Genomic DNA, 288,358 nt, shown 5'->3' on the forward strand with positions numbered 1-288,358 from the left:
AACATTGACATTTGTGCTGTAACAGAGACCTTGTTTAAAGCAGCAGAAAGCACAATGTGCTACCTGGCTATAACTCATGCCACACCTTTCGACCTCAGAACATGGACCAAAGCTCCAAAAGCAGTGGTGTCTCCATATTCATAAAGGATATACACACCTACAGACTAGTAGCACAGCATAATGCATCTGAGATACTTCAGGTACAGCTAACATTGGGTAAGACAGTGATTCAAGTCATAGCCCACTATACATCCTCAACCATGTCCCATGACTCTCACTTCATGTTCCTAAGCACCCTGGAAACTATTAGGGTCTAACCCAACACTCTCATATGAGGTGACTTCAACTAACCCCTCCGTCAACTGGGAAAACTACTCATGCACCAATACGCTGGCCCAATGCTTCCTGGAATTCATCAAGTCCAATGCCCTGGACCAGCTCATTCTTACCCCACTAGAGGAAGCAACATCCTTGACCTGGTTATTACTAACATGGGCAACCATTGTTCTACACCAATAATCAATTCCTCCCTGGTTAGATCAGACCATAAACTAATCACCATGGAAATCCACATCTCACCCACACCCCCTGCAAAGGTAACCACCATGAAAAACTTCTCTGAGTCTGATTTTGGGCTCCTAAAAACAGAGGTGGCTAACTTCACAGCACCCATGACAATGGAAAATAGATGCATGACTGCCGAATCATACACAAATGCACTGTACGAACATGTACATAAATACATGGAACTAGCCATACCCAATAGAACCAAGATGCTCTCCTCCAAAAAAATGAAGCCAGTCTGGTGGTCCCCTGTCATTAATAAACTCTGCAACAGAAGGAAGAAACTGTTGTAGAAAAAGGTGAAGTCCCAAGACTGGAAAAACTCCCTTATTAGCCTCAACAAAAAGTTAATATCCCTCATCAAAACCTCTAAAGCCAGCTATGAAGGCAGAATTGTGGCAGACACTAAAAACAACCACAAAGCCTTCTACAGTTATATCAAGAATCTCCATGGCAATACCCACGTTTGTGCTGAGTTACTGCACAATGGTACGTCCTATACTGACTCAACAGATATTGCCAACATACTAACCGACAGATTCATTGTCAACTTTACCCCTCTCTCCCCCCCAAAGGACTAATCACAATACCGGAGGAATGCCAGGCACTGAGCATTACTGCAGCACAGGTTAAAGCTGCATTATCCAAGGCCAAGAATACAGCTTCCATGGGACCCGACAATATCCCTGGATGTGTTCTACATGAAATACAAAATTAACTGGCACCACATCTCTGTGCCCTGTTCAATCACATACTCACCTCAGGCTTTGTCCCTACCAAATGGCTCACTGCTAGTCATCTCTTTCCATAAAGGGGGAGCAATTAAAGACTCTGGAAATTATTGTCCCATTAGCCTGATGAGTCTGATGTATAAGGCTATGAAGCACATCATCATGGTCATAATTGACAAGGATATAGGGAATCTTCGAACTCTAGATCCCACGCAGTTTGGTTTTGTGAAAGGTAGATCATGCCTGCTCAACCTGGTTGACTTATTTGAGTCAGTCACCAGAGCTGTGGATGAAGGCAAGGCAGTTCATACAGCCTACCTTGCTCTGGCCAAGGCCTTTGATACCATTTCCAACTCAGGAATTATTGATCACCTCACCAAACTAGGCATCAATGCCTATATCACTAGGTGGGTTGCAAATTGGCTCACAGATAAACCCCACAGTGTGAAAGTAGTGGACTCCAAATCAGACTGTCACCCAGTCAGGAGTGGAGTCCCACAGGGATCGGTCCTGGGTCCTCTCCTGTTTGGCATCTACTTCTCAGACGTCCAGGCCAACACAGAGGAACTCTGGCTGACCAAGTTCACAGATGACTGCAAGCTGGGAGCCATTATTAACTCCCCAATTGATGTAGACATCCTACAGAAATGCCTCACTGAGACCAATGACTGGTGTCAAAACCATGGCCTTAAACTTAATGCCAAAAAATGTGTCTTCATCCCCTTTGGGAAAAACTCAGTTTCCACTAATTAACACATCAATGGGAACCCAGTGAACACTGAAGGCGTTATAAGAGATCTGGGGACAGAGGTTGACAGCAACCTCTCCTTTGACCACCACATTGCCACTGTGGTCAGAAAGTCCTTCTATGTGGCACATCTCATTACCAAGGGTTTTGCATCCAGGAAGAAAGAGGTCATCATCTCTCTCTACTCTTCTCTCATTAGGCCAATCATCTAGTATAATGCCCCATTTGGCATGTACCTCACTAGACACCTGCAGCAGCTGGAAAGGCCACAAAAGTACCTCACGAAGAGGATCCTAGGCCTTAAACACATGTCCTACATGGACAGACTCAAAAAAACTCAGGCTATTCTCTGTCTCATATCATCTACAAAGAGCCGATCTCTGCTTGACTTGCAAAGCCATGTTTGAGCCAGCTCTGTTAGAAATGCTACATCTAAAGAAATCCAAATCCCTCCGCACCACACTCTCCATAGACCTCAACCTCATTACCACAATCAACAGAACATGCTGGAGGGACAGGTTCATAACCCAGAGATGGACCATGCTCTGCAATAGACTTCCCATACATGTCTAACAGAGCACCTCACTGGCCCTCTTCAAGAGAAATCTTGATGAGTGGATGGGAAATAGAAAGTTCACCCTGGGAATCACTCCAGTGGCTCTACTTGATAGAGGCACTGGGTGGCACGATGCTGGGGTACTTTTATGGGCTAGGCTTGTAAAGGCTCCAGGGCCATTAGCCTAGTACACACCTATGAACCTATAAATGTCAGTTCAGTAATTCATATGTGAGTTAGTAACAAGCATATGAGTGACTTTTGGTCACCCAAGTTATTCCTTTTTACTAAATAACCACTTATGTATAAGCAGCATACTGCTTAATGGTTACCAAACAACCAGTTATGCATAATTAATGTACAATTTAATGGTTACTAGACAATCAGTTATGTATATTCAAGGTATTGCTTAATGGTTACCAAACAACCTGTTATGTATAGTTAATGCACAAAGTAATAGTTACCATACAACTAGTTATGTGCAATTAATGTACTACTTAATAGTTACCAAACAGCTAGTTATGTATAATTAATGCAATAGTTAATGGTTACCAAACAGCTAGTTATGTATCAGTAATATACAGCTTAACGGTTATTAAACAACCAGTTGTGTATAATTAAAGTAGTACTTAAGGGTTATTTTGACAGTAAGAAAAGTTTCTATAAATCGTCTATGTATGTATAAGTATGTATGTATAAGTATATAAAATCTAACAAAATATTTGTGAACATTAAAAGAGAGAAGTCTGTAGATTTGGAGGAAGAAAACCTACTTAGTCTTAAGTGTGTAGGATTTGTTTTTTCTTGTTGCAACTAAGCAAAGCAGGGGATGGACTACCAGAATCTGTGTTATCCCACAACATACAATATGTGTTCACAGGATTCCGTTCACATTCCAAATAAAAACAGCAACTGATTTTAAGATGGCTGCCGGCTAGACTACTCCCTATTCACTGTGCTCCTCACTGCTATGTAAATACCAGCTATTTTTTACAACTTTTAAGTTAATTTTTTCCACAGTTTTTTCTACTGAAATTATCTCTGAGACTATTCCTTCGTATTAAGATTATTTATTTTTGGGAAGAGTTCAACTTTTGGATTATTTTACCTCAGAACATTTTTGGCTTAATCAGTCTTTGGTCATGTGCACTTTGGAAGCTCATCTCTGAGTCAGTTATCCTGTTTTCACACCTCCATCCTGGGCATGGCTGGCAACTCTGACACCATGGAGACGCAGACAACCAAGGCCAAATTCTCTTCTTTGCTCTCTCCAGAGAAAGACACTGGGTCTAAAAGATTAAGAACCACCAAACAATCTTCTGAGAATATTAAAGTAAGTACTAAAGATAAAAATGACTCTAACTTTCATTTAGATGATTTGAAGATGGCACTACAACCCATTCAAAGTGCTATACAGAGTTTTTCTGAACAATTCACTGAGTTTGGTAAAACATTAAAACAGATAAATGAAAGAATGGACATACTTGAAAGCAAAAATATAGCTATAGAAATAAGAGCAGATTCAATTGAAAGAGATTTAAAATCCAAAGATACTCTCATTGCAGAAATTCAAGCTAAATTACTGGACTTAGAGGCAAGGAGCCGCAGAAATAATATAATAATTAGAGGATTACCAGTCTTATGAAAATCAAAACCTAATATCAGTGACTAAACAAATATTTGAAGCACTACTTAATTGTGAGACAACTTCAAAAACCTTAATTGTAGAAAGAGCGCATAGAGCCCTGCGTGCCAGACAAGATACCACTTCACCTCGGATTATTTACTCAAGATTACTTAACTTTCAAGACACTCAACGTATTTTAGAAGCAGCCAAAAACAAAAAACATCTTGTCTGGAATAAGCATATGTTGACCTTTTCACAAGATTTACCTCCACAAATAAAAATGAACAGACAAACATTATCACCATACTGTGCAGATCTGATAAAAAGAAGGATAAAGTTTCGCATGCGTTACCCTAATACTTTATCTTTTAGTCACAATGACAGAAGATGTATGATTACTGACTCTCAAGAAGCTAAAGACACCTTCCTAAAAGTATTCAAGTCTCTTCCTGATTCAGTTACAAAATAATGACTCTCCTAACTAATGTAAGTGCTTTTACTGTTTGGTTAGTGAGCTTTCATTTATTAATATCTATTTTTAAAATAAAATGAAATTGTGACATGCTTTACTAATGGATAAATCAATCTAGTCTTATGTTATGTACTATGTGCGTTTATTGGTGCTTAGCGCTGTCATCGACTCAGAAATGTTGTTGTCCCTGTATGTTATGCCTTTGCTGTATTTGTGAGGCATCTGACCATAATGTACGTGAAGAATTATTGTTTTCAACGCCAAGTTGTTAAAAAACAGAATGGAGGGATATTTCCAATGTCTCGAGCCAGTACAGCATTGCCAAGCTAGACATATTTACTTCATTTCACGTCTCAATCAAGCACGCATCCTTTCTGTACCCATATGGTCTCATGATGACGTCAGACTCCTGAAGAGAATAATGGGTCTTCCCGCATATCAATTACAAGAGGATTGCTGTTTTATACCAGCTGTTTGCTTCCTTATTTTACAGAGTTCAGTGACAAAACTGAAATGTGACTCCTTCACTTCAGGGTTGTCTTCCTGGTTTCCTGAAGTCGCAACATGATGAATGCAACAGATATCCTTTGGTCGGAGACTGTGTTTCTTTTCATCTCAGCGTATTTGTGCACGTGAGTGGATCTATTAACTCATGATGGGTTAGTAGCTTTGCGTGCTGCTTGAAGTTTTATTAATGCTCTTGTTGGTGCCTGCATATGTACGGAGGTGGCGATGCCTCTGAAACTACAATTTTGACTCAGACACTCTTTGTTTTTGATAGTACGGCTCTTTATAAGCCGAGAGGTCTTTAAATTAATACAAAATAGTCATGCTTTGATGTCATTTCAAGTTATATATTTTAGACTGAAAGTTTTTTTTTGTTAGGTTTTATTATAATGTATATAGGTATTTTACCTTTCACAACGAGCATGTGAGGCTGTCACAGCCTATGGAGGGTTTTATGGGGATTTTTTTTTTTTTTTTTTTAATTCAGTCTTGCATTTATAATTTCGCGCATCTTTATAACTCAGACAACATTTGATATTATTAAAATATGTAATTTTTAACACGATTGTCAGGGGTAATGTGTAGTCCCTAGTAAACATATTAGTATACAAGTTACATAGATCCTAAATATATGTTTACTCATGATAGGTTTTATATTAACTTGATATATATACTCTCACTTATATTTAAAATAATATGCCAGATTTATTAGTGTTATACATAACAAAGGTTGGGAGTCATGTGGTCTCGTGTTGATGGGTGACTTTACATTAGTTTTGTTAGTGTCCTCATTACTATTAGACACTATACATACTTGAGTCCCACAAATTAGTTAACATAATATTATGGATGATTAGTTAGTGATATAGTTAGTGATATACTGTTTAAATAGCCTATTGATATAAAAGTATTATATCTCATACTGTAATGAGTATACTTTACATTTTTACTAACTTTTAAGTTATATGGATTTGAGACTTGCTGTTTACGCTGATACACATGCATTAAGGACTATAGGTGTTTTAATATATTAGGCTTTACTAATTTTATTTTAGTCTCACTAATAGTTTCCACTGCAAAGTATTTTCATAATACTAGATTTACAATGTTATTTACTTTGATGCAATCATCATTTTTTTGCTTTATAGGAGCTGGTGATTATACAGTTGAATGGGGAATGAGTATGTCGGGCATCTTGTGCTTCGATAATTGTGTAAATATGTTTAGTTTTGTTAACATTGTTATAGTCCTTTTTAGGACTTTACTTAAAGTTTCTTCCTACATTATGATATTACTGGTAACCAAGTTCATAGGTCCTGTATTCAGATATCTGTATCTTCCTTCTCTGGATAAGATAAGGTGGGTAGGCACTGGGGTAGGGAAGAAGGAAGTGTGTAAATTTAAAGTTAATATCATCCAGAAACATAACTTTTTAGAGAGTTACTGTCTTACTAAGACTAGGCTAGGTTTTTTCTTCGTTTTTATCATCTCTATACATAACAGTAATCTAAATTTCTACATTTATGTTATCAGACCTTTAATAAGTACATGACTAATTTTCTAATAATTGATTCCTGGAATATAAGAGGGATACAAAATAAAGCCAAGAAATCTTTATTGTTTCATTTAATATATAAATCACAAGCTAATATTTGTTTCCTGCAAGAAACACATATTCCCAGAGAAGACTGGTACAAAGAAAAAAATAAAAAATGGATCAAAAAAATAATAGCTTCTGGGGACACTTCTAACTCCAAGGGGGTGGCTATTTTAATTAAACAAAAATTTCAAGGGATTATTATTGAAGAAAAATATGACAATGAGGGTAGATGGTGCCTTTTTACTACTAACATACATAATCTTGATAAACCACTTCTGGTATTAAATCTATACGGTCCTTGTAGTCATCAACATTTTTTTATTTTACAGATATATAATATACTCACTTCTTACAAGGATCACTATATTATAGTAGGGGGGGACTGGAATGCTGTAATAAACCCTGATATCGATCGTACTAGTTGTTCCTCTTCCTGTAATCAACAAGCTTCTCTCGCTCTTGAAGATTTAATATTAGACAATAACCTTATAGACTCTTTACAACTTACTGAATACCCAAATAAAAAAGATATATACACATATTATTCAAAATGTTATCATTCATGGTCAAGGTTAGATTTTTTTCTCATATCTAATAATCTTTCACAATGTTTATTGGACTTTATTGTTGAACCCATATTTCTTTCTGATCACTCCAGAATTTTATTAAAATTAAATCTAGATTTTAACTCTGGTCATATATCCAAACAAAACAGTTGGTCAATGAATAACAACTTGCTCTTAAATAAAGAAATTTACAAATTGTGTACAGAAATAATTCAGGATATGGAAAACAATTTTGACTTAACTGATATTCCTTACGATATTCAGTGGGCTGCTTGTAAGGCGAGGATAAGGGGAATGTTTATTGGTAAGGCTTCATATCTTAAAAAGCAATTTAATAAGAAAGAAAGATTTCTTAAATTAAAAATTCAGTTGCTTGAAAATCAATATAGATTAAATCCGGATTCCGCATATTATAAGCAAATTATAGATTCTCAAAAAGAACTTATCTTACTACATCAAAATAATCTCTCAGTACTAGAGCAAAGATTATTAGCCACCTACTCTGAATGGGCTCAAGTACCTTCCAAAACCTTGGCAAGAATAATTAAAAAAAATTTTGATAGGCCTAAAATATCACCCATACAATATAAAAACCATTTATACAACACGGATAAGGAAATTTTGCATCTTTTTACACTACTTTATACAGATTTATATTCCAAAACTTCCAACTCTATTGTAAATAGCCATATAAGTAGCTTTCTAAGTTCTTTAACTTTTCCTATGTTAAATAAAAAACAACAAAGCATTCTTTCAGCTCCTCTTAGTCTCCAAGAGATCTCTGAGTCAATTGATAGACTTAAACCTGGTAAATCTCCTGGTCCCGACGGATTTACACCGGAATTCTTCAAATCCTTTAAGTCAGTAATTGCTCCCTTTCTTCTCAAAGTATATAACTATATAAAAATAAATGACATTTCGGATCTTTATTGGAATACTTCAAAAACTATACTAATCTTGAAAAACAATAAAGATAAAACAGATCCTCGTAATTACAGACCCATATCATTAATCAATCTAGATATCAAGATTTTATCATCTATTCTTGCTAATAGATTGAAGCAGGTTTTATCATCAATAATATCCCCGGACCAAATGGGGTTTATGTCTCACAGACATGTATGGGACAACACCCTGACTTTGGAATGGAGTATTCATCTTACAAAAAATGATAATAACCCAATGTATGCTTTGATCCTTGATGCATCAAATGCATTTGATAGAGTGTGTTGGGACTTTCTCTTTCAAACCATGGCCTGTTTTAACTTTCCGAACTCATTTATAAATTTAATTAAAACTCTATATAAAGAAACTTTTACCAGACTTTACATTAATGGTTCCACATCATCCCCTATAAAGATTACTAGAGGTACTAGACAGGTATGTCCTTTATCTCCTTTTCTTTTTAATGTATATTTAGAACCATTACTCTTATACATATCACAAAACACATTTCATAGGATTCCTAGGATTTTCAACACTAAATTATTTTGCTCAGCCTTTGCCGATGATCTAGTCATATACTTTCAAACTCCTATTACAGATCTTAATAAAATAATTAACTCTATTGAGAGGTTTTCACTCGCATCGGACTATCACATTAATCCTCAGAAGACTTACATTCTTCCTTTAAACCATTTGGCACATAAACCTGACTTATTTTCTGAACCCTATTTTCAAATGACCTTTGGGTTAAATATTTGGGTGTTCATATGGAGCATAATAACCATTCTTCATTTCAAAATAACTTAAATAAAGTATGGACATCAATATTATCAGATATGCGTAGATGGGAACTTCTTAATTTAGCACTATTATCCAAAGCTGCAATAATCAAAATGAATATTCTTCACAAATTTCTTTATCAATTCAACTCTTCAGATCAAATAATTCCTAAATCCTTCTTCGACAAAGTTAATAAAGAACTAGCTAAATTTTTGTGGTTTCCTAAAACTGTTAGGATTTCTTATTCTAGATTATCGATTCTTAAAGATAGGGGTGGTTTAGGATTACCAAATTTCTGTCTTTATTATTTAATTATTTCGGCAAACAAACTATGGTCCATTTCTAAAATGAATAATATTAACCACAATCAATCTCCGATTTGGGTTAAGTTATGGTATCAATATACTATATCCAAAAACATAAACCCGGCGGCCATTCCATTCATTTCTATAAATATTCTGAACACTCTAAAATTCTCGAATTTCTTAAAACATAAGATCAAAGCTTTTCAGGAATTATTAAAACTCATCACTCTTGATAATATTTTTCATTTACTTCAACCTCTTCACTTAAATCCCAACCTAATGTTGGATAATTCACCATTTAATCTAACAAAATATCCCCTTATAAAAAATATGAATGTTTGGGATCTCTTGAAGCATAAAGATTTGACTCTGGCTAACTTACGTAATACATTGAAAGTTAACTGTAAGTATACTATAATATTGCGTCAAATAAGGGATGTGATTATGGCTAAATGCGATCTCATAACGCCGAGAGAGCAAGATCTTAAAAATTTAGACCTGATAATTAAAACAATATCATCACCTGAGAAAATGTTATCAAATTTGTATAACTTGTTAAATAAATTATTACAAGACTCGAGCTGTCTTTTTTCCAACGTCTGGGAGAATCATAATTCTCAAATAACTGAGAAACAAAAACTCTTGGCCATTAGAAATACCCTGGAATACTCCCCTTTCAAGAAAATGTTCTATACCCAATTGATGATTAATAATAATGCTTACCATACTCCTTCCAAACTGAATAAATTTGATGCTAGTAAGTCTCCCTCTTGCCCTTGTTGTTCTTTTCCCCAAGCTGACCTTTTGCATATTCTTTGGTATTGCCATTTCTCTCATAAACTTTGGACTTCTTTGAAAGTAAGGTTACAGAAAATGGGTTATCATAAATCCACTTTGTCCTGGGAAACTGCAATACTTCACATTCCTGTAATTCATTTTTCCAAATTGGATACTCATGTGTTTATATTCATTTGCTCTCTTTTAAAACTTTACATTACCCAAAATTGGCTTGATCGTACTAAATTAAATTGGGATACCTTTAGAAAAATGGCTTACTCATACATTGCTGCTCAAAAAACTATGATGAAAAGTCCTAAAAAATGGCTCTAAAAAATAAAGTTTTGGAGAAGGTCCTCTGTATTATTAATAATGATTAATAGCTTCTAAAGTTTGTCCTTGTCTTAGTACACAATTATGATTTATTTACTCTCATACGTCATTTATACTTATGATTATAATTACATTTTTTTTTCATTTGCTTCTTGGTTACCATTTGTATATATTGTATATAATGTTGTATGTTATTTTTTTCTCACCCCAAAGAGTTGCAATCTGCTACCACAAGTTGTACAACTTTAATCAACTCCTAAAATGACTATATTTACAATGTTTTGATGTTTGTTGTTATATTATACTTTATAATTCAATAAAAAGATTTTTGAGAAAAAAAACAGCAACTGTCCTGCTTGTGGTCCTAGAGTAACTTTATCTCTTTGGTACATTGCATTGTTATATAGAAATGCATAGTAACACACTTGGGACAATGTAATAATCACAATAAGCATCCATATGGATTGAATCAAGACATTATTTATGAATGTTCAGATTTTAAGAATTTTTGGTACCTTGCTATCTATAAATTACATTTCACTTCTCGTGGTAATTTGAGAAGTCAGAAGGTGTTCTTGCTTTATCAAAACATTTTTAAAAACAGTTTCTTCAAGGCATAAGGGCATATTATCCTATTATTTAAGAGCTTAATCAGGCCAATAATTGAGTATGTGACAGACTTTTGAATCTATGAGAACAATTATATAAAAAAGCAGAAAAAAATGAAAATATTATTTATGAGAAAAGTATTCCCAGGAATAACAGGTATGAAGACAGGCTTAAGAAATTCAAACAGCATTCAGCTGAGTATCATTACATAAGCATAAGTTAAGACAAACATCAGTTCACAGTTTTATAGTACAAAGAAGCATTTATGCCTAACATGCAATGCCTGCTCACTATGAGCATTACACATAAACACCCCAAGTGATACACCCATCCAGGGGGCAGGACACTGTTAGCATCAAATGTGCAAGTGGGTAATCAGTCTATCCTACACATATGCTACTACTAATCTAGAACATAAGCAGACTAAACAAAAATAAAAAATGATTCCATAGCCAAAGAAAGGCAATACCTTTGACTAACTATGTAATGGCTTCTCACTCTGCACATCAAACACAGGCAACCCTAAGTCACAGACTGTGCATAGGGCAAGGCTTAGTTATCATCATTTGCACACTGTGAGGGGCACATCTTGCACAGAGGAAGTGTGTGAGTGTGAGAGATAAGTTAATAGCAAATATGTGCTCTCAGGGCCAGTATATCCAAATGTGATTAAGTCCATTTTGAATTGTGTGTGTGTGTGTGTGTGTGTGTGTGTGTGTGTGTGTGTGTGTGTGTGTGTGTGTGTGTGTGTGTGTGTGTGTGTGTGTGTGTGTGTGTGTGTGTGTGTGTGTGTGTGTGTGTGTGTGTGTGTGTGTGTGTGTGCATGCGTACATGCATATGTGTGTTGGGGGGGGGGGGTCATAGTCAATGCAAGGTATAGTGTGCTGCCTGAGCATGACCATGTCTGCTGGATGAGTTGATATCATGACCACTTCCAAGGTCATAACCATGTGGATGGGACCCATCCACCACTGATATAGCATTGGAAGTGCTAAAACAGCCGGATTAGGATCTGGCACATGCATGACCACATCAGCTAACATCTAACGATGTACCAGTTAACTGACCTCATGGATGCTGCCTTATTTCAACAGAAGGTCCAGATGCTGCACAGTCTAGTGTATTATTCATCCTGTCCAAGGAGCCACACATGTGGTTCATGCAGCAGTCTTACAACTTCTTCTGAGGTACTGGTAGAGCTTGCATGTGCCTCCATGATAGCTCTGCACATATGTTGGGTGGAAGCTGCTGACACACCAAACTCAGTGGGAAGACAGCAAATATACCTACTCTGAGCACCTCTATTGGCATCCCTTTGTGGTACTTCCCAATCATGATGGCTAAAGGATGGTCTACCATGTCTGCACCTGGGGGGTTACCACCCTACCCTGATCAACTGATCAACTGTGGCCCCTTCAACCTGTTCACTCTTAGATGATTCTCTGTCATCAATAAGAATAGGCATACTGACTTTGTCCATATTTAGGGGTGGAGATATGGAATTCAAGCTCTGCCTGTCTGACATACCCCTACAGCCCCAGACTGTCTCTGTTCATCACCATTATCAAGGTTCAGGTTCCTGCAAGATCATACAGAGGGAGATCCACAGTTCTGATGCTAGACGATTCTTAAACTCTGAATAAACAAACAAAAAAAGAAAAATATACATAATACCAATGCCAAAATACCTCATCCACACATGCAAATGCTATAATCTTAGTGAGTAATACACATAACTAATATATGTAAATCTGCCCATACCAGCTGCAGGTGGTCATTGTATCTCAATGCCAGATGCACCTAGACAAAACAGTTGATAGACATTGTATAAGCATAGAAATGACTATCAAATACAAAGGTGTACATACTAAACATTTGAAAGTCATTCCTGGGGAGTCAGTTGTGGAAATCCTCTGGGTCTTCTGCACCTCTGTCCAGCATCCAACACCATACTGTGAATCTCTTCTGAGCTATCTGGATCCCTGATAGTTGACAAGAAGTCTTATGTCTCAGTGAGTGGTTGTTTGATAGATGGCTGCCCATCATTAGCCCTCTGCTCCCATGCCACAGCCTGTGTTTTGTCAGTTGGCTTTTTTTAATCAGTTCACTGGCCCTATATTGGACTATTTGGTATACACAGCCTTAGCAAACAACAGAACTGACATCATTGACCACCTGCTATCAGACATGAACATGGAGGGGCTTGTCAGAGGTGTATAAATCAAGGATCTGTCCACCACAGAGATGGAGGGCCTGTACTATGACCTCATTCTCAGCATCTGAGAAAGAAGACTTCCGTGAGGATGAGCCCATCTTACTTTTAGACTTGGGAACCATATCCCTGTCATGATAAAAGAAAAAATGGATATCACAACACAGCGTAGCACACAAAAATTGTGTCAATATGCAGTCAGTTAGTAGCATAAGAGGAACAACAGTCTAAACAACACTGCAAGTTCCAAAACATTGCATTAAACATAGATGTAATGTATGCCAATTCAAGCAACACTGCAATATTCCATATGCATTTCCCCCACCCAAAACATAAACTACAGAAGACAACAAAAAATAGCATATGCAAGAATGTACACCTACTAAGCAGGAAAAATGTCATATTCAGAGAAAAATATGGGGAATGCATGCAAAGCTTACAAAATTCACTCTGTGATATGCTAATAAATGTTAGGATGCTATAATAATTTTGCGGTCCAAAATTTATTGAAACACTGCAGGTAGACCGTACTTATCACAAATATTTATCAGCATACTAGAATGAGCAATTGCATGGAAGCATACATACCTTGAAATATTTCAAAGACTGTCCTGTGTAGTCCTACACTGAAACTGTTGACAGTACTATGCTTGTCAGCAGTTGGGAAACAAGACAATCTTCCCTAGCACGATGGAAGCTCCATAGCCCATACCATGCTTATAAGTTGTAGGTGACCCCTCTGACATGTGGGATATGTTAATTAGCTCTCACCTCATTATTCTTCCTGACCATTTAATTTGCACAAAGTGCTGTGGTGGTATACATGGTGCTGGTTCCTACATGATGACATGCACACTCCTCATTAGCACAAGAACGGGATTTAAAGGTTTTGATATGCTAATGCCTTGCACGTATGCCTCACTAGCAGTTCCTGGTTAGTCAATGATGTGTTAAAGATCCATGCAGATGAAAATTACATTTTGTGAGGGTGTGTCAGAAAAGTAACTCTTAGCTAGTAGGTTTACGTTATACTCATGTTAAAATAGGACTAAACCTTGACATACATATTTGTCCAGATATTCAGAAAAATGATGTGAGGTGGCTATGCACATACATCTCAAATATGGGATGGAGGTGGCTAACAATGTGGCTGAAGCCTAAAGCATATGCAGACCTTATAAACAATTGGTTAAATATATGCCAACCTTTAAGACATCTCTTGATCAAAGGCAGTAACATTAAGTGATGTATACCAATATTATCAATAACTCTGCCTTGCAGAAAGTTGTTTCTACCCTCACATTCATTATCATCCTCAAGTCTCCAATAAGCCCATCAACATAACTGTACTGTGCAAGGAACAATCATAAAAGTGTGATGCCATGGCTATGGTGAAACATAACTATATATTTCAGAAGTCAAGTGCTCTGCAGAGGTAGTTGATTTTCTCATTTTTTTTACTGTTTATGTGTTGCAACATGTTCCTGATGTCAATGTTCAATTGTAATGCCATAGGTGCAGTTCTTCATCCTTTCCATAATGGTTGGCATGCCCTTTAGGGAATGACAGCTCCCACTGTAAGGCAAAAAAATCAAACATTTTATGTTGTGCAAACAAGATTGGCATTGGTGTGCAGCACTTACCATACTGGAGATAACTGCTTAATCTGTAGAGGCCTGAATGGTTCTGTGTATTAATGAAGTATTTACTAAATAAGAGTGTAATAGGTGCAAAGTTTGAATCCACATAACAAATATTATACCCTTTAAGTGGAGTAATACATATGATCATTTTTTTCAACTTTAAATGTACCCTACTTCTATATATCTGTGCAATTTATAAAGTTAACATTGAAATATTTTTATGTGTTGACTTTGGGTGATAACCCTAATAATGTTAACCTATGTTTTTCCCAGAGTGGTCACTTTATTATTATTATTATTATTATTATTATTGTTGTTATTATTATTATTATTATTATTATTATTATTATTATTATTAATAATAATAATAATAATAATAATAATAATAATAATAATACCCCTGTATGTGCATGCTGTAGAATAAATGATGCATCTACAAATAAATTAGAAGACTTAAGTAGCAATGTGCTAAGGTAGCTGAATGGGAAGATCCCAGTCAAACAGCTTGAAAAACACATTCACACATTTCCAGTGGAATACCTGAATAATGATCGAGTGTAAGTCCTCCTGGGATATGTTTGGGATCAAATCCTCTAATGTACACTCTGTATGGCTCTTTCCTCAATATTTGCCCATCCATAAAACAATAATGATGTCAGTTAAAATTTAAGCACATCATACACATGGACAGCAACTAAAAATTTATTTTTTATATTCACTGTTTGAGTGACAGTCAATATAGAGCACTACCAGTGGTCAATAATGACTGTAGAGAAATGGCACTTCTCATCCACTTATACACATGGACTAAGTCTTTGGCATCAGCCTCGTATATGAGCTTAGTGTTGCATGCATCAGTTAACACTGAATGTATTAACACAACGTAATGAGAAAGTATTCCACATAAAAGCATTTGTGCCTCAAATTATGACTCCAGTGCAAGATCAGCATATAGTGCAACAGTTACAGGGTTGTCAGATGTAAATTTATTTCCAGTCATGTACATATTTGTAGTCCTTACCTTACATACTCACCATATCAGTTTTTCTGTGCCGTTGTTAGTTAACACACAGAGTTCAGAAGTTCATGCCCCATTTTGTCATGGGTTCAATTCCATGGTGTTAGCAGTCACAATTTTTTTTGGTAAGTGACACCAGTGCACACTGTAATACTGAAACAAAATGTAATAAGGACAATACAGAAGAACAGCAATATCATGCAGTTGATTATATATTTACATGTCATAATGTTAACATGATGAATGCTATGAACCATCCCTGAGCACATGCTAGAAGTGGAAAAATGTCAACTGAAAGGCAACTGAGATAACAACAGTAACCATCATGAGCTGGAGTCACTGTGGAGTATACACACACACACACACACACACACACACACACATATATATATATATATAGAGAGAGAGAGAGAGAGAAAGGGAGATCAGCACACATGGTGAAGTGTTACATCTATGTTTCTCACCTAAAATGGACATTGAAGAAATAATGCATACATTTAATTCTAGTTCATTTCTGTGCCTTCCCTTGCACAAATGCATTTCTTGACAATGTCTTTCTTTGCCCACAGGCTGGTACATAGGAGATCTCATCTGGGTACCAGCTCCCTGCCATTTTTCCTGGTATCTTTGAAAGGAAGATATGATAGCTGATGATGAGGATAGTACTCCATTTAGAGCACAGCTCTCATGTGAGGAGGAGTCACACATTTTTGTAGCACTCCTCATTAAATATAACAGCCAGAGGCATCTGTAGGTTCGCTGTCCTGGGGTTTCAGTAAAAGGCTGAGGCTTGGAATAGTTTAGCCAAGGCTGTCACCCATGCTACTAGCATCCCACTCACAGATGAACAGTGCCACCACCATTACAGTTATTTAAAAAGGTGGAAACAGGACCTCTTTAGCCAACAGGGGTTATATATAAGTATATAGCTCAACAACTCTGCAATACACTACCATGACATGGCAACACATACAAGTCTTCATTACTGTACAGCCCCTGTAGAGATTGAAGGAAACTGGAAGGTGCATCAGGAGAGACCATGATACCTTAGAGAGACATCGGATAATTATGGGCTTAGGTATGATGGATCTTATTTCATAACAGCACTGATTTTACAAATTGTTTATCAATAATGTGAACATGAGTGGTTGTTTGACAATTACATGAGTATATACATATTCTACATTTGCAGACTGTACAGACCTGTATAATTAGATCATGCAGGTTTGGAGTAGTCTTTTCTTAGGTAAAAACAGATTTTTGTTGGTTCAGTTCCAGACAGCCAGAGCTATTGTCAGATATTCATTTTACAATTCAATACTTACTGGCTGCAAACATAACTTGGAATTGCATGTCATCAGTCCCAGTATATGTTTAATATAGCAATAACCAACGACGGTGTGTTATATTAAGATTTACCCAAGGTTGGTGTGGTTTAATCATGAGGGCGAAGGGAGAAAGGAAGGTCTCAGTTGCTCCTTTCTTTTTTTTTCTTTTAATTACTTTCAGATAGTTTAGGGGTATGAGAGAGGCAGAATGGAAAAATCAAGTACGTGTCTTTAGTTTTGAATAACGTACCTGATATTCCTAGTATTTTCTCCATCCTGTCTCTCTCATATGTCTGGACTCTGGATTTCTAATTTTATTTATTTGTGTTTAAAAATTTAAAAGTTACAGTATATACCAATGGAAAAGAAGTCCAGGCGACCTGACCTTTTTCCATTGGTATATGCTCGGATTTACAATGGGTATTCTGGTTGGGCTGACCAATCAGCATGCTAGTTATTGAATGCTAATGGCTAGTCATTGTATAATTAACAATTCTCTATAAACAAGTTTTAAAATACTTACTCTTCTTGCAAATGTTTATAATTGTGAGAGGCAGGAATATGATAGCATCAGTGTACCGGCATTTTCAGGTCTCATATGTTCATATCTGTATGTGAAGAATCTTAGAAATGTATGTGGAATATTTAACGGCTGTGACACTAACATTACAGAATATTTATGATTAGTTTTTTTCTTTTTTGACACTCTCTCTCTCTCCCCATCCTCTTTCTCATTATCATTTCTGACAGTTGTTTTTTTTTTTTTTGTTTGCACCTTTCTTTGCATTTAAACATACATCCCTGCTTCATCATGACCACCAGCATGGGGAGCTAGACTGGCCACAGTGGCTCAGACTACCAGCCCTCCAACAACAGAGGCACCCAGCACATCTGAGTCACAAGCTATAAGTGTTGCCTCCTAAATACCTGTACTACCTGCAACACCTAAAGCAGGTAGCTCTGACTCGAGGGTTAATGCACTGGTACCCACCAGGGCAATGTAACTAGAGGTGGTGATTATGTCACCACACAAGAGCTTACAGGGCTAGTGAGGGAGGGGCATTGGTACCTGCATCAGCTGTATGTAAAGAATCTTGCAGTGAATTGTCAGATTACTGCTCATCTGACACTGCCCCAGGTGTCTATCACAGGAGACAGTGGTGAAATTTCTGAGGGTAAGGGCTAGATTCCTATTGCGTTCAAGCTGGACAGGAATGAACCTCAAAATTCCCATACCTAACCCCAACCATGCTGTCCCCCTCCCTGTTGTGTCCATCATTGTAATTGTCTTGTATGTCCTGTATGTCTGTGCCAGCTACTTAACCTACCTTGATTCTATGTTCAGCCATCAAATGGAATTTCCATCGAATGGCTGAACATCAAACCCTATCCATCAAACGTTCAGTCAGAGAACGTTCATTTCATTGATGGGGAAAGTAACTAGTTGACCACCACTTCCGTGTGTGCCCCACTGCAGTATTTCACAGAACCCCTAACTTTATATACCAAGTCCAAGATCGCACTACAGTGGGGAAAAGAGCAGACAGAGAAGTGATGGATAACTAGTTACTTTCCCCATCAATGAAATTAATGTTTGCTGTATGATCGTTCGATGGATAGGGTTTTGTGTTGATCCATTCAATGGAAGTTCCATTTGATGGCTGAACATAGACCTGCTTGCCTTATATACCTACCCCTATTAATCCTAAATACCTCCCACAAGGTTCCTGTCTCTCACCTTAAAAATTATAAAAAGGACACCAGTATAACAAAACGTTGCAGTACATACATAACTCTTCACTTTGTCTATCATAGTATCATAGTATCATAGTGTCATACTAGAATACCAGGCTATTGACCCAAGGGGCCTTTTTAAGCCTAGCCATGCTTCCCAATAAAAATTTAATATGTATTGGCCCCCAAGGGTTTTGTGGGGTATATGTAATTAGACATGGGTAGCTTAGCATTTACAAGCTTCCTGTCTCTAACAGAGTCATACATGCCAGCCTAGGGGTATATTTAAAGTTCCCCATCCACAGATCGAAATTTCACTTGAATAAATGTAGGGATTAGATCTGCTTCACATGGATGGGAAAGCCTGTTCCAAACAAGGGAGAACCACCAAGATACATACCTGTCCCTCCAGCATGTCCTATTTATGTGGCAGGCAAGGTTTAGGTCCATGGATTGGATGTTCCTGATGCTATATGTTTTACAGATGTTCAACAGGTCGATTAGGGCTGGATCAGAGGATGCTTTTTAGGCCAGGCATAGGTCACCTCTCAGCAGCCTGTAGGTGACTAAATATAAATACTAGGCTTTGAGTCATTTTGCACAGGACTTGTTTTCCACATCATGTGACATTTTGTGAGGAATATCTGAGTGCATTCCTGTTGTTGCATATGTCTGGCCATGTACATACTGCAGGATGCATTGTACTGAATGACTGGTCAATTTTCCCACTGCAGCTGACACATGATGGTCAAATGCCAATTCACTGTTTACATGCATCTCCAAATCCCTGACTACAAAGTCTACTCTTAAGGGGGTATTGTCAATGTAGTAGTCTGTTGAGGTGGCCGTCTTTCTGAATGATTCTATCTTGCACTTTTTTGGCACTGAGTTTAAGACCATATCTTTGGCACTAGTTATTAGTCTGTATCAGGCCTTCCTGGAGAATATATGTGCCTTAGGGGATTCAGTGACTGCATCCAGTTTGCAATCAATATCAGCCAGAGGCCCTTGACTTTAGCCATGACCTCAGAGAAGTAGACACCAAACAGGAGCATCCCCTAGCACTTAGCCTTGAGGCTCCCCATCAGTAACGGGCCTTTTTGTGGAGGAAGACTCCTGTAGTCTAACTTCTTGGTCCAGTATGTAAGCTAACTAGCTATCCATCAGGTGATATAAGGGTTTATACCTAGTTTAATGAGCTTTCCTACAATGTCCAAGTGGGGTAGTGTGTCAAATGCCTTGACCAGGTCAATGTAGGCAATATGCACTATTTTGTTTTCATCCATTGTTTGGGGACCTTCTTGAAGACATCCACAAGATTGAGTAGGCAAGGCTTGCCCTTGATAATCCTGAACTGATTTGGATCTAAATGTTTGCAGGTTACCTATGTTGTCATTTGGGATATCCATGATTATTCTTTCCATAGCTTTACATATCAACTAATCAGGCCTATGGGTCGATAATTCCCTGGGTCAATGGATGATCCACCTTTGTGCAGTGGGATAACCACTGCAGTCCACCATTCATATGGCATGAACCCTGTTTTGAGGCTATATTTAAATAGCGCTTCTAGTGGTCCCAATAGTTCATGCTTCATGCTACTAAGGAGGTAACCTGGAATGTTATTGTGACCCATCAGTACAGTGTTCTTGGCCTTGGAGAGTGCCTTGAGCACCTGATCCTCTGTAGTGATACTTGGAGGTGTTACGGATGTGGATGTTTTCAGAGGAGCATCTAGAGGGAACAGGGGGTTAAAATTGGGGCTAAATCTGTCTGCCAGAAGGTTTACTATATTTTTCAGCTCTGTATAGCTGGAACCATTTACAATTAATTCAGTACATTGCTTTGAGGTTACAGACATACCTGAAAAAAGCTGTTTGATTGTTTTTGGCCTGGGAGGATAATTTTATCATATTTGTGGATTTGGTGGATTTTATTAGCCACCTGAGTTACTTGTTTAGATTAATAAGGGGTATTGTTCCTTGCTGGGCATTGCACCTCCTAATTTTTTGACATTAATTTCTTCATTTTGATGTACAAACTAGTATTGATGCTGGAATTCTACCAGGACAGCTTGTTGTTTGAGTTGATTCTGTGCTTAATCTGGGTAAGTACATCTTTCTCTATGCAGTTGTTAATATGATTATATAGGGTTTCTGTGAACAATTCCACATAAGTAATGGTGCTCTAAAGGTTTGAGATGGCTTGATATTTTTCCAAGTGTCACTTAGTAGTAAGATGTTTGCCCCAAAATAATTTCTAAAAGTTCCATGGTTATCCAGTCTCCCTGGTTTTACCTTTACTTCAAAGGTTACAGCTTTATGTTCTGACCTGAATAGCAAGGACATTACACTAGGAAGGTGCAATGTTCTGCCATGTTTATGAAAACTAGGTCAAGGATATTCACACTCCCAATGGGTATGCAGACTAACTGGTCCAAAGTGCTTGTATTTACAAAGTCCAAGAATCTTTGGGCCTGCATATTAGGGGTCGTGTATGATTCCCAGTTTATATTGGGGCAGTTAATATCGCCCATGACTATGGTGCTAGGTTGAAAGGAGAGTGTGCCCAATACATTTAAGTATGTATTATATTTTTTCTGGGTCATAAAGGGGTACCTATAGCTTGCAAGGATATGGCATAGGACTCTGTCTAAAGTAATTTGGACTTGCATAAGCTCTAACATGTCATACTGTTGGACCAGCCTTGAGGTATGTTGTTTTTAATATAAATATAGACATTTCCATCTTTTGTCCTTTCCTGTTAAACCATGTCGTCACAACTGCACAGATCTACATGTTCCAAGATGAGGAGAGCTTGGATGGAGTAGGTTTTCTTGTATACACTCAAGGCATTGAAAAGTAACATCTTCAGATTTTCCTGGGCTAGTGTAGCTATGTCATTAGGTTTATCAGGTTAGCAATGCCTAAAAAAAGCATTATGGAGATGGACAAGGTTTTAGCCAAAATTTGAAATCCCAGAGGGGACAGTTTCAGACCATCTCTGGCAAAGCAGGGTGGTCTGTTGACCACATCCTCCCAAGCTGAAAGATATTGTACACTATTCAAATGACACAATACTCTTAGCCAACAGTTAAAGTCAGTTATTTTCTGTTGATATTGTGGCATCCTCCTTGGAGGAGTTAGAATGATGCTCAGTGATAGGTTCATACTAGTGTGAGGACACATAGCCCAAGAGCTCTGTCATGTCTCACTTTGCTTAGTCCAGGGAGGTACGTCTCAAGTTGCTTACTCCCACATGGACAATGACTGAGTCATATTGGTATTTGTAGTCCAATAACATAAATGCATGCCAAATCTGATGGGATCCTGACCGCTGGCAGACAGTTGACCATAACTCTCTCCTTACTTAGCCTGAAGAGTGGGATCTGTGTGTCTCATAATGGAGTCTATTATGACCAAAATAAGGGGTTGTGTGGTGGTGTGCTCTATGGGCTTAGAAACTGAAATACAATGAGATGTGGCCATATGGATTTTGTTGGGTATTGATTTTGTGAAACTCTCTTGAGGTTGCTGATACTTTCAGTTTGAAAGGTCTGGAAGGTCTTTGTGGTTTAGGGAGATTACATTTAAAAGCCTTAACATATGTGGGCCTAGAGGGTGTTAGAGCTGGGTAGTTTGGTTGCTGTAAGCATATGAACTACAATCAGGGCTATCTAAGACCACACTCATTGGGGGGGGGGGGTTCCTCAGTAAACAAATTAGTCGCTCTTTGCACACCTAAGTAATTTCAGGGATAGAGCAAGGTCAGTGAAATACATGGCACTTTACAGTGATAAATAACAGAAAAATACAATAAATAATTTAAAAATACAGCAGCAGTGTTATTAATTATTTTACAAAAGTGCAAAACATTAAAGTATTATCTTTGTTACTACTGAACTGGATACAAGCAGTGTGTTTGTAAGCTCAGTGGAAAAGTCCTAAGAGCTGTGCAAACACTCTAAATTTATAGAGGCAAAGAAAACTGAGTAAACAAAGAAAATTGGCCCCTTGAACATTCAAGCAGTTTCACTTAAAATATACCTGTGTGATTTCCAGATCAAACAGACAAGAAACCTTCTACTCCCACTAGAAAAGTTGTCCTAGGCTTCCTTAATGTAAAACTACACTATGGTTAGCCCAAAGTGAATTCAAACAGAATGTGTGAGTAAGACATATCTGATTTGGTCAACCTGGTCACACAACATTACTAAGTTGCAATCACACATCATATAGGATGTGCGTACCCACATTTACCAAATTCTTTGTACATATACAGTCTTAGCTTGTGAAGAAGTGGATAGCTATGGTCCTCTTCCACCACCTTCCTGTTCATTTCTTAATTTTTCCTCCAATGTCCTACCATCTGCTTGCTCCCTAATAAAGAAAACTATTTCTTCCTGTCCTCAGCATTTGTATGAAGCTTGGCATGAAGCAGGAGAGCCTAAAAAACTAAAAAAATAAATAAATAATTACTCATGCACTAATACTTTACCAGTGATTGTGCAAATCAGCTTGGCAGCAATGAATTTCTGTAAGTAATTCTGACAGAAGAAAGTAACATCAGTGACACCCATTAGCTGTGTAAGACATTATTGGGTTCTTGTATACCTGATATCAGGAGTCTATTCCAATGCACTCTGTGCAGTGCTATTTGAAGCTGAGTGTGATGTCATGTCACATTTTCCATCCCAGTGTCACAGTGTGCTCCATTAAAGTGATATAGTTACAAACATATTGGCAGACTGATATTAATGAGTGCAATATTAATATGTATGCCTTGTTATTACTCTGCACATTGTATACACATAACAGTGGGTTTTCATTGATGCGGGCATAAACACAATATTTACTTGCAATAATGCATTATAGGGTGATCTGGAGATTAGCCATCAGAAATGCATGGATGGCACTACATTGTGACAGCTCTCAGTCTCACCCTACACCTTCCTATTCAATCCCTGTATCAGTAACTTTGTGATTTCCATTATGCACACTTCCTTTACCTGTGACTTTTTACACATATGGCAGTCCAAGGCCTTTTGTGACATCACCCATGACAACATTGATATGGAACATATCAGTTACTCCATCATGATTTGGACTGGAATAATGTGCATGTCACAGCAGTTTTACACATAGATATCTCATGCCCTACCACGGTAATTAAATTACAAATGTATCACTTAATAGCCACGGACAAAACACTTTTGAATGCCACATCAAATTACTCTTGCTACTTTCACTACTGCATGATGCTGGTTATCGAGCAGCAAAGTTGACTAGTAGTAAATGACACTTCATATCCACTGGCAAAAATTCTGAAAATCTGCCTTTGGCCACATTCATAAGGTGCTTGTCATGCTAGTATGCTTAGCCCCACTGTGTGACAGAAGCAATAATGATAAGAGGATTAGAAGAAGGTATTATTATAACAGGACTAATGGCTTCATGTACTTTTCGGTGATGTTTGAATTATCAATGCAGTACATTTTGAACTGTGATCCTTGATTGTGTCTGTTTCACAAAATACATTGCCCATCCCTTCAAACATGTATCATGCTCCCTATAACTATGTCATTTCTCACAACTATGACATCACTTCCTCTGTAGCATCAACACTTAGTGTACAGGTTTAAAGAATGTCAAGTGAGGTAGACAGGTGTTTCAATCCAGCAGAGTGTCTATATAAAAGCAACTGGTAACAGGCAGGACTCGGTTACTCAACAGATATAATGTGTGCAGTTCTAACATTTACATGGGTAGAGGATTGTTAGTGTCGAGCTCATTTTGAAAAGAGGCCACATGAATTCCAAAACCTTACTGAAGATATTCTTTCAAACTTGTGTTTTCTGATATATGTGATATCACTTCTTATGTGGTGACAGCAGTTACTGCACACCTCTAGAGACTGTAATGTTAGGTAGGCAGGTGTTTAAATTTGGCAGTGTGTAACTACTATGACTGTGTATATCTGCAAACAGATGTGACGTGCCGTTCTAATTAGTGGTAGCACTTTCACAGGTGGAGTGGTTTGATTTCCCCTGTGGATAAACTCCCTTTTAAGGGAAGCCATATGCATTCAAACACAATGTTTATGTTATCTCTTCAACTGTGCTTTCTGACAGCTATAATATGACTTATTCTGTGGCATCTGCAGTTAGTGCTCAGATCTGAATATTGAGTTAGGAAGGTGTTTGAATCTGACAGTGTGCACCAAATCTGGATGTGTCAGAAAAGTAAAATGGTAACAGGCAAGAACAGCATACATAGCATTAACATTTCTACAAATGAAGTGTTTTGATTCCTCCACCTGTTGTACTGTCTTTTGTGGGGGAACATATGCAGTCTAACCTTATACCTTTTGACAACAACTGTATGTAACATAGTCAGGTGTTCATATCCATCAGCTCATATTGTATCTGAGAGTATACAATCATGCATTGGTGACATGCTTGAATGGCTTACCCAACAGATATGATGTGATGTGATATATTTTATGTGTTTTTTTTTATAGGTGGCTGATTCTGACCTCCTACGTTCTTTACTTCTTTGAAAGCATGCCCTGTTTAGCAATATGCCTTTTCTATCTTCCACTGCATGATTGTAAGCACAAAACAGTATCTCTAGTCAACATTTTGAAATAATAATTACCACTTCTTGTCCTCTGGAAAAACCTGTTAAGTATTTCTCTTTGGCTGCATGGCTCTGCTGACTGTTGCTTAGTGGAATTTACAGTTTATGTCTGGAGGACAACAGCAATGGCCTAGGCCTGTGATCAAATTGTGGCTCTGCCACAACCTTTACCAATAATTCTCATCAATTTCATTTTCAGCCAGTGCCCACTTCACTTATCTGTAACCTCATACAGAAACTTAAACCCACTACTCTCTCTGCTGATAAATTACCTGCAGAATACCTGCAAAAAGCTGCTAAAGTCATAGCCTACCCCATATCCATCCTCATTAACAGAACTATTTCTGAAGGATCTATTCCCCTAATCTGGAAAGTCTCTCACATAATCCCCTGCATAAGGGCGGTAACTCCAAAGAGTTGTCCAATTATAGGCCCATAGCTATTCTATCTCCTTTGGCAAAAATAATGGAGAAATGTATACATATACAACTGTTAACCTACCTACTCGATCACAATTTATTAGCACCCTGTCAACATGGCTTTAGACCATTTCATAGCACCACCTCTGCTCTCTTATCCTTCACTAACCATATTAACAGCAATCATAATATTGATACTCTATCCTCAGCTGTTTTTATTGATCTGTCCAAAGCATTTGACATGGTGAATCACCACCTCCTTATAGACACACTCAAAAACCTGTCATTGGACAACCATACTATACAGTGGTTCCAATCATACCTACATAACAGGCAACAGGCTGTACTATGGGAAAATACTTTATCTTCCCACGTCCCAGTCACTCTAGGGGTCCCGCAAGGATCTATATTAGGCCCATTACTCTTCTCCATCTTTACAAATGACCTTCATTCTGTAATTCCTCAAGCTGACTGTATCCAATACGCTGATGACTCCACACTCATATGTGCTGCTGCTTCTCAATCAGAACTTCAGTCACTAACCCAAATGACCTTTAGTACAGTTGAAAACTGGCTCCTACAAAGACGTCTTATCCTTAACCCCAAAAAACAAAATGCTACTATTTACCCCACCCGCAGAACCTCCCCACTTAACTTTACTATTACTTCAAATGATGGAACTATAATATCTCCGGAACCAACCACCAAACTACTCGGGGTACTAATAGATAACAACTTGTCCTTTGAACCTCACATTAATAACACCATAAAAATAGTAAACAAGAAACTAGGTTCCCTCTATAGAATAAAACCCTTTCTTACACCTCCAGCCAGGGTTACTATTGCTCGTACCCACCTCATCTCTACCTTGCTCTATGCCTCCCTATCTATACCAAAATATGTAGAAGTAATCTGAGTAAACTTACATCCTCCTACAACAATATTGCCAGATTTGCAGCTGGGTCCTCCTATAGAACTCATCACTGTATCAATCTGAATCAGTTAGGATGGTTAGAGCTGCCAAATTTAATACTTTTCAATCAATTAATAGTAGCCCATAAGATCCTGTATTTACCTCAAAATACACCCATACTTACATCCCTAGTCATCCCCTGTAATAACCTCAAGACCTTACGCTCAGCTAATAACCTACTTGTACAAATATCAAAATCCAACAACTTAGCTGGTGACACCTTGTTCTCCAATACAGTAGGTAAAGCCTGGAACATCCTCCCAAGCCAGCTAACCTCAATATCCTCTGTCAGCTTATTTAAAAGCAAGCTTAAACCCTACCTCAAATCACACTGGCTATGCGCCTGTGTTAACCCAGACTAAGTACCTAACTATTAACTAGACAACCACAATTCCTAGCCTATCATGATCTTGTGTTGTCTCACTAATTTTTAGTGAGCTTAACCTTCCTTAGGATTTTTTCTCATGTAAATAAGTATATACAGTAGAATGATCAAACACCTTCATATAGTATCACAACCTATGTGTTAAATAACACTAGAAATCCATCCTTGTTTGCTGTTCTTCTATACTCTATTGATCTCTAGTGTTTTTCTTTCTTAGGTTTTGTGAGACCTCAGTATCTCTTATCATAAATTACTAGGTGTATCTAATTTTGTAATATGTTATAAAGATTTGTACTACACCATTTCTAATACAAATGTATTAGTCTTATTCATCTATTCTTAGATAAATTTTTCCTTTTTCCTACTGAAATATAAAATATATAATCTTAGGCTTGTACTATAATTGTTAAAACTTATGTACCAAATTATATTGTTATTGTCTTTGTCTTGACCTTTTATGTTGTTGTAATTTGTGGAGCTTTTCTCCCCGGGCCTCCACTGAAAATGGACATATATCCAGCTGGACTAGCCCGGTTAACAAATGTAAAATAAAATAAATAAAAAAATTTATGTCAACTCTCGCAACTTCTACAGTTTGCTATAAATCTGATGTGCACTTCTAAATATATGTGTGGTATGTCTATCATTGTGATCCAACAATTACTGTTGTCTGTTACACAGTGCTCAAGTTACTTGTGAGTTTGTCATAATGTCACACACCCTTCACATGGCTATTTTCTCGCAAGTGTTGTCCAAATTGTTATGTGTCCACATTAGGTAAAACAAATGTCATGCAACTGTGACTTAGGTAGGCAGTCTTTCCAAACCCATCCAATATATATAGAAGCAGTGAACGAAAGGTGCATTGCTAGACAATGATGACATATTGCACAGATGTGTTGTGATGCATTTTCCTTGGATAGGACCCTTTCATAGGGGTTGTTGTGGTCACTGTTAATCATGGCCATATACAGTCACACACATACGTGTAGATTAACTTCCTCCATATAAGTGATATTTGACAAGAGTTCCATCACAGTACATGTTTAATGACGTGTCTCATATTTACCATATACATACATCTCCCCTCTTATGATTTTCACACCTCTTCAAATTTATGCATCATAATAAGGTATGTGGTGTTCCATCTGGCATTTGTGGATGTCTGGCATATTCTTGGGGATTACAGTCACTAATGACTGATTTTTCTGTGTCTCACTTCATGCCCTTCACAGATGCATGCTACTACCATATATTTGTATTGTGCCCACTTTCCCAAATTCTAGGAGCAGTATGTGCAGATTTTTCCTAAGTTATGCATTTAACAATATAATTATATTTGTGTTTGTCTAGTATTCCTTCATGAAGATTTGAGGGATGTGCCCATGTAGAATTCAAAGACTCTTATTGCCCATATTGACCTACAACATTTTTATGCTGACCATTTAATAATTGCTTGTTAATGGAAATCACATTGCCATTAATCTTTAACATGTCCATGATTTCACTCAATGAACTGTGCAACAGTTTCTGCTTTCATTGTTCGTTTGTTCTGAGGCTTCCCTTCTTCGTGTATTCCCAATTTACTTATCTGATGTTATTGATAGCATGCGATCAATTCTGACTCTTTTGTTTGTCGTGCACATTCTTTTGTTTACATCATGCACATGGTTGTGCAATTGCTTACCAAAATGTAGCCACAAGCCTGTGCTATTGACTGGAAGTGAGGCTCCACATCATGCTATGTCTTGGCTTCTTTCCTGTTTGATTAGCAGTGCTGATCATTGCACTGACATGATTAGTCATGATGGCTTGTACACAATGTTAGTGAATCCCCAGCAGAATCTGTTGGACCTTGTTTTCTTGGAATAGGGCAGGCTTGCTATGGCCTATTATAAGGTCCTTAGCCTCCTTTAAAACACTGAAACATTGAAATTAACATGGATATAATTTAAACTACAAGCAGGTTGCATACTGAATTATAAAGCTATATAGTATCCAAAATAAAACACTGGTCAGTCAATAAATATAAGTATAAACAACATAAATAAGGCTTCTGTATTAGTAGACAAGTAACAAAAACAAAGTTTAAATAAAGTATATTAATATATGAAACTCAGTACTGTATAGAGACACTAATCTCTTCAGATAATTTTTTGTATTCTGCCTCATGAGATGTTACTAGTAAATGAACCACCACATGCAGTGGCTCTTGGTTATTGTACTGCTACATTTTTACCCAGCAAGTTGAACATATTTTTCCCACTGCCCTGAAGTCCCCCCACTAAGAGTTAATCTGTGTTCAGACTTGGAGCATACCTACTAACAGATCCCAACAATGTGATGGACGATTCTCTGCCCTCGTTGAGAATCTTGCTTTCTCTGCACTGTCAGTTTGCTTATGACAGCTTTTATGATTCATCCTCAGTCATGGGATAACATTTGGCTAACTTATTTTGTGCAAAATAGATAGCGAGGGTTGCTGCTATACTGGCAAACGCTCAAATTAGTTAATTGATATGCTTACTTAAAGAGACAAGCAGGCATCATAGAACCTAACTAAATAAAACTCTTAGATGAATAAACAGTCATACTAAGAGTTTTATTTAGTTAGGTTCTATGATGCCTGCTTGTCTCTTTAAGTAAGCATATCAATTAACTAATTTGATTGATTAATAAGTAACTGTTGTGTATATATATATATATATATATATATATATATATATATATATATATGATGTAGAATCTGAGTATGACTGTAACATCTGATGAAGCTGCATAGCGAAAGCGCTTATCTTGTTATTCATCTATAATAAATTACTCTGGTTTTTTAAGCTCTACGTGATTACTTGTCTTCGCTCAGTCTTGCTACTGTGTTTTAAGTTAATTCTGATTTTAAACTAAATAACTTATTTTGTGACTAACTATAATAAAACTATTGCATGCATCTTTTTAATGCTCTAGAGATGTACTGCACATTTCTATAAAACTGATTCAACTAAAAGTCAATCGGGTTAACATGAAGGACATAATAATATCTTGAATGCAAGAGCATGTCAATAATATTATATCTGTATGAAAATCTAGTATAGTTAAGAAATTACAAAGAAAAATAAATAAACCTGATGGGTCAAAAGCACACTTCCAACTTGACAGTTTTCAATGTACTCACTCAGTTATCCCTAACACCTGCCTTATCCTATTCAGGCTTACAAGGAGGGATGGGCATACCTTGTCAAATAGTAGGTGCAAAGCAAAAAATCAGTCCTGGGCAAGGCCATTGTCCATTGCAGAAAATATGCCCACTTATTCATTGCACACGTATCTATGGAGGGTCTATATTAGATCATTGAAAGCTTAAAAAAGCGAACGGTGATTAATCGACCCTATGTAAGCAAAAGCTTACAATTTCGAACTGTCAGAACAGCGATTTTTTTTCCTAGGGAAAATAATCGCTGTTGCAACAAAAAAAAAATAATAATAAAACACTTTAAACATTATATTAAGTGGGGGGCTTTGCCCCTACACCCCCCTACTTAAATATGCCAACTCCGAGACCGCACTACAGTGCCAAAAATGGCAAAGTAATGAAGTGGCCAAGCAAATTCTTTCCCAGGGGAAAGAATTTGCTTAAAAGCCACTTTGATATTTTGCCATTTCAGGGTTTTGTGTTCGACCAAGACGCATTTGAAAGAATGCGTCTTAGGTCTTCTAATAGGGAACCTCTATGGAGATCTTAGAAAGCCAGTAATTTACATAATGGCATGTCTTTAGGATGTACCTGATTACTGTAATAAAAGTATTGTCTTTCAGCTTTTCCTGGTTAGTGGTCACCACAGGAGAATGCCGGTCTGCTTATGACTGGCAGTAGATTTTTACAGTGCTGAGGTGCTAGCCTGACACCCAACCTTCAATGAAGGCACACCCATTCAGGCACATACGTACCTGCATGTCTTTAAATGTCACTCAACCACGGGGAGGACATGCAGACTCCAGACAGAAGGCACTCCAGCTGAGAATCAAACCGGAGAACCTTTTCCTGTGAAGCAACAACGCTAATGGCTGCACCACTGTGGCCTCCTACCCAATTACTGTAATACCTGGCAAAAATCCACAGGAAAGACAAGTAGATTCCACAACAGGCACCCTAGTAGAGACAGAAAAACAAAACTCTGAACAGCATCCCTAATTGTTGCTCCACTGTGCCACACTTTTCTGCATAGTGCCAAAAGAAAATTGAATTCATGGTTTAACTACTGTAGAACTTTAACACAATAACTTGAATATCACTAAATTAAAATCTTTTTGCCATCCTTTCTTTTCTTCTAAAATAATAGTGAATATAAAAGCAACAGAATTGAAATAATTCATATATAATGTGTTTATCTATATTTATATCTATATACTTATATATAGAGAGAGATGGATCCCTGTCATATGATATAAACCTCATTTGACTGAAACCTTCTCCTCCTGCTTCTCCTTTTGGCTTTTCCCGGTTAGGGGTCGCCACAGCAGATCACCTGTCCGCTCATGATTGGCAGTGGAGTTTTACGGTGTCAAGTTGCCAGCCCGGCACCCGACCTTTCACAGAAGGCACACACACTCATGCACAGGGCCAATTTAGAGTATCCAATCCACCTACAGCATGTCTTTGGGATGTGGGAGAAAACCAGAGCACCCAGAGAAAATCCATGCGACCACAGGGAGGACATGCAGACTCCGCACAGAAGACACCCCAGCCAAGGATTGAACCGGAGAACATCTTGCTGTGAAGCAGTAATGCTAACCGCTGCACCACTGTGGCTGCCCACGCATTTGACTGAAACCCTGAGACTGAAATTTCAAAAGACTGAAAAGTCACTTGACTGAAACCCGTAAGACTGAAACCCATAATACTGAATTTCAACATACTAAATTGTACATACTAAATTGTAAACTGGACAATATAAAACCAGACTAGGTGGGGGGGCTATGTCCCCCACACCCCTCTAACTATATATATATATATATATATATATATATATATATATATATATACTAACTCCAGGACTGCACTACAGTGGGGAAAAGGGCATATAACTTTCACGTACCTTACAGTAGTCTACATGCTGCCACTACTATGCTTTTTTCCCTACTGTAGTGCAATCCTGGAGTTAGTATATATAGTTAGGGGGTGTGGGGGGAGCAAAGCCCCCCACATAGGGGGGGTGTGGGGGCGTAGGCCCCCACCTAGTCTGGTTTTATATGGTCCAGTTTAAAATTTAGTATGTTGAAATTGAGTATTATTGGTTTCAGTCTTATGGGTTTCAGTCAAGTGACTTTTCAGTCTTTTGAAATTTTTTGAAATTTCAGTCATATGGTCTCAGTCAAATGAGTTTCCGTCAAATGAGGTTTCTATCATATGATAGGGATCTATATATATATATATATATATATATATATATATATATATATATATATATATATATGGGTCTACTTGAGATGTTCGAAATTTCAAAACGTCGACATTCATATGGCCAAGACCATATGTTTGACATTTTGAAATGTCGAACATGTATAGCGGAAATTCCTATGCAGCGTGGAAATGGGAGATTTCCCTTTTCTGCACTGTAGTGCAATTTCGGAGTAGGAATATTTAAGTAGCGGGGGTGTGGGGGGGTGCAAGGGGGCTTGCCCCCCTGCTAAATTCAGTTAGTGAAGTGTTTTTGCATGTTTTACATTATGTAGGAGATGTTCGACATTTCAAAATGTCGATCATATGATCTCGGCCATATGAAAGTCGGCGTTTTGGAATGTCGAACATCTGAAATCGATCTATATATATATATATATATATATATATATATATATACATATATATACAGAAGACATTTTTATTTTCTAAATGCAATGATAACCCCAAAGGTGGACATTTTATGAAAATAGCAGCTCCTCCAGAAGCTAAAAGGTCTACTTTCCTATTGTATTTGGCCAGTGGGTCTCAAACTCACATAACCACTGGTGCTGTATGAAGACTAGTATACTCAGCCAAGGGTCACAGTCTCCAAAACAAAAAGAAATTCAGGCAGTCTAGCTAGAAAAGTAGTGTAGTTATTTCGCTCATCTTTAATAATGTTGGTTTGAGAGCTGCTTGAGGTTCAAGGGCCATGAGTTTGAGACCACTATAAGTGGTCAGTTATGCCCTGGTAATGTCTAGCTTTTGTTTACATGCTATTCAACATGGTGGTGATCCAATATTGTGCATCCTGGTAATAGAACAGCTATTCTTTTGGCATCAAGGCTTGGATACTTTCAGCATAAAGGCTCCAAAATTGTATATTATAGCTTAATATTTGCTTGTGCATTAATAGGCATAAGTATTTATTACATAAAATGTAATCAAATCCATCCCTTGTTCAAGGTTTGGTGTCTCGTTATAATCCAGTACCCCCCCAAAAAAATAATAATTCAAGGAGACAAACCTGGATGTATGTACAGCACATCTCAAAAATTACTGATTAACATTAATTAAAAGAAAGCAAGTAAATGTAAAATATGAGCTCATGTGCAATGCTGCATGCAAGTACAGTGCATAGTATTTTAATCTGTAAAAGATGTCTGCACCCAAGGAGGTAAGCAAACAGTGGTGGCTTTCAATGATAAAATATGCTTTGCACAGACTGTCTTCTTCCTTTTGCAAAGGTTGACATACTCAGTAATACTGTATCTTTTTGCGGTGAATGGTATTCTTTAGACATGCCTTGCTTCTTTGGATATGTTGGGCTCTTATTAATATTTGCATTTTAAGTTAGCTGTCGCACTTTAAAGCAAAATATATTTAACAAGACCAAACAACTGCAACTCAAATTGTACTGGCACAGACTAATTACAGGAAACAGCCAAGAGGTGCTGACTCAACATACTTCAAAAAAACAGGAAGTTCTTTTTTGTTATGATTCCAGACCAAACCATTTAAACAAAAATACCTTAGAGCAGCTTACAGTTAAAGAAATATAAACTAAGAACTAGAAATCAGAGCAGTATAAATGCATCCTGTTAACCTACTAGAGTTAGCCATCTGTTGAATAAAAAAACAACGGGAATAAGAGTTCTGCTGACAAGGAGCGGAAAAGGCCTGGTGCCATAAAAAACACAGTTAAATTACAGAGAGTGCATGTTTACTCTGTCTGATGTATAGATTGTTAATACTGCTCTGATTGGTACTGGAAGTGTACTAGGTCACTGACAGGGCATCTAAAGGTTATAAGAGTACTCCTACTACAAGCTTTGTTATAAGATAAATAAGCTGATAAGACTTTCAGACTGAGTTTCAGATAAGGTGTATGTGTTTATACTGGAGAGGGATCTGTGAAATGGAAAAAGGCTCTAAGAGCCATGCATTGTACAGATCATTATAATTCAGAAACGCAAGCATAGCTACAGACAGACAGACAAACAGACATCACTGCAGTATATCCTAGCTGGCACTATATTAGAAGAGGATATACTGTGATAATACTGAATTAAATAATTGTAAGTAAAGTGGCGTGAAGTAAGATATGTTGCATTGCTGACAAAACAGAAAGATCCAAAACAAAGGAAATAAACTCAAAAAAAGTTGCAAGAGAGTTGAGATGGCCATATAATGGCAGTGGATATGTGAAGAGGACAGTGCATAACAGAAGAAAAAGGATAAGTTAGAGAATAAGGCTGCCATTCATGGCTGATGACTAAATTTATCTACAAAGTGATTAACGCTGAAACAATTAGTTCATTACTTTTCTGGAAACATTCATAACATACTCACTGTTCTACTGCACAAACATTTCAGTCAAACTATGGTGCCAATGTAAGAGGTTATAAATATATAACCAGTGCATGGAACATAAGCACTTTCTAGAAGGTAATCTTTGCTCACTTCTTTACATGCTTATGTAGTTATTTGATTACTGCATAAAGAGTCTGCAGGGTATTGGTGCTAGAGAACTGCAGAAGGTGAGGGAGGCAGGTGGAATCTGCACTAAAAGTCATACGACTCTAGAGCAGCAAAGAAAAAAATCATGGTACGATTGAAGCAACAAACCTTATCAAATTATAATATATTTTTAAGTTAGTGTAATGGAGAACAATCTTCAGACTCACTGTACCATCTGGAAATTAGACCACCTTAGTTGTTGGAGTCTCTGCTGGAAACCAGAATAGTGTAACAAGCTGCCCAGCTAAACAGCTTAACTCTATCACTGCATTCCCTAGAGCACTATATAATATGTGTCCATGGTGCATGGCCTTCTATTATGATTTCTGCCACATCCTGTTACTGTTGTGTATTGGACAATCACCCATGCATTATTAGTGATCACCATTTGCATATTCCCACCATCAGTTATATTATTATACTGCCTAAATGTATTAATCTTTGCTCTGTATTTAGTTCGTGCAAGACCTTTCTATTTTATTTACTACTGAATGTTACAGAAACTTTGTAAATGCATCCTGTGGGTGCACTCATTAATTTAAGTATTGTATTTGCAAATTAATTTAACCTATGAATGAATTAATAAATACAGTATCTGAAACATTTCATTAAACTCAAACTTTCTCATTTGAAGGAAGATATATTTAATATTTCTCTATTTATATACCATCTGTGAAAAAACAAGAGTAATTTTAGTTGCCTTTTTAGGGCTTCCTCATGTAGTCTGTATCTTTACAATATGGAGGGGGGCTTCATATACATGATCCATATACCTTGTGGGGAACCAGTGTGAATTTATAAAGGTGGAGCAGATTTTTGTATGATTCAAAAACATCCAGTTTAAAGCATGTAACTGGTATCATGTTATTCCCCAGCACTTCGGGTGATGGTGTTCAGAAGATATGCAAATGAATCACAATGCATGAAAAAGAGTGGCCTCGCAATTTATATACATGCATGGCCGGTACCATCTCCAACAGTACACCATGGGGTACAACACAAACATGGAAGAATACTAACCAGGCAGCCAGCCATGATCTAGCCACATAGAAGCCATAGCGAAGCTGACTATGCACTGTCTAGGTTCCTTTATGTAGATTGCACCTTCAAATCTAAGAATACACAACTAAACATGGTATGCCTAATGTATTGCACTATAGAAGTGACACATCCATCTCTAAAGTCAAAGCTATACAGGGCTGTGCATATGTGTAAAGGTCATATCATTATATGAAACTGCTGATCTCCTCACTGAATATGTCTCTGACGCTGCTGGTATGCAACAGCTCTTCTGTTTCTCTGCCACATACACAGATGACATTGGTCCAGCTGGGGAGCTCAGTAACCAGTCAGTGACAATCACTGGTGACAAAGCTAATGATGTGTGGTACACCATCAAGGTACAGAAGGGTGTTTGTGTGTATGAATGACACCACAGATTCCTGTATACCACATGCTGATCCACATAGTAATGTCATCTTCAGCAAGCTACATTAAAGGACAGTCAGAGGCATATAAAAAGCTGCATGGATAAATCTCAGTGTTGGAATGTGTATCTGTGTGTGTTGTGTGTGTGTGTGTGTGTGTGTGTGTGTGTGTGTGTGTGTGTGTGTGTGTGTGTGTGTGTGTGTGTGTGTGTAAGTATCATATATTTTTCAACTAGCAGATGCACTTTCTACAAACCCATAATTATACACAGATATTTGGATGTCTCAGGCACATGGGATCAAAGTATCATAGGAAGTTACTAAGCTATTGGCCCTGAAGCCCTTACAAGACTAGTCAAAAATTGAGCCCATGTTCCAACAAGTTAGCACCCTATGCCACTGTCCAGCAGGGTCACAGGAGGAATCTCAGGGGTGTATTTTCTGTTCCCCATCCAGTTATCCAGGTTGCGTTTAAAAAGGGTTAATGAGGTACTCTGCTTGACGTGAAGAGGGAGTCTATACCACAAAAGGGGGAGTCTCTGGGACACAAATCTGTCCTGCCAACAAGTGCTATTGATGTCACAGACCAGGTTGAGGTCTCGTGTGTGGGTTATTTGAGTGGAGCTTGACTGTGGATATGCAGTAGTCCCATCAAGGTAAGGTCTAGATTGCTTTGTATGCCAGACAGAGGTCACCTCTGAGGAGTCTGTAGGAGACTGAGTAGAGGGACAGGGCATGGTACATTATGCTCAAATTCATACTTCTCTTGCTTGCAATGTAAAATTTAATGCTATTGGTTAGTGACCTGGCTATTTTAAATTTTAATCACTGGGCTATAAAACAATGGATACAATGGAGATATTTCTGAATGGTTGATACTGGGGAGTTATGTTTCCATTCTCTTTTTATCAAGAGGTGACCAGTGGCCAGTGAAAGGTAAGTATGTGGATTAGGTTCGTAGGTTCAGAGGAAGGTGTTAGGCAAGCAGTCTTCAGACCATTTCAGGCCTAACCAAAAAATCCTGTTCAGAATTTCCCTCTGGCCTCAAGCAGGGCAAGATGAAATAGACCGTGAGAGAATGCCCATCCAATTATCTAAGTTAACCTTGAAGGTGGCAAGGTTGCCACTCTGCTTGACACATAGTGGATGTTTGTCATGTACTGTTCCTGTACACCCCGCGAAAGGAAACTGGAGTGTAGCTCCAAACAGAAACTGAGTGTTTTTGTGCTGAACTAATTCTGAACTTTGGAATCATTACCATCAGTTGGATTTTTTATAACTTCGTAGAGTCATACTTGGCAGGCAATATGGGTGACCATATACAGCCTAGTCATGTAACATAGAGAGTTTAGTGAGTCGATTTGCCACCCTTCTCAGTGAAAACCACATTGCTTGTCCTAGGAATAAATTTGTAGGAACCCATATAATCACCAAGGCAGAACTCAATATCAAAAAAGACCAATACAATACAGTGTTCAATGTAAGAAGAACTTGCGTTATGGTTAGGGAATTATTTAGGTGAGGAACCTCTTTCCAAGAGGTCTTGTTTATGTTGAAATAAAGGTCAAGGTCTTTGGAGCAGTGTTTGAGGTGCAGACAGTCTAGTAAGGCTGGATCTTTCATAGCTTAGATGGCAAGGCAAATGAGCCAGTATGAGACATAGAAAAGCAATTTGTTCAGGTAGCTAAAGGAACTTTGGCATTCAGCTTTTTAGTTAGAAAATTATGAGGATTTTTACTTCCATTTAATTTATTCTGCTGCTGGCTTGTCACCTGAAAACAAATAATTTACATGTGTTATTATTTACTTGTTTGTAAACTAGGATGCTTATAGAACAGCACAACTGAATGATAAACTGTGTATGTGTTGGGGGGTATATACTAAGTCTGAGGTTGCAGTACTCCAGAATATTTCACCCTACTTCAAGGTACAGTGATATTAGAACTACTGCATATATAGGAAACAAAAATGTGGGGCTGCAGCCCACCTTCCTATTAATGGATCACAGGAGTCAAAGCTTCACTCAAGATATTGCATTAAAAGTGTAAACAGCAAGTTTCAGAATTTATTGTTTTACCTACGTGTTGTCACTCACAAGAGTGGGTCTCACAAATGACAGTGAACCATAAACTGACTTTGATAGTTTATTAGTGATTAGGATTAAATGCTATAATAAATTTGAAACATTACCAATTGCCATTGCTTCCTTACCAAACAAGATTGGACTGAATACAGCCTCAGGAATTAATAAGCTTAATATTGCCTTGTGACAGATGTTCTTCTTCTACAGAAATAAGGCAAAAAGGTATAAGTCACTGCATTTCTGTCTCTCTTTATGCTGTCCATCAGAGATCATTCTTTGGCCAGTGCTGGGAATTGTTTGCAGTGCATCTGAACTGCATTTTAAAGCAAGCTAGCTGCACACCTTCACCTTCAGTCCAACTTCAGTTTATTTAGGTGTTGTTTTTCCACAAAACATATTCCCAGGGATTCATTAACAAGTATGCATATGTCACACTGAAGCCTACATAATTGGGAGTCTGCACACAATGTGCGGCATTTCACATTGAATATCCAAGACTCCAAGCAGCACCTTTCATGGCCAGAACACATGCTAGCAGCCATGCTGAGGTGCAGTAGGGCTCAAGCATTTAATGTAAACAAGGTATGACAAATAAGCTTCACCTCAGTAAGTGAGTGTGTGCAAATGACACAATAATAGCAAGGGAAACTTGGAATACAAAAAAGGCAGGGAAAAACTAATAGAATCAGGTACAAACCTAATCTGAATGATACAAATGCGGAAATAATCACAGATAATCAGGGACACTTTTTATATAGTTAATATAATTAGTTGAGGTTTTGACAGAATAAGAGAGTGTGAAGTGACAGACATTCTCAGATGTCAGAGAAGTGGACTCCTCTAATTAGCATCATGATTTGCCTCCAAAGGTCACCCATTCTTACATGGAATTAAGAGGGACAGAGCTAAAACTGGAGTCAAACTCAAAGACATCCCTGAAATTCAAGGCCAGAGAGGTATGATAACAGTGGACAAAGAAACTGATACAGCAGGACATTGCATTCAGTGCAGGTAGTGAACATGCAGGAGCTTCAGTAGCATTATCATGGTATAGTGGGACATAAACACAGGCAGTACAATTTTTCCAAATGAATAAATTGTGATGAGTGAACTGATATTCAGGTAACGCAAGAGTGTACATTCCCATGCCTTTATATTTATTGCAGGATAATGGGAAACTACAATAAATAAAACTGTGAAACAAATGATAAAATTAAGGAGCACCACTGGACATAATCCCCAGCAAGTACTGATACTGGGAACAATAACAGTTGTGACAGCAACATGCATGTTGGAAAGGGCAGGAATTGGGATAGTTAATCAATCCAAATCATTAAATGGTACAATCCACAAGAACCTGTCACAGAAATAGAACTGTCATTCTGAACAGCATATTACTTTAAGTTTACACTGCAATGCATTGTTTCAGATTTATAACTGCAACAGATGTGAAGTAATTTCACTGGAGATGAGGAACGTGTCATGAGAAATACATACTATACTAAGATGGAAATCCTGGAAGATATAAGTTATTTGGACGCAGTCCATTAGCATCAGGATTACTTACCTGTTAACCATCACACATCACTGTACTGGGCATCCTCAAAAGGAAAAACAACAATTACTGGATGAACAATGTATGCCTATGGATATGATTAGGTATGTGTGAAAGGAAGACCACTCATTATATCACCTAGGAGAAGTAATTGCAATAAAAATGTGTCTGATGTCAGTATTGTTTAATGGCAGATGCTGCATGCACTATTTCCCTTTCCTTTATATGTGATGGGATTGTAAACAGGTCTGCCTTACATATGTAGTTCCTGCTGCTGGCACACATAAACAAGTTAATTCAGTCTGACAAAATACACTTTTGAAGGCAGTATAGTATCATGTCCTAAATCAAAACAATTCCCTAACTGAGAATTTTACAACACATACATAATAACTGGATCAAAATATGTAACATAACCTGACAGACAGGAGAAATATTGTCATAGGTTCATAGGTAGGTATTAGGCTATTGGCCCTAGGGCCTATATAAGTCTAGCCAAATGGTACCCTGGCTTTTGCCACCCAAAAAAATTATTTTCCTGTGTCCCTGTCAAGCAGAGCCACAGAAGTGATCCCCGGGGTGAATTTCCTATCTCCCATCCAATCATCAAGAGTTTTCTTGAAGAGTGCTAATGAGGAGCTTTATTTGATATAGATAGGTAGTTTGTTCCAGAGTATGGGAAGTTTCTGAGACAGGAATCTATCCCTCCAGCATGTTCTGTTTATTGTGGTGACAAGGTTTAGGTCCCTAGAGCGTGTAGCTCGGAGGGATTGGGATTTCTTTACATGGAACATGTCCAACAGCTCTGGGTTTGACATAGCTGCTTTGTATGTTAGGCAGAGATTGCCTCTGAGTAGGCAATATTCGACAGAGTAAAGCTGGAGTTTTTTTGAGATGGTCTGCGTAGGGCATCTGTTTGAGGCCAGTAATCCTCTTTGTGAGGTATTTCTTTGGCCTTTCCAGTTGTTGTAGATGTCTTGTGAGGTACATACTAAAAGGGGCGTTGTACTCCATAATGGGTCTAATGAGTGATGAGTAGAGGGGAACAATGACCTCTTTTTTCCTGGATGAAAAACCTTTTGTGATGAGGTGTGCCACGCAGAAGGATTTCCTGATTACTGTGGCGATGTGATTATCAAAGAAGAGACTACTGTCCACCTGTGTCCCAAGGTCTCTTATCACACTTTCGGTGTTAAGTAGACTACCGCCTATGTGGTAGTTCATGGGTACAGAGTCTTTACCAAAGGGATGACAATACACTTTTTGGCATTGAGCTTGAGGCCATGGCTTTGACACCAGGCATCTGTCTCAGTGAGGCCCTTTTGTAGGATGTCCACATCGTTAGGTGATTTGATTATGGCTCCTAGTTTGCAGTCATCTGTGAACTTTGTTAGCCAAAGACCTTCTGTGTTAGCCTGTACTTCAGACAAGTAGATACCAAACAGGAGAGGACCTAGGACTGAACCCTGTGGTACTCCACTTGTCACTGGCCTGAAGTTGGATTTAGAGTCTGCTACTTTCACAGTGTAGGATTGGTCAGTGAGCCAGTTGGCAACCCATCTTGTGACATAGGGATTTATACCTAGTTTATAGGTTCATAGGTTCATAGGTTCATACTAGGCTATCTGCCCTAGGGCATTTATAAGCCTAGCCAGAATGTGTTTGGCTTTCGCCACCCATTTTAAATTTATTTTGCTATGCCCTTTTTCGAGGTTAGTATACTGTGCCTCTGTCTAACAGTGACACAGAAGTGATACCCGAGGTAAACCTACGATCTCCTATCCACTCATCAAGATTCCTCTTGAAGAGAGTCAATGAGGGACTCTGCCTAACCTGGACTGGGATTTTATTCCAGAGTGAAGGGAGCCTCTGGGTTATAAATCTGTCCCTCCAGCATGTCCTATTTATTTCAGTGCTGAGGTTCAAGTCTCTCGAGCACGTAGCTCGATGGGATTTGGATTTTCTGAGGTGCAGCATGTCCATTAATTCTGGGTTGGACATGGCTTTATACGTCAGTCACAGATCGCCTCTGAACAGGCGGTATGCCACTGAGTAGAGCTGGAGTTTCTTTAACCAGGCAGCATATGGCATCTGTTTGAGCCCTTTGATCCTCTTGATGAGGTACTTTTGGGGTCTTTCCAGTTGCTGCAGGTGTCTGGTAAGGTACATCCCAAAAGGGGCATTGTATTCAATTATGGGCCTGATGAGGGATGAGTAAAGAGGCACGATGACCTCCCCTGATCTAGATGTGAATCCCTTCTTGATTAGGTGGGCTATATAAAATGTTTTTCTAACCACTTTGGCCACGTGGTTGTCAAATGAGAGATTGCTATCAACTTGGATCCCCAGGTCCCTAATTACTTCTTCTGTACTTAATGGATTACCACCTATGTGGTAATTTGTGGGCACTTTGTTTTTGCCAAAGGGATGACTATACACTTTTTGGCATTTAGCTTGAGGCCATGGCTCTGGCACCAGTTGTCTGTTTCTATGAGGCCCTTTTGGAGGATGCTTGTGTCGGCTGGAGAGTCGATTATGGCACCCAGTTTGCAGTCATCTGCGAACTTGGTCAGCCACAGTTCTTCCGTGTTGGCCTGTACCTCCGAGAAATATATACCGAACAAGAGAGGTCCCAGGACTGAGCCTTGTGGGACACCACTTGTAACTGGTTTGGAGTCTGACATGGCTCCAGCAATTCTAACCATGTGGGTTCTGTCCTTGAGCCAGTTTGCAATCCATCTAGTGACATAGGGGTTTATATTTAAGCTGGTGAGCTTATCTATAATGCCCAAGTGGGTATTGTATCGAAGGCTTTTGCGAGGTCCAGGTAGGCTGTGTGGACCACCTTCACCTCGTCAATGGCCTTGGTGACTGTTTCAAAGAAATCAACCAGGTTTAAGAGGCAGGATCTGCCCTTAACAAAGCCGAACTGGGTAGGATCCAGTGTCTGTAGGTCCCCAATATCTTTATTTATGAGGTCCATGATGATCCTTTCCATAGCTTTGCAGACCAAGCTAGTCAGGCTTATGGGGCGATAGTTTCCAGGATCCGTTGAGGCACCACCTTTATGGAGAGGGACCACTGTTGCTGTACACCACTCTTTGGGCACATATCCTGTAGTAAGGCTGAGATTGAACAGTAGTTTTATGTTTGGGTTTAGCTCTTCTTGGAGTTCATGTAGGACACAGCCCGGGACACCGTCTGGTCCCATTGATGCTGTGTTTTTTGCTTTGGAGAGGGCGGCTCTTACCTGAGCATCTGAGATGTCAGGGGGGCAGCACTCTGCTGGGATAGATATTTGCCCTTTTGGTGGGGGGGGGGAGTTTGCACTGAACCTGTCAGCTAGGATGTTGGCAATGTCTGTGAGTTCAGTGTATTTTTTGTCATTTTGGACTAATTCTGAGCATATCTGGGAATTACCACCCAGGTTCCTAACATAACTAAAGAAAGCCTTGTGATTATCCTTAATGTCCTGTGCAATTTTTCTCTCGAAGCTGGCTTTAGACAATTTTATGAGTGCCCGTAGTTTTTTGCTAATACTAATCAGTGATGCCTTCCCTTTTTGGGATTTTGCTCTATCATTTAGTAGCTTCCTCCTTCTTTTGTATAGTTTGTTTATGGCTGGGGTCCACCAGACTTAGTGAGTTTGTCTATAATTACAGAGTGGGGGATGGTGCCGAAAGCTTTGGTGAGATCTAGATAGGCTGTGTGTAACACCTTACCCTCATCTACAGCTTTGGTGACCGCTTCAAGACCCTCCTTACAAGGGGGTTGGTTATGTTGCCATCTGTCATGACTTTTCCAAGTTTTACATAGGTAAAACTGAGAGGATGCTGAAAAAAGAGGATCTACGAGCACCTCTATGATGTTAGAAGACAGGATGAAAACAATGCACTATACTGGCATATTAAAATTAACCCCAACCATACATTTCATTTTGGTATTTTAGAAGTGGTTACTAAGGATATTGCGGGGGGTGACTGAAAGAATAAGTTGGAAAGGGCTGAAATGAAGTGGCAGATGTGTTACAACTCTACTGTAGCACCAGGATTAAATGATTTTATTTCACTTATGCCTGAATTAAAATATAGGTCAAAAAAACTTTGACTAAATGTATATTTTATATATTTAAAAAATATGTATGTTTTTTAAAAATACATTTGCATAATTAATTATATTATTCTTGTGATTGGTTGTTTTGTGTTTTAAAAAGGGTATTTTTAAGTGTTATCACAGTTCTGGGGAAGTCCAGGAAGGACGAAAGCGCTTGACTGCGGATATATCTTTGAGGATTATTGCTACATTATTTATGGAGTGATTTGTTTCTACTGTGTTTGTGATTAAATACTGTTTTTATTTCAAAACCCTTCGACTCAATTCTTGGTTTCCAGCTACTCAGAGTGTTGTTTTGGCTCCTGGTCATTATTTGCACTCTGCACTTATTTGTTTTTTTATTAAAACCAACAATTACTGGATGAGCATCACCTACTCATCCCACAGCCATGACACATTATCATAACAGACCTCAATGGAATGTGAGCAAAATAACTGAAGGAATTTACCACTGGAGTAAAACATCTGCAATGTCGATCAAGTCCTCTTAACCTGTGCACCAAATTAACACAACAAACAAGACTTCATATCACACTTGTCAGACAGAACACACTTGAAGAGATAGCCCGAGCATTGTGTTTGAATGCATATGTTCCCATTAAATGGAATACAAAGGTTTGCTTGTCTCTCCCCAATTGTAAATGTTTACATTACACAATGTTTTAATCATCACTTATTTTTGCTAAGCCAGTCCTACATGTTACCAGTCTGCTGCATCTCGACAGACTTGAATGCCTGCTTACCTGGGTTCATACTTCATAGCACTGTAGATCAACCAATGATGCCACAAACAGAAATCTATCTGACATCTCATGAAACGTACACTTGAAGGGATTACATCAGCAGTGTGTTGCAGTGGTTAAGCTTTCCCTAAAATGTCTTCTGTGGCTGAAAAAACTTCAACCCTGTTAGTGTTCAGAGTAGTGTGGGTTTACATATCACCATCTATTGATAAAGCACATCTTGTCTAGTCACTGTTGTCTTCCACAAAGCATTACCTGCTTCAAACCTATGATATCTATGTCCACAACACTGCAAAACTGCATATTAACTGCTGATGCCATGAAGGACAACAAAAATGTACAATTGTCATAAAGCACATACAAGGGATAACAGGAGTGCAACTTTGAGACCAAACATATTTGAAGGGATGACTTTATCATTGTGTGGCAAGGCAAACGTTTGCCTTAAAAGTAAGTTAAACTGGCTGTGGAACCATCTCCCCATATAAAATGCTTCTCCAAAGTGGAACTGTGCACACCAAATTTGTTGATTAAGCCAGTCCAACCTGTCACACACACACACACACTCATATATACACCCATACATGCTAATAATTACTGGATTCAAACCCTTACCTATCTAAGTCTATAATATAGAGAGCATTGTAGCAATTTCCAACACCAGAGTGGAAGTTTTACTGCAAGTGTCAGACATCACATGTTTGTAGTGTACATTTCTAATTTCGCACTAAACTGGCAATGTGTTTTGGCAGGAACTCAAAACAGCAATGTATTGATCACAAATCACTATATATTGAAAGGACAACTCTAACATCACTTCAGTTGCACTGTGAATGATATGTTTGTATTTGTGTGTGTCACATTAAGGTGTACTGACAATTTATATGGTGAATGATACACTTACCAAGCAGTGAAGTGAAACCCCTGAAATCCTGACTGTTCATCCCAAGAGCATTGTATGGTAATCTTAATGTAGGGTGTGGATCATTGTGCAGACTATGTGATGGGTGTGCATTGTGCAAGACAACTACATACAAGCCCTATGTATATGGCACACATTATATAGGTGCCCTTTTTTTTTGAAAGAGAGAGTAGTTTTGGCAAAGGTAGTTCAGGGTAAGAGAAGTAGGTAGGTAGGTAGGCTAGGTTACGTAGCAGGAGCTGACATAGAGAACATACAAGACATACAGATATGATGATGGACACAAATATTTGGAGGGTAATATGATTGGACATAGTTTCTCGACTTCAAAGATGCATCCTCATCCAGAATGAGTACAGTGAGAATCTACTACTCATCCTCAGAACTGGCTTCACTGTCTCCTGTCAAGACACCTGGAGAAGTTCCATATTAGCAATCAATTTAGATATTCCATGCAGGACTTTTTCCCTGTCCATCATGTCATCCATAGATAGGTTCATAGATTAGTAGGTTCATAGGTTCATAGATTAGTACTAAGCTAATTGCCCTTGCGCACCATTTTAAGCCTAGCCAATAATCCCTTGTGAGACTCAAACCCTGCACCTTGTGTTTGCAAGACAAACACCTTACCCATTAGGCCACCCTCCCAACCCCACATCCATGTGTCCTTTCAGCTCATGACAGGTGATGTAATCACCACCTCTACCAACACTACTCCTACTGGGTACCAGTACATCAGCACCTGGGGCAGAGCTACATGACAGTTGGAGAAGGAAGTGCAGGAATTGTGGTGGCAAAACTGACAGGTTGTGATTCAAAAGTGCTGGGTGTCAATGCAGCATATGGTGATATCAATACAGCCACTTATGGAGAGATGATGGTCCGATCCCCTGTGGATAGTCTAGCTCCCCATGCTAGTGGTCATTTGTATTACAGCAGCAACTATGGTCTAAATGTCAATTTAATAGAAAAAAAATCAAAAAGAGAAATAAAATCTGGGTAGAGACAGCATAGAAAATATCATAAATGACATGCAATTTTAATATATCTCATTTCATCAATATTGCCAAATAGTTTATGATTTTTCACATCCAAATATGAATGTGAAGCTATACATGCATGTTAAAATACACAGTAATCTCTTCAGTATTATACACGTTAGGTCAAGAGTTGTGCGACTATTGCATATGTACTTTATGCATAACAAATCCAGAAATGTCCAAGTTAAATGCTAACAATGTTATAATAACTTAACAATTACAGAATAATACAATTGTAGGTGATACACAGTTAACTGCTGCTGCCTGGATTTGAACCCTCACGTAGCTAGGCTGACTGAAACTTTAACTAATGCAATGCTGCCAGAGCTATTTGATCAGGAATCTTTGCTTGTTAAATATAGAGTATGTCAACTCATTTGTGACTTTATTGGGCAGTTATGGAATGATGCCTTTAGGACTAATAAAGTAATTCTATTTTCTGAGCTATTATGAAATGGTTATCATTCATACCTGAACCATACCTACCCTGTGCCTCTTTGAGACATTTTACTCTCTCCTGATGTGCCTCCCTACTCCATTCTGTCTCTTGAGATTCTATACAGAACAGAATAAATAAAAACTATGAACACTTTTCTGTGCTAGCAAGCCATGGTATTGTGTAGGCTAGTAATGGGCCACTATACTTACACAAGTGAGATAGTTCATTGATTTGAAAATATTTATCTCATCAATGAAGAAAGTCCTGGTTGTATCTTTTCTAATTAATGTTTTGGTGATGATATTGTCCATTAGTGCATGGAATGCCAGTCCCAATGGTGACAGCCTTGGCCAAGCCATCCAAAGCCCCAGCCTTGTTCTGGGACCTGGTATAGTCTTGCAAAACCTTCAGCTGTAATGCTTTGCAAGGAGTCCAAAAAAGATTTTGGACTCCTCCTGACATCATCTTTGAGCTCTATATACAGCACTTCAGATTATTGTGATTCTATACAATAACCAAAGATCAGAATCAAACCCTCTACCTTGCGGCTGTGAGGTAAACATATTAAATATTATGCAAAACCCTCCTCTATAGGAGGGTACTACCATACCTGCCCTGAAGGTCCATTTTAAGTTTAACCAATAACTCAAGGTCAGAATTAAACCTTGTACCTTGTGCCAATCCCACCTCTGCTATCTAGCTATAAAAAATATATATGTGTGCATATGTGGTGTAGAGTTATATAACACTTTTGTTTCAATAGTCATCTTCTCTTTCATGCTTATCATACCTTTATCAATTTCAGTTTTGTCTTTGAGACCTGGAAACATCTCCTCTAGCCATCATGAGGGTAAAGTAGGTTTCTACCTTATTCAGCAGCGCACCCATAAATGTCTATATCTATATCTATATATATATCTATATCTATATCTATATTTTTTTAAATCAGATTATCCAGTGTATGGAAAGTCAAACATCATATGGTCGACAATTTCTGAAAACTTGAACAGTGCAAAAAAACAACAACATTTGTACAGGTGCTCAGAGGAGGCATGCTTATTGTCCTCAGCCTAATATTGGTGTGTCAAGTATCTGCCAGTCAATGTATGTGCAGGGCCAATGTGGAGACACAGGCAAATTCCACCAGAGCCTCAGAAGAGATAGTGTAAATACTGCATGTTGTGCATTCTGATATGCAAGACCCTACGCACCATGTGTGTGACTCCTTGGAATAGAGGAATGACACACTAAACTATGCAGTGTCTGCTTTGAAATGTCTGCTGGGGTAGGGTCAGCCACCACAAGGCTGAAGAGCTGGTACAGCATTAGATGTTAGCTGACATGGTTGTGCTTTACCAGATCCTGTTCCTGTAGTGGTACTGCTTCCAGTGTTCCTTCAGTGGTCGAGATGTTTATACCAAGACATGGTAAACCACATGGTTGTGGCAGTGGATGTGGATGTAGTTGTAATGATAGCTCATCCAGCAGACATCGTTCACATTCTGATGGCATACAGACTTCTCGTCAGGTTTATGGAAGAGCAGTGCAGCTCCTAGCAGAGGTAGTGCATGTGGCTGGGGGCAGTAACAGTGAACTGAATCCTCTACAGTGCATGGCGCACACCTTTTCAGATGCCAGGGCATAGTGCTAGAACAAGTGCTTTTACAGTGTTCCTACAAACCCACAAACACACAGTACAACTCACATTACCCATGGCACCTCACACACACACACACACACACACACACACACACACACACACACACACACACACACACACACACACACACACACACACTGACTTCTTTACATCCAGAGCTACTGGTCATGACATTGTATACTTGCTTTTAACCTTATTTCTCACTCACAAAGACACACAATTATTTTATGTCAGGGAGTAGGATAGCTAGGGCAGGGCAAGAGGGGCAACTGCCCTTGATGCAAAGTGTTGGGGAGGCATAATCAGCAGATCCTGACCTCTAATGCAATACCGGCTTTTAAAAAACAATGCTCTCTCTAAGCATGTTATGCAAAAAGGGGTTAGTCATACATTTCATTTCCTGGTAATTAGTCATACCTTTCCTAGTGTGAGAGATGTTGACATTAGGAACTGCACTGAGAATAAAGAGGGGAGATGGATTCTTCGACTTAGGGCAGACAAAGAGAAAGGCTTGAATGAAAAAGCCCCCCTAAAACCTGTACCGAAATCTAGGTGTTTAAAAGTGAGATAATATCACCTTTCAGTCAAACGTTATTTGAAAGTTTTAGAAAAACATATATTTTATATATAGTTTTTATATATGTTTTCTAAATGTTTGCATTTTGTGTTTTATAGGTTGTTGTATGTTTTTATTGCAAAAGCTTTACACTTGCACATATAGTCTATAAATACATTTAGGTTTGTATTTAAGGTACAACCTACTGCTTTTATATATGTTTTATAAATGTTTGCATTTTGTGTTTTATAGGTTGTTGTATGTTTTTATTGCAAAAGCTTTACACTTGCACATATAGTCTATAAATACATTTAGGTTTGTATTTAAGGTACAACCTACTGCTTTCTTTTGATTGACTAGGTTGTTGCATTTAAACTTACTAATGGGGTGTGCAATATTTTGGTCAGATGAAGCTAACTGTGAAAGCACTTACCTATTTCTGTGCACTGAGCTTGTTTTAATAAATGTGCTTGATTTTATTTTTTATGGCCCTTCTACATGTCTGCCTCATTGTGTACACTTTTGGATTTATTTATTTCACCACTTCTTTCATCAACGAGACACTTATCCATTGGAGTGTTTTCTGGTTTTGCTTGATCAGGTATGGTTTTAGTGATTTAAGGGTGCCAGCCAGCATTGTGCATTCCCAAAGCCACTGAGGTAGTAGGTTACACAGGTGAGGTGCATGCTAGCAAAAGATCATACACCTGAGGTCTCAATATATACCTGTGGAACCTCCTTAAAATAAATAAAACAGTAGCAATTGCCATCAAAAGTCTGGTAATTGAAACTAATGTTTAACTAAGTCAGACTTTTTATCTCACTTTTCAGTTAGACAGAGTTGGAAGTTGGGGTATCAAGGCTGTAGAATTATGCCAGGTTGGTCAAAAAACTAAAGAAACACCCATTTTTTAGCATAAACGTAAGAGCTGCTTCTGAGGTATTTATGTCCTCTTTGCTGCTTCCTTTAGTAGGGTAACTAATCCACCATGGAATGCTTCTACAAAAATACAGAATTATGAGTTTATTTCTCCTTTTTATACAAAATGATTCTTTGCTTTTTCTTTATTTCAGGAGAGTCTCTAGCATATTTATCAAATATATGTTCTCTGGCATATTTCAATCACAATAAACGTTTTTTTCATGTTTATATTTTCCTTAGAAGTAAATAGTAAATTGTCTCTGCTATTTTCCTTGTGAGAAAATATGGTGCAATATTATTTAGATAGATTTTATTAAAGATGTTTTACAAGCAAGACAGACCTGCGGGTAGGAATTAAGAGGTAACATGAATTACAGGGGAACACTGAAATGTCAAAAATGTAGAGCAATGTATGAACACAGCATCACTGTATTATTAATTCAGCAAGTTTCATTGGTGATTACTAGACTTTCAGTCTGACAGGATCTTAAAAAAACCTAGCCCTGCATTCCCACAGTAATTATTAGCCAATATATTATTTAAAATGAATATCAAAAGACAGGCCACACAACCACATGTTGGGTACTTAGATGTTTCCCTATCCATGAGGGTCATTGATGCTAAACCATGGGTTTACTTGCATTTGCCCATCCTTACGTCCAAGTTACATTTGAATAAAGTAAGAGAAGTACTCTTATGTGGAGTGGACGTTGGATCCATAGAAGTGGCATATTTATCCTTCAGCATATTTGGGAATCTTGCAATTTCATACAGCCTTGAGCAGGCTGAAAACCAGAGCAAGGCTGAAAAATAATATCATATGTTTACCAATTTGAAAAGCGGGCCACCAGGATAGTGAAGTATCTCTAACTGCAAGAAAGTATCCTTAGTTATGAAGTTCAGACTGCTAGTTCAGTGAGTTGTTGATATAATACATTGTATAACCACATCATGTATTTATTATACCAGCTTGTAAAGTTTTGCATTTGGTGATGATTCTTAAGAGTACTGTTCAGGTGTTGCTATTTTAGAAGACGTGTTTGATTTCTTTTTAGCTGTTATTGATTACTATACTAGTGATCATAGCTTTACTTTGTTTATGCATTTTTTTATTTATGTATTTATGTGAAAAATAAAACCAAAGCAGCACTGGATAAGGAGCCTCTTAAGAACACAAAAATCCAATGTTTAACAACAGAAGAGGCTACACCACGATAGCTTTGAACTGAAACTCTGTTTTATTCCACTGCAGTTAAAAAGTAAGCGCTTTCACATTGCTAGAACGCTTCTTCAGACTTCAATGACTGCTTTAACAAAAACTAAATGCTTTATACCATTTCATGAACACACCTATCAATTAACTAATTATAGATTTAATGACATAGACTTGATTAAAGCAGGACTGATGCATGTATATAATAAAATATCTATACATAAATATAAAAACTGTAAAAAATATATATAAATATATATCTATATATATATCCATATGCACACACATACACTGAACCCACATAAAAAACATATACAAAAAATATAAAAAATATATAGATATATATACGTGTGTGAATGTATGTGTAGATACACATGATAAAATATTAATAGCAAATATATAAACCAATACTAACAACTATCTATGGAACAATATGGAAAGAACTTCCAACATTTACATGGTTGCTTAATGTTTATAAGGGCGGGCGGCTAAGAATGGTTTGAGTGTGACTCTTTCATTCAAGCCATGCCCTTTATAACTTTGCAATCTTATCATCCATTTGTTTTCTCTTTCCTCTGTATAGTTCTTAATATTCCCAAGTCTATTGGACTTCTTAATCAACTCAAGTGTGGTAAATCTAAATTTATGCAATGTACTTTTTTGCAATGTATGATAAGCTAAGGCGTTTGTCTCATTTTCTTTGTTGATTGCATATATATGCTCCCTGACAAGTTCCCTTAAATTTCTATTGGTTTTGCCCACATAAAAACATGAGCATATCTGACATGAGGCAAGATAGATCACATCTCTCGACTTACAGTCTGCATAGACGTTAAAGTGAAATAACTGATTAGTGTCAGGGTGCCTAAAATGATTTTCACCAGACATAAAACTACATTGATTGCAGTTTCTACATGGAAAAGTTCCATGTCTGTCTGATGTGATTAATCCTTTATTGTTATTCTCATAACATAAAAGTCTTTTCAAAGACTAAAACTTGTTTTTTTACCTACTATCTGAGTTATTTTCTCATCAATTGTCAAGATATTCCAATTCCTATGAATTATTTGCTTGACCCTCGAAATCTGATTGGAATAATGGATAGTAAGTCTCTTATATGTTTGCTCACTAGTTTGCTCATTGGTAATGTGTCTCTCTGTCTCTAAATCATTTCTAGTATGTTTATAAAAATATGGTCTGCCCTTATTCTTCCTGTATTGTCCAGTGGCCTCAAAAACTCTTTGTGTTTCATCTATACTGTAACCTCGTGCTGTTAGGTTATTAGCCAATAGCTCTTGTGTAGAGCTAAATGTCCCCTCATTTGTGGTTAGACGAGATATTCTTAAACTCTGTCCTGTTATAATATTGGAAAAAATATGCTTAGGATGCATGCTGGTACGATGTAATATGTTATTTTTCCAGCAGTCCTTTCTATATAGCTCAGAATGTATATTTCCCCCATTTTTCAAAATAACAATCTTGTAACTAGAGCTTCTACATTCAAAACTTAAAAAATCAGTTGTTCCATTTATATATTGAATAAAATCACTAAGCTCATCTCCATTACCTGCCCAAACGAGAAAAACATAATCTACAAAATGTTTATAGAATTTTATCTTAGTTTTGTAGTTGTCATTCCCTATCACATATATGTTTTCCCAATAGGCCAATACTAAGTTGGCATAAGAGTTTGCACATGGAGTTCCCATGGCTACCCCTTTTGTTTGTAAATAATATTTCTCTTTATATAGGAAACATTGTTAGTAAGAACTAATTCTAGGAGTGCCAAAATCCTTAGAATCAAATGACTGGGTATTTCCTTCTCAATTAGGAAAAGTCTCAAAAATTCCATACCTGATGTATTAGGAATGCATGTAAAAAGTGAGACTACCTCTAAAGTTACAAGTAAATCAGTCTCATTATTAGTATCTGAAGTAGCTGCATAAATGCCAAAGTATTCTAAAAAATCCTTAGTGTCTCTTAATATAGTCATGGTGTTATTCACAACTGGTTTCAACTGGTTTTCAATATATATTGATGCAGGTTCTAGCAGCCAACCTCTCCCTGAGACAATTGGTCTCAGGGGAGGGTGCACTGGGTCCTTATGGGTTTTTGGTAAACCCCTAAGTGTAGGTATTGTTGGTTAATCTACCTGTAAAAACTTATATAAATCAGCATCAATAGTAGAACATAGAAACATATCATAAAATTCAGCATGTACATTTCTAATTACATCATTGAGCTCAGAAATATTTAATATACGATAAGTTTCAACATCTTGCAGCATAGTAGTCATCATTTGATCATAAAATGTTGTATCTAAAATCACAACTGCTCCCCCTTTATCTGCTTGTCTGATAACTATTGCAGGATTTTATTGTAACCTACTAATACTTTGAAATTCATCATAAGTAAGATTATAAAATAGGGGTTTGTTCTTGAAAATATATAACTCAAACAAATCTCTCTCACAGGCCTTTTCAAAGGCTTCCAAAACTGGATGGCCTTGTGGTACAAATGTTGAAGGTTTAACAAACGTATTATACTCAACATTATCAGCATTTCCAAAAAATCAGATTTAAGCCAACTTGTCGAACAAACATCTTTATATCAAGAATGAAATCAGTTATGTCAACTGATTTCAAAGGTATAAAAGATAAACCACGATTCAATAGGGATCTTTCATAGTTAGTTAAAACATACTGAGAAATATTTACTACTAGTTCCTCATTTGTGGCTTCAGTACCTTTTTCTTGCATTCTGTGTTCTCCTCGATCATTTTTCTCTTTCTCACAGTACCTTCTGGTGACCAACTCAGTTGCGATACCTTCCGTATTGGTAGAGGGAAGGAAAAAGAACCACTGCTGTTTGTAGAATCAAAACACTTACTTTTGGTGCCAAGATCTTTATGTGTATTAACTGTTGATGGCATTATCTCAATGTTGGTGCTAGTAGATCCATTTGTTAAAGAAACATTGTCATCAATGAATGTATCAGAGCTTCTTGGCGTTGTAGCAGGCACCTGTACATTTGTGGAAATGACAGGAACTGAAGCGCTAACTGAATGAACGTTTGCTGCTTCCTTCTCCACTGCCAAATCATCGGATATTCCTTGCTGAACAGCTATAGCTGACGTAGTTGCTGTGGGCATGCCCTGCGACATAATCAAAGATGAAAGATTTTTAGAGATATCTCTATTTGATGAACCAGTCGATTTCCATACATTGGATTTATTGTTATAGGCACCTGTGTTATCTCGTGGCCATGAGAAAACCTGACCAAGTTGGAAATTGACAAGATCTCTTTCCAGTTTTTTCTTTTTATCTAAAAGCAATTTATTGTCCAATATTTGTAGTCTCGATGTTATATCTGTTAGTAATTGACCATTCTCAGCTTCATTCATTAAACCATTCAAATCTTTTTCTAAAGAAATAACTTCATAAGTGAGCTGTTGCTTAATCTCTTTATATTGTTCAATTAGCAGTTTAATATATGCAAAACTTGTATCTAAATTTAACTTCTGCCATTTGGTGAGAAGTTCAGGATATATAATTCCAAAAGTAGGCATCTTTAATATTCTTAAACCTCTAGGTATTACCTTAAAGGATAAACAAGCATCCATATGATGTCGCTGCCATTGAGTATTTCTCAATTTCTGCATAGTATTTTCAAGTTTACATGTTAACTGAATAACTTCAATGTTCTTGGGCATATCAGAGGTACAATATCCATCTTTAGTTAATTCACTCTTAGTATATCTCAGCAACGGATTGACCGACATCTCTATAACTCTTTTAAAGCCATTGTTCCGATTCACATAATTTACATTTTTTTCAGCCATGTTCCAGAGCTGCAAAGACCAAGAAAACTGAAAAATAAAACCAAAGCAGCACTGGATAAGGAGCCTCTTAGGAACACAAAAATCCAATGTTTAACAACAGAAGAGGCTACACCACAACAGCTTTGAACTGAAACTCTGTTTTATTCCACTGCAGATAAAAAGTATGCGCTTTCACGTTGCTAGAACGCTTCTTCAGACTTCAATGACTGCATTAACAAAAACTAAATGCTTTATACCATTTCATGAACACACCTATCAATTAACTAATTATAGATTTAAAGACATAGACTTGATTAAAGCAGGAGTGATGCATGTATATAATGAAATATCTATACATAAATATAAAAACTGTAAAAAATATATATAAATATATATATATATATATATATATATATATATATATATATATATGTATATATCCATATGCACACACATATACTGAACCCACATAAAAAACATATACAAATAATATAAAAAATATAAAAAATATATACATATATATACGTGTGTGAATGCATGTGTAGATACACATGATAAAATATTAATAGCAAATATATAAACCAATGCTAACAACTATCTATGGAACAATATAGAAAGAACTTCTAACATTTACATGGTTGCTTAATGTTTATAAGGGCGGGTGGCTAAGAATGGTTTGAGTGTGACTCTTTCATTCAAGCCATGCCCTTTATAACTTTGCAATCTTATTATCCATTTGTTTTCTCTTTCCTCTGTATAGTTCTTAATATTCCCCAGTCTATTGGACTTCTAAATCAACTCAAGTGTGGTAAATCTAAATTTATGCAATGTACTTTTTTGCAATGTATGATAAGCTAAGGCGTTTGTCTCATTTTCTTTGTTGATTGCATATATATGCTCCCTGACACGTTCCCTTAAACTTCTATTGGTTTTGCCCACATAAAAACATGAGCATATCTGACATGAGACAAGATAGATCACGTCTCTCAACTTACAGTCTGCATAGACGTTAAAGTGAAATAACTGATTAGTGTCAGGGTGTCTAAAATGATTTTCACCAGACATAAAACTACATTGATTGCAGTTTCTACATGGAAAAGTTCCATGTCTATCTGATGTGATCAATCCTTTATTGTTATTCTCATAACATAAAAGTCTTTTCAAAGACTTGGTGTTTTTATATGAAAAACTTGGTTTTTTACCTACTGTCTGAGTTATTTTCTCATCAATTGTCAAGATATTCCAATTCCTATGAATTATTTGCTTGACCCTCGAAATCTGATTGGAATAATGGATAGTAAGTCTCTTATATGTTTGCTCACTAGTTTGCTCATTGGTAATGTGTCTCTTTGTCTCTAAATCATTTCTAGTATGTTTATAGAAATATGGTCTGCCCTTATTCTTCCTGTAGTGTCCAGTGGCCTCAAAAACTCTTTGTGTTTCATCTATACTGTAACCTCATGCTGTTAAACCAATAGCTCTTGTGTAGAGCTAAATGTCTCCTCATTTGTGGTTAGACGAGATATTCTTAAACTCTATCCTGTTATAATATTGGAAAAAATATATATGCTGAGGATGCATGCTGGTATGATGTAATATGTTATTTTTCAAGCAGTCCTTTCTATATAGCTCAGAATGTATATTGACTTAGTATTAGCCTTTTGGGAAAACATATATGTGATAGGGAATGACAACTACAAAACTAAAATAAAATTCTATAAACATTTTGTAGATGATATTTTTCTCATTTGGGCAAGTAATGAAGACAAGCTTAGTGATTTTATTCAATATATCAATGGAACAACTGATTTTTTAAGTTTTGAATGTAGAAGCTCTAGTTACAAGATTGCTTTTTTGGATATTCAGATTTTGAAAAATGGGGGAAATATACATTCTGAGCTATATAGAAAGGACTGCTAGAAAAATAACATATTACATCGTACCAGCATGCATCCACAGCATATTTTTTCCAATATTATAACAGGACAGAGTTTAAGAATATCTTGTCTAACCACAAATGAGGAGACATTTAGCTCTACACAAGAGCTATTGGCTAATAACTTAACAGCACGAGGTTACAGTATAGATGAAACACAAAGAGTTTTTGAGGCCACTGGACACTACAGGAAGAATAAGGGCAGACCATATTTTTATAAACATACTAGAAATGATTTAGAGACAGAGAGACACATTACCAATGAGCAAACTAGTGAGCAAACATATAAGAGACTTACTATCCATTATTCCAATCAGATTTCGAGGGTCAAGCAAATAATTCATAGGAATTGGAATATCTTGACAATTGATGAGAAAATAACTCAGATAGTAGGTAAAAAATCAAGTTTTTCATATAAAAACACCAAGTCTTTGAAAAGACTTTTATGTTATGAGAATAACAATAAAGGATTGATCACATCAGATAGACATGGAACTTTTCCATGTGGAAACTGTAATCAATGTAGTTTTATGTCTGGTGAAAGTCATTTTAGACACCCTCACACTAATCAGTTATTTCACTTTAACTTCTATGCAGACTGTAAGTCGAGAGATGTGATCTATCTTGCCTCATGTCAGATATGCTCATATTTTTATATGGGCAAAACCAACAGAAGTTTAAGGAAACGCGTCAGGGAGCATATATATGCAGTCAACAAAGAAAATGAGACAAACGCCTTAGCTTATCATACATTGCAAAAAGGTACATAGCATAAATTTAGATTTACCACACTTGAGATGATTAAGAAGTCCAATAGACTGGGGAATATTAAGAACTATACAGAGGAAAGAGAAAACAAATGGATAATAAGATTGCAAAGTTATAAAGGGCATGGCTTGAATGAAAGAGTCACACTCAAACCATTCTTGGCCGCCCGCCCTTATAAACATTAAGCAACCATGTAAATGTTGGACGTTCTTTCTATATTGTTCCATAGATAGTTGTTAGTATTGGTTTATATATTTGCTATTAATATTTTATCATGTGTATCTACACATGCATTCACACACGTATATATATGTATATATTTTTTATATTATTTGTATATGTTTTTTATGTGGGTTCAGTGTATGTGTGTGCATACGGATATATACATATATATATATATATATTTATATATATTTTTTACAGTTTTTATATTTATGTATAGATATTTTATTATATACATGCATCAGTCCTGCTTTAATCAAGTCTATGTCTTTAAATCTATAATTAGTTAATTGATAGGTGTGTTCATGAAATGCTATAAAGCATATAGCTTTTGTTAAAGCAGTCATTGAAGTCTGAAGAAGCGTTCTAGCAATGTGAAAGTGCTTACTTTTTAACTGCAGTGGAATAAAACAGAGTTTCAGTTCAAAGCTGTCGTGGTGTAGCCTCTTCTGTTGTTAAACACTGGATATTTGTGTTCTTAAGAGGCTCCTTATCCAGTGCTGCTTTGGTTTTATTTTTCAGTTTTCTTGGTCTTTGCAGCTCTGGAACATGGCTGAAAAAAATGTAAATGATGTGAATCGGAACAATGGCTTTAAAGGAGTTATAGAGATGTCGGTCAACCCGTTGCTGGGATATACTAAGAGTGAGTTAACTAAAGATGGATATTGTACCTCTGATATGCCCAAGAACATTGAAGTTATTCAATTAACACATAAACTTGAAAATACTATGCAGAAATTGAGAAATACTCAATGGCAGCGACATCATATGGATGCTTGTTTATCCTTTAAGGTAATACCTAGAGGTTTAAGAATATTAAAGATGCCTACTTTTGAAACTATATATCCTGAACTTCTCACCAAATGGCAGAAGTTAAATTTAGATACAAGTTTTGCATATATTAAACTGCTAATTGAACAATATAAAGAGATTGAGCAACAGCTCACTTATGAAGTTATTTCTTTAGAAAAAGATTTGAATGGTTTAATGAATGAAGCTGAGAATGGTTAATTACTAACAGATATAACATCGAGACTACAAATATTGGACAATAAATTGCTTTTAGATAAAAAGAAATAACTGGAGAGAGTTCTTGTCGATTTCCAACTGGGTCAGGTTTTCTCGTGGCCAAGAGATAACACAGGTGCCTATAACAATTAATCCAATGTATGGAAATCGACTGGTTCATCAAATAGAGATATCTCTAAAAATCGTTCATCTTTGATTATGTTGCAGGGCATGCCCACAGCAACTACGTCAGCTATAGCTGTTCAGCAAGGAATATCCGATGATTTGGCAGTGGAGAAGGAAGCAGCAAACGTTCATTCAGTTAGCGCTTCAGTTCCTGTCATTTCCACAAATGTACAGGTGCCTGCTACAACGCCAAAAACTCTGATACATTCATTAACGACAATGTTTCTTTAACAAATGGATCTACTACCACCAACATTGAGATAATGCCATCAACAGTTAATACACATAAAGATCTTGGCACCAAAAGTAAGTGTTTTGATTCTACAAACAGCAGTGGTTCTTTTTCCTTCCCTCTACCGATACGGAAGGTATCGCAACTGAGTTGGTCACCAGAAGGTACTGTGAGAAAGAGAAAAATGATCGAGGAGAACACAGAATGCAAGAAAAAGGTACTGAAGCCACAAATGTGGAACTAATAGTAAATATTTCTAAGTATGTTTTAACTGACTATGAAAGATCCCTATTGAATCGTGGTTTATCTTTTATACCTTCGAAATCAGTTGACATAACTGATTTCATTCTTGATATAAAGATGTTTGTTCGACAAGTTGGCTTAAATCTGATTTTTGGAAATGCTGATAATGCTGAGTATAATACGTTTGTTAAACCTTCAACATTTGTACCACAAGGCCATCCAGTTTTGGAAGCCTTTGAAAAGGCCTGTGAGAGAGATTTGTTTGAGTTATATATTTCCAAGAACAAACCCCTATTTTATAATCTTACTTATGATGAATTTCAAAGTATTAGTAGGTTACAAGAAAATCCTGCAATAGTTATCAGACAAGCAGATAAAGGGGGAGCAGTTGTGATTTTAGATACAATATTTTATGATCAAATGATGACTACCATGCTGCAAGATGTTGAAACTTATCGTATACTACATATTTCTGAGCTCAGTGATGTAATTAGAAATGTACATGCTGAATTTTATGATATGTTTCTATGTTCTACTATTGATGCTGATTTATATAAGTTTTTACAGGTAGATCAACCAACTATACCTACACTTAGGGGTTTACCAAAAATCCATAAGGACCCAGTGCACCCTCCCCTGAGACCAATTGTCTCAGGGAGAGGTTGGCTGCTAGAACCTGCATCAATATATATTGAAAAACAGTTGAAACCAGTTGTGAATAACACCATGACTATATTAAGAGACACTAAGGATTTTTTAGAATCCTTTGGCATTTATGCAGCTACTTCAGATACTAATAATGAGACTGATTTACTTGTAACTTTAGATGTAGTCTCACTTTTTACATGCATTCCTAATACATCAGGTATGGAATTTTTGAGACTTTTCCTAATTGAGAAGGAAATACCCAGTCATTTGATTCTAAGGATTTTGGCACTCCTAGAATTAGTTCTTACTAACAATGTTTCCTATATAAAGAGAAATATTATTTACAAACAAAAGGGGTAGCCATGGGAACTCCATGTGCAAACTCTTATGCCAACTTAGTATTGGCCTATTGGGAAAACATATATGTGATAGGGAATGACAACTACAAAACTAAGATAAAATTCTATAAACATTTTGTAGATGATGTTTTTCTCGTTTGGGCAGGTAATGAAGATGAGCTTAGTGATTTTATTCAATATATCAATGGAACAACTGATTTTTTAAGTTTTGAATGTAGAAGCTCTAGTTACAAGATTGATTTTTTGGATATTCAGATTTTGAAAAATGGGGGAAATATACATTCTGAGCTATATAGAAAGGACTGCTGGAAAAATAACATATTACATCATACCAGGATGCATCCTCAGCATATTTTTTCCAATATTATAACAGGACAGAGTTTAAGAATATCTCGTCTAACCACAAATGAGGAGACATTTAGCTCTACACAAGAGCTATTGGCTAATAACTTAACAGCACAAGGTTACAGTATAGATGAAACACAAAGAGTTTTTGAGGCCACTGGACACTACAGGAAGAATAAGGGCAGACCATATTTTTATAAACATACTAGAAATGATTTAGAGACAGAGAGACACATTACCAATGAGCAAACTAGTGAGCAAACATATAAGAGACTTACTATCCATTATTCCAATCAGATTTCGAGGGTCAAGCAAATAATTCATAGGAATTGGAATATCTTGACAACTGATGAGAAAATAACTCAGATAGTAGGTAAAAAACCAAGTTTTTCATATAAAAACACCAAGTCTTTGAAAAGACTTTTATGTTATGAGAATAACAATAAAGGATTGATCACATCAGATGGACATGGAACTTTTCCATGTAGAAACTGCAATCAATGTAGTTTTATGTCTGGTGAAAATCATTTTAGACACCCTGACACTAATCATTTATTTCACTTTAACTTCTATGCAGACTGTAAGTCGAGAGATGTGATCTATCTTGCCTCATGTCAGATATGCTCATGTTTTTATGTGGGCAAAACCAATAGAAGTTTAAGGGAACGTGTCAGGGAGCATATATATGCAATCAACAAAGAAAATGAGACAAACGCCTTAGCTTATCATACATTGCAAAAAGGTACATTGCATAAATTTAGATTTACCACACTTGAGTTGATAAAGAATTCCAATAGACTGGGGAACATTAAGAACTATACAGAGGAAAGAGAAAACAAATGGATAATTAGATTGCAAAGTTATAAAGGGCATGGCTTGAATGAAAGAGTCACACTCAAACCATTCTTAGCCGCCCGCCCTTATAAACATTAAGCAACCATGTAAATGTTGGAAGTTCTTTCTATATTGTTCCATAGATAGTTGTTAGTATTGGTTTATATATTTGCTATTAATATTTTATCATGTGTATCTACACATGCATTCACACACATATATATATGCATATATTTTTTATATTTTTTGTATATGTTTTTTATGTGGGTTCAGTGTATGTGTGTGCATATGGATATATACATATATATATATTTATATATATTTTTTACAGTTTTTATATTTATGTATAGATATTTTATTATATACATGCATCAGTCCTGCTTTAATCAAGTCTATGTCTTTAAATCTATAATTAGTTAATTGATAGGTGTGTTCATGAAATGGTATAAAGCATTTAGTTTTTGTTAAAGCAGTCATTGAAGTCTGAAGAAGCGTTCTAGCAATGTGAAAGCGCTTACTTTTTAACTGCAGTGGAATAAAACAGAGTTTCATTTAAAAGCTGTCGTGGTGTAGCCTCTTCTGTTGTTAAACATTGGACATTATGTATTTATGTATTTATTTATTTATTTTTGTTAAGTCAAGAAGTTTGTGAGCTCATGTGAAATCATGTTGATGGTTGTGCAAAATCAACCATGGCTCTAGTATATGGCTCCGCTGATTTGTTTTCCTTTTTCCATGTATTAAATATTCTGTCTAACTCTACTGTTTAACATTTGAGCTACAGTTCTTTTATGTAGCTGGTTTTCAGCACCACTGCTATTCTTGTTTATTTACTTTATTCATAGGTTCATAGGTTGGTACTAGGCTATTGGCCCTAGGGCCTATACAAGCCTAGCTATAACAATTCCCTGGCTGTTTCTTCCACACTATTTACTTCCCTGGATCCCTGTCTAGCAGGGCGACTGACGTGATCCCCAGGGTGAAGTTCCTTTCTCCCATCCAATCATCAAGGTTCCTTTTGAAGAGGGCCAAAGAGATGCTCTGCTTGACATGTATGAGCAGTCTATTCCAGAGTCTGGGGAGTCTCTGGTTCAGGAACCTATCCCTCCAGCATGTTTTGTTTATCGTGATGACAAGGTTTAGATCCCTGGAGCGTGTGGCTCTGAGGGATTGGGATTTCTTTAAGTGTAGCATGTCCAACAGCTCTGGGTTTGACATGGCCTTGTATGTTAAGCAGAGATCGCCTTGAAGTAGATGATATGTGACAGAGTATAGCTAGAGTTTTTTAAGGCAGTCAGCATAAGGCATCTTTTTAGGCCTGTGATTCTTTTAGTGAGGTATTTCTGCAACCCTTCCAGTTGTTGCAGATGTCTTGAGAGGTACATACCAAATGGGGTGTTGTATTCTATAATGGGTCTAATGAGGGATAGTACAGTGGGACAATGACCTCCTTTTTTCTGGATGAAAACCCCGTAGTGATGAGGTGTGCCACATAGAAGGATTTCCTGACTGTTCTAGCTAAAGAGGTTAAGATTTCATATGGCACAAGCCCTTAAAGCAGTGACCATAGCCTGATTTCACATGTTCTCCCATCTTGGTTTGCCATAAGCAAATTTTACAGTTTTATTCTCTATGACTTTAAGATTCTATACATGACATGCAAATGCTCTGGGCAGTTTTTAAGTACTTTTACTGGTATTTGTTGTTCAGTAAAGAAAATCCTTATAGTGAGTCTAGTATAGTTCATTGTGTGTTTTGTTCATAGAACTGATATTATTGAGTTGGTTGCAAACTGCTCTTGTTTCACTTTAAAATGACAATCCTGTTCTGTGCTAGCACTTGTAACTAAATACATCCAGTGTGTTTCTCTAACTAATGTTCAGTCACATGTCTCTGGCTTTTAGATCATTTACTACCCAAATCAGGGCAGTTTCTGTACTGTGATGAGTGTCAAACCCAGAGTAAAACAGCAGTGTGAGCTCATTATCAGACACCATTACTCATTGTTTGTGCTATAAAGCAGTGGTGTTTCTGGTAGAATGGCTCAGTTGAAGACTTCTATGGAAAAAAATGTTTAGGCATCCCCTTAATGATTTCTTTACTGAGTTGATATATTAGCCAGTACAAAATAATTCTAAAATTACTCCAAGTTGAATCAGTAAACCTGCTATTCCATAAATGTTGATTGCAGAATTAGCTGGCATACGTTGCATTTAGATGGTTTTAGACTGTATGTCCAAATATATGATGCCTCGTTAGCCTTTTTTTTTATTTATTTTTTACATTAAAACTGGTAACCCACTATAGGTTATAAAATTCTGTTTTACAGATTTGGAATGGTAATAAATACTGCTTTGCTTTAGGGCTAAAAGCATCTCCTCCTCTATCATTCACCTCCATTTATCTTTTCAGATATTACTTTAACCTTGTTTTGTTAATGTAATAAATATAATAATTAAGAATATGAAGTAAATAAAACTTGACTTGTATTTTTGATACTCCGTTTATTCCAGATGGCATTTTCCCCATGACAGTAACTAGCATGTCATTTTAATCCAGCTCTCCCTTTTTTCCCTAGCCTCATCCAGTCTCATTTTTATTTTTTTTTAATTTTTATATGTCCTCTCCTCTCCTCAGGGTTTCTGCCTTCATTGTTATCCAGATTCTACTTTTTTTTTCAATATCACTGCGCCTTTTTTTACCTCCTCCACACAATTTGTTAATAATGAGTACCAAGGTACCCTTTTCGGCTTTCTTTCCCTACTGCATACTGCTGCCCTTGAACATTTGGTCAGTGATCTAAGCATCAAATGAAAGTTATAAGCAAACAGATCCTCAGTGGTGAGCATAGAAATGAAGTTGAGGTATATGGTATGAATAATGCTTTCAGGTAAGAAGGGACCAAGGTTATACAGGGACAAAAATACCAACACCAGTAGAACCTGTCATATATGCTGAAACTGAAGTGACAAATTATGCAAACCATGCAGAACAAGAATAATGTGGTGGTAATGAGAAGTACCAATTAATAATCTGGCAGCAAAGTTCTGCACCAGCTGTAGGTAAAGGTAAGGGACATTGAAATAATCCAGCTTCAATGAGACAAAGGTATGACCTACTACTGAAGGATCTGCTGGAGACAGAAAGTGTTTTATTTTTGAAATGTTCCTAAATGGAAACATGAAGATATGACCACAACTGACACTTGTTCTCGCAGTATTAAACCTGTAATCTACAATCACACCAAGGTTACAAATTTTTTTCAACAGACTCAAGCTTATGCCCCTCATAAAGAATATGATTTGGAGGTGAGGGGACATGTGAGTCCTTCAATGTAGCTTAAACAGCCATGTCTTCAGTCTTAAAATCCACAGCAAGAACACTAAGAGAAGCCGCAAGAATCCTGCACTGTTTAACAAACCAACCACTGAAGCACAAATAAAAAGAAACAGTGTGGTCACAATACAAAGGATTAAAAACATACTTTAATAAAACAAATGTTTAAAAGGATAAGCACTTTCGGTATGCACCCTCATCAGATCTACTAACACATAGTGCAATTACACAATTTAAACTAAACAACAACTAATCAATGTGAAACTTTCAACCTCTGCCCCTTCAGAATAGGTTTAAGAGGGACACTTCCATTTAAGCCTAGTGGCTTATCAGCTTGCAAATCTACTATCCAATTTATTTCAGCTGTCTCAGTTTTATTTATTAAATCACCTCTCTTATATTGGAAGTGATTTTTGTAACACCATAAACTCAAAACTATTTGTAGGATAAACTTGGATATGCTTTGATACGATATTTGTTATATTCCCATTTTTGTATATCCCTAGCATGTTGAAATATTCTTTCTTTAAAGCATCTATTAGTTTTACCTACATAAAAAGATACACATGGTTTACATGTAGCAATATATATCAAATCTCTGGTATTACAATCAACATATGTGTTTAAACCAAAAACATTGTTAAAACTAGGATGTCTAAAAACGTCCCAATTCGCTTACCTCTGTATAATGACGTGTAATTGTTATTATTACATAACCTTTGTTTCAAGTTCCTATTATTTTTAAATAAAAAATATGGTCACTCTCCTATTATACCCTTAAATCTTTCATCTATAGTCAATAGCCTCCAATTATTTCTAATAATCTTACATACTTCTTCTATATCACTAGTATAAGTCAATGTTACTTTTGTATAATTGGTCCTATTCTAATTCTATCTTGTGGACTTTTTCTATTTTTGTAGTGGTTAGAAAAATAAGGAGCACCCCTCTTGGCTCTTAATTCATCTTTAGACTCTTTCCAGTTATTAATTTCTCTACTTTTATAACCTCCATCTATAAACTGTCGTATGAATGTCTCTGTGGCCTTCTTAAATTCTTTCTCAAAAGTACACAACCTAGATGTCCTCATCAGTTATCTCTTTATAACATTCTGATAGACATAATTTGGGTGCATGCTACTATGTAAAGGTTTGTTCTTCCAACATGACTTTCTATATAATGTAGTTGCTAGTCTACCATTTCCAGCATAATATAAATGTGTACCTAAAATATCAATCTTTTCATGAGATGCTTCCAGAGTAAATTTAAGAAAGGTAGTAGTTAATTTCAAATACATAAGAAATTGATTCAACTCATCCTTCATACCACCCCATAACATAAATATGTCATCCACAAATCTTGTATAATATATTATATATTTATATAATTGGTTAACCTGAGATAGGTCCAAATGATCCCCCCAGTGTTGGCATAACTGTTAGCACAGGGGCTGGCTAGTGCCACCTTCATTTCTGCCAGAATATTTTATCTTTATATACAAAGATATTATTTTTAAAATAACTATTAAAAGGAGGCATATCAACCTTATATTATCTGTTGTATAATCTATTTTTTCTCTCAGATAGGCTCTAACATTCTCCAAGCCATAATAGTTTGGTATTACCTTATACTTCTAACAGCTAAAGTGCAAAGTTAGTATCAAGAATTACTTTCTCCTAGCATAATGTGCATATATAAAGACTGTAGAATGTATTGTGTATCATTTAATACATCTATAGTCTTTTTCAAGACCCCTTTTAACTTCAGTTCCATATATAGGGATGCTGCTTCAGTTATCAACCCATCCCCAGCTACTATTGGTCTTAATGGTGTATCTTGCAGAGTTATATGGACTTTGAGTAAGCCCTTAATTATAGGTATTTTTCACTGTTTCACATACAGGAAATCATATAACTCTTTACTAATCATTCTTGTAAGGAGCAAATCGTAATAAGTGTTATTTAAATTTAAAATCACCATATTAAGTGTCCTCCTATCTATACATTCATAGGTATCTATCTGACTTAACAAGTCCAGCATCTTTGTACCATAATCTTTCTTGTCCATTAACACCATACTCCCTCCTTTATCCGCTGGCCTAATTGCTAATGTATTGTTATTTTCAAGTTCTTTTAAGGCTGACATTTCCTCTTTATTCAAATTATAAAAATGTTGTCTATATGGGGCCTTCAATTTGCATGCTAAATCAGTCTCACAAACTTTTAAATATGTTTCCAGAACTGGGTCTAACTGAGGTACAAAAGTTCTAGGTTTTCTTAATGTTACATTATTCACATTAATATCACTTGTGCCATATATTATTCTCAGCATTACATTTCTTACAAATAACTTTAACTTTATAATCATGTCTGCTAGATATGATTTTTCTGTTGGTATAAAAGGTAGCACTTTATTTAGGACTGCTGTATGACATTCATTTAACTCAAAAGACAATAAGTTAAAAAACAGTACATTCTCCTCTTTCTCTATTAAACGTGTTTGTAAGTCTGAACTTTGCTTCAAAAAGTCACTTAGATTAGTTTTATGTGATCTTAGTTTGAAAACGTTATTCTTTTTCAGCCCCTGCTCAATGACCGTGTTTGTTCTATCTTTCCACGCTGCTTCATTGGAAATGGAAACTCTAAAAAAATTAAAGGACCAGCTACATAATTTTTCACTTCAGGTCATGCTCCTAATTCTTTTGTTTGTGTTGCAAATTTTCCCGTTGCAGAAACTTCTGCCAATCTTTGAACAGTCTTATGTATTTCATTCATTTCCACAGAAGCAGCTGTTGGGGGTATTTGTGTGTTCTCAGTCTTGGAAGTGCTCAGTTTCAACCTTTTACAAGAAAGTCATTAGTGTATGGCATCAATGTGGTCAGCAATGGACTGCACAGTTGTCATCTTATCCTGGTGGATAGAGGTAGAATTGGGTATCATCTGCATAAAAATTATATGCTAATCCCACTTTCTAATAATATCTCCCAATAGAAGCATATAATTTGTAACAATAATTGGCCTAAGAATGAGCCTTGTAGTACTTCACAATCCAAGGGTTGTGGTAAAGGTTTATTCAAGCCTGAACACACTCTTTGGTAATGACCTGACAGATGTCATGCAAATCAGTCTAAGATCATAGAGGAGAGGCCGCTGTAAGACTTTAAATGTTCAGTCGCATGTCTCTGGCTATTAGGAGATCATTTACTACTCAAGTTAGGGCAATTTCTGTACTGTAATGAGTGTGAAACCCAGACTAAAACAGCACTGTGATTTCATTATCTATAAGGTGGGTCTGATGCTGCTTAAAAAACAATAATCTACATAAACATGGAAGGTTTGAGACTGGGGCAGAAATGATTAAATACATTAAGAGATAAGACTTTCTTGAGTTTAAGGAAAACCTTACCTTCATTCAAAGCCAGTGGAAAGATCTTTATCTGGATGGTAAATCCAACATCTGATAAATTAATGAACACATGACATCAGGATTAGATAAAACTAATCTTGTAGGACATGGATCCAAGCCGCAAGTTGTCTTTCTCATTCCTAAGACCATTGTTAGCTACCATCACTGCAGTACCCATTGGGTTTGGAGGAGGCAGTGCTGATCTGATGACAGAAACCTTGATGGAGAAGAAATTAACAATACATTCATGTTTTAAGTTAGATAATGCTCTCACTGTGGTCAAGCAGGCTGGATTGCACAACCTCTTGATCACAAGAAGGAGTCTAGCTGGTTAATTTAATGCCACAGAGATCTATCCTGACAATTAAGCTGCATTTTTTGTGAATCACACCTTATGATGTGTGGCATAATGCTCTTCCAACTCAAGCTTATCACTCCATGTACCCACCCTCTACCTCTGATACTCCAGCCTATCATGGTCAAACCCTGGTTCACACCTTTTTGAAGAGACTGAGCAAATATGGCTTGAGATGACAGAGAGCCCAGAGTCAAAGATAGGGCTCTTTTATAAACATCAACCGTGACATATAGAGAGAGACCAAGTGCCATCTCCCAGAAGAAATTGAGGTGAACAGGTGAAAAAAGCTCAGACATAATATTCCTTATGCAGTGGAACAACAAATATCCTGGACAGGAGGTTCACTGTGTTGAAGTTAAAGACCAAATCAGACCAGAAAATGATCTAACCTTGAGACCAGCTCCACCATCAAGTTTTGTGACTTTGCCCTTAATGAGCAAGTCTTTGGGTTGTAGTGGTAATAACCTGAGAAAAACCAAACCCTTTTCATTATACCACTAAATTCTTCAACAAGAGCTGCTGACTCATCCTTAACTCAGAGATTAAAGTAACCCAGTGCCAAAACATGATCCGGAGCAACAAGTGAGTCAAGGAGAAAATCGGTGAACTCTTGTAAGAAATTCCTTGTACAACTGAGGGGATAGAAAATGAAGAGAAACCTATATTTTACTCCTGCAAAAAATGTGTCAAAAGAGTTAGTGTCGCTAGTGGAAACCCGAGCCAGAAGTATCCCAGGCCTCATACATGTGACATCTTTTCCCCAGCCTTCCACCTCCTAGCATGATACATAACCAAGAAACCAGGCAGAATGACTAATGGTAAATATGAGCCAAAGTTATCACCAAGCCTGATTTCAGTAAGAAATGCAAGGTCAACATCCATCAGAAGATCTCAGATAACCCCAGTCTTGTGGATACATCTAGTGTTAGAGTACAGCACTCTGAGAGATCCCATTGGAGGACTGGTCCCAACTAACTGCTGATGCTGGAAAAATAGTAACCTAAGTATTGTACAAAGATAAGAGATCGAATGATGGTCCCTTAGGAAGTGAAAGTAGTGCTGAAAATCGACACTAGTTACAGGCAAAGGAAACCTACCTCCATCCAGACAACCTTTACCCCCATAGTGTCTGCAATATTTGGAAATATCTAAAAATCTGGAACACTAAAGGAGGCAGATATAACTTAGAAAAAGGCCTTAAGGCAAATAATATGGCCTTGAATATACAAACCTACCTGAAATAATATCACCGACATACCTCTCAACCTCTCAACTGTCCAGATTTTCGCAGAAGGTCCAAATTTCTGGCTCATATTGTTGGTCTGCTCCTCAAAAATTTCTGATTTTTCTGGATTTTGCAGCAAATCAGTGAGGACTGAATTCACTAGATAATGACAGGCTTTTGAGTTTTAGACTTTATATCCTTCAGAAAATGTATGGTAACTCAAGACCTTTTATTCTAGCAACTTTCTAAGTTTATAAGAGCAATATTCAAAAACTGTCCCTATTTTTTGGGCTTTGTTCCCCCATTATGTTTACTTTGTCCAGATTTTTTTGTGCTAAGAAGTTGAGGGATATGCTCACCAAGTTTAAAATAAAAACAAATATACTACAAAAATATATAAAACCTTTTCTGAAATAGTAAAACGACAACAAAATCATAACTATCTAACAGCAAAAATTCTAATAAAAGATTCTTGATGAAAACAATAGCTTTAACTGGTCAAGTCTAAAAATTATAAACCAGTTCTAAATATAAAATACTGTAGTTAAAATTATTGCACATACTCAAACAGTCCAACCAATAAATAAAAAAAAAGTCCAATTAAAACAATAAATTGTGCAAATATGGAGGAGTATTCAGCTTAAGTTCCCTGGATGAATGCTAGGGCAACAATCTAGTAGAACTGATGTAGAATCAGTAGAATGTTGATATCATTAAAGATTAGCATATGAGAGCCCAAAACTGCTTTATGAGCCCAAATAATAGCTAGGTGTCTATCAGTACAAACACGGGAGCAATCATCCAAGGAAGCTGGTAAACCCAAAAAATGTCCATTAAGCCAGAACAACACCAACCTAGACAAGTGGATGGGGAACAGGAAATTTACATCAGGCCTAGCACCCATGTCCCTTATGGGCAGAGGTAGCTTATAAATGCCTAGTCATCAGTGTCCTATTTGGATGGAGGACATCATTTTTCATTCAGGAAAACTGGGATAAGCTTATAAAGACCCCATGGATACCTAGTAACAGTCCATGAATTTATGAATTTATTTAATCATAGATTCACTGCTAGATTTTTCTTTTGTTTTTACTGATTGTTTTTTCAGTGTGACCTTTTTGCTTATCACTTTTAGTTTTTTATTGGAGTTATTTTGCAGACAATAGTTCAAAAAATCCCTGCACGAATGGCATGTGCACGGCCAAACACCAAAATCAATCCAAAAAGAAAGAGCCAGCACACGACTCCTGTAGCATTGGTAATGCTGATTTATTCCATAATAAAACAGCAAAAATAATCACAGTGCACCAACATGGTTGTACCGGTTTCGGCCAAAGCCTTCTTCAGCAACCAAACATGATGCAAAAATAATTAAACCTAACATGCTATCTCCTTTCTTATATATATTCGTACTGCAGGCAAGGAGCACCCTCTGGTGCATATAAAAATAATACAAAATTAACAATCCACATAAAAATGTTATTATATGCATACAAACATAATTTGAATAGGGATGCTTCAAAAGTGATCATTCAGACCCGGAAAAAAAAGGGCCCCCAATTTTAAGATCCACATTTTTTCTTTGTTAGTAAGAGTTTCATGTAAAACATGAGACTGTTTGTTCCTGACCTTAATATGATCAATAACCATGAAACAAAAGATGCCAGTAGGGTGTCTAGAAATATGCTTATACAAAGAACTGGAACCCCTTTTATTCTTGATATCACTCAAGTGTTCCCCTATCCTAAGCTTGAAAGGACGGGAAGTTTGTCCAACATAAAATACTCAACAGTTGCACTGGGCCAAATAGATCACCCAGGAAGTACCACAATTAGCAAAACATAAAACATTATAAACTTGTGGACAATTATGTGAGGAAAAAGTCTGAGATTTTAACACCCTAGGACAATAGGTACAATGACCACATGGGTAACAACCAAATATTGATTGACCAAATAAACTAATTTGAGTGGTTGAACATGAGTCCTTTTCATAAACCCTCTAATAGTGACTGAAAAGGGATCCCAAAGACCGCCCTTTATGAAATGAATAATGACACCGATCCCCTATATAACTATTTAGAACTTCATCCGATTTTAATAAATGCCAATGATTACGAATGATGTTCATGAAACCAACCGTATTTCTCCCATAAGTTGTAACCAATCTGAGTATATCTGATTTTTCAGAATCACGAACTCGATATGATAATAACTCTGTTCTATCTTGCTGATTCGCAAATCGGCTGGCCCTGGTGATGTCACCCCCTTGATAGCCCCTACTCTTAAACCTGGATACACGATCCCTTCTATAATAGTCGTATGTGGAAGTGCTGGAACAAATCCTTTTAAAACAAAGGAATTGAGACTTTGGGATATTCTTGATGACATGTTGGGGGTGGAAACTGGTAGCATGTAATAAGGTATTGAATTGAGGAAATTTTCTAAATATCTCACTCTCAATAGTGTCCAGGTCTGTTCTTTTAACCAGGACATCCAAGAATGTTATTTCAGATCTAGAATAAGTCAACTTAAATTCAATACTCGATATGTTGCCATTCAGATATTCCAAAAATTCCATAAGTAATTCTGTGTCTGCTCTCCACACCATCCAACAGTCATCAAGATATCTTCTCCATATGTCCATTACGTTGATGTAAATATTATGACCAATGTCATAAATAACCTGTTCTTCTACATACGCCATAAATAAATCTGCATAAATGGGGGCAAAAGATGCTCCCATAGCAGTGCCCTGAAGCTGCCAAAACCATCTATTCTTGAAGTGGAAAACATTGTGAATCGGGACCTCTTCTGTCATACAAACCAGAAGGGTATTGAAACCAGGCTTATAAATATTGGCGTTATCCAACCAGTATTGCAGGACCATAAGTCCCACCCAATGAGGAATGCTTGTATACAAGGAGGTGACATCCAAAGTGCATAGAAGCCAATCCAATTCTAGTTGCATATCAGAAATGATTGAAAGAAACTAGGTTGTATCCTGAATTCTAAAACGTATAAGAACCAAAAGTGGTTTTAAATATAAGGTAAGAAACTCAGACAAAGGTTATGTCAAGGAACCTCTGCCTGAGACTATTGGCCTGCCGGGCGGTCTTATAGGATCCTTGTGAATTTTCGGCAGAAAACAGATGTGCTGCTTGCTTGGATAATCAGCCTTCAAATGATAACATACTTCACTAGTAGTAATGCCCTCATCTTTAGCCATATCTAGGAAGTTATCAATCTCTTTTTTAACTTGCATTTCTCTATAATGGGTGCTATTTAAAAGCTGACGCTCACCTTCAGCTTCATAGTGCTCCAAATCCTGGACCACCACAGCTCCCACTTTATCCGCAGACGCAACAACAATTTCCTTATTGTTAATAAGCTGCTCTAAGCATATTCTCTGCTGTTTATCCAAATTATCCTTCATCATGTCCTGTTTGTACAGATGTAAATGTAAATCTTTAAGGACAGCATTTTGTCATGTTTGTACAATGGGTAGCATAGGTGGCCTGAACCTGGAGGACCTGAAGTGAAAATCCCTAAGCTCAGAGGCAACCTTATCCGAACCATGAAAAAAACATTTTAAATTCAAATTACGACAAAATTTTACACATCCTCTGCAAAATAATGCTCCTGAACAGAAAATCCAGGCACAAAACTTAGTCCTTTATTCAGCACATCAACTTGTTGTTCATCCAACACTACAGATGAAACATTGTGCACATTATTAACTTTAGATTCTAAATCTTGGTCATCCTTTGGAGAATTTCCCCAAGCCCTTCAGGTTTTATGGTGCTTCCTCCCCCCTCGTCTCTGGGACTTGTGCCTAAAGGGACCCTCCTAACAAAACTTGACTCTAAATTGTTCTTTTTAGAAATTGGGGAAGCACCAATATGGGCTTCCTCCCAGTCCATATTGGAGGACGAATCCTCGCCTGATGGTGTTGACTCCCTACTTCTTTTTTTCTTCAAAATGGATTTGGGCCGTGTAGCTCTCACTCTTTTGGGTGCATCCATGGACTTACCAAATTTGACCCTAGGCCGCATATCAAATGGCTTTCCTCTATCATAATCACCCACATCCTGGGTGAATTTCTTCACCTTTCTATCTTTTCAACTTAAATCCAATGCAGACAACTCTTTACCAAGTTTATCAATATTATATTTATAACACAAAAGTGTAGAAAATGCATCCACAGTTTTGCTAGCCATCAGTACACTAGCAGCTTGTTCTTCAACCTTCCTCTCATAGAACCTGCTCAAAATATCCACAAAGGTCATAGAGACCTGTTGGTGGGCTTCTGCCCATTGCATTAAAAGGCATTCATCTGGCTCAGCCACCATGGGCTGTAATCTAACCCTGAGTCCTCTAGGAACTATTTTGCTTCGTTGATATGCCCTAAACAATTTTAAATGCCAAACATTTTTTCGAAGATAGATAAGGTTCTTAGTTAACTTGGCAAAAGCCAAATTACAGTCATGAGTGGGATCTTGGACACCAGGAACAGTATCATTCATACCCGAGGCCAGGCCAAAAATGCCCAGATCCTCAGAGTCTGAAGACAGACCCTTAATAAAACTTGCCAATTCCATCACCGACCAAAACTCACCAAAGGGTCAATAAAGATACACAAAAATATATTCACTAATTATAAAAAATAATAAAATTGAACCCAATATATGTTCAACAAACAGATGGTTGGACAATCAATATATCTTCAGATATAATTCTTTTAAACCAACCATAAATATTAATTGACCCACCTACCACCATTGTTGATAGGTCATATTACCAACACACAATTTACTTTCCACATCAGAAACCATGGGAAATGTATATGAGATATAATAATATATTTCCCTTCACCAATGTCAAAGGAACCTTGGCCCAAATGGGTACAATAATAGCCAACAAGCTCAAACATGCCAGGCCTATATCGATCTACCAAAGCTCTATAGCTCGCTACGTAACCAAAATTGGCCAAAACCAATTGTAGACCCACAACAAATAGTGATAAATAATATATATTTGGTCGGTGTTGTTAAGGCAAAATCCCTATATACTTATTAGTAAAAGCTTGACCAGATGTCCTAAGACCCACTCGACTAACATAGATAGAGATTAAACATGTGCTGGCTATTGGTCAAAAGAATCATATATACCTAAGGTTGTCCCTTTCAAATGTATACCCAACTCCATGTAACATCGCACCACAAATAACACTATAAAACAATTGTTGTAAATTAATGAATGACTGAAAGAGCCAAACCATAACTCACAAATGCCCAGAGATAGAGAGGGGAGGAATAAGAAAAACATCCCACCTATTCCCTGTCAATAATCACATAGACAGAAATGAAATACACTACATTTCAGATGACATATAGTAAAGGTAAACTCCAATGCAGTCAACCCGCCCCAGTTCCATTATATTATTAGACATACAAACTAAATGGTAAGAAAACAGTCAAGGATAATAACAATTGAATAGGTAGGCCTAAACAAAAGGCCAACCTAAACATTAGCAAAAAAATATGCATAAACAGAACTCACATGTTAAACTATCCTAATGACTAGTTGTTACAATAAGCCATACACATTTAGAATGTCCAGAGCCTATTCCAATCTCCAAAAAATTATCCCAAACAATTCCATATAAAAAATAGTAATAGTAGAACATTATGATTGGCAAATGAAAATGACTGTTGTTAATCCCACAAAATCAAGTTTTTCACATATCCAGATTTACCATGAAACAAAATATCACTTAAACATTGAAAATAGATGTTAACAATGTTTCAAATGCAAGTCGCTTCAATAATAATTGTGCAAGCATAAAATGATGAACCATTTGCTTATACTTGCAATTGTATAGTCCTCAAAATGTCCCACCATGAGAAAAAATCAAGAAAAAGGGTCCGCTCAGTTCCTTGACCCAAACAATCATGAACTGTGCATGTAGACTCGAATGAATCTGATAAAATCCACAAAAATCGAGGAAGATGACCAAAACCCTTTGAAAAAAACGAACAGCTTCCCAAATTCAAAACGTTGCTAGCATTCCACAATGATCGAGAGTGCCCCAAGCTACTGCAGATGAAAAACTAGAGAACGCCACCCAGGAGAAGCCATCAGCAGGAAAAAGAAGCTCAAAATAGTTTAAAAAATCCCTGCACAAACAGCATGTGCATGGCCAAACACCAAAATCAATCCAAAAAGAAAAAGCCAGCACCCGACTCCTGTAATGATGTTATAAGAAGGCTGAAACATGCATGCCCACAGATAGTGGAGTTTGACTTTATTGTCCTATATTTGTCCATTAATAGACTTATAAAAAAAGTCATGGACATTCAAAATTGCCATATAGCTGAAACACTTGATGTCCTTAAGGGTCATTTGCATATATCCCAGTTTGCCTATATTGCAAGTGGTTTAAGACTCACACAGTGGAAAGTCTAGCCTTGCTAGATTTTTCTTTTGTTTTTTTACTAATTTTTTTTTCTGTGTGACCTTTTTACTTATTGTTTTAGTTTGTTAGTTGGGTTATTTTGCGGACACCCTAATGATAATGGATATCAGCTGGGTACGACAACCCTGTATTTCTAAAAGTTAGCCAAATATTCTACTTATGCTGATCATGCTATAAAAGGTTGAAACATGCACGTTTATAGCTAGTGGGGTTTGCCTTTATTGGCCTGACTTTGTAAAAAAAATGTGAGTGTTTAAAATAGCCGTATACCTAAAACATGTAATATGTTTATATTTCCATATATTCCAGTTTACTTAAAATGCAAGAGGTTTAAGAGCTCCTGCAATAGAAAGTTTATGCTTGATAGATTTTTCTTTAGGGTTTGGAATGTAAACTAAACATAAAAATTCACAAGTATTGCATATAATTTGATTTTCTTCATTATTTTCTATAGTCGTTGCTTCAGAAGGATTACAAATATGTGAATTAGTATCTAACACTCCAAGAGAAGAGTCTGTCTGTCTGTCTGTTTGTAAATTAGGAGGGCTTTTAGGGATGTTTGTTATATTGCCAGCATTAGTAATATTACTGTTATCTATCATATTAATATCAGAAATAGCACTGTTACTGCTTACTGTGTTTCCTGTATAAGCTGAACAGTTATTTAAAACAATAATTTCTGGACAGAGACAAACAGGGGGTCCGTCCAGTGTAGGACAGGGACTGAATGTCGATATTCATTACCCACCCACTTTTTCTTAATGTGTCTGTATTCTACCTAACGCAACATCATTTAATCTTAGTCCCTGATCACATTTACTTAGTTCAGTAGAATCATCATGAATGGATATGTTAACATTATACTATATGTTGTTTTCCTTAAAAGATAGTGGCCCATCAGTATCGCCTGATACTGCAACCTCGGCACTGGGGGGGGGGGGTCTCATAATCAGATGAAGGCAAAGTATAACCTTTATGTTTTTTCTTATTTTTAGACATGTAATTTTGTGCCTTTTTTTCCTTTTATTTGTTTTCTTTCCCTGGGATTCATTAATGTCTACACTAAGTGTACACTAAGTGTAAACCATTCTGACAGAACAGACAACACAAGCATAATTCACACCTTCTTCCTGTTAATTTTAGTTTTCCTACTGATTTTCTTGCAGCCTAAATATTGAGGGGATTCATAAAGGTTACATGAAAATGTAGAGTACATGTACACACAGTGTAATCTATCTGACTGTCTAGAAAGCACAACACATGTAGTAGGGGTGTTCTTTTCTTTTATACAGATCATGTATGCTTAGTATAGAAGTTAATGAATCTGGCCCTTTGTCTCATTAACATTAGTGGTAAATTTGCAGCCATCATAATTAGTTGTATGTTTAATTGTAGGCTTATTGTCAACTCTGTTTCTTTGTCATCACCGATATCCAACCACCAGTCAGTAATAAACTCCCTTTATAATGAAAAACCTCTGCCAAAATAACAGTGGCAAATATTCCCACCCTGCACCATCTTACATTTAGCTATGTTAATAAGTTCCTGTAACTTAACACAATTAAAGAAAGATGTACAGTCTAAATCCTTCATATACAAACCACATAGAGAACACATTTTTAAGTACTCAATTTTAATTAAATATTCAAAAACATAGGCATTAAAGGACTGCATTCTTTGGTAAGATAAAGATTAAAGTGAAAAAAATATCAGAAGACAGCAAGTGCTACTTAACAGGGCAGAAGTTCAATGTTTAAAAAAAATAGCTTATAATAAGCTGAGAAAGTGGGGAAGTAGATAACAAACATATTACAAACCAATATACTTAAGAAATAAAATGAGACCTTTCTTATTTGCAATGGTGATGGACCGGTTGACAGACGAGATCAGACAGGAGTCCTCGTGGACTATGATGTTTGCAGATGACATTATGATCTTAAGTGAGTGTGGGGAACAGGTTGAGGAGACCCTGGAGAGATGGAGATATGCTCTAGAGAGAAGAGGAATGAAGGTCAGCAGGACTAAGACAGAATATATGTGTGTGAATGAGAGGGAGGATAGAGGAATAGTGAGGATGCAAGGAGTAGAGATGGCGAAGGTAGATGAGTTTAAATACTTGGGATCAATAGTCCAGAGTAATGGTGAGTGTGGAAGAGAGGTGAAGAAGAAAGTACAGGCAGGATGGAGTGGGTGGAGAAGAGTGTCAGGAGAGATTTGTGACAGACAAGTACCAGTAAGAGTGAAAGGGAAGGTCTACAAGAGGGGAGTGAGACCAGCTATGTTACATGGGTTGGACAGAGTGGCATTGACAAAAAGGCAGTGGATGTGGCAGAGTTAAAGATGTTAAGATTTGTACCAGGTGTGACGAGGGTGGACAGGATTAGGAATAAATATATTAGAGGGTCAGCCCAGGTTGGAAGGTTTGGAGACAAAGCCAGAGAGGCAAGATTACGCTGGTTTGGATATGTGCTGTGGAGGGATACTGAGTATATTGGGAAAAAGATGCTAAGGATGAAGCTACCAGGTAACAGGAAAAGAGGAAGACCTAAGATAAGGTTTATGGATGTGGTGAGAGAGGACATGCAGGTGGTTGGTGTGACAGAGCAAGATGAAGAGGACAGAAAAGAAATGGAAACAGATGATCCGCAGTGGCGACTCCTAACTGGAACAGCCAAAAGAAGATGATGATGATACTCTATAAATAAAATAAAATATTATCCTTAAAAGAATTGTTTTACCTGTCAGTGTTCTTTAACAAGGAATGACTCAACAGCTCCCACAATCTTCCAATCACAAAATCATGCAAAGGCATGAAAAGTACGTCTTCTGTCTTCACTTCACCGCAATGACACACACACCTGCTCTACTTACAGCTGCTGTTGCCATGGCACATATTAAAGTACACTTGCTGCTTCTCATAGGTAAAGTAGCCTGTCAGTCACACAGACTACTGAAGAACACAAGCATAAAGCAAAAGTGAAGTGTGCTTCTAACATCTTTAAAAAGAGGTGGGAGAGCACACAAAATAAAATACAACAAAAATTAAGGAAGCCCTATGGAGTGTTCCAAAAGAAAGCCCCATTCCCTCAGTCTTCTTACTTAAAAAAAACAAGATGTTTTCTCTGTCACTAGAGCCACAGCACAATTTAATGTGCACCTGCTCCTTCTGATAGGAAGTGTAGACTATCAATCGCACAGACCCCCAAGAACACAAATATTAAACAAAGTAAAGTATGTTCCAGGTGGCTTTAAAGAGACATTGGAGAGCACAAAAATAATAGACAACAAAAATTAAGAAAGCCCTTAGGAGGATGCCAAAAGAAAACACTAGTCCCTTCAGCCTTCTTACATAAAAAACAAGATTTATTAATTATGCATATAAAATAGTTCATTCAAAATTTATTGTTGAGTTCAAGTGGACTTCAAGTCTGATACTTGATTATAAACCAGATTTATTTTTTTTTTGCCCAAAAGTTCATCACTACTCAAATATAAGTGTACATTAATTTCTTACTACATTGCAAAAAGATAATCCATTATGTCTGAATAAAATTATTTTCCTTTTTCTCCATTATATTTCAAACATTTATAGTTTTAATACTGAGAAATTATCATTCTCTACTGGTGGAAAGGAGTCAGCAGTTGCCATGGGTAGATCTGACAACAGGGTGCCTCATTATCTTTAAAGAAAGTTTTTTTGATGCCAGCATGTCAACATCTGTGGCAGATGTCTTGTAGTGGTGGTCACGCAAGACATTTTTTTTGTGAAAGTCAGAGTGACATCCCCTCTCTGGGCCAGTAATCAAGGTGCCTGAATCCTCACCACTGACACTGGTGAGGAACGTTCACTTGGAACAAAAATAGATACACACAGTATTTCCAGATGCATCTCTGCATCAAGCACACTTTCCCTTAAAAAGCACACAGGGAACACACTCAGTCCAAGGTCTGGGTTTCTCTCTCTCTCTCTCACCCTCTCTCTCTCTCTCTCTCTCTCTCTCTCTCTTTTCTCTCCAGGTCCCCAGTAAGACTCCCCACTGGCACAGCTATAGAAATGAGTCCTCAGCCAAATGTCCAAGCCAGGTCCTTAACCATTCTCGCTCCAGTGCTTCATGTCCTTTCTCCAAGCAGCTGGTGCACACACTCATTGAGATTTTATTTACACACACACACACACACACACACACACACACACACACACACACACACACACACACTGGAAAAGCTGGCACAGATTTACTAGCTATGCCCCCTTCTGCCCAGCCAATAAGGTAGTTGCTGCTACCAGGTATTCCAAAGCCAGCTACTCTAAGGCTCTTACAAGTAGGGCTGTACCAAATATTCACTTCGTATTCGCTTTGGTTCTGAATAGCAGACCGAATAGTCTATTCGTATTCGGCCGAATAGTGGTGCTCAGACCAAATACGAATAGTGGTCACGTGTCTGTGTATATCTGTATATACAGTCCTGTACGTGAGTAAGCACACTGGCACAAGCAGTCTGTAGCTGTAGTGGCAGTATGGTCTGTGTCAACTGGTGGGCCATCCATAATGTAGTTCTACCAGTAAGATTTTACCTACCTTAACATGGAATAAATGGTATGCTGTGTAAAAAAAACAGCTGTGGTGGAATGTATTGAAGAGAGGTGGCTGGCATCATGTTAGATCTTTTATGCCTGTGCATGCTAGACTGTGGTTGCGCCATTGAGCTTACTGACATACAGGACAGTCATCAGAGTATTACTTGACACTGTGTTACCTTGTAGCCTATTTTTGTGTGATCGTATAATAGCTGTAACTTAAGTGAAGATTACATTTGGACAGTTCACTGATGGATAAGCAAAGTCCAATTTGGAATTATTTCAAGATATGTGATGACAAAATGAAAGCAATGTGCCAGTTGTGCAAAGCAGTCATCTCTTACAGAGGTGGATCAGCAAAGTAATTTACAACATCTCCACTAAATAATCATTTGTCCTATAAGCATACTGAGGAATACAAAGAAGTTGTTAACAAGAAGAAATCAGCAACAACAAGTGGGGCGTCTGACACTCAGCAGACTGGCAAGGTTCAGCAAACACTGAGCGACATGATTGGCATAAAAACACATGGTCCATTCATAGTCCTGAGGCAAACAAAATACATTGTGCCATCACAAAAATGATTGCCATTGGCATCCAGCCATACTCAATTGTTGATGTTAGAGGCTTTAATGAATTGATTGGTGTACATGAGCCTTGATACATGCTACCAAGCTGCAAATACTTCACTGAAAAAATAATACCAGAGGTGTACAACACAGTGCGGGGCCATGTCCAGACTGCTATCAGTGAAGCATGATTTCTCTGTCTAACCACAAGCACATGGATGGCACAGACAACAACAGAATCTTATATGAGCTTAACTGCACATTGGATTGATGAAACATTTGCATGCAGATCTGCCATCCTTCATTGTCAAAACTTTGATGGACAGCACACTGGGTCTCACCTAGCTGATGCTCTAATTGACATGATGAATCGCTGGAATATTGACAAAGAACAAGTCCATTTAGTGCTACGTGATGGAGGTGCCAACATGGTCAAAGCGTTACGGGATGTGGATTTGCCCAGTGTCAGTTGTTTTGCCCACACTCTGCAGCTGGCTCTGATTGATGCAATTCTGACACAGCCATCTGTTACTGACTTGATAACATTGTCATGGAAGATTGTGGGACATATTCGACATTCTTCAAGTGCTATCTCAAGCCTTCATGCCATCCAAGAAGAACTTGGTATACCAAAACATCAGCTTCATCAGGACATTGTCACCAAGTGGAATTCAATGTATCAGATATTGGATTGGCTGTTGGAGCAAATGAGAGCTGTGTCTGTGTATGTTGCTGAATGTGATGACAAATCCAGCAAGGCGCTGTCCCTGACAACAAATCAGTGGGCTTTAGCAGCAAGAATTGTTGCAATTCTTTGGCCATTTGAACAAGTAATGCATGAAATAAGCTGCAAGAATTCCTGTTTTTCAATGATCCTACCAGCTGTTCAGGCTATCTTGTTGTATGTTCAGAAAGATGTAGCTAATAACGGAATTGAAAAGACAGTCAGCAAACTGATAACATCCTTAACAAGGAGATTTTCCAACTTGTATGAAAATGGCATTTGCACAGTTTAGGCTAGCTTGGAGCCATGCTTCAAGCTGCATTTCTTGACACCTGTGCAGCAGGTAAAAGCCAAAACAGACATTGTCACTGCAATGTTACTGTGTCAGCCAAGGTCAATTCAGCCTACAAATCAGCCATCTGAAGTTGTTTCTGAAGTGACTGAAGTGAATGAACAACCACCAACAAAAAAGACAAAGACAGCAGCAGAAGACTTTTGCGCATCTTAGGATCAGTTGCAGCCTGTTCGGGGCACTGAACAGTGACAATTCTATCAACATAGAAAATGAACTGAACAACTTTCTGACAGAGCCCTGTGTTCTGAGAGACACTCACCCATTGAACTGATGGAAAATGAACATGTCCAGATTTCCAACGTTGTGTCACATGGCTAAGCGCTACCTTTCTGCACCACCTACAAGCGTGCCCAGTGAACATCTTTTTAGTATGGCTGGTGATACCTTCAGTGAAACAAGAATTTTCTTAATGCTGACAACATGGAAAGAATGGTGTTTTTGAAAGCTAATGCAGTATTCCTGTGTTAAATGTACATCAGTAAAAAATTTGACAGATATTTGGTAACATCAGTAAAAAGCTTTGACAGCTACTTGGTAACATCAGTAAAAAGCTTTGACAGCTATTTGGTCGTGGCTCTGTTGTGGTTTTTTAGTTTAGATTTGTTTTTTGGTTTGGTGGTGAGTTAAATTTATGCATTGTACAATAACAATTTCTTACCTTTAGCCCTCATCTTAGTGCACAGACAGCAGAATACATCACAGAGCAGTTTGCAAAACTTGACTTGCTGTTTAACTATTTTCTTTAGTGCTTAGTTTTATTGCTTAGTTTAACTCATGACTTGACTAAAACAACTATTCATATTCGGCTGAATAGTTGGTACAACTATTCATATTTGGCTGAATACTTTTAACTCCCTATTTGGTACAGCCCTAATTACAAGGGTGCACAAGTATACTGAGTGAAATTAATATTAATACAAATGGTAGTGTTTTGACCAGTGCAATAAGACTTTCAGGAGTGCCCACATAGTTACTAGATAAGTACTCTCAAAGGTTAAAATGTTCTGTAAAGGACCAGCCACAATGAAGAGTTTAAATATATTTAAGAATAAATAATAAAAGAACATGAAATACTAAATATCTATTTACACTAAAAACTAGAGTTTCAATCATATGAAATATTAAAATGACACAGATTGATAGATTCACACAGATACAGAAAAACAGCACTTAATTAATCTCACTATAATTTCCTGTCCTGACTGATCCAAATAATTACTATTCCCTGGTTCACTTACTAGAGCAAGGCAAGATGAAGTAGGTGAGGGGTCCTTGTTTGTCAGGTTCCAAAAACAGAGTGTCATGAGACTTTTCTCTCACCTGGTATTAAAACATAATTTTTGCCTAGATTACACAATGACATCACATTCATCTGGTCATTTGACTTCTGGTTCCCATGCTATCCCCATTGCTAGAAATGGAACTAGAATTTAGCACATATCTGTTGCTGTACACACAGATAGAGTTTGCTGAAATGTGTTATAGCATCTGGAAGCTATAAAACCATAAAACACTTCAACTCTTCCTACAGGATCTAATAAACCACTGTCTGGCACAGACATTTCATGTCTGGCTGCAGTAAGAACTGTAAAATACAATCTTTATGGCCTAAATTAAGTAATTTAATTTCTTACTATTTTTCAAAGTTAGCTGGATTGAGATTAACCTCTTCTCTTCCAGTATCTTATTTACAACTCTACAGTCTGATATAAATGTGTATTTCTTTTCTGTCCAGCAGGACACACTGTTAATACATTTTTAACACAAGCAACTTTATAAAGACATTTCATCGCAAGCATCTATACAAATCAGTTTGATATGCAAATGACATATAATTCTTTACAAAATTTCAGCTAGCTATGCTGGCATATGTTACACATCCACTGCCCTACCTCTCCTTGCATAGCTGGCAATACCTCGCATCATCACATCTCTACCCCTTTTGAAGATTTAAGCTAGTTTTTCAAGTCAGCCTTAAGAAATATTACTTGAGAGAAATGAGCATGTCTGGGAATATAGTAACCCATACCCTGTTTTGAGACCCCATCTACACTGGCAATGCTGACCCCACCACTGTGCTGTGCTGTCATATCATATGCTTGTAACCCTAGGTTCCACCTTAATAACTTGGCATTTTGCTCCATATAGTCATGTTGGGAGGGTGGCCGAGGGTGGCTGAATGGTTAAGGTGTTTGCCTTACAAACACAAGGTACAGGGTTTGAATCTCACAGGGGATAATTGACTAGGCTTAAAATGGCTCACAAGGGCAGTTAGCCTAGTACTAACCTATGATCCTATGTTAAGGGACTGTGGCTTGTAACTACAGTGAATTGCCTTCCATACAGATAGGGTTGAAGTTTCAGCAGTGCCCATACTATGGCTAGGCATTCTTTTTCTACTGCTGCATAACATTCCTCCCTAGGTTGGAGTCTACACCTGAGATATACCACTGGGTGCTCTTTTCCCTCTGAGAAAACCTGGCTGAATACAGTCCCAACCCCATGGTTTGAAGCATCCTCCTGCAAAATAATTTTTTTGCTGTAATCTGGAAGGGCTAACACAGGGGTTCTTTCCAAAGCCCCTTTACATTTTTGGAATGCCAGCTCATAGGCTGGGATCCATACTACCTTTTCTGGCCTGTTTTTTCTGGTCAGGCAGGGAGGGGAGTGACTATTGTATTAGAATTGGGAATATATTTTCCATAGTACCCCACTGTCCCCAAGAATGCCCTCACCTACTTTTTAGTAACATGGGCAGGCCACATCTGAATAGCTTCCACTTTGGCAAGTTCTGGCCTGATCTTACCACTGCCCACACTATGTCCTAGTTAGGAGACCTCTGCCATACCCACCTGACATGCACTGGACTTAATGGTCAACTCTGCCCTTTGCAGCCTTTCCAGGACCTCCCTGGCATGCTGAAGGTGTTCATGCCAGGAATAGCTCTAAATGGCAATATCATCCAGATAAGCAAGGGCATAATCTCCTGCTCCTGCCAGGATATGATCTACCAGCCTCTTGAAGGTTGCTGGGGCATCTTTATGAACTCATATAATCCAAAAGGAGTCACAAAGGCTGACCTCTCTCTAGCAGTGGGAGTCAAGGGTACCTGCCAGTAGCCCTTGGTCGGATCAATAATGGTCAGATACTTATACCCATCCAGCTGCTCTAAGACTTCATCTGTCCTAGGAATGGCATAAGCATCTGACTCTATCTGACTATTTAGTTTTCTGTAGTCCTCACAGAACCTGGTGCTGCCATCTTTCTTTGGTGCCAGCACTAGTGGGGAGGTCCTGGGACTGCTGGACTCCTGAATTACCCACATTTTCAACATGTCCTGTATTTCCTCCTTCAGAGCCTGTCTGACTCACTCAGGCCTAGCTATGTAAGGGGCCTGCTTGATAGGCATTTGGGGACCCAGTGAACATGTCCCCAAACTCCTGTAACACTGCTCAGATTTCTCGATCCTGGGTATGGGATAGCAGCTGGGAGATTGCTACCCCTTCCACTGAGGTGTCAGTCAGAGCCACACTGAGGAGATAAGACACCAGATATCCCTCAGACTCCTCCTGCCATCCACTGCAAATACTCAGCACCAGGGCCTCCCTATCATGGTAAGGTTTTATCATGTCAGCATGGTACAATTTGTGCCCCTGCCTCCTCCCTAGCAGTTCTACCATGTAGTTAACACCAATGACCTTCCTTACCACTTTGAAGGGTCCCTCCCAAGCTGCCTGTAGCTTATTGTGTCTGACAGGAATGAGAACCATAACTTGCTGTCCCACAGCATACTCTCGGGCTTGAACATTCCTGTCATACCAGACCTTTTTCTGCTGTTGGTCTCCTGCCAGGTACTCCTGGGCCAAGCCCATGAGCTACGTAAGCCTTGTCCTGAGGTTTAGGACATATGCTACAACAGATTCCTTGTAGGATTCACACTCGCCCTCCCACTCATCACAAATAAAATGTAAAGGACCCTCATCCTATGCTGATACAGCAACTCAAAGGGTGAAAAACCTGTGGATTCCTGAGGTACCTCTTTGTATGCAAACAACAGATGGGGCAGATATTTGTCCCACTGTCTCTTAAACTGGTCTGCAAATGCCTGTAGTTTATTGTTTAGTGTAGAGTTTAACCTCTCCATATGACCATTAGTCTGAGGATGGTAGGGGGCAGTATTTAGGTGTGTCACCCCACAGCACTTCCACAGACAACCAATAAGTCTGACATGAAATTGGCACCTCTGTCAGACAGTATTTCTCTTGGAAACCTACCCTGCTGAAAATCTCTAACAAAGCATTTGCCACCTTCTCTGCCTCAATGGAGGACCAAGCCATTGCCTCAGGTTATCTAGTAGCATAATCTACTACCACCAGGATATACTTCTACCATGTGGAACTTTGGGTACTCAGAGGCCCCACAATATCCATAGCTGCCCTCTGAAACTGGCTCCTGAATTACAGGCAGAGGCATCAAAGGAGCCTTGACATTATCTCCTGGCTTGCCTAATTTTTGACATTGCTCACAGGTCCTGCAGCACCCTGTTACATCCCTTGCAATCCCAGGCCAATAACAATTCTGCATAATATGTCTCTTGGTACACTTTATGCCCATATGACCTGTAAAAGGAATGTCATGGGCTATGGCTAGAAGTGCCAGATGGTAGGCTCTAGGCACTACCAACTGCTGTATTACTTCACCCACTAGCCCTCCTTCAAGGGTTCACTCTCTCTATACAGTAACCCTTTGTCCCAGTATACAGACTCTCCTTTTCTTTGAGGATCCGGTGCCTCCCTAGCTATGTAGGGTCCAAGAGCTGAGCCTGTCTCAACTCTATCTTTGTCACTCTTCCCAGGTCCCCTTCCACAGGAAGTCAGGTATCCTCTCACAGTGGTGCCTTACTGTCAGTCCATGTACTACCACTCACCTCTCCCCTTGCAGTTACTCTGTCCAAGGGAACATCAGTATCTACCAGCAGCTGTGGCTCACCTTCAGGCTCACTGCTACAGGGTAGATCTCTCCCTGAAACAGCCACCTCACTAGCCGTGGCTTCAGGTGTGAGGTCTGTCTGGGTCTCTTCCAGGCTACCAGACCTACATGCCTGTTTCCAAGCCTGACTGCATGTAACTGTATGCACACAAGGTACTGCATTATCAAAACCATTCCCTATCAAGACATTTGCAGGGATATCCTCAAACACACCTCCTTGCTTGCTTCCTTTTCCACCCTCCCAGTCAAGATGGGACCTGGCCATAGTCATTTGGAATAGGGCCCCTCCTTAAACTCTGACTGGAGTGGACTGCCCAAGCAAGTACTGCTCCTCTTTAACCACTGCATGGTTATGTGAGAGGCTGTGTCTCTCTCTTAGCAGCGGCCTGTTTTCCATCCACCAAGATCAGATATAAACTCTGGTGAAAGTTTGGTACCCCAGTTGTCTCCAGACAGCTTACCACTGGCATACTTGTTATTCCCTCTTGTTGACTCCCTCACCTTTTGCCCCCCCACCTTGCTTCTGTGTATATCTATATGATACATAGCCTCACTGGTTACATTTAAAACATTTAACCTCCTGTCTTTGTACCTGAACTAGTGGCTTCCCCTGTTACTGGTGGACTCTTTTGGGGTGGTTTAGGCTGCCTACCATGAGTTCCCTTATATCCATATGCAGCACTGGGTATCCCCTTCCTCTTATGCAGTGATGCCATGCTTGCTAAGTAAAGATCCTTTTTTTCCCCAGCTCATCTACAGAGTTACACTCATGGTCTGCCAGCCATATTCTGATGTTCTCAGGCAAAGAGCTAATAGCTTGTTCCCTCACCAAAATTTCTGCCAGGCCTTCAAAAGTGGTGACCTGACACCCACTCACCCACCTATGAAAATAAGTGTTTAACTCAGCAGTATAATTACACACACTTTCATCTGCCTTGTGTCTGTGCTCACAATAAGCTTCAGATGTTAGCTTAAAACATTCTAGTAAACAATGTTTTACTTTGTCATAGTTTAAACAATCAATATCAGACAATTTAGAAACAGCAGTTACAGCTTTACCATGGAGCAAGGGGGCCAGGAACCATACCCAGGGCCATACCTCACTACCTGGAAAAATCAAAAATCTGGACAAAGTCCCCTGAAAAGTAGGTACAACTGGCCAAAAATCTGCATACTGATTAACATAAAATGTATATACATAATTATGTAACCCCGCCCACTCCAATGGAGTTGTGGGAACATACAATGATATCATAAGCATTACAGAGTCAAGCATTAGCAAATATGGTGAATGAGAATGAGGATATTAATTCTTTCATTTCAGGAGCACCGGGACTCATGAAAATGCAGAGCTACAGGCTTCTGTTTAATTTTCCATCCCAGTTTTACTTTCAGTCCACATTTACTGTTTGCTAGAGACTTCCCTTCCTTTTACTGACATTTCAAGTTGTACAACTAATATCTGCATTCTGTATAAATTCTTTATAAATCTAGTGCCTTTCTTCATTTGACTTGCCATAATGTCCACCATAACAGTTATGTTGACAATCAGCAGCAGTATGGTCATAGGAAGAAGCAAAATGATCACAGAAGAAAACACAATATCAGGAAGTAAGAATCAAGGGAATATAAATGGTTGAAATATGTAAAACTGTCTTTAACATACAGCTTTTGTTTATTTTGTTATAAAGGCTCCTTTGAAAATGTTATAATATGAATTTGACAGCCATGCATTAGGCTAGACACATATTGTTTGTATTCTAGAAGACTCAGCTGCAGTTAAAGGCATATATCTCTCAACTGTCTAGATTTTTGCAGAATGTCCAGATTTTAGCCTGATATTTTTGGTCTGTTCCTCATATAATTTGTGATTTCTGGCAAATCTCTGGGATGATCTAAGGATTGAAGTCACTAAATAATGACATACACTTGATTTTCAGACTTCAAATCCTCTAGAAAATGCATGTTAACACAAACCTTGATATTCTAACAACTTTCTAAGCTTATAAGAGCAATATTTAAAATCTGTTCCTATTTTAGGCCCTTTATCTCCAATTTTGTCAGGCTTTGTCCATATTTCTAGCACTAACAGGTTGAGAGGTATGTTAACTACTCATTCTATAGTTTCATCATTGCTCTGTAGGCCTCAATAATAACTGCATGACCCTCTCTTATGCATTGGAACAATGCTGGCTTTGCAATACAAAATTCAATAAAATCTTTAGCTATTGCACAAAACGGTCATACATAAGATTTATGAACTCTAAAGACGTTATCAGGCCCTGCAATACAGATAGATTAAAATTTTTTGAGTGAAGAGTTAACTATGTCACAGGTAACAGTTGGACAATCTGTGGTGATGAGTGGGCTTAAATATGGATTTTAATAGCAAGATACAAAGAGTTAACAGTAAGGATTAAACTGCTGAACCATCTTATCAGAATAACTAACAACCATCACATCTTTTTTCACCAGGACTATAACAGTCAGTGCAGCTCTTCTAATTATTTGAATATTCAAAAAAAATAATTTTTATTAGGCCAGTTATTGGCCATGTGTTTCTCTAACTGCCCTTACAATTAATGATACTATGATATACCTACTTTGCAACTTTGTTACACTCTTTCCTAGATGCTATTATTTTAAAGCTTATTTATACCTTCCATTTACACTTCATTTTCTTAACCAGCTTGGTACGTTTACTGCTTCACCATGGGATGAGAATTTCTGAGTCCCCTTGAGGTAGAAATACAACCAGCCAAAGAAAGGTTTATTACAAGTAGATTCAAATGGATCCAGTTATGCTCAGTTTCGCTATAACTTTATTTGGTCCATTTGGCATAGTTATCAACTTGTCAGCACCAAAAATCTGACCAAAGACATAAATAATGTGGGACAAAGCTCCCAAAATAGGGAAGATCACATTTTAAATATTGCTCTTAGAAACTTATAAAGTTGCCGGAATAAAAGGTCTGGTATTATCATGCATTTTCAGAAGGAAAAGTAGTCTGAAACACTAACGGCTATCATTATTTAGTAAATTTGATCTTTACTAATTTACCACAACAATCCAGAAAACCACTAATTTTATGAGGAACAACAGACCCAAACTATGAGGCAAACATTCTGTCACAGACATACACATCATTCACACAAAAGCTCCACACCACTACCTGCCATACCTCTCAATCTCTTAGAGCAGGAAATCTGGACAAAGCCTCAAATAATGGGGGACCAAACAAAGATACTTTTGAAATACTGCTTTTCCAAACTTAGAATGTTGTCAGAATAACAGATTTTGCACAGCATGATTTTTATCTGAAGGATGAAGTAAGTCTGAAAATCAAATGTAATGTTTGCTGCCTTAGTGCCTTACATTGCATATTCTGGGCATTATGCAAAAATCTAGTGTTGACTTGAACTACCTAGATAAATGATCTAGTCACTTTTTTCTTTTTTTCTTTCCTTTTACCTGGAGGAGGTGGAGGAAGTCAAGGTAAATGTTCTCATTTTTCTCTCACAAACTGTGCAGTGTGTACTGAAAACTTAGATGCTGGGTACTGTGGACTGGTCTGACTCTGCAGCTCAACTGCTGCACTTAAGTAGCAATGGCTCTGTTGATCCTATTAATTTAAAACAAAAAACAGCTCAAGATTCAAGAGACTCATCACTGCGTGCTGCTGAATGCTGTGCTGCTACTTAATTAAATCCAGGCAATAAGTGATTCCACAATCCACACTGTTGCGAGTTCAACCACCTACAGAAAAAGGTAAACAGAGAGAAAGAGTGCACACCCCCTCGAGCCCTCAGCCAAATTCTGACAGGCTGGCAGTCTGCCTCACAAAGCTGATGTCATTGCATATGCTCCTGCATGTGATGACTTCAGCAACAACGTCTCCCCAAAAAATAAAAAAAAAAACTGGTAAATTCTGGAATTAATGGGACCACCCAGGAATTTGTGGCACCCCATTGTTTTGCCCTCATAAATGGTAAATACCAAGGAATTTGGTATGGTGGAGAGGTATGCCGACAGCCCTTGGTCAACATTATATTGTTTACATTGTCTTTCAAATATATGAATAAAACTATCAAAATAATCACCCTCTGTAAATTATGGAAGAACTTTAATGACCTTTATTGCTTCTGGGGTTTGGTTATTCCCTTCATCATTACCTCCAAGACCCTGGCGAAGTGTCAGCATCTCCTTCGTATGTTGACACTGCTTCTAATTTTCTTCAGTCTCCAAATGCCGCAGTCTCTCATTTTCTTCAGCCTCCAAACACCACAGTCTCTCTGATTATTCTAATTCCACCTGTTTTGCCTGCTGCAGACTCTCTGCTGTTTCTAATTCCAAATGTTTGGCCTCCAGTTCAAATCTCTTTAACTCCAGATGGATTTGTTTAAGTCATCTGAGAAAAAGGGGAACTGTCCTGTTTCTGAAGGCTACAAATTCCCATCAACAGATTGGTTATCCTCCTGGTTACTGGTCTGAGCAGCAACTAAGGTTGAAATCATTTCCTCATGCACCAGTCCTCTGGCTTCACATACCTTGGCTAACTGGTTCTTTGTCAGCTTGCCATAATCCTTTGGTGACATCTTTGTCTGCTTTCCCTAACTATACTAAACTAACAAAAAATAAAATTGTTGTGAAATGAAACACACACACACCTGGGAAAGGCTGGCACAGGTTTACTAGCTATGACCCCTTCTGCCCTGACTATAAGGTAGTTACTGCCACCAGACATTCTAAAGCCAGTGACTATAAGGGTCTTACAAGGGTGCACAATTATACTGAGTGAAATTAATATTAATACAGATGATAGTGTTTTGACCAATGCAGTAAGGCTTTCATTAGTGGCCACAGAGTCACCAAACAGATATAAGTACTCTCAAATGTTAAAATATTCTCTAAAAGACCAGCCACAATGAAGAGTTTAAATATATTTAATAATGAATATCTATTTACAGTAAACACCAGAGTTTCAATCACAGGAAATATTAAAATAACAAAGATGAATAGATTCACACAGATACAGAAAAACAGCACTTAACTAATCTCCCTATGTTTTCCTGACTGTTCTAAATAATTACTATTCCCTGGTTCACTTACAAGAGCAAGGCAAGATGAAGTAGGTGAGGGGTCCTTCTTTGTCAGGTTCCAAAAACAGAGTACCATGAAACTTTTCTCTCATCTGGTATTAAAACATCATTTTGTCCTAGATTACAAAATGAGATCACATACATCTGGTCATCTGACTTCTAGTTCCCATGCTACCCCAATTGCTAGAAACTGAACCAGAATGTAGCACATATGTCTTACCATACACACAGACATAGCTTTAGTTAGATGTGTTATTAGCATTATACAACCATAAAACACTTCCACTGTTCCTACAGGAGCTAATAAACCATTCTATGGCACAAACATTTCATCTCTGGCTGCAGTCAAAACTGTAATATACAATCTTTATGGCCTAAATTAAGTAATTTAATTTCTTATTATTTTTCAAAGTTAGCTGGACAGACATTAACCTCTTCTCTTTCAGTATCCTATTTACAACACTACTGTCTGATATAAATGTATACTTCTTTTCTGTCCAGTAGAGCACACTGTTGATATTTAACACAAGCAACATTACAAATACATTTTCAACACAAGAATCTGTACAAATCAGTTTGATATACATATGACATATAATTCTTTACAACATTTCAGCTAGCTATGCTGGCATATGTTACACATCCACTGCCTTACTTCTCCAGGCATAGCTGGCAATACCTCACATAGTCACAGTCAGTACAAAAAATAAATTTTATTCTTCATGACTGTGTACCTTTCTGAATTGTGTCATTCAATAAGAAACAGTGAAACACCTTTTAATGCACTGCAGTGGATATGCAGGACTGTGAAGTAAGTTTGTGACTACCAGGGATTTTAATGTTTTTTATGCAAGATATATAAGCAATGGTCTCTGGACATTCATTTTCAGCCAGCCACTGGGGATGCACAAGCCAGTGCATTTCTTTGTGTTGGTCCCAAGCCCGGATAAATGGGGAGGGTTGCATCAGGAAGGCCATCTGGTGTAAAACTTCAAATTATTCATGCGGACAGCAGTAAATATTTACATACCGGATCGGTCAAGGCCTGGGTTAACAACAACCGCCACCAGTACTGTTAGCCAACAGGGTGCTGGTGGAAATTGGGCTACTGTTGGCCGAAGGAGGAGAAGAGGTGAAAGGCATGGCCGAAGGCAGGAAGAGAGGAGAAAGGCTAGGACTGTGGTTGTGAGGGTCAGAACTTTGAATGATGGCAATATGACTGGTATAGGGAGAGACCTAGCCGATATGATGGACAGAAGGAAGGTTGGTATATTGTGTGTTCAAGAGACCAAATGGAAGGGGAGTAAGGCTAGGTGTATCGAAGGTGGGTTCAAATTGTTTTATCATGGTGTGGATGGGAGGAGAAATGGCGTAGGAATTATCCTGAAGGAACAGAATGCTAAGAGTGTTTTGGAGGTGAAAAGAGTGTCAGATAGAGTGATGCTTATGAAGCTAGAAATTGATGGTGTAATGATGAATGTTGTTAGTGCATATGCTCCACAAGTTGGGTGTGCTATGGATGAGAAAGAAAAATTTTGGAGTGAGTTGGATGAAGTGGTGATGACTGTACCCAAGGGTGAGAGACTGATGATTGGAGCAGATTTCAATGGGCATGTTGGTGAAGGGAACAGAGGGGATGAGGAAGTGATGGGTAGGTATGGTGTTAAACAAAGGAATGCAGAAGGTCATATGGTAGTGGATTTTGCAAAAAAGATGGACTTGGCTGTGGTGAATACATATTTTAACAAGAGGGAGGAGCATAGGGTGACATACAAGAGTGGAGGAAGATGCATACAGGTGGATTATATCTTATGTAGGAGGGCCAGTTTGAAGGAGATTAGAGACTGAAAAGTGGTGACCGGGGAAAGTGTAGTTAGGCAGCATAGGATGGTGGTTTGTAGGATGATGCTGGTGATCAAGAAGAGGAGGAGGAGTGTGAGGGCAGCACCAAGAATCAAATGGTGGAAATTGAAAAAGGGTAATTGTGAGGTGGAGTTCAGGGATAAGTTAAGAAAGGCACTGGGTGGCACTGAAGAGTTACCAAATAGCTGGGTAACTACAGCAGAGCTAGTAAGGGAGATGGCTAGAAAGGTGCTTGGTATGACATCTGGACAGAGGAAGGACAACAAGGAGACATGGTGGTGGAATGAGGAAGTACAGGAGAGTATACAGAGAAAGAGGTTGGCAAAGAAGAAGAAGTGGAATTGTCAGAGAGATGAAGAAAGTAGACGGGGGTATAAGGAGATCAGGTGCATGGCAAACAGAGAGGTGGTGAAGGATAAGGCATATGAAGAGTTGTATGAAAGGTTGGACGCTAAGGAGGGAGAAAAGGACCTGTACCGATTGGCTAGACAGAGGGGCCGAGCTAGGAAAGATGTGCAGCAGGTAAAGGTGATAAAGGATAATGAGGGAAACATACTCACAAGCGAGAAAAGGGTGTTGAGCAGATGGAAAGAGTACTTTGAGGGGTTGATGAATGAAGATAATGAGAGAGAGAGAGAGAGAAGGTTGGATGATGTGGTGATAGTGAATCAGGAAGTGCAATGGATTAGCAAGGAGGAAGTAAGGATAGCTATGAAGAGGATGAAGAATGGAATGGCTGTTGGCCCAGATGACATACCTGTGGAAGCATGGAGGTGTTTAGGTGAAATGGCAGTGGAGTTTTTAACCAGATTGTTTAATGAAACCTTGGAAAGTGAGAGGATGCCTGAGGAATGGAGAAAAAGTGTTTTGGTACCGAATTTTAAGAATAAGGGTGATGTGCAGAGCTGTAGTAACTACAGAGGGATTAAACTGATCAGTCACAGAATGAAGTTATGGGAAAGAGTAGTGGAAGCTAGGTTAAGAAGGGATGTGATGATTAGTGATCAGCAGTATGGTTTCATGCCAGGAAAGAGCACTACAGATGCAATGTTTGCTCTGAGAATGTTAATGGAGAAGTACAGAAAAGGTCATAAGGAGTTGCATTGTGTTTTTGTAGACTTAGAGAAAGCATATGACAGGGTGCCTAGAGAAGAGTTGTGGTATTGTATGAGGAAGTTGAGAGTGTGAGAAAAGTATGTAAGAGTGGTACAGGATATGTACGAGGGTAGTGTGACAGCAGTGAGGTCTGCTGTGTGAGTGATGGATGCATTTAAGGTGGACATGGGATTACATCAAGGATCAGCTCTGAGCCCTTTCTTATTTGCAATGGTGATGGACAGGTTGACAGATGAGATCAGACAGGAGTCCCTGTGGACTATGATGTTTGCAGATGACATTGTGATCTTTAGTGAGAGTAGGGAACAGGTGGAGGAGACCCTGGAGAGATGGAGATATGCTCTAGAGAGAAGTGGAATGAAGGTCAGCAGGACTAAGACAGAATAAATATGTGTGTAAATGAGAGGGAAGATAGAGGAATAGTAAGGATGCAAGGAGTAGAGGTGGCGAAGGTGGATGAGTTTAAATACTTGGGATTAATAGTTCAAAGTAATGGTGAGTGTGGAAGAGAGGTGAAGAAGGGAGTACAGGCAGGATGGAGTGGGTGGAGAAGAGTGTCAAGAGTGATTTGTGACAGACGAGTACCAGTAAAAGTTAAAGAGAAGGTATACAAGAGGGTAGTGAAACCAGCTATGTTATACGGGTTGGAGACAGTGGCATTGACAAAAAGACAGGAGTTAGAGCTGGATGTGGCAGAGTTAAAGATGTTAAGATTTGCACTGGGTGTGACGAGGGTGGATAGGATCAGGAATAAGTATATTAGAGGGTCAGCCCAGGTTGGAAGATTTGACAAAGCCAGAGAGGCAAGATTACATTGGTTTGGGCATGTGCTGAGGAGGGATGCTGAGTATATTGGGAAAAAGATGCTAAGGATGAAGCTGCCAGTTAACAGGAAAAGAGGAAGGCCTAAGATAAGGTTTTTGGATATGGTGAGAGAGGACATGCAGGTGGTTGGTGTGACACAGCAAGATGCAGAGGACAGAAAGAAATGGAAACAGATGATCCGCTGTGGCGACCCCTTATGGGAAAAGCCAAAAGAAGATGATAATGGTCTCTGGGCATTCATTTTCATACTGGATATATAAGCTACATTCTATGGATACTTACATCCATGTTGGGACAGATTTCAGAAGGGAAAAAGGTTAAGATGTTGTTAAGTATAACTAGATGGTCGCATACCTCTCAACTGCCAAGATTTTTGCCGGATATTTTTTTGGTCTTCTTCTTCTTCTTCTTCTTTGACTTTTCGTTGAGTGCATACAGCGGATCACCTTGTCCGCACATCGCACATTAATTGGCAGTGGAGTTTTACAGTGTCGAGTTGCCAGCCCGGCGCCCAACCTTCCACAGAAGGCACACTCACACACACACTTAGGGCCAATTTAGAGTGTCCAATCCACCTGAAGCATGTCTTTGGGATGTGGGAGGAAACCGGAGCACCCGGAAACCCACAGCGACCACAGGAGGACATGCAGACTCGAGAACCTCTTGCTGTGAGGTGGCAATGCTAACCACTGCACCGGATATTTTTTTTGGTCTATTCCTCATAAAATATTGTTTTTGTTTCTAGAAAATCATTTAGGATTATAGTCAGAAAAATAATGGCAAACATTTTGGTTTCAGACTTCATACCCTTCAGAAAATTCATGCAAATGCACAACCTGTTATTCTATCATCTTTCTAAATATATAAGAGCAATATTTAAAAATGTCCCTATTTTTGGTCCTTTATCCTCTTTATTTATGGCCTTGTCCAGATTTCTTCTGTTAAGAGGTTGAGAGATGTGGTTGAGTTTAACAGCTCTACTGTGTTTGCCCTCTGAATAACATGCATTTTCACTTACAGGTTACATTGCGGGAATTTAATAGAAAACATGTAACGTGGATCATTTGAAAAAAAAACATAGAAGTCTGCCAATGGATGGTCCATTAAAGTTTATTACTCCAGGTCTTGCTATATAAGAAAGTGAAGAATGGGGTAATATAGGATGGAATCTGTAGTAAAACTGCCTTTCAGCAATATATTGCTTTACAAGTGGCAGGACTGCAGAAAGAATAGGGCTGTACCCTTACATGTTCTTGATAACTGCTGTTTGGATCTTTTACATCCACATAAGGTACCAAGATTCAAACAGGAAGGAGTTTGTTTAAGATATTTTCCACAGCATGGCATCTCAGGAGAGCAACATCCAATTTGTACTACACTACATTATCTGATTTTCTCTCACTTTCAGTCCTATACAGTGCTGCTCTCCTAACCAATATCCAGTCTTCCCTAAAAAGCAAGCTTGAGTCTTGCTACAACAAGGTTGCCAAGTTCACAACCAATGCAAAATACTCCCCACATCACTGCTCCTCCTTACAGTCACTTAACTGGCTTGAAATCCCACTTCACCTAACTTACCTACAATTAACTATAGCACACAAAATCCTATATAATCCATCTAACTTCCTAGCCCATTCATCCATTTTTAACTCACTATCACCCAAATAGACCACTCAGATTAGAAAAACAAGTTCTCATTGAAATACATAAACCAAAACTCCCAGATAGCCAAATGCTCTACTCATTCTCCATTGCTAAACTATGGAATCCTCTCCCATTAGCTATTAGGACCACTAGTAATGTCATCTCCTTCAAAAAATGTTTGTGGCAACATCTTTCCACCCTATGGCACTGTATAAGCTCTAATTCACATCCCTCCAAAACCTGATTCCCCGTAATTCAACTAATATTACCTTTATTCACATCTCCCTTCCCTCTAATCTGTCCTTATTACTAGAGGAACACATATTTATTCTTCCTTATGGATACCCTAAACTCAAATCTCATGCCTTGTAATATTGCACCAGCTTATTCTACTATTTGTTTTTGTAACAGATTTGCTTAATCTATTATGTTTCTTGAACTGTGTCTGTACCTTGAATTGCATTTTCTGTATTACTCATGTTATAATGCATTTACTATTGTGTTTTGTACTCTTATTTGTTTCAACTAACTGTTCTGAAAAATATGTACACTCGTACTAACTGCCTTGTAGAGCTTATCTCCCTGGGCCTCCACTGAAAATGTGCTCTTCCTGGCCCAGTGGACTTTCCTGGTAAACAAATGCCAATAAATAAATAAATACATTTTAACACGAATCCACGTAGCTGGCAAGGGGACATCACATACAGCTTTCTAGTCTACTTAGACAAAGATACGTGTGCTTCATGTTGAATCAATCATATTGCTGTTGTGGGCAAAGCATGTACTGGCTGGCAAAATACAGGTATGGACAGACAATGTAAAATATTAGTTTTTTTGTCTTGTCTAGCAGAGTTGTGTGTTTTCTGTTTTTTTTTTTTTTTTTTTTTTGCATCTAAGGGATTCTGTGCAATAGTTTTCCTTCTGGTTTTGGCAGAGCTGTGTGCTTCCGTTTTTTTACTTTGCATCGAAGGGATTCTGTGCAATAGTTCTCCTTGAGTCCTTTTAATCGCTGAGAGTAATAGTGGGCTACTGGCTGCCTTGTGTACTTTCTCTCTTTTTAATTGCAGCCAGGGGTAGCCTCTTTGTAGAAGGAGACACTTCCCATTATAACAGAAAGCAAACAAGCAGAAGTGAGTGTTTGGCAGAGCTGTGTGCTTTCTGGTTTTTTTGACTTTGCAATGAAGAGATTCTGTGGATTACTTCTGGTCTTGGCAGAGCTGTGTGCTTTATATTTTTTACTTTGCAACTAAATGATTCTGTGCAGTAGTTCTCCTCAATTCCTTTTACTGGCTGGGACCATTAGTGGGCTGTCGGCTGCCCTGTGTACTTTTTCTCTTTCTAATTGTAGTAAGAGGAGGGTGTTGTGGGTAGAAGGAGACCACTTCCCTTTATAACAGAAAGGAAACAAGTGAGGGTTTGGCAGACCTGTGTAACTTTCTGGGTTATTTATATATTTTTTTGCAACTTTGCAACTAAGGGTATCTGTGCATTATTATCATTATTATTATTATTATTATTATTATTATTATTATTATTATCTATTTTTTTAAGTTAGCAATCAATAATGGAATCTTTAAATCTGTATATGTTAGAAGATCTACTGAAATCTAAATACATTAGAGAATATAAACATTGTAGAGTGTATTTCAGAGACAGTTTACACAACTATTGTGCTCACTGTATTAAACTGACTGAGCTTTCAAAGATTGTCCAAAGCAAAGTGAACACTGATTTATTGGAATGTAGGTGTCATTATGTTAAAGCATTCGCAACAGTTGTTGAATACATCAAGGACTATCATGAGGGAAGAGAGAGTTCCATAGAATAAACTATCACCGAGACATCTAAGGATCGTACAGAAAGAAATAAAAGAGAAGTGTCAGGACAGGAACTAGAATCACAACTCCCCAGTGAAGAGACAAAAGGGAAGAAACGGTAAAAAGATTCTAAATTAAGTACCTCAAAAAATTGTAAGTTGCAAAACATTATTGGTCATGATATAGTAATAAGGAATGATTCTGTGTTCGGGTTGTTTGAGGCTAGCTACAATAAATGCGGTAATAGTATCTCTTTAACATTAGATAATGAAGCAGACAATTATTTTAATAAAATAGGTGGCAATCTGCAGGGAGGTGACTCATTAATATCTAAAGAACCCCATGCTAGCTTATATCCAAAAATCATACTAAAAAATGAGACTCACTCAGTTATTAATGGTCTGGGGGTAGTAGACCAGGATCAGGATTGTACGGACCCTGTCTTAGAGATAAATTGGACTGTAGAGAACCCTCTTTTATGCGACACGAATGTAACTTAAAGGATTTCAAATAAAGAATGCACAGAAACATACAATGTAGGTAAACCTTTAGTTATTACTGCCAAGGGGGATATTGGAACAACAAATGTAAATGAAAGTAACACTGAAGTTTTATTCTTGGGTGGTTATTTTTAAGGCCTGTAGTATAGGAGCTTTTCAAATTGGATAACACTTCTCATACTATTTCTGTTTTATCTGGGTTAAGATACTCAACATGATAGCAAAATTAAGCTTATTCAAGCCAAAGTATGACTTGTATGTACTACTTGTTGGATTTAATGATTTAAGGTTTACACCAGTAGAATATATGAAAGAATACTTGTTGGATATAACAGAGATTTTGGAAACAAAGGGAGTATGGTTTCTGTTGAGTGAGATAATTTCTTCACCCTCTTTGAATGACTACCAGGAAAATTAAGTAAAGCTTACACAAATTATTTTTTCGCGTACGCATCGTGGCGCAATGCATACACAGGCGCGAACAGTTTTAGATTTAGTAAACCCTGCTTAGTGGCGCTCAAGCACAAGTAAACAGGGAAACTTCCGTGCAATGCAAATATTGGCTTAAGTAGCTGAATTTTGTGCAAATTAGCCAGATGGAGTGATCCACCAAGACGTAATGTATCTGTGTACACTCCGTGTCTGTGTCTACACTGAAAGAAGGGGATGTAAAAGTCCACAAATAAGTACTTATCATACCTATGAATACAGATTGTACCTATGAATAAAAGAGGGGGAAAGTTTAACAATAGATTAGAACTTGCAGAGACCAAGTGGATCATTAAGCTGCAGGCAGATAAATCCCTGGGTATTAATGCTGCTGTACCTTTAAAACCCATACTAAAAAAAGTAGATTACATCAGTAATTAATGAATGGTTTTAATTGGTTGTTTGTTTTATGTGTTTTATTATATAAATGGTTTTAGAAGTTTTATGTTGATGGATCTGATGAAGCACAACCTTGTATAAAAGACCTGTATGCTAACAGCTTTGGTGGATGGCTGGTTCGTTTATTCATTTACATTTCTTTTTATCTTACTGGGTGACCTTTGGCTGATTTGGGTATTTTTTCTTATTTGCTTATTTAGAGTTATATATACCTGACAGCACATGGCTGAAAAAAATGACATTGAATTGAGCTATTGCCCAAGTAAGGGGATATCTAATCAGCAACAGTTTAAGCAATTGATAAATATGAAAACCAACCCCCTCTTGAGATGTACTTTCTCGGATGAACCATCAGTATCGGAACCTTGTGACTGGGGTATGTTTAAGAGCATGCTGAAAGACTTTGAGAATGGTCTTTTTAAACTCAAGAGGCTGCAGTGGCAATGCCTCCATATGGAGGCTTGTTTATACTATAAAGTAGTACCAAGAAGTTTGCAGGTTCTCTGCATGCCCACATACGGTAATACTTTTCCTGAATTGTTAAAGCAATGGCAGTTGCTTAACATGGACTTGAGTTTTAGTTACAACAGAAAGTTTACCCCGGGGATCACTTCAGTGGCTCTACTGGACAGAGGCACAGGGAACTAATCTAAGGGGGCAGTGAAAGCCAACGCATTCTGGCTAGGCTTATAAATGCCTTCGGGCAGATAGCCTAGTACCTATCAATGAACCTATGAACATGAAATTGTTGAATGAGGTTTTTGCCTCTCAAGAGAGAGAACTAGCTGATAAGATGGAAATCTTACAAAATTAACTGTACGCTAAATTTAATGAAGTTGCCCATTTGACTGAAATAGACAATGTATTATTGAATGTTTTGGCCTATGATGACAGATTGCAAATGCTGAAAAAAAGAAAACTTGAAAGAGACTTGGTTGATTTTTAAAAGAGGCCACATTTTTGTGTAGCCTTGTGGGTCTGAACGGACACTGAATGTATCTAATGGTAAATTACCTGCAGCAGTTGTTGATCAGCCACAACTACAGTCACAACCTCCCCCTAATGATATTAACTTATTAGGGATGCAGGGGCACATAACAACCTTTGAGCCAAATGATACCTCAATATCGAATGCTATCGATGTGCCCATAGTTGAGCAAGTTTTGCATGCACTGTCAAATGGGGCCAGACCAAAGGATACCAACACTGCGGTGCCTCTGGATGCAGTTTTTTCAAATTTTCCAGCCCCTTTCAGGCTACCACAGCAATTGGGCAGTGGGTGGAGCTTCAGCCCAGTGCGCAAGAGGTGGAAGCTATCACTAGAGAGTGAGTACGCCATGAAAGAAGTGGGTCACAAGAAGACTCTACACCAGTTTATAATTTATCTTCTACTACTTTAGCAACAGCACAAGTAAGTTTATTAGAGTTTCGTACCATCTCGACCAGTGCAGATTGAAGACGTAATATTAGATTTCAAACTATTTGCCAGGAATATTGCTCTTAAACTAGCGTTTGGTGAACAACGAACTGTTCCACATACTTTAAAAGCTCTAGCTTATTTGTTCCACAGCTGCCACCTACACATGAAAGTTTTGTGAGAATTGTTGAAAAAGAGATATATGAATTTAATTTTGGTAAAAATAACTTTTACAACATAACTAGAGATGAACTCTCTGCTTTCCAACAGCTGCGAACTAATGATAGTTTGGCTATACATCTAGCCAATAAAGGTGGGGGATCTGTTGCAATTTTGGACACTAATTATTATGATGCAAATATGCGTGAAATGCTTAATTATGTTTAAACATATGAGCAGATCACACAAGCTATGCTAACTACAATTATTAAGGGCATACATGATCAATTATATGAACTGCTAATGTATGAAATTATTAGTAGGGAATTATCTCTTAAGAGGTTTTTGCATGCCAATACAGATTATTCTACTGAGCACATTGATTGGGTCTACTGATGGATATTGTTCTACACAATAATGTGTTTTTGTTCAATGATGTTATGTTTAGGCAAAAAATAGGTGTAGCGATGGGGACCCCATGTGCTAACAGTTATGCCAACCTTGTGTTGGTAGACTGGGAACGCAATGTGGTCCTATCTAATCATGAGTACTCGGTACAGCTTTTGTATTATAAGAGGTTTGTAGATGATATTTTTGTTTTATGACAGGGTGCGGAACGTGATATTTTGAATTTTGTACAATATCTTGTGTCTAACAGTGATTGTTTTAGGTTTCTGTTGAATTATTCACAAACGTCTATTGAATTCCTAGATACAAGGATAACATTAGTTTTACTTTCTGATGAAAGGATTAAAAATATTGTAGGTGATAAGCCTAGTTACACGTTTAAGAATAACCTGTCATTAAAGAGGCAGTTATGTTACAAATCTAAGACAGTGTAAGAAACTTCTCTATGTGGAAGATTTTCAGTCCATATATTTCTAGTTAATCACTGTATATTAATCAGATCAGACGATAGTAGTAGAAGTAGCGAACTTAAACTCGTCTTAAGTTAAAACAAAACAAAACAAAAAATAATAATAGAAAATATATAATTGTACAGCATTACTAAGTATTTGAAAGTAATCCAAGCAAGGCAGGCAGTCTGTTTCCAGTAGAAAATCTAATGAGATTAATTACAAGCATCCTAAGTTAGATTTCTTTTTTAGGGCAAGATTTGATGCAAATTATAAATCTAAAGGTTTGATTTATCTGGCTAAATGCAGATATTGTACTTCCTTTTATGTAGGGAAGACAGTAAGGATGCTTAAAGAGCATATTTTACAACATCAAGGTGACATCAGACACAATAATATGCTTAATGCACTAACCAAGCATATTTCTATGCATTCTCGACATAACTTTGAATTTATAGTACTACAGATAGTACCTATGAATAATAAAGATTTTAACAATAGATTAGAACTTGTAGAGACCAAGTGGATCATTAGGCTGCAGGCAGATAAATTGCCAGGTATTAATGCTGCTGTACCTTTAAAACCTATGCTAAAAAATGTAGATTACATCAGTAATTAATGAATGGTTTAAATTGTTTGTTTTATGCGTTTTATTATATAAATGGTTTTAGAAGTTTTATGTTGATGGATCTGATGAGGCACAACCTTGTGTGAAAGTGCTTATCCTCTGTGTTATTAATAAAAGACCTGTATGCTAACAGCTTTGGTGGATGCCTGGTTCATTTATTCATTTCCATCTGTATGTGCTAGCTGCTGAAGTCAATGATGCTATTGCTACTGACAATAGGCCTAGGCAAAGAAGCAGAAGAGTGTTCAGGACCAGGGTAACCTACCAGAAGCTACCTGAATTGGAGACTGTAGAGCACTACTGGGTGGACAGGGACATATTACAAGAACTCAGTAAGCTCTGCTGCCCATAACTCAGTGCCAGAGCTAACATAGGGGAACCCATCCCAGTGGAAACTAAGGTATATGTAGCCCTTAGGATACTAGTTACAGGTACTTTTTGAAGAGCAACTGGGGACATGATGGGGGTGTTACAGGCATCTGCATCCAAGATACTCCACCAATTCCTAGATGCTATGCTCCCACATGCCAGTGAGCACATAACTTTACCCCTTTCCCCTGAGGTGAAGGGCATCAATATGCAACACTTTTACCATGACTGGTGCTGAAACCATGGCCTTAATCTTAATGCCAAAAAATGTGTCATCATCCCCTTTGGGGAAAAACTCACTTCCCACTAATTACCACATCAATGGAAGCCCACTGAATACTGAAGGCGTTATAAGAGATCTGGGGAGACAGGTTGACAGCAACCTCACCTTCGATCACCACATTGCCTTTGTGGTCAGAAAGTCCTTCTATGTGGCACATCTCATTACCAAGGGTTTTGCATCCAGGAAGAAAGAAGTCATCATCTCTCTCTACTCTTCCCTCTTTAGGCCAGTCATCGAGTATAATGCTCCATTTGGCATGTACCTCACTAGACACATGTAACACCTGGAAAGGCCACAACAGTACCTCACAAAGAGGATTCTAGGCCTTAAACGCATGTCCTACATGGACAGACTCAAAAAACTCCAGCTATTCTCTGTCTCATATCATCTACTAAGAGGTGATCTCTGCTTGATTTACAAAGCCATGTTTGACCCAGCTCTATTAGAAATGCTACATCTAAAGAAATCCCAATCCCTCCACACCACATGCTACAGAGACCTCAACCTCATTACCACAATCAACAGAACATGCTGGAGGGACATGTTCATAACCCAGAGACTGTTGTGCTCTGTAATAGACTTCCCATACATGTCAATCAGAGCACCTCACTGGCCCTCTTCAAGAGAAATCTTGATGGATGGATGGGAAATAGAAAGTTCACCCTGGGGGTCACTCCAGTGGCTCTGTTTGATAGAGGAAGTAACGGTGGGTGTCACGATGCCAGAGCACGTCTATGGGCTAGGCTTGTAAAGGCTCCAGAGTTATTAGCCTAGTACACACCTATGAACCTATGATCCTATGTAGCACACTACCCTGAAGTACTGGGTGCCATAAATTGCACTTATGTACATATCAAGGCATTACATGGTGAGCAAGGTATAATCTATGCTAACCACAAGGGATACCATTCCATCAACTGCCAAGTCATGTGCAATGCCCAGGGGATTATCATGAAAGTGTGTGCTGGCACCCCTGGTAATTATCACAACTCCCATATCTGGCACACATCTCAGCTGTACCAGATGTTTGCTAGGAGGGACATCCCACAGGGCCATTTAATAGGGGATGCTGGCTACACCCTGGAACCGTGGATGATGACACCCATCAGAATTGTACACACACTCATGGAAGAACACCATAATGAGGCACACGCACAAACTAGAAACATCATAGAGCATGTGTTTGGGCTTCGAAATTCATGGTTCCAGTATCATGATATATCTGGTGGAGCCCTGCAGTATACTCCGCCACATGTGCACAAATATTCACAGTGTGTGCTATGCTACACAGTCTGATCCTGCAGAAACAGCTGCAGCAGGATCAGCAAAGAGAAGGGATACACACACACCCACAAGTACCTAGGTCACCACAGCCACAGTCACAGGAGGACTCGGAGAAGGAACCCCTGCTGATGTCCCTGTAGGCAGACATTGGCATGCTCAGTACACCTTGGCTTTGACTAAGAGACAATGCATAGCACATTCACTGACAACCTAGAGACCTAGGGAATAACACCTTACTTCTACTCACATACATATATTAAAATTGATGCCAGCGAACTCACACATCCTGTACCTATCCATGCATTGGTTGTATACTGCTTGCATCAGACAGAGTCAGCCCTGAACTACAGTTGTGTCAACTGCTGCATTTGCAAGTTAAGTCCATAACCTACACAGTACTCTAGTGGATTATTATGATATGTCATTCTAGCTATGGACCAGGTACAACTGGCAGTTAACCAAAAAAAATGTGGAAAAAGTGCCAAAAGCAGAACAAATAAACTGTAGAAGGAGGCACTGGAAGACAACCAGAGTACAATCCACTGTTTAATGAAGTACACAGAAAGACACAAACATATTAAAATGGGCTATTTGGACAGAAATTACATCCACAAGGGTCTACAGACACCCATTCCACTATCATGGCGCCATTTATAATTGGTAGGCCTCATCCATGGAATATTCATGCAGTCCTACTGCAATAGATTACTGGTATGTCATTCAAGGGAGCTATTAGAAACTGAAGTTAAATGATAGTCAGACTAGCGTGTATCCTGTCAGAACATGGGCTTTTGTTACCCCACCCCTCAAAACAGCAGTGTCCTTTTGTGACTACCATAACAGTAACTCATCTATGCTATATATGAGCATTTCACAAAGTTGGTATGCCACACAGTATCAGGACAGTAATGTACAAATTGAACCTACATTGTACGTGTTAGGTAACTGAGGAATAGCAATGTACATATTTATGCAGGTGATTCTGTGATGAACGATTCCCTTTCTTTCAAACAGCTTCTGTGGCTCAAAGGACAAAGGCAGGTAACTTGTGTGAAGGTGTTCAGGGCTCTAATCCTGAGATATCCAGATATTTTGCATCTGAAGTAGTAAAAACTAGTGTTTTACAGACTGTGAATCTGTGTTTGCTATACTAGTATTAACCTCTTTCAAATATTAATGACATATTTGCACACTGCACCACATATCTAAGACCTATTTAAAAAGACTTTGCCAATTTGCATGAAGAGCAGCAGTGCAGAAACAGGTTCAGAGGTCACACTGTGTAACAGACATAATCCCAGCCTGGAATACAGCTAGGTTGTCAGCTGGAGTCAATTTATGGAACAGTAAGTCTGTGATGTAAGCAATGTGCCTCCCATTTGCGCAATCTTTATGCCACTGTGCCTGCCCATACACTTAGTTAAGCAGAGCACAAATCCGTTCCTCCTTGCATATATATATATATATATATATATATATATATATATATATATATATAGATAGATATATAGATATATATATAGATATATCTGTTGCTCTCTCTCTCAGTGTGTATATATATATATATATATATATATATATATAATATATTTTTTTTTTTTTTTTTTTTTTGTTTTTAATTAATTTATTTATTTATTTAATTAATTTTATTTTATATTTGTTAACCGGGCTAGCCCAACTGGATATATTTCCATTTTCAGTAGAGGCCCGGAGATAAAAGTTCCAGTAGTAGCAAATAAAACTTGAAATTAAAAATTAAAAATCAATATTATTACATAGTAAATGAAAGGATTTCAATAAAAAAGAATACTAAAAATACAGGAAGTAAAATGAATACTAAAAATACAGGAAGTAATAAAATAAAGTAGGTATTTACAATAGTAAAGGTGACAATACATACAGGATAAATTATTATACAGTATGATTCATGTTGACTTTCAGAGCAGCAAACAGGATAGATTACACCAGTATGTTGAATATAAATATATGTATTATATATATATATATATATATATATATATATATATATATATATATATATATATATGTCAAAATACTTCAAAAGACCAAAAGCATAAGGTTCAGTTCAGGTATGTATTCTTGCGCAAGGAGACAAAAAATGCAGTTACAGAGTTTGTCTGACTAAATCAGAAAGTGTCACAGTTATTATACCTTTCTTTCAAGACATTGCCCACTACGACTGACGTAGCAGATCACCAGCTCACAATTCTGTTACTTTACAGATGTTTCTCACATTTCTAGTTGACTCTTCAAAGTTTAAAAAAAGATTTTTTAGTAAACAGGATGGCCTTGACAACCACCAGTCAATTATAACTTTCTTGCTATGTGATGTTACAAGTCTAGGTACTATGGCTAATTCAAGCACAATGCAAGTACAGATTTCTGAAGCAGTTCATTGTTTATAGTATCTAACTTTCTTGCAGCTTTTGCACTTTTTCATTAGCACGAACAGAGCTTATTGTTCATAATGAATGGATCTACAGAAATTATTATTATTCTCTATTTAATTTCCTGACCTAGCAGAAAATCACCTGCTTTCCAGTACATTTCTAAAGCATAAACATGTATTGTGCTGTGCTAGCAAACTAGGTCAGAGTGCATCTTGCAGTGTCAGAAAGCACAATTTCAGAAAAGCATGTTTTCAGTTTCAAATAGAACTAATGCTGCATATAGAATAAAAACGTGTTAATCTTCCCTTATTTAAAATAAGCATTACACACATATGTTATTACATATTTTTCTAACATTTCCCCCCTGTTAATACTTTTTATTCTATTTCAAAAGCATAAACAGTTTGTTTCTTCTCCTAACCTCTTCCTTTGAGGATTTGCAGCTAAGAGAGTCATTCAGTTTAAACTTATGAAAGTGTTTCCTTTTTCAACAGTTCTTCAATTTCAGTACTTTGATACAAAGTCTCAGAAACTGACATGTCTTCAAAATCTTTGATTAATTTTTTCATGCAGGGAATACCACAGCAAATACATGCTCCTAACAAAAGTAATCCCACACAAATGGCAATCAGGATGTTCATTAGGATGGAACCCCACCCCCCAAACAAATTCGGGAAAAAGTCCATCAGTGGGTTCGGGCCTGGCCTGGTCATGTCTGACACTTGCTGAATCACTTCCAAATGATCATTGATCTCGTGTTTATTGTCGGGAATGAACGAACAACACTCGTTCGCGCTAGGGTGAAGTCAAGAGCCATGCGGTTTTGAAGCACTACAGTTCTCATCGCATTTAGTTCATCAGTCATTAATTCAAGAGCAGAAAAAGTTGCATTGCTCATGACCTCGAGGAGTTTGGATAGCTTTCTCAGTTCCCAAATTGATTTAACTGCATCACATGCAGGGGCTATGCCAGCCCAGGATATGATAGTGTCACTCAAGTCCATGTGTGCTAGTTTACTTTTGTCTTTCACGGAGTTATGGTTTCTCCAGCCTGCTACAATTTGTCCCATCGGATTCTCATGTTTTTTGATTGGATTTTCAGGTTTCTTTGCGATGTCTCTGACGTTTCGAATTCTCCCATGAGGCAAATCTGTAGTGTGTCGTATGGCCGGGACCAGGTAACCCAAAAAACAACTGCCGGACCAATTCTCAAGCAATCCATTTGTATGCCTTTTTCCCACATATGAAATAACAGTTTTCTACCTTAGTATTGATATACACCTTCCCTGCATGAAACATTTTCTTATCTATAATAGACAGTTGCTTTAAAAGAACAGGATTATGTTGTATATCACTGACAGTTTTATGCAAGGACTCAAAGTATGAGTCATAATCTGCATCACAAATTGTTTCTGTATTTTTAGCATTTTTAGGTTTAATATAACATTTATAAGAAACCGTTACATTTCATTTGCTCCAACCTACTTGAATCGTGTCATTCTTAAAAAAGCATACAATTCCTGTTTGTGTAACAGGTAGGAATAATACAATTTTGTCTCTAGATTTTACAGGTGTAGTCTCAGAAATCAAGTTTTCCCAGGTCTCATTGACCCCTAGGGGACAGCAGCCATTAATAATCCCCCGTATGCTGTTGGTATAGCTGTGCAAATCCAACAATTTGAAATATTAAAAGTCTCAGCATACACATATTTGATTGCTTGGTAAGTGTTAAAGTTCGGATGCCAGTCTATGAGTGTTGAATCACGTTTGTTCAGTCTAGCTGGTGTGGCTGAAGAAAAGAAAGGCCACAGCAAAAGCCACAGCAAAAAGAATATTGTCACTAATGCAGTTATTAATATGATTATACAACACTGCTGAAGTCGTTCAGCATTTCTATTGTCTCTGGGTCTTGTCATTCCACTGCTGCTGTGTGTTAGCAAGAGTTTTATCAAGTTCAAAGTTTTTGACTAGTTTACAGTGTGTCAAATGAATCCAAGATGAATGTTCTGCAATTTTGACTGCTGTGGGCGTGCTCATCAGTACTTGATACGGACCTTCCCACTTTGGTGTCGTCCAATTCTTCTTTTTGATTGTCTTCACCCAGACCCAAGTGCCTGGGGCTACTGCTACTTCAGATGGTTTGGTATGGTCTTTATCTGAAACAGAATTAAACTGTAAAAGATGTTTGTTATTCAGCATACTCCTCATATACTCTGCAAGTGTCCAATCTGCTTCCTGGTCTGCAGGCATGAGAGGTTTCCACTGAGGTATATAATAAGCTCTTCCGAAAATATTTTCGAAAGGTGTCAATCCTTTTGCATTCGGAACAGTTCTCATGCTCAACAGTGCCAGGGGCAAACAGTACACCCAGTTCTTTTGTGTGTCAGCCATGAGTTTCTTAAGCTTATTGTTTAAAACTCCATTGTGCCTCTCTGCTAACCCTGCAGATTGAGGGTGATATGCACAGTGATGTTTTAAAGAAATCCCAAAATACTGGCTCAACTGTTGTATAGTTTGGTTAACGAAATGTGTAACGTTGTCACTGTAGATCCTTTCTGGTATGCTAAATCTAGGAATAATTTCTTTAACTAGAGTCTTTGCAACAGTGGCTGCATCTGGTTTACTAGTCAGAAAGGCCTCCACCCATTTGGAGAACATATCCACAATGACAAGGCAGTACTTTTTATTTTCACATTTGCTCAATTCTATGAAATCCATACAGATAGTATGAAACGGATACGGTGGTGTAGGGAAACTCCCTTGCTTGGGCTTTAATGTCCCTTGTGCATGATGTTTATTACAAGTGTGACATGACAGGCAAAATTTTTTAGTGTAGTTTGTAAACCCGTACGTAGCGAATACCCGATTCACTAACTGTACCATCCCCCCTGTTGAGACATGGCTCTGCCCATGGCTCAACAAAGCTGCATATCTAAATAAATTAGACGGTAATATCGGTTTTCCCTCTTTGGAGATGTACAGCCCTTCCCTGAGAATTGCTCCTCGTTTTTTCCATTTTTGTTTTTCAGCTTGTGTAGTAAGTGTCTGCATTGTTTTCAACATTTCTAAGTCTAAAGTCTCAGAAGGTTGTAATTCCTCATTCAAAAGAAATGCTTCTGAGGCTGCTTGCTTTGCAGCTGTGTCAGCTCTCACATTGCCTTTTGAAATCCTATCTTGTTGTTTTGTATGAGCTATGCATTTACAAATAGCTACTTTCTGAGGCAACAGAATAGAATCTAATAAATCTAAAATAAACTGTGCATGGTTAATTGGTTTGCCAGTAGATGTCACCATTCCTCGATTCTTCCACTGTTGTGCAAAAACATGTACAGTAGAAAAAGCATACTGGCTGTCTGTAAAAATGTTTACGCTTTTACCCTTTGCTAAGGTACATGCCCGTGTCAAGGCAATGAACTCTGCTGCTTGTGCAGATAAGTTATGTGGTAGAGGTTTCGCTTCTATAATCTCAGTATCAGAAACTACTGCATAACCTGTTAGGTTCTGTCCTGTAGGACTCCTTTTGCATGAGCCATCCACGTAATATGTCACCTCGTCATCATCCAACTGAACATCCGTGAGGTCTTTTCTAGGCAGTGTCTTTTGCTCAATTACCTGCAGGCAGTTATGGGGTGTGTCATCCACAGGAGTTGGGAGCAAGGAAGACGGATTCAAAGTAGTACATCGTTCAATTGTCATGTGAGGTTGGCTCAGCAATATAGTCATACAAGAAAGATGCCTAGCAGGGGAAAGATATGCTACTTTTTCTTGCAGTAAAATGATTGCGACTGCATGAGGCACTCTCAATGTGAGAGGGTGGAATAACACTACTGAGGCTGAAGCCTGCACTGCCATTGCAGCTGCAACTACTGCTTGTACACACTGGGGTAGAGACCGTGCCACTGGGTCCATTTGTGATGAATAATAAGCAATGGGGCGTTGTTTGTCCCCATGCTGTTGAGTCAATACTGATGTCATATAACCTTGCTTGCAATCTACAGTTTGAAAAAAACGTTTGTGATAATTTGGTAATCCTAAAACTAATGATGATGCTATCAATTGTTTCAGTTTGCAGAAGGTTAATTCTGCTTCTGGTGTCCACTGTATTAAATCTTGTGCTGCCATAGGCTTCTTAAAAATCAAGTCGGTTAAAGGTGCAGATTCCAAAGCATAGTTTGGGATCCAGCTTCGACAAAAATTACTAGTACCCAGGAAGGACATCATTTCCTTCTTGGTTGTGGGTTTTGGTGCTTGTAAGATCGCTACTTTTCTGTCTTCATCTAATGTTCTGCCATCTTTGGATATTACATATCCAAGGTATTTCACTTGTTTTCTCCAAAGCTGCAATTTATTTTTGCTTACTTTGTGTCCTTCAATTGCTAGGAATTTTATTAATGCTATAGTATCTTCCTTACAATCTCGCTGGGTAGGGGCGGCCAGCAGGATGTCATCAACATAAAGTAAAATTTGACTACCTCTCAGTGGGATAAATCCCACTAAATTACTTGCCATCTCTTGTGAGAATATCATTGGGCTTTCACTATAACCCTGTGGTAGTCGCGTATATGTATACCGCTTCCCCTGAAATGTAAATGCAAATCAATACTGGCTGTCAGGGTGTATCGGTATTGAAAAGAATACATTGCTGATATCTACCACAGAAAAATACTTCTGTTGAGGTTTTAAATCATTCAACAAGGTATGTGGATCTGGCACCGTAGGTGCTCTTGCTATTACTGCGTCATTTACAGCTTGTAAATCTGGGACCATATGCCATTCTCCATTTGCTTTTTTAACTGGGAATAAGGGTGTGTTACATGGCGAATCAGGAGATTCCACCAGTATTCCCTTCTTAAGTAAAGCTGCTATGATTGGTTTAATATCTGCTTCTGCATCTTTTCTCAAGGGGTATTGTCTCTTTTGTGGTCTAAATGCTGACTTTGGCGTGATAGTAACTGGTCCTACTGTGCGAATAAGTCCTACGTCTGACTTCCCTGTTGACCAGAGAGTTTCTGGTATGTCTAACAAAGTTTTTTCTTCCTCTTCTAATAAGCGGGCTTCTCAGCTGTCTTTGCTGGACTGCAAGTGTACAGCTGGATGGGTTTGTGTTATCCAATTCAGTTTCTGTCTTTGTATTCCCTGTTCTGACAGTTCTGATTCTGTCTGTTTTTCCCATTTTGCGATTTTTTCTCCTAGGCTTACCCATTTTAAATCTTTCTCTTTAGTTAAACTAACATGCAGTAATAGATTCGATTTGTAAAGTGAAAAGAACTTCTGGAGTAATAAACAGCTAACTACACTGTTCCCTTTCATGTCCCAGTACAAATTACACAATACTAATCTGTTTGCATGATTTCTAAACAATTCTTGTTCATATTCTTTGTCAGGTCCTGGTGTATTACAATAATACAGAGTACAGTGCAACAGGTGTATGTCAATACAAAGGGAGGGGAACTTACTGATAGCTACATTCATTAACTCTTCAGTTACTGCTCCAGGGCCAGTCGTAACTAAGTCCTGGCTGTACCAGTAAAATGTCTCACCTTCCGTTTGCACTGCAAATGTATTAGTTTGTCGCTGTGCTTCCATACCCTGCATGGTTGGAACTACTGCTATGCCTAATAGCTGCATAAGATCTCTGCCCAAAAGGTTCACTGGGCATTTTGCAGAAACAACAATTTTGCTTTTCTGGGTTAATCCTGAAACAGGATCTGTTATTGTAATGTTATGGGAGAGAGGCTCGTGATACAGCTGTCCATTAGCTGCTTTTACTAGTATAAAGTCATGTGATTCTGAATTTTCTGATAGTTTGGAGGGGTGTACCATGGTTCGTGATGCCCCTGAATCGCACAAAAATTTGACTTCCCTCCCTTCTACCAGGAGTGTCACTTCTGGTTTTGTATCAGCTAGATAGAGCTCTAAGCTCAGTAAGACTAGGTCTAATATTTCATTTTCTTCACTATCGGTAGCTTCCTGCACTTCCTCTATTATCACATTCTCTGCTCCTTCTATCACATTCTCATTTGTCCTTTCTCTATTATTCCTATCTAGTGATTCCTGACTTTCATATAGTCAGTCCTCACCTTCATCATTTTTGTCTTCCACTACTGCCTTCTTATTTTTCTTGCAATCCCTTGCCAAGTGTCCCTTTTTCCTGCATTTGAAGCACTCACCTCTTTCCTTTCTCCCTTCAAAGTCTTCTGATCGCTGATCGTTTGTTTCCCTGGGCATTCTTTTTGCCCTTTTGTCCGGACTGTACTAAATAAATTTCTCCATCTTCCACAGCAAATACTTGGGCTTTCTTTTTCTTTTTGTTATTAAAATGCCTTTCGGCATGTCTAGCATATTCAAGCAGTGATTGTAATCTGCTTGTTCGATGGTCTACCATATGTTTAGTAATAAAACTACTTATGGGTGCAATACTGCCTTTCAAAAATGCATTCTTTAACCGCTGCTCATATGGGGAATCTTGTGTCTGGTCTTCAGGCACCTGCATTCCACGGTGATTGTTAAAACATTCTAATAATCTGGCAAACTATCTATCAACAGTTTCACTTTCTTGTTGGATGCATTGATTAATGCAAGTCCAGTCTGCCCTAGGCTTCCATTTCTCAGAAATTTGGTCTGTCAGACCTTTCACTCTGTTATCTAATTCTGCACTGCTATGTGGGAGGGGCCTAAGTGCAGCGTCATGGGGATTCCAGTTGCCACTGATCATGTGCCAATCTTGACCTACTATTTGTCTGACTACTTTTTCTACTTCCTCTCCATTTAAGTGATAACTTAATCTCATGCCCTGTAAATCTTCTAAGAACTTTCTAAAATTAACTTTTGGATGGGGAATTCCCTCTGTGGCTTTCCGGATGTCTTCCGGTGTCCACGGTCTATATACTAAGAGAGTTGGGTCCTGCCCTTCTTGTCCTGCCTTTGGTACTTCTATGAGTGGGCATATCTCTTCTTCACTCATAGGCCGTGAATTTCCATTCATTTGATATAATTCAATATCCCCTTTTAAATTACGTGTTCGAGACCTAGTCTCAATAGGATCTCTAATAAACGGTAGTGGTTTTATAGGAATAACTGGATATCGTGGAGGTGGGCCAGTTTGTTCTTTTGCTTCATATTCCAGTAAGGGAACTGGTAAGGGAACCGGAACCGGAGGGGGTGAAGGGGCCGATGCTATAACTAAGTTATTATCCTCTTTGTCTAAAAACATTGCTTTTGAATTTTTATTCTTTTGTTCTCTTCAGTTTGCTTCCTCAATCCACCTGTGTGCCTGAGGAACTCCTAATTTACGCTGTTTTTTAACCCGACCTTTAGAATCAGTTTTTAGCTGTCTAATAAGTTTGATAAGTGAGGATCTTTCTAGTTTCCCATCGAATTCATATTTATTAACCCATTTAGTATAATATCTAATGTTGTCAGCGCGCTGTGATTGCATATATTTTGCGACTTCGGTTAATGGTGGGCTTTGGGGTATTTTCATTTTTGTGCACGTATTACCCATTTTGTTCTAACCTTTTAAATGTTACATAACCCTTTTTTATTTTTAATGTGGTACCACCAAGTGTTTACAGTCCCTTCAGACTACCTGCCTACTTATTCTGTTTCCCTGATCTATGACAAGATATCAATATTTCTGTCCCTGAATTTTAACAAAATTCTCACAGAACAAATACAATCAAGTCCCTGATCTAAAACAGGAAAAAGTAGATTCACCCTACCTGAGCCTCAGCGATTGGTCACTCACTGTTCAACGAAACCCGCCTTCAGTCGTAGATCAGAAAAGTGGCTGGCCTCTTTTGCACGACAATTCAGTCGGAGGTCTTTCAATGAAGAAGATCCGATGTGGTATCTTCCCTGCACAGTTTCATGCCACCTGGCCCATCTGATCCCAGGCTAAACGAGGGTATCCGGCTCCAAAGGACCAAAAAAAAAATGTCAAAGAAAATACTTCAAAAGACCAAAAGCATAAGGTTCAGTTCAGGTATCTTTATTCTTGCGCAAGGAGACAAAAAATGCAGCTACAGAGTTTGTCTGACTAAATCAGGAAGTGTCACAGTTATTATACCTTTCTTTCAAGACATTGCCCACTACGACTGACGTAGCAGATCACCAGCTCACAATTCTGTTACTTTACAGATGTTTCTCACATTTCTAGCTGACTCTTCAAAGTTTAAAAAAGATTTTTTAGTAAACAGGATGGCCTTGACAACCACCAGTCAATTATAACTTTCTTGCTATGTGATGTTACAAGTCTAGGTACTATGGCTAATTCAAGCACAATGCAAGTACAGATTTCTGAAGCAGTTCATTGTTTATAGTATCTAACTTTCTTGCAGCTTGTGCACTTTTTCATTAGCACGAACAGAGCTTATTGTTCATAATGAATGGATCTACAGAAATTATTATTATTCTCTATTTAATTTCCTGACCTAGCAGAAAATCACTTGCTTTCCAGTACATTTCAAAAGCATAAACATGTATTTTGCTGTGCTAGCAAACTAGGTCAGAGTGCATCTTGCAGTGTCAGAAAGCACAATTTCAGAAAAGCATATTTTCAGTTTCATATAGAACTAATGCTGCATATAGAATAAAAACGTGTTAATCTTCCCTTATTTAAAATAAGCATTACACACATATGTTATTACATATTTTTCTAACAATATATATATATAATATATATCCCAGTATATCTACATATATATATATATATATATATTTATACATACATATATATCAGTATATATATATCAGTATATATATATATATATATATATATATATATATATATATATATATATATACATACATATATATATATATATATATATATATATATATATATATATATATATATATATATATATGTATATATATATATATATATATATATATATATATATATATTATATATAGACGCATATACATCTCAAATTTATATAGATATATATCTCACTTTTATATTCAAACATATCTATATATATATATATATATATATATATATATATAGTTTCACTTTGGAACATCAAAGTCACATAATCTCGAAATCCAAAATATCAAGATGAAAATAATGAAAGTGCAGTTTGATGAAATGTCAGAATGTTGAAAGTTAGAATATCAAATTGTCTGGTAAAACACTGTTATGATGTGTAAATTGGATATGACGTTAAGATGTGTTACATGTCAGTATAGTAAATAAGCAGGAAACAGGGTCGGGGTTACCTGTGAAGCTCCGGTGAGTTTCAGAGAATTTATAATAATGTGACGTTTGTCAGCAATGGAGTAGTAGTTCTTAGAGAAGGTTGAGAAGAGATTGTTGCAATTTAAACAGGCAGCCATGTAGTGCAAAATTGTATGTTTACCGTTTTGTTCTGTGTAGTGCGATTTTGAGTTGATATATTTGAGTTGCAAGGGGTGTGACGGGCAGATCCCCTCACATGGGAAGATTCAGGGGGTCTTGTTCCCCCCCATACCTGAAGAAATTTAGTTTGTTTTTTATTTGTTTTTGTATGTTTTTGTGGTGAAGTATGGGACATGTAGGTTTGGTGTGTTTGTTTCGATGTTATGGGTATCAGTGTTTTCAGGTTTTGGGGTATTGCTGTTTCATTATTTTCATATCGATTTTTGGAGAGTGTGGGACTTCAATGTTCCAAAGTGAAACTATATATATATATATATATATATATATAGATATATATATATATATAGATATATATATATATATGCGTGTGTGTGTGTGTGTGTGTGTGTGTGTGTGTGTGTGTGTGTGTGTGTGTGTGTGTGTGTGTGTGTATATGTCTGTATTGCCCTACATACCTGGATCATGGAGTGTAAAGCTGCACTATGACATGTAATGTTGGACAAAGGACCAAAAGGAAGGCCTCAACATTAGATAATGCACTTACAAAAATGTGGAAGTGCATAGAATAGCATGTATTGCAAATGCAGGACTACTGGAACATCTGAAGTTTAGATTTCTAGCAGTCTTCTCTCACATCATGTCAAAATGATACCACATTTGACAGCAAATAACAATTTAGTGTGAAACACACATAAATATGAGTCAAACCTGTGTAGTTGCTGCAAATATCTGGACAGTGGTGAGTCATACCACAACTCCCTAAGACAGCCTGTGGAAAGCTTGAAAATGTATGGCACAGTATATGGATATATATACATATATTGTGAAGCCATATGTTTGTATCTACAGCAGCAACAACGCCCACATTCACTACAGCCCCCTATGTCTGCTGGATTTTACCACACATGCATCAACATCTGAACAAGTTGTGTAATGTATTATGTTTTGTGCACATTGATTGACAGGGCTAATTTAGTTTTGTCACAGGCATGCCTATCCAAATGCAAACAGGCACATATACCCAAAATGGGTACTGTTGTCACATAGCTTGGCTACAAAACAATTTTCTGACTGCTAGGCTACTAGCTGCAGATGACAGTAAGAAGCAATGTGACTCTGTAAGCCTCCCAAGCCATTCAACACAGGGCTTGTTTATGTCCTCTAGGATTAGTTTACCTGCATTCATTTACAAAGCAGACTTAAACCATGGTGCATGTGTTAAGTACCATGATCTGTAGTGCTTAACATTAGATAGGTAGGGGTTCTAATTTCATTCCAGCCCACTTGGTGTGTGTGCATGTGTGTGTGTGTGTGTGTGTGTGTGTGTGTGTGTGTGTGTGTGTGTGTCTATCTCCCGAAAGAGCACGTGTAAATCCCACACTGACTTCCAAACTGGCATGAGTTTGCACTTTTTGGTCATTACAGTTGATGCAAGCCTCCAAACTCTTGTCCTCCACAAGGCCCGCTGATCATCTACCATAAGATTACCTAAAACCATGTTAATGTCAGACTTGAGTCATGGTGTGTGTATTAAGTAGTGTTATGTGTAGTCTATTAAACTAGATTGGTAGGGGTTGAAATCTCACTCCAGTCCACTTGGTGTGTGCATCTCCCTAAAGAACAAGTGTGAATCCAAAACTAGCATGGTTTTGCACTGTTTTGGGCCTTGCAGGTGATGCAGGCCACGATACTCTTGTCCTCCACAAGGCCTGCTGATGTCATCCACCATAAGATTACTTAAACCCATGGTAATGTCAGACTTGGGTAGTGGCATGTGTGATGTGTTGTGTGTTCTGTAGTCTCTTAACCTAGATAGGTAGGGGTTCTATTCTCACTGCACCCAACTTGAAGTGTGCAGTGCTCTGTAAACATAGATAGGTAGTGGAACTATTGTCCCTGCAGCCAACTTGGTGTGTGTGGATGTTAGTCTGCACACTTTACATCAGCCTATGGGATAATAGGATCATAGGAAGTTACTAGGCTAATGGCCTTAAGGCCCTTACATTCCTAGCCAAGTTCTTACTCTTATTTCCATGATCAACACTTATTTCCCCTGTCCAAGAGTGACACAGGTGGAATCCTCAGGGTAAACTTATGGTCACCCATCCAATCGTCCTAATTGCATTTGAAAAGGGCCAATGAGGTGTTCTGTTTGACATAAAGTGGGAGTCCAGACATGAGTAGTGACATGTGTGATATGCGGTGCATACTGTAGTCTCTTAACCTAGATAGGTAGTGGTTCTATTCTCATTGCACCCAACTTGGTGTGTGCTGCATAGTGTTCTGTAAACAAAGACAGGTAGTGGTACTATTGTCACTGCAGCCAAGTTGGTGCATGTGGATGTTAGTCAGAGTATTTTACATCGGCCTATGGGATAATAAGATCATAGGGTCATAGGAAGTTACTAGGCTAATGACCCTAGGGCCCTCACAATCCTAGCCAAGTTCTTACCCTTATTTCCATGATCAACACCTATTGCCCTTGTCCAAGAGGGATGCAGGTGGAATCCCCAGGGTGAATTTACAGTCATGCATCCAACCATTCAGATTGTGTTTGAAGAGGGCCAGTGAGGTGTTCTGTTTGACATGAAGTAGGAATCTATTCCAAAGGTGTGTTAACCTCTGGGAGACAAATCTGTCCCTTCAGCAGGCATTATTAATGTCACATACCAGGTTAAGGTCTTTAGAACAAGTGACCTGTGTACAATTTGACTTACGGATATGCAGCATTTCCAATAAGCAGGGTCAGAGATTGCCTCATATGCAAGGCGACATCACCTCTGAGTAGTCTGTATGAAAAAGAATAAAATGACAGTGATTTCAGATGATCCACATCAGACAGAGGTTGAAGACCTTGAATTTTCCTTGGTAGGAACCTTTGTGGTCTCTCCAATTGTTGCAGGTGCTTGGAAAGGTACATACCAAAAGGGGTGTTGCACTCAGTTATTGGTCTGATGAGGGAAGAATACAGGGAGGTTATAACTTTTGTTTTTTTTCTGGAAACAATGCCCTTACCTATGACATGAGCAAGATGGAATGCCCTTCTTACCGCTGTGGAGACATGATGGTTAAAGGTAATGTAGTTGTTAATCTGTGTACCCAGGTCTCTCACCACTGAGTGCATACATCGGGTGCTGCTACTGTTGTGGTAGTTAGCAGGAACATCGCTTTTACTGAAAGGAATGATAATACATTTTTTGCATTGATTTTAAGGCCATGACTTTGGCAGCAATCATTTGCTTCTGTAAGACTCCCTTGTAGGATGTTGACATCATTTGATGATTCTATGACCACTCCCAGTTTGCAGCCATCAGCAAACGTTATTAGCCACAGACCTTTAGTTTTTTTCTTGTACTTTGGAGAAATAGATTCCAAACAGTACAGGCCCCAGGACTGAACCCTGAGGAACACCACTGGTTACAGGTCTACTGTTGGAATTGGATCCCCCTATTGTAACTCTATGAGTTGTATGAGTGAGCCAATTAGTGACCCATCTAAAGATATAAAGGTCGATGCTTACTTGGGTATGTTTGTCAATGATGGCTGAGTGGGGGATAGTGTCAAATGCCTTGGCTAAGTCCAGGTAGAATGTATGCACAGATTTTCCCTCATCCAGGACCTTGGTGACTGTCTCGAAAAAGTCTGCTAGGTTTAACAGGTATGCTCTCCCTTTGACAAATCCAAACTGAGTCGGGGCAAGTGTTTGCAGATTACCTATGTCTTTGTTGATAAAGTCCATGATGATTAGCTCCATGGCCTTGCAGATTAGTCTAGTCAGGCTAATAGGTGTCTGGTTCCTGGATCAGTGGGTATACCACCTTTGTGCAAGGGAATAATGGAGGCTGTTTTCCATTCAGCTGTTACTAAGCCGGTGCTTAGACTATGACTGAAAAGAGTACCCAATGGTGTGGCTAATTCATGTTGGAGCCCATGTAGGATACAGCCTGGGATGTTATCAGGTCCCATAGATGCTGTGTTTTTGCCTTAGAGAAGGCATTTACAACTTGCTCTTTACAGATGCAATGTAGGAGACAGGTGGTAGGGATGTCATGGAGTACTTGTGGTGGGGACAGGGGAGTGAAGTTTTCAAAGAACCTGTTGTCTGACAAGTTAGCTATGTCCACAGGTTCAGAATATGTGGTATCATTAACAACCAGTTTGGCAAAAATTTGGTCCTTTCCTTTTAGGTTACGGATGTAACTATGGAATGCCTTGTCGGTGTCATTTGTTGAAAAAGCTAATTTGGAGTCATAGTTTGCTTTGGAGGACTTCACACGACTTCCATCTTTGGGAGGAGGTGCAGTGAAGCTATTCATGCCATCCTGTAAGAGGTTATAATCTGCTTTGGAGAAGTTTTTTTTAGTTTAGTTGCTACTGCGGGGGGTGTCAGGTGTGACACTTACTTTGAATGAGACCGATTTGTGGTCAGATCTCAACAGGGAGGACCTCACATTGGGTTGCTACAGTGGTCTCCCATACTGGTAAGCTCCAGATCCAGGATGTTGGGTCCCCTTGTGGGGGTGTTAACCAGCTGGTCCAGGGCATTGCAGTTAATGAAGTTGAGGAACCACTGGGCAAGTGAGTTTGAGCACAAGTAATCTACCCAGTCAATTCATGGGTAGTTGAGGTCACCCAAAACCATGTTTTTTGGATGTATCTTGATAGAATCAAGTAGATACAAATAAGCAGAATGGGTGTCCTCATTCATGGAGGGGGTTCTGTAGCTGCCAATGACTTGAATAGGTGCCCTACAAACAGATAATTGCACCTGAGGTGTCTCCAGGGAGTCATACTTTTTAACCAATCAGATAAATATCTTTAATGAATAGTGATAAACCACCTCTTTTATTTTTCATGTCCTCAGTTTGAGGTCTGAACGTGTGGAAGGAGGTGCAACCCAGTATGTCTGGGGTGCTCTCCGCAGCCTTCAAACAGGTTTCTGTGACTGTACAAATGCCTGCATCTTCCAAGGTGAGGACAGCTTCCAGTGAGTGTAGTTTCTTGTTGAGATTCCTAGCGTTTAGCTGCATAACCTTGAGTTTGTTGGAAAACATTTTATTTATTTATTTTATTTTATTTATTTGCAAAATTCCGTGGTGGTACAGTGGTAGTGTTGTTACCTCACAGCAAGAGGTTCTCCCGTTCGATTCTCGGCTGGGCTTGGGAGTGCCTTCTGTGTGGAGTCTGCATGTCCTCCCCACGGTTGGGTACCATTCAAAAGACATGCGTGCATAAATGGGCGTGCCTTTGTTAAAGGTTGGGTGTCGAGCTGGCACCTCGGCTTTTCATAAAAATCTACTGCCAATCATTAGCAGACCGTAGTTCCGCTGTGGTGACCCCTTACTGGGAAAAGCCAAAAGACAAACAACATTTTATTTATTTGCAATTTGATTACCGGGGGAGTCCACTAGGCCGAATTGACCCATTTTCAGTGGAGGCCCGGGGAGAAAAGCTCCAAGATGCATTATACAATTTAGATACAACTGATAGTTAATATTAAAGATATCATGTAGAATATTTACTCATAAATGCATTCAATATCATGCATAGTTAACAAATTCATTAAGCTTGAAAGTAGGGATCATACAGTTTCATTTGAAGAAAACAGATATGGGTTAGGTGTGGAAACAGTTTACATACAAACCTTTTAAGAAAATGTAAATATGCTTTACATACACACATCAAAAGTAGAATGCTATTTACAATATTTACAAGGTTGGGCTGTGTGTGGGTAGCTGTAGGAGTTGAGAGCTTAGAGAGAAGCTATAGAAATTGTTGAGAGCTTAGATAGGCTCATAGGAAGAGAACTATGAGAGTTGTAGAGCTTGGGAACCAGAGTGAGAATCCCCTTGGATTAGGTTGGGTGAAGGCAGGTGCATTTCCATTTAGTGGGCAGGTGTTTGAATAGTTGGGTTTTGAAGTTTTCTGAGTTTGGTATGGTTGTTGGTGAGGAGAGAAGGGAATTCCATTTTTTGCCTAGTGAGAAAGATAGGAGAAGTTGGCCAGCCGGGCGTTTAGATTTATGGATAGTAATTAAGTTCTGATTTTCAGATCTGATAGCTCTGTTGGGTGTATAAGGGGGAAGGATATTAGAGCGGGACATTTTGTTGGGTGAAATATGAGTCTATGTGCAGTAGTGAGTTGGAGGTAGTCTATGTAGTTTGGGAGTTCAAGCCAATTCAGGGATTGTAGGGTTAGGCAGTGATGGGTGGTATTTTTAGATTTAGAGGCAAATTTAGAGATTTTGTTGTAGCAGTTTTCTAGTTTAGAGGTGATAGAGGAAGACAGGTTGGCTAGGGGAGGGGCTCCATATAATAAGGAAGAAAGAAGATAAGTCGAGGCCAGCGTTTGCCTGGTAGAGTTGGAGAGAAAGCAATTATTCCTATACAGCACACCTAGCTTTTGGTGGGTTTTCTTAATATTTTGTTGAATATGAATATCAAACTTGAGGTGTTCATCTACAGTAATGCCAAGTAGTTTGGCAGAGGGGACTACTTCTATAGGTGAGTTGGTTTGACTATAGACTTTAAAGTTGTTTTTAATCGTAGGAGAGGGTCTTTCTGGGAGGGAATAGTAGAATTTTTGATTTATTTGCATTGAGAGAGAAGTGGTTTTGGTGCACCCAGTTTTCGGTTGTTGAGAAGGCAGTTTGGGTTTTAGTCAGCAATTCAGAGAAGTTTGAGGAAGAGCAGACTAAGGTTGAATCGCCTGTGTACTAAATGATTTTAGCATCAGGAATAGCAGTGTGAAAGTTATTGATGAAGATGTTAAAAAGCATTGGCACAATGATGGATCCCTGTGGTACGCCAGTTGGGGTAGGTAGGAAGGAAGAGATGGAGTTCTTCCATTTGACTGCCTTTGATCTGTCTGATAGATAGCTGGAGAACCAGGATAAAGCATTATGTGAGAGATTAAGGTTTGAGAGATGACAGAGAAGGTGCTTGTGGGAAACAGTATCAAAGGCTTTAGACTGATCGAGTAAAACAGTAGAAACTAAGTGGCCTGAATCTCGGGTTTGATTGACAGTTTCTAGAAAAGAGAATAGAGCACTTATTGTGCTATGGCCTGGACGGAAGCCATGCTGGGTAGGAGTGAGAAGATTGTTGTGGGTCAGGAAAGGCATAAGTTGGAGGTGGATGCATTTTTCTAGGATTTTGAAGATTGGTAAGAGTAAAGCAAAGGGGCATAATTTTGAGATGCTGGTATTTTTGCCTTCTTTATGAAGAGCTAGCTGAGTGGCAGAGTTTGAGGACGTATGATTCTTTTATGGATCGGTTGATAATGATGCTGATTGGGAGAGCAATGCCATCAGCAGCACATTTTAGGAAGAAAGAAGGAATATTGTCAGGAACGTTAGAGCAAGGTTTAAGTTTGGACAAAAGTTTTTTTATAAAGTTAGTGAAGATGGGTTTGAGTTCAAACGGATGAGGTGAGTTAGAAGGGAGAGAGTGTAGAGCAGTTGGGTTATTATTGGGAAATGTCTTGGTGAGGGTAGTAATAGTGTCTATGAAAATGAGTTAAATTCAGAGCCTAGTTCGAGGTCAGATTTACTTGGGTCAGGACAGGGATTATTCTTGGAGCCTGGATTGAGGAGTGAGTTTATTGAGTTCCAGAATTTTGGGGGGGGTTTATTGTTATTGGACTGAAGTTTGATATAGTAGGATTTTTTGTCTTTGGTGATTAGTCATTTTGCACAGTTGCAGAGCTGTTTATATTGGAGCAAGGTATTGGCCTGTTTATTGTTTTGGTAAAGCTTCTATAGTTTGTCTCTGTGGTGCATAATCTGTTTTGTCTCTTTGGATAGTCAAGGAGCAGATTTAGTTTTTATCCTTTTGTTTCTTAGTGGGTCTAGTGAGTTTAAAGTATCAAGGAAGACAGAGTTGAAGTAATCTATAGCCTTGTCAAGAGGAAGGATGTTTAGAATTTTCCAGTTCATTTGTTTGAAAGTATTTGAGAAAGTAGTTGGGTTGAAGCTACTGAGGTTACGAGTTTGAATGTATTGATGCTGGTGTTAGGAAGAACTAGTTGAGCAATGCATGAAGGCTGGGAGGTGGTCGCTAAAGATATCAGGAATTGTGCCAGAATTGGTTATTTTATTTGGATCTGAGACTAGGATCCAATCTATAGTGGATCCAAGAGGGTTTATTTTATTAGTTTGAGTGATGGAGAGGATTATTTGAGTGATGTTATAGAGGTTGATGGATAAGGAGGGAGAGGGGCAATTGATTTTATTCCAGTCAATATTCACATCACCAAGGATATAGATTTCATAGTTAATTTCAGTAAAGGTCCTTAGGAGAATATTTTCAAGTGTAGAGGTATTGGTCCCAGGTGAGATATATAGAGCAATGCTGCAGATATTTTTATGTTTATTTAGTTTTAGAATTCCAGCAGTTAGTTCAGCGTTCTGGAATTGAGGAATTGGAATTTGGAGGGGAATTAAGGTAAGAAGGTTGGAGTAGACTAGGGCAGTGCCTCCATCTTTTTTATTTAGTCGGTCATTTCTGAGAGAATGAAATCCTGGGGGCAGACTCTCAGAGTCAGAGATAAATGGCTTGAGCCAGGTTTCGGAGATGGCTAAGATATCTGGTTGGTTATGGCTTAACCAAGCTTGAAATTGGTGTACTTTGTTGTTTAGACTTTGTGCATTAATTGTAAAAATCTTTAGGGTGTTGTGATATGAGGAAAAGGGTAAGGGATGAGTGTTGTTAATAAAGGATGTAGGACCAGGGTTAGGATGGATATCACCAGCTTGGACTAGGTTGTTGAAGGAGATATCCTTTAGCCATATTGGTCTGCTAGGCATGAATTTTGGTAGATTGTTGATTGGAGCAGGTGACAGTATCTTGACTTTAGAGGAGAAGAGTTTAGGGTGGCATAGGTGCAGAGGGTTGGGCTGAATGAGGGAAGAGGAGATAGAGTGGAAATGGGAGTAAGAGTGAGGGAGAAGGTGGGTTTGTATGGTAGTTGTCTTTATAGGTGGTATTGGACAAGCATAGGTGGAATATGAGGTAGCATAGTATAAGGGAAGAAGGAACAGAAAGACAAGGCTGGGGGACTGGAAGGTGTGATAACTTGAGGAGAGCATGTTGGAGCAAAGAGACAGTGGTATGAGTGGTTAGAAAAAAAAGAAGGCTATGAAGAAGAAAGGGTTTAAAAAGTGATGGAGGTATTCTAGAGATTTAATGAAAGAGGAGGGGACTATAATTATTGGGTGGAGTACAGATTACAGAGTTTATGAAGGATGGCTATAGGTGGGAGGAGTAATGAGGGGGGAGCTGGTATTGGGTAATTAGGCTGAGAGGGTGGGGTAAAATAGGAATAAAGCTAGGAGTACTGGGGCGGGTGGGAATTGGGGGTAGGGTAGGGGAGCGGAGTGAGCCCTTTGGGCAAACGGAGTGGGAAAGAACACTAGAGGTGAGTATGGCAGAAAAAGTATCAGCAAAGAGCAGTTTAAAGGCTGTAGTTGGAAGGTATGAGCTAAATATTTCCAGCCAGAAAATGAAGGCTGCCTTTACAGAGGGGGGTTTAGCAGGGGGAAGAAGATATTTACAGTCTAAGGATATTAACTCATAACCAACAGTTTGTGAAAAATAAAACTTGTTGGGACTATAAAGAACATCTAGGATTTATATTGGTAGATGCTGCCACCTAATGGTAGAAGGAGATAGCAAACAGCAGGGATAGTTGGACCAGTCTTTGGTTTAAATATACTCTAGGGTAGTGATAACAGGAGGGGAGAGCACAAATAGTCTGCAGTAGGCTGCTAGAACGCACACATGGGAGGGGAGATTAACTCTATAGATTGTACATCAAGTCTACATTTAGTGTTAAGCAACATACATTTACACAATCTTGTGGGGGGGGGGGGCTTCTCAGTAGTATTTTTCTAAGTACCAGGCAAACTGGCCAATTCAGGGTGTCTTCAGGTGATGGCCGGAGGTATTCCTTTTGCATTTAAAGCAGGGAGAGAGCTCCCAGGATGGATTACTGTAGAGGAGAGGGAGACAACACTGAGTTAGTTAATATTGCAGATGTACAGGGGAAAGGTAGAAGGTAAGGGATGTTTAGAGAAGAAAGGAGGGTGTAACAAATCACAGTAGTAGAGAAAGGCTATGGTTAGATGAGGCTGGAGCAAGTACGTAGAGGAAGATTAGGTTTAGGGGATTAACAATGGAAAGCAGCAGACATTATGCTATGAACAATACAAGTTAGGCACTATAGGCTCCATTAAATAGAACAAAACATTCATTCAGCAGTTCAGCATGCTATCAGTGACCCTTGTCCATTTGAGAGGACAGGGTTATACAGCATTTGAGCCAAATATAAGCAGCAGAAATCAAGGGGTAAATGATAAAGTAATACTATAAAATCTTTAAACAGTGCAATATATAATGCTCAACAGACTAACACAGTAAACTACAATATGTTCATGCTGTGCAATAATTTGTGCTGAACAGTTTTCAAAACAGTTTTCAGAATATAAAAGCCATGTGGTGCCCTTATAGAGACAAATAGAAAAGTAAAAAAGCTGCTAAGCCAGTAATTAAGCTAAAGGCTCTAGTAGGACCATTGATCCACATTGAAAGGGAAATAAAGGCCTTCATTGATATGTTTATTCATTCACATCCACCATTATTCACCTGAAACCAGGAACTATAGACCTAGTAGCCTGACTACCCTTATTTGCAAGGCCATGGAGCAAATAATCATGGACCTTATCAACATATAGGTAAGCTCCAATCACTTGCCCCTACTCAGTTTGGATTTGTCACATGGAGATAACACCTGTGAAACGTTGTGGACTTCTTTACGACAGTCACCAAGGACCTGGATGAGGGGAAATCTGTGCATACAGCCTACCTAGATTTAGCCAAGGTTTTGGACACTATCCCGAATTCAGGCATCATTGACAAACTCACCCATCTATGTATCAACCTTTATATCGTTAGATGGTTCACTAACTGGCTCACAGATATAACCCATATAGTCAAAATAGGGGAATCCACCTCTGAAAGTACACCTGTAACCCATGGTGTTCCACAGGGATCTGTCCTGGCACCTCTACTGTTTGTAACCTAGGTCTCCAAAGTACAAGCTACAACTAAAGGTCTGTGGCTGACAAAGTTTGCTTATGACTGCAAACTGGGAGTGGTCATAAAATCTCTAGATGATGTCAACATCCTAGAAGAGGATCTTACACAAACAAATGATTGATGCCAAAGTCATGGCTTTAAGTTCAATGCAAAAAATGTATTATCATCCATCTGACATCACTGTCACTTCATTCTGTTTCATACAGACTACTTATGGGTGATCTATGCCTTGCATATAAGGCAATCTCTGACCCGGCTATATTTTAAATACTGCATATCCGCAAATGAAATGGTACAAGGATTACTCACTCTAAAACCTTGACCTGGTATGTGACAGTAATAGAGCATATTGGGGGGTCAGATTTGTCTCCCAGAGGTTACCACACCTTTGGAATAGACTCCCACTTCATGTCAAACAGAGCATCTCATTATCCCTCTTCAAATGCAATGTGGATGATTGGATGTGTAACCGGAAATTCACACTGGGGTGTTCCCCTGTGTTCCTCTTGGACTGGGGCAATTGTTGTTAATCATGGAAATAAGGGTAGAACTTGGCTAGGCTTGTAAGAGCCCTAGGGCCATTAGCCTAGTAACTTCATATGATATGACTCAGTCATAGTCCATGTAGGAGTACATGAACTATGACACACCACCCTAGACTATACTTAGAAATACTTATTTGATCTCTCGGAAGACATCTGTGTGGTCACTGACACATAACTTAAAGGCACGATGAGCACACCAACAGTGTAAGGTTATTATGCCTTCCACACATTTAGATCAGCTTATTCACAGGCAGGGACTAAAGGTGGAGGTGTCTCTATGTACATCAAAACTAAACATACTTCATGGCTGATCAGATAGGACAATGTACTTGAGCTGCTCCAGGTTCAGTTCACAATAGGCAAAATCAAATACTTCCATGCAAGCTATAGGGCCCCCTGTATGACCCAGGAGACCTATACCATGTATGTAAACTTATTAGAAACATAACCATTCATAGGTGACTTCCATTATCCCACTCTTACCTGTCGATCCTATACAACAGCAAACATACTGGCACAGAGATTCCTGGCTTTTGTAAACACAAACTCCCTGGACCAGATAGCCAATACACCAAATGGATGCAGTCATACTGGATCTGGTCCTCACCAATATGGGTGAGTCATGCACAACCCTGTACTGTAATGTCTTCCCTGGTAAGGCCCAAATACAAACTGAAGTAAAAATGAAAAATGGACCCCAGCTAGACATGAAATATTCAGGAACTACTCTAAGCCTAACTTTCAACTATTATGTGATAAACTGTCCAAATCTCAAATCCCCATGAACACTAAAAATGCTGCAGCCTATGCAGCAGTGTTCACAGAAACCCTGCACGAGAATGTTAATAGATGCATAGAGGCAGCTGTACCCACCAGGGAGAAGTACAGAACTAACTCAGAATGCAAGCCACACTGGTGGAATCACAGAATCAATAGGCTGTATACCAGAAGGAAGAAGCTCATGGCAAAACATAGCAGGTGCAGCACACAGCAGGATAAAAGCACTCTCATCAAACTGAATAAAACAGAGGACAAATTACACCTCCAGACACTAGACCAAACCCAGTTTGGTTTTGTTAATTGCAGATCATGTCTACCCAACCTGGTGGACCTATTTGAGAAGGTAACCAAAGCAATGGATGAGGGAAAAATGGTTCACACTCCCTACTATGGCCTGACAAGTCATGTGACACTATACCTCCATCAGGCATTGTTGACAAAGAGCTTAGGAACAACCTAGCATGTCTGCTGGTGGATAGCCAAATGGCTCACAGACAGGACCCAGGATGTTAGCATAGGGGAGTCCACCTCTACAAACAGGCCAGTCACCAGTGGACTCCCTCACGAATTATTGTTTGGAGCACTCCTCTTATGCATTTACTTGTCTGACGTCAACGCCACTGTCAGTGGCCTCTGGTTGACTAAGTTTGCAGATGACTGTAAATTAGGAGCTGTCATTGAATCCCACACTGACACAAATGTTCTCTAGGAGGGCCTGACACAGACATACAACTGGTGTTAGAGCCATGATGCCAAAAAATGCACAATACTATGCTTTGGAAGTCATCCACCCCTGGTAAATATCATATTGACAGCACACCTCTAACAGTTGACCCAGTAGTCAAGGACTTAGGGACACACATAGATAGTAATCTAGCCTTTGACTGTCTCATGTCTACAGTATTGGGGAAATCATTCTATGTTGCGCAACTTGTTAACAAAGGCATGGCATGTAAGTCCAAGCAAGTCATTGTTCTACTGTATTTGGCATTCATCAGACCAATCATTGATAAACTGTAAAACACCTAATACGCTGTAAGGTACAGATTCCACAGGAGCCACTCGTGCAAAAGCACACAGTTTATTCCAACATTAAAACACAATTAAAAGCCAGTTCAATTAAGTGCTTTCATCTACACATCTGTGGACTTCATCAGAACAAGTCAATAATGTACTTAAAGCCCTTAAAAACATAATTTTGTTGCCAAAATTGCCAATATGCTGTGAATTTATTTAAACATATATACTCTACTAAAAATGATTGTAATGCAAAAAAGTCACTACATACAAATCAATTTCTCTATTCCACTGAACACTGTATAAGACAAAAATAACTGTGAAAAATTATATATGAATTATAAAAGTTAATTTGATATGTTTTATTTTTAAAGTTCATAAACAATTTTTTTAATAATAAGATATGGATGAAGGGAGACCTATGTTGGATATAGTCAAATCCACAATTCGTTCATAAAAGGTAATTGACCATATCCACCTTATACAACAATGCATTATTAAAAAACTAGATCTTAAGTTGTAATATAGGCTTAACGGTTATATGGTCATTCAACCCTGGCTCATTGGATGCATCTGTTAATAACTGCAATTTCACTTCCCTTTGTCCTAAAATAGCCTTGTGATTTCCTCCATGAGATTCAGTAATAATCTGCTCTACTATGGCAAATTTAAAAGTGTGTGTGTCTCATCATACTTATGTATGTGTCTATACAGGTCATTACTTTTGTCTTTCCACCTGATATTATAAATGTGATCATAAATTCTTTTTTTGAAACACCTCTCTGTTTTTCCTATACAGAAACTTGGACACTTTATACACTTTGCTAAATATATAATATTTTTAGTTTTACAATTTCCATATTAGAATGTTATTTTGGTTCTGTTAATATTGTCCAATGTGACACCTATGACTTCCCATATTGCACTACACTGACTGCAGCTCCCACACTGCATGGTGTGTTGATTCTGCTTCCTTACAGTCCTGTTAATACTCCCTCTCTCAAGTAAAGTCTTCAAGTTGTAGCCCATCTTGTAAACAAATACGGGCTGATCTCCCACTATTTCCCTTATGTCGTTGTCAGCCATAAAAACATTCCAGTTCCTACTAAGAATTTGTTTAATCTGGTAGGCTTGAGCGTTATATTTCAAGATACAAGCCCTTTTGTATGTATATACATTGTTATGTGTATTACTAGCATTTTCCTTATTAAGTTCAGTCCCTAGGATAGGGGGGTATTTTTTACCCCATTCACCTATTTAAAAACTCCTTACATTCTCCAACATGTACATAGGATAACCCCTAGCCTTAAATAAGGACGTGATGAATTCCATTTCATCTATCATATCAGAATATCTGGATGTCATTCTGGCCGCCCTTATACATTGTCCCTTAAAGATGTTTTTCAACATTTTCCTAGGGTGATTGCTACTAAATTCCAAATAACTGTTGGAGAAACTACTTTTCCTATATATCCATGAGTTAAAGCCATGGGGTGTATTTGATATGAAGGTATCCAAATAAGCAATTCCCTCCAAATTCCTATGAACCTATAGAAGTGGATGGGGGATCGTAGGTTTGTCCCAGGGATTACTCCCGTGTCACTATTAGACAGAGGCACAGTAAACTAAACCTTAAAAAGGGCACAGAATACTCAAATCAAGGGGTGGCGTAAGCCATACACAATCGGGCTAGGCTTATAATTGCCTCAGGGCAGATAGCCTAGTATGAACCTATGAACCTATGAACCTAAGAGTAGGTGAATTTCAAAAAACTACTAGTATTGTTCAAATATTCAATAAATTCATCAATAATGTCACTAGGGCCGTCCCACAAAATAAACATGCCATCCAGGTATCTTGTGTAGTGTCTAATATATTTGTAATAACTACTATTAAACAGATGGGAGTTTTCCCAATCTAACATAACCAGGTTGGCGAAAATGGGGGCACAAGTGGCTCCCATTGCCACGCCCCTGATTTGTCTGTAAAATTCACCTTCAAAACAGATGTAGTTATAATCGAGTACTATAGACATTAATTCCAATGTCAGAGTAACCTTATCCCAATTCAAATCTGAATACTGCCTTATGTTATTAGAGAATCCTTCCAGTCCTTGTTCTTTTGGGATACATGAAAATAAATCAGTTACATCCACAGTGATGTATATCAACCCATCCTTCCATATCTACTGAGTAAGTTTACTTAAAAATACCCAAGAATCCTTTATTAAGTGTGGTATTTTAACGTAGATATGCTTTAACCATCTGACAATGGCAATACCCAAAGGAAAAATGTTAGATAAGCTTCCTGAGACAATGGCTCAAAACAGTGGATCAATAGTACTTTTCTGGCACCAATAATTGATAGCAATGCCACCTTTGGTAGTATCTAGCCAGGAATATCTGACAATTGGGACATCCACACAGTTTTCTCATTAAACCAATACAGGGAATACATAAACCACCCTATGCAGACCATGTCAAGGCCCTATCCCTGTATTCTGTATCCTACAGCCTTTGGAGGGGAGATGTATGCCTGCCATACAGGGCATTGTCAGACCCCACTGTGGACCTCCGGTATAGCCACAGAACAACTAGCACATACATTACCCATTATACAGACCTACACCTTGCTTGTGGTATAAATAGCACATGCTGGAGAGACAGGTATGTATCCCAGAGACTACACCTTATATGGAATAGGCTCCCCAACCATGTGAAGCAGTGTTCCAGCCAAATTCAAATCAAGTGCAAGTTACACAATTGGATGGGGAACAGGACAATCATCCCTGGTTTGGGACCTAGGTCTCTAATTAACACTGGGAATCTGTAAATGGTTCATCTCCCAGGCTCCTACTTGTAAGTGTTTCATCTCCCAAAACCCTGCTTACACTTATCAAGGGAATCAGACTTTGTCAGAGATTTGAGATGCATGGCTAGGCTTAAAGAAGCCCTTGTGTTCGTTAGCCTACTAAAAACCTATTAACCCATGAACCTATACTGCATTACCTTTCTAATGACATTTCGCTCCTGTGCTGACATCCAATCCTGTGCTCTAACATTGATGAGTTGATTGTAGATGTGTACCCATTGGTGTCTCCAAACAATCCTGAAAGTGAAACATAAACATTTCCATGAGACACATTTCATTGTGTGACTCCGCAGCCCTTACAACAGCATCCATTGTAATGTACACAAATTATGCTATACGCATTATAAATGGCAAAGTACAATATGTGTAAATGACAAGTGCAAGTAGCATGACTACAGCAACAATGGATGAAACTAATTCATATTAATGTAGATAGTCACCCTGTACATCAGACACATAGCTCTATTTCCCTGCATCCATGAGAAAGATGATAGGAATGTGGCACAGTTATCATCACTTGCACAGGGTGTTGTGTGGGGATGCAAGAGGCCTAGGCAGACCCAATAGGTTGGCAAGCATGTGTGTGAGTCAGGAAGGGAAGCAGGCAAGATGGACCATGGAAATGTTGTGTGTGTGTCTGGTAGGTGCTCTCAATGTGACAGTGGTGTGTGATGTCTGCATGAACATAGCCAAGCTCAGTGCTAGCCCTACATATCTGTATGTTGGACAGCTGGAAGCTGTGCATGGCAGAGCTGACAGTTCATCATCTCCACCCCCGAACATAAGAACTGACTCTGCCAGGAGTTGCACTGGCACCTCCACACCTATGGTCAGATGTTGTGCTACTACCTGAGGGTGACTGATGCCTGCTGAGAATGTGTCCTCACTCCCATCTGGAGCACTGGATGTACTGCCACTAACAGAATGTGACTGTGCACAGCCATGTTGACTCTCAGCAGATGTAGTTGCTGACCTATACCCACGAGGCTGACACTCAAATCCAGTCAGACATTCCATCACAGACAATGTGCTTTGCAAGACAGTTGGTGCGGGATCTGTCTCAGACCTACCTTTTTCCACTGTGTCAGTCAACCATTCCAGGGTATCAGCAACACAGTGGAGGCAGTCACAGATGTCAGACTGTGCTGCATCCATAAACCTGAGCATTCATCATAGGAATTCCTTTCTGAATATGCCTGTGCCTCCATGACAGCCTTAAACATATGCCAAGTGACACATGATGAGACACCTGCGACAGGTGGTGGAGGGATAGCAGGCCTCCTACAAGCACCCTTATCAGTCTGATTGTGTGGAACCTTGCCAACTGTTTGGCTATGGCCAGTGTCAGTAGTCACCAAAGCCACAGTAGCCACACTTCCCTGTTCAATGTCCCCACCCTCTGACTGTCCAAAATATGTGGCCTCGGGGGACTTGGTGTCCATAACCATACTGGCTGTGTAGGGTGATAATGAGGATGGACAAGGGATGTCAACCTCTGTGTTTGAATCAGCCTCTGCAACCCCAGCTGTGCCTTAATTTGGCCACCACCATCATCAGAGTCTAGAGAGATACTGATATCACGTTATGAAGTGGACAGAGACCAACCTCCCCGGTCAACTGTGATAAAAAGGAAAAAGCAATACATTAATAACTGCACTTCCATGCTCTACAGTACTATGGTGCAATATATGTTAAGTTGTATACACTGCTGTCACTATTACAGACCTGTGTGACCCCAGCATCACATAGTCGGGCATGAAGACATCATTTTCTAACTCCAATCTGTAATTATTTGGAAATAATTATTCATTATACAAGAATCTCATGAGCAAAACATAAATGATGTACACTGTTGACATTCTGCAAATATTTGCACAGTTGACAGTTATGGCAATCTGTAAAGTCCTGATAATGCTGTCAAGTCAATCACTATGGTCACACCTACAAGGCAGAGGTATGACTCTACACGGTGGACATTCAAAAAATATCTGTCCATTTGGAAATCATGCAGACAGTACATCAATCCAACCAGCAGGCCTGGGATGAAACTTTAGTAAAAACATTGAACTATATGAACGTCTTGGACAAAACAGTTTTGTGCTTACCAGCAGCAGGAGAATGGCTTCTTATGATTCCTGATGGTCCTGAAAAAATTTGAGGGAGAGGCAATGGTAACAGCACCACATGTTACAGTACAACGGGGTAATATGTCTAAATATCTCACATTTGCAGTAGCTGCTATGTTAACAGGTATGTGGATCACAATCTTTACATGCAGCTAACCTCCTCCCCATAAAACACCTGACACCCTTATAAAACTATATACACCTTGACACTCTGAATGCAACAGTATTCCAGTGATGATCTAACTAAGCATACCTGGATGCTCCTGCCATGACATATTGGCTGATGGATGCCTGGGAGCTGTCCTGTGTTGCAAGGTTTGCCAGGAATTCTTCTGTGGCTGAGAGAGGTTGTTCTGCTGCAGGCCCAACACCAGTGACCTGACAATCCCTGGCCACATGAGCTGCATGTCATTGTGCAGAGTTTATCATATCCATGACATGGTATTGCAGCTGCTTGTAGGTATGATTCTGGTGACCCACAGCACTGATGCATAAGCACCAGTTAATCCCACAGGCCTGCACACTCTAGCCTATTTACCCTTCCTCTGAACAGCAGGACTTGGTAGTGTAGACTCAAAGCCTCAATGATGAGGTTGTTTTCTGCCTCAGTAAATTGTGCCCTGCACGGTGCATGCATGATATTTACTGAAATACAAGAAAATGAGAACACACATCAGGATCACATACATGGAGTACAAGTATGTAGATATACAGAAATAAAGGATAGCTATCAGAATTCACCACCTGATTACACATCTCATATTCAACAGTGTGCCAGACATACAAAGGGTGTGGATGCAACTAGGATAGTAGCAATAGTGACCTATTCTTGTTTGTGCCACACTCGCGTATGATGACACAACCAACACAGGAGTCCATTGTAGTGTGTCCAATAGCAGGAAAAATCCCCCCATATAATATGTATAAACAACAAGGCCAACAAAATAGCAGTGTATTATTACAACTGCTATTAAAGGAAGTATCCAGGAGACCTGTGAACCTAGTTATCACACAGCATTATACTCTTGCTGTACTCTACATCCACTGTACATGTAATATGGCTAGAGATCAATGACATACCATCAGTACAATTCTAACAAAGGCTTACCAATGTAATCTCCATTCTCCCTAAGTATATTCAAACATATGCATCATGTTGGAAACAAAATGGTTACATACCTGATGGAGTACAATACTCCTCTGTTGAAAGATACTGCTATATAAGTACTGTGTCAATGGGTTAACCATGCAAACTAACACTCATACACAATGGTTCCCCCAGCTTGAAGTTTGCCTTTTTAAGATGGTTCTTATTAGAAGATGATTGCCTCTGAACCAGTCTGTGATTCAGAAATGCTTACGTGCAGCCTACACAGCTGATTTTCAGTATAATCAGCCAATACCATGAAACTACTCAACAAGATATAAGACCTCACTGTAGATTCCATCCTCTTTCTCATATGCTGGGGTGGAAATTACTGGGGTAAAGATATTATGTCAGCACAGAGAGAATGTCTGTAGCAGCTACTTTTTACATACAGATGTGTGTGCTACAGGCTGAAGCTGATGCTGCTGCTGCAGGCAATAGGCATAGGCAGAGAGGCTGAAAAATGTGCAGGGCAACATCACTTAAGAATAACTGTGGGACCTATGGCAGCCTTGGTGTGTAGCCAGAACCAGATTGAGAGAACTCATCCGACTGGAAATTAAGATATGTGTTTAAGGAGGTTCACTTTATAATCCTGAAATCCTGAAATATCGAATTTCAGAATTTCGAGATCATAAAGCTGAAACCTTACAATCCCAAAACCCCAGAAGCGTGAATTTTAAAATCGTGAATCCTACACTAACCATACACCACACACATACACTTACACACACCTTCCTCTCACACACACAAACACACAAACCTACATTACAAACAAGGCTGTGTCCCCCCACACCCCCCCTACTTAAATATACTAACTCTATGGTCGCACTGCACAGACAAACACACGAAAACACCACCACACACCTACATTCCCCTCATGCACACACATCACAGTCACAACACACACTGACACACACTAAAGCCCCTAACCACAACCCTTAAACATAAATACTTACCTGAACTTCCACCTATCAATTCACACATTGCAACAGCAGAAGCGCTACTTCAACATCTCCGAACTTCAATTTGAAATTCGTGCTTCTGGTGTTTCGGAGTTTTGAGCTTTCGGCTTTATAATCATGGGATTCTGAAATTTGATATTTCAGAATTTAGGGATTACAAAGTGTTCCCGTTTAAGATACGTATGTTAGCCAAAGGTATCATTAACAGAATAAAAGGCACATGCTTGATGCATCCTAGAACAAAGTAGGGGGTACATTACCCATTATGTCAACCAGATGGACAACTGCCAAGTCATGTGTTACGTCATGGTAGTCAACTGGAACATGTGGGCTGACAACCCTTGCTTCCAGCATGACCTCTATATATGTATGTTACGTATGCAGCTATCATTGTCTGTAATATCACAAGCAATTCGTTGTGGGCTGCAGTCTAATATTACTGGGCCACATTTGAATTACATACTTCAAAATCCTCTGGGAATTCATGCTAATGCATAACCTGACATTCTATGCACTTTCTAGTGTTGTAATAGGAAGAGTTAAGTGAGGTCCTATCTGCAAGACTTTGACTTCCATTATTTAGAAGCAGGCATTCTATCTATACTGCTTTGGCTGGATAAATAGGTGATGAGACAGTCATACATATCACAATTTATAATGGTGATGCATGCATACATGTATTTTAAATGCTAGACACAGCTATATTTGAACCCAGGACCATGTGGACCAAAAAAATTAATGTTTTCAAAGTATTTAACAGATTGAACTACAGAGTCACTGTTATAGCAGGTGTATTTTTGCATATTGTAGATATAATTGCACACTTACCTACGGTTACATAACTCACTTACATCTATTATTATGTGTATGGCTTTATAGTGCTGTATTTCTCTACCAGAGTCCCAGTTAAACTCCCATTTTTCCATTAATCTGTTATCAGATTTGGATGATACAGCACGATGCACAGCATCACTTAAACATGCTTACTGACAAGAAAATGATGATTGCTATGTTTTGCTTAAAACAGCTGTGTCAGTTAACTGGCTGTATGGCTTGGTGGGTTTATGCACTGATGTTCAAGTGAAATGGTACTGGGTTCAAAATAAGGTGCAAGTGTACTTTTTGAATGTGATTATTATGCTTTCAAATACATATAGTAATATATTGCTATTTAGTATAGCTTAGCAATGGTGCGCATAGTGCAGCATTGTGCAAAAGAAAAATGGGGAGATAGAACAGTGGCAAAATGGGGTACAATCAGGGGAAAAACATAGTGAAACACAGGTAGGTATGTGCAGGAAAGGTGTAGGAAAGAACCATAGCTATCTATTTCTTCAACAGCAACAACTGTGCACTTGAAAAGATTTTTAGCTGAATTTGGACTGTCAACCCAGGGACAGGGGTGATGACAACAAGTACATTGGCAAGCCAGTTGGACCAAATTAAGTGTGTCCTGTGGACATATGTGCAAAATGGAGAGCTATGTATGGGACAATATTTGTTTGGGACAGGTGCCCTTTTTTAAGGTGAGAGTGGAATGTTGAGGAAGGGACATAGGTATGTGTGGGGAAGGTAAGTTGGGAAGGTGAGGAAGCATTTGCAGACAGACAAGACAGACTAGACAGCAGACAGGGATGGTGTGGGACACAAGAAAGGGTGAACACCTTGGTTGGGGTGGGTGTTGCAGAATCCTGGTTCCATAGACATCAGAAACGGTAGCAGTGTGACTCATGTTCCCACTCATAGGACTGTTACTGCTGCTGTGGAGGCAGTGATCAATGCTGGCACCTGGGGACAGTCTGCTTCACCAGGACAGACAGCATGCCGTCCATCTGACATAGGCATGCACCAACAGTTTGGCACAAAAACCTACACACCATGCCTGGCAGTTGCTCTTGGGTGACAAAAGCATCCCCTCAACCTCCACTCTCAGAGACTGACACACCCCCAGTCTGTGGGGCAGAACTACCTGATGGAGCAGATAGTACAGGGGCAGTAGAGGGGGCAACACCAGGCTGTGGCCCAGATGTGCTAGGCCTCGGTGCCTTGGCCAGGGGAGCCAAGGTAGGTGGATCACTGGGAACTGGCCTACCTTGTCGCTCTGTGGTAAATAAAATATAAACATAAAGCAAAAATAAACATAACCCAAACAAACGTAATTAATATCATAAGAGAAAACAATAATGAATAATGGAAACAAATTTAAAATAATATGAGAAACACAACAATAAATAATGTAAATGAAAGTTTTTTAACAGCAATGCAATATTAAATTATACAGAAGGCCAACATAAGAAGTAATAAATAATATGATAATATCAAATTATAATAAATATATTGATTAAATAAATAGAAGAGAAGGGGTAGGGTGAGAGAAAAAGAACATTGGTAACTTCACAGATAATATAACTAAACAGACTACAACTACATACTTCCAGATGTGTTAGATTTCACTTGTGAGACCACTGACTACTATGCCATTTATTATGTGAAATACTACCCTCTTCCTTACACACACACACACACACACACACACACACACACACACACACACACACACACACACACACATACACACACACACACACACACACACACACACACACACACACACACACACACATGCACACACATTATATTACAGATCATATTGCATTCAGCAATCATTCAATGTTGCTTATATTGTATATATGATGTTCCACGTGCATACCTCTCAACCTCTTACCATGGGACATTATGGCCCAAGCCATACATAATGGCAGTACAAGGACACAATGACAGGGAAGATTCTTACATAGTATGCTCATACAATAGTAGCAAGGTGTCCTGATAACAGATTTGCTATTAAATTGCATTTCGAGTGATGTCATATATCTGCAAATCAGAGGACTGACATTTTTTTCTGACATTGATCCCCAGCAATACGGCAGAGGCTGGCTAGTAAAACAAGATAATATACCAAACAGACCAGACATTTGGGCAATATTCAGTACATTCTGCAAAAATTGTGACAGCTGAGAGGTATGTTCATGTACACTGATTACACTTGACAGCTGGACAGTCATGGCAGAGGTCTACGGGTATGCACTTCACATGCAAGCATAGTTATGTTTTATTTATGACAAGCCATTACAATAGTGAATACTGCACAATTTCTCAGCTGGTTAGTGTGTGAGCAGAACCCACAAGCAGTGACTACAGTAACACTGAACATTTTATTTAAAAATAAATTATCAGAGCACCATCTCCTTTTACACTTTATTGATTCATGTTGTTTCAGATCTTGCATTTACACATGTGAATAGCTGTCTAGGACTTCTGTTAACCTACAGATTTACCCTATTCATTTATTGACTGCAATCTACAGCATATTTCAGACAATGAGCAAACCACAACACTGACTCTTAATCTGGGTAAAACATAACATCAACTAATGGTCGTAAGCTATGCTACACAGTAGTGCAGGCTTACTTGCTTTACCTTGCTTTACCAATTCAGACATGCACTGACACACTAATAAAACTCTGTGGTGTCCCACATATTTCATACATGACTGTTAAGACTGTAATATCTGTATTTACTTTATTTTATTATTAAATTATGCATTAAATTATTACTTTATTAATTTTCTTACATACCACACACTTGACTCATCCTGGCCAAATGCCTTGCATGGGACTGGACATTGTAAGCCCTCTCTTCTGCAGCTGTGGTAAGACAAGGAAACTGTTATGCATACCAGTTTTGCACAGATTCATCTTGTATATTTATAAATTACTAGAAAACATACTTACATCTCTCTGGGGTGTGTCCATCCCATGCTTCTTGGATCCAGGTATCCAAGGTTCCCTTCTTTCTTTGATACAGGTCCTCAAAATGGTGACAACCTTGCTCACCAGTGTGGGAGATACCAGTTGCACTGCTCAGGTCCCTAGCAAACTATCCGAGGCCTCAGACTTACAATCTGAACCTGGATAGTCACCCTGGAGCAGCCGAGGTCCGTAGTATTCTGCCATCGGTCCAATGAAAACACTAGAATCCTGTACACCCCACCATTGTGCCCGAAAGTGCATACCTTCCTCCATGACAGCAGCCATACCCACAGTCAAGGTCAGGCTCCAAGAAATAATGTGAAATTCCTGCCTATTGGCCTTTAAATAGGCTGCATTCCCACCCTAGCACATCATACTGTAACTTTCAAAAACACACCATGTTGCTTAGCATTGCACAGACTCACACAACCTATGTTTAAGTGAAGCTTAGCAATGCATGAACACAAAAAGACCATTGACCATGTTTAAGCAATACTTAGCATCATGCACCTTTTTTAAATGTAACAATTATTTGAAGTCAACTGATGTTTTAGTCACCTGACACAGTTTCAGAGCACTATATGTATAAAGGTATTACTGCTCAAGACTCAAACCCGGGACCTACTACATTGTAGGTCATGATTCCACCTATCAAGGGACTGGAATAGTGAAGGGAGCTCATATATCTTCAGATATACTCCAAAGGTGCATGTAAGTGTAGTGCAGCTTCACTGCAAAGGTTTGCTTGTTACTAGGCACTGCAGAACTACAACAGTTAAATGCATTTGGTTTCTATTTTAGCTATCTAGTGCTAACTAATGTGCCAAATTGTGCAAACAAGCACATAAAAGTAAAAAAAAATTAATACTGAATGCATCCGGTTTCTATTTTTAGATATCTAGTAGATGTCTGATATATGGGTGCACAAAGCTAAGCATAGTTAAATAACGCACCACACCGCACAAACAAGCACATAAATGTAAACAAAATAAAAAAAATTACTGAAATAAACTGTCTTGTAGACCTTTTGGTCAAGGTTAATGGGCCAAAAAATATCTGGGTGTGCATTCATTCTTACACAAATTCAATATTTGTGTTGCTTTGACCTCCCATAGGTGTGCACCACAATTAATATGTATGGTGCCCTGCTGAGGGAGAATCATGGCTGTGTACATGGATACATTCCATGTAGGCTCTACACAGAGCCTACACTGACTTTATTGAATCCTGGATAACAGTGTACAAAAGCTCACGTGTTTAATAACTTGCAAAGGGAATTGTCTGTGGTATACAATATTCACTTAAAGGACAACAATGATATTCTATTACTAAATGCTCAACTTCTCTGTCTTTTTTCTCCCTATTTACTGGACTTGCTATGAATAAATAAAAATGCAACATTTAAAATATTTTAAATTGAATGTTTCTCTCCACTAGAGCAGTATCTTACGCTACTGTGGTGGTTTCACTTTCAGAAAACTTTGGTCCCACCCTTGCTGCCGTCTCCAATTCACTGATGTCATCAAGGCCACTGAATACAGGTAGTTTTATGGTTATTTCCCTCCCCAAACTGACATCACCACTACCGTACTAAAAACCTACCAATGCTGTGATGTCACAGCTCCCTGGTCCTTCCCCTAACAATACAAAAGTAAAGGCTAAAACAAGGAAATGAGTCAAGTCTCCGGCTGTAAGGTGTCAATCACAGCAGTAACAGCTCAAATTACCCTTAGCACTTTGACAGCTAAGGAAGTTAGATGTGAAGGGGAATGGGAGATTAGTCAAAGTAGTACAATTCAGGTTTCAGAAAAGACTGCAATTTAGCCATTCTAAAAAGAAGCAGCAGTAAAAAGCACTTTGAAAGTTTATTCTGTGGCATTTTCACTGTTTGTGTAGTCATTTAATGGCATGGAATGTTACTTAAAACTAACTGACTGAGAGACAGCAGTGTATGCATGTAAAATCAATGCAGTAACAGGACCTTTAGGAAGAAAGAGGACTGTGTGATGTAATTTTTTACAGACAAGCACTGCATTGTGGGATACTTAGAGTCTGACTAAACAATCAGAACTACAGCAAGATGCCAGACCTCAGGTGGTCAGAACTGCGAAATTGCATAAAAAATTTTTAAAAACCTGTAAATAGTTACGGAGTGGTGTTAAAATGTGGGAAACTCCAAACCATGATGAAATAAACATGTTTTTTTAATCTGTGGCTGTGGTTCTCCTTTAATTTACTGAGAAGCAAGTTGTTGTGATCATAGGCTGTTTTCATGGGATATCACTCATCTGAATGAGTATGGATCAATGTTTATGACCAGTAAAATTACTTTACAGATGGAAAATTTTCTGGAAAAAATCAAAGTATGAAGTACAAGGCAATTTGTGAAAAATCTAGGGAACCCCTTAACTGTTTCCTTTTTTAAGGCCATGGTGGTGAAGCAGTTAGCATTGCCACCTCACAACAAGAGGTTCTCCGGTTCAATTCTCGGCTGGGGTGCCTTCTGTGTGGAGTCTGCATGTCCTCCCTCTGGTTGCGTGGGTTTCCTCCAGGTGCTCTGGTTTCCTCCCACATCCCAAAGACATGCTGTAGGTGGATTGGACACTCTAAATTGGCCCTAGGTGTGAGTGTGTGTGTGTGTGTGTGTGTGTGTGTGTGTGTGTGTGTGTGTGTGTGTGTGTGTGTGTGTGTGTGTGTGTGTGTGTGTGCCTTCTGTGGAAGGTTGGGTGCTGGGCTGGCAACTCGACACTGTAAAACCCCACTGCCAATCATGAGCAGACAGGTGATCCGCTGTGGCGACCCCTAACCAGGAAAAAGCCGAAAGAAGAAGAAAGAAGAAGTAAAGGAGCTTTTCAAATATATTTCCCAGACTAGAAGACTGGGAAATAAATTTGAATAACTATTAGTATTAATTGCTAAGTATCAGTTCAAAATCATTGCTATCACTGAGTCCTGGAATTCTTCATGTTATTTGCTAAGTATGAATGCATACATGAAAATCTTAGGGGAGGCGGTATTATACTCTGGTTATATAAATCTATAACATCTTGTCTCATCAAGTCTAAGCAGGCATATGAAACTTTAATCATTCAAACTATTAATGGTACTTCTACAAACTTTTATATAGTTCTTACATGCCACTCCCCAAGTATGGACAGTAGTTCCCATTGGCAAAATCTAAAGAATCTGGACAACTGTCTGGATAAAAATAGTGCAATATTACTTATTGGGGATTTTAACTACCTCAGACTTGATTGGAACATACTAAGTAGCATCTCATATCTTGACAAGGAATTTATTAATATTTTGCATTTTCATGGGCTGACTCAACTAGTTATGTTTAAACTTATACTAGAGGAAATAGCACACTGGATCTTATTATCACTAATGTAACCCAAAAGGTAGTTTCTTTAAAGTTTTTTTTCTCCTCTGGGTACATCTGACCACTGTTCTGTATAAGCAACCCATTCCATATTACAATCTCTGAAACATGAATGTAATAAGGTACCTTAGAAAATTTACCTTTGCAATTAGTGGGGATTGATTGGTCAACCCAGGCACAGAGTTTGGAGAGTTGCTACTGATATCAAATTATTGAAGAATATCTACAGGCTTGTGTTTATTCCTCGGTGAAAAGAGAAAGAATAACAAGTCATAATATTCTTATTAGTGGAATAAGTCCTTAACAAAACAATTTAAAAAATAAAAGAGAAGCTATAAAATATTTAGGAAATTTCCAAATGACATTAATAAGAAGATATTTAAGAAGAATAGTAGGATTGAAAAAGCAAAACTAAGGATGTCAAGGCTTGCTATAAAATTGAGTTGATCTGCAATTGCAAAGACAAAAAAGACTTTTATAAATATATATAGGCAAGAGAAATAGTTCATATTTATACTATTAATTGATAGCAAAACCACTAGAGATGTTACTAACATTGGCGTGACTACCATAGGAAATTGGCAATGCAATTTAGTGACAGGCTGTTGTCCAAATATATCTGAATCAGTCATTCTAGCTGCCTTTTCAAAGTTAAAAGATACGACATTCATGGGCCTGGACCTGAATCCAACCAATCTGTTACTTACTATGAAGAGTATACTTACACCGAGATTAATTTTAATATTTAATAATCTATTTTCTAAAAGGGTAAGGTCCCTGAATGGTGGAAGTTGTCTTGTGTATCTCCTATTTCTTTAAAGAAAAGAGACACCAATTGCAAAACTATAGGCCAATTAGTTTAACTTCACTAGCTGGAAAGTGTTTTAAGAGATGTGTATTATGCCTTATGACTACTTCTGAGAACAGTGTAGATGCACTAGATGTTGATCAACATGTTTCACTAAAGGAAAATCAGCACTTAGCAATTTAATTTGAATGACTATATAACAGAAGCACTTGATCTGGGTTTGTCTCCTGGTGCAATTTTTTTGACTTATCCAAGGCTTTTGATAGCCTACCACATGTGGTTATTATAAAGTGTTTGAGTGACTATAAAATAAACACTTGCATTACAAGGTGGATTATAAAATGGTTGCTGGGTAGAAAACAGAGTGCTAACATTCAGAGTCTTTGCTCTAATTAACTAGCTGTAAAGGATGGCATTCCTCAGGGATTTGTGTTAGCCTCTACCTTGTTCATCTGGTGTTATCAACATTTCCTAAGAACAAAAAATACTGTGCATCAAAGCACACTGATAACAGTAAAATTGGATTTACACTACAAAAACCTTCTGATGTAGATGACTTAAATGAATATCTAAACTTAGCTACTGGACAAAGGGCATAGGACTGCCATTTAGTATAGACAAGTGCAAAGTTATGTACTTTTAAAATAAAATTATTATGTAAAATGACTGGTTTATGGTGCTGTGGTAGCGTTGTCGCCTCACAGTAAGACGCTGTCCGGTTCCATTCTCAGCTAGAGCGTCTTCTGCGTGGAGACATGCATGAATAGGCGTACCTTCGTTGAAGGTTGTGCATCAGGGCTGGTAACTCGGCACGTAAAAATCAACTACCAATCATTAGCGGACCGGAGTTCCGCTGTGGCGACCCCTAACCGGGAAAAGCCGAAAGACACAAAACTGGTTTATTTCATGGCTTCTCAGCTGGAGGAAGTTGAGGAATATAAACTTTTAGAAATGCTGATTGCTTCAAATTTTTCTTTTAAATGTCATTCTGAGCTCATAGTAGCCAGGGCTACAAAATTTATTTATTTATTATTTATTTCTAGTTTGATTACCGGGGAAGTCCACTGGGCCCAGAGAGCCCATTTTCAGTGGAAGCCCAGGGAGAAAAGCTCCATGAAACAGATTACAGTAAAGATAGAAGTCCATTAAAAATAAAAGTACATGTACAAATACATATCAAATAATACAAAGCGTGAGAAATATTGCCCATAGTGGAAAAAATATATGAGCCATTTGTTAAGAAAACTATCAACAAGAGCTGCAAGTGTATTAACACTAGTATTCAAAGCTTATATCAGACCTATCCTGGAATATAATAATTTCTTATAGGCCTGTATAAGAGGACAGCTGGGAAGGCTGGGGGATGTTCACAGGAAATTTACAAAAAAATTATAATGCTGTAGAATAAGGGATATGGATCACAATGTGAGACATTAAAATTACTAAGTGTCTGTTATAGGTATATTTGGGTTAAATTAATCTTAGCATACACAATTTTTTAGGATCCAGTTCTGTAAATCATGTTCAATTTAGAGATTAATACCTGTATTAGAATGCATAAGCATAGGAATATGCAGTTTATAATGGAAATGGGCAATTCGGCTGTGAGGTCTCAGTATTTTTCTGTTGGAATTACAAACTATGGAATGATATCACATTTAATGTTAAGTAATCTAAGAGCATGGAAATATTTAAGAAAAAATTAGATACATGGGCTGGTAGAAATGCCACATACCATGATTGGAGGAATTAGCATTTCTCAATGGCTGATCAGCCTAAAATGCTGTCTTTGAAATTATGATTATGTTCTAAATCAGGCAAAGACAGGCCTGTTAAACACCTAAAATCAAAAATGTTATTAACAAACTTTTGTTAAGCACTTCTCAGCACTAAGTACTAATGCCATACTAGAACATTAACAGCCAGTGGACACAATGGATGAACAATGAGAAGCTGTTGACCTACTGCATGTGGGCATTTCTTTTAAAAAAACTGGGAATGAAGTATTTCAATAGCTTCCTGCTGTTCTTCCATAGTGGCCGCTCTCCATGTGGCAGCAGTAAGTACATTACAGGCTTCAAAGCTGTAAAACGCTTTTAGCACTACTTGACCTTTATCTCAACTTTTATAGTAGATGGAAGCAGGTAAAGCTCCATGTACTACAGAGAATTATGGCCAGGTCTCTCCAATCATAACCCAGGTTGTTAGGTACTCTCAACATGGATGCCAAGATTCAGTGACATGGATGTCAGGATTCAGTGGTTTGGTCTCAAGGTGAGCATCTTGAATCTATGTCTCAAATACCTAACTATCTTCTTACAGTTGGAGACCTGATCGTAATCCTATATATTATGTCCATCATTGTGGCCCAATCATTCATGCAGAGGGTTTACAGTGGACCAGTTCATTCAGCCAGTTCACAATTAAATTAATAAAATAGTTTAATAGACTTTTTCCCTGTCTATGCAGAAGCTATTTTAACACATCACTTTACTCATTCTTCCATTCAGTGTGCAAGTAAAGAACAAAGATAATCTATTTCAGTGAAAAAAAGATACCAATATGCACAGCTGTCTGTCTCACTCAATAGACTGTCTGCTTTCACATATAAGAATAGTCCATGCCTGTTGGTATCTCTGTCCCCTCACACAAACACACTCTATCTGTCCCTGTGTCTCTCTCTTTCTTTCTCTCTCTCTCTCTCTCTCTCTCTCTCTCTCTCTCTCTCTCTCTTTGTCTGTCTGTCTCTCTCTGTCATTGGGCCAGTTGATTAGGTAACAGAAAAATGAAGCTATTTTTGAGCCATCACATCAATCATTTCCAACTACTCTTACTAGTCATGAATAAAACGCACAAGATGAGTAATTATGGTAACCAAAGAAAACTAACTCAAAATCCTTGGTCTTTTCATATACTGCATGGAAATATTCTTATCAAGTTAAAAAAATGTAATGTACTTAAAGCTCTCAACAGCAGTCATCAAAAAAGTGGGAATAACTCTTTTCTTTTAGCAACAGCTAGTTTTATTTTGGAGACTATCAGCTGCTTGAGGTTAGGCAACAGAAAGACTCTGCAGAATAATATTTTAGCTGAGCCATTTCAGCAATAATTTCCCACTACTTTTACTTTACTGAGCTTTTACCCTAAGCTCCAGTCTTGCTTTCTCAAAATTTGACTGAGGCTGTAGTCATCATTCATATGAATGATTACTGAATAATAACAGTGTTCTGCTGATTAATTATATTAATTAAAACAGGTAACTCATAGATCTCAGTCTGGCCACATACTGAACAGAAATATTCTTAGTGGGTAAAAAAAAACATAGTATGTACTAAAGGTTGTCAGCAAGTCATCAAAATGGTGATAATATCAGTTTCTTTTGGCTAGCAGCTAGTTTTATTTCTGAGAAGGTTCCTAGATCTAGCAGACAAAGGTGAGACTGCAACACTATTGTTTGTAAGCAGTCACAAGTTGCAGCTAAACATGGCATTGCAGCAATGATCATGAGTGTGACACTTAAATCTCACACTTTTAGTACTTCCTTTGGAACAGGTATCTAAGAAGGACCTTTCATTCGACAAAATCTAATGCCATCATATTCATAAACTATAGACTGGCTGCAAATCTGATCAGATGGACAGGTGCAGTGATTCCAAAGCAGGGGTGCCAAGAGTGCAGCCCACTGAAGGGAGGATGAGAGTGTAAACAGCTTTACTAAGACTTCCATAAAAGTCATTTTGCTGTGTTTTTAACTACTTTGTTTGACAGGTGTTGAAATTCAACTGTGTCTTCTAGGCTATGAACCTCTGAGACATGTAATTTGTGCAAAAAAGACATTTTTTTAAATGTTCATGTATATTGCATTAAGTGACAGATGTGTTATAGGTTAGCAATATTACTGCACTGGTCTTCCTGAAACACTAATGTACTGCAAATAAATCATGTGTATATGTTCTTGATGCAGTGACAGAGTAGCAGACATACAGCAAAATGTATCACTTATGTAACAGAACATAATCTTATTTTTAAACTTGTTTGTCCCATTTGCTTTGCACTTAAAATTTTGCACCACTGTATTATTAATACAGTGCATTCTGTTACAATTAATAACATGTTGAATGTGTCGTCGTATCCCAGTCATGGATGAAAAGGGTTCACTGAACCATTTCAGCTATCTAAATATCGTATATATATATATATATATATATATATATATATATATATATATATATATATATATATATATATATATATATATATATATATATATATATTTATGCAAGTTAAAAATGTTTCCATTACAGAAGATCAAAAACAGTCACATCAATAAACATACTCAACTGAGTTTACAAAAATATAGCTTCATAGGTTCATAGAAGTTTACTAGGCTAAAGGCCACAAGGGCCTTTTAAGGCTAGCCATGCATCCCAAATCTCTGACAAGTTCTGGTACCTTTGATAAGTGTAAGCAGGGGATTGGGAGGGTCTATGAGACTGGATTGAAAAGTCCTTTCACTGGAAATGCCATTAATAGAAGTAGATTTTGTGAGATTGTGGTACAGTGAAGATTGAAAAATTTACACTTTCACACTTATAGTAACTTCCTTTTGAGCAGGTATCTAAGAAGGACCTTTCAGTTGACAAAATCTAATGCCATCATATTCATAAACTGTAAACTGGCTGCAAATTTGATCAGATGGATCTCAGAGTTGGTATATATATATATATATATATATATATATATATATATATATATATATATATTTAGCGGGGGTGTGGGGGGGGGTGCAGCTCCCTACAAAGTTGACTTCTTTTAATGGCATTTTCGGTTTAAAAGCCATTCGATGAAAGAATTTTTTGATGCCATAATATAGACCCACTTGGGAGATGAAACATTAAAAGCAGGGGCCTGGGAGATGAAACATTTACAGGTTCACTCTGTCCATTAGAGGCATATGTGTCAAACAAGGGATGAATTTCCCATTGCCCATCCAGTTGTCCAAGTTGAACTTGAATTGGGTTAGGGAAGAACTCTGCTTCAAATGGATGGGGAACCTGTTCCAGAGATGGGGTACTCTCTGGGATACATACCTGTCTCTCCAGCAGGTCCTATTTTTATTACAGGCAAGGTTTAAATCTTTAGAGCAGGTAATTCTGGTGCTGTTCATTTTGTGGATATGCAGGAGGTCCATCAGAGTGGGGTCTGACAATGCCCTTATGCCAGGCATAGATATCCCCTCAACAGCCTGTAGGAGACAGAATACAGGGATAGGGCCTTGAGGCGGTCTGCATATGACATTTTACTTACGCCTTCTTCATCTTCAGACGTACAATCAAGTCTAATGTTTCTGCAATTTAGAGAAAGAGCAACTCTCTGCCCCCAATCCTAGTGATTTCATTCAAGGAAAGCACCTTGCAAATGACTGTCTACATTTAAGAAACTGCCTGCTGACATTCAGACCAGTCACCTGAAAATTTATCTTTCAGTACTGCTAGACTATCAGCATTGCTTGTCAAATTAATTTTTTAGCTGTTAACTGGATTTAACTACCCTAGGCACATGTCTTATTTACTGTTGCAGCTTGGAAATAGAGACTGACAGACTCAAACAGAGGATCATGCCTACCAATAGGTCTCTGCCTTACCATGTTTTGTTAAACCATGTGTAGTAATTAAGGAGGTACATATCAGGGATGTGTGTGTGTGTGTGTGTGTGTGTGTGTGTGTGTGTGTGTGTGTGTGTGTGTGTGTGTGTGTGTGTGTGTGTGTGTGTGTGCGTGCGTGTGTGCGCGTGTGCGTGTGTGCGTGTGTGTGTGCGTGTGTGTGTTTTATTTATTTGCTCATCATTTAAGTAATGATAACTGAAGCATTGTGAAATCCATATTTCTAATTTAATGTTATTAATGCAAAGACTGGAACTTCCACTCATAACTCTTGCTGTTTTAATCACCGATAATAAATACTATTCACCACTTCAGCTAGCAAACTACATCTTGCTGGACTGCAAACCTGGAGGATCATAACTTGTGTGTGTGATGGGGTAGAGCCAAGCTCTGTGAGCAGCACACATACTCTGAATGGGAAGTAATTAATGGCAAGTAATGGTAAGACATTGCTGCATGTAGAAGAAATTAAAAGAAAAGTCAGTCAGCTATTTTGCAGTGTAGAAAGTAGGCATCAGATGGTAGCAGTTTGTATAAAAGTTACCTAGAACTCCATGCATATTTGTTTTGTCAATTAACAAAAATATAATGAATGCTGCAATAATGCAAACTGCATTTGTACTTTAGTAATGCAAACTGCATTTGTACTTAAGTGCATTAAGAAATTCACCCGGATCTCTGAGAGAGGGTAGATTAAAAGATTATGAGCAAACTATAGAGAAAACATAAAACCATCTAAACGTGCTTGGAGAATGCTGCCACTCTGTTTCTTCTTGTGTTAATCTGAAAAGTGACTGCAGAAAAAAACACATGAGAATCTGAGTGGCACCTTAAAACTCACAATTCACAAATTGTTTATTAACATTTTTTTCTCAAACTTGATGTCACTTGCTGAACCTGTTTCAGACGTTCAACAGTATATCCAAGTGCAGTCCAAAGTGTGACCATTAGCATACTTCATGCTGCGACATCTTAAAGTCAAGCTAGTTCAAACTTAGAAACAAATAGCCCCTAATTTAACAGTGATTTTCAGACTTCAAAAATTTCAAACATTTGTACATCTTTACCAGTCACAGTGGGAGACTCTTGATACTTTGGGTTGTTAACCTCAGACAGCTGGTTATGTTTAATGGGACTGGACAATCACCAAGAATGTTAGCACGGAGTAATCTAACCAAAAAAATAATTTTGGAGAGGCTGTTCCTCTGCATATCTCCCAAATATAGGGTGGGACACCCAGATTCTTCTTTCTAAATATGATGCCAAGCTGTCAAACATGCTAGTCTAAATGAAAATTCTGCTTCAAGCAATAAACACCAGTATCAATAAATAATGTATTAATCACAATAAATGATGCATCACAGTCTGATTTATTAGGATCAGAGCCAGATCCCCCACAAGGTGACATAGGCAGCTGCCTAGGAATCTGGTGCTGGCTGGGGGGGCCCAGCTGGCTTTTAAAAAAATTTTAAAAAATCCTCCACCACTTTAAATACTCAAAATAATTTAAAAAATGTAAAAGTTCATAAGTTCTTAGGTATGTAGTAGGCTATCGGCCCTAGGGCCTATATAAGCCTAGCCAAACGAGGTTCCCTGGCTTTTGCCCACCCAAGAAAATTATTTTCCTGTGCCCCTGTCGAGCATAACTACAGCAGTGATCCCCGGGGTGAATTTCCTGTTTCCCATCCAATCGTCAAGATTTCTCTTAAAGAGGGCCAATGAGGACCTTTGCTTGACATGACTGAGTAGCCTATTCCAGAGCATGGGAAGTCTCTGGGACAAGAATCTGCCCCTCCAACATGTTCTGTTTATTGTGGTGACAAGGTTTAGGTCCCTGGAGCATGTGACTTGGAGGGATTGGGATTTCTTTAAGTGTACTACCATGTCTATCAGATCTGGGTTAAACATGGCTTTGTATGATAGGAAGAGGTTGCCTCTGAGTAGGCGATATGCGACTGAGTAGAGCTGGAGTTTTTTGAGACAGCCAGCGTATGGCAACTGTTTGAGGCTGGTAATCCTTCTAGTGAGGTATTTCTGTGGCTTTTCCAGTTGTTGCAGATGTCTTGCGTGGTACATGCCAAATGGGGCATTGTACTCTATAATGGGTCTGCTGAGGGGTGAGTAGAGAGGAATGATAACCTCTCTTTTTCTGGAGAAGACCCCTTTTGTGATGAAGTGTGCGACGTAGAAGGATTTCCTGACAACTGTGGCAACGTGATTATCAAAGGAGAGACTACTGTCCACCTGTGTCCCGAGGTCTCTTATCACACTTTTGGTGTTTAGTAGGCTACCATCTATGTGGCAGTTCATGGGTACAGTGTTTTTCCCAAAGGGGATGACAATGCACTTCTTGGCATTGAGCTTCAGGCCATGACTCTGACACCAAGCATCAGTCTCGGTGAGGCCTCTTTGTAGAATCTCCACATTCTTAGACGAATCAATTATGGCTCCTAGTTTGCAGTCGTCTGTGAATTTTGTCAGCCAGAGACCAGCTGTATTAGTCTGGAGTTAGAGAAGTAGATAATGAACAGGAGGGGACCCAGGACCGAACCCTGTGACACTCCACTTGTCACTGGTCTGAAGTCGGATTTGGAGTCGGCTACTTTCATTGTGTGGGTTCTGTCAGTGTTCCAGTTGACCATCCATCTTGTGACATAGGGATTTATGCCCATTCCAGTGAGTTTATCTATAATACCAGAGTGGGGAATGGTGTTGAAAGTCTTGGCGAGGTCAAGATAGGCTGTGTGCACCACCTTACATTCGTCTACGGCTCTGGTGACTGCTTTGAAGAAGTCAATCAGGTTTAGGAGGCATGATCTACCTTTTACAAACCCAAACTGAGTGGGGTCCAGAGTTTGGAGGTTACCTATGTCTTTGTTTATAAGCTCCGGAATGATGCATTCCATGGCCTTGCAGACCAGGCTCATCAGGCTAATGGGGTGGTAGTTTTTGGGGTCAGTGGTGGCACCCCCTTTGTGGAGTGGGATAACCGTCACTGTGTGCCATTCCATAGGCACAAAGCCTGAGGTGAGGCTATGGTTGAACATGGTACTTAGGTGGGGTGCCAGTGCATTCTGTAGTTCATGCAGAATGCAGCCTGGGATGTTGTACATCTGCATGTATTCCCATTTATGCTGTTCAACAAGAGCAATGAAGATTCAAACACAAGCCTCAGCTGAGTGTTCTCATTTACATATTCCCTAACAGCATCATCAATAAAAACAGGAGATTTGATTTGTAATAGGATATTGGTATGGTTGGTGGAGGCCTGAGTCATTACTCTGTATAGGTCCCCATTTGTGCGCAATCTGTCTCTGTTGGCTGTAGAGGTACATGCTGTAGCAATGCAGCATTATTATCCATTCTTCAAGTAGGTCAGACTTGTATTAAGTGATTTCAGATGAGATAGCTATTCTTGATGACAGAGAAAACACAGTGAGGTCAAAAACGAAATGTAGATGTCCTACAGGCAGGTATACCATCCTTCCAAAAATAGCATGTTATATGCAGTAATATTTGACTTGTAAGTTGTTGAACAAAACCTGCTGCAGTATTTATACTGTCATTGGTTTGCTTTTATTCATTGCACTAAAGAGTGAATTAATTCATTAATAGGCCTGGATTATGTAATATACTCTAAACATGTTGCATTTAGTAGGCTAAGCGTGTTGTAGTTTAGTAATATATTATTTGCAGAACCTTACTTTACAAGCTCACATCCACAATCATTGTTGACAGTTGGCCATCATTGCCAAAGTCATCCAGATCATCTGGTGTGGGATAGTTTACCACAGATTCAAAATATTCTTGCGATCTCTTTAATTGCTCCTCTTGTGTTTTTGCAGTTTCTCCATTTGCTAATCTAATAGGTAGTCTCTGTTTATTCTCATATGTAAGTTCTTTGGCAACATTATATCATTATTTATTTATTCATCTATTGACCGGGAAAGTCCACTGGGTCAGAAACCCATTTTCAGTGGTGGCCCGGGAAGAAAAGCGCCACAAAAAAATTTATACAGAGTACTTTAAAGAAAAAGTAGGCAATGAGCAGAGGCTTTGTAAAAAAATACATTGGCTATTAATATATAACATACAGTATTTTAAAAATAAAAAGCCTTCAAATAAAGATTGTAGTTTGCTTCAAGGTAAACAGTTCTTGAAATACTTAGAAGGTTCTAGACCTTGCCTAGAAGAAGATAGAGAGATTAGAATATGTTAGTTGATATAGAGAGAGTTCTTAGAAAGGCTGCAAAGAGTTACTTAATGGAGGAAAGGAAAAAGAGTGAATAAGTAAATTTTATTTGTTTATGGTGACTTAGACTTTTGTGCACAGGAAGAGATATGATTTACATTTTAGTGCAGATATGAAAGTTTTTAATGGGTCTAGTTCAGTGATATAGGAATTTCTAGTCGATGCCGCTGTTTCTGCCTCTGTTACCAGTTTCTCAACCCATAATATTTGTCATCATTGTGCATCGTTTTGAGCAGTTTATCTTTCTGTTTATATTCTTCAATCACAGTGTCTAATGACTGGCCAGTTTGGTATGCCTGCTCTTGTCTTCACTTGCAATCACATTGTGCATCTATGGCTTTCCAAGTTTCGGCTGTTATCCATGCTTCTTTTCTTTTGCTTCCCTTATATTCAGTTGTTGCTTCTGTGCTCTGTTTGATGATTGGCTTGAACTGTTCCGATTGAGGTTCAATGTCGTCATCTATACTCTGTATGGCAGAGAATTGATTTTGGACATTGATGTTGTATCTAGTTTGCACATCAGGTGGTGTCAACATGTCAGTGTTAAATCGAGGAGATATTGGCTTTTTTTTCAGTTCTTGAGTTTTGTTTTCATTGATGTGACTACAAGGTAGTGATCAGATGCAACATCAGCTCCCCATTGTACATCTTGGAGCATACTCATCCAGCGATATGATATGTAAATATGATCAATCTGATTCACTGTGTATCCATCAGGTGAATGTCATGTTGTCTTATGAATGTCTTTGTGTTTAAATATGCTGTCACTGTAGAACTGCAGTAATCTATAACCATTATCTGTCCTGTTTTCTAAAGCAGAAGAGCCAATGACGTGTTCAAATCCCTCTCTGTTGCTTCCAATTTGAGCATTGAAATCACCTATCACAATTCTAAGGTCATAGCTGGGAACTGATGTCATCACATCTTGTAGCTGTTCATAAAATTCTTCCTTTTCAGTATCTGTGGTGGCTTCTGTTGGTACATAAACTTGTAGTAATGTTAGTTTGGTGAAACAACTCTGTAGGCATACTGAAATAATTCTGTCTGATTGGTTCCCAACTGACTAAAGTTTTTGACGCCTCCTTGCTAACTCCATTCTCATGCCTATCACCACCTGAAAACAGAACAGTGACATCTCCTGAAATAGTCTTGTCTGATCCAGTCCATTACATTTTCTTGGTTCCAGCAACCAATAGATTGTAATGCTTCATCTTGTGAATGATTTGTGCCGACCTACCAATGCTATAGGCTGTACAAACATTCCAAGTGCCAATACGTGTAATGGATTTAGCAGTCAGGATTTCCTTAAACTTGCAGACATTAGCAAGATTAAAGTAAAGAAAGCCATAGCCAAACTACAGAATGGAAAAGCTTCTAGAACAGACCAGATGTAATCAGAGTTGATAAAGTATGCTATGGCTTCAGTGGAATATTTCACATGTCTCTTGAACAACATATGGACAACAGAAAAGTTACCCAGTGAATGGAAAAATGGCACCATCATCCCTCTACCAAAGAGAGAGATCTTAGAGACTGCATGAACTGGGAAGGAATCAAATTGTTGTCAGTCACAGGCAAAGTTTTCACCAGTATATTACTGAATAGACTTAAAGGAGCAGTTGATGACAGACTCAGACAGGAACAGGCTGGATTTAGAGCAGGTTGTTCCTGCACCGACTAGATATTTGCACTAAGACAAATTATAGAAAAAGCAACAACTTAGAAGAAACCAGTCACTGTCAACTTTGTGGACTTCAAAAAAGCCTTCAACTGCATACATAGACCATCACTGTGGCACATCTTGGCAGAATACGGGATTCTTCTAAAATTCCTAACACTCTTTAAGAGTCTGTATCCAGAAAGCAAGTGCATAGTTTGGGTGAATAGTGAGTACAGTGACTGGTTTATGGTGGTCACCAGTGTATGACAGGGATGTATACTGTCTCCCTTGTTATTCACTGTAGTTATGCATTGGGTCATGCAGAAAGTATTACATGGAAACTCAGTGAGACTGGAATGGGTCGATGATAACAAACTATGTGACTTGGACTTTGCCAGTGACATAGCTCTGATACAACATAGAGTGGAATGTAGACAATAACCACATCAGTGGAGAACCAGAGGGGAAATGTAGGCCTCAAAATGAATCCTGATAAATGCAAAGTGTTGGTCAATGATGCAAGTAATGACAACAAAGACACAACAGCTGCAGGATTAATATTAGATCCAACAAAGAACTTCTGCTACCTGGGCAGTTTCATCACTCATACAAGTAACTGCAAGAAAGAAGTGCTGATTAGACTTGAAAAAGAAAGTGCAGCATTCACTAGACTATCCAAAATATGGAGATCATAAAACATTGCACTGTCCACAAAGGTGAAGCTATACCAAGCACTGGTAGTAGCTACACTCTTTTATGGCGCTGAGCTATGGCCAATTACAGAATCAGCCATGAGAAGACTTGAGGTTGCTCATCATAAATGGTGAAGATGCAGTTTGGGAATATCATGGCAGGACAAAGTAAAAAATTAGAGTGTTAGAGAAAGAACACAACGGAAACTTGAAAATATCATTATGGAAAGAAGGCTACATTGGTTTGGTCATGTTAACTGCATGGATACTAGCATGATTCCTATACAATCCCTCAACTGGAAACTAGCTAGATACAAGAGAAGACTAGGCAGACCTTGACAAAACTGGAAAGGAGTTGTAACAAGAGACCTCCATCACCTGAATATTACTTGGGAGGAAGCTAAAGAAGCGACAGCTGATAAGACACAGCGGAGTCAACTTGTGGCCCAATGCATCATTGATGCATGGTGAACCAAAGACCGAAGACCTTCTTTACAGTCTCCAGCAACTGCAAAGTAGTTGACATTTTTCAGGTCATGTAGTCTGTATTATTTGTAGTGATGATCAAAACCATCAGATCCTCAGCATCCATTATGTAGTCATTGTTGTATATTACTGTGATGTAGTCTTCTCTACAATATCAGATTGTAAAGGATTTCAGCATTTATTCAGAACTGTTACTCTGGCAGTTAGGACTGAAGCTCTGTCTTATTAATAAGCTGCCTTTTATGGCAAGGGTACAGGGTTTGAATCTTTCTACCTTTATTCTCCTGATGTATAACACTGAGGAAATCATTTAACCAGACAGTGCTTTGGAGCAATTGGGAATTTGTTTTAGGCTCTTTAATGGTCTCCAGGCTTACTAAACCTGAGCCTGTTGTCATTGTTTGCCAGTCATTCCCTATTACATAGCTGATCTAGTTCAAGAAATGTTATGGCAATATCACCAGCACACCAGTTGCTTAATTTAACATAGGCAAATAATTCTTCAATGGCAGTAGGCACTGCATTTGCACATGAAGCACTGAAATGCAAAGTTATTTACCAGCAGGCCACCTCTGCATTAATAATAGTTCTCTTTAATGTGGAATTATTCAAATCACTTTTACTTCTCCAGAGACTGTTCATATTGAATTAGCATATGTTATCAGATAGTTAATATTTCTTATGCTGTCAATAGCATTGTTCTGCTTAAACTGTGCTGCACATGGTTGGATCTTATATTTCCCATTATACAATTTCATATCATTCATCCAAAGCTACCAATAAAGTACATGCAATGTATTTCTTCATAACAATAATGGGTATACATAGGCAAGTGGTGGTGGCTGCGGTAGCATTGTCGCCTCACAGTAAGACGTTGTCCTGTTCGATTCCCAGCTAGAGCGTCTTCTGTGTGGAGACATGTGTGAATCGGCGTACCTTTGTTGAAGGTTGTGCGTCAGGGCTGGCAACTTGGCATGTAAAAATCTACTGCCAATCATTAGTGGACCAGAGTTCCGCTGTGGTGACCCCTAACCCAGAAAAGCCGAAAGACACAACAACATTTAATGTGACTTTGCAGAGCTTGTGTCAGTGGCACAAGAGGTAGCACATTTCCTTTTAGTGCAAAAGGCTGTGGGTTCTATTCTTACACCAAGTAGCTAGACTACTAACAATGCAATGCAGAATAAGGGGTGGAGGCTGTATTCCTGCATATGTCATTCTTCAGATGAGATGTTAAACTGAGGCCTTATCTGTCAGAGTTCCTGATAGATAAGGTGTATGTCAAAAATTCCATGGCTTCTATTGATAAGAGTAGGAGTAGCTCCCCCACACCCTTCCCAAATTCTGCCTTGTAGTTTACATACCACCTCAGGTCTCCCCTGAAAAGAGGCTACTATTCCAGTGGGACTAACCTGGTTAACAAGGGATAAATAATGTGTGTGTGTGTGTGTGTGTGTGTGTGTGTGTGTGTGTGTGTGTGTGTGTGTGTGTGTGTGTGTGTGTGTGTGTGTGTGTGTGTGTGTGTGTGTGTGTGTGTGTGTGTGTGTGTGTGTGTGTGTGTGTGTGTGTGAATTAAGATGGAATCATTTGGTTACTGTGTGTTTGTGTGAAACAAATTTGAAATCTGTGACTTTGCTTATTATTATAATTTTTTTGGCAGAGATACTTGAGAGGGGTGCAGCTTATAATTTAGCTATAATTGCTAGGTTGGAGGATGTCTGTGGATTTGTGCCTTATTTTTCTCCTAGATGCCTTTTTTTCTGATAGCTGTAACCACACAGAATGTACAGATTCCTTGGAACATCGTATTAAGCTCTTCCAGTCTTTCTTTGTGTGACTTGTACAACAGGATGTTCACTGTTTTTTACCTTCCTGTAAACCATATCTGTTATTTTTACAGCTGGACTCGTAAGTAAAGGACAGTGTATAGAGTGCTACACTATATAAAAAGATAGATGCAAGTAACAACAATGCAAACCCATCAAATCTTATAGTAGTAACAAGAAACTATAAAGATGCGAGGAAATGAAAAGCAACACTAAGCCAAATAAAATGCAGTAATACACAGCCAAAGTATGTACAAAGAGTTGGTATATAAAGTAAAGATAAAACAGCAGTAGTGACTAGTGAGTAATACATACATATATCTGGGAACACAGCAGAATTCATGAATGGTACAGCATAGTTCATAACAAACATAATTCATATGGCACTGCAAAAAAATTAATATAAACATTTGAAACTATATAAGTGGTTAATGCAATAGTGCTAAAGTAAAAGCTAGCACAGAAGTGGTAGATGCTTAAAGGTAACGTGCTGAAAACTTGCAGGGCAGAGAAACAAGCACCATGTTGCACAAAACATTATTCACCTGGAGAATGAGATATTAAAACTAAGGTTAACAGACTAAAACATATTTGCAGTTAATGTAACTCCATGATAAATTGCCAGACACCATACTTCATGACTACGAGTTAATACTGTATGTTATTCATATATGTGACAGCTATTCCTCATATTATTATGATTATGTTTTATATTTCATCACATCATACCTAAATACATGGAAAATCATCTTACTACATTATACACCATGTTAAGTTGCACAAATGTCATATAATGGCAAACAGATGCACAATGTAACCAAAGCATCGGAACTGCTTCAAAGGGAACACACTGAATGGTACTGATGGTTTAGCACATGTACATCAGAAAACAAGCAGTACAAGCCTAAGTAGAAGTGATACATTATTAAAAGGCAGAGCTGAAATACAAAGAGAAGTAATACAATTAGATGCATTATGTCATTGTGACTATACTTTATATGTTATAGTACTTAATGATGGCACAGTAGTTACAAGCCTCTTTTGCTTATCCTCTGACCAACTCCAGCTTTTGTATAGGTACTGTTATTTCAGACAAGTGTGATAGCATCTTCGACAGACAGTGCGTCATCTTAAAGAATGACATTAATAAGGATCTATCAGTAAGAGTTGGCATGTGTAATATGCCATGTATTTTGTAAGCATCAGCTGTAATCCATTCGAAGCAAATGACCCATGTTCTTCAAAGTTGCAACACCAGTCTGACATACAGCCTTGTTCAACTTCAAAATTTGTCAGCTATAAAAATAACAGATACGGCTTAGAGGAAAGCAAGGAAGCAGTAAACATCCTGTTGTACAAGTCACACAAAGAGAGACATGAAGAGCTTAACAAGATGTTCAAGGGAATCTGTACATTCTATGTGGCTGTCCAACAATTTAAACAATGTCAAAAAGACAAAAAAAGCACCAGTAGGACAAATTGAAACCACGGTAATTTATTGACAAGTTAAGCGCTTTCATCAAATAAAAATTGACTTCTGATGAAGTCAATTTTTATTTGATGAAAGCACTTAACTTGTCAATAAATTACCATGGTTTCCATTTGTCCTATTGTTGCTTTGTTTTTTTGGTTTTACTGTTGGTTTTAGCACCATTTTGCCACCTTTTTGGTTTTATAATTTAAACAACATCACCAATAATATTCCTGAGTCCTTCCACTGTCCACTCACCAGGCTGAACAAGGAGAAGGTTACTGTCAGCTGCCTGTCGGGTGCTAGGATCCGCCACATAACACAGGCACTTAGGTCACTCCAGAACAAGTGCAAGTATGATGCTGTTATTGTACATGTTGGTGTGAATGATCTAAGATGTACCTCCCTGGACTACATGAAAAGAGACATTGAGGAGCTCTCTGATCATGTAGCCCAAGCTGGTATGACCCTGACCTTGAGTAGCATACTACCGTCACCTAGAATGATACCACAATACAAAGACAAAATGATCAATTTCAACAATTGGCTAAGCTTCTGGTGTTATTCTAAGGGGATCCGTTGTCTGTCTGCCTGAGATGACATGATAGACAAGCCTCGCTGTTTCACCAGAGATGGTTTGCACCTGTCACACCTAGGCTTTCGAATACTGGCCAAGGCTCTTGCCGTCCCCATAGTGCCTTTTTTAGGTAAGGCTCAAAGGACAAACCAACCACCATAACCAGCACAGGTAACCAAAAACTAAGGGTAATGCTACTCAACGCCAGAAGTCTCAACCTCAAAATGCACGCACTCGAGGCATTCCTCAGTATGGAGAAAATCGATGTTTGTGCAGTGATGGAAACCTGGTTCAAGGCTCCAGAGAGCACCCCAACACTACTAGGTTACAATTCATATCATACCTTCCGGCCTCAGTTACCGGATCGCAGTACAAAGGCGGAGGTGTATCCATATTCATCAAGAATACCCACATCTCCAGGTTAGTGGCACAGCATGGTGCCCCAGAGATCATCCATGAGCAACTATCAGCAGGCAAAACCACATTTCAAGTCGTAGCCTGTTATAGATCGCCCACCATGTCCCAAGATGCTCACCCAGCATTCCTTGAGGCATTGGAAAATATAAAGGTCCTACCCAACACCATAATTTTGGGTGATTTCAACTACCCTGGTATAGACTGTGTGAACTACCAAAGTTCTAACTCCTATGCCCAGCAGTACGTAGAATTTATAAATTCAAATGCCCTTGAACAACTGGTATGTTCTCCCACTAGAGGGGACAACATATTGGATTTAGTCATCACAAATATGGGCGCCCATTGTACCACACCCGTTATCACTCCCTCTCTGGTCAGATCAGACCACAAACTGATAACCCTGGACATCCTCACCCCTCCACCTCCCCCAGTCAAAGAAACCATCGTAAAAAACCTTTCCAAAGCAAACTTCAAACTACTTGCGTCAGAAGTGGAAAGCTTCACTATTCCCTTGCAGGAGGATAATGATATCCAGGATGCAGAATCCTACACCAAGGCACTTTATATACATTTTCAGGATTGCATGGACCATGCTATCCCAAATAAAACCAAGACTCCTTCCTCAAGCAAGAAGAAATCAGTCTGGTGGACCCCGGCCATAAGCAAACTATACAATAAAAGAAGGAGACTTATACAAAAAAAGGCCAAATCTCAAGTAGAAAAATCATCCCTGATCAGCATTAGTAAGAAACTGAGGGCCCTCATCAAGTCAACTAAAGCCAATTTCGAAATGAAAGTTGCCAAGGATGCCAAGGATAACCATAAGGCCTTCTATGGTTACATCAAAAACCTAAATGGCAATGCTCAGGTCTGTTCTGAGCTAGTACAAAATGGAACAAAATACACTTGACCCCACTGATATTGCCAACATCTTGGCTGACAGGTTCAGTGCAAACCCCCCCCCCCCCCACCACCACCACCTACAGGGCCTATTACTATTCCAGGGGATTGTGTAACTCCAATTATTTCTGATACGTTGGTTAATAAGGCTCTATCTAAAGCTAGAAACACTGCCTCCATGGGACCAGATGGTGTCCCGGGCTGTGTCATACGCGAGCTCCAAAATGAATTAACCCTGCATCTGAATACCCTGTTCAGTCTCAGCCTCTCGACAGGATATGTGCCCATAGAATGGCGCACAGCAACGATGGTTGCACTGCACAAGGGTGAGCCCACAACTGACCCTGAGAACTACCGACCAATAAGCCTGATCAGTCTGATCTGTAAGGCAATGAAGCGAATCATTATGGAACTCATAAATGGAGAGATTGGGAACCTCCAAACACTTAACCCCATACAGTTCGGCTTCATCAAGGGCAGATCATGCCTCCTGAACCTGGTGGACTTCTTTGAGACAGTTACTCAGGCTATAGATAAGGGAAAGGAGGTACACACGGCTTACCTTGACCTTGCTAAAGCATTTGACACCATTCCCCATTCGGGTATTATTGATAAACTCACCAACCTGGGCATAAACCCTTATGTCACAAGATGGATTGCAAACTGGCTCTCAAACAGATCCCACAAAGTAAAAGTAGCAGGATCTATGTCTGAATCCAGACCAGTAATGAGCAGTGTGCCTCAGGGCTCTGTCCTGGGGCCCCTCCTGTTTGGCATATACTTCTCAGAAGTACAGGCAAGCACTGAAGGGCTGTGGCTGACCAAGTTTGCGGATGATGGCAAACTGGGTGCTATAATAGAGTCTCCGGCCAACATGTATATGCTCCAGAAGAGCCTTAATGAGACTAATGCAGGGTGTCAAATCCATGGTCTCAAGCTAAATGCTAAAAAATGCGTAGTAATCCCCCTTTGGTAAAAACAGAGTACCCGGTAACCCCCTGAAATCTGAAGAAGCAATAATTGATCTAGGGACCCAAGTAGATAGTCAGCTTTCCTTTGATAACCATGTTGCCAAGGTGGTTAGAAAACCCTTCTATGTGACCCATCTGATCACAAAAGGGTTTGCATCAAGATCTAAGGATGTAGTGGTGCCCCTCTACTCTTCCCTCATCAGACCCATTATTGAGTACAATGCACCAATTGGAATGTACCTGGCTAGGCATCTCCAGCAGCTGGAGAAACCACAGAGGTACCTCACTTAGAGGATTACTGGCCTCAAACAGTTGCCCTATGCAGCACGATTGAAAAAACTAAGGCTTTTCTCTGTTGCATACCACCTTCTCAGAGGCGATCTCTGTCTAAGATACAGAGCCATGTCCAACCCAGAACTGTTGAACATGCTCCATCTTAGCAAAACCAAATCTACTCGAGCTACACGCTCTAGGGATATAAACCTCAGCACAACAATGAATAGAACATGCTGGAGGGATAGATTCCCTTCGCAAAGACTTCCCTTGCTATGGAACAAAGTCCCGATCTACATAAGACGGAGCCCCTCACTATCACTGTTCAAGAGGAACCCTGACGAGTGGATGGGTAACAGAAAGTACACACCAGGGATCATACCAACAGCTCTACTAGATAGGGGGCAAGGGTACTAGCTGCTAGATCAAGGGCCTAGGGAACTAACCAAAGGGGCGGTGAATACCGCACAACATGGCTGGGCTAATATATGCCTTCGGGCAGATAGCCCAGTACCTACCTATGGACCTATGGACCTATGAACCTATGAACCACCACAGAATGGAATTATTCTGGTGCTAACAAAATCCCAAAAATCTATATCTGCTCAGCAGTGCTTTAAACATACACAGCCTTCAGCTTGCATTTTCCATTTTAATTTGCCAGACACCTTGGTTTGCATCCAACAGTGAAAAGCACTTACTCTTGGAGATAGTAACAACTGCTTCTTAAACAGTTTGTAAAACATAATGCTCCCTCATAATACATTTGTTGAAATCCTGGAGGACTATGCAAATCTGACTTTGTTTTGTTTAACTACAGTTACATGCTGTTGATACATTCAGTAGACTCTTGTCTATTTGACTATCACAGCAAGCGATTCAGTGCCTTTGAGCTTCTTTTCTATCATCTTCTGAAGAGCTATAACTATTCCACATGCAGTGTGTATCACTGGCAGAGCTTTTCATGCAAATGTATGTGATACTTTATATCTGAGCATTTTAAACCAGCAAATAAATTAACCAGAATAACTCTGTGGGACATCAGTCTGGCAATGGTATTCAGACTTTCTTTTTATTTCTGCACTCTACACTTAGTGCTCTTGTTCCTGGAAATAAGCACTCAGAAGAGACATATTCCTTAAAAACTGGAAAATTCTGAAAACTTTTTTTTTTTATCGAAACTGGTAACATCACAATGGTATTTGACAGTCGCTGTACTAAATCTGAGTTATTACTAAAACATTCACAATGGCTGTCTCTGCAAACATCCAAGATGTCCTCTCACACATTCTCTCAGAAAAGTATTACAGGTGTTTTTGTGCTTCCCCAGTAGCGACACTTATTAACTCTAACCGAATTTATTTCAACATCTTTCAGCAGAACAATATGCATTCTTTTAATCATGCCTAAAGTTATACGAGCCTATTTGCCCAATAAACTTGGTTCCTTTAATTGTATTTTTAAGGATGCAAGTCTACAACCAGAAAGAGCAACTTCTGCACCTTAATTTTGCACACACTGCTTAACCAGACCTGTAACAAAAGCCATATAGCTTGAGCCTAGAATATAAAAACTGCATACATGCCGACTTAATTCACAGCTGAGACAACATTTTGAATGTGGACAAAAATATTATATTATACTTTGCTTAAATATTATATTATACTTTGCTCTAGTTTCTAAACATACCCATTTTGCAATTTACCTACAATTTCTCAATCTAAACTTCCTGAAGATTCTTCCGGCACTCAATTATAGCTTTACTGTAAACTCTTCAGCCACAAAGTACATTTCTGAAGTCTTTAGCTCTTCATTTGGTTACAACCTGCACTTCTATTCTACTCACCAGCATTTTTGACTCAGTCGTTTGTTTGCATTAATATTTTGTTATTGGTCCTTTCTGCATTTTAAATATATTCTCACAAAATGCTGAGTGTCTCCTCACATTCTGCAGATTTGCTGTTCAGCATTACATTGTGCCTTAGCTTGCCTGTAGCCACAGAATTTGCACTGGATGTGGTTCCTTGCTTCCCATTTGTAATCTTACACCTTTTGGGGTGCAGTGAGGTTGCCTTCACTTTTACATTTTTTTTATTTTTGCAGTTTTTTTTTTAATTTTGTTTTCACATTATTTTACATACAGTCTATCCTGCGTACTTTTCTCTGTTATCAATTTTAACTGCACACTATACAATTTTTTTCACACAACGTTCTCCTTTGTTTTTTTTTCAGTGCCACATCAAATTCTCTTAATAGCCTTCATCTTATTCATTCATAGACCACAGACAATTCCATCTCTGATTAGAGTCACACAGCTGCCCATATTTATAGTAATGTTTCCTGTGTCTCAGTTAATTGACATAATAACCAACATCTTCTTGCTTCCCATGATTCTTATAAAAGAATAAATACCTCACATAAGATAATATACCTCACAATAATATGTTACAAAAGATGGGGCTGAGGGTTAGAGCAATGGTTAAGGTAGTCACCCGATTAACACATGGTTCAGGGATTCATTTTCACCTTTGAGGGAAATGGCTAGGCTCAAAATGCCCCCAAAGGGCAGCTAGCCTAGTACTTACCTTCAAGTTCCCCTTGGATTATTGTATATCTGAAATTTACTTTTCAGTACTGCCAGTTTGCAATTGTCTTCTTTTTTTTGCTTATGATTACACAGTATGATTTTGAATAGCAGTCTATATACATTTTTGGGCCCCTCTACCCTCTGCTGCTAACATCTGTTGTTATACCCATTAATGCATTATTTCCACTTTCATGGAACCAGTAAAGGACCACAGCTTTTTTGGCAAACAGACTCTCCCTCCTCAGGTAGAGAGGGTTTTGTGGCATCATCCTTAGTGATTTTACCACCCATACTTTCCTATGGGTGAGATGGAAGTAAGGTGTCAGATATGTAACTGTGATTTTCATAATGATTTAAGCAAGCAAATTAATGGTATCACTACTACACTAGACATGTCAAACTATGCAATCAAATGTTGAGGCAAGCAAATAGATGGAAATTTTGGAAAATGGTGAATGGTATAAAAGGAAAACAGCACAATTTCTTCATTTTGAAAATATAATTTTATGTAAAAGCATTAAATTGAATTATGGGTGTTTGAAAAAGCAATTAGTGTTTCAAACTGAAAATAGACTGTCATTTGGAAATTTTCACTTACTATGGCTACTCAAATAACTAAAAAGGGATAGCAAGAATTTCCAAGAAAGAACAGTATTTATACTAATTTGTGCTGGTGTAAAAAGAGAATTATTTCAAATTTACTGCTTGAGTAAGCAAATGTAAATTGGTCTGGGTGAAATGATTAACCGAAAACAGTAAAATGACAGAATCTGTGCTGGATTTTAAAATGGATTACCATAGTAGACATATTTCTACTTTTTGTGTTACCAAGGATGTTTAGGTAGCTTATATGAGGCCAGATTCCATAAACGTCATGGAACTCAGTGGATTGTGTAGAGTTCAGTGCAAGATTTGAAGCAAACCAAGTCAAATGAAAATGTACCCCAGTCTATGGAAAATACCGCAGAGCAATGCAGACACAACAGATAACCTGTGACATCATTGCAACCGCAATCAATCACTGCAAAAATATATTCAAGGGAAACATCCTTAAAGTAATATATGTGCATTACCAATGCTCTTCTATGCGGTGGTACAGTGGTAGCATTGTTGCCTCACAGCAAGAGGTTCTCCTGTTCGATTCTCGGCTGGAGTGCCTTCAGTGTGGAGTCTCCATGTCCTCCCCGCGGTCGAGTGGCCTCCGAAAGACATGCGTGAATGGGCGTCCCTTCGCTGAAGGTTAGGTGTCAGGCTGGCAACTCGGCACCAGAAAAATCTACTGGCAATCATTTGTAGACCGGAGTTCCACTGTGGTGAGCCCTAACTGAGAAAAAGCCAAAAAGACAAACAACAACAACAACCAATGCTCTTCTATGGAAGGAATACAAGCTGAATGGAACCTGTCAGTAATATGTAGAAATTACTAGCTGAAGACAAATGTGCATTAGCAATAATCGCAAAAAAGTGACAAATATCCACAAACACTTACAAATATCATCATAAATCTTATACGGACATACATAAATACACCTATCATTACTTGTGGAATCTGATGTAATCTGTAAAATTTCTAATAAAAAAAAAATAAGTAAGGTGAAGGACAATCATGGCCACATCACCATAATAGTAGCTAGCAATGGGTGTGGGGCATGTGTAGGGAGCACAAGTACTATACACACCCAGGGAAGCAAGTGAATGGAAGCAGGTTAATAGAAGCGTAGATGTGGGGTCAGGGTGAAGAAGAGGGCCACACAAGAGGTATTATGGAATTGGAAAATCAGAAGGAGAGTCAGAAGGAGCATGGGCAACTTTTGGCAGGAATAGGCCTTGTTTTTTTTTTCTTTTTTTGGAGAATAGAAGAACTGGAAGGAATGGAAAATACACAGAAAGAGGAAGTGGATGCAAATATATAACAAATATCATGAGACATGACAGCCAAAGTCAGTAATGCACATAAAGGATAGGTAAGGCGCACAGATAGCATACATATGGACTAGACAACATGGATGAAGAAAAAATGAAAAGCAGGGCAGGGATGCATACCAGCCATGGTGCTCCTCAAAATACATATGTACAAATGTACAAAGCAGTGCTAAGATGTTGGTATAAATAACAATATTACATGTTAACATGCCTCTCCTTTGTGAAACTGATGATAGAAGAAATGGATTTGTAAAGAGAGTTAACTAATGTATGTATTAGTCAGTACTCACACATACATCATTATTAACAGAAGTATTCTGTATGATGTTTCAAGAGAAATGCATAGTCATCCAGAGCCTAAGAGCTATAGGCATCAAAGCACCACGGTGGTGATGTATAAAAATCTGCACTGTATAATTCAAACAAATATAGATCATCCATTGTGATGTCGCTTGTGGCTAAATTGCATTAGCAAATGCTTGGTTAATATTGCCATTTGTCAACAGTGTCATAATTTTTATATTGGAAAAACTATTAATAGTTTTAACAAGCAAATATATCAACATTTGTATGATATTAGGAAAAATAATGTCAAGAACGCATTATATAAGCATATTATGGAATACCCTGACCATCATTTTAAGTTCAGTGCCCTAGAACAAGTAGGTAACAAAGGGAGGGGGGGGGGGTCCAACTGAAATTTATCTCGAATACCAAGAATTAATGTGGCAACTTAGATGCAATGCCAATCACCCCCTGGAATTAATGAAACTGTCTCTATTTCTAGTTATTTAAAATTAAAAGCTGAATTTCATATCCAGTAATAACTGTATATTATATTATGTAAAAAGTTTTTAAAGTAATATGTGTTATGCCTATGGTATTTTATAAGTTAATTTTATGCTCTCTCTCTCTCTATATATATATATATATATATATATATTTTTTTTTTTTTTTTTTTTTTTTTTTTTGTACAAACAATTATTTCTAACTGGTTAGGAATTTTGAATGTATTTATAATATTCATAGTACTATGTATTGGTCACTATTGTCGCAATTGCTTTTTCTGTGTATCCCCTTGAGATAAGCTCTTGCATATTTTTCCTTCTGTCCCTTATTTTAATAGAGCTGTGTTCTTAAATTATCTTTTAAATTACCTATTAATTATTCTATTTGTGAAGTCACATGACTGTAGTGTGTATTTAAATTATTTTGCATAGAGTGTGTTTGTATTCTGAAGAAGTAATTTGCTAACAGCTGACGAAAGTGCTAAATAAAGGGTGTCTTGGTTTCTACCTGTGAGCCGTATTGCTCTATTCTGTGTTTTTCAGATTCATTGTTCATGTTTTATTTTCAAGGTTAATCTGTTACTAGATAATTCTGCCAAACTGAAATCAAAGCCAATACACAGAAGGTTAATGACAGATTATAGGGAAGCAAAACAGTTACTATATAAAATTAACTGGAGTGAGGTGTTCAGTGGAAAAACTGCAGATGGAATGTGAAAAGTTTTGAAAGAGAAATTGTTTAAGTGCAAAAAGTCAAAAAATGTTTAACATCAGGATCTAGGCATGCAGTATCAGGGAGGTATATTTCCATAAGAACAAGATACCTAATTAAGGTGAGAGACAAAAAAGTATAAGAAATGGAAGAGAGATCAAACTACAACTTTGAAAACTGAAATAAACAAGCTGGACAAACAGATTAAGCAATGTGTTAGACAAGATCAAGAAAAATTTGAAGAAAATTTATATAAAGATATTGAGCATAATAGGAAACCTTTTAATAGATACATAAGATGTGGAAGGAGTAAAGATACACAAATTGATAAAATGTGTGCAGATTCTAAAATTTATTCTCAGACACAACAGATTATAAATATATTTACAAAATCTTATGCAAAACAGTTTAGTTCCACAAAAGGGGTGGTAAGTTGTCCTAGTGACACCCAGGTAACCCCAAATACTGGAATCAAATTAGATTATATTGAAAAAGAACTGTGGAAACTGGATCCAAACAAAGTGCAGGGGGAGACAAAATAAGTAACAATGACCTGAGAACACTTCAGCAAGAACTTACACTACCATTATATCTATTATTCTCTTGGTCATATAAATATGGGGAGATTTCCCAAGATTGGAGACATGCACTTATTAAACCTGTTTTAAGGGAAAGGGGAGTAGGACAAACACAGAATCATACAGACCCTTAAGACTACTTTCATGTTGTGGAAAAATAATGGAGAAGGTAATACTGGATAAGTTATTGTCAGAACTGGATAAGCTGGGACTTGAGACCATATATCAGCATGCATATGTTGAAAATAGATCTATTACCACCTGCAACATGATGTTCTATAACAACATAATAACAGCTATGAATGAAAATTTGTGCTGTGATGTGATTTATATAGATTTAACTTCAGCATTTGACAGGGTCATACACAAAACACTGATCAATAAATTAGTGCAACTAGGTATTGATGTACTGTTGATAAGAAGGATAGATGCATGGCTTACAAATAGGACATGGCAAGTATCACACACCAACTGGACAGGTGAAATCCTTGGTTACAGTCAAGGTGTCCCACAGGGCTCTGTCCTAGGCCCTTACTTGTTTAGATTGCATCTTTCAGACTTTTCATGTATATATGGGTCTATTGTATAACTTCAAAAATACACTTCTTCAAAATTACACAGTAGACCCTGGGTTACGCGAAAGTGTACTTAATCGAAAGTGCACTTTCACGAAACCCGCTTTAGTGAACAGGCTATGTACTGCAGTTTAGTGCAGTAGTCACAGACCTTAGGTTTAGGACACGGGTCATGGTAAGGGGATAGCTAGTAGGGCTATCCCCTTACCATGACCTATGCCTTAATCCTAAGGTCTGTGACTACTGCACCGTAGTAGAGGACATAGAATGTTTTCCTACTGTCCTTCACTGTGGTGCGAAACGTTCGCAGAAGCAGTTTTCATGAAGGTGCACTTTCACGTAACTGAGCGGTCTATTGCTCTTTTTTGAATAAGTGGTATTCGATTAAAAGCAGTAGACCCGTAGATATATATATATATATGTATACACACACACACACACACACACACACACACACACACACACACATGCACACACATATACAGATAGATAGGAATATCTATATCTGTAGGTGTAAATGTGTTGGTCTTTTTATGTGGACATGTACATACATATTTTTAGCCAAAATTAATGTGTGTGAATATATGACATTATGATAAGTAGAATTAAATTACAAGTGCTGCCATGTGTGCTAGAGAAGATGCTCTACACATTTAACATTACGATATACATAATCTCTCCAAATTGTGGTGTGCAAAATGAAATGTTTATATCTGCAGCATAACTGAATAACAGAGTAAAAAAACAACAACAACATTACGACTAATAACACATTTTATGCAACTCGGTCATATCTGTGTAAGAGTAATCAAGCTGGCCAGTGCTGTACACAAAGTCTATTGTTGAAATCGAACACCAAAACTATGTAGCTGTGACTGCATGCAGTCTCAGTGTCTACAGTTGTACCTGTCACCTATTACTTTTCAGATATCCAATGTACATCATTTACAGCAGTCATTTGCAATGTCAGCACTCTGAAAAGGGAGATGCATGTTACCGTTTAATACTGTCATTTATCCCTAACTAATTTCTCTATTATGTTAATCACATGAATAATAATTAACATTTAATTATGCATACACGGTTCCAGTTTACAATCGCAAAATACTGGAATTCAGTATCTCGAGACTGTGAAGCCGAAAATTGAAAAACCTGAAACCCCAAAAGCACGAAATTCAAAATTGTGACTACCCACAGACACACGCCACACACAAACAAGCAAACATACACCTTCATCCCTACACTATAAACCAATAAAACACACAAAAACACAACAAATAAACTCAGGCATGGACCCTACATATAAGCAGGGGGGCAAGCCCCCCTGCACCCCCCCATGTGGGGGGCTGAACCCCCACACTCCTGCTACTTATATATACTAACTCCGAGGTTGCACTAAAGACACAAACACACAAAAACCACCACTACACATTCTACACTCCCCTTACACAAACACACATCACATACATACAAATACCACCACTCTCAACACTTACACACTCACAGTCTTACCCTACCTACTCTAACCCAAACATCAAAACTCCAAACGCACACAAACACACTAAAATTCTTACTCAAAACCCCTAGTAAAACATCACTTACCTGAATCTCCAGCTACATCCACATACCACACCACACATCACAAACACAGGGAATCCCACGTCAATAATGCAACTCCAAAACCGCAGATTCAACATTTCCACATTCAGGATTCTTCACTTTCGCGCAAGGGCAGTTTCGACGCTTCGATCTCGAGCTACTGAAGTTCGATATTTCAGTAGTTCATGATTCTGAAGTGAAACCGCATACACGTATCTATAAGTCTTATCTATGTGTAAATGAAACCTTGGTACTTCTTTGTACACACCGTATTTCAGAATATTTTGGAAACTCTGAGGACAACAACAAAATGTGCTTTTATCTGCAGAATAAAACAAAGTGCAGGACTCGAGTTTACCTTTCATAATTTGCAAGAAAACATTTGTTAGCACTTGCAATACAAAATAAATAGCAAATAAAGAAAGTATTGTATAACTGTGGGATTCGAACCTACACATGTAAAGTAGGTAGGGGTGTAGTCAATGACTCCACGTACAGTGCTAACCTTATAGCTATAATATAGTGTAAGGATTGCAGATTCACACTTCCTGTACTGCACTATGATTACAAGACTTGTATATATTTCAGCCACAATGACCTGAATTGTTCTTACATTTATTAAATACATGAATGAAGTAATGTATTATAAGAAAATGTGATAAAATTTAAATGTAACAGGTAACATATGTATGTATTAACCACCATTCACACATACAACAGTATTAACTGAAAATATACTGTCTGATGTTTTATACAAGCTTAGCAGATAATGGAGAACTGCATAGTGATCCATGGCCTAGGGGCTAAAGGCATCAGTGCACTGTGGCTATGCTAGTTGTGTAAAATCTAATCTATAAGTTATCAAACAACTATAAACCTTTCATATGTGATGTGCAATAGTAAATACTTTTCTGTGAAGACTTTATCCAAAATAGGCTATACTGAGATTTGAACCAACATATAAGCACAAAATATTTACATTGCCCTACAGCTAAACCAGTTGAGTTAATGTACATCACATTTCTTTTATTGTTTGAAATGCATGTGTTATAGAATAACAGTACTGGTAGCATTTGTGAAGTCCATATTAATATACAGGCATAATAGACAGCCCAGAATAATGTTTACACTGGCCCAGTATAACTGCAGACAGAATGCACTGACGTGTCTATACACTTTAAAAATTAAAACAGATTATGATTCCATGTAAATTAATATTAGTATTACAGATATTCATGAGATACAATTTAAACACAATCAGTCACCTAAACACCTATGCTTACTGCCTGCATATATGTGTTAACATGTGGATTATGTAACTTGCTGTAGGCATCAGGTGTCTGGCATCAGACCTCTGTGATCTTCTGGTGAAGATCCTCCATTTCCCTCTGGTGTACATCATCATAACTGTGGCATCCCAGCATTCCAGTTCAGTAGATCCCAGTTCATTCATGATGCTCCCTCACTATCGAGTTCTATATATTGATCATCATGAAGTTACTTGGGCGTGCAAAGCTGCAAATATCCTCTTCTGCTGTCCAGCACAGATGGTGAGCATCTGCTTCATCTCCTCTTTGATCCAGTCTGGCACCTACAATCACCAAAGCCTTCTTTCTGTCAACATCCTCTGTATGGGTTTAGAAACTTTTGGTAGAACGTCTTCCAAAAAATGTTAATTGTGTTCCCAATCAATTTGCAGATAACAACAGTATGATAAGAATATGTATCAATTTCGCATTTTAAAATTGGCGCATATGGAATGATAGCAGACTACTGGTAGGCACTGAGCACATGTTACAGATATTCCCTTTTAGTTGCGCTAAGCACTGTATACTTACACTGAACTATTGGTTAGTATGTCAAGATTCGAGAACTTACATGGACAGCTAATGGGATTCCAAAACATTGAATGCTATTGAACCTCATTAGTTATGTTTGGTTCAACTGGTACTTAAAAACTGTGTGTTTAGTTAGCCTCACTGTGGCATATAGCTTCAGATATCTATCTTATCAGAGGTAAGCTGTCACCTGCTTGCATTGCTGTTGTGAAGTACAGGGCTATTATAACTTTCCTATGTTCATAGCAGTCTTTGAAAAAACAATAAAACATATTTTTATGTCACATAAGAGCCTCCATATTCTGTTAGTATGATCCATAGCTGCTGTTTTCCTCTGCCTCCTTTTACGTCTGAGGAGGATACTCACATGCTTTTTGTATGCCATTTTATAATACAGGTTCCATTTACACTGGCTGATACATTCTCCAACCAGGGAAGATGTACATAGTAAGTCAGTCTATGTGGTTGCTACATTTCAGTATTGATAATTGCATCTGTCACCTTCATGACTAATGTGGTCTTGTCCACCTACAAAGGATATATGCAATCTGCATGACATTGCCACCCTTGTGGAATGTGTACATCCTATCTGCTGTGTGTTATACATCAATTTTATTGCTACATTATGATTTGTATGTGCTTACTACTGAGTTGTGCATGGTTCTTATTTTACATGACAGTGGCATGTCAACCCTCACCACTTGTGTTGGAGTCAAAAGAAGACATCAGATAGGTTTTTTAGTAGCTGGAATCATATTTTCTGTCATATTTGCTTTATACGTATGATATGACATATCTTTGCTTTATAGGGCCATGCTGTTATGCACCACCCACAGACGCACTTACCTGGTAAGTCCAAATCATCATAAGCATTGTAGTTATATAGTTGTCTAATATGCCAGTCCTATGCTACCTCATTTGACTTCTGTGAATGTATATGACATATGTTATCTGTCTCTTTGAAACACATCCACTATCTGCCTCCTCCAGAAGTCCATTCATTGATTGTGAAGCAGGATGTGATGTATCTCACTTAGATAGTATGGCCAGTGGTACATGAGCCACTACACTGGGTTCATTGTTTGGCCCAGAAGGGGAGAAACATGTGGTTCATGGTGTAGTCACCAACAGGGAGGATAATTTGGCTGACCATTCGGATAATGTGGAGACATCAGATGACAGACATTATGATGTCCATGACCATGACCCACTGTCCCATGTAGAGTGTGGTACTTATGGTGACTCTTTCTCATAACAGACCACTACTGTCTGTTGGACAACACGTGGAAGTGTAGCTGATTTGCATGGATACATGTCAAAAGGTGTCCGCTTACTATTACAGGCACATGAAAGTTCACTGTGATATCATAGCCATGACCTACACATTCTTGCCCATTCCACCGATAATGTAGCACACCAGCTGCATGTGTTACATGAAGGTCAGGAATGCAGACATGGAAACATCATGGCAGCATTAGCTACATAGCATAACAGTGCGGTATCTTCTGCACGCTCTGTTGAAAGCCTTGTTATAGCAGTGCTAGAGGAGCAATGCTTTAGTACAAACTGGTTGTTACATGCCCTGACTTTACTAAGCAGATTACCTCCAGTGGGGAGAGGCAAATTCCCTCTCATTAGACCCACACATGGCCCTCGAACATCAATTTCTCTGCTGCAACATGCATGTACATCTCTTATTGGTCTAGCAACTGTGAACCCAGAAGTCATGTCCAGACAAACATGTTGCAATACTGCTGCTACCCACACTGTGTCCTAAAATGCCACTTTCACCACACCCAGCTCCCCGCTACAGCACCATGGGCCAGGTGTTTCCAAACCTAGCAGGGTCAGCCATGACTGTAGTGTGATTCATACATGAGTGCCCTAGAGTGCATTAGTGTAACACTAACAGCTCATCTGATGTGTGTCCTGTTGTGTAATTCTGACCTTGTGGCAATGATGACCGCTGGGCTGACAACTGACTAATTAATCTGTAAGTGGTTTCTCAAATGCCTGAAGCCACAGGGTTTTTCTGATCATTTATCTGACCTAAGTGACAACTTTCAAGTTATGACATGTTGCACATATTTGTCAGTCTTTCATGTTAGTTCAGATACTGCTGACAGCAAGACTCTTTGTGATGATCTCCATGCTTCCACATTTGCATCTGTTGTTAGTTGACATATAGTGGGTATCTTCATTATTAACAGCATGTTATCTTAGCTATCTAGCACTGATTGTTACATCGTGCATTTTCTTGTCTGCCAGTCCAGTATGCAAAGGTCTGCCTCAGTATGCATGCCTGTGTCACTCATGGCATATTAATATTCTCTACATACTTTATCCACAGCACTAAATGTACTTCTGAGGACAACTTTCCTTTTATTACCCTCTTGCTGACATGCACTTCTCATATCCACTTGATTCCACACGCATAAATACCTATGTTGTTGTATCTCAAGCAATGCTGCATGTTCCATGGCTGATGTCTACTGACTGCCATTGAAGCACAGCATGATTGAACATATTGTTATCTCTAACGGAATCATGTTGCGACAATAACCTGTGCATCTTAGCATTGCCTGATGTGTGACATTCCATGTAAGGTATGTGATGTGTGACATTTTTGTGCTATGTTTCAGATGGCCATTCCTTAACATGTTTGTCATTACTCATGCTGCTGTATGTTCTATAGTATGTTGCACAACACTGTTACATATCACTTCATTGTGTGTGGTGCATCAGTGTTAGTGTATGATCCCTGCGTTTAGGTTATGTTTGTGATGATACATTCATATACACTGCATGGTCCTACCTTTATTGTGGTAATGGTTATTTTACAGCTACCTTCACAGGCTAGTTATCTGTATGATGATATCCTACTTGCACAACAACACCTTCTTTTGTGCACACCTGTTGCTGATCATGCATATGCCAATGAGGCCATCTTTGGTGCTGTACCTTTCAGAGAGAATTCATGTGGTGATGTTCCTTTGTAGGCATCTGGATGTGTTCCTTGCTATATTCTGTGTATAAGATATTCAGGTAACTCATATGTTTCTGTTATGTATGATGCCCAGTGTGGACAACTAATGCTTTTTTCCATTAGTTGTGCTCTGTGCTACTGTTGTGGGGTAACACCATGTGAACATCACTGTTTAGTCTGTGTACTTCTGTATGTGCGGCTCAAAGTTGTGGTCAAACTCTACAGTGTTGGCTGACCTAGGACATATGGCTGCATCCTCCTTTGCCCATGCCTATTTCTTCTCACTCCTGTGTCTTCCTGATCATCCTCTGACAGCTCTGTTAACCCCACATCAGACATCTGAGTTTCATGGGGTAGTTCATCCACACCTGTGGCTGTTAGACCACTGTGTTATCATGTTCTGCAGCAGAGCAGTCATGGTCACCATCTGCAATGCCTTTTTTGGTGTGTATTGGAGTGCACTCCCAGATGTGTCCAGACATGTAAATCTTGCTTTCAACGTGCCAAACACACACTTGATGGTTTTTCATGTCACAGGGTATGGTCTGTTGCATGCATCTATGACAGATGTTAATGGGGCTCTATCTGGCATCATACACCATGGCTCCAGTAGATAACCACAAAAACCTGTTTTTAGGGTCATGAGAAGGAATATTTGGTCATCTTGTTTCCTGTTGCAATGTCTGTTACTGCTTACTATATAGCAGTTGCCATATAATTACCAAGTAGGAGCCCCTCCATAATTTCACCACATTAGAATGCAACTCTCAGGGCACTTTGCCTCTAATTGCTGTATCACGCAAACTACCACCCCTGGTGTTGCCATGATATTAGTAATGAGGGCATCTGAGGAACACACCATCTGACAGTTCAGAGATGGCCACCTCTTTTTATTGATATACCATTCGATATCATAGTACCACTGGGGGTTTGGATTGGGATGTGGGTGCAGTCATTTGCACTGTGAACACAGGGGAAGCTGGCTATGGCATAAAACTGTTGCATGACAATTCTGTACTCTATGGCTGCTGTTGGGAAGTTGATCTATTCATCCACCTTGATGGACATTACCGCCAGGAACTGAGCAAGAATGTGACTGGCAGCTGTCTGGGATACTCCTACTGCATATCTCATATGCTGCTGAAATGTCACAGAGGGTAGTATACCCAGGCTCAAGCATACAGCCTGTACCAGCTCTCCATAGAATCTGTATCTATCAATAATTTCCTGCTCAAACAACTGGCTTAACTGTAGCCTGGCACAGTGCCTTGCTGGCTGCTTTCTGGGATCCATTTACAAATCATCCACAATTATGGCTTGCAGTACACCAGTGTGTTCCAGTGCATTAAATGACAGTTGCATATTTTTTTAGGGTTTTTTTGTGGAATCCACAGGATTGCATAGGAATTTGTTTAATAAATTAGTGTTAAAAGTAATCACAAATGTCCTCCACCAAGTACTTTCTAGCAAAGTACCTTATCGAATTTAATTTGAGTTGGATGCACCCATTGTGTTTTATAATCTAGCAGGTATGCATGGAGTCCACAATTACCCTATGCTGAATAAATAATCACTTGGTCTTCTTTTAGCATGTGTTACAGAATCTTGTCTGCCACTGATGCGCTGACATTTTCCTTTTGTGTGATGCACAGTCCACAACTTTCTTTTAGAATCTAGCCTATGTACCTAAAGGAGCTACATGTTTTGGCAGCAATGTTACTAAGTTTTAAAACATTAACAGTGTTGCTAAATTTAATGGGTGGCAGATCCCACAGGTTTTTGCATGGTCTGATAGTACCGATTAAACCATCACAGCAATCATTCAAAGAAATTATAGACTTCACAAATCAAGTGAATCCAAGACCTTTAATAAGTTCAGTATTTTAGGCTTCATTAGAGAAATCAAATGACATCAAAATGTATTTTGAAATAAGTGGTAAAGCTACTGGCTGAGAATTGGAACTGTATAGAATGTTTCAAAGATGTTCTAGAAGGCAATTTTTTGTTTATGGCAGATTTTGTGAAAGCATGCAAAAATAGACCAATTTCTTAGGAAGATCTAAAACATGAGCAAACATTAAATGCACCAGTGTAAATAAAATATCAAACAGGAATGCCCAAGAATGAAAAGATATTACTGAATATGTTATTAACAGTATCTACTAATTCTTCAAAAACACATATGTTTTAATGTTGCAGACTGTCAGATAATGATCATATATATTCATGTAAATAAAAAGACTATAGGAAATGCATAAAATAGAGTCACATTGATAGAATATATAAATGGGAAATAGTGGAAAGAAATAGGATGGTAAACCCAGTAAACAAATGATAAATACATAAATAAAAATCACAGAGTATGTACTAAATAGTGGCTACAAGATGAGAAGAGAAGCAATACCCACAAAATGGAGGCAATCCAATTTGACAATATTCCTACAAACAGATTTAGTGCCAACTTTACCCCCAAGACTTTTATTTAAAGCACCAAAATATTTGAATCCCTTACTTCGCAAATTATCTCTCATGATCATTTACTAAAAGTGTTAATCTAGGCCAACACTTCCTCCGCAGGACTTGACAATATACATGCTTGCTTAATTACTATTGTAAAACATGCCTTTACAAACACACTCCTTAAACTGTTAACTTAAATCTATATATTGCTTTTCTTCCTGATGAGTGATGCTCTGCAATGGCAACTCTCCTTCATAAGGGTGGATTTACAACCAGCCTGGGTAGTTATAGACATTATAGCCTTAAAATCATCATCTGCAAAGCCATGGAAGATGTCATAACTGACCTCATAAACTGCATTGTCAACAATCATATTAGATTTTACCCTCAGCACTTTGTGTTTGTGAAAGATAGATTTTCCCCAGGATTCATGAAGCTTGCGCCAGGCGCAGGCGTAGTGTAGGTGGTATAACACCAAATATGGTCGCCGAGCGATTCAGGTACACTCCAATTCCACGTGCACTACCAGCATACGCCAGATCTGAGCAGCTCTCAGCTCATGTATGCTAATCACCCCATGCGCAGTAGTGCAGCATGCAAATGAAGGTACATAGCAATTCATGAAGTGGTGCAGGGGTAGCATAAGCATACAGAAATGTAAACCAAAAAAGGGTTTACATTTTTCCAAACAGAACATCGGAGCCATGAAAGCAGACCAAACTTACGTATTACAAAGTTAACATATGCCAATGGCTAAATATACAGCCAATGGCATAAAAAAACACACACAACACATAAAAAATAACATTTAATGTCATGGCCACACTAACGCAAAGTACAACCGCAGGGCATGTGTGCGCAAATGGGAACACAAGGAAAATATATACAGATGTCATAAAATTGCAATGTAACACAAATCATAATTTCACCATAATAGTCAATGGTAATCATGCTACACCACAACCAAGGTGCAAGGGTTGCTAAGGGTCTGTGGTGGTGTACAGCACGGTAACTATGAATTAGTAGTCAATGCCATGCAAATGAGGTAAGTAATACTGAATCGCAAATGTCCCACCGGCCTAAGGATGTACCATACGGTGCAGCGGTACAACACCGAGGAGTGGCCTGGAGGTATACATGACATCAGCAGTGGGGTGTGCCACCGTAGCTGTAAGCACATTGGAGCATTGCAAATCCGGGTTGCCCATTCCTAAGCAAAGCCGCAGGGTAGGGGTGTGGATGTAGCCATAGCTTTGCTTAGCTGAGAGCACACATGGTGACTGAAAGTGCATGTGTATGTGGATGACAACATGCTCGAAACCCAGTAAATGGCTGAGCGCGGCACGCACCACAGCTGAAACAGATAGGTTACAGGAAGACAATAAGGAAATGCCGCAGTAGGGTGATTGGAGTACAACTGAGTAATTAACACCTATTAACTCACAGTGGGCCATTGACGGTAGCTAATAAGGCTGCTAGTAGCAACCTACAGAACAGGATAGGGGAGGTGCTGGATTGCAAAGAAAAGAGAACTGTCACCGCAGAAGAAAGCAAACCTGCAGTAGATCGGCTATAGAACACATTTTGCAACACAATCCTGGGTTGGGAAAGTACAAAACAAGAAAGCAGGCTGCTCGATGCATGCCTGACAATGGAAGGGGAATCGTTATGAAAAGTGAAGGCAAGGGCAAGAGGTGATCAATGGCAGCTAAATGTAATTCAACACCAAAGGCACCACAATAGCAGTACCTGCGGTAAAACACATAAGTAATATACCCTGCAGCTCTGATTGTACATACACACCCTATGACATCATCAGTGTCCAAAGCACAATAGTATACATTGTGAAGGCACCTCACACACACTCGTGTATTCCCAAACACTGCACCATTGGTGTAAACAGACAGGGAACTTTTACAATGTACTTGTTGGGATCTGCCATAGCTGTGATTCATCACCATGTGTTGGAGACTGAAGGTGGTGTGGAGGATGATGCTGAAAATCACCTCAGGCCCCGGAGGAGGAGAAGAGTGTTCAGACCAAGGGTAACCTACGAGGGGCTACATGATCTGGAGATAGTAGAGTGTTACAGGGTGGACAAGGACATCATACAGAAAATTGTTGAGCTGTGCCGGCCACGCCTCAGATCCAGAAACAACAGAGGGGAACCCATCCCAGTGGACACGAAGGTATGTGTAAGCTTGAGAATACTAGCCACAGGTACCTTTCAAAGGCCAACTGGAGATATCATGGGATCTCACAGGCATCAGCATCCAGGGTACTCCACCAGTTCCTGGATGCCATGTTACCACATGCCAATGAGCACATATACTTCCCCCGAACTCAGGAGGAGTTGGCCAGCAATATGCGTCTCTTCCACCATGTGGCAGACTACCCAGAGGTACTGGGTGCAATAGACTGCACGCACATACATATCAAGTCACCACCCGGTGAGCATGGTAGGCGCTACATAAACTGCAAGGGATACCACTCCATCAACTGCCAGGTCGTGTGCAATGCCCAGGGCATTATCACGGATGTGTGTGCTGGCAGTCCTGGAAGCTACCATGACTCCCACATCTGGCATGCCTCACAGCTGTATCAGGTATTTGTCAGGGGGGACATCCCATATGGCCACCTTGTGGGGGATGCTGGCTATACACTGGAGCCGTGGATGATGACTCCCATCAGAAATGCACACACACCCATGCCAGAATGCCATAATGAGGCACACACACAAACCAGAATCATCATAGAGAGTGTGTTTGGGATGCTGAAATCACGGTTCCATTGCTTGGACATATCTGGTGGAGCCTTGCAGTACTCTCCAGGCACGTGTGCCCACATCTTCATAGTATGTGCCATGCTACATAATATGATCCTGCGGAAACAGCTGCAGCAGGATCATAATGGTGAAGGCCCTCACAGCCCATCGCAATTGCCAAGGGCATCACAGGCACAGAGGGATTCAGACTACGAACACCCTGTGCCAGCCCCAGTAGGCAGATGGAGGCATGCCCAATATGCCCATGCCTTGGCAAAGAGGGAACATATAGCACATACACTGACAGTGTAGGCCCCTACGGATTGACACACTTCACCTGCACACACAGTAAAATGGATGGCACACACACGACCACCTGTAAATTGTCATGTATAGGTGGTCTACTGTGTGAATCCTACATAGGCAGCCCTCAACTATTGCACACACAACAGCTATTGGTACAAGGTAAGTCAACACCTGAACAGTAAATTAAGCTAACAGCATGTGTTGATACTGTATGTATAGGTTCCTAGGTACATTGGTAGGTGCATGCCTGATTGTCAGAGGCCATTCATCAGCCTAGCCAAAATGTGTGTGCTGTCGTCACCCCATTGATTAACTAACTGTCCCTCTGTGGAGCAGAGCCAAGTGCGGGATCCCTGGGGTGTAACCACTGTTCCCCACCCACTCTGCAAGGATTCCCTGGTGTGTTAATGAGGGGCTGCATATAATGTAATCAGAGATGTAGTTCCAAACATAGGGAGTACCCATGACAGGTATCTGTCATCCCAGCATTCTCCAGTTATGGTTGTGTCTCACTGTGACATGGATTCCCATAGCTGGAGCACATCCATTAAGTATCACTTGGACATACCATTAATAGGTATCATCCATATGTAAACTAACTGAGTTACACATTTGTTTGCAGTATGGAGGAACAGCCGTAGTACAGTCCACATACTAAACACCATAACACTTGTACATATCCCAGATGCCCCAGTGGTAAAGCCACTGACTGTCTAGTGCATGTTCCCGGTTCCACGACCTGCAAGGGCTGTTATGTAATTCCGATGTCCTGAATAATGGATGTTGGATGCAGGTCATTAGAGCACGTTTAAGCACATGTTAGTGGGTTTATGCGCCGGCAAGTGCCGGTAAGAGTCGTTTAAACATGACTACATGGATATGCGCAAAACAGGTCTAAGCTTCGCTGAATATCGCACAGATCATGGTCAAAGCTGGCCAGAACAGCTGAAATCTGTGTTATTCACCCTTGTACTAATAGTGCCTGCTCTGAGAGCTAAAACGACCACTGCCAGGAGTAGAACACGCATCCATGTACTCAATCACCTACCACTAAGCTACCTGAGATGTACCAACAGCAGGTGTGCAGGTGTGTATTGTGACAGGTTAAAACACAAAAGGGTGGAGTTCGGGAAATACTATACACCGCCATGTACACAACAAAAGGTGTGTTCTCTCTCCAATATAGAGATAGAAAGGGCAACAGAGAGATATATGTCAATATATACGGATATACATATATATGCAAATATATAGATAGGTTAACAACATGTACACAACCATGGAGATACATATAAATAGGGCACTACCAAATACAGAATGCTTTAAATACCAACACGCATAATCACAAGGCTTAAAGACTGAAAGACCACAGTACCGGAACACTAGAACTGCGAGTACTATTATCACGATGTTAAGGGACATTTAGTTATTGCTTCTGGTGCTGCGGTCCAGTTAGGTACTGTGTTTAAGTGTGCTTCTCATTGCTGTAGTGTGTGTAAGTGTGTGTTCTGAGTGCAATGTGTGTTTCCGTGGGACTGTAATGTGTGTGTGTGTGTCTGTGTGTTTGCTTCATGTGTCTGTTCGTGCTATCTTGAGGTAGATTATTACAGTAGGTGTGGTGTGGGGGGTGCAGCCAACCACATGGGGTGTGTATGGGGCATGGCCACCTGGCCATATGTAGTGTAGGATGGTTTGTTTGGATGTGATGGGTAGCAGTGTGTCTGTGTGTGCGTGTGTTCTGTGTTTGTGTTAGTTCCGGGTGTTTGACTGTTGCAAGTTTGAGTGTTCGGTATTGTGGGGTTTGGGAGTCTGTGAATGGTAATGTGGTTGTTGGAAGTGTGTGTGTTCCTGAATCCGTGGGTATGCCGTATACAGCAGTTGAAGTCTTCAAATATGTGCACAACATGGACCACAGCAATCACAAATTCCGCCACGACCGAACGTTATGAACAAAGGATATGGAGACTATATTATAGCAATAACCCACTCCTGGGTGTGGGTAATGCTGGATTTACCCATGGTTGTCTTTGTTTGGCCACTCGGGCTTCGTCCTCATGAACAAACCACACCAACCATGGGTAAATTCACCATTACCCACACCCAGGCATGGGTTATTGCTATATTATACCATGACCCTCCATTAATATTCCAAAACGTGCATGCTGATTGGCCAGAATGCACGTTGTAAATCGACTTATACTAATGGAAAAAGGTCTGGTCGCCCGGACTTTTTCCATTAGTATAAGTCTCTTTTAAAACACTGTCTCGCTATGTTAAAAGAGTTTAACATAGCGACACAGGTTTTAAAAAAGCAATGGAGATCTCCGTTGCTTTTTTTAAAGCTGTCTCGCTATGTTAAACTCCTTTAACATAGTGACACAGTGTGTAAAAAGCAACAGAGATCTTGCTTTCTCCGTTGCTTTTTTTTTAAACCTGTCTCGCTATGTTAAATGGGTTTAACATAGCGAGATAGCTTTAAAATAAGCAACGGAGATCTCCTTTGCTTATTTTAAAGCTGTCTCGCTATGTTAAACCCATTTAACATAGCGAGACAGATTAAAAATCAATGGAGAAAGCAAGATCTCCATTGCTTTTTACTGTTTCGCTATGTTAAATGTGTTTAACATAGCGAGACAGCTTTAAAATAAGCAACGGACATCTCTGTTGCTTATTTTAAAGCTGTCTTGCTATGTTAAACCCTTTTAACATAGCGAAACAGTAAAAAGCAATGGAGATCTTGCTTTCTCCGTTGCTTTTGGCCACAGCTCTGATGTACTGTGTAGGCATGCATCATCAGAACTGCCGCGGATACCAGACAGCTGCGGAAGGGCAGCAAAGAGGCATTATACAATGCCATTATTTAAGAAAATAAATTATTTATTTTCTTAAATAATGTCATAGTATAATAGCAATAACCCACTTCTGGGTGTGGGTAATGCGGGATTTACCCACGGTTGTCTTTGTTTCGCCCTCGGGACCAAACCACGCCAACCGTGGGTAAAACCCGCATTACCCACACCCAGGCGTGGGTTATTGCTATAATACACTATTACAAATATGTGTTATGGACATGAGCTAAATATAGGGTTACCACCTGTCCCACCTTGCGAGGGGCAGTCCCTCTATGTGCGGTAGAGTCCTGACCAAAATGTGTACAAATACTAATGTCCTACAATTTCGAGATGTTCTGCATGTCCCATAGTTAATGTAATGGTTGCATAAAATAGTAATCTGTATCTAACATACCTACATGTAACAAGAAACAGCATAAGCAAGTAAACCGCTACAAGAATATAAGCTTTTATATAAGCATATATGTAAAGTTCTATACTTTGTACTGACCATGGGTATGTGTCGGCCTCTAAAATCCAATGTGTGTCCTGCAAATGTCCCACTATGGCCATTTGAAAAGGTGTCAACCCAAGCCAAAGAGGTTCAGTCACCAACACAACTCCAATGAGTGCAAATATCTGTGACAGAAATACACGAGACAGCTTTCATGTAGCAACATTTCATTACATACCGATGTATTTCCGAAGGGATTGAAGGACCAACATCACCTGCATGCTTTATAGGAACCAGTTAACAATGGCTTAATGAATAAGCCTGCAATAACCATAGTATTAGTCTACTAAATGATAGGTCTTCAATTAGGGAAGGAGCCCTCACACACATATGGAATATGTATAAATGCAGTCCCCACACACCTTTATCTGTTATGTACACCCACCTACATCTCCCCCACACCCAAAACAATTGCAATACAGACTGTAATAACATCACAAACATCCACTCACTCTATGATATCTGCAGAAGCCTTAACATACCTTGTGAGAGACACACTATAATGACCCTATGTGAAATCGTTGCTGTTGTACAATGGAACAGACGCCGATGTTACAGGTTTTGTTTGCAATAGTCCTGTATCAGACGGTTGATATAACAGCTACACTCACATGTAGAACTACATCCTCTAGCCATTACACACAATCCACGTAGGACATGAAGTTAAAATATCTCTGTGTCTCTCCATATAGCTGTTGCAGTTCATCACAAACAACACATCCAGGCCGTCTTCCTCGAAGGTAGGGCAAAGGGACAACGCCCAAGTGGAGTATTCAATTATACCCTACTGTTGCCATGTAATTGGCTAATCGAGTAGCTGCACAGCTGATGTGCATGTAATCATCTACTCCGGAACACCAACTGGTGGCAGGATACCACATGTTACTGGTATCTACGTATAAAAGGATGGCTTGTCATACATTCAAACCATATGTACATACGAGAAAACTGTTAAAACAGAAAAGGAATAGGACTGATATTATCGTAAACTCGGACTACTAAGAAGGTATGTAGAACACTCAGTATGTTAGTGTATGTAGTGCCTGTTCTGTATTAATGAAAGTGTACGCAATGCATATAGTGGGAAAAGGTATTATGTAGTGATGTATTGTTGAGCATAGTAACGCTTGTAGAAATTGTGTGTACTGCTATGGCCACAAGATAAACACCTCGTACACCACAAGGGATGCTACATAAGGACTTTAAACACAACAATTCCACTCCAGCCACTGTCAGTGGCAGGGTTTGTCCAACAAGTACGTGCCATAACAGGGGATAGTATATGTTGATATATTGTAACAGTAGGCATATGTATGGGTGTATAACTGAGAACAACATGTCTAAGGTGGTCCTGCTGTGCAATTATGATTTGCATTATGGGATATTGTTGCAAAAATGTGAAATGTACAGTATTGTAGGTAGATCTGTCTAACATTTTACATAGCATTACTGTTATATTATGCAAACATCAGGTATGTCTATTGGCATGTACAAAACACAATAACAGGATACATATGACTTGTAGTCACCAGACAGAATATCAGCATGATAGCTAATTGAAATGGAAGAGCTAGTCAATTATCCATGCACAAAGGACTTGTAATAGCTTTATGGGTTCATAGTTAGGTACTATGCTGTCTGGCCAAGTCCATTCGTAAGCCTAACTGTATATGCCTGTCTCCCAACCACCCATCGAGGTATCTCTTGAAGAGTGCTAGTGAGGGTCCCTGCCTGATGTACATAGGAATCATGTTCCAAAGCATGGTGAGTGTCCGGGTCAGGAATGTATCCCTCCAGCACGTCCTAGTCATCGCTGCATTTAGGTACATATCCCAGAGCATGTGGCTCTCAGTGGCTTTTGCTTATGTGGAGCATATCCAACAATATTGTTTTGGACATGGGCCTTGTATGTTCAGCAGAGATCACCTCTGAGTATGCAGTATGCAAATGAGTACAGTTGGGGTTTCTGTAGTTGGGCTGCATATGTCATCCTTTGGAGGTCAGTAATCCTCTTGGTGTGTTAATGTTGTGGTATTTAAAGCCATTGCTGTTGTCTCGTAAGGTACATCCCAAATGGGGTGTTGTACCCTTTAACGTGTTTCATAAGTCATGAGTAGAGAGGTACAATGGCTGCCTTTGTTCTGGCTACAAACCCATTAGAGATTAGGGTGGCCACATAGAAGGATATCCACGCCACCTTGGCAATATGGTTATCAAAGGAGTGGGTGCTATCTACTTGTGTTCTAAGATCCCTTATTATGTCTTATGTATGTAGGGGACTACCACCTATGTGATAGTCAGCGGGTGATTGGCGTAATCCAAAGGGGATGTCTATGCACCTCGTGGCATGCAGCTTGAGGCCATGTTATTGACACCAGGTATCCATCCCAGTGACACCCTTATGGTGTCTGTATCAGCTGGTGAATCAATCATGGTCTCTAGATTGCAGTCGCCTGCAAACATATTCAGGGTAAGTCCTTCTGTGCTAGCCTGTACCTCAAAGAAGCATATACCGAACATAAGGGGCCCTATGACCGAGGACTGGGAGACACCAATTGTAACTGATTTACAGTAGGAACTAGGGTATTCTATCCTCACTGTGTGGGTCCTGTCCATGAGCCACTTTGCATAACATCTCGTGACGTAGGTGTTGATGTGCAGGTGGACGTGTATGTTGACAATATACCAGAATGGGGAACAGTGTTGAAAGCCATTGAGAGGGCAAGGTAGGCAGTGTGAACCTACTTACCCTCATCTACTGCCTTGGTAACTGTCTCAAAAGACTCCACCAGGTTTAGGAGTCATGGTCTGGCCCTAACAAATCCAAACTTGGTGGGATCAAAGGTTTGGAGGCCATCAATGTCTCTGTGAATGAGATCCATGATGATGTGCTCCATAGCCTTGCAGAACAGTCTAGTCAGGCGTATAGGGCAATAGTTCCCCTGGTCCATTGTGGCGCAACCTTTGTGGAGTGTGATAACTGTTGCTGTGTGCCATTCAGGGGCCACAATGCCTGATGCAAGGCTATTAGTGAATTTGGTGCCCAAGTGGGGAGCCATTTCGTTCTGAAGTTTGTGTAAATCGCAGCCTGGGATATTGTACAGTCACTTGGATTCTGTGTTCCTGGCTTTAGCGAGTGCAGCTTGGAACTGCATAGTTGTGACTGCAGGGACTCTGCATTGTTCCTGTATAGATTTGGGCCCTTTAGGGTGTGAGAGGCGTGTAAAGTTAGCACTGAACCTATCTGCCAGGATGTTGCCAATATCAGTCGGTTCTGTAATGTTCGTGCCTAACCGTTGTATGTCAGAGCAGATGTGGGTATCGCCATTGAGAGTAGTGACATACCTCTAGAATGCTTTGTGGTAGTCCTTGAAATGAGTCGCAGTAATGTTTACGTAGCTAGCTTTGGAGGATGTGATAAGGGATCTCAGATTTCTACTGAGGCTGACCAGGGATCTACCCCACTCATGGGATTGTTCTCTACTTTGCAACAGTCTCCTCCTTCTGTTGTACATTATGTCCATGGCAGTGAACCCCCCAGAGTGGCATCCATTTTCTGGTGGGTACCGTCATGGCTCTGTTTGGGATAGCATGATCCATGCAGTCGTGTAAGTGCTAATTAAATGCAGTTGTGTATGATTCAGCGGTTGTAACTATATTGTCCATCTGCACAGGTGTCATGACATTTACTACTGCTGTCATAAGAAGCCTGAAGTTGGCTTTGTAGAATTATTGTACTGTGTTTTCCATAAAGGGTGTGGTGCCAGGATATGGATAACAAGGGTGATTAGCATACGTTCGGATCTGACCAATGAGGAGATAACCCCAGGTGTGGAACACCAGTCACACATGTTGGTAATGTCCAGGTCTAGAATATTGTTCGACCTGGTGGTGGTGTGGATAGGTTGATCCAGCCGATTGGAGGTTATGAATCCCAGAAAGTGTTGGCCTAATGCATCAGTACATGACTAAGTATCCCAGTTAATGGAGGGGTAGTGTCAGTCGCACATCAGTAGTTTCTGTTTGAACCCTACTTTCCAGTACATCAAGAAGTGAGGACCATTAACCGTGGGGTATGGTGTGGAATCTGTAGCAAGCTACAATTTGTATAGCAGTTATGGCCACAGTTAGTTGCACTTGGATTACCTCTGATGCATTGTGCTAAGCAACCAGCCTGGAGGTGTGTATATCCTTGGGAAATATGGACACACCTCTGCCATGGGTGTAACGTTCCTGGTTACATGACTGAAAGGTGTGGTCTGAGTAATAGCCTGTTAGTGCAGGGGTGCTCTCAGGAGCCTAGAAGCAGGTCAGAGTCACTGCAGAGATATCGAAGTGGTCCATTACAAGGAGTGCCTCGGGTGAATGCGTTTGAGATGAAGATGTCAAGCATTGAGTAGCATTACCCTCAGGTTTTGCTTGCCTGTTCCTGTTATGGTGGTGAATATGTTATTTGAACCGTGCCTAAAACAGGCACTATAGGAGCAGCAAGAGCCTTAGACATTATCTGTAATCCCAGGGCCGACAGGTGCAGGCTATCTGTGCCAAAGCATCGTGTTTTGTCGATCATATCATTCAAAGCAGACAGATACTGGATACCCTTGGAATGACACCAGAAGCATAGCCAACTGTTGAAGTGAATAATTCAGTCCTTGTACTGCATTATCAGTCTGGACGAATGCAGAATGCTTCTCAGGGTTAGGGCGATACCTGCCTGGGCTACAAGATCGGAGAGTTATTCCATGTCTCTGTACATGTAGTCCAGGAAGGTACATCTCAGGGCATTCACACTAACATGGAGAATGACACAGTCATATTGTACCTGTTGAGGAGTGGCCTGAGTGCATAGGTTATGTTGCGGATCCTGTTACCCGACAGCCAGCTGAAAGTGACTATCACCTTGTGTAGCCTGTTGAGTGGACATCAGTGTGACTGCCTATAGAGTCACCTATGACTAGTGTGTTGGGTATGTTATATCGCCCTGTTGGCTGTAGTTGATGGGCACACTGAGTCTGTGGGCTATAAGTAATTGGTGTTGTGTTGGATGATGGGGGATGCCTGCATTTCTGCTTTGGAGTTCTCTATTGCCTACACAGAGTAGTATTGAGAGGCTCTGCAAATGTTGTAGTCTTACTATGTGTGGCCTGTGGTGGTGGTGATCTAGTGAGACTATATGATGAGTGTGGTGTGGTGCAAACGTTTAACATCCCCACATGATTGTCAGGTTCAGTCTGGGTTGGAGAGAGCTTTGCCTCCAGCATGGCTACATATGTGCATCTCCTACAGGTTGTAGTGTTGTATGGTAGGAGGGGAGCATTGACTGTGTACACAAGACAATTTCTATATTGCCTCATGATGCCCATATTCATCATATAGACAGGCAATAACACTGGGAATTGAAACTTGGACATGCCTGAATATTTAACTATTTCTCGCTAGATATGTGAAGAAAGTGTGTACAACAGCTGTTATACTCTAAGCAAGCTGGAAATGTAAGTACAAACAGTGTTTACCTGTAGGAAATGAGGAGGATTGAGTGCTATAGTAATTAGTAGCTCATGTAGTGCTTACATGTTCTGAACAAGTGCTGAGCATGAATAAGCAATACAGATCGAGTGTCGGATAACATAAACACACTGCCCCCCCCCCAACAGGTACACAATCACATATCCATGAACACCACAGAGCCCCTGTAACCATAACTATGATGGTACAAGGTGCACTCAGGCTGCATGAGACCTGTCCACATTCCTGGTTGTATCATACACATATGGCAAAACACTTTGCTCTACACATAGACATCATGTAAAACATAGCTTCATGTCAGTCTGTGAAAACACTGAATGGTGCACACCAACAGTTATCACAACCCACAAAGTGGAGACACCACTCATAATGGGAGGCACTGCACTATTACCCTGCTGAGTCTGGTCTGAAAGTCCATGAACCTTAATCAATGTATATGTTGTTAGCAGTACAGATGTAGATGACAGTACGGATGATTTCACACTGCATATCATACCTGTGACAGGTCATAGGACATCATCACCCATACTGTGTTCCACCTACACTCAGTATACTAGATGTACCTTTGTATGTCACAGGAGTGTTCTGCCAGTGGCCTGTTGACAGAACCAACAGTACAAAAGGTGTCTGAGTGATATGTGCACATCACACCAGTGGCAGCTACAGTAAAAAAGGGTTAATTTGTTGTACTCCCCCTCATTGTAGCCCATACCACACAGACAAATGTGAGGCATCTGTGTATGTAAGTATGTGAATGGCTATGACCTAGGAGCAATAGCTGACTCAGTGTTGTAGACAACATACAGAATGGGCTTTGTGGATGAGGTGCGTGACATATGTGCACAATCTGACAGCTGCATATTGCATTGTCACCACTAGGTTAATAACCCTGTACCCATGAACTACCACCTAGGCAGCGGTCAACATAATGGACACTGTGTGTAAGGGATGGTGCTGTGCAGTTTACCTCTCTGAGCTAGTGCCGTCACCAAGCCTATTAGGTAGTCATAAGAGACAACCCTAGTCATGACAGGGTGCCATCCATGAGCATGGAGATCATTGTACAGCCATACTCATCACTCAAGTGACCAACATCGGATCACATATCATTTTTAAGGGGTATTGGCCATGCTTGGAAGGGCGACACCAGTCTTCACAATCCTCATCCCTGCTATGTAGCATGATGCCTACCCTGCATAAAGACATCTCCAACACTGTGATGCTGGATATGCTACACGTACATATCCTGATCTGAAATACATACGTCATGGACAGCCACCTTCCTAGTACAAGGATCGCCACATGCTGGACAGATCCTTGTGCCATACATGTTACATACTCCTGCCATACTATGCAACCCTGTCCAGCAAAGCTGCACATTTCATCTCTGTCAGACATGGTGTGATGACCGCATAGTAGATGTATCATTAACCATCTGGATCAATTATGTGGCACTGCTTCACCTAGCGCCGGAAACATGGCTGTCGGATACAGCTAGAAAACCTTACATCCTATGCTCATACATGGCCCAGAAGGGCATACAGACTACTACATGACCTTGGCCGTACATGCTATCATTGATAACCATCCCTGCAAATACCATCCGGCTAGCCATTGTCCCATGTGTATCACATGTGCAACACAGGTGATACGTGGCAGGATGTTGAACTGCTGTACAGTGCTGTGTAGATGTATATGGCAAAACACATGCATGTAAAGGTTTCCATGTGTATGTCTGCATTGTCACAGGTCATGTCCGTTAAGGCAGTTTATGTGTTGATATGTGACATATACACAGCATCAAGGTCAACAGCATTAATGTGGACACATCCAGGCATGTGCTGACAGGTAAGAACACAAGTACAGGCAAACAGACATGCCCACATCAAGACAGCATTCACATGGAGTATGAGCAATGTAATCAGGTGACACACATATATGGTGATAATATCCAATCCCCATTGGGTGTCACATGTGTGTGACACAAACATGTCAGTGGTGTCAGTGTCATGAAGATTTGCAAATACAACTGTTCATATGTACTAAATGTAATACACATATATGTGCAGCTGTATCTCTGTGCATCTCTGAGATACTGTGACCTGTCGCAATCATTATGTCTTCCAGATATGCCTCAAGCAAGGCTCCCAGCTTATAGCCGCTTGGAGGATGAGGCCCTTATACCTTAACTCCAAGACAACTATAATGTCTTGTTTAGCCATGTGCCACAGCATGCACAGCAGCGTGATGACCTGTGGCAGGAACTTTGCAGGAGGGTTAATGATGTGGGTGGCCATAACCGCACATACCAGCAGGTGCAAAGACACTGCACAGACCTGATCAGACATGCAAAACAGGATGCAAATGCAATCGCCAGGGAACAAGGTGCAACAGGTAGTGGGCCACCAACTCAGCCCCCACTCAAATGTACTGAGGAGCTACTGGCCAACCTGGGGACACCATCAGAACAGCATCCACAAACCCTAGCTGCCATTGTGGAGGTGGGTGTCTCTCAACCACCGAACCTGGAGTTGCCTGGTAAGTCACTACTGCACATATAACTATTATATCCCATTTAGTTTCATGTGTCACTGTACAATATGTAATGTAACATCATATGCAAGGCATGTATGCACACATGCAGCATACTATAGTATGCTACCCTGTGTATGCACGCATGTGCATACTCCATAGTATATCCTATTGTACTGGCGAATGTGTTAACATGCACATTGCACCCTGTAGCTGTCATACAGTCATGGATAATGATCATACTGCTGTGTCACCCCTATATATGTACCTCTGGCATTCCGCAGAGACAGCAGGCCATTGCAGGTGAGACAGTTATAAGTATCAGGCATGTTAATGCACAGATCTATTCTCCATGTGGCCAGTTAACACATATACACATAATGTATGGTCCTGTCACAATATACAGGTCGCATCTTTAATCCATCACACTGGCTACCCATGTGCAATACTTACAAACTAAATGAAACACCGACATGAAACCACAGAAACTGTCATTGATAGATATGTGGACAGCTGTGCATACAATGGTGGAGGTGTTGTTCAATGTAGGAATATGTACTATACATCAGAACTACACATGTGGGGTACACAAACAGTACTACACAGTGAGATGGAGTATGGGCAGCCCACAGGATTCACCATTGTGGAATATGCCCCTGCAATGAGAGCACACATTGTGATGTGCCATGTGACATGTCCATAACATGTAGTGGTCCAGCTGCAACATTGTCTCACTATCCCATAAAACATACCCCACATACCAAACATACAACCCTTTGTCTGCATAACCCTGTGGACAGTGGAGTATCTGATATCTATGGGGGTATGTCATATGGGATAACACAGACATGTGAGATAGATGGTCATCACAACCATTTGGCCAACACATGTTCACACATGGCCATGGAGGATGGCCAGAGACATGTAGCAACACACAGTAGATGTGATGTGTTTGTGTGTACACCCTGTTGTACATTGGCTACACATGGTCCTACTATACCCATTGTTGAATGGTTATATTGCAGATGTGGAACACTGGACATCCTACAAGCCTGTGCACAGCTTGTGGAGGTGTCACTTAATTTGACCACATAAGATGTGCTGAACATCATGACTGTGTCACAGCATGACACTAGTCACCTGTACAGCATTGACATACATACACAGACAACTACATCAGGCCACAGATACAGTACATTTCCCTTGCTGCTGTTGGATATCACTGTCAGCCATGCACCTCGTGTGTGTGGTACACAAATGTCATGTGGGACATGGTGTATTGACAAGTCTGCCATGTGTGGACATGGTTGCCAGGAAGCTAAGATATGTTAGCAGATGTGCAGGGATGTCATCTGTATGTCCTTTGGTGACCTGTCACACATGACACATCATGGTTTAGTGTGTTTACACCTCAGCGGCATGGGTCACAATCCACAGTATATATGTATTGTGTATGCACACAGTCATGGCTATGCACTGTGTGTGTGTAATCCACACTGTATAGCAATAGAGATGCCTCATGATTCCATGCAATGGCACTGTGTCTGTACTTCACACTGTATAGCAATATAGACGCCTCATAATACCCTTCAATGGTCATGCACATCTGCTAAAAGTGCATTCTATCTGTAGGGCGTACAGACAACACTGCAATGTGACACCATTACACCGCTGTACATGTGTCAGGACATCATTGTGTCAAACATGTATGCATGTCAATGCACACATCAGCAGATTACATGTTATACTACATGTTAATGTCAAGGTCATATGCCTCACATCAGACATGTGTACTGTTAACCTGTGCTGGTCCACATGGTGTAACACAGGGATGCATGCTTACTACCATGATTGTGTGGAATGCATGGCTTCTGCTATGACACATGCTTGTTGTTGTGTGCAGCCCAGGGATGTATGATAACTACCACTATTATTGTCTGAGCTGCATGCCGTCTGCTGTATCACACGCATGTTGCATGCTTTCTGTCAAATCACATGCATGGTGTGTGTGTGTGTGTGTGTGTGTGTGTGTGTGTGTGTGTGTGTGTGTGTGCGTGTATGCGTGTGTGCGTGTGTGCGTGTGTGTGTGTGTGTGTGTGTGTGTGTGTCTGTGTGAGTGTGTATGTGTGTGTGTGGGGGGGGGTTTGTATTGTAATGTAGAGTCTTTGTTTGCCTTCACAGGTGATGTAGGTGCGTTACCCTCCTGCGGTCCATCTGATGCTAGTGTCCCCATAGACTCTAGCAGTGATGATGCACATATGCTTGAGGCACAGGCAGGGTTGTCAGGGGCTGAATCTGTGCCATTGTTTGCCATTCCACCTATATCCCCCTCATCCCCGCACACAGTTCTCATGCCAACACATACCCCATCACCAGTGGCCATAGAGGAAGGACAGTTAGCATGTGGTAGCTTGGTACAGGAACGTGTGGTGGCTATGTAAGGTGTGTATTCACACCATGGTGTCAGTCAAATGACTGCAGATGTGCCACACAGGCATGTGGCCAGTGCTGCTCGTAGGAGGACCTCTGGCCGACATGCCCCTGCAGGACAGAGCGCAGCAGCTGGTGTCACCAGACACATGTTTCAGACTGTAATGGCGGCACAGAAATGTGCTGAATGGCAGAACAAAGAAGGGCAGAGGCTTCAGAGGGCTGCTATCCATTCTTTAAATGACAACATCCAGGCATTGGCAAATGGTCAACAGCAGATTGCTGAAGTTTTGAACAGATGATTGGGTGACATGGTTGGAATCCTTGACCATGGCATGACAATCCATGAGCATGAGCTGTCTGTGCTGGAACATCTGGTAGGTGTGAGGGGTAGGGCACTTGGACGTAGGCAAGCTACATCACCTGGTGCAGGTCTACGTGAACGAGCTACCTCACATGCCCGCTCCCATAGTGGCGGTAGCAGCAGCAGTGCAGCTGGTGCTGCGCTGTCCACACCAGGACACAGCAGGCCACATGGATGTGGCCCTGGATGGTCCTAATGGGGACATGGTTCCAGTTGACATGTGTCATCGGACAGTACCCAATCTGTACCTCTGCCTGGTAGTGCCCGTGCAACCCCTGGCAGGCACAGGTCACGTGGCCATGTCCGGACACCGTGAGCTGTAAATCCTGGTCTGTACAGTCTGGAGCTGTCAATAATACCCCTGTGTAGGCCAGATACATGGCAGAACTGTGTGCACACATACACGCACACACCAGAAACATCTGTAGGGCACCGCAACACTCACATGCATAACAACCACACATAGCCAATTAGATCACAGGCCCTAACCCACACACATGATGTCATCCACTGGTGCAGCCTAGGCCCCTGGCAAACATTATCACCCTGTGAATATGATGATGCCTGTGCCGCATCCCTGTCATCCACACCATCGGTGCAGGGACATGCTCATATGGTCTGATGCACAGGGTGAACAGAATAGGGAGATAAGTGTAAATTACAATTGTTGTGTACTGTTGACATGCAGCAGACATACCATGTAGTACAGGTTTAGAATGCATTGTTTTCTGTTCACAGTATGTGTCTTGGTAACAACAGTAACAGCATGTTGGTAATGATGCCCTGTTTCCCTCCTTCAGGTCTAATTGCATGTGCCATTGAATACCAGTGTTTGCAGTTTCCCATGTGTAAATGTGGACTACTCACAGGCATGTATGGCAATACCAGCATGCTATACGTAGCTTCAAACTCACTGTTAGAAAGGCTGACATTCTAAAGATGTCTACACATCTACTGATCTAGGAGCATGTGAGCTGTGTACTAAGCTACAGTGGCTAGAGACGTGACATCCATACCGGGTGACATCACAGGTACAGTTACATGGTGCGGGGAGTTTACATAGTGGTCTAGCTGATGTCAAGGGTAGAGGCCAGTTGATAGCATGAGGCCTCACTGTGTAGCAGTAATACACATTCACATTACAGGATGAGAACACACAACTGCACACACACACACACACACACACACACACACACACACACACACACAGGTATCTGCACATATGTATTCAGACACAGTAACACGCCCACACTCACAGAGTCAATGACACTGTAACACACAAACACACACACTTGATAGTGTTGAGGTGAGGACTCCTGCCTATGTGGTTATCACCAATACAGTACTGTGCACCCACATGACGCAACACAGAGAATGAACATGTACAGGTAGTCAGTAATGCCTAAGATCAACGGCATCAACAGGGTAGTAGATTGCATCACCTGGAGGGGTTAGGGGTCCTATCTGTTCACTATGGTAGCATACATCCTCACTCCATGGACCAGACAGCCATACATACATACACACACACACTATGGAGTCCACAATTGAATGCACCTATGTCATGCACATACAGATAGCTCACATGTATGTGATACACATGACACCCCTGCCTATGTCTTGCTTTCTACACTGCAGTATGTACAGATCTCTACAACAGTGTACAGGGGTGTGTAACAATTGGGATGTATTCCCCACCATACGTGGCATATATGGACACACAAGCAAACACACATGGCAGTACTGTGAATCAAACACCTGCTGTCTTATGATACGTATGACAGACATGCAGCAGTATTGCCCGCATTACAATGTGTACCGATGCTACCTTTGGCAATTGTGCTGCTATATGCACACGGGAGGTCTTAAGTGTTACAGGTGTCAAGTGATTTACAGTCAGTGGCACTCTGACCACTGTGTAAGTTGTATGTCTTCCCCTTCAATTAACAGAAACATAGCTTAGTGTTTGCACATGTTATGGTAGGACGGCTTGTGACACACCTGTGAGCTGTCTTCAAGAAACATCCATCTGCAAAGTTGGCCCACCACTTTATTTACACACATCCATCCATACCTGATGTACATCTTACCATACTGTCCGTATTTCACCATATACAGGTGGCAATGATGGGGTTGCATTGCAACTGCATGTTGTAGTAAGACACAGATCAACTGCAAACATCAGCTACTGCACACGCATAGTAGCTGAATGCACACCACTACATGTACATGTGTGTAGGTCCTACATTCCTGTTATTTAGCCATGTTTGTAGGTATTGCAATTGATGGACATGTGTGATGACATACATGACACATGGACTGTTGTATGATATGATAGTTGTCAAGGGGAACCAGTACAGAGGGAATGTTAACTCAGTCAACATTGCTATCACACCTTATGTACTGTTAGCATTCAACAGCCATGGACCTACCTTCCATGTGCATGTGTGTAATTTCTGTAGCCACCTGTCTGCACGAAGGACAGTGACAGCTATGTTATGTACATGTGTTGTGTGTGTTTGGGGCATGTACATATCCATGGCAGGTACATGTATGTCATATCCAAACATGAGTGTGTTTACAGGTGTACTGTTACAGCTGTATATGACCCAGGGCCCCTGTTATGTGTGCAGCCGACCTGGTTATGAACAGTGATATTGCCTTGCATAACACATGATGGAACTGTGTCAGTACATGGGTAGTCTGCACAGTTGCTGTAGAGCTAGGTACAGTCCACTGGTCATGGGTAACATGGTGTTGTACTAATGTATGTTCTGCCACATGTATGGATGTGTGTTGATGGTCCAAGGACATGGTGATGTCTGAGGGCTACATCCTAGAATGCGGCTTTTGACACTGTGATCTGCACCTGACACATCTTTGATGGCTTTTGAGAGTGTACTGGTCAGTACATGTGAGTGGCCTTCATGTACATGGGGACACCACCACCTGAAGTGGTCCATAACTGTGTTATGGCCCACATGTCTGTATCTGAAGTATACAGTGGTAGTGCTATTGTGCACAACTGAGCCTTCAGCCAGGTGTTCCTCACAGCACAGATGTCAGTATTCCCCATTGTTGGATCTAGATTAGCAGCTGTGATTATGAATGCTACAAATCTAGCACTGTTTAGCAAACACATACAATGCAGTTGTCCTCTAGGTGTCAGGGTGTTAACCTGGTCTCATGACATTCGTCTATGAATGGTACTATATGGGCAAAGTAGCCACTCCTGGCAGGACATCACCATGGGTGGTATTAGTGTACCAGATTTAGATTGGTACATCTAAGGTGATGGACAGCAGCAGACGCTGTGTAGAAGACTGGTGTCAGATATATGTAGTGCAGCATTCATGCTAACAATGACAACTATCGACACATTGTGCCATTCTGTGTTTAGAATCAGAGTGCATACAAAACAGCCCTTTGCTACTAAGTGTGTAAGCACAGTGTTGTAATAGTGGTCCATAGATAGGCAGTTGTCCTGATCACACCACTGGCGTGTGTTTGTCTCCATCTGCATGGGGACAGTAATATGCTTTTAGACTGCTCACACTCCATACAATCCCTATTGGCGTCTTTTCCATTGCTGATGATGTCACCCACCTAGAAGTATGCCTCTGGGAGTGATGTGATCCAGTAATCTCGGTAGTGTGTTCTGTAACTGCGTAATGCTGTAGTGTGATAGAATAGACAAGTAGGTGTTTTATTCCAAGGCATAACAGGTGTGTGTGTTTGGCAGTCATATCCTATGTGTTGGTATCTGTGAGTGGCTAGCTCCAGGATGTGTTGAGTGTGTTTTGTTGTTTTCCTATATAGTGTCCATAAATGTCACAATCACCCAAGAGACTGGGTTGGCAAGACATACACATACATTCACCAATAGGTCTGGTGAGGAAATGTCAGCAGCCCTAATCTTACCCTTAATACCGTCTGACCCGTGTGATGCAATGAAACACACTTGCCTTGATAGTAACAAAAGTATTTAATGCAGGAGGCACATGTGGTTTCCTTTTCATTCTTGTCTAATGCTTTGGTGTCGTGTGGTCCGCTGTTGTGATATATATTCTATATCTATGTATGTGTGTGTATATGTATATGTGTGTGTGTGTGTGTGTGTGTGTGTGTGTATATATATATATATATATATATATATATATATATATATATATATATATATATATATATATATAGACATTAGCACACATAAATCTACATGATGGAATACATGTCCTATACTGTTGAATGCCTGTGCTGGATGATCTGTACATGATCACTTCGGATGTGCATATGTCTGCCATGGCTTAGTGGCAAAGCACATCGTCTGTGGTGTGCAGGGTCCTGGGTTCGAGTCGTGTAGCGACCAGTTATTTTGTTGCTGGGAAGAACAAGGGACATTGAATACGGTGATAGTAAGGCACTTTTAACTAGTTGTGTGCAGATCTGCATGACAGTAAGCAGTGGTTATTTGTTTGGAGGCTCAGTATGGGTCATGTAACTATGCATTAGAAGACAATACTATGCAAATGAGGTTGAAAATAGTGAATCCCGTTTATCCCCAGGGTGTGATGCAGATCCCTAGAGTGTATGTGTATAGATAGCCGGGTGCAGGACTCGAATATAGGTGAAAGCATGGGGGGGTGTCAGGCATACTGTACGTAGATTGGAGCCCTGTGTCTCGGGATTGCTCCTACCTTAGCACGCCTAAGCTAGGGGTGTGTCTATACCTGCCTAGTGCAATTGGGAGGGACAACAGCAGTAGGAGAGTAGTCAAGGTGAACAAGTTGCGCAAATAGGTGATAATTAGCACAATCAGCAGATTACAGGCCCAGCCTAGCCCAGAACACTACGATAAAGTGAGCAAGCACTATACACGTGGGTTTTTTCCACACTCTACACCACCAGTGTATACATGCGGGGACATTTTTCGAAACAATCCAACCAAATGAGAAGGGCTGCAGCAGGCAACATAGATCAACATGTGCAGGAGGCTGAGGGTGGTGAGAATGTGAATGTGAATGCTGCTGAACAACCCTCAGTGTGGAGACAGAGAAGACTTTACAGACCCAGGGTAACCTACCAGGGGCTACATGAGCTGGAGATAGTGGAGCGCTATGGGGTGGACAGATACCTCTTACAGAAGATTGTTGAGCTGTGCCAGCCACACCTAACACATTGAACAGGCCGAGGGAAACCCATCCCAGTGGATACCAAGGTATGTGTAGGCCTAGGTATACTAGCCACAGGTACCTCCCAAAGCACAACTGGGGATATCATGGGGATCTCACAGGCATCTGCATCCAGAGTATTGCACCAGTTCCTAGATGCCATGTCACCACATGAAAGTGAGCACATACATGTCCTCAACACATGTGAGGTGTTGACCAGCGTCTCTTCCACCAAATGGCAGACTACCCTGGGGTAGTGGGTGCTATAGCCTGCATGCACGTATGCATCAAAGCACCACCCGATGAGCGGGGTAGGGCCTACATTAACCACAGGGGCATCCCCTCTATCAAATGCCAGGTCGTATGTGATGCCCAGGGCATTATACTGAATGTGTGTGCTGGCTGCCCTGGAAGCTATGATGATTCCAATATATGGCATCTGATGCAGCTGTACCACACCTTTGCCAATATGGACATCCCCTACAGTCACCTAGTGGGGGATGCTGGGTAACCACTGGAGCCTTGGCTGATGACACCCATCAGCAATGCACACACACCTGAACAACTACGCCATAATGAGGCACACGCACAGGCAAGACATATAATTGAGCGTGTGTTTCGGATGCTCAGGTCATGGTTGCAGTGTCTGGACACGTCCAGTGGAGCCTTGCAGTATTCACCAGCTACATGCACCCAAATTGTTATGGTATGTGTTATGCTACACAATATGATCCTGTGGAAACAGTTGCAGCAGGAACAGCATGGGGCAGGGCCACACAGCCCCCCACCAATGCCAAGGCCTCTACAGACACAGTGTGACTTGGAAGAGGAACTACCTGAGCTGGACCCAGTAAGCAAAAGGAGGCGTGCCCAGAATGACCTGCCCTTGGCAAAGAGGCAATGCATAGCATATGCACTGAAACAGTAGGTACCCAGGGAATTTCACCCTCTCTGACTCACACAGACAGTAAAAGGGATGCCAAACATGACACTACCTGTGCTCAGCCATGTATAGGAAGTGCACTGTGTGCATTCGACATAGGCAGCCCTCCAGCAAAATCCTCAGGTCTGGCACACCCTCAAGATAAGTCAATCAACCTACCAATTGGCAGTTGTATTAGAATGTGTTTTTACCTTGAGTTATGGTATGGATGTAAGCATGCAAGGGAATTTGGTGGCCGAATGTTAGGGCAGCGGACAGTACACGTCCATAGTGGCACCATGACATCTGTAGCACATAGTGGGGTTGCAATAGCAGCCAGTAGTACACAGGGTGTCCTAGCCCACTGCAGGTTATGGGCTGAACATCATGTGTGTCCATACAGCCCACACAAGTCTCAACCAGCTGGACAGGTGTAGACCAATACAGACAAATGCTGTACAATGGCCTCTGAATATGCCCAATGGATGACCCCCAGCCCCCCACAGACACACACAGACAGACTACAGCAGGCCAGGCAGTTGGATGTAGGTTGTGAAGGCTAGGACTTCTGAAACCAATATGTTGGTAGTTAAAGCTAGGATCTGAAGTACACTGGTATGCCTCTAGCCAGCACAATAGGTAGGTCCACACACTGGAATGGAGTACCTGACATTCCAGTACAGTAGTAGCAAAAGTGTACAACTGTCAGCTGTGCCCCCCTTCCAACGTACACATGTAACAGTCATGTACACCCCCCCCCGGTGCTGTGCAGGAATGTGGATACAGTTGGATGTCCCCTCACGCTGTGCAGAAATGTAGCAACAGTCAATGCCACATGACCGATGGATACCCTGCAGACACAGCATGCCACCTGTTAGTGTACAACGCAGGGGTCGGCACCACAGTACTGACTACCTGGACATGTAACACATGCGATCCAGTTGACTATACTGGGCATGCTCAAACACATGAAGGTATGATGGTAATGTCAGTCGACAACATGCGTAATGGTCATACTGGGCATGCTCACACACTTAAACACAAGACGGCCAGGTCTGCAAACACCAGTGGTCCTGACATATCTCCCAGTACATTGCTATACTGTTGGATGACTGTGCTGTATGGTATGTGTGTGGTACTGTCTATTGTCTGTATATATGCCATGGTGTATTGGTAATTCAGATTAGTTGTATGCGCAGGGTGTTGCTACCAACACTTGCAAAGGACGGTTCTTTGTTTGCGGCCAGAACAAGGCCAATGGATATGGAGTGGGTAAGGCACATTGCAGCAGTTGGCAGCGGTTGTGCATGGGTTTGCATGGTGTTAAGCACTGCTGACCTCTGGTTACAGCTTCTTATACTTGTTTAGACTCCACATTTCTTTAACAGTGCAATACTCATATACTGGTAGCCAAACATGCTTACACCCGCTTGCTCCCTCACTTGCACATGCACCAACATTGGTGCTTGCATTTGTCACTCACGCTGGGTGGGCGCAATCCCTTGTGATGCCTATTACATCAGACTACATGATTACAGTATCGGGTATGACTGACCATTAGGCGATGGCATGGCATTCGACTGTACGGAATCGGTGGCCTGTCCAGTGAGTTAATCATATTATATGCGTGTTCCTCATACATTCTGCTCCCATCTGGCTGATACATGGGACCCAATACTCTGCAATGCAGACAAGTAAATGTGTTTTGGGAACCACATCTGTCTGCCAGGTCATGCTACCGCATACCTATTGTAGGTTTTCCACCTTTTAAATTGGCCAAAGTGAGACTTTAGGATTAACACCTGTCCCACTTTGCGTGGGACAGTCCCTCATTCGGCGTATGTGTCATGCAAGAATAATCTAGGCATAGCAAATGTCCTGATTACAGGACAATATTATATTCTACATTTCTCTAATAGTTGCATGTAACAGTTATTGTATAAATGACACTTCTATATGTTATGTGAAGTAGCATAAGCAACTTAGCGCGATTTAGCGCGAGTTTGCGCGGAGCTGCTACTGTTGCACACTAGGGCAGCGCCGGTTAAGCAGATTTAAACTATTAGGGCTACCTAAATTACACTCTTCAAATTTTCCCTTAAAACTACCTTCCTCGAACTATACTACTGATCTAATCAGCGTATCCTATAACTAAAAAGATCATCTCTACTTGACTCCAAGTAGACTATTCTCTATCTGTTAAACCTAGCACTTGCTCCTACAGTACTTATTACCTTGATACGGCACTCTTGTCATAGATAGTACCCCAAAAGGCAAACCCCATTTCTGTCACCCACGTCCCGGGATCTTTTCAAAGTTTTTGTCTATTCCTTCTAGCATGTCGACGGATCAGTTGCTAGTGTCCTCTCCTGCTCAGCTGGTGAACCTGGGAATTTTGAGGCAATGTTACAATTGCCTCATGTACACAGACAACCCTCTCCTCCTCCCACAAAACACAAATACATGCGAGATGCAACTATACGGCCAAACTGGAGGCTGAGCTCTCTCAACATAGGACTGGCAAGACCAGTCAGGAGGAGAAGGTTACCACACACACTATAGACCCAGTCTCACATAGTACCATCACAACCTCAAATCATACACATAAACACACAAAGACATACTCGGAGGCTCTGAACAAAAATCTACCAAAACAGCAGAGGCCACCTAAGCAGACACCCAAACAACCACCACCTCAGAACACAGCACCTGCAACACATAGACCTCACAGTCAGAGTGTCAAACAGTCACAGCCCTTAAGGCCAAACACAATGCCAGACACACTAGTCATTGGTGACTCCATAGTCAGACACACTGACGTCGCGCTCACCAGACTGAGTAAGGAGAAGGTCACAGTAAGCTGCCTGTCGGGCGCTAGAATCCGCCACATAGCATAAGCACTCAGGTCTCTCAACAGCAGGTACAAATATGACTCAGTCATTGTCCATGCTGGTGTGAACGACCTGAGACGCACCTCCTTGGACTACATGAAAAGAGACATTGAGGAGCTCTCTGATTATGTAGCCCAGGCAGGTATGACCCTGACCTTGAGCAGTATCCTACCTTCACCAAGAATGATGCCACAATACAGAGATAAGATGATCAGCTTTAACAATTGGCTTAACCACTGGTGTCATTCAAAGGGGATCCAGTGTCTGTCTGCCTGGGATGACATGCTGGACAAGCCACGCTGCTTCGCAAGGGACGGCTTGCACCTGTCACCCTGGGATTCGGATATTGGCAAAGGCTCTTGCCACCCCATAGTGCCTTTTTAGGCAAGGCTCAAATTCTAAACCTACCACCCTAGAACACAAAAAGGAAAAACTAAGGGTAATGCTGCTCAATGCCAGAAGTCTAAATCTCAAAATGCACGCACTCGAGGCCCTTCTCAATATGGAGAACATCGATGTCTGTGCTGTGACAGAAACCTGGTTCAAGGCTCCTGAGAGCACCCCAGCACTATCAGGTTTTACCTCATATCATGCGTTCGGCCCCAAAATCCGGACAATACCAAGAAAGGAGGGTATCCATATTCATCAAGGACACCCACACCTCAAGACTGGTGGCAACGATGCATCGGTGACCATCCAGGTGCAATTAACCATAGGCAAGACTGCTCTGCAAATTGTAGCATGTTACAGGCCACCCTCACAAACTCAGGAACCTCACATGGCCTTCCTGAAAACACTAGAGGGATAAATGTATCACCAAACACCATCATACTAGGTGACTTCAATTACCCTAATATAGACTGGGAACACTACTCAAGCCCAAACACCCTAGCCCAAAAGTTCCTGGAATTCATAAACTCAAATGCCATGGAACAACTAGTCACCATCCCCACAAGAGGAGATAACATACTTGATCTCATCATCACGAACATGGGAGCACAATGTTCAACACCGGAAGTATACCCCTCACTGGTGAGATCAGATCACAAACTAATCTCGCTGGAGGTCCTCATCCCACCCCCACCTGAAATAAAAAAGACCACAGTAAAAAACTTCTCGAAAGCCGACTTCACACTTCTAAAGACTAGTGTGGTCTCCTTTAAGGCCCCCGAGCCGGCGGAAAACAGTACTCAAGCCGCTGAATCACTCACAAATGCCTTCTACCAGCACCTGCAGGACTGCATGGATAAGGCAATCCCAAGCAAAACAAAGACTCTCTGTACCAAAGGCAAGCGTCCACTCTGGTGGACCCCAGCCATAAACAAACTCTACAACAAAAGGAGAAAGCTACTACAAGATAGAGCAAAATCCTTAAAAGGTAAGACACCCTTGATCACTATAAGTAAAAAACTAAGAGCTCTCATAAAATCATCCAAAGCAAATTTTGAGAGAAAAATAGCTAAAGACTCAAAAGACAATCATAAGGCATTCTTTAGCTATGTTAGAAACCTGGGAGGAAACTCCCAGATATGCTCAGAACTAGTCAAAAATGATGTGAAGATTACTGATCCTACAGACATTGCCAACATACTGGCTGACAGGTTCAGTGCAAACTTCTCCCCTCCCCAAAGGAGAGATATCTATACCAAACGATTGCAGCCCCCCAAATATTTCCATCGCCTAAGTTAAATCTGCTCTCTCCAAAGCAAAAAACACAGCATCCATGGGACCCGACGGTGTCCCCGGCTGTGTGCTCCACGAACTCAATGAGGGATTAAACCCACAACTAGGACAGCTATTTAATCAAAGTCTTACCTCTGGATATGTACCCAGGGAGTGGCGCACTGCAACTGTGGTCCCACTTCACAAAGGCGGTGCTTCCACCGACCCTGGAAATTACCGCCTATTAGCTTGACAAGCCTTATCTGCAAAGCCATGGAGAGGATCATAATGGACCTCATAAATAAAGACATAGGGAATTTGCAGACCTTGGATCCAACCCAGTTTGGCTTTGTCAAAGGCAGATCATGCCTTTTAAACTTGGTTGACTTTTGAAACAGTCATCAAAGCCATTGATGAGGGAAAGGCAGTCCATACAGCCTACCTGGATCTGGCGAAGGCCTTGGATACAATACCTCACTCGGGTATCATTGAAAAACTCAGCAGCTTAAATGTTAACCCATACATCACAAGATGGGTTGCAAACTGGCTGAGTGACAGAACCCACAGGGTCAGAGTTGCTGGCGCCATGTCAGACTCAAAGCCTGTCACAAGTGGGGTCCCACAGGGCTCAGTCCTGGGCCCACTCTTGTTTGGCATCTACTTTTCCGAAGTACAAGCAAACACAGGAGGGTTATGGCTGACAAAGTTTGCAGATGACTGCAAACTGGGAGCCATAGTAGAAAACACATCTGACACAGATATCCTTCAGAAGGGTCTCACAGAAACGGATAACTGGTGCCAGAGCCATGGCCTAAAGTTAAATGCCAAAAAATGCATAGTCATACCCTTCGGGAAAAACAAGGTTACCCCTAGCTACCAAATAGGTGGCAATCCACTGAGCACAGAAGAAGTTATCAGGGACTTGGGGACCCAGGTTGATTGTAGTCTGTCATTCGACACCCATGTAGCTAAAGTAGTTAGGAAGACCTTCTACATTGCCCACCTTATCATGAAGGGATTCTCATCTAGATCAAGGGAGGTCATGGTCTCCTTTACTCATCACTCATCAGACCAATGATTGAGTACAATGCCCAATTCGAATGTATCTGACCCGACACTTGCAGCAGCTGGAGAGACCACAAAGTTCCTCACCAAAAGGATAAAGGGTCTCAAAAATCTGTCCTATGCTGCCCGACTGAAAGAACTCCAGCTCTATTCAGTCGCCACCGCTTGCTCAGAGGTGACCTTTGCCTAACATACAAGGCCATGTCAAACCCAGATTTGATGAATATGCTTCACCTCAAAAATCTAGATCCACCAGAGCCACAAGGGCGGGAGACTTAAACCTCGACATGGCTATTAATAGGACGTGCTGGAGGGATAGATTCATCACCCAAAGACTCCCTATGCTGTGGAACAAAATCCCGGTATATGTGAGGCAGAGCACCTCGCTGGCCTTGTTCAAGAGAAATCTTGACCAATGGATGGGAGATCGCAAATATACCCCAGGGATTACCTCAGTGTCACTGCTCGACAGAGGCACAGCAAAATAATGGGTATAGTTCCCCATACTTAAGGGGTGGCGTAAGCCACAAAACGATGGGCTAGGCTTGTAAATGCCCTCGGGCAGATAGCCTAGTATGAACCTATGAACCTATGAACCTATGACTGCTGCTAGACTAAGCTTTGATTTGTGCTAATACATATATTTCTGTACTATGCACGGCTGTAGGTATGTTCTGACCTGATACGTCTGACATTTCTACGGAGCAGGTCCCATTTTGGCCATTTGGAAAGGTGGCAGCCCTATAGGACCTATATGTAGAGATGTCAGATTGGGCAAGGCAACACATATCCACAGCCAGTAGAAAATTGACTACTTCACCGGTTTGCATAAGTAAAAATTATTCTTGTAGCATTATAGTTGCTAATACTGTTTTCTATAACATCTAGGTGTTTCAGATACAACAAAATCATTTTATGCAACCACTACAGACAATATATGGATTCTTTGCCCAAAATCACAGGCCATGTGCCATAATAACATTCATTTTGCAGGACACAACTGCCCAGAGGGGAGTGTCCCTCACAAAGGCAAACAGGTGGTAACCCCAAACTATTATGCTATCATCTACCTAAGGTGGTCGGCGGAATATGCGCTTTCCGTCACTAGCAGACCTCAAGTATGAATGGGGGAGAATGAACACTGTATCAAGGACACTGCATAACACCCTCAGGGACACATTTAGATAATTGGTTCTATTAACCTGACACATTGACAGTCACAGGGCATATGTATTCATTCACATTTGTCGAGGTACATGCTGTTTATGACTCATACAAGTTGTCATTAGTCATTACATGTATTCCACCACCTGTCCACCTAATATCACTAGTTCTGGAAGGGTTTAGTTAGGACTGTGTTCGATTCTGATTCGTAATCACGGACGTCCATGGTAATCGGGTACAGGGCACTGATATAGTCCCTATGTGTTCCCCCAATGGTTTACGGACTATCCAGTAGATATGCTCTTCAGGTTTGGGAGGTATGGGCATCTGCTATGTCCACATAGGAATATTAATTACTTCCACGGGGTGGGCCTAATACATCTCTGCCAACAAACACCTGCACACTTAGGCCCATTATTGCATACCCATGATTCACCTACCTGACACCCCTCTACAGCACTCATGACTCATACTTACTGTGAGCGCAGCTGGGGTATGAACACACCCCTACACACTGCCCACTCTCCCCGTCTCGGGACACATGTCGTACGTTTTGTCAAAACATTTGTTACCAGACTTTCACAACCTACCGTTCCGTGTACAACTACATCCTGGTCGCTTCAACCATTACTGGTTCGCCTACAAGGCTAATTTTTGGTGTCCTGCAATGGACACCGTGATCCATGTTTAAAGTGTAGACCTTTCAGATCTCTCCCACTGGTACTTTCCTGCCGGTGGTCTGGAAAGCAGTGGTGTATTTGCCTTTATTGCGTGTCTGTATGTCACACCGTCCTAGCTGGGGGGGTGTGGGAGGTAGGCGTTAGTTGACTGGACCTCCCACTAACATATTCCCGGTCTGAACATATGCTACCCATAATTGCTGTACTGTAACCTAGATATATACATGTGTATATTTACAGTAACATATATATATATATATATATAATATTATATAGATATTTTTGTGTGTGTGTGTGTGTGTGTATATATATATATATATATATATATATATATATATATATATATATATATATATATATAGATATATATATGTTGTCAGTCATTACATGTATTCCGCCACCTGTTGACCTAATATCACTATTTCTGGAAGGGTTTAGTTAGGACTGTGTTAGATTCTGATCCATAATCGGGTACAGGGCACTGATATATTACCTATGTGTTCCCCCAATGGTTTACGGACTATCCAGTAGATATGCTCTTCAAGTTTGGGAGGTATGAGCGTCTGCTGTGCCCACATAGGAATATTAATTACTTCCACTGGGTGGGCCTAATACATCTCTGCCAACCAACACCTGCACACTTGGGCCCATTATTGCATAGCCATGATTCCCCTACCTGACACCTCTCTACAGGACTCATGACTCATACTTACTGTGATCGCAGCTGGGGTATGAACACACCCCTACACACTGCCCACTCTCCCCATCTCAGGACACATGTCGTACGTTTTGTCAACCCATGTGTTATTACACTTGCACAACCTACTGTTCCGTGTACAGCTACATCTTGCTCACGTCAATCACCACAGGTTCGCCTGTATGGCAAATTTTTGGTGTCCCACAAGGGACCCCGTTATCCATGTTTAAAGTGTGGACCTTGCAGATCTCTCCCACTGGTACTTTCCTGCCGGTGGACTGGAAAGCAGTGGTGTATTTACCTTTATTGCATGTCAGTATGTCTGAACGGCCTAGCTGGGGAGGTGTGGGAGGTAAACGTTTGTTTATTGGACCTCCCAGTAACATATGCTCGGTCTGAACATATGTTACCCGTCATTGCTGTAACGTAACCTAGCTATGTACATGTGTATATCTACAGTAACATATAGTCCAATAACTTCTCCAGTACTAGAAGCAGGACCATTAATCTTCAGCAAAAGGGAACTAAAACATGTTGGGGTGACAGATTTTTAACCCAGTGGTTACAAACCTATGGAATAAACTTCCCACACATGTTAAACAGAGTGATTCATGATCTTCCTTTAAATATAAACTAAATGACTGAATGGATATCTACAAATTTACTCCAGAATTGAAAAAGGTGGTTCAGCCTGAGGGAGATACTAGCAAATCATGAATGGTCAGTGGACTCAGTGGCCTTGGAATAATTAGGTATTCATGTAACTATTAACAAGGAAATGTTAATTAAGGCTTGTGGCAGGATTATGAAAAGATCAGAGTATCACAGAGCAAATCCCCCGCCATACAGCTTTGATAACTCCATTCCAAATTGCAACCCTTTCCCTGGTTATGACATCATATTGGTGGGCTGGATATCAGGAATTGAGTCTATCTGCGGTACCAATGTTGTCATACATGTGGAGCAGTACATCCCAAAGACAATTCTGCAAGGCAGAGCCACCTGTATGATGGGCACAAGACTGCATGCATAACAAACACCCTAACTGTATACCTCTATGTGTGTGTGTGTGTGTGTGTGTGTGTGTGTGTGTGTGTGTGTGTGTGTGTGTGCGTGCGTGTGTGTGTGTGTGTGTGTGTGTGTGTGTGTGTGTGTGTGTGTGTGTGTGTGAGTGTGTGTGTGTGTTCTGTTGACTATGTGAAGCTTCCCTATTGAAAATCAGAGAAGATTTGCCCACTATATGAATGGCATATGAATGTTGTCCAGTCCTTGGCTTCTCCCAAAATTATGCCTTCCTGTATTGATACAGCTTCATCTGTATGTAGGATTACTACTGCACAATATCTATCTTCTGAGCATGTATAACCTGTAGTACCAATCCCTTCTTGCAGGTGTAGCTGAAGCTGAAGCAATGCCATTACCATTTATGGACTTCAGTGGGTTATTCCATTGCTTAGGGAATTTACATTGGGGTGCATTGCCATTGAAAAATTCTGAGGTATTTTGGCACTGTGAGAAAAATTAACCATCTGGAATCTGGCTTTTAACTCCACCAGTCCTCAATGATATATGTAAGCTGAGGCCTGAAAAAGCCCTTATTCGTGAATTCTGGCATGAGGTACATGCTTGGCATATCATATTGCTGCACACTGAACATCTTTCAGAATCCCAGGATGACGTGTTTAAGGCTGTATAGTATGAACTAGGCTTATTGTGACATCATCTGAATCACTCTAGAAATAGCAAGAGTGAAACTTAAAACAGAGACTGGACACACGTTGTTTTTACCAAAAATGTTGCTGAAGATGAGCATTGGTAAAAAAAAATTACCTCAACAGATAAAGCAATAAATGTGTCACATCACATGAAGAAAAATATTGGTGATTAATTTTTATGCATATGAGCAGGGAAAATAGCAATGTGGCAGAATATGGACAGAACAACTCACGCTCAACTGGTAATCTTTTAAGAAGTTGTAAATTATAGCTAAACAATGAACCTCCCTACACGAGAAGTTATCATGTCTGTTAGAAGAGGCAACGTCAGTTTTACTCAAGAGAAAGGACAATGCAACAAAATGTGTAAAATCTGAAGAACTAAAATTACTGAAAAACTGAAATTCAGTGAATTACTTAAGATAAAGGACAATAAAAGCAAAGGGTAAAACTGTAGCAGAACTAAATGTTAGCTTGAAATTCTGTCATGTAAGAGTAGTACTTTTACTTTAGGTCCAAAAATAGAAAGTGGACTGAAAAAAGTGTGAACATGTCAAGCATTACCCAAAGTAAAGACATTGAGTGATCTATAACCATACTGCCAGAGCTGGAGACAACTAAGGGGATGTTTGCCGTGATATTTCAAAGCTGCTTTAAATCCAAGATCTCACAGTGCTTCTAATGGCAAGATGTCTTCTTTGTACTGCTACATTATGAATAGTGTTCATTTGATGTTAAAATTGTTTTGTTTTTATTTAGATGTTGTGTATTAGTGTTGAAACCTGGGTGAAATTAGCTAATGTAGTTTTCTTGCTGTTTCCTTGAGGAATTTTCAACAATTTTAAATAAATCAGTAATTTTTTCCCTGCCATTATGAGATGGTAATACATTACAGATGCCAATGTTTCATAGAAAGTGTTTGACACCACCACCCATGTAGGAGTGGCTCACCTGTCACTGTGTTTGTAAACAGAGACTCTAGAGTGTATCATCAAGTGGATGTAATTCTTTCTCTGCACCTCAAGAATAAGGTGTTCAGGGATCAAGCCCCATATTTTCCAGCAAAGTTTATAGAATTTGTGACCATGTTAATCACAGTAATGGATACAGTTCTCAGAAATAATTAACTGAAAAAAGCCTTACTGCACATTAAGTAAACACAAACCAACACAGTAAAGCCATGTCCAAGAATTGTCCTTCAGAGAAATAACTTGGTTATTATTGGAATACCAGAAAAAAAAAGATTCTGGGCTTTTTTTTTTTTTTAATGAAAGTGAAACTAGATGAATGGTTTGCTTAGTCAGTTGACTCCATTAAGCTGCACTGTGCTTACAGAGCTGCTTCACAAAGTTTACGACTGATATTTGATTGACCAAAGAATATATTGTCATGGTATCTTAAACAGCATGTCATCCTTGGAATCTTGGTTGAGTATGCTCTGCGGGTAGCAGAAGAGTTTTCTTTATTAATGATTATTCACTTCAAATGTTGGAACAAGATTAAAAAGGTTATGCAAAAAAGTCTTGAGAAGTCTGAACTTTTATATGTCTTATCCAGCAGTGGTAAAATGCTTTTTTTTTTCTTCAGAGCAGCAAATCATGCTTCTTGGATCTAGTACTGGCTGTGGACATGGTACTGAAATTTCCTATGACTACTGGCCAAAGCTAAATGTCACAGTGAAAAGAAGAGAAGTCAACTATTTCAAGTATTCACGAGAAACTCTTTGAGTGGAACGTTTGCATTCATGTAATGATAATGTCACTTTTTTTTATATTTTCATTACACTCAGTTTTGAAAATTGGTTGTTTTATCATAATGATACTACAGTGATTTTATGTTCAGCTATGTGACTTGTGTATATTTGATATACTGCGATCAGTGAACTTAAACTGAGAAAATATTTTTATGCTGTGAAGTTATGCTAAACTGTTTCAAGTCTAAATCTTTCCCATAGATAATGTGCACGATCTTTTTTTAGGGATAGACGTTATGCACATTTAAAACAAACGGCTTCTTTATCATATTTTATATATGATGAGATGGAGGGTATATTGTTTCCTATGCAATTGGTTGAAGGTAGATCCCACCATTGACTAAGTAAGTTTTAACTATGTATTTGAAATTCTCATTTTGATTTATCAGTGTGTGGTGTAGATGATATAATTCAAGGGTGGGGGGGGGTTCTCATTCATTTTTAAGGCCTGATAAGACTGTAGAGTATCTTAAATGAACATTTATTTTGAGTTTGATTCTAGTTTAAGATGTGCTGGTCTTGTAGTTTTTCTCTTTTGAATAACTCTGCTATGAAGGGAGATGGTTCCTATCCCAGGGGAAATAATGAGTCAGGCTCATGTTGTAACTGGAGTTCATTGAAATTATCAGAGATCTATGTTTTCTGGTTTTAGACTGAGTGAGGTGTACAATGGACATATATTTTAGCAGTAGATTAGCCCATCTAATCTCATTATGTTATGTTAGGCAATAGTTATTTTCCTTCTACTTTCCTGTTTTCCTTAGACTGTTATATACATTGGAGTGGGTTAGGAACGATATCCCCACATAGATCCAGTCCACTTCTTGGTAAAATGAGAATGGTTTGATCCTTGGTGAGAAGTGCCAACCCATGAAGAGAAGGTACCAGCTCTCTGTTTAAAGAGTGTTATGCAATGTGTGGGGAATGATTAAACAATTTAAGGAACTATTTTATAAAAGGCGATAACAGAACTTTGAATATCAAGTGCATATATATATTATATGATTGACAATTAAAAATATGTAGAGATAGTGGGTTTGCATTTACTGATGTTATTTATGAGATTTGTATTTTTGCATGGCTTTCATCAAAGAACATATTTACATTTTTGTTATTGAGGCTTATAATGTTCTAATCTATATATTTATATTTTATGTAAAATGGGCATAGGTGTATATCAAATCATGTATATTTTTTCAGTTTATATTTAACGTGACTATCCATGTCTTGAATATAATATCTTTCATTTTATACATAGGTAAGGGATATTCATCAGGGTGGACGATGGGATGGCATTTGGTCCTAGTTATAGTTCTGAGTACATAACAGAAATACATTTGTTTATTGCTGAGTAGAAACAGAAGGTATACAATTATTGCAATTATTGATGGGACAGACTTTCTTGATGCATCTCTTCTCCCAAACTATTGTTTATTTAACTGCTGCACACTCTCCAGAGCTGGTCACTAGGACAGTGGAGTAAGATATAAGGTCTTAAATTCTTGCTGTATAGATCTGGTCTTAAATGTTTTATCATGCTTTCTAGTATTTTTTTTTTTGGGGGGGGGGTTGGACATCAGTGAAGGTTGAGAAAAGTAATTGTATTAATTTAATGCCACATAATTATGATGTTGTCATTCATATGAAGATTGTTTTAAAGAGCTGTCATTCTTGTATAAGAAGAAGGATTTGAGTACTCACTGGAGTCTAATTTCAGAGGTATGCTAACATGTCTGCAATTTCTTTCCTGCGTTGATTTGATTCTGTGAAGGCTATTTTTATTACAACTGAGATATTGGTTGCAGATAAAAAAAAAGTTAATCCACTTATTTCCAGCTGCAGCTCATTCTTATTTTTGGCTACTCATACATTCAAAAGGCTTGCCATTGCAGCTTTACCACATTTTATAGGCTGGAGTTTCCAAACTTCCCCTACAATTTCTCCAAATACTTGTAGCCAAGAATTATAAACAGGAGCAGGAGCACTTCTCAGAGAAAACATGTCATACTACAAGATATTAATATTCTCAAAGTAAATAGTTCAGTATATTAAAAACTGGATAAATTATCACAAATGCTTGTTTAAAGCTGCCAGAGACTCACATCTACAGGAGTCATGCGTGTGCATCTGTGTGTGTTTGTGTGTGTTTGTGTGTGTGTGTGTGTGTGTGTGTGTGTGTGTGTGTGTGTGTGTGTGTGTGTGTGTGTGTGTAATACTGCCCTCGGCTGCTACTTAACCATTTTTAGTGCTTTAGCAATAGCCATTTTTAACTTTCATATCTCAAATATATTATATTTTACAGTCAGCAGGTTCTGCTTCTTTGGTTTTGTGTAAGTGGGCATAATGCAGACGGCAGATATGCACAACATGGAATATGCAACCTCGTTTGCAGTCATTTACAAAACTAGATATGTAGATTGGGTATGTAGTAGAAAGACTGAAGGCTTTTACCCAAAGCCACTGCAGACTGATCTACACTATATATTGATAGCCTGTAGATATCATTGCAAAAGTTTCTTAACATATCCTTCTTTAAGCCCAAACAGGATCCGGACTGCTGATTAGACAGCACAGTTTCTTCTGTTGTTCACAAACATGTCAAAGATTTGGCAACATTGTTGCACACTAGTGGTATTGCAATATATAAAGAAAAAAAAATCAAGGAAATAGCACCCCTCAAATGTGTATCACTCCTCTGTAGAGGAATTAGCAAGTCTCAGTTGAGTGCAAATGGATTGACCTCTGACTTAGCAGTCATTGAGTTTGCCTCCTGCCAAAGTAATTGTATTGTCCACTGATACATTGTCTCAAGTTGCAATGCTATAATGTGATGGGCTTAGACGTCCCAAAGCCTTATTTAGGTATCTACGGCACTGCATCCAATCACAATGCAGGTCATATTCTAGGTCCCCAGTCCAAGTATTAAGAAGGCTTTGAGCATGGATACAGATGTTACCTGGCCGACAATCAAGGACAGTACATTCCATAATCTCCAGCCACAAATGAAAAATATATCTTTTTTTTTATGTTGCTATTTGATAGCACAAACAAAAAGTTGCTATTCCTTGTGGGGTAAAGAAATCCACTGTGCTTGCATGCTGATTGTTATTAGCACACTTAAAATCTAGCAGCATGCCCTTCCTTAAAGATTTTTTATCATACTGAATATAACTGAAGATAACATTATCTCTAATGGCAGTTCATTGTTTTATTACAATATATTTTTTGTGAATTGTTTTTCATCCTCTCGTGTTTCCTGACCTCTATTATGCCATATCTACAAATGGAGGAAGTGCATTCAATAATGGGCTTAACTCAGGTTTTAAATAGCATAAGCAGGACTTTAGGGTGCAAAGATGAAATTGTCTTGCAGTACGTCCTTAATGACCAGGTAATTCTAATGACAGTATTCACATTGTTTTCAAAAGTTGAATGCTTGTCCACAAATTATTCCAAAATCCCTAACATATTCAACTGATGAATTAATTTGATTGTTGTTGACAAAGTAAGGATACTGTTTCTTTAAAGAACCAGAATGAACAATATTACTTGTTTTATTATTAAATATTATATCATTTGACATTGCCCAAATATTCAAGAAAGTCCTGTATTGGTGAAAATTCAGCACATAGGCCAGATTAGAATGATTGCTCCTATCTTTGAGTCTTCAGATTAGAATGATTGCTCCTATCTTTGAGTCATCAGCAAACTTTGTAGACAAGGCAATGTGAGAATATGGAAGAATGGTTAAGTAATACATTTAAAAGAAATGAGACAATTGCCAAGTCCTGTGGGACTGCCCAGGTGGCTTGTTTGGGCTTGAAAAAACAAGACCTTTCTTGACCACACACCTTCTCATCTTAACCCTTGGTTTTTAATACACTTAATTGGTAACAATTTTATTCAAGTTGTGTAATATTGGTTAACAAGGAATGGAAATTGTTACTTTACAGAGGCCTACATATTTTACATAAGCTGGTAGACTTTTATCTAAAGGTTCCGTGATATTATTGGAAACATTAACAAGGCTTGTCATATACAATCATCCATGGTTAAACCCTTGTTGATTAAAGTCAAGTTTTACAGTAATATCAATGGTCAATAAAGACAAAATGACTCTTCCAAATCATGCTCCTATATTACAAGTTTGACTGAATGGCCTATAATTCTTAACATCAGCTGTGTTTCTTCTTTAAGGGATTGGCATCACAATATCTCATTTGTTATTGAAGTAAATAATTAATATATAGTAAACCAGTTACAAGTGGTGTCCCACAAGGCCCAGTCCTGGGACCTCTCTTGTTCGGTATATATTTCTTGGAGGTACAGGCCAACATGGAAGGACTGTGGCTGACCAAGTTCGCAGATAACTGCAAACTGGGCGCCATAATCGACTCTCCAGCCGACACAAGCATCCTCCAAAAGGGCCTCATAGAAATAGACAACTGGTGCCAGAGCCATGGCCTCAAGCTAAATGCCAAAAAGTGTATAGTCATCCCCTTTGGCAAAAACAAAGTGCCCACAAATTACCACATAGGTGGTAATCCATTAAGTACAGAAGAAGTAATTAGGGACCTGGGGACCCAAGTTGATAGCAATCTCTCATTTGACAACCACGTGGCCAAGGTGGTTAGAAAAACATTTTATATAGCCCACCTAATCATGAAGGGATTCACATCTAGATCAGGGCAGGTCATCGTGCCTCTTTACTCATCCCTCATCAGGCCCATAATTGAGTACAATTCCCCTTTTGGGATGTACCTTACCAGACACCTGCAGCAACTGGAAAGACCCCAAAAGTACCTCACCAAGAGGATCAAAGGGCTCAAACAGATGCCATATGCTGCCCGGTTAAAGAAACTCCAGCTCTACTCAGTGGCATACCATCTGTTCAGAGGCGATCTGTGCCTGACGTATAAAGCCATGTCCAACCCGGAATTAATGGACATGCTGCACCTCAGAAAATCCAAATCCCATCGAGCTACGTGCTCGAGAGACTTGAACCTCAGCACTGAAATAAATAGGACATGCTGGAGGGACAGAGTCATAACCCAGAGGCTCCCTTCACTCTGGAATAAAATCCCAGACCAGGTTAGGCAGAGTCCCTCATTGACTCTCTTCAAGAGGAATCTTGATGAGTGGATGGGAGATCGTAGGTTTACCCCGGGTATCACTTCTGTGTCACTGTTAGACAGAGGTACAGTATACTAACCTCAAAAAAGGGCATAGCAAAATAAATTTAAAATGGGTGGCGAAAGCCAAACACATTCTCGCTAGGCTTATAAATGCCCTAGGGCAGATAGCCTACTATGAACCTATGAACCTATGAACAAGAATCTATCTTACTTTAGTTTAAAAACATGGTCAGACACTGGGAGAATTCTTACTATTGCATTCTGAGCTAAATTTAAAGTTATTATAGGACATGCATTGATCCACTAATACTCATAGCTGGCAATTCAACTCCCATATTGGAAACAGCATGAAAAAGAAGTGTCACTTAAGATTTTCACAGTCCTAATGGCTTTTGAAACTCTAATGACATTTGCCATAAGGACAGGTCTACCTTGTATACTCATGTTCGCATTGCTGACATGTTTATAAAATGCCTTTTTATTATCAGTAACATAGGCAGCCTAATATCAAATATTGTTTTAGCTGTTTTTCTTTTCTTACTTTCTTATTTGTTTTTGACTGCAGCATACTTTTTCAGATGGAAAGTTTCTACAAATACTACAAAAATGTTGCTTTTTCATTCCCAGTTTATAGATGGATACATTTCACTAGCCAGGCTTAGACTGTGTTTTTTACTTGAAGGCACTTTGTACATGGGTATATATCTTCCAATAATATAATTTAATTTGACATAAAAAAGCACACCTGCATGTAGGGTATCTATTCATGCCACTACATTTTATGATCATATTATAATTAGTTATGTAAAACAACTGTTTTAGAGGACATATTTGTTGGTTTTAATATATTTTAGTGGCATATTCCATGATAAACTGCAATGAACAAAGATTCACAGCCTGAGAAATACTGAAAAATCAACTTAGAAAGCTTTGTACATTTTTCCCTATTCCCCAATTAATCACTTTTGTGAATGAAGACACAGTGCTTACCAGACTTTATTTCTAGACTGTTAATACTCTTGTCTATGAGAATTAAATTATATCTAATCCTAGTTTAATTTAATTTAAAATAGCTTGCTTGATATCTAAATTTCCCACACCTCTAAGATACATAAGGGCCACATTTTATCCATTCTTTTGGTATCCTGTCTGTAAAACTAAATAGTAGTGAATTCTATATTACCAATACTTTATTTCTGATTTGAAACAAGTTTTTCAAAGTTGTCTTAGTCTTTTGGCTTTTCCCGGTTAGGGGTCACCACGGTGGATCACCGGTCTGCTAATGATTGGCAGTGGATTACTACAGTGTCGAGTTGGCTAAAATGTATTAACTGACATCACTCTGTGTAGCTTGCTCATTAACACCAATGTTTTCATTAGTTGCTCTAGCTACAATGGTGCTTCTCCTATTTTTCTTCTGAATTGAGGGGGTGATCCTGCTGTTTGCATCTTTATCATTTTTATCATGTGATTGTTTCTTCTTCACACTCACTTCTTGTTGTACCGCTGCTTGAGGTTGTAAGTTGTGCACTACCATTGACAACTTCGGGATATTACCATTACAGGCCTTACTGTATGTGTTATTAATATTAGACATAATTGAAGTTCCAGTAAAAAGTATGGATTTTCATCAAAAGCTTGGAGGGCTATTGTGTTAACATTATAATAGGTCATTATTGCTACTCAGGCATGCAAAATGCTTTCATTGTATCAGTACCATCTGTACCACATTTTATAAACTGGGAGTTTTATAATCCCTTATGCAGTTTTCCCTCATACGTCTGGCCAATAATTTCTTCATATTCATACATCTGACTCGGATAGTGGCATTTCAGCAATTATTTATGGTTGAGACAATCATTTCCTTGATGACTGTAAATTTCATATACAATGCATTGCAAAAATTCTCTACCTAGATAAATCTTGAAGGTAGAAAAATATTCTTCCTTTTCCTGTATACAGTTTTTACACCGGACACAAATAACTACAACTGCAAACTCAACCATTAATTGAAAACTGTATTCAAAATTGCTATAGTCAACATGTGTCAATTAGTATAAAATACAAATACATGATCATACAATAATAAAATGGCTCTGATAAGAAAGTATTATATAGCCTCTTTAATGTAAAACAAATAAAACAATAGCTTAAATAACAGACTGAGCCACCATTTAAAAGTCTAACAAGGTTAGTTACTTTTTTTTGCCTCCAGGGTAACAGGGATAAACAACATAACAAGTAAATTCATTGTGCTAGATGAGATAAGTCAGAGCACAAATAAAATTCAGCAGCCACACTCAGTTTCCCCAGAACCCACAATTAGCTAAACTTCAAGGCACATTCATAGGATCATAGGATCATAGGAGATTACTAGGCTAATGGCTCTGGGGCCCTTACAAGCCTAGCCAAGAGTTTATCCCCAAAAAAGAAACCTCAATCAGCACCTGTCGCCCCTGTCAATGAGGGACACAGGTGGAACTGTTCCACTATCTTCCCTTCTATCTCTATTCTCAGCTTCTTCTAATTTCCCCAATTTGCTGCCATTACTACCATCTTATCTGTGCTTAGTTTCATTCCAAGTGCCTTCAGATTTGCATTCCATTCTCCTATCCTTTGCTGAAGTTCTAGCTCAAAGTCTGCCTGTACTGCCACATCATCTGCATACAGCAGTTTTGTTGATCTGTCCCCTCCAACCTGTTTGCTAATGTAGTCCATCACCAGTATGAACAGCAGTGGGCTCAGAGCTGAACCCTGGTGTACACCCACTCCCACTGGGAGCCCCACTGTGAGGCTGAACACTGTTCATACTTGAGTCACTTGGTCCTTGTACATGGCATGCACTAATTCTACTAATGTTTCTGGGACTTCAAACCACTGCAGTACTTCCCAGATCAGCTTTCTTGGGACCTTGTCAGATACTTTCTCCAAGTCTAGGAATGCCCAGTTGGACTCTCTCCTCATCTCTAGCTTCTTCTCAAGTATCTGTCTCAATGCAAACATCGGGTCAATTGTGCTGCATCCTGATCTGAATCTGAACTGCTCATCTCCCATCTTACATTCTACTACTCTGTGTATCCATGTATCAATCACCATCACCAGAACTTTCATGTAATGTGGTAGGAGTTTGATGCCTCTGTACTGCCCAAAGTTGTGAATGTCCCCTTTGTTCTTGTACACTGGCATGAGTATGCTTATTCTCCAGTCATCTGGGATACGCCTTTCTCTCCACACTGCTATTAGTACCCTCAGGAACCATTTCTCCCCTATCTCACCCAGCATCTTTATCATTTCTACTGTGACCTCATCTGAGTCTACTGCTTTCCCTGGCTTTATCTTCCTTAGTGCTGTTCTTATTTCTTCTAAGGTGGGCTCCACTTCTTCTCAGATCGTAGACTGTTTCTGGGGCATCCATTCTTTTGGTATCCTGTCTGTAAAACTAAATAGTAGTGAATTCTATATTACCAATACTTTATTTCTGGTTTGAAACAACTTTTTCAAAGTTGTCTTAGTCTTTTGGCTTTTACCGGTTAGGTGTTACCACGGTGGATCACCGGTCTGCTATGGGGTTTTCTTCATTCAGAAGCTGCTGGAAATACTCCTTCTATCTGTCTTTGATGTCCTCTGGGCTGGTGAGCAGGTTGTTGCTGGCATCCCTTATGAGGGATGTCTATCTTCTTTATCTTTCTGTCTTTGCCTTGCAACCTGGTATAGTTTCATTGTGCCACTTACTGAGTCACTTTCCAGAAGTTGGTAGAGTGCCTCTGATGCCCTATTCTTTGCTATTGCAACTTCTTTCTTAGCTTCTTTGTTAGCCAACCAGTAGTCCTTCCTAGCCTGGTCAGTGTTTTCTGTCTCCCACTTCTTCCTACACTCCTTCTTTCTTTTGATGACTTCCTGGACTTCTGCATTCCACCATGAGCTTTCCTTATGTACCTTATTTCCATACCTGGCTCGGCCACATATCTTTTCTGTATTCATAATACATGTTTTTAGGTGCTGCCATTCTTCTTCAACTCCACCTATTTCCTCCTCTTCTTGGAGTGCTAGAGTCCTCAGTAATTCATTGAACTGCTGTATTTTCTCTCCAGTCAACTTCCAGGTCTTCAGCCTGGTCTCTGTTAACCTTAGAGCCTTCTCTGACCTTGTCCTGCTTTTCCCTGATGTGGGCCCAGGTTGACCACCTCACTTCCACCTTCATAATTTCATATTATAATTTGCATATATGTTTGCCTTTGTTACAAATTTTGACCATTGCCAAGTATTATATTTTGGACATGGTGAATATGTGCCAAATGTATGGCTATTTTGTGATGCTGGACATCTGCACACAAGTCGCTGGCTACTGCTTTCAGTGCATCCCTGCTCTCATTATACTAGTGTGTCAACCAGTGTACATTGTTGAAATCCATGTGCACTTCCTGATGTATTTTGTAATTTGTTGTGATATATTTTTGCAAGTACTCTTACATGTCATTGCTGTGCATACTTGTATTGATGTTGATTTCATGTACATTCCATTTAGACCATTGACAGTCTTACATATACACCTACACCTATGTGTTGCCTTTGATATGTCACGTGTGTCACATATATGCATTCCATTACACATTTGTTTGGGTTGTAGACACCTGCTTTTGTATGTAGCACACATTTTCTTGCTTTTCTGTAGTATTTCAGTTTGGCATTGAGCTCGGTTGTTTGCCTTTCACATTCATAGTTGTAGGTTTTGTTCTGTCCTCTGTTGAAGTTATCTAGTATTGTTAGATCTAAATTTGATCATCTGTGAAGTTACTTGGCTTACACTTGCACTGCTGACAGACAACTTGGATATGTGTTTATTTATCCAATTTGTACTGTGATCCCTATTTTGTACTCTCCAACACACATCTACCATTGGTCATACACATCCAGGTATGACTGCCACACAGTTATCAACATGTTGTAACGTGATAACTTATAGGTAGATGTGTTTTTCTGCATTTTACCATGTCTGGTATGGATCCCTGCCTTGTTTAATGGCTTTCCGTTACCCTTGTTGTGCAATGTGCCTTCTGTGTAACCTACCTGTTGTTAATGTTTTTTTCTGACTTTTGTCTGTCGTGTCATATTATTTATTCTATGGGTATACCTGTTGTGATGTCCTTCTCCTTCTCTTTCCCTATCTTTACTTTTCCTTCTATTCTTAAGAAAGGGGGCATATTCCCACAAAAAATAACTGACCATGCCTCTCTGACTTTCTCTCAAGTTTTCCCCTTCTAACATCCCTCTTGTGTGTCCCTCTTCTTTACCCGTACCTCACATCTTCTTTTCTATCTCCCACTTTCCTTGGGTGTGTGCATTACTCATGTTCCCCTCACAAGTCCTGAACCCATTGTTAGCAAATGATAGCTGTGGCAATGTGGCCGTTGTTGCCCCTCACCTTTATTTAATTATTTATTTTTAATTTTACAGCCATATTTTGTATTAGTATATGGCTTACAGAAATATCCATAATTGTCCCTGAGCTTACTGCACAGATTGCTGATGATAAGTGTTACAAAGGGCATGAAGCTTTAAAGCAAGTATATTTTGTTATTAAATGAATTATGGAACTATCCATAGCTGTCTGTAACATTGTTGGACACATTTCTGAAAATATCTATTAAGAATATTTTGACTGCCATGCAACTTACATTGGGATAGTTGGCAGTTACTTCATAATGGAGTCAGGTATATTCCATAGTTGTCCTTAACCTTATTGGACATTTTCTGTTATACATATATATGTATGTATATATAACTATCATGATTCTTGAATTCTGATAATCTTTCCATAACTTTATTCATGTACAACACACTTTGACAACAATTTCTCATTACTTACATATTATTTGCAGGTTTGTTTAGTCTGTGTGGCTGCTACTGTGATACTCCCTTCTGCACTGAACTATTCTGAGTTCATTGTGATACATTTATATATTACATTGTTATCCACAAGTTTAAAGATGATAGTGTAATGTGTCAAAATCTGCGAGCTTTATGGAATACTGACCATTATTTTAGTATAATTGAGCATGGTATTTGGCAACAGCTGTTACAAATAACACACCTTTATTGTAACAGAAGTTTAGATGAAACCTAATGAGCATTACAGCAATGTACATCACTGTAGGCAACTAAGGCACAAATTAGAAACAAGGGTTTGGATTTTAATAACAGTTCAGTTTGTTAGTCGATGCTTTATATTATACTACTGTGTTGCTAAGTTTTACCAGGGGATTTTTTTTTTCAGTTTCTGTAAGTTAAGCATTCTCATTTACATAAATTATTGCTGATGACATTGTATTAGCTCTGTTTGTTTCACTTAACAGTAAACTGTTATAGTGACCACTATAACTATTTAAATAATTGTTGATGTCCACTCAGGAATCATCGACAAACTAATAGAACTTGACGTAAATCCCTATCTCATCAGGTGTCAGACTAACTGGCTCACTGATAGGACCCACAAGGTCAAAATAGATGCCACTACCTCCAATACCAGACATGTCCCAGGGATCTGTCATGGGATCCCTATTGTTTGCCATCTACTTTTCAGAGGTCAAGGCAAAGACAAAAGGCCTGTGGCTGACCAAGTTTGATGCTAACTGTAAGTTGGGTGCTGTCATTGATTCCCTAAATGATGTTAACATACTTCAAGAGGGTCTTGCAGCAACAAATGACTGGTGCCAAAGTCATGGCCTTAAATTAAATGCAAAAAAATGTATTATCATACCATTTGGCAAAAACTGATTACCACATTAGTGGCAACCCCCTAAGCACACAACCTGTGGTGAGAGAACTGGGTACACAGGTTGACAACAATCTTACATTTGACCATCATGTAGCGGCAGTGGTCAGAAAGCCTTTTACTTGGTTCATCTCATAAGTAAAGGGATTGCATACAGAAAAAATTATGTTATTACCTTTCTGTACTCCTCCCTCATTAGGCCAATAATTGAGTGCAATACCCCATTTGGTATGTACCTTTCCAAATACCTGCACCAACTGGAAAGGCCACAAAAATACCTCACTAAGGCAATCCATTGCCTCCAACACCTGTCCTATGTGGACAGGCTCAAATCACTATCGCTCTACTCAGTATTGTACAGATTGCTCAGCAGTGATCTGTGTCTTGCCTACAAGGCAATCTTGGGCCCTGCCCTACTAGGGATCCACCTTATCTGTAAGTCTAAATCCTCGCACAATATCCACTTGAAAGGCCTGAATATAATATGCGACATCAACAAAACCTGCTGGATAGACAGGTTTGTCTCTCAGAGGCTGCCCTATTTCTGGAATAGACTTCCCATACACATCAAACAGAGTACCTCGCTGACCCTCTTCAAGCGCAACCTTGATGAGTGGATGGAAAACCCCAAATTTGTCCCAGGGGATCCATCTGTGTCCCTCACTGACAGGGGCAACAAGTGCTGACTGAAGTTTATTCTTGGGAATAAACTCTTGGATAGCCTTGTAAGGGCTCCAGAGCCATTAGCCTAATAACCTCCTATGATTCTATATAAGAATGTAATATTTGTTGTACTTACAGTATCGTATGTATACAACTGCATATATTGCTTACCTAAAATTAGTACCAATCAGTAGCCTGTAAATGCAAACATTCTGATGATGCTTAGTGATTATGAACTGAAGCAAAGAAATGTCTATCTGCACTTGTTTCAGTAAACCTAGCCTATAACTGTGTTTTAAGAGAAACACCCAAGACATTGGAGACAGATGCAATATCAACACTGAGCTGAAGAGCAAACCACATAGGAGGCAAACAATAACGAAGACACCCATTCAGTCTTCAAATAGGCAAGCTACATACACCAGATCAGCAACCAGCAACATCAATCAAAGCATTAAAACTTATATGAAAAAATCACCTACACCATCCCCGAGATTCTGCAAGCCTTGCATGGTGTGCAGGATCAGTGTAGGAGCTCTAGCAGGCAATAAGCCTGCCGTGCGATCCAGGAATAGTCTGTAGTGGCGTGCACGAGTGCTCCTGCACTAGTCCTGAATGGACTCAGCCCCTGTATGCAAATTACTCCATTTGCAGGAGAAATCCATGCAAATGAGGTGAATTTGCAATCCAGGAAGCTGGAAACCGGCCGTGCAGGACTAGTGTAATCTGCAGAAATGTACTCGGTTAGTAACCGAGTACATTTTTGCAAATTCCAAAACGAAGCCGTGACAGCTCCAAATAAAGGGTGCATATCAGTCAGGAAGCATGCCAATGGCCAAGTATAAGGTCATTGGCATTGAAAACAGTGTAAAAATTAAAAAAATCTGCTTTTATTTTTTTAGCAGATCTTGGCTGTTTAAGCGTAGGGCAGTAGCACGCAAATGGGATCGGGGGTAAAATAAGAAAATAAACCTAAAATAAGCATTCTAACTAAAATCAGTATTCTGCCATTATAGTCAATGGCAGGCAGAAGACAACATGGCCAGTGAATAGTGGTTGCTAATGAGGGGAGGCTCAGTGTGAGTCATGTAACTATGCATTAGCAGGCAATCCTATGCAAATAAGGGGAATGACAATGAATCCCAGATTTACCCAGCATGCTAGTCAGCTCCCAACAGTGTAAGAGCAGAAATAGCTTGGTGCAAGTCTAGGAGTTAGCTGACATCATAGGGGGATCAGGCATACTGTAAGCGGATTGGAGCCCTGTGGCTTGGGTTTGCTCCTAGCTTAGCAGAGCTAAGCAAGGGGGTGTTTCTGAGACTGCCTAGCATTCTTTACATTGCCTAAGCGGGTGTGCATGCTGCCCACTGGGTTTTAAAGGGAAAAAAAAGTAAACCAGGAAATAGCAGCTCTGTGCACATTTGAGTACTGTGATTGCATGATGCGCCCTCGGGCTTAAACAGGAAGGCAATGGGAAGGGAAAACAGCAGTAGGAAGGTAATCTAGGAGAACTAGCATAGCTGGCAGGTGAAATGTATCAGAATCAGCCAATTACACAGGCAGCAGACCAGCCCAGTTCAGAACACTACTATAAACCATGCAAATACCTTTCCCTCTGTTTTTTCTCATACTCTACACCACTGGTGTATACAAGCGGGGAACTTTTAACAAACAAAACTACAAAATGATAGGGCCTGCAGTAGGCATCATACAACAACAAGGCTTAGGGTGATGAGGATGTGAATACTGTCGACCAACCCACAGTGAGGAGACGGAGAAGGGTGTACAGACCCACGGTAACCTACCAGGGGCTACATGAGCTGGAAATAGTGGAGCACTATAGGGAGGACAAGGACCTCCTACAGCAAATTGTTGAGCTGTGCCGGCCACGCCTGACACACAGAACTGACAGAGGGGAACCCATCTCAGTGGATACCAAGGTATGTGTAGGCCCAGGAATACTAGCCACAAGTACCTCCCAAAGCTCAACCGGGGATATCATGGGGATCTCACAGGCATCAGCATCCAGAGTATTCCACCAGTTCCTGGATGCCATGTCAACACATGCCGGTGAGCATTTATATTTCCTCAACACCCGTAAGGTATTGGCCAGCAATATGCATCTCTTCCACCAAATAGCAGAATACCCTGAGGTAATGGGTGCTATAGACTGCACGCACATAGTTATCAACGCACCACCAGTTGATCAGTGTAGGGTCTACATCAACTACAAGGGCTTCTCTTCCATCAACTGCCAGGTTGTGTGCGATTCCCATGGCATTATAATGAATGTGTGTGCTGGCTGCCCTGAAAGCTATAACAATTCCCACATCTGGCATCTGATGCAGCTGTACCAGAGATTTGCCAATGGGACATCACTTATGGTCATCTAGTTGGGGATGCTGGTTATGCACTGGAGCCGTGGCTGATGACACTCATCAGAAATGCAAACACACCCGAACAAGAAAGCCATAATGATGTACACCCACAGACCAGATGTATAATAGAGTGTGTTTTTGGGATGCTCAAGTCATGGTTCCGGTGCTTGGACACATCCTGTGGAGCCTTGCAGTACTCACCAGCTACATGTACTCAAATTGTTGAGGTATGTGCCACACTACACAATATGATCCTGCAGAAACAGCTGCAGCAGGAACAGCATGGGCCGGGGACACACAGCCCCCCCACCAATGCCAAGGCCTTCACAGGCACAGAGTGACTCGGAGGAGGAACAACCTGAACCTGCCCCAGTAGGCAGATGGAGGCATGCCCATTATGCCCTGGCCTTGGCAAAGAGGCAATGCATAGCACATACACTGACACAGTAGGGACCCAGGGAATGACACCTCTCTCTGACTCGCACATACAGTAAACGGGATGCCAAACATGACACTACCTGTGCTCAATCATGTATAGGGAGTGTACTATGCACATCCAATGTAGGCAGCCCTCCAGCACCATCCTCAATACTGGCACATCCACAAGGTAAATCAATCAACCTACCAATTGTCAAATGAAGTAAAATGTGTCATTACCTGTATCTATGGTATGTCATGGATGTGAGCATGCAAGGGAATTGGTGGCTGAATGGTATGCCAGCAGATAGTAGACACCCATAGTGGCACCATGACATCTGTAACCAATACTGGAGTCACCATAGTAGCCAGTACCACACAGGGTGACAAAACCCACTGCATGAAATGTGCGGGCCGTCATGTGTGTCCATATAACTTACACATGCCAGCCAGGTAGGTTCACATACCCAACAACAGTCTCAGCTAGCAGGACAGGTGTAGACAAACACAAACAGAGGCTGTGCTATGGCCTCTGAATGATGCCTATGGGTAACCTCCCCCCCAGGCCTACACAGACAAACTACAGCAAGTCAGGCAGAGAGATATTAGTTCAGAAGGGTAGGAAGTCTGACACTAATATGTAGGTCAACCAAAGCTAAGACCTGTAGTACACTGATATGCCTCTAGTCAGCATGATAGGTTAGAATACAGAATGAAATGGAGTACCTAACATACCAGTACAAATGTGTACAAGTGCCAGGTGTGCCCCCCCCCATCCTATGTAGACATGTATAAACAGTGAGGTGTGCCCCTCCAGTCATGTGTAGAAATGTAGAAACATTCAGGTGTGTCCCTCCCAATCCTGTGTAGAAATGTAGTAACAGTCAAGTGCGCCACCCAGTACTGTGTAGAAATGTAGTAACAGTCAGGTGTGCATTCCCAATCCTGTGTAGAAATGTAGAAACAGTCAGGTGTGTCCCCCCACAATCCTATGTAGAAATGTAGTAACAGTCAGGTGTGCCCCCCACTCCTATGTAGACATGTAGAAATAGTCAGATGTGGCCCCTCCCCCAATCCAGCGTAGAAATGTAGTAACAGTCAGGTGTGCCCCCCAATCCTGTGCAGAAATGTTGTAACAGTCAAGTGTGAACCCCCCAATCCTGTGTAGAAATGAACTAACAGTCAGGTGTGCCCCACCAATCCTGTGTAGAAATGTAGTAACAGTCAACTGCACCCCCCAATCCTGTAAAGAAATGTAGTAACAGTCAGTTGTGCCCCCAATCCTGTGCATAAATGTAGTAACAGTCAAGTGTGAACCCCCCAATCCTGTGTAGAAATGAACTAACAGTCAGGTGTGCCCCCCAATCCTGTGTAGAAATGTAGTAACAGTCAAATGTGACCCCCCTAATCCTGTGTATAAATGTAGTAACAGTCAGGTGTGCCCCACCCAATCCTGTGTAGAAATGTAGTAAACGTCAGGTGTGCCCCTCCCCCAATCCAGCATATAAATGTAGTAACAGTCAGGTGTGTCCCCCCACACTCCTATGTAGAAATATCGAAACAGTCAGATGTGCCCCCTCCTCCAATCCAATGTAGAAATGTAGTAGCAGACAGGTGTGCCCCCCAATAGTGCATAGAAATGTAGTAACTGTCAACTGTGCCCCCCCAATCCTGTGTAGAAATGTAATAACTGTCAGATGTGCCCCCGAATCCTGTGTAGAAATGTAGAAACACTCAGGTGTGTCCCCCCACAATCCTATGTAGAAATGTAGTAACAGTCAGGTGTGCCCCTCCCCCATCCCAGTGTAGAAATGTAGTAACAGTCAGGTCTGCCCCCATTCCTGCGTAGAAATGTAGTAATAGTCAACTGTGCCCCCCAACCCTGTGTAGAAATGTAGTAACAGTCAGGTGTGTCCTCCAATCCTGTGTAGAAATGTAGTAACAGTCAAGTGTGCCCCCTCAATCCTGTGTAGAAATGTAGTAACAGTTAGGTGTTCCCCCCAATCCTGTGTAGAACTGCAGAAACAGTCAGGTGTGTCCCCGCACAATCCTATGTAGACATGTAGAAGCAGTCAGGTGTGCCCCTCCCGCAATCCAGTGTAGAAATGTAGTAACAGTCAGGTGTGCACCCCAATCCTGTGTAGAAATATAGAAACAGTCAGGTGTGTCCCCCCACAATCCTATGTAGAAATGTAGTAAACATCAGGTGTGCCCCCTCCCCAATCCAGCATAGAAATGTAGTAACAGTCAGGTCTGCCCCCCCAATCCTGTGTAGAAATGTAGAAACAGTTAGGTGTGTCCCCCACAATTTTATTTAAAAATGTAGTAACAGTCAGGTATGCCCCCCCATCCTGTGCAGAAATGAAGTAACATTCAACTGTGCCCCAAAATCCTGCGTAGAAATGTAGTAACAGTCAGGTGTGCCCCCCAATCCTGTGTAGAAATGTAGTAACAGTCAAGCGTGCCCCCCCAATCCTGTGTAGAAATGTAGTAAAAGTCAGGTGTGCCCCCCAATTCTGTGTAGAAATGTAGAAACAGGTGTGTCCTCCCACAATCCTATGTAGAAATGTAGTAACAGTCAGGTGTGCCCCCCACTCCTATGTAGACATGTAGAAACAGTCAGGTGTGCCCCCTTCCCAATCCAGCATAGAAATGTAGTAACAGTCAGGTGCCCCCCCCCAATCCTGCATAGAAATGTAGTAACAGTCAACTGTGACCTCCCAAATCCTGTGTAGAAATGTAGCAACAGTCAGGGGTGCCCCCCAATCCTGTGTAGAAATGTAGAAACAGTCAGGTGTGTCCCCCCACAATCCTATGTAGAAATGTATTAACAGGCAGGTGTGCCCCCCAATCCTGCATAGAAATGTAGTAACAGTCAACTGTGCCCCCACCAATCCTGTGTAGAAATGTAGTAACAGTCAGGTATGCCCCTCCCAAATCCTGTGTAGAAATGTAGAAACAGTCAGGTGTGTTCCCCCACAATCCTATATAGAAATGTAGTAATAGACAGGTGTGCACCCCTCACTCCTATGTAGACATGTAAAAACAATCAGGTGTGCCTTTTCCCCCAAACCCGCATAGAAATGTAGTAACAGTCAGGTGTGCCCCCCAATCCTGTGAAGAAATGTAGAAATAGGCAAGTGTGCCCCCCAATCCTGTGTAGAAATGTAGAAACAGTCAGGTGTCCCCCCTCCTCCAGTCCAGCATAGAAATGTAGTAACAGTCAGGTGTGCCCCCCACAATCCTATGTAGAAATGTAGTAACAGTCAGGTGTTCCCCCCAATCCTGCGTAGAAATGAAGCAACATTCAACTGTGCCCCCCCCAATCCTGTGTAGAAATGTAGTAACAGTCAGGTGTGCCCCCAATCCTGTGGAGAAATGTAGTAACAGTCAAGCGTGCCCCCCAATCCTGTGTAGAAATGTAGTAAAAGTCAGGTGTGACCCCCCCAATTCTGTGTAGAAATGTAGAAACAGTCAAGTATGATCTCCCATAATCCTATGTAGAAATGTAGTAACAGTCAGGTGTGCGCTCTCCCCCAATCCAGCATAGAAATGTAGTAACAGTCAAGTGTCCCCCCACACTCCTATGTAGAAATATAGAAACAGTCAGATGTGCCCCCTCCTCAAATCCAGTGTAGAAATGTAGTAACAGACAGGTGTGCCCCCCAATCCTGCATAGAAATGTAGTAACTGTCAACTGTGCCCCCCCCAATCCTGTGTAAAAATGTAATAACTGTCATGTGTGCCCACCAATCCTGTGTAGAAATGTAGAAACACTCAGGTGTGTCCCCCCACAATCCTATGTAGAAATGTAGTAACAGTCAGGTGTGCCCCTCCCCCATTCCAGTGTAGAAATGTAGTAACAGTCAGTTCTGCCCCCCAATCCTGCGTATTAATGTAATAACAGTCAACTGTGCCTCCCAACCCTGTGTAGAAATGTAGTAACAGTCAGGTGTGTCCTCCAGCCCTGTGTAGAAATGTAGTAACAGTCAAGTGTGCCCCCTCATTCCTGTGTAGAAATGTAGTAACAGTCAGGTGTTCCCTCCAATCCTGTGTAGAACTGTAGAAACAGTCAGGTGAGTCCCCGCACAATCCTATGTAGAAATGTTGTAACAGTCAGGTGTGCCCCCCACTCGTATTTAGACATGTAGAAGCAGTCAGGTGTGCCCCCTCCCACAATCCAGCATAGAAATGTAGTAACAGACAGGTGTGCCCCCCAATCCTGTGTAGAAATATAGAAACAGTCAGGTGTGTCCACCCACAATCCTATGTAGAAATGTAGTAAACATCAGGTGTGCCCCCTCCCCAATCCAGCATAGAAATGTAGTAACAGCCAGGCCTGCCCCCCCCAATCCTGTGTAGAAATGTAGAAACAGTTAGGTGTGTCCCCCACAATTTTATGTAAAAATGTAGTAACAGTCAGGTGTGCCCCCCCATCCTGTGCAGAAATGAAGTAACATTCAACTGTGCCCCCCAATCCTGCATAGAAATGTAGTAACAGTCAGGTGTGCCCCCCAATCCTGTGTAGAAATGTAGTAACAGTCAAGCGTGCCCCCCCCCAATCCTGTGTAGAAATGTAGTAAAAGTCAGGTGTGCCCCCCCCAATTCTGTATAGAAATGTAGAAACAGTCAGGTGTGTCCTCCCACAATCCTATGTAGAAATGTAGTAACAGTCAGGTGTGCCCCCCACTCCTATGTAGACATGTAGAAACAGTCAGGTGTGCCCCCTTCCCAATCCAGCATAGAAATGTAGTAACAGTCAGGTGTTCCCCCCCAATCCTGCATAGAAATGTAGTAACAGTCCACTATGACCTTCCAAATCCTGTGTAGAAATGTAGCAACAGTCAGGTGTGCCCCCCCAATCCTGTGTAGAAATGTAGAAACAGTCAGGTGTGTCCCCCCACAATCCTATGTAGAAATGTAGTAACAGGCAGGTGTGCCCCCCAATCCTGCATAGAAATGTAGTAACAGTCAACTGTGCCCCCACCAATCCTGTGTAGAAATGTAGTAACAGTCAGGTATGCCCCTCCCAAATCCTGTGTAGAAATGTAGAAACAGTCAGGTGTGTTCCCCCACAATCCTATATAGAAATGTAGTAATAGTCAGGTGTGCACCCCTCACTCCTATGTAGACATGTAAAAACAATCAGGTGTGCCCCTTCCCCCAAACCAGCATAGAAATGTAGTAACAGTCAGGTGTGCCCCCCAATCCTGTGAAGAAATGTAGAAATAGGCAAGTGTGCCCCCCAATCCTGTGTAGAAATGTAGAAACAGTCAGGTGTGTCCCCCCACAATCCTATGTAGAAATGTAGTAACCATCAGGTGTGCCCCCTCCCCCAGTCCAGCATAGAAATGTAGTAACAGTCAGGTGTGCCCCCGCAATCCTGTGTAGAAATGTAGAAACAGTCAGGTGTCCCCCCACAATCCTATGTAGAAATGTAGTAACAGTCAGGTGTTCCCCCCAATCCTGCGTAGAAATGAAGTAACATTCAACTGTGCCCCCCCAATCATATGTAGAAATGTAGTAACAGTCAGGTGTGCCCCCAATCCTGTGGAGAAATGTAGTAACAGTCAGGTATGACCCCCCCCCCAATTCTGTGTAGAAATGTAGAAACAGTCAGGTATGATCTCCCACAATCCTATGTAGAAATGTAGTAACAGTCAAGTGTGCCCCCTCCCCCAATCCAGCATAGAAATGTAGTAACAGTCAGGTGTGTTCCCCCCACACTCCTATGTAGAAATATAGAAACAGTCAGATGTGCCCTCTCCTCCAATCCAGTGTAGAAATGTAGTAACAGACAGGTGTGCCCCCCAATCCTGCATAGAAATGTAGTAACTGTCAACTGTGCCCCCCCAATCCTGTGTAGAAATGTAATAACTGTCAGGTGTGCCCACCAATCCTGTGTAGAAATGTAGAAACACTCAGGTGTGTCCCCCCACAATCCTATGTAGAAATGTAGTAACAGTTAGGTGTGCCCCTCCCCCATTCCAGTGTAGAAATGTAGTAACAGTCAGTTCTGCCCCCCAATCCTGTGTAGAAATGTAGTAACAGTCAACTGTGCCCCCCAACCCTGTGTAGAAATGTAGTAACAGTCAGGTGTGTCCTCCAATCCTGTGTACAAATATAGTAACAGTCAAGTGTGCCCCCTCAATCCTGTGTAGAAATGTAGTAACAGTCAGGTGTTCCCCCCAATCCTGTGTAGAACTGTAGAAACAGTCAGGTGTGTCCCCGCACAATCCTATGTAGAAATGTTGTAACAGTCAGGTGTGCCCCCCACTCCTATGTAGACATGTAGAAGCAGTCAGGTGTGCCCCCTCCTGCAATCCAGAGAAGAAATGCAGTAACAGTCAGGTGTGCCCCCCAATCCTGTGTTGATATATAGAAACAGTCAGGTGTCCCCCCCCCACAATCCTATGTAGAAATGTAGTAAACATCAGGTGTGCCCTCTCCCCAATCCAGCATAGAAATGTGGTAACAGTCAGGTCTGCTCCCCCAATCCTGTGTAGAAATGTAGAAACAGATAGGTGTGTCCCCCACAATTTTATGTAAAAATGTAGTAACAGCATGTGTGCCCCCCCCCCATCCTGTGCAGAAATGAAGTAACATTCAATTGTGCCCCCCAATCCTGCATAGAAATGTAGCAACAGTCAGGTGTGCCCCCCAATCCTGTGTAGAAATGTAGTAACAGTCAAGCGTGGCACCCAATCCTGTGTAGAAATGTAGTAAAAGTCAGGTGTGCCCCCCCCAATTCTGTGTAGAAATGTAGAAACAGTCAGGTGTGTCCTCCCACAATCCTATGTAGAAATGTAGTAACAGTCAGGTGTGCCCCCCACTCCTATGTAGACATGTAGAAACGGTCAGGTGTGCCCCCTTCCCAATCCAGCATAGAAATGTAGTAACAGTCAGGTGTTCCCCCCCAATCCTGCATAGAAATGTAGTAACACTCAACTGTGACCTCCCAAATCCTGTGTAGAAATGTAGCAACAGTCAGGTGTGTCCCCCCAATCCTGTGTAGAAATGTAGAAACAGTCAGGTGTGTCCCCCCACAATCCTATGTAGAAATGTAGTAACAGGCAGGTGTGCCCCCAATCCTGCATAGAAATGTAGTAACAGTAAACTGTGCCCCCACCAATCCTGTGTAGAAATGTAGTAACAGTCAGGTATGCCCCTCCCAAATCCTGTGTAGAAATGTAGAAACAGGTGTGTTCCCCCACAATCCTATATAGAAATGTAGTAATAGTCAGGTGTGCACCCCTCACTCCTATGTAGACTGTAGACATGTAAAAACAATCAGGTGTGCCCCTGCCCCGAAACCAGCATAGAAATGTAGTAACAGTCAGGTGTGCCCCCCAATCCTGTGAAGAAATGTAGAAATAGGCAAGTGTGCCCCCCAATCCTGTGTAGAAATGTAGAAACAGTCAGGTGTGTCCCCCCACAATCCTATGTAGAAATGTAGTAACCATCAGGTGTGCCCCCTCCCCCAGTCCAGCATAGAAATGTAGTAACAGTCAGGTGTCCCCCCCAATCCTGTGTAGAAATGTAGAAACAGTCAGGTGTGTCCCCCACAATCCTAAGTAGAAATATAGTAACAGTCAGGTGTTCCCCCCAATCCTGCGTAGAAATGAAGTAACATTCAACTGTGCCGCTCCCAATCCTGTGTAGAAATGTAGTAACAGTCAGGTGTGCCCCCAATCCTGTGGAGAAATGTAGTAACAGTCAAGCGTGCACCCCAATCCTGTGTAGAAATGTAGTAAAAGTCAGGTGTGGACCCCCCCACCCGAATTCTGTGTAGAAATGTAGAAACAGTCAGGTATGATCTCCCACAATCCTATGTAGAAATGTAGTAACAGTCAGGTGTGCCCCCTCCTCCAATCCAGCATAGAAATGTAGTAACAGTCAGGTGTGTCCCTCCACACTCCTATGTAGAAATATAGAAACAGTCAGATGTGCCCCCTCCTCCAATCCAGTGTAGAAATGTAGTAACAGACAGGTGTGCCCCCCAATCCTGCATATAAATGTAGTAACTGTCAACTGTGCCCCCCCAATCCTGTGTAGAAATGTAATAACTGTCAGGTGTGCCCACCAATCCTGTGTAGAAATGTAGAAACACTCAGGTGTGTCCCCCCACAATCCTATGTATTAATGTAGTAACAGTCAGGTGTGCCCCTCCCCCATTCCAGTGTAGAAATGTAGTAATAGTCAGTTCTGCCCCCAATCCTGCGTAGAAATGTAGTAACAGTCAACTGTGCCCCCCAACCCTGTGTAGAAATGTAGTAACAGTCAGGTGTGTCCTCCAATCCTGTGTAGAAATGTAGTAAAAGTCAAGTGTGCCCCCTCAATCCTGTGTAGAAATGTAGTAAGAGTCAGGTGTTCCCCCCAATCATGTGTAGAACTGTAGAAACAGTCAGGTGTGTCCCCGCACAATCCTATGTAGAAATGTTGTAACAGTCAGGTGTGCCCCCCACTCCTATGCAGACATGTAGAAGCAGTCAGTTGTGCCCCCTCCCACAATCCAGCGTAGAAATGTAGTAACAGTCAGGTGTACCCCCCAATCCTGTGTAGAAATATAGAAACAGTCAGGTGTGTCCCCACACAATCCTATGTAGAAATGTAGTAAACATCAGGTGTGCCCCCTCCCCAATCCAGCATAGAAATATAGTAACAGTCAGGTCTGCCCCCACAATCCTGTGTAGAAATGTAGAAACAGTTAGGTGTGTCCCCCACAATTATATGTAAAAATGTAGTAACAGTCAGGTGTGCCCCCATCCTGTGCAGAAATGAAGTAACATTCAACTGTGCCCCCCAATCCTGCGTAGAAATGTAGTAACAGTCAGGTGTGCCCCCCAATCCTGTGTAGAAATGTAGTAACAGTCAAGCGTGCCCCCCAATCCTGTGTAGAAATGTAGTAAAAGTCAGGTGTGCCCCCCCAATTCTGTTTAGAAACGTAGAAACAGTCAGGTGTGTCCTCCCACAATCCTATGTAGAAATGTAGTAACAGTCAGGTGTGCCCCCCACTCCTATGTAGACATGTAGAAACAGTCAGCTGTGCCCCCTTCCCAATCCAGCATAGAAATGTAGTAACAGTCAGGTGTTCCCCCCCAATCCTGCATAGAAATGCAGTAACAGTCAACTGTGACCTTCCAAATCCTGTGTAGAAATGTAGCAACAGTCAGGTGTGCCCCCCCAATCGTGTGTAGAAATGTAGAAACAGTCAGGTGTGTCCCCCCACAATCCTATGTAGAAATGTAGTAACAGGCAGGTGTGCCCCCCAATCCTGCATAGAAATGTAGTAACAGTCAACTGTGCCCCCCCAATCCTGTGTAGAAATGTAGAAACAGTCAGGTGTGTTCCCCCACAATCCTATATATAAATGTAGTAATAGTCAGGTGTGCACCCCTCACTCCTATGTAGACATGTAAAAACAATCAGGTGTGCCCCTTCCCCCAAACCAGCATAGAAATCTAGTAACAGTCAGGTGTGCCCCCCAAAACTGTGAAGAAATGTAGAAATAGGCAAGTGTGCCCCCCAATCCTGTGTAGAAATGTAGAAACAGTCAGGTGTGTCCTCCCACAATCCTATGTAGAAATGTAGTAACCATCAGGTGTGCCCCCTCCCCCAATCCAGCATAGAAATGCAGTAACAGTCAGGTGTGCCCCCCGCCAATCCTATGTAGATATGTAGAAAGAGTCAGGTATGTCCCCCACAATCCTATGTAGAAATGTAGTAACAGTCAGGTGTGCCCCCAATCCTGTGGAGAAATGTAGTAACAGTCAAGCGTGCGCCCCAATCCTGTGTAGAAATGTAGTAAAAGTCAGGTGTGACCCCCGCAATTCTGTGTAGAAATGTAGTAACAGTCAGGTGTGCCCCCTCCTCCAATCCAGCATAGAAATGTAGTAACAGTCAAGTGTGTCCCCCCACACTCCTATGTAGAAATATAGAAACAGTCAGATGTGCCCCCTCCTCCAATCCAGTGTAGAAATGTAGTAACAGACAGGTATGCCCCCCAAACCTGCATAGAAATGTAGTAACTGTCAACTGTGCCCCTCCAATCCTGTGTAGAAATGTAATAACTGTCAGGTCTGCCCACCAATCCTGTGTAGAAATATAGAAACACTCAGTTGTGTCCCCCCACAATCCTATGTAGAAATGTAGTAACAGTCAGGTGTGCCCCTCCCCCATTCAAGTGTAGAAATGTAGTAACAGTCAGTTCTGCCCCCCCAATCCTGCGTACAAATGTAGTAACAGTCAACTGTGCCCCCCAACCCTGTGTAGAAATGTAGTAACAGTCAGGTGTGTCCTCCAATCCTGTGTAGAAATATAGTAACAGTCAAGTGTGCCCCCTCAATCCTGTGTAGAAATGTAGTAACAGTCAGGTGTTCCCCCCAATCCTGTGTAGAACTGTAGAAACAGTCAGGTGTGTCCCCGCACAATCCTATGTAGAAATGTTGTAACAGTCAGGTGTGCACCCCACTCCTATGTAGACATGTAGAAGCAGTCAGGTGTGCCCCCTCCCGCAATCCAGCGTAGAAATGTAGTAACAGTCAGGTGTGCCCCCCAATCCTGTGTAGAAATATAGAAACAGTCAGGTGCCCCCCCCCCACAATCCTATGTAGAAATGTAGTAAACATCAGGTGTGCCCCCTCCCCAATCCAGCATAGAAATGTAGTAACAGTCAGGTCTGCCCCCCCAATCCTGTGTAGAAATGTAGTAACAGTCAAGCATGCCCCCCCAATCCTGTGTAGAAATGTAGAAACAGTCAGGTGTGTCCTCCCACAATCCTATGTAGAAATGTAGTAACAGTCAGGTGTGCCCCCCACTCCTATGTAGACATGTAGAAACAGTCAGGTGTGCCCCCTTCCCAATCCAGCATAGAAATGTAGTAACAGTCAGGTGTTCCCCCCCAATCCTGCATAGAACTGTAGTAACAGTCAACTGTGACCTCCCAAATCCTGTGTAGAAATGTAGCAACAGTCAGGTGTGTCCCCCCACAATCCTATGTAGAAATGTAGTAACAGGCAGGTGTGCCCCCCAATCCTGCATAGAAATGTAGTAACAGTCAACTGTGCCCCCACCAATCCTGTGTAGAAATGTAGTAACAGTCAGGTATGCCCCTCCCAAATCCTGTGTAGAAATGTAGAAACAGTCAGGTGTGTTCCCCCACAATCCTATATAGAAATATAGTAATAGTCAGGTGTGCACCCCTCACTCCTATGTAGACATGTAAAAACAATCAGGTGTGCCCTTTCCCCCAAACCAGCATAGAAATGTAGTAATAGTCAGGTGTGCCCCCCAATCCTGTGAAGAAATGTAGAAATAGGCAAGTGTGCCTCCCAATCCTGTGTAGAAATGTAGAAACAATCAGGTGTCCCCCCCCCACAATCCTATGTAGAAATGTAGTAACCATCAGGTGTGCCCCCTCCCCCAGTCCAGAATAGAAATGTAGCAACAGTCAGGTGTGTCCCCCCAATCCTGTGTAGAAATGTAGAAACAGTCAGGTGTTCCCCCAATCTTGCGTAGAAATGAAGTAACATTCAACTGTGCCCCCCAATCCTGTGTAGAAATGTAGTAACAGTCAGGTGTGCCCCCAATCCTGTGGAGAAATGTAGTAACAGTCAAGCATGCACCCCAATCCTGTGTAGAAATGTAGTAAAAGTCAGGTGTGACCCCCCCAATTCTGTGTATAAATGTAGAAACAGTCAGGTATGATCTCCCACAATCCTATGTAGAAATGTAGTAACAGTCAGGTGTACCCCCTCCCCCAATCCAGCATAGAAATGTGATAACAGTCAGGTGTGTCCCCCCACACTCCTATGTAGAAATATAGAAACAGTCAGATGTGCCCCCTCCTCCAATCCAGTGTAGAAATGTAGTAACAGACAGGTGTGCCCCCCATTCCTGCATAGAAATGTAGTAACCGTCAACTGTGCCCCCCCAATCCTGTGTAGAAATGTAATAACTGTCAGGGGTGCCCACCAATCCTGTGTAGAAATGTAGAAACACTCAGGTGTGTTCCCCCACAATCCTATGTAGAAATGTAGCAACAGTCAGGTGTGCTCCTCCCCCATTCCAGTGTAGAAATGTAGTAACAGTCAGTTCTGCCCCCCAATCCTGCGTAGAAATGTAGTAACAGTCAACTGTGCCCCCCAACCCTGTGTAGAAATGTAGTAACAGTCAGGTGTGTCCTCCAATCCTGTGTAGAAATGTAGTAACAGTCAAGTGTGCCCTCTCAATCCTGTGTAGAAATGTAGTAACAGTCAGGTGTTCCCCCCAATCCTGTGTAGAACTGTAGAAACAGTCAGGTGTGTCCCCGCACAATCCTATGTAGAAATGTTGTAACAGTCAGGTGTGCCCCCCACTCCTATGTAGACATGTAGAAGAAGTCAGGTGTGCCCCCTCCCGCAATCCAGCGTAGAAATGTAGCAACAGTCAGGTGTGCCCCCCAATCCTGTGTAGAAATATAGAAACAGTCAGGTGGGTCCCCCTACAATCCTATGTAGAAATGTAGTAACAGTCAGTCATGCCCCCCAATCCTGTGTAGAAATATAGAAACAGTCAGGTGTCCCCCCCACAATCCTATGTAGAAATGTAGTAAGCATCAGGTGTGCCCCCTCCCCAATCCAGCATAGAAATGTAGTAACAGTCAGGTCTGCCCCCCCAATCATGTGTAGAAATGTAGAAATAGTCAGGTGTGTCCCCCACAATCCTATATAAAAATGTAGTAACAGTCAGGTGTGCCCCCCCAATCCTGCATAGAAATGAAGTAACATTCAACTGTGCCCCCCAATCCTGCGTAGAAATGTAGTAACAGTCAGGTGTGCCCCAATCCTGTGTAGAAATGTAGTAACAGTCAAGCATGCCCCCCCAACCCTGTGTAGAAATGTAGTAAAAGTCAGGTGTGCCCCCCCCCCAATTCTGTGTAGAAATGTAGAAACAGTCAGGTGTGTCCTCCCACAATCTTATGTAGAAATGTAGTAACAGTCAGGTGTGCCCCCCACTCCTATGTAGACATGTAGAAACAGTCAGGTGTGCCCCCTTCCCAATCCAGCATAGAAATGTAGTAACAGTCAGGTGTGCCCCCCCAATCCTGCATAGAAATGTAGTAACAGTCAACTGTGACCTCCCAAATCCTGTGTAGAAATGTAGCAACAGTCAGGTGTGCCCCCCCAATCCTGTGTAGAAATGTAGAAACAGTCAGGTGTGTCCCCCCACAATCCTATGTAGAAATGTAGTAACAGGCAGTTGTGTCCCCCAATCCTGCATAGAAATGTAGTAACAGTCAACTGTGCCCCCCAATCCTGTGTAGAAATGTAGTAACAGTCAGGTGTGCCCCCCAAATCCTGTGTAGAAATGTAGAAACAGTCAGGTGTGTTCCCCCACAATCCTATATAGAAATGTAGTAATAGTCAGGTGTGCACCCCTCACTCCTACGTAGACATGTAAAAACAATCAGGTGTGCCCCTTCCCCCAAACCAGCATAGAAATGTAGTAACAGTCAGGTGTGCCCCCCAATCCTGTGAAGAAATGTAGAAATAGGCATGTGTGCCCCCCAATCCTGTGTAGAAATGTAGAAACAGTCAAGTGTCCCCCCCCACAATCCTATGTAGAAATGTAGTAACCATCAGGTGTGCCCCCTCCCCCAATCCAGCATAGAAATGTAGTAACAGTCAGGTGTGCCCCCCAATCCTGTGAAGAAATGTAGAAACAGTCAGGTGTCCCCACCACAATCCTATGTAGAAATGTAGTAACAGTCAAGTGTGCCCCCCAATCCTGAGTAGAAATGAAGTAACATTCAATTGTGCCCCCCCAATCCTCTGTAGAAATGTAGTAACAGACAGGTGTGCCCCCAATCCTGGGGAGAAATGTAGTAACAGTCAAGCGTGCCCCCCAATCCTGTGCAGAAATGTAGTAAAAGTCAGGTGTGACCCCCCAATTCTGTGTAGAAATGTAGAAACAGTCAGGTATGATCTCCCACAATCCTATGTAGAAATGTAGTAACAGTCAGGTGTGCCCCCACTCCTATGTAGACATGTAAAAACAGTCAGGTGTGCCCCCTCCCCCAATCCAGCATAGAAATGTAGTAACAGTCAGGTGTGCCCCCCCCAGTCCTGTGTAGAAATGTAGTAACAGTCAACTGTGACCTCCCAAATCCTGTGTAGAAATGTAGCAACAGTCAGGTGTGCCCCCCCCCCAGTTCTGTGTAGAAATGTAGAAACAGTCAGGTGCCCCCCCCACAATCCTATGTAGAAATGTAGTAACAGTCAGGTGTGCCCCCCCAGTCCTGTGTAGAAATGTAGTAACAGTCAACTGTGACCTCCCAAATCCTGTGTAGAAATGTAGTAACAGTCAACTGTGCCCCCACAATCCTATATAGAAATGTAGGAACAGCCAGGAGTGCCCCTTCCCCCAACCCAGCATAGGAATGTAGTAACAGTCAGGTGTGTTCCCCTCCCACAGTCCAGTGTAGGAATGTAGAAACAGTCAGGTGTGTCCCCCCACAATCCTATATAGAAATGTAGTAACAGTCAGGTGTGCACCCCTCACTCCTATATAGACATGTAAAAGCAGTCAGGTGTGCCCCTTCCCCCAAACCAGCATAGAAATGTAGTAACAGTCAGGTGTGCCCCCCAATCCTGTGAAGAAATGCAGAAATAGGCAGGTGTGCCCCCCCCCCAATCCTGTGTAGAAATGTAGAAACAGTTAGGTCTGTCCCCCCACAATCCTATGTAGAAATGTAGGAACAGCCAGGAGTGCCCCTTCCCCCAACCCAGCATAGAAATGTAGCAACAGTCAGGTGTGTTCCCCTCCCACAGTCCTGTATAGGAATGTAGAAACAGTCAGGTGTGCTACCCCCAACCCTACTTAGAAATGTAATAACAGCCTGGTGTGCCCTCTCCAACCTAATTAGATGTAGTAATGGTCTGGTGTGCTCCCACCCAATCCTATGTACACACGTCGCAACAGTCAGGTGTGCCCCCCCCACAACCCTATGTAGAAATGTTTGTGTAGGTATAATACCAGTGGAGCACAGATGCACAGAGGTGGGCAAGGATAGGTTGTAGCATCTGCACAATATGCAGGTATGTGTGTGTTAGGTCGGTGTGTGTTTCATATTGTGTGAGAGTGGTTGGTATGTATGCATGTTTAGGTAAGATCTGATGGCCATTGCCCACTATTGCTAATGACAGGGACAAGTCCTCACAATAGTAGTGCCAAACACAATACCCACCAGTATAACACAAGCTAGCAGTAAGCCATTGTAAATGTATGGTGGTAATATGTGTCAACATTTGAAAGACTGACATGGCATGGCTGTTGGGCTAGATATACAAGCAGTACACAGGGGAAAGTACCCCAGACATACAGTGTATATTGTGTCACTGTGAAATGGACACACCCTTGTAAGAGTGCATGCAGGTATGCATCAAATTATCTGGTCCTGTAGTAGGAGATACTGGTGTTGTCTGCCCAAACACTCGCAGATCACAAAGGAGGTAGGACTGATATACTGGGAAACAGCTGATGTACCTGCACATGCAAGCATAACTGGAATGCCCAATGCATATCTGTGTGTCAGATGCAAGTAGTGTTTATAGCACACAAGCACCCAGCTCATGCAAACACCACCCACAGGTACCTCTCTAGCTGTACCCCTGCTGTGGGGAATGGGTACAATATGATCCCACCTGTATATGGCAATAGTGATAGAATTCAGCGTGCAGTGCAGGGGTCCCATGCAGATGTATCACTAGCTGTAGGTAACATTCTGCCAGCATCCACACCATAGGTTCATAGGTTCATACTAGGCTATCTGCCCTAGGGCATTTATAAGCCTAGCCAGAGTGTGTTTGGCTTTCGCCACCCATTTTAAATTAATTTTGCTATGCCCTTTTTCGAGGTTAGTATACTGTGCCTCTGTCTAACAGTGACACAGAAGTGATACCCGGGGTAAACCTATGATCTCCCATCCACTCATCAAGATTCCTCTTGAAGAGAGTCAATGAGGGACTCTGCCTAACCTGGACTGGGATTTTATTCCAGAGTAAAGGGAGCCTCTGGGTTATGAATCTGTCCCTCCAGCATGTCCTATTTATTTCAGTTCTGAGGTTCAAGTCTCGAGCGTAGCTCAATGGGATTTGGATTTTCTGAGGTGCAGCATGTCCATTAATTCCGGGTTGGACATGGCTTTATACATCAGGCACAGATCGCCTCTGAGCAGGCGGTATGCCACTGAGTAGAGCTGGAGTTTCTTTAACCGGGCAGCATATGGCATCTGTTTGAGCCCTTTGATCCTCTTGGTGAGGTACTTTTGGGGTCTTTCCAGTTGCTGCAGGTGTCTGGTAAGGTACATCCCAAAAGGGGCATTGTACTCAATTGTGAGCCTGATGAGGGATGAGTAAAGAGGCATGATGACCTCCCCTGATCTAGATGTGAATCCCTTCATGATTAGGTGGGCTATATAAAATGTTTTTCTAACCACTTTGGCCACGTGGCTGTCAAATGAGAGATTGTTATCATCTTGGGTCCCCAGGTCCCTAATTACTTCTTCTGTACTTAATGGATTACCACCTATGTGGTAATTTGTGGGCACTTTGTTTTTGCTAAAGGGGATGACTATACACTTTTTGGCATTTAGCTTGAGGCCATGGCTCTGGCACCAGTTGTCTGTTTCTATGAGGCTCTTTTGGAGGATGCTTGTGTCGGCTGGAGAGTCGATTATGGCGCCCAGTTTGCAGTCATCTGTGAACTTGGTCAGCCACAGTCCTTCCGTGTTGGTCTGTACCTCCGAGAATTATATACCTAACAAGAGAGGTCCCAGGATTGAGCCTTGTGGGATGCCACTTGTAATTGGTTTGGAGTCTGACATGGCTCCAGCAATTCTAACCATGTGGGTTCTGTCCTTGAGCCAGTTTGCAACCCATCTAGTGACATAGGGGTTTATATTTAAGCTGGTGAGCTTATCTATAATGCCTGAGTGGGGTATTGTATCGAAGGCTTTTACGAGGTCCAGGTAGGCTGTGTGGACCACCTTTCCCTCGTCAATGGCCTTGGTGACTGTTTCAAAGAAATCAACCAGGTTTAAGAGGCAGGATCTGCCCTTAACAAAGCCGAACTGGGTAGGATCCAATGTCTGTAGGTCCCCAATATCTTTATTTATGAGGTCCATGATGATCCTTTCCATAGCTTTGCAGACCAAGCTAGTCAGGCTTATGGGGCGATAGTTTCCAGGATCCGTTGAGGCACCACCTTTGTGGAGAGGGACCACTGTTGCTGTATGCCACTCTTTGAGTACATATGCTGTAGTAAGGCTGAGATTGAACAGTAGGTTTATGTTTGGCTTTAGCTCTTCTTGGAGTCCATGTAGGACACCGCCTGGGACACCGTCTAGTCCTATTGATGCTGTGTTTTCTGCTTTGGAGAGGGCGGCTCTTACCTGAGCATCTGAGATGTCAGGGGGGGCAGCACTCTGCTGGGATAGATATTTGCCGTTTTGGTGGGGAGGGGGGAGAGAAGTTTGCGCTGAACCTTGTCAGCTAGGATGTTGGCAATGTCTGTGGGTTTGGTGTATTTTTTGTCATTTTGGACTAATTCTGAGCATATCTGGGAATTCCCATCCAGGTTCCTAACATAAGTAAAGAAAGCCTTGTGATTATCCTTAGTGTCCTGTGCAATTTTTCTCTCGAAGCTGACCTTAGACGATTTTATGAGTGCCCGTAGTTTTTTGCTAATACTGATCAGAGATGCCTTCCTTTTTTGGGATTTTGCTCTATCATGTAGTAGCTTCCTCCTTCTATTGTATAGTTTGTTTATGGCTGGGGTCCACCAGACAGGACATCTGCCTTTGGAGGATTGGGTCTTGGTTTTATTTGGGATTGCATGATCCATGCATTCCTGAAGGTGTTCATAGAATGCGTTTATAAAGGATTCTGCGGTCTGGGCCATATTTTCCGCAGGCCCGGGGGCTTTGAAGGATTCCACCTCGGTTTTGAGGAGTGTGAAATTTGCTTTACAGAAGTTTTTCACTGTGGTTTTCTGGGCAGGGGGTGGGGTCTGGATGTGAATATCCAGTGAGATTAGTTTATGGTCTGATCTTACCAGTGAGGGATACACTTCTGGTCTGGAGCATGATCAGGTCCAGTATGTTTCCCCCTCTTGTGGGAGTGGTAACAAGTTGTTCCATAGCATTTGAGTTTATAAATTCTAGGAACCTTTGGGCTAGGGTGTTGGAGCTAGAGTAATACTCCCAGTCTATGTTTGGGTAGTTGAAGTCGCCCAATACAATGGTGTTTGGAGAGACCTTCATATTTTCCAGTGTTCTCAGGAAGGCCGAGTGGGGTTCCTGGGTTTGGGAGGGTGGTCTGTAGCAGGCTATAAACTGGAAGGCAGTTTTACCCACTGTTAGTTGCACATGTATAGTCTCTGATGCTTCGTGCTGTGCCACCAACCTGGAGGTGTGGGTATCTTTGACGAATATTGATACTCCCCCTCCTTTTGTGGTTCGGTCCAAGTTTTGGGGCCGAAAAGCATGGTATGAGGTATAACCTGGTAGTGCTGCGGTGCTCTCGGGAACCTTGAACCAGGTTTCTGTTACTGCACAGCTATCGATGTTCTCCATGCTAAGGAGAGTTTCGAGTGAGTGCATCTTGAGGTTTAGACTTCTGGCATTGAGTAGCATTACTCTTAGTTTCTTATCCCTTGTGATACCTATGGAGGTGGGTTTGTCTTCTGAGCCTTGCCTAAAAAAAGCACTATGGGGGTAGCAAGAGCCTTTGCCAATATCTGAAAGCCCAGGGGTGACAGGAGCAAGCCATCCCTAGCGAAGCATCGTGGCTTGTCAAGCATGTCATCCCAGGCTGACAGGCATTGGATGCCCTTTGAATGACACCAATACTTAAGCTAATTGTTGAAATTGAACATCTTGTCTTCATATTGTGGCATCATTCTTGGTGAGGGTAAGATGCTACTCAAGGTCAAGGTCATACCGGCCTGGGCTACATGCTCAGAGAGCTCCTCTATGTCTCTTTTCATGTAGTCCAGGGAGGTACGTCTCAGGTCATTCACACCAGCATGGACAATGACTGAGTCATATTTGTACTTGCCTTGGAGTGACCTGAGTGCTTGTGTTATGTGGCAGATCCTAGCGCCTGACAGGCAGCTCACCGTGACCTTCTCCTTGTTCAGCCTGGTGAGTGGGACGTCAGTGTGCCTGACGATAGAGTCACCTATTACAAGTGTATCAGGTGTGTTGTTTAGCCTTAAGGGCTGTGACTGTTTGGCACACTGGTTTTGTGAGCTATGTGTTGCATGTGTTTTGTTTTGGGGTAGCGGTTGCTTGGGTGTCTGCTTTGGAGGTCTCTGCTGCTTAGGCAGATTTTTATTTAGAGCCTCCGAGTATGTTTTTGTGTGTTTATGTGTTTGGTTTGCTGTCGTGGTAGGTTTATGTGAGACTGGAATTGTAGTGAGTGTGGTTTCCTTCTCCTCCAGACTGGTTATGCCAGTACTGAGTTGAGAGAGCTTAGCCTCCAGTTTGGCTACATGGTTGCATCTCTCACATGTGTTGGAATTTGTTGGGAGGAGGAGAGGGTTGTCTGTGTACATGAGGCAGTTATAACATTGCCTCAAGATTCCCTGATTCACCAGCTGGACCAGAGAGGAGATTGACAACTGACCTTTGGACATGCTAGAATAGTATTGGGAATTCCTTTATAATTGTAAAAAAGGGCCAATGGGGAACAAGGTACTCAAGGGGAGTTTGTGAGGGTGTAGTGCTTTTAATTTTTTAGTGCTGACTTATATAATTGCTTTAGTGAGCAAGTGCCAGGTAACTTAAATGCAATGTGTTACACGTAACTTAAATGCAAAAATGACAAACAGTAACTTTCTGTCAAGTGAAACAAGGAAATAAGTACAGTAAACAATGCAGATATCACTAGGGATCCACAGAAGCGCTGAAAAGCCATGTTTTAGGTGGAATTAGCATTTCAGGGAAATAACAAGCAAACAACAAGCATACAAACAAAGCTAGATTCAGCAGGCCTGGATCTAGTCTATGCTACAGCAAACAAGGTGTACCAATTTCAGTAAGAAACAGTTCAAATATGCAGGCACTATAAGCCTTTAATCAGAAATTCCCAGCTCAGAAGGGCAGAGTCCAGCCTCTCCTCCCACAAGAGTGCAGACCACAAACCTTCTTAATGTAAAATAACTGGCCTGAAGTCCAAGTGCTTAAACCAGAACTAATACACTTTTAGAATAACAGACACTGAGCCTTCAATCAGCAGTTCCCAACTTAGAAGGATGTAAGCTACCTGTCCTGCCACCACAGTGCAGGCCACAAACCTTCCTAATGTAAAACAACTGGTCTGAAGCCCAAGTGCTTAATCCAAAAGACTTAGAATGATAGCTACACTTTAATCAAGTTACTACCAAGCAGTAATAAATACAATTGAATACTTTAAAGAATGCCTGGATTAGTGCTCGTTATACAAACAAAGCTAGATTCAGCAGGCCTGGATCTAGTCTATGCTACAGCAAACAAGGTGTACTAATTTCAGTAAGAAGCAGTTCAGATATGCAGGCACTGTAAGCTTTTAACCAGAAATTCCCAGCTCAGAAGAGCAGAGTCCAGCCTCTGCTCCCACAAGAGTGCAGACCACGAACCCTCTTAATGTAAAATAACTGGCCTGAAGCCCAAGTGCTTAAACCAGAATTAATACACTTTTAGAATAACAGACACTGAGCCCTCAATCAGCAGTTCCCAACTTAGAAGGATGTAAGCTACCTGTTCTGCCACTACAGTGCAGACCACAAACCTTCTTAATGTAAAACAAGTGGTCTGAAGCCCAAGTGCTTAAACTAAAAGGCTTAGAATGAGTTACACCAAGCAGTAATAAATACAACTGAGTACTTTTAAGATGACGCAAAAGCAAAGTAAAGTAGAAAGAAACACAAATACAGTAAAAGCAGATACATTTTTTTTTGAGTGAGCAAATGAGATGGGCCCAAGAGTTACAGGACAGAAACAAGTGCAAATGCAGGCCTTCAAATTAGAAAGTTGAGAGAGATGGAAGACTGCCCAAATGGCCAATAACTACAAATTCTGGGCCAGAACCACTCCCTATGTGGTAGACAGGTTACCTAATGCTTACCACTCCCACTGATAAGCTAGAAGGCTTCCCTCCAACACAGAAAGGCTTGGGGGGCTCAGAAGCTTACAAACAGTCCTGGATACAGCAAATCTGTATTTGGAACACTAATTACAGGAAAGGTAGGAAACAGGCTTACAATTTTTTTTTCAGAAAAGTAGCAAAAACAGTAGTAAAAACAATTCACATGCCGTGCAAGCTGGCACACTTGAGTATGTAGCAATATTAGTCCAAAAATGTAATTAAATTAAAAAGGATTAAAAGCAAGTGCAGAAAGGGTTTATTAGGTAGAATGCGGTAAAGAGATGGGACTGGGGGAGTGTCCTAGATCAAATCTACAGTGGGGCAGGCACTGCAAAAGCCACCAAATTTAAACTACAACCAAGAACAGGGAGGGGGGTGGGTAAGACAGTTTCAACAGAGATGTGAGGAATCACAGAGCAAATTTTAAAACCACCTGATCAAGACTGATAGAAGGTATTGGCATGAACACCTAGCATACCTACCCTGTCACCTCAGGGGAATATACTGTGTGGCGGTCTGAGAATGTATGACTGACAGAATGCTATTGCCCACCACATCTGGCCTGCATCAACACCTAATGGCCCACAGGTATCTGCCAAGGGCCTGTGTCTCACACGTACAGCCATTTCATGTTATGTCATGGATACCCAAATATCAACACAACACACTCCACATAAGCCATATGCAAGGCCATGTAGATAAACCACAGTAACATGTCCACCATGACCCACTGCATGAACTGTGGACCAACACCAACACACAGCTGTGATGGGGTGATAACCATAGGGAAAGTATCAGAGAATGTATGCATAATGTAAGGAAGAGGATAGAATAACAGAGGGGATGGGAGCGAAGGCAGCATGGAATGTGCAAGGTCCGACACAAAGCTGTGTGCACTCACTATCCCTGGCTGTAAACACATAAATGGGTGGCTACATACCTGCCCATACACCACAATAGGTGTAATGTACTGACTCATGGCCCCTGCCTCTGGGTATCCTGTGTGAATCTGTACAGCTGTGAGGTATTGCCATAGCAATATAAGGCCATACTGACATGTTGATGGATGTACAAGTATGGGATCCTCTGCCAAGAATGTACCATGGTGCTGAACCAGATACACAGACCCAGCAGCAAGTGTCTGCAGCTCCCCCACCAGGATGCCATAACCTACCTTGAATATGTAGGCGTCTGCCCACAATACCGCACACAGCTGCAGTCACCCTTGTCCTCCAAGACATCACTGTGAGCAGGAATGTCCACCTGACAGTACATGAGTACAGAAAACATGACAGTGTATAACAGTACACATGTCTGAATATCTCTGCTAACAGCAGTACCATGTAGCTAAAGCAGCACAGACACAATCACCTGCAGTACACACTATCCACTACATACTTTGTCCCCATATTTCCAAATGATTGACAGATACCCTGCAAAAACAGTTTGCTACCTATAGGTGTACAACACAAAGGTCTGCACTGGAGTACAAACTGCCTGGAATCAATCCACACATGCAGTACAGAAGGCCATACTGGGCATGCTCACACACTTAGAGAAATGAAGGCAATGTCAGACAACATACTGAAAGGTCATACTGGGCATGCTCACACACTTAAACAAATGAAGCCCATGTCTGCAAACAACAGTAGACCAGACATATCTGGCAGTTGCAGATGTTAGTGCAGACACTCCTCGGTATACATCACTCATGCATTGCACACACAGTGGATAGGTATACAGGCATATATCCAAAGAAAACACACTATAATAAGCCAAAAGTAGATGTACGTAGATGTGTGGAAGAGAGTGACTGTGATAAGGAGCCATCCATTATGAGGCCTGTCCCACCCAGCACACAGCCAAATGATTACAACCACATGAGGTTTAGATGTCACTCACTGTAGATACTAGCCACCGGTATCTGTCAGCATTACAGACTATGTGGTGCAAGTGCTAGCTGTGCAACATGACTGTACAAGGAAGTAGTCATCTCACAGCTGTATACACGTACCTGTGTAATATAACCCTGCATGTGCCCGCATGTGGTGTGTCAACCTCTAGATGAATGGGTTATGGCCCATGCACACACACTGCCCTCCCCATATCCCTACTATGACAAGGCTGCTGAGGTCATCCACTTTGAAATACAGCTTTGGGAAAGTTGCAGCCCAGTAATCTCTGTAGTGCATCCTACAACTGTGTACTGCTGTACTATGATAAAATAGTTAGGTAGGAGCTCTAATCCCAGACTTCACAACTTTGTATGTGTGTCTGTCTGTGTAGAGAGCAATACTTTTTAGACTAGTCACACTCATGACACATCAAATGCCCTACTCTGGCAAGGCTGCTGATGTCATTCACTGTGAAATATACCTTTGGGGAAGGAGTACTCCAGTAATCCCATGATCTGTCCTATAACAGCTGCATGCTGTGCTGTGATATAAACCTCTAGTAGGGGTTCTATTCCCACACATGGCAGTTGTGGATGGTTTGTGTGTGTTTCTGTGTCTGTGTAGGGAACAATACATTTTAGGCTAGTCACACTCCCTACAATTCATATGCCCTACTTTGGCAAGGCTGCTGATTTCATCCACCTTGAAATACACCTTTGGGAATACTGTAGCCCAGTCATCTCTGTGGTGCATCCTATAAATGTGTACTGCTGTAGTATGATAAGCTACTTAGGTAGGAGTTCTAATCTCCAACATAGCAACTGTGTGTTTGTGTGTGTGTTTCTTTGCCTATGTAGAGAGCAATGCATTTTAGGCTAGTCACAGTCAGTACACTTCAAATGCCCTATTTTGGTAATCCTGCTGATGCCATTCACTGTGAAATACACCTTTAGGAAAAGGGCACTCCAGCAATCCCCGTAGTGTGTCCTATAACAGCTTCTTGCTGTAGTGTGATATAGAACTCTAGTAGGGGTTCTATTCCCACACATGGCAGTTGTGGATGTGTTATATGTGTTTCTATGTCTGTGTAGAGAGCAATGCTTTTTAGGCTAGTCACACTCAATACAATTCAAATGCCCTACTTTAGCAATCCTGCTGATGTCATTCACTGTGAAATACATCTTTGGGGAAGGGGCACTCCAGCAATCCCTGTGGTGAGTCCTATAACAGCATCATGCTGTAGTATTATATTGTACTCTGGTAGGGGTTCTATTCCCACACATGACAGTTGTGGGTGTTTTGTGCGTGTTTCTATGTCTGTGTAAAGAGCAATGCATTTTAGGCTAGTCACACTTAATACAATTCAAATGCCCTGCTTTGGCAATCCTGCTGATGTCATACACTGTGAAATACACCTTTCGGAAAGGTGTCGCCCAGTAATCTCCATGGCACGTCCTATAGCTGCATACTGCTGTAGTGTGATTAACTAATTAGGTAGGAGTTCTAATCCCAGATATGGCAAGTGTGTGTGTGTGTGTGTGTGTGTGTGTGTGTGTGTGTGTGTGTGTGTGTGTGTGTGTGTGTGTGTGTTTTAATGTTAGTGTAGGGAGCAAAGCATTTTAGCCTAGCCACACTCACTACAATTCAAATGCCCTACTTTGGCAATCCTGCAGATGTCATTCATTGTAAAATACAGCTTTGGGGAAGGAGTACTCCAGTAATCCCTGTGGTGCATTTTATAACAGCTTCATGCTGTAGTGTTATATAGAACTCTGGTATGGGTTCTGTTCCCACACATGTTGGTTGTGGATGTTTTGTGTGTGTTTCAATGTCTGTGTAGGGAGCAATACATTTTAGGCTAGTCACACTCAGTACAATTCAAATGCCCTACTATGGCAATCCTGCTGATGTCATTCACTGTGAAATACACCTTTGGGGAAGGAGTACTCCATTAATCTCCGTGGTGCATCCTATAACTGCATAGTGCTGTTGTGTAATATACTAGTTAGGTAGGAGTTCTAATCCCAGACATTACAGGTGTGTGTGTGTGTCTGTGTTTGTCATTTGTATCCTGTGTGGAGGTGGCTGTGAGTGTGTAACAACTGGACTCAATGTGGAGTGGGTTTTGCAAACTTCTTATACAGTGGCCTAGCATATATCACAATGTCCACCGTACAGGGATAACAGATGTGAAATAGCTGAGTTGCTGAGGTGTAAATCCATACCCCTACATGTGACATCAATGACAGCTGAACAACATTAACAACCCTTGTATTAGCCAGGGAACACTCTCAACCCATGTCTCATACACACACATACTCTTGCCTAGGCAACAGACGCTATGTTGGTAGTACCATGCATATTGCCAACTGATAGTAACCATGGTGTGATTTCAGTGGTCTACAGAGGGCATGGCACCCTGTCCATCAGTCCAATAGGCAAGTACACGACGACAGTGCACCTCCCCCATGTTCCCCACTGGACACCTGCAACACCTGTGGTGCCATCAAATGTGACTCACAAAGGATATACCATGTCTGAAACATAAGCTCTGTATGGACAGATGCCACTGATACCAGGGAATACCAGTATCATGCTATCAATGTAGGTGCAGGGTCAGCCTGCTGTCCATTAACAGTTCCCGCCACATGAGGCCAGGACTGGCACATCTGGTGATAACAATCTGTGTACACAACATAGGCCAGACACCCCAGGTACAGTTCCACATGTCACTGTACATGCATGTGGGAGATGTGCACATCCCAGACACCGTCCATGTCATGGACTACGGAACACATACATGGCAAGCAATGCACAGCATTGGCCACATGCAGTAGTCACCCAGGTGACTCTATGGTGAATACAATACCCCCCTGTGTGGGCAAATCCAGAAACTACACCCCTGAGCCACAATGCAGACCATTGTAATGTGGCCTGATTTCAAGGTATACCCATCACCTAGTCTTGTAGAGCTGTCCGGCACCATCGACCACTACACACCCATGAAGCAATGCACCCATGCATATCAGTACTGGCACCCATATCTCTGTGTGCGCGCGTGTGTGTGTGTGTGTGTGTGTGTGTGTGTGTGTGTGTGTGTGTGTGTGTGTGTGTGTGTGTTGTATGATGCATATGACCACATTCACGTGTGTGTGTGTGTGTATGTGTGTGTGTGTGTGTGTGTGTGTGTGTGTGTGTGTGTGTGTGTTGTATGATGCGTATGACCACATTCACACTCACTACAAGCCCCATTGGCATAATGAAGCATGCTTTCTGATGTCAGACACCGCCACATACCCTTTGCCCATATAACCTCTGCATGACTCCTGTGGTGCATGTGATATCTGCACAGTACTGTGTTGTGGAAATCCCACTAGTGATGAGTTGTATTCATGGCCCTGCCAAGTGTGTCAATGTGTGTGCATCCCTATGAGAATGTAGCTGTGTTAACGCTGACACCTGCTCATCCAGACAGGCATGTGTACTACACCTACTGCATAGCTACCATATCCCTGTTGCAGATGTCACTCACCATCACATATACGTTCTGAGGGCTCCTCAACATGTAACCTATGTGGCACATCCAATAACTGCATGGACATGTGATAGCACTACATAGTCATCAGGGGTTTTATACCCTGTACCTGGTAGGTGTGTGACACAAACATGTTTAAGTTTTACTCTCCCACCCCTCACCCCTCCCTGACTTTTCTTTGCCTCTGTCTGCCTCTCTCACTCCCTCTCTGGTGGATGTGGAGACTTACACCTGCTTTGCTTAGGCAGCAGCATGTGTATTTTTAAGTGATGCTCATGATCAGCTGATGGCCTCTGCACGAATTGCAGCCCTCCTCTAGCTGATTGCATGTGGAACAGCTGTGGTAACATTCCCATAGTGAATTGCATGGAAACACACTCCAATATATAGGAACATCATGTTGGTGTTGGGCCTTTCATTTACTGTGAACAGGAACCTGATCTGTTGTTTGGCAAGCAGCATCTCAGATGGATTGGGGATTTACCTCTAACAACATACATTGTGGAAACAGGCCAACACACAGGAGGGGGATGTGCCTGACCTGACTACAGACTGTAAGTGATGCTATACTGCATTTGGAGTAATGTTGGTTTAACAGGGTGTGTGTGGATATGCCTGTCCTACATGTTTTAATACCTGCCATGTCAGTGCTATGTTTATCAGGAAACCCCCATCTCTAGGGTCATCTGCAAACTGGGCAGTGTGTGGTGCCTTTTGTTTTATGTGTTACCCACAGAGCACCTATCTGTGAACTGCAGAAGGTAGTATGAGGATTTCAGTCTGTGGATGGTGACAGCCATGAGAGTTACTGACTTCATATCACTCATAGGACATATGTTGCAACAAACCCTGTTACAACAGTAAATGTATGAGGTTATCACAACAATATGTTAGTACTGGCCCTGTGTGTATGTGTCTCCAGTCACAACCCTGCCAACCTTAGTCCATATGTCATGCAGTAAGGGGTGCATATGTGCTGTACACCATAATTAGTGACATCATATCTGATAACACACCAGTGAGATATCAGACTGCTGCACATGTTATGTATAGTAGGGGTTATATTTGATGAAATAACCTGGACAGTCTGTGGTTGTGTGTACAGTACTGAGGTCTGTGTACTTATGGTGATTGTCAACAGTGTGTGCATTGTTAATATGTACCTTGTCCTGTGTACAGACTGTGGTAGAGGTCATTGTTCTTGGTCCTGTTCTATCTGACGTTACATGCTACGCCACTGTATGTTACCCTATCGGCTTACATGTTTGTAGGGCCATACACACACATGTCCCATACCACAGACAGGCATCAGGCCACACTGTGTAGTGGCCCAGTATATGTAGAGTTAGTGTGTGAGTGGCACATATAAGGCTGGTGTTGAGCAGATAGCCCATATACTGTAATATTATGCTAGCTTGCCATATGTGGCTGTGGCTATGTTCACATTGCTTGTGGTTATGCACTTTCACACAGGTGTATGTTACTCTGTGCTGTGGCATGCCTGTAGAGCCTGCTATATATGCAGGTACATGTGCATTCCCCCATAGAAAATGTAGGCCAGCGTTGAGCCAGTCTGTCTGTAGCATGCCTGCACAGTGCTTTGTTACATGCCTAGCAGCTTAGTGTACTTACCCAGTGAGATGTCATGTCCAGATACTTGCCAGATGTACTGCTGCCGGGCCACCATAACAGTCATGTATGTCAGACAGAGCAGTGGGATGCTGTACAGATGTATGTCAATATCTAGTGGGTAGCATGTGGCCATGGCACCTCTGTACCAGTGGTTATTATGTGTCAGGACAGACAGGGGTGTGTGAATGCATAACCTATGGGGGCAAATGCATACCAATAGTTATGTGTTATACCCATCTACATGGCTGTTAACATCCACATTGTCAGGATTGGTCCACATGTCTTGCACTAAGGGGTTATGTGTATACCTCTGGAATGTCCAGAGTGTGTCAGACTGTCCACATATATTGGCCAATATCTTTGCTGTAGTCCACAGGAGCATTATGTGCTAGCAGTGGTACTATACTATGATGTCCTTAGGATGTCTATCAGTAGCCAATGGCGCACATGTTAAAAGCAGATGTGACCTCCCACACACAAACCATGTCTGTAAAGACAATCCCTATTACAATAGCAATAGTCTACAAATATACCTGCTATACATACCTGACATCCCCTTGCACTAAGAAGTTGGGACTATAGGGGCTGAGGTAGGGCTACAATCCATGTTCAGGACATATGGTGGAGATATATGTATATATAATTATCCAGATATCTATATAGATACATACACATATACATATCAACATACATAGATGGATATGTATATGTGCAAAGATATACATATGAACACCCAGATATATATACATATACAGAGCAATATATGTCTACACATATACATATAGAGATACATATGCACATATACGAATGGGTATCTACATATATATTGACAGTAGTAGGTATATCAGAATAGATATGTATGCACATATAGTTATTGATATCTACATATATACCAACATAACTCGGCATATCTGTACACATAGGATGTGCATACATATATAGCTATATATACATATATCTATATATACATATACGTATATCTATATATACATATATGTATATGGGAGCACTAGAGAATCCTGAAAGCCCAAAATCCTGAAGACCAAACTCCTGAAAGCTCAAAATCCTGAAAACTCAAACTCCTGAAAATTCAACATCCTGAAAACACACAGGATACCAACGCGTATTATATTCCAGCACAAGTACATACAAAAACAAATAAAACATAATCCATATTACTCTTCTCCAAGTATAAGCAGGGGGGCATGCTCCCCTGCACCCCCACACCCCCTGCTACTTAAATATATCAACTTTGAGATTGCACTTAGTGTACAAAAGTGCAATCTCGGCATTGTTATATTTGAGTAGCAGGAGGAGTGGGCTGCATGGGTTCTTGCACCCCTGCATATAGTTGAAGGGTAATATGCTTCTGTATGTACTTGTGCTGGAATATAGTAAGTGTTGGCATCCTGTGTGTTTACAAGGCTTTGAGTTTCCAAGATTCAGAGTGTTCAGGAGTTTGGCTTTTCAGGATTTTGGTCTCAGGAGTTTGGTCTTCAGGATGTTGGGCTTTCAGGATTCTGTAGAGCTTATATATATATATATATATATATATATATATATATATATATATATATATATATATATATATATGTGTGTGTGTGTGTGTGTGTGTGTGTATATATATATATATATATATATATATATATATATATATATATATATATATATATGTACATACGAAGAGATGTACACATGGCCATATATATGTAGCACTATACAGATGTGTATACAGACATATGTATGAGTATACATGTGTATGTACATGTAGACATATATAGACCTATTATATATATACAGCCATATTCCTGTCATGAGTAAACCTCATGGTTATGTAAACCCTCCCAGATGTATCTCACTGTATGTATCTGCTATGTGTACATTATGATTAAACAACATATGTGATGTAACAGTCATACTAATAACAAGGACTACACAATTTAGGAACTAAAGGCAACTGTTCAATACTACTCAATATGTGCATTGACAGCTATATTAGTAAAACAACAGCTCTCTTCACAATGGTCATGGTGTAGTGGTTAAGTGCTGTGACTTCAGTATACAGGGTCTTGGGTTCAAGACATTTTGTTGCTGGGCAGAACAAGGGCCGTCAGATACAAAGTGGTTAAGGAAGTTTTGAGCAGCTTTAAGTTTTCACGGGTTTGCATGAAGCTAAGTGGTGCTAAGCTATGGGTAAACATAAGGGAGCTTACACAATGTAGGCTTTGCTTACTAGTATGCAAATCAGCTCAGCTGTTATATTATTTATTTATTTATTTATTGCATTTGTTAACTGGGAAAGTCCACTGAGCCTTGAAAGAGCCCATTTTCAGTGGAGGCCCAGGGAGAAAAGCTCCACAAGGTTACATAACAGTATACAACAATTTACATCACACAAAAATTTACATCACTAGTAAGCACTGATATACAACAATTTACATCAGTAGCAAGCATTAACATAGGAACATAGAGCAATGAATATTGACATGATTTGTACATTTTGACAGATTATAGCGATACATTAAGCCATCAGGTTTACATTCAGGAATAGTAAAAAAATGGTACAGTTGACATATGTATCTATTTAGACTAGATGCTTATATAGGCTACAGGAGAGAGGGAGTTCAAGTGATAGTTCCAGAGATGTGATTAGTTGTTTTGGTAGGTAACATTTAGGAGCATAGCCAGAGAGGTGTAGTTTTAGTGAATTTATGAAAGTTGCATGAGTATTGATAGTTCTGATATTGGTGGGGAGATTATTCCATAACTTGGAAACAGTGTGGAAGTACAGCATCTTGCCAGTCTGGATCTGTTAACAGATAGTAACATTTTGTTTTCAGACCTCACTTGGCATTTAGGATGGTACAGGTTTATTATGGAGGATAAGGAAGGACAGGATTCTGGTTGGTAGATTATTTTGTGGGTTGTCATTAGATGTATATACTTAAGGTGATGGGGGAATTCTAGTCAGTTGAGCTGGTGTAAAGAGGTACAGTGGTGTGTGTGGTTTTTTGTATTGGTGGCAAATCTGGTGATCTTGTTATAGCAGGAGTTAAGTTTTGTTTACGGGTGTGACTATAAGTTTGTAAGGATAGGGGCACAGTATAGGAGAGCTGGGAGCAAAGGATGAGGCTAGGGCTATCCAAGTTGAGTTGTTAAGGAAGTAATTTTGTCTATACAGGGCACCAAGCTTCAGGTGTTTTTTTTAATATTACTATAGATATGAAGGTCAAATGTTAATCTGTCATCAATGAGGACACCTAATAGTTTGGTGCTTGGGACAACTTTTATGGTAGTATTGTTTTGGGATTGGATTGAGAGAGGTTGTTTGTCAGTATGGCTGGATTGTGTGGGGGAGAAAACTAGGAGTCTGGTTTTATTGGGATTAAGGGGTGGGTGGTTTTGGGACATCCATATTTCAGTAGAAGTAAAGGCTTCTTGGGTAAGATGCTGCCGAACAGAGGGAGATTTGGAAGCACAGATGATGGTGGAATCATCAGCATATTGGATTACAGTACTGTTAGGTAAGGAATTATGAAAGTCATTAATGAATATGCTGAACAACAGGGGACCAAGTATAGAGCCTTGATGGACATCTGCATTAGTGCTCATGAAAGTAAAGGAGGAGTGCTGCCATATGGTAGCCTGGTGTCTATTGCTGAGATAGCTTGTAAACCATTGTAATGTAGGGGAGTCTAGGGTAATGTTGGATAGTTTAGTTAGTAAGAGGGAGTGGGAGATAGTGTCAAATGCTTTAGACAAATCTAGAAAAAGAGCATAGAAAGAGGAACCAGCATCACAGGCTCTATTTATTGTGTCTAAGAAGGAGATTAGGATAGTGTTGGTACTGTGGCCTGGTGTAAAGCCATGCTGAGTAGGAGAGAGCATTTGGTGGCTTATTAAGTGGCTTATGAGTTGAGTGTGTATGCATTTTTCTAGAATTTTGGAGATGGGGGAAAGTATGGCAATAGGATGGAAGTTTGAGATGTCAGAATTAGAGCCCCCTTTGTGGAGAGGAAGGACAAAAGCATTTTTCCAGATGTCTGGTGCACATGATTTTTGAAAAGATCTATTAAGCAGGATACTGATAGGGTAAGCTATATAAGGGGCAGCTAGTTGTAGGAATTCAGAAGGTAGGTTATCTGGGGAATTAGTACAGGGTTTTAGTTTATGTAGAAGTTTTGTGATGGTAGATGCTGGGATGGGTGATAGTGAGAAGGTAGGTAGGGGGTGGTGCTGTTGGGTACTGAGGATGTGGTGTGAGAAAGTTGGTGTTGATAGGTGGAAAGAATGTGGTTAGTTTTGCAACGGTATCAATAACATAGTTGTTAAAGAGTGAGGCTATATTAATGGGAGTTTTTTCGGGGTCAGCGCAGGGGTTGTTGTTTGTCCCTGGGTGTATTAAGGAGTTTATTGCATGCCAGAAGGTTTTAGGGTTTTGTCTGTGCTGATTTTGGATGTTTTGGAAGTAGTCTTTTTTTGTTTTTTTATGACTAAGCATTTAGCTTGATTGCGAAGTTGCTTGTACTGTAAGAGGTTGGGTGAGGTTTTATTTTTATTCCAGGTTTTCCAGGCTATAACCCCAGTGGCCATTATTTGCTTTGTACACTTAGTTAGCCAGGTAGCATGTATTTTGAGAAATGTAGAGTTAAAGAATTCTACTGCATCATTGATACGGAGAGTTTTTAATGGACTCCAGTTTGTACTTTGAAGGATATTGTTGAGGGTGTCAGGGGAGAAGTGGGATGGGTCTCTGGTGTAACAATATTGGTGTGTATGTGATATAGAGATGGGCTTGCATATTATATATGCTGGTGAGAGGTCACTGATACAATCTGGAAGAGTGCCAGAGGAGGTGATTTTGTCAGGCAATACTTGCTAAAAATGGCTTAGACCTGGTAACCAGGTCATACCACCCAGTCTGATAACATAGCAGGGTAATGACATCTATAGTAGGTGTATGTAATGCCATGTACAATACATGCACCTATGTGCTGTCATTACAGTAGCAAGGGGTGTGAGTGTCATATGTGGGACACAGACATATATGAGGCCTGTACAGCACTGTTATCCATGTGAATGTGTTACATACAGGTGTAGTAGCCCAGGTTACATGCTGTCACACTGGCATGTAGTGTATCATGGCAGTACTACTGTTGACAGTGCTAACCCAGGCAAGAGCAGAGTGCTAAATGTATTACTGACAACAGGCACACCTGCGGGCATAGCTGGACACTGAGGCCTCCCTGTTGCATCGCTGGTGTGTGAGCTGTGTCACAGTATATACCCCTTACTGGGTAATGATCCAGCATGTGGAATGTAACTGCAGACACTTCAGTATCACTACATAGCTAGGTAGGCGTCTAGTTCCAGTGTTGCCAAGTAACTGTGTGCATGTATGTGGATGGGTCTACATCAGGTTGCAGTGTATTCACGCCTTAGTGGGTCACCTGTTCATGTGGCACAGGCGATAACCATTTTAGTAACCTGGGACATGTGTTCAACTGTACCCCAGATATGTCACAGCCATAGTGTCACCACAGTGACATACTCCATTGTGGAATATGACTGCAGACCATCCTCGTGCTGACACATGTACACCTACAACACAAATGGATAACATTATAGGACTGCAATCAACCAGTGCTACTAACAGCTATAATGCATCATTGCTAGATGGCTGCACTATCTGCTATTTATGCATTACACTTTACTCCTTACAACATGTTACACCGCAGTACTGTGGTACACTGTAGTACAGCCACCATGTGCATCAGAACCATATCAGCCTGTCCCTGCATTGATGATATGGATGACAGGGATGTGGCACAGGTATCATCATATGCACAGGGCATCCTTGTGCTGACATATGTACACCTACAACACAAACAGATAACATTATAGAGACAACAACCAACCAGTGTTACTAACATCTATAAGGCATCATTGCTGGATGGCTACACTACCTGCCATTTATGCATTACACTTTACTCCTTACAACATGTCACACTGCAGTACTGTGGTACACTGTAGTAAAGTCACCATGTGCATCAGAACCATTATCAGTCTGCCCCTGCATTGATGGTATGGATGACAGGGATGTGGCACAGGTATCATCATATGCACAGGGCATCCTTGTGCTAACACATGTACATCTACAAATGGATAACATTATAGAGACCACAAATGACAAGGGTTACTAACAACTATAAGGCATCATTGCTAGATGGCTACACTACTTGCCATATATGCATTACACTCTACACCCTACAACATGTTACACTGCAGTACTGTGATACACTGTAGTACAGTCACTGTGTGCATCAGAACCATATCAGCCTGTCCCTGCATTGATGGTATGGATGACATGGATGTGACACAGATATCATCATATGCACAGGGTGTAATGTTGGTTTGCCAGAGGCTGAGGATTGGCCACACATGTGACACCATGTGTGTGGGTGAGGGGTGCACTATGATGAGCTGGGCTGGTGATGTGGTATGTGTAGGTATGTGGATGACCTAGGTGTGTTTGCAAAGTGTGTGGGTATGCATGCACACAGTACTGCCATGTGACTGCCCTACACAGGTGCTTATGCACAACTGCAGACCATACCTGGCAAGGTGTGCTGTTCACTGCCTCCAGCCATGGACATGTGGACTGTGCCTGCCAGGGGTACCATGGGCATGTCCAGGTACAGGCCTCGATGTGCTACTCTCACCTGCTAAAGACAAATGTCCGCTGGTACCAGGTCCCTCCTGGGACTGGTCAGGACCACATGCATGTGGCCTGCTGTGGTGTGGTGTGGACAGCACACCCCCAAACTGCCAGGGCTGCTAATGCCACTACAGGAGCCCCTTGGTGTCCTAGTATATCCACGTTGACTGCCAGCTGTTGGTGTTGCTGGCCCACATCTATGCAGCTGTCACTGCATCCCCACCACATGTTGAAGCACGGACACACCATGGCCAATGAGAGCCATCATCTCACCATGCCGTCTATCCATGAGCTTGGTATAAGCACCAACCAGACAGTTGATGGAGGTTGTCACTTACAGATGCGAGAGCAGCCCTCTGCAGCCTCAGGCCCTGTCTGATGTAATGTTCTATACATGCCTGCACTGCCATGAATGACAGCCTAAAACATGGACCTGCTGGTACCAGTTATGTCGCCTATGCCAGGAGCATGATGTTCAGTGGCCCTACCATGAGCACCCTGGGACATCCACCTATGTGGTGCCCTGCCGGACATCTGGCTATGCCTGCTGTGACTGGACACAGTAGGTATGGTTATCACACTTTCCTGAGCACTGCCACCAAATGCCAGCTGTCCCTTCACTATGGCCACTGGTGATGGGGTACGTATAGGCACTGAAACTTTGTGCAGGTTTGGGGTGGCTGAAAGGGGGATTTCAAATGCTGGCACAGTGTCGGCCCCTGCGAGCTGCAGGAACTCCAACCAGCCAACAAAAACTCAATTGCAAATGCACATATGATGTCCACATATATAATCCACATGGGGATGCACGAATAAAACAAACAGTCAACTTTATTTTCTGAACATAAAGTAAATAAATCACCTTTCTATTGGCAATTGAATTTATGTTTTACTTTATATGTTACTTCCCTGATGGTGAAAGATTCACCTGTAACCATGTGTATACAATGTTTACACATGTTGCATTGAAACACTCCTTTCCTGTAAAAAGATGGTTTTATATTACTTTGTATTATCTGTTTAAGGTTTCTACCTCTTTTCCAGATAATTTTTGGTTTGGATGGTAATTTATTACTGATGTCATTATCAAATTTAATCATGTTCCAGTTTTTATTTATAATGAAAATAATGATGTCACTATCAGAACTAAAAGGAGTAATAAAAGCCATATTAGTAGGGAATGTATGAATGTTACCTATTTCTGCAGTTTGGCGTTGATTCGATCCAAGAATTGGAAGGTAAAAACCTGACTCTCTTTTATTTGTAACTTCCTTAACAAATTGGTCCAAGAGTTGTTGGGGATAACCCCTACTAATAAACATTTCCTTTAATAATTGACATTCATCATAAAAATGGTCAGTTCTAAAAATCATATGTGCTGCTCTTACTAACTGTCCTTTGACAACATATTTCTTTTGATAAATGGGATGGTTACTACTGTAATGCAGGAAAGTGTTGGAGTAAGTTTCTTTTCTATGGACTTTTGCAAAGAAAACTTTATTATTATAATCCTTAGATAAATCAACATCCAAATATGTTATTCTATGCTGATTAAATGTGTATGTGAAATTTAAAAAATCAGTACTAGAATTTAAAAAGGAAATTAATTCGGTAATCATAATGTCTTTACCTTCAATTAAAATGAAGATATTGTCTAAAAATTGTGTATAATATTTAATTTTATTCATGATGTTGATATTCTTACCCAACATTTCCTGCTCCCAGTATGCCATTACCAAATTGGCAAAGCTCCCCCCACATGGGGAGCCCATGGCCACACCTATTTTTTGAAGATAAATTTTACTGTCAAAGGTAAAATAGTTGTAAGATAAGACTATGTCTAACATTTCTTCCACTAATTTGATTTCTGTTTGCGGTGCATTATGTTTCTGCAAAATGAAACTGACCCATTCAATACCATCCTGATGAGGTATACAGGTATATAAATCTTTGATGTAAGCTGTTAGGAAGTTTAAATTATCATCAAATTCTAGGTTATTAATGTTGTGGAGGAAAGTCCAGGAGTCTTTACATATAGCTTTTTCCATACAAACATATTTTTGAAGGACAGTATCAATCATCTTAGCACATGGATATGTTATACTATTCCTGGCATCAACCAATGGTCTCATAGGTGGATCCACTAGTGATTTGTGAATTTTTGGGATGCCGAAAAGTATAGGTAGTCTAGGTGTCAACATTGTAAGATAATTTAGTGTTGTCATATCAATTCTACCTTCAATAAAAAAGTAATTAAACAAAGATCTTATGGTATTGTATGATTGATGTAATTGGTTCCTGGAGGTTTCTTCATAAGCAACATTATTAAGTGTTTGTAACATTTTACTGATATATTGCTGTTGAGTCATAATGATTAGCCCTCCACCTTTATCGGGTTGTAAAATTCTCACTCCTGTTTCTTTTAATATCTGTAATGCCTGTCTTTCCACCATTGTAATGTTAGGCCTTATATTAGTTCTAGATAAGTTAGCATGTAACATGTTTCTCAAGTCATTTTCACAAATTTTCTCGAAAAAATTTAAGGTAGGATGCATTGGTGGTATAAATGTGCTAGCTACATGTAACTTGTTGTCCCCTGTATACTCACTAGCAAAAAACATTTTTAAATTTAATCTTCTTAAAATTAACTTCAGGTCAATAATAGTTTGTGCCATATCTGCTCTAATACTAGGAACAAAAGTATGACCACGGGTAAGTAATTCAATAACAATTGGTTCTACAGTGACCGTGCTGTAATTAAATATTTTAAAGCCCCTAGCCAAGTTGTACAATATATTGTGATGCTCAAGCCTGGCTGTACTTACCTCCCCCTCTTCCCTCGTGTATTGGAATAGTTCTTGTTGAGGTAATAATTGTTCCTTCTCAAATTGTAATGGGGGACACCCATCTGAAAATTTGTTTGTTGTTGTGGTGAAGTAATTTAAGGCAAAGAACTGGTAGGTGTATCAATTTGTTCAACATGATGTAAAACTGGACCAGAGTTGTTAGAATTAAGAACATCATGTGTATTTTGAGCACCAAGTCCTTTATCTGATACATTGTTTCCACCTTGATTATATGTCGTGGCAGGATTAAGTCTTACTTGGGAGGGGGGAGGTTTAGGATATGCTGTGCCACTACTATATGTTTGTCTGTCCCTATTTAGTTTCTTTAATTTCCCTTCTTTAATTTTATCCATATATTGATCTATACTGGTAAAAATCCTGTTATAATCATACTGGTAATGAGCAAAGTTTGTATGTTGTTGAATAATTTCATCAATCCTAGTCGCTTCTTGAATAAGTAAGGTAGACTGTATCTAGTAATGTTTACTGATGACTTCGATTAATTCACAACCATGTTTGTTAAAAAGTTTTATAAGTTCTTGATGAAAGGGTGATCCATCCAGAAGGCCAGTAGGATATTGCCAGGATCTCAACCCTTTAGGAACAATGCCTTCACTTAAGCATTCGCTTAAATAAGCAATTTCAATTTGCAATTTCTTATATTTCACTAGTGTTTGATCAAACTGCTTGAGTAAAACTGAAATATCCAAGAGATCCACAGCCAGTTGCTCCCTGGTATCACTGTGAGTTGGTTTTTGAAGTGACAGTGGTTCTGTTAACCATTCGGTCAGCTTGGGTGCTCCAATAAATCCACTGGATCTTGTGTTACTACTAGTGAATTTTTCAGTGTTGTTACCGGGCTGTTGTAATAAATTGCGCTCCTGTTCACTGTTGTCTAGATTGTGTGTACCAGGAGAAGTTACTTTATCCAAGTCCTGCATGTTATCAACAGGCTGATGATTAATTAAATTAATTTCAGAACTAATAGGGACGCCTACTGAATGAGGTGAAAGATTACAGATATTAAAAGAAACAGGAGTGAGAATTTTACAACCCGATAAAGCTGGAGGGCTAATCATTATGACTCAACAGCAATATATCAGTAAAATGTTACAAACACTTAATAATGTTGCTTATGAAGAAACCTCTAGGAACCAATTACATCAATCATACAATACCATAAGAACTTTGTTTAATGACTTTTTTATTGAAGGTAGAATTGATATGACAACACTAAATTATCTTACAATGTTGACACCTAGATTACCTATACTTTTCGGCATCCCAAAAATTCACAAATCACTAGTGGATCCACCTATGAGACCATTGGTTGATGCCAGGAATAGTATAACTTATCCATGTGCTAAGATGATTGATACTGTCCTTCAAAAATATGTTTGTATGGAAAAAGATATATGTAAAGACTCCTGGACTTTCCTCCACAACATTAATAACCTAGAATTTGATGATAATTTAAACTTCCTAACAGTTGACGTCAAAGATTTATATACCTGTATACCTCATCAGGATGGTATTGAATGGGTCAGTTTCATTTTGTGGAAACATAATGCACCGCAAACAGAAATCAAATTAGTGGAAGAAATGTTAGACATAGTCTTATCTTACAACTATTTTACCTTTGACAGTAAAATTTATCTTCAAAAAATAGGTGTGGCCATGGGCTCCCCATGTAGGGGGAGCTTTGCCAGTTTGGTCATGGCATACTGGGAGCAGGAAGTGTTGGGTAAGAATATCCACATCATGAATAAAATTAAATATTATACACGATTTTTAGACGATATCTTAATTTTAATTGAAGGTAAAGACATTATGATTACCAAATTAATTTCATTTTTAAATTCTAGTACTGATTTTTTAAATTTCACGTACACATTTAATCAGCATAGAATGACATATTTGGATGTTGATTTATCTAAGGATTATAATAATAAAGTTTTCTATGCAAAAATCCATAGAAAAGAAACTTACTCCAACACTTTTCTGCATTACAGTAGTAACCATCCCATTTATCAAAAGAAATATGTTGTCAAAGGACAGTTAGTAAGAGCAGCACATATGATTTCTAGAACTGACCATTTTTATGATGAATGTCAATTATTAAAGGAAATCAATTATTAAAGGAAATGCTTATTAGTAGGGGTCATCCCCAACAACTCTTGGACAAACGGGTTAAGGAAGTTACAAATAAAAGAGTCAGGTTTTACCTTCCAATTCTTGGATCGAATCAACACCAAATTGCAGAAATAGGTAACATTCATACATTCCCTACTAATCTGGCTTTTATTACTCCTTTTAGTTCTGATAGTGACATCATTATTTTCATTATAAATAAAAATTGGAACATGATTAAATTTGATAATGACATCAGTAATAAATTACCATCCAAACCAAAAATTATCTGGAAAAGAGGTAGAAACCTTAAACAGATAATACAAAGTAACATAAAACCATCTTTTTACAGGAAAGGAATGTTTCAATGCAACATGTGTAAACATTGTATACACATGGTTACAGGTGAATCCTTCACCATCAGGGAAGTAACATATAAAATAAAACATAAATTCAATTGCCAATCGAAAGTTGTGATTTATATACTCTATGTTCAGAAAATAAAGTTGGCTGTTTGTTTTATTCGTGCATCTCCATGTGGATTATATATGTGGACATCATATGTACATTTGCAATTGAGTTTTTGTTGGCTGGTCAGAGTTCCTGCAGCTCACAGTTCATGATTTTACAAGTTTGTGTTTTTTTTTTTTTTCTTTGTTTACAGTGTCGGCCCCTGACAACCCCACCTGTGCCTCAACCGTACTATCATCATATCCGGTGTCTGTATGGACACCATCAGATTGCATGCAGGAGGGACCCTAACCCACCTTGCCACCTGTGGGGGAAAACAATAAACCCACTTTAAAACCTGTACAGCATTGCCTAACAGTACACACACACACACACACACACACACACACACACACACACACACACATGTCAGTAATACCTACCTGTCCATGGCTTTACAGACAGTCCCACGTATATGTCCATGTAGTACCCCATCCTGCATCACACTTGTTAACATACACACATTGATACCACTCCTTAACATATCAGTCCTCTAAATGCCTACACAAGTGGTCACACCACAAGACTGCTACTACATTACCTGCCTGACCTGTGTGTAGTGGTTTTACATGGCCTCACTGCTGTCATTCAGTATGCACCCTCTGTATGTCCGAACATCATGAACATGGCCCCTATATGTGTGGGCTACTATTTTCTATCCATAATATCATGCACTGGTGTGGCATGTGTATGTAATGCTCAGTACATACCAGATATGTTGCTCAGTCAGCCTATCATGTGACAACTCTAATATATGGAAATATTCCCTAGTGTTGACTAGTACTTCCTCAATGCATCTGTGGTGCTGAATATGTGGGCTGTAGGTGACCTCCCTACTGAATACGATATTAAGGGTGTACCTGGTGTCTACCTTACCTCTCTATGCCTGTTCCATGCTACAGTCCATATTATACTATCAGCTGTCCTGTGATTGCACACATGACAGGTATTCCTGGTCTGTAATGTGGCAGTCCATGTCCCTGTACTGCATGGTCCCAAAGGGAGGCACAGCTGTATGAACACCCCACAATCTCACATGTGCATACATGGCCACCCACACAAACACACACATGCACACACGCACCCTACATGCATCAACCTCCCTCCATTTCACCAGAGTGACCCTACAGATAAACTTACTAACCACCAGGATGCACACACACACACACACACACACACACACACACACACACACACACACACACACACACACCCACACACACACACACACACATACAGGTGAGGTTGCACAATGATAGTACACACAGTCCTCCTATTACCCATCTGTCAACATCCAGAACATATGGTACAGAACAGCATGCAGTTCAGCTATAGTCAATCCATGCTAGCAACAGTATGCATGTGTGTGATGCATGTGCTGCATCACTAGTTGATGCCCCTTCCCCTGGATACCACTGCTCCCATGTACACAGTACTGCTGTGCACCTGGTCTGCACCCTGCCATGTACTGTGCACCACACCTCACAGGTGTACAACCCATTGCGGAATGTGTAGTACTGTGTCAGTTATGTCAGCTTTAATGCTCACAGTCCCTATGTTTTTCAGCAACACATTCCTGGGATGATATGTGGACAGTTGTCATTTGTGAATGCCTGATGCCTGATTTACAGCTCTCAACATCAGCAGACCATGTATGACTAATACAATACTCTTACACTAACAACCATCAGAGCATTCCATGGCTATGGGGGGGTGTACACACTCTTCCTGATATGATGCACCCATCCGTGATCTGCATTGGGACCACATCACTGCATATCTTAACAGTACATGTGCCCAATATGTGACATATGTCCTGTACTCTGACATGCAGTGGCTATGGAATGTGTTAGGTGGGTGGATTCTGACAGCAATGCATACACTCTGTGTGGGCATATGTGTGCTATGATGGTTTGACGCACGTCTTGTTGTGTGTACTACAGCAGTTACTACTCCTGGCGGGGATATACCAGCGTAGGCCATCTGCAATTGCCAGTGTATGTTCAATCTGCCCTACACATGTCCCCCTACTCTGCATGATTGTAAGGTCTACTCATGTGCACATCCCTTGGTGTTCACACACTGCCATCACTATTGCTGTGGGGGTAGGGTTACATCTGGCACAGGTCCTGAACCTGACTATGTGCAGATACTGCCATTCTTAGCATCCTCAGGATCCCTGTTGCAGTGCACTGGTGTGTGATGCTGACACCCCCACTCCTTCAGCCTTTTTGCAGATGCATGACAAGTAAGCCCTACACATGTGTGTCACTTTGCAGTGTCCCATACACTGAACAGCATATGTTACTGCCTAGTCCCAGCTGATAATGTGGACTACTGTAACTCCTTATGTCACAGCATATCCCTGCAGCAGTTGCAATTGTCCTACAGGTATATACACTGGTATTGCACTGTATATGGGTGTTGTTACGAACATGTCCCTACTGTAGGCCATGTCTCCCACCATTATGTTACTCCCTGTGGACACATTCCACAATGACAGGATGTTAGTTATCATGCAGATGTCTAACATACCCTTCCAATACCCCATCATGATCATCCCTGTGACACCGTGCATTTCACAGCAACAATACATGTACATGTACAGCATGCATTCAGGTAAGATGTGTTAGATGTGTGCATGGAATATACTATTGCCATTACATGCCTGGTGTGTTGGCAAGCATCTACATAAACCAAACTCACCAGTTACAGGCTGCTTCCTTGGTGGTATCCCTAAGGGACCCGCATAAGAGGGTGAGAGATGCAATGTCAGTGGCCACACCTGTGGCAGTGCTACAGGGTGGGTGCAGTATTACAATACATCAATGGTACATTTCCACAATACTACCACATCTGGACATCTGTTTATCACTACTATGTAGCAACATAATATATCTGACATTTCAGATATGCATGATCTACCTGTACTGATGCGGATGTATACGCAACAGTGGTCTACTGATGTGCCCTGTATCCTTACCTGCAAGCTCCTTGGCCAGTGTGTGGGTGCTATCCACCTCCATAAAGGTATCCAGCGGTTGGTGGTTGGCTGGACGGGCAGGTGCCACGAGGCTAGCCAGGAGCTCCTCCACACATGTCGGGGGGTGGTTGGATGGCATGGCCCCCTCTGTGAGGAGGTGATCCATTGGACTGCAGCAGCACTGTGATGTGCATTGTGAAGCAGATCAGTACAATGATGCCGGACCAGCTCATAACTGCAGTTGTGCAGTCCGACATCATTGACACTGTGGACTAAGTCATTCCACAGGGCAGTCCACTCCTGCTGATCATGGGCAGCCCTGACAAACAGCACAGGTTAGTGCTGGTGATCAGCACTTCATTTTTGGCTGCTGAATAAGTTGGTAGACATGCATGGGACATCTTGGTTGAAAGACATAAAGATGGAAACAGGTCTGAGCTACTCATACAGCAAGGTTAGCACAGTTGTTAATACATCTCTTTCACCCCCCAACCATATCAGCTACAACAAACTGTACACACAACTCATTAGGTATGGCTACAGCTTACCTACCAGTGGGACAGATATTGTATTGTACCACACTTTATGCTATGTGATTGTAGCCATGTTCCCTGTGTGGACACTATCATTGCTGGCCTGTTACAGACTATTCACCTGCATGCCATTGTCAGGGCCACTATGGTTCCATATATGCCTGTGGCATGGCTGTTTTGTGATGGTTGCACATCTGACATTCTGTGTTATTGGGAATATCTATGCATACTGTTTGACATGTTCTGGTATAGTGTAGACTATTACTACCAACATATGTTTTATAACAGTGATACAATAACATGTATATGTACTATTGGCCAGCAGAACCACCTCTTCAAACACATCTGCCCATGTTACCTGCCACATCAAATGTGTGTCCTACCCTGGAACCTCCTCTTGTACTGGTCCAGCAATACCGTCAGGTGAAACCAACCCAGGGGATGTTGTCCCCCCCGGGGGCACACAGAGACATGTTCCTCTCCCCTGAGGTCAGGTCCTGGTTCTGTACCATAAAGGGCTCCACAGACACATGTGGGATGTACTACATCACTCTGAGGCACCCAGTACACATTCACAGGGTCAACATGCTCCTCCAGCTCAGCCTCCAGGCCAGGCACCTTCAGGACATGGACTGCTGTTGTGAGTAGCAGTGGGTGGAAGGCTTGTTCCCATTGTGTCCATATTGGGGCCTATGGGGTGTCCACATCACAGACCACACACACCATCCAGGGTGTTTACCCACCACATGTGTCACATACCATCCCTGTAGACTGTCCTCTATATCTACCAACCCTGACCACCTCCACAACTATACCAGCCATACTTCCCATATTCCCATTCCATACTTCACAGATGAGGGCAATATGGTCCCAATAAGGGGTTAACATGCGACATACCCATCCATGTTGCAAACACTGCCAGCTGTAGATATCTCTGTTTATTGCTATGTGTGCTGTTGCCTTGAAAATAGCATGCATCACTGTGTTAGTAATATAGGGAACATGTATATATGTGTGTGTGTGTGTGTGTGTGTGTGTGTGTGTGTGTGTGTGTGTGTGTGTGTGTGTGTGGTGCATGTGTGTGGTGTGTGTGTGTGTGTGTGTGTGTGTGTGTGTGTGTGTGTGTGTGTGTGTGTGTGTGTGTGTTTGTATATATGTAGAAATGTGCATATAGGTATATATCTATATATGCGTAGATATATGTGATGTATATATGTGCTCATATATATGTCTACACATGGGTATCTGTATATTTGTGGACATAAATGTAGCTATATATACATATCTTTATATATTATATATGTGTACATATGTACACATATGCATACCTATATGTGGGGTACATTCAGTCATCAGGTCCACAATCTCACAACACCTTCCTGCACAGCTGCACTGTTCTGCCTTGCTACAATGCATACAGGTACCACATATGGACAGAGCCTGACATTGGGGGGTATATGTAGGACCTGATTGCAGGTAACCCTATTACACACTTACGGCATTCCTGCATGCTACATTACAGATTAACCTGAGTATCCTGCAAGGGGTGGTCTCTGAGTCCCATGTGTCCATCATAATGGCATTACTTCCACCACCAGCTATTGGCCACATTATATACATACGTCCCATTACACAACACACACTATGATGGTTTACATCTTGTCAGTCAGTGCTGATCTGCACAGTTGATGGCTACGGGCCAACTACCCACAGGTACAGACACTATTGTCCATAGCAGTTGTTCAGTTGAACATCATTACAACAACACCTGATGGCACATATAAATCATTCCACATCATCTATCCCATTATTATGTAACAGATACTACATTCAATTACATGCATATATACTTCACATACATGTTGTGGGAATAATGTCTGTTCTGGATAGTTTACTGGATGTTATTATAGTTTTTTTTTCCTTTGGCTTTTGCTTTGCCTTTGCCTTCGGCTTGTTTTTTTTTTCTTTCTCTCTCTCTCTCTCTCTCTCTCTGTCTCTCTCGGTCTCTCTCTCTCTCTCTCTCTCTCTCTCTCCATTAAATGGATTGAGCTGCTTTGAATAGATCGCAGCATGGTTTTGTAGGTGATGCACATGATCAGGTGATGGCCTCTGCACAAATCAGTATCCTCCACTTGCTAACTGCATGCAACTTGCTGTGTAGTACTTCTAATTACCACTGTCATGGCAACCACCTACTATAAATCCCTACATCATGTGGGTGTGGTCTCTTTACCTTTCCTGTGTGATGGACATCCTTCCTGTGTGTGAGCATCAGTGTCACAGACAGCAGGTAGCAATATCTCTTACAGGAGAACCTGCACACTCAGGCCAGCTACATATCTGTAGGAGGTTCCAGAACTACAGACAGAGTGTGAGTAGAGTTTCTGTATGCATTGTATAGTACTGATGTTACAGGGTTTGTGTGTATATACTAGTTTTCCTTGGAATGCAGTCTGTCTGCATAGCTCTCAACTGTGGACCTATCCTCTTGATGGCCAGAGGTGTGCCTATTATGTTTTGTCTGTCCACCACACAGGTCTTGTGTCAGATATTTCACTGGCAGTGTGTGTGTGTTGAGTACTATCAGTACATGGCTATATCCATTTCTGTTTCTAACTTCATATTCCTGACTAAGGGTATGTTGCAGACTATCCTGTAACACCAACAACTTGCTTAGTGTATGACAACAGTTTTCCACATATGGCCTTGTGTTCCAGCCTCTGCCCTCCACCTACATATCAGGCTTTGCACATATGACAGGGGTTGTTCTGTAGTGGGATGAGTATGTCATGCTGACATTCCTGCCATCAGTCCACTGCTGTTGTGTCACCCACACATACCATGGGGTTGAGGCTATATATGTGTGGGCTTCCTCTACACAAAATATGTGTGCCCTTATGTACTCCAGAGGCCATTGTATGTAATAGTGGTATATGGCCCTGTATTATTGTGTCAGGGGGATGCACTATAACTAACCTAGGCTGGGGGTATCAGGGGGTGAGCTGACTTAAGGTACCTGGATGTACATTACCAAACAATTCACCTTGGGTAAATGCAGGCCTACTGCCACCTTCCATACAGACTGTTCTGTTTGTCAGTGTGCTTGTGATGGTGTCAGTTATGCTTTGTTATGTAAGTTACATCCCATTGTGTCAACTGAGGTCTTTGCCCCCTAGTGATTGTCTATATAGTGTAGATAGAGGCTGCTGAACTATACATCTGCATTACTTACTGTCAATTGTTTGGTATCCTGTGGCTCAGTCTATCTTTACTATTGTACTACTTGAAGGCCTTGGCCTGGACAACAAAATTTTAAACCTTTCCAGACTACTGTATTAGTATAACTGTTTCACAGCTTCATTATTCCATTTATATGGGTGTCCATGTCTAAACAGCTATATGACATGGCATATACAACTGTAATAGTACACAAATAAAGCTTTCCCATTTATACAAACCTGTGTGTGGTGTTATATCCTTTGACCTCTTTGTGGGTATATGTTGCAGACAATGATTGTCATTTGTATGGGTGGCTCATACAGTCTCCAATTGGTAAGGTGGTAACTGTAGGCATAGTGGCTGTTCCATATTGTGTGCACCTTCTACATATGTATCTTACTATACATATCTCTGCGTGTGTATGTGTAGTTAGATATATATCTATATATATGTATATATATATATATATAGCTAGATATATATATATGTATGTATATATATATATATATATATATATATATATATATATATATATATATATATATATATATATATATATATATGTATGTCTGTATCTCCATATATGTGTCTGTGTATATGGATCCTAGGGATGTTGATTGCTTCCACATTGTACATTCCCTATGGGAGCCAGACCGTACTGCATGATATGTATCTGATACCAGCCTGACATCATACAGGTCGGATGGAGTACTGTTAACATCTTGTGTCCATGACTTGTCAGGTCCTGGGTATGGGATCTGCAACAGTTGGTAGTGTATTGCAGGGCAGATGTGTTTGGCTGCAGGGGGGATACCTATTCGTACAAGAAGTATGTTGTTTGGGGCCTCTCAACCCCAGTAACGGTGCATGTGGACATATATGTTTATGTTATGTTTCCATTGTTATCTACAGATGTATGTCCGTATATACCGATATAGATATATATATATGCTTACACACATATATATATATATATATATATATATATATATATGTATATATATATATATATATATATATATATATATATATATATATATATATATATATATATATATATATATATATATATATACACATATAGATGCAGACATATATATCTATATATGTATGCATTTGTATGTATATATGTTTATATATATATATATATATATATATATATATATATATATATATATATATATTTCTATATTGTATCTATATCTACATGTATAGATCTGTTTTATCTATTTAGATATTAATACACACACACACACACACACACACACACACACACACACACACACACACACACACACACACACACACACACACACACACACACACATCTACATGTTTAAATACATTTCCTGTACTGTTGAATGACTGGCTGGATGATATGTTTGTGAAAACATGAGGGTTATGTATATCTGACATGGCTTAGTAGTAAATCACGTTAGTTATGGTGTGCAGGGTCCTGGGTTCAAGACTTGCAAAGGCTGTTTATATTGTTGCTGGGCAGAACAAGGGCTGTTTGATTCAGAGAGATTACGGCACTTTTAAGCAGTTGTAAGAGGGTTTGTGTGGGTTTGCATGGAGGTAAGCACTGCTAACTTCCGCTTACAGTTTCTTATACTCAGTTAGCTTCTAAATTGCTTAACCTGTGTAGACATTGCTTACCCCTGTGCAAACAGGCTTAAACCCGCTTACTGCTGCTTAAATGGGCTTACTCCTGCTTATCCCCATGCTAATTTCTTTAAAAGAAAAGAAAAAAGGGTTGCTAGGAAAGTGGTGAAAAAGGGGCATGAAGAGGGAAAGACAGTAGGAAAAATAGGTGGGGTGTGTAGGAAGGGTGTAGGGAAGGTTCATAGCTGCCCATTTCTTCTACAGCAACAGCTGTGCATAGACACTGAATTGGAGGTAGATTTGGGCACTCAAACCCCTGAGAGAGGGGTGAGGACAACAATAATATGTTGTGATGCCTATTAGACCTGATTACATGCATCCAGTGGACATGTGGGAAATGGACAGCTATGTATGGCTTGTGATTTTTTGGGGGGACAGATTGCCCTTTTTTTCAGGTGAGAGTGGAATGTTGAGGAGGGGTAGTAGGTATATTTGAGGAGGTAGGTTGGGTAGGTTAACTGACAAGACAAAAAAGACGCATACAGGGGTGGTAAATGACACATGTGGGGGGTAAACTCCTTGATGGGGAGGGGTGCTTGGAAATCGAAAGCCCATGAGCCCCCTAGTGGAAACAGTGGAACTGAAGTCCCCACCCATGGGCAGTCACCACTGCACCTTCACAGCCCTGATGGTGGCTGTGCTGGGGGCTGAGTCGCAGAGCCAGACTGATGCTCTAGTTGTGACATGCGGCCCTCAAGCTGGTGTAGAAGATCACCAAGCTGCTGGTTGAGCTCTCTGCGCACCATGACCCGGACCTGGCGATGGGTGACAGGTACCTGTCCACGCCCACTCCCAGGGGGGCGAGCCCCATCCCCTGAGGTGGTTCCACCTGAAGGTGGTGCAGGACCAACGGATGAGGAGGTCTCGGGTTGGGCTCCAGACATGCTGGTGCCTGGTGCCACGGCCAGCTAAGCTGGGACAGGTGGGTCCGCTAGGACCAGCCTTCCAAAACGTGCTGTAGTGTTTAGATTTTATCATCATATGTGGGTTAGTAATAGTCAACACATTCCAGGGTTAAGTATAACACCATTAACCCAGACACCAGATATGGAACAGTTGGATAGCAAACAGAACACATGCAAATATGGGACCACAGTGGTAATAAAAACAGCATGCAGCTACATTGTTGGCACCATGCCACCAATGTTAAAATAATTCAATATAGCAAATGCATGGAAACAAATATAAATATTTATTAACCAATATGACATAATCAGAACATTGGAGACATTACATACCAGTTGGGGTGGGTATGTAGTTTATTGTTGGAGATATGGTGGGGGGACAGAAAGATGTCAATTAACAACTAGTATATTCCTGTAGTCCACATTACTTTCCTAGTCAGTGCTGTTATCTGTACCTTACAAGTATTACTACGCTACCCTATAGCCTTAGTTTGGACAGTGATATTGCTGTTGTCATCGTTATACATGAACTGGTTTTACCTGCAGTATACACCTCTTACCTGGTATACCTGTGGAGGAAATTTTTGTTAACACTAACTGTTTCTACACATACTCCCAGATTCCAGGTTGATGTTGTGCACATAGCTATCCAACTCTTTCTGCACAGACTCTGGCCATGTTTTGACCACATGCAGGTGTACTGGGACATATCTAGACTATTGCCCTCTAAAACCTTTATTGACTTGACACACACATATACATGCTTTCCTACACAGTTATATTATGTAGCACAGTGTGGGTGATGGTGATCAGTGATACTTTATTAATCAGAGAAACTGTAACACTCACTATTCCTTACAATACCAGAGTAAACATTACCAGTACAGGGTATAAATGTTTTTATTTCTCAGCACAGTGTTCGTATCCGATGTACCTGTGGGAGCAATGATTGTTAGCACTACCTGATTGTTGCCACACAAAGTTTCAGATTACACATTAGTATTATGCTCATACATCTCATTCTGTTACTATACACACTCTGGTCACAGCTTGACAACATGGGGGTGTAGATAGGAAATACTTGGCTTATTACTCTCCTTGCAGTTTCAGGAGTTGCTACAGTGACAGGTTTGTTCTCATAGATGTTTGACAATCACTTGTATTCCCTGTTTGCTGGCTAAACATCTGGGATCATCCCACAGACTTCCCATGGGGACAAGCAGCAGATATGGGCCCATACACTGGACATCCTGGTCCTATCTGTACAGTTGTGGGGTATGACTCTGTATGCAGCCTACTTCCACTCCCAGGATTCAGACCATGGCTGTGTCTGCTACAATTTAAAGACTGTCCATCAGAGTTGTGTGTGCTATATAGATATTGTTGTACATCTCCTATCTGCTTTCTGTCTTATAATTCTCCTGTGCTTTTGCATTCTGACCTTGTATTACAACACTCTTATACAGATTTCCTAGACAGTTATATTTTGTAGGACAGTATGGGCAACAATGATGAGTAATACCTCATTATTCAGAGCAACCTCATTAGTCACAATGCCATACAATACCAATGTAAATAGTACCAGTACAGAGTCACATTCTTGTATTTCTGGGCACAGTGTTGGTATCCGACAGACCTGTGGGAGAAATGTTTGTTAGCACTACCTGAATGTTGCCATACACAGTACCACATTACATATCACTATTATGCACATACATCTCACTCTGTTACTGTACACACTCTGGCCACAGCTTGACAACAAGGGGGTGAAAATGGGATATGCATGGCTTCTTACTCTCATAAGGTTTTGAGGAGTTTTGTTCTCACAGATGTGTGTCAATCAGTTGTATTTCCTGTTTGCTGCCTATACGTCTGAGATCATCCCACTGATTTCACAGGGGGACAGGTTAACAGGCACCAGATATGGGCCACTTTACTGGACATTCTGGACAGATCTGTATAGTTGTGGGTATGATTCTGTATGCAAACTACTCCCACTGCCAGGATTCGAACCATGGCTTTGTGTGCTAAAAATACAACAGTTTACATCTCAGTTGCATGTGCTATTCAGGTTTTGTTGTCTACCTTTTCCCTGGTTCCTGTCTCTGTGTCTCTCAATTGTACTAAATGGCCTCTGGGGATTACAACAGTCATACACAGGCATTCCTACACATTCTATTTATGGTGCACAGTGTGGGTAACAGTGCTTAACACAACAGTACTATTACGTGATTGCAAATCTACATTACCATATGATACCAAAGTATACACATGCAGTCCAGCAGTTAGAACTTTATTGTCAGGCTATTACACTTTATTTACATACAAACTATATGAGACTCTTCCTGCCATATTCTCTGGTGTATGCAGTACTTGCCTTGAACAATGCAGGTTTTATATAGGCAATTAGTTTACTAATACTTTTAGTTTTATTTCCTATGATAGTAAATGCAGGAGTATTACTGACCTGCCTCGCATTGCAACCTTGCCAGGCAACTTACATGGGCCTTGTGGTTTGCAGCCCAATCCATTGCAGCTGTGGGGGACATAAGAGGAATATTTAGCCATACCTATCCATAATATACATGAGCTGACAATTATTACACACATAGTGGGGTGATACTTAAACACAGCTGGGACATCCCCAGCCATTCTAGCCTCTTAGATCCACTGCTCCAAGAGGCCCCCCTTACGCAGCTTCAGGTTAGCATAGTGATGCCTGACTTGCTCATCAGTTCGGGGTATGTCAGTGGCACTGGTGAGGTCACAGGCGAAATGGTCCCAGGCCTCCACCTTATATTGGGAACCCTAGTACTAGCCCTGCAGCAGTCTCTGCTCATGGTCTTTAACAAGGAGTCCTACCATGACTCTGGACCCCTGGATGCACCAGTGCTGCGCTCAAAAGTGCACACCTCCCCCCCTTCCTGACATGGTGCCTGCAAAAGGAAGCTACAACCAATTATGAGATGTATTCCTGCTATTTAGGGATGATATCCCACACTTTTCTGTGATTGGCCAGTTTTTAAAAGGCTAAGCTATAGGCAAACCTGCTTACCTAAGGTTGGCATTGTTTAAAGGGGTATACCACTGGGCACACTGAGGTAGCTGGTCTACACATTGCTTACACCTCCTTAGCTGGACTATGGAATGCTTAGCATTGCTTACATTAGACTTTGCATTATATTTTATTTTTTGCATTGATTTCTTATTCATTACATCTTATACATCTGCTGGTATCCATGATTAATGTGTGCATACACTCTATGGGGTCCTTGTGTTTTATTGGGGACTTTAACACTCTAGTACTGTTACACCTCACTTCTGGGCTTACTGCTGTACTCCAGTTCACATATTTATGTTATGTAGTGGGTTATGGAACATATGACTGTATATTGATTCCTTTCACAGGTTTAATTTGATTTCACTATAGTGAGGACTTGTTTGGTGATACCTCATTCTTCTGTACTGCTGTAATGGCTTGATGGTTAACTACTGTGACTACAGTGTATAGGGTCCTGGGTTCAAGACCTGTGAAACTGTTTATTTTGTTGCTGGGCAGAACAAGGGCCATTGGGTACAGAGTGATTAAGGCACTTTTGAGCAGTTGTAAGTGGGTTTGTGTGGGTTTGCGTGAGGGTAAGCACTGCTAACCTCCGGTTAAATATACTTACAGAGAGTTAGCTTCAATATTGCTTAACTTGTGTGTGCATTGCTTACCCCTGTGCAAATGGGCTTAAACACACTTACTGGTGCTTAAATATGCTTACTGCTGCTTATTCATGCTTGCACTTGCTTACTGGTGCTTACTCTCGCTTACAATTGCACTGATTTAGACAGTTATATGTAATGGTTCTTGGGAAGGTTGGGGAATTGGAAGCTGTATGGAGTTGTCATTCATTACACATTTTACTGTTTCATTACACATTTTACCTGCCATTTGTATCCATGATTCCTATGTATATATACTGTATGGGGCACATGTGCTTATCTTGGGACTTTGCAACATTATGACACTGACACCTCAAATGTCCATTTAACACCATACTCCAGTTCACAATTAAATGTTATTTATTAGGTTAAACAGCAAAAAAATGTTCATAAACTGATTTCACATGGAAAGTGCTGCAGTGGGACTTGAACCGGGAATGCCTGCTCATAAGGCGAATGCTCTGCCCACTACACTATTGCTATACTGCTTCATTTGCATATATCTTCCTTGTTATCCTCTTCAGCCATTTAAGCTGCATTAACCGTAGCTAAGCGATGTGCACACCTGTGCACCTACTGTTATCTTTAATCAGATTTTTAATTTAAAAAAAGGGTTTGTTCATTTTATTTGTATTTACTTGCTGTTGTACATGACGGGGAATGATGGTGGGGATACAAGGACACCTGTGAGCAGTCTCGCTCATTTCTTAGGCCTTTCTGCTGTTCTTCATTGCGGGGGCATGTATATTCTGAGAGCTCTGCTCTCAGACACACACCCTGCACTCTTACACGCTCCATGTAAGATTAAAAGCTCAGGCAGTACACCTCATTAATATGCATGGCGCGCTGCCATCCTGCTCCTAAACAGACGCTTCCATGTAGGACTAATCTAGTCCTGCATGGAAGATTAGTAAATCAAGTAGTGCAATGACAATACACATCCAAGCTCTACCCTTGACAACTACCTTTCTAACTAATCCATCTTGACTGAAAGTGCATGGAAGATTAGTAAATCCGGGGGCATATGTCTGACAGATATAGTAACGCAACTGTTATTTAGGTTGTGGAGTATAAATCAAAAACTTCTGAAACAATAGCTTAATGTTACTTGATAGTTCAACATGTTTAGATTTAAACACAGTTTAAGCACAGCTATAGTGTAATAATTTTACTTACCTTGCTGATGCATTACGGGTATTCATGTATTCTAAGCAATATACATGTTAATGTGAGTAATATTGGCTTGTAACAAGGATCAGATGCATTTCATTTCATAAAACAGTAAAAGTAATCATTATAACTTTCTCTCTGTGCTGCTGCTCAAGCCTATGCATCTACTCGATGCACAGAGCATGGTTCAAGGTCAGGTCTTCATCAACTGATAAAAGAGAAAACAAACTATGAATGATGTATTCCTCACAGTGACATACATTTCTGAAGAACATTAGATAATCACCGTATACATTTTTCAGGGTTACGTACAGGTTTTTAACACAGATTACAGGACAGGAGATTCAAACTTGCAATGACAATACACATCCA

The sequence above is a fragment of the Protopterus annectens genome, chromosome 5.part0, assembly GCF_019279795.1.
Source record: "Protopterus annectens isolate FY-2018-M chromosome 5.part0, PAN1.0, whole genome shotgun sequence".
NCBI lineage: Eukaryota > Metazoa > Chordata > Ceratodontiformes > Protopteridae > Protopterus > Protopterus annectens.